The sequence below is a fragment of the Sturnus vulgaris genome, chromosome 1, assembly GCF_052056855.1.
Source record: "Sturnus vulgaris isolate bStuVul1 chromosome 1, bStuVul1.hap1, whole genome shotgun sequence".
In the NCBI taxonomy this organism is placed as follows: Eukaryota; Metazoa; Chordata; class Aves; order Passeriformes; family Sturnidae; genus Sturnus; species Sturnus vulgaris.
In genome coordinates, this window is record NC_142243.1 from 75,203,364 (window position 1) to 75,418,558 (window position 215,195).

At 41.5% G+C, this 215,195-nt stretch overlaps 2 protein-coding genes and 1 long non-coding RNA gene across 12 annotated transcripts; 2 read left to right on the forward strand and 1 right to left on the reverse strand.

Annotated features, from left to right (window-relative positions):
* The first annotated feature begins 4,204 nt into the window (after window positions 1-4,204).
* Window positions 4,205-31,904, forward strand: LOC106850822 (MARVEL domain-containing protein 3-like). 3 transcript variants are annotated; one of them, XM_088170372.1, is made up of 5 exons: window positions 4,205-6,323; window positions 8,963-11,897; window positions 13,219-13,374; window positions 16,743-16,912; window positions 30,274-31,904. In XM_088170372.1, exons 3-5 carry the CDS (start codon window positions 13,259-13,261, stop codon window positions 30,975-30,977), a joined length of 990 nt encoding a protein of 329 aa, XP_088026498.1. In that variant the 5' UTR covers window positions 4,205-6,323; window positions 8,963-11,897; window positions 13,219-13,258; the 3' UTR covers window positions 30,978-31,904. The 3 variants fall into 3 exon arrangements, with proteins under 3 accessions (XP_088026498.1, XP_088026487.1, XP_088026481.1); XM_088170361.1 differs by lacking the exon at window positions 8,963-11,897; XM_088170355.1 differs by lacking the exons at window positions 4,205-6,323; window positions 8,963-11,897 and adding an exon at window positions 12,019-12,095.
* An 11,095-nt stretch (window positions 31,905-42,999) lies between these two features.
* Window positions 43,000-177,656, reverse strand: PHLPP1 (PH domain and leucine rich repeat protein phosphatase 1). The gene is made up of 17 exons (XM_014872427.2): window positions 176,291-177,656; window positions 106,056-106,252; window positions 103,918-104,043; window positions 88,663-88,829; window positions 78,755-78,901; window positions 78,004-78,234; window positions 75,777-75,979; window positions 74,086-74,146; window positions 72,103-72,198; window positions 68,135-68,290; window positions 59,706-59,906; window positions 58,525-58,687; window positions 54,103-54,233; window positions 50,374-50,478; window positions 49,274-49,468; window positions 46,984-47,212; window positions 43,000-45,076 (listed from the first exon to the last, which is right to left on the reverse strand). The coding sequence occupies exons 1-17, from the start codon at window positions 177,639-177,641 to the stop codon at window positions 43,946-43,948; spliced, it is 4,890 nt and encodes a 1,629-aa protein (XP_014727913.2). The 5' UTR covers window positions 177,642-177,656; the 3' UTR covers window positions 43,000-43,945.
* LOC148225312 (uncharacterized) lies at window positions 176,701-202,648 on the forward strand. Of its 8 annotated transcripts, XR_015805586.1 has the most exons (5): window positions 178,172-183,534; window positions 183,879-184,066; window positions 184,256-184,355; window positions 186,432-186,841; window positions 200,224-202,648. It is a non-coding gene; the product is annotated as an uncharacterized LOC148225312 (long non-coding RNA). The 8 variants fall into 8 exon arrangements; XR_015805579.1 differs by adding an exon at window positions 176,701-176,768 and having other exon boundaries at window positions 183,395-184,355; XR_015805584.1 differs by having other exon boundaries at window positions 178,172-184,066.
* The last annotated feature ends 12,547 nt before the right edge of the window (window positions 202,649-215,195 follow it).

The following is a 215,195-nucleotide window of genomic DNA, read 5'->3' on the forward strand; positions in this document are numbered from 1 at the left end:
CAGATATGTGTCCTCTTGAAACAATCAATGCTATGAGAAAACTTCTTCCTTGAGTTTCCCTCTCCTCCTCCCTTGTTTGGTGGGAAGATGCCATTAGGAAAGGAAATTATACAGCTGGAGGTTCCCCAGTAAACCTTGAAATAGTTCTTCAGTGGAAAAAAAACATCCATAGGAGTTATAAAATCACCCTAACACTAATGATAAATCTGTATTGCTGGAAGTGTGTGGTAAACATTTATTTGTAAATGTGATTTGAATGTATGTAGGCAGCACAGTAAGAGAAATTTGAATTCTGGCAAATGAAGACTTTCTATTACTCTGTATACTCAGCTAAGTAGAAATTCAAAATTCCACACAGCAACATGAGGAAAAAAGCAGTCAGACTGACAAAAGTGGGGGAGGGAAGGTGTATTTGGTTTAAAATGGCTCTATTTTGCCAAAAATTCTGTCTAAATGAAAAACCTTAGTATGTTAACTATGATGCTGCTATTCTACCTGTATAATCAGTTTAATGTCTCTGAAGATTTAAAGAATAGTGTAGTGATTATGTGATTTCATCTTAATGCCAGCTTTAAAATGAACGGGAAAAATCACTTCTGTATGCCTCACAGAAACAAATAATTGCTTTAAATCCATCTTTCTTGAGAGCAAACTGTAAACTCTCCAGTTTCAAAACAGACAGATCAATCTTATGCAATTTGTCTGGTTTCTAATTATTAATATAATTCATAATAAAAAGCTGGAGGGGGTAGAATTAGGTGCTAGGGAAAGATGTTTGGGCTCACATCAAGCACCAAAATGGATTAAGATCAGATGAAAAAGAGAAAACAGAACGGCTATTAAACTTCTGCCTCGTCTTCACTGGGGCTGTTGTTAGAAACTTGGAGTACAGCTGCACTTAATGAGTTTGTGTAAAAGCAGACATTATACAAATGGGAGAAAGTAGGAACTTCATCCAATTAGATAAGAGAATTGGCCAGCAGCCTCCAATGAACTGAAAAACTCTTCCAACTTCAGGGATGAGAGCTAATTATAACTCTGTTTTTGTGTGTGTACAATGCTACTAAATTATTAAGAAATATTGTTCTGTCAAAAAAATATGTTGTATGTACTGACTTGATTATTGCAGATAGAGGATTTGCCAGAGACAGGGCTGGAAAGTGATTAGCCTTGATAAAAAGAGAAGTAATTTTGCCATCTGACTTCAGGGTGCAAACAGCTTTTTTTCTTGCGTTTCTCCCAAAATTTGGGCAATCGGGTGGAATGGCAAGAATTTCTATTTCTTCCTCTTGGTACTTAGGATGCAAGGAAGAGAGGCTGACATAGGTAATTATGTGCCTGTTAAGAAAGGTAGCTCAAGAGATGTTCACTGATGAAGCTAATACACAACCCAAGGAATTGTTTTCTTTTTTTTCCCTTTTCCTTTTAAACACACAATAAGACAAAGAATCAGAAATGAGCTAGATATGAATGGGAACAAAGGTTCTCACTTTTTCTTTGTAACAATTAAATACCTTGTTCAGAGAGTAGACTGAGGTACAGAGAAAGCAAGGAAATTATGTTCCATCTCCTCCTCCTTTGTCACTCCCAAACATGCCTCCTTAACACATGATATAACTACTTAGGCTGTGCCATGGCCCAAACACCTTTTTGGGCTCCATGATTTTTTGGCCCAATCAAGTCCTCCAGCCAGCTCCAGACTGTCCATCAAGTTGGGCAATTTTCAGGAAAGAAATTACATTTTTATATAAGGGGAAAAAATGCATGAGAGGGCATATGCTCACTCCTCCCTGCATGCTGAGGGCAGCAGGGAGGGGAAATGAAATTAGAGAATTTATTAACTTAAAAAACAGGTTCAAAATCTAGACCCTGCTATTTCACTTCACTCGTGTCTCCTTCGGAATAAGGGCTAACAACAACTGCTAAATAGTGTCACTCCTTATAACCAAACACCCAGGTTCTGTGCTTACTGACAATCTGTGCCCACTGGCCTTATGTGCATGAAATGTAGTTTTGTATTCTTTTCACAAGGTAGAGCCACTGCGACTCCTTGAAAGAAGCCAGAAAAACAAGACAGAAAAATCCCAGAGCAGACAGAGCACACCAGAAGGCTGAGACTGCTAATGGGACAGCTGTAAACAAGGATGAAGGACTCGAATTCAGGATTAAAAAGGGCAGTGGGAAGAGTCCGGAAGAGCACTGTGTTTAAATCTAGCCAAGCCACACTTCAAAACTAATATATTTTACTTCAATTATTCTAGAAGCAAATAAAGAAATTAATTTAGATTTAAATCATCAGTAAGACAACCTCTCAAGAGACTTTCCACAATGTTTTGGACTTTGAAGGAAGGCTTCCAGTGCCAGTCCAAAAACTAACAGAGGTGAGAGGTTTAAGGCTCCTAAACACAAATTCAGCATGTCCATTCTGAAATGCTAAATAAAAGCATTGGTGTCCTATTAAACTAAAACAAATCACCAAGAAATCAGTTCTCAGGGATCTACTGAACTGCTGCATTGTACTTGCCCTGAAAATTACCCAGCAGTTTTTTCTGAACGAAGAAATACAAATCAGTTTTGCTTAGCAAATGCAGGAGCCAAACTCTTCTATTGTGAGGGTTTCAATAGACACTCAAATAACTTTGACAGCAGCATGGAGGGGGAAGGGTATCTCTGACCCAGTTTCTGCATTACAGCATTGCTTGGGTGATGGTGGTACGAGTGTTCACAGCAGAACCTCTTTTCTTCAATTTTCCTCTCCTTCTTTCCCACCATCACTTTGTTTAAATAATCCACAGATGTTATCATGGGCACAAGAATATGGTTAATTGAGCTTAATGATTGCTGGCGGCTTCTTATATGCATTCAGCTGGTGATTCTTCAGCAGAGAGCCCTTTACACAGTGTGAGAGGAAAAATTGGTTTTTTTCTTTGGCTTTCACATTTCATGGCCATTCTGAAAGCAGAGTTCTCATTTTTTCCTGAGATCTTTGCCCAAATCCTCTTAACATGCCATGGGAAATTTTGAAGGTCAGGCCCTCTTCACACAAAGGAACCTAAATTATTTTTTTCTAGCTCTTCATCAAGAAGTTTCTTCCTACTTCTCACACCATGGATCCAGGAAAAGTTTCAATTGCTCCTGTTTGTAGAGCAACAAAAGCCTAGAGAGGCAGGGAAGTTAACTACTGAACAAGTGGAAAAATGCATGAAAGAAAGGCTCCACGTACCCAGGCAGCAGGTAAATAGGGACTCCACGTGTGCAGACATCTAAGGGCAGTATCCCTGACAGGAAGCCAGACAGGAGATGTGACAGAAGAACTGGGATGAAAACACCGAAAATCTGAGCAAGAGAGGCAAAATCCAAAGGATGCCCATAAAGCTAAACTCACGAGTTTTTTCCCACAGCAAGGGCTGAAATACACTTCTGAGTCTGAATATACACAATGAAAATTTTCTCTTAAAAAAACCCCTCATTTCTGGCCATGTTTCAACATGGTTTTCAACAGATCTTGAATTATTATGAACCTTTGCTTGTCTGCTTTTGTATGTCACAAGCCATCACTAACCTGACAGCTCTCTGGCAGTCTTTCAAGCATCTTCAAAAATACAAAACTAATTTTGCTTTTAGTGTTTTCCCTGCTTCCAGCTCCTAAACCAAAATCAAATTCAGAGATTTGAAAAGAGCAGAATCAGAAATAGATTTTCACAAATGTCCTGATAAAGAAAGCTGAAACTAAAGAGTTACACTGTCAAAAGCAGTGGTATACTGGGAAAAGAAAAGCAGGAACAATTTTATGTCAGACTGTACACTGCCCAGTGGTATATGCCACAGTCAGGGGTAACCAGCCTTTAAGAAGCCCACAGATAATTCTGCTATACATAGACTGGGATTAGCCAGGGGGATCCCAGCACAAGTGCATGAATCTGGGGCTACTGCACAATGAGAACCCAGGCCACAGAAGGAGGTGAGCCAGCAAAAATTGCTAAGGAGATCCCTGTCCTACTGGACAATAAAGCAGCTAAAATCACAAGAGGCCAGTGTCATCAGCCGTAAGATTTCTTCCTTGCTCTCTCTCTCTCATTTACCTTGGCTAATAAGTGTTGTTTAAAGTGCTGTTGCACGTTTATTAGGGTTAAGGAGATTGGTCACACACTAGTCAGTTAAAAGACAAAAAGAAAAGACTAAGACTGGAGAGAGGCAAGCCTGAAAAAAAGATGTAGTTTTATTTTTACATAAACAATACATTAGCATTCTCATTTCACTGGAGAAATTAAGTCTCTTTTTTTTGCTTTCTTCCCAGCTTTTTTTTTTTTTTAAGGAAAAGGACCAATTGGAACAATTTACATTACAAACCTTATAAACCTAACTCATTTCTGTTCAAATCCAACAAATTTGACTTCATTTTCTCAAAATAAATACATGTTCTGCAAACATCTTGTATCATTTGTAAACTCGTATTTGTTATGAAAATAGCAATGATAAAAAATTTGACCATTTCTAGTGATTCCTTCCCTATAAGAATTGTGTCACTTGCCTGGAAAATGGTAGCTAGTACTGTACTGTTGAGTTCCCTCGGGTGACAGAACCATAATTTCCTCTGCTGCCAGAGACTTCCCTCTTGACTTTGGGCTATTCACTTTGCTTTTGTGTTCCTCAAATCCAGCTATAAAATGGGTATAAAATGTGTACTTTACAGAAGCACCACAAGCATGAAACCACTCGTTATTTGAAGCTTTTGCATACTGTGGAGGAAGAAGGTATAGAATACATAAAAACCCACTTGAATTAGGCTTTAGAAGGATGCTGGGAGGATGATGGACCTGACTGAATTACTTTGCTCAACTGAGCAAAGGAGTGTTGCTTCCTGAATCTCTAAAGCCTTAAGACACTCTTAAACTTGGAAATAGCACTACAAAATCTCTAATGGGTTACAGATAGGCAGGACTGCTGTTTTATATCTCAGCCAGAAGACAAGAATTATTCTGCTGCTCAAAAGGCTACAAACACGCAGTGGCTCAAACAGACCAAAAAGAAAAGCAGCCACTACCACAGAATAAAGACCAACGAAATAAACACCATCATTCTCAAAGCACTTTAATTTTATCTCCAGTGGAAAAGCCAGGCTCTGCTTTGCTTTGCCAATGGTATATGAAGAATTTGCTGCCTGGTGCAGTGTGTCTGTGATGTCACTTCAACACTGGACATTTGTAGATCTACTCCTGCAACTTAAAACATGTTTTCTGAGCATAGCCTTAGCTAAAAAACCCTTTCCCGGCTAGAGTTGATCTCATTCACTTGCTGGTCTTTGACATCCCTTATCTAGATTGAGAGTGGTCTGTTAGCCTTTCTCTGAAGATGGAAACACAGGGCAGAGCTGAGCTCGACACGGCAAGGTCGGTAGCATCCCATACAGACACAGGTTAACAGGGAACAGCCGAGAGCCCAGCGCTCTCCTCCTCTGCCAATCATCAGCAGTACCTGCCATCGGAGCTAGCTGTGCAGGAGGGAAAGGGAGAAAAACTGAGAAAAAACGAAGCCGATGATTAAGGAGTAAAGAATGGCAGATGAAACTAAAAATAGTCCCTTCGGCAGTTGTAAAGGAAATTCGTTTGACAGGAGGCTGCTTCTTTTGTCGAGAGCGGTTTGCTATGCAAGAGACGATACCAGCACCGGCTCTTCTTATCTGGCTTGTCAGTTTAACTGACAAAAAGGAGCAGGGTTAACATCTCTGGAGCCACCGCCAGCCTCAACATTTGTTTGTTTTTCATGCATGTCCGTGTTTTAAGAGGCAGCCCGGGGATTAATACCGTCCAGAAACTGTGGTGCAAGCTCAGTTAGGCAATTCCACAAGAATCTTCAGAGTACTTACTCGTCATTAAAGGCAACAATTGAGCCCCTGCCTGCTGCTGGGTTTGTTCCCTTGCCTCCTGCTTCAGCCATCACATGGTGACTTTCCTGCACAACAGAAAACTGAATGCCCACAGGTTTTCCCACGCACAGGCAGCAGAGGACAACTGCCCCTACTCTGCTTTTCCAGTTCTCAAGATAGATGACTCAAAACGTGCAGAGCCTCCTGGATACAAGAAAATGAAAAACTAAACCAAAGAAAGTTGTTTCGTTTTCCCCCCACTCCTTCCTGATGCTGAGCCTTCCACAGCACTTACACCTCTATGTGCAAAGGTAAGAAGTAGGAAGGAAGAGGCTTTAAAAGAAACCACCCTAACACCTCTTTTCTTACAGAAGAGAAGACACCATAAAACCAGGGGGAGAAGAAGTAAAAGTGAGGCTATCAGCAGCTTACTGGCCAATTGCCCACATGACTGAAGGTGAGTCTGTATGTTCCTCGTTAAGGTGCCTTCCAGCATGCCTGAAAGCTTTTGGAGAGAGCCTGGTGGTCAAGGCTGCCAATATCTGCTGGTGAGGAGGTAAGCAAATCACAGCCTGTCCAAGTTAAACAAGTTAAAGCCAGGACTTCAAAAAACTCAAGTGACCCATATACGGTGTGCGGGAGTGAGCACTTGGGTATGATGTATGTGCAAGTGAAAACAACTCTTATTTGTCTTCTTTTTATTGGGCTTCCCTGAAACATTCATTTTTAGACCCAGTATGCTGTGTTAAACGTGGGTTAATTAGAAACAGGAGTCTCTCCTCCATTCCTATTTTTGGAGGAAATGTTCATCGGCACAAAGGCAGCAATGCAAAAGTCCTGTCTCCTCAGTGAGTAACTCAAATCATCCTCTCTATCCCAAACATCAAGGTGTTTGGTAGAAAAATAAGCAGAATAAGACAGAGCGGTGGATAATCCCGGGTGAGAAGTATATAGCAGCTTTTTACTTCAGGTTTTAAATGTGCACCGTGTTGAAATATTGTGGGTTTCTTCTGTACACTAACTTAGAATCAACTCGATGCCTTTCCTGCTCAGTGAAGGAAGACCTTGGTGGCAGATTCTGCCCTAAACAAAACCCACCTGCCATGAACAGCTTGGGCCACAGGATGCCACTGTTGCATTTCTTTTTCAGAAGGTCGAAAGAAAGCGACAAATTGTTTGCGTGAACAGGACACCTAAATTTAATGCCTCTTTACCTTAGTACGTGCATATGATTGCCGACATTTAGCGCTGCAGACAGACGATCCAGATGTCAGTTGCTCAGAGCTGCACAGGAATATGTGTTTTCTTCAGGAACAAAATGTTTTAATACCTTTCAAGGCTCGATTATTGAATCCAGCACCTCTGTACCTTCATAAATTTTCTATGCACAAGAAATCTGTCCAATAACTGCCCCAAGTGTTGACTCAAACTCTGATAGTTTTGCCCACAAAATAAATACCCTGTTATTAGATTTTATCTGCATCCAGATGAGAAAAGAAAAACACTAGATGGGAGACTAGATTAAACCAGAGAAAAGGCAGGCTGCTCATAATTGCTACCTCTTGTGAAAGAGCAAGAGCCCCTACCATGTTAATAAAACTTCATAAATATTTTACTAATGTAAAATGAAATGCAGTGTATTCATGCCAAGAGACAGGGAAGTGGACTGAGCTCCCAGACAGCTGCTCTTGCTGCAATTTTGTGCAACTTGCAAACTGGCACACAGAATCAGAAGCCCAGGACTACTAAGACCTCTGGGACGGTCAAGACAAAAACACTGCACAAAGATCCACCAGTGTGAAGATTGCTGAGATCTACACAGGGTCTAAAAGTCCTCTGAAAGCAAATTTCAGTCCTGACATATTTTCACATTGAAGTGGTAAATTATTGCAGAAAACTAAGTATGGGGTTGCAGACAGTCTCCAAGATCTACACAGACAAGGGCTCCCCCAAGTTCAGCACAACACAGATGGAATTTGTGAGAATGGGTTGTTAAGAAACAAGGGAGAAATTTTAATGCTAACAGTTTCTCAGATTTCAAAAGCCATTTTAGTTTTGCTCAACATTTTAGAAGGGAAAAAATGGCTTTAGCCTACTACGACTCCATTTAGGAACAGGGAAAAAGAAAATTAATGATAAGGTTTCAGATACATCTTGGGTGGCCAGCAACAGAAGAACTTGAGGAAAGCCAGCATGAAAGTGACAGCTGTGATGATGCAGAGCATTACCGAGGCTGGTGTTACGGCTCTGTACTTCAAGCTGATGTAAATATGAAGGGGCCCACAGATAACAGCCTTTTAGGATTCAAGGCTTCAATAGAAACATCCTCACTACTTTCAGCCTGTTTTGGATGTGTTCCAGAAACTGGTCATTCCCCAGTCAGGGTCTAGATTCAGTGAGACAAAATCCCTCTCTTCACAAAGCCGTGTTGTAAGATCTCTAAATCAGAACTAGACGATTACTCAGAAGATGCTGGGAAGGACTCAGCTTTGTAAGAGAAACAACTACCAACCAAAGAATTCACACATTTCCAAAGACAAAAATTAAAAAAAGCCCAAGGACTGGTTCCATTGCTTTTAAAATTAAGTATTTGTAACAGCACACACCAAGGATACAATATTAATATTAAGTCAGTCATGACTGTTTACATTTCTTTTGCTGAAGAAATTGCTGGTGTTGTGATTTATTTTTTGTCATTAGCACAGAAAAAAATTGACCACGCATAACCAATTACTTAGTTCCCAAACTGAATTTACCTCCCATTTCAAAGACCAGGGATTTCAAAATCTCCTTAAGAAAAAAAAAAAGCTTTCAATCCAAATTCTTTTCTTGTTGTTTATAACAATAAACAACAGATTTCATATAAAAGCAGCAACACAAGGGTAGAAAATAGTGTTCCAAAGCTAATTTTAGTCCTGCTGATCTCAGGAGCTTAGTGTTCCTGTCAGACTGAACAGACTCCAGTGGTTGCCTGCCTGCCTGCCTGGCTGGAGAAATCTGTCCCTAGAGATCTATTTATAGCACCTTGTACCCTGTACCTAGATTAGGTTTTAGGTTTTTTGTTTTGTTTTGTTTCATTGTGTTTTGTTTTGTTAGGTGGGAGCGTGTATCCAGGACTACATTGATCCAAGACACAGATGTGACCTACTCGAGTAAATTACCAGGAAAAAAAAAAATCAAAACAGTTCACACTTCATTTTCTGCAGATCAGTCCCTCTGGACTTCATCAGCTAGCCAAAATTCAGTCCCAAAGGTTATTTCTATTACAAAGAGAAATTGATGACAGAATCAGGTGTATCTTTGATACAAACCCATCTGCTTACATACAACAAACACAGCATCCTCTCACCTGAAATAATGTAAGAACAAATGATCTGATCTTTTTCCTTGATGGTTGTCATTTAAATTTAGCCATTACATTATCTAATCTCTTCTTGATTTTCTCCTTAGAAACACACTCCTACTCCTACGTTTGGATGTTTCTCCCTAGTCAGCATGATTTTCTGTGGCTTGTTTCACTGGTTCTTATGTCATATATAGGCAACTCCAGCAGTCACTAGCTATCTTGTATTTTCTTTATGAGTTTCCAGGGAAAAACCCTTATGTCATAGAGTTTTTTTAATGTGGATCTCACCTTGTAATTCTGCGTTGGTTGTGACCCTGTTATTTCAACTACCTGTTTCCATAATGACTTTAAACTCTTTAAAATACTTACTTTGCCCACCAGCTTCACTGAATTTTACCCTAATAGCATCCCTTCAGTTCCACCCAGCCTTCCAAACCAAAATGGCCACACCTGAACCCTTTCAGCCCAGAAAGAGAAATGCTGTAACAAAACTTCTAGTTATACTGCAAACAGTGGCTGTCAAGGATACTCTTATATTTCAGCCCTTCCAAAAAAGTCTGTTTCCAGCAGTGATTCCTTGTGAATTTTCAACTTTTTGTATGAAACAAACATCTTCTGCCTACCAGAAGGGAGATGTAATTCTTCATGCCCTCCATCAAGAGCAGGTATCTTCTGCCAGGTGCAAATGATGAATCGATTTCCAAATATTTGTTATCTAGACAGGAGAACGGAGTTCATGCAGGCACCCTAGTCTTTGGGGTAAAATCTGCCAAACTAGCTTAAACAACCTTTAAATAAAAACAGTAGGAATTAGGAACAAACAAAGCAATGAAACAGTAAAACACTCCTGCTGTTAGCCTGCCTTTGCTAGCCAGCTGACAGCCCCAAACTGAGAAAGCACAGCAACTGATGGGCAGTGATGTCTCAAACTGCAACTTCTCATCAGGGCTTCAGTTACAGTCACCACTCACTGCTGCCAAGAGAGGTAGCCCTCTTCCCCCATCCCTCCCCCAGTTCCTTCCCTGTGGGACATGTGCTTCTGCCAAGTCCTTGCTCCAGTGCACATTTGATTGCAGCACAAAGCCAATTCAACTCACTAAAACAGCAGAAAGTAAATTGGTTTTGGCTGGAAAGCAAGCAGAACTGGATTATTATGTGATCAGGCAAGCACTAGGGTTGGTGCAAGACAGTGAGAAGAAGATGAAGTGTACAGCTGAAGGCAGGAAAAGCAGAAGAGGTCTAGGCAAGGTGAGAATGGTAAACAGCAAAAGAAGCTGTTAACACAGCTCAGCCAGAGTAGGGAATCACACTCCTACCACACTTCAAAACATGTGCTTTGAGCATTCAGTTCCTGTAGCTATCTTCTCATTTCAAGGACAGCAGCTCCTCTGTTACCTGCATGTTACTTACAGGGGATTTTGGATTTACCTCTGCCATGGGACTGCACTAACAGCTACATATCTTAAGCCCAAACTCATGAAGCACTAGTATCCCAAGCATGCTGCTGTGAAATCCCTGGGAAGAAAAGGGATTTTCTGCTCCCAGCTCTTGTGCAGGACAGCACCACAGCATAGGGAAGCTTTCCAAAGCTCAAGATTAGCTGGGCACAGTGTCATGTTAACACCACCATCCTGTTTCCCAGGCACACACTGCTTTTGTGTACAGGACTGCACAACCAACAAGCCATTTGCTGCAATTCTGGTTCAAGAGCCTGTCCAGATTTTCTCCATAAAGAGATTATAAACACCAACAGAAGGCATCCTGAGGAGACCAGCACATTGTTCATCTCTAAGAGGAACACTGCAGGCTGGCAGCGAGGCAACAAAGCCCCTGCAGATACACCACAGGGAGAGCTTTCACCAGAGCACCAAGAAAGGAGACTGCATGCATTCAAATGGCTATTTATCCAAAACATGCCTCTGCACCAGAGAGTTTATCTGCTTACCTCCCTGTGCAACCTGTCTAGTGTGCACAGGCTGTTCCCACACCCTCCTGGGCACAAGTTTTGCTCATTAACTTTTACCTCCTCCCCTTCCCCCTCCCGTTGTTCTGCAGGGCTTTCTGCCCCTGAACGCTGCCAGTCAATGGAGGCAGCTTTAGAAAAACCGTAAGGCAACCTGTGGGGACCTTGAATTTCAACTTTATTAACCTTCAGGTTTTATATCCTCTCGTGGTTACCAAATTCTTCCTCAGCACTGTAAGGCACGGGCACCTCATCTTTATATTAAATTAAACAAAGCCCAGGTTGTCTACTCTCCCAGACACCAGCCCGTTCCCACGGTTCTCGTTCCTCTCCATTGAGCAGCGAAGGGCAAGGAAGCTGGTGAAGGGTCTGGAGTGCACATCCTCCCGTGAGCAGCGGCTGGGGGTGTTTAGCCTGGAGAAAAGGAGGCTCAGGGGTGATCTTATCGCTCTCTATCGCTGCCTGGATGTTGTAGCCTCTTCTCCCAGGCAACCAGCGACAGGACAAAAGGACACAGCCTCAGGCTGTGCCAGGTGAGGTTCAGGTTGGACATGAGGAGGAATTTATTCACTGAAGGAGTGATTAGGCATGTGAATGAGCTGCCCGGGGAGGTGGTGGACTCACCATGCCTGGCGGTATTTAAGGAAAGCCTGCACACGGCATTCAGTTGACATGGCGGTGTTGGATCACAGACTGGACTTGACGCTCTCAGAGACCTGCAGGTCGTTTACAGCCTGACTGACTCGGTGGTTTTGTGACTCTGCTCACCTTTCCGCCGTGCCGAGGCAGGAGCGGGCAGGGCCGCCCCGGGCAGGGCGGGCGGGCGGGAGGCCGGGCCGGGCCGGGCCGGGCCGGGAGGCGGTGCCGGCGGCCGGGCCGGGCGGTGCTGCGGGCCGGGACGGAGCTCGGCGCTCCCTCAGGTGAGGGCTGGGGGTGGCGGGCCCGGGGCCCGGGGGAGTTGGCGGCGGGGTGGAGGTGCCCGGCAGGAGGTGCCCGGTGTGCCCCGGCTGGGCCATCCCGGGGCCTGGGCCATCCCGGGACCACTGCCGGGGCGCCGCGGGGGTCTCGGGTCGCTGCGGTGGCGCTGCGGTAGCGACAAGCAGAAACCTTTCCCTGCGGAATGGCTCCTGCCCTCGGGGGGAGGCGCTGTCTCCATCCCTCTTAGACGTAAACAAATAAAAATTAATATATTCCTTTATAGTGTATTTTTATCTGTTTATATTTATTTACTTTATAACACCCAAAGGAGATGGAGGATGGTTATCAGGCCTTGATGAGTCCAAATTAAACCGACTGCTGACACTCCTGCAGGGATGTTGAAGGGCTCTAATGAAGGCAAATGAATCTAAAAATTGCTAAAGATTGAAGTCTGTTTCCCTATTTTACAAGTTTGGGCTTAATCGTATCGTACTTGAAAAGATAAAGACGCTTTCAGCAAATAACAAACTGCTAGAATTTAATACAGAATTATCAGGGTATAGCTTCTTGCCAGTTTACTTTCAGCCCAGCACGGCTTTGCCCGTACGTAATGTGTATGCAAATCGCAGGCGACGTTTGGTACTGAGACTGTTTACACCCACGGGTGCCCTCCTCTGTGTTCCTTCCAGGACAAAGGTCACAGCCTGCTCTTCCAGACTTCCCTGTGCCAGTGGCACCTGTGTGCACACTCATGCTGTGCACTGGCACTTACTGGGCTTAATACTTTACCCGAGACTTAGCATTGCAGAAGATAAGATTCATTTCTTGGTGGACACGATCCCTTGCCCTGGCAGCAAACACAGAATCAGAGCAGACCTAGTAAATAAGCTAAGTACAATAAATGTCAAGTATAGAAACATTGCATTTACGTGATGGAAAGGAAAAGGTAAAGAAAAACTTCCTGCTTTAATGAAGTTACCTTGTAATTTAATGGGTTTTATTTCCTTCACTTCTTAAAGAATTCTGTACTAATTTTGAATCAGCATGAAATGGAAGTGAGTGCTGGTCAATGAATAACTTTTAAGTGGAGCAATAAAATGAACTGGTTTTGTTTCTCTGGCTCAGGAAGTTACTTTAGAAGGAGAGAGTACATCTGAGAAACAAGATGTCTCATGCTGGGAGTCGATACCAAGATAAGCAGTACAGGCACCATGAGAACCATAGATCTGATAGATACAAGGAAGACAGAAGAGCAAGAAAACCATACCCATACAATGCAAGGTACGTCTTTATCTCCTCAGAGAAATAGATCACAGTAGGTCTATAATGTCTGCCTTCTTTCCGCTCTTAAATAGGCTTAATTTACAATAGTAAAGAAAGCTTTTACTCAGCCTTGAAAGCGTGAGCATACTGCATTTGGAACAGGGAGCTATTTTACACTTAGAAATTTAACCTTTTTTCTTTGTTTTCAGCTTCAGACAGCACAGAAAGATAGGCTGTGTAACACAGGAAGAGATGTGAATTTCCTTGGATGATCTGAATCAGGCTGGGTGGCAAGTAGGTGAAGTGTGGCCACGAGTCTTAGTACAGTTCCTGAAGACACCGGTGAGCAGGTGATGGCAAGCTGTGGCTTGCCAAATATGCACTGCTTAAATAAGAATGTTACATGACTGAGACCAGCACAGGGACTTTGTGAGCTCACAGGTTGCTCTAGTTCAGCTATGAACATGTTCCTATTAATCTGAAATAAAATTACTTTCAGTAGTTGCTGTCAATAGATGAGTGCTTGTTGAAGTGACTAAGGCTGTTGGCAGCACTTGAGAGTGGGTCAGCCCCTATCACCACAATGAGCCGATCAACTAATGGGTTTCCAGTGCCAAATAAACTCTTAGGGTATTACAGTTCTCCTTCCAGCCTGGCCAGGCTGCAGCACACTAGACGTGAGCTTAGGCTGTTTTCCTTTTAGGTTATGCCAGTGCATGGCTGCACTGTAGGAGAGAGGTCTGTAGATCTAGATACCACTGGCAGATTGGCCATGGCACTGAAGTGTTAATCTCTCCCATTTAGTCTCCAGAGATGTGATTGTAGGGGAATTCAAGAATAAAGGCAAACAGGGAGAAGAAATAAATATAATGAAGATTATTGAAAAGCTGAAATGCTGAAGCATTCCCTGATAGTATGCAATTTAGCAAGGAAAACAGGATGAGAATAAAAGGAGCAGAGAAGAGCACTGTGTGGATTACAAGGAATACTTATGGCTAAGTATAAAACATTTGGATAGCAGTAAAACTATTGCATTGTGAAAATTATGAATTTTTCTTCTCTCTTCAATTATGAAAAATCGAAGAGAAATGGGAACAAAGACTAGCCTAAGAATCATTCTCAGAGGCTGAATTCCTGTCCTTAGCAAAAGCAGAGATTGGCAGGAAATGTAGTTAAATTATCTTGAACATATTAGACGTGAGAGCAGCTAATGCCAGTAACACATTAATAGCACAGTGGAGAGAAAAAGAAAAAAACAAAAGAGTTGGGAGTTTGATGTGGGCTTTCTTTTTCTTTCATGTATAGCATAATATAAGCAATGTGTGAAAGGCTAGCTATAAATTAAACCACCACTTTTTAATAAAGCACTTCTCTGGATTTCTTGGTTTTGCTGTTAGTTTTATGTGCATGGACTCGCAGATTGAAAATTGATGGACGGACCGTAAAGGTTCACAACATCCCTGTATCCACCAGGGATTAGAGGAAGGGAAGCTGCAGTTGCAAATCTGTAACAGCCATGAAGATAATTCTTAGAGTTAAGTCAAGCATCTGGGGGCCATCAGACCCCACTAAAACTAATTGAAAAACTTTTCTGTCAGTTGTTTTGAAGGAGTTTGGCTTAAGCTAACAGCATTTCCTCTACTTGGTTTCTCATGGAGTTCTCATGTGTTTTAGTGAAAACTTTGGCTGATTGATCAGAAGACCACCAGATCCTGTAGTGAAATACATGGGAAGAATTTCATGGAAGCTGCACTTTGGGTGCCTAGTACTTTCATCCCCGATGAACTAGACTTTCAAGCCAGAGTATTTCTCTTTCCAAATGCATTTCTGTCTGAAACTCCTACAGCAACCTTCCTCCCACTGCTGAGGAGAATTACCTAGAATGGTAAAATCCTCAAGGAAAAGAGCAGCAAAGGTGGCCAGAACAGGCCATAGTGAGAAAAAAAGGCATCCAAAAAAAGGATTTTTTTCTCCTAAATGTACTCTGTGGCTGAACATTCGGGGGGGGGGCTTGGTTTGATTTTTTGTCTTGTTTTGTGTTCTGGCAAGTAACAGGAAACAATAGAGAGAAGCAGCTGCATCAGAAGTACCAAAGGGATTGCTTTCAAGTTACTGGAAGTCTTATAAATCACACAGCTTATTTAATTTATGTGACACAGCTGCACAGGATGCTTTGGTAGTTGCACAAGACACAGGACAGAGGTCAGAAAAATCAGAAATGTTTCAGCCAAATAGAGCTGTTGGCAGCTAAACACGGAGAAGTTAGCATTGGTCTTGTTATTGAATGTCTTAATTAAAATGTAAAAACTACAAAGAGCATGATTTAATGTGGATGAACGAGATAATATTGAGTCTGGAATTGGATGAAGATAAACCTTGGTGAAGTGCAATGATACTAGGAAACAAAACTACAGTTGAAAATGCTGATCTGTGGATAAGAAATTCAAGATAAAAAAGGAATACCAAGAAGACTTTTAAAAACAATAATGGTGACTGAGACTTACAATACCCTTTAGTAATAAACTCATCCCGTTGTACCTTGAAAAAGGCAAGCTCCATTTCTTCTTCAAATGAGGGAGAAAATTTCGATTAGACCAAACACAAAAAAAAATGCAGCTAATGTTTTTTTTAATTTGAGTGTTAGCTCAGTTTAAAAGGAAAATTGTACTTTTCCTATAAAATAACCTAAATCTCACTAACTTTAAAAATCATCAGGCTTCAGATATGTAGCTGTATGTCATTGCAGAAAACTGGACCATTGTATCGATGAACAGACTAATTGGAGACAGGAGAAAATGAATTTTTTTGGGAGGAGGGTTGATTTTAGATTCTTCTTTAAATATCTTCAAGGACCTCAAAAATTTGAATAGGCTGTTTTTTTCCCCTGTTTTAAAATCTTTGTTTATCTTAATTGCTTTTATTCTTTTAAAAGACATCTATGTGAGAGACGCTAGTTGGAAGTACAAACTTGACAAAACACCCATGAAATAGTTGTGCTACTTTGCACATTTATTATGCCAAAATTTTTCTCATTTCCATTATCTGGCCTGCTAAGGACTAGCTAAATTGTTTAGTTTTCATGAAAAAAATGTTATTTCCTCTTCCTACCTTTTACCAGTAAGCTAAACAGTTCAGCCAGCCTACCCAGTGAGTACACTATTTTCCAAAATAAGGACCATTGAATGCAAATATCCTTGTGAACATGGATTTATGCAAGTTTTTGGGATATTTGCTTTCAAAACAGGCAAGCAGAAAAGGTCATATGCCTGTGAAGCAAGCTAGTTGCTTCCACCAAGAGGAGCATCTGGCAATTTCTCTAATGTTTTCAAATGTTCAGGAGAGACTATAACCTAATTAATAATCATTAATTGTTTACTCCATTGTAGAGCAGCAGGAGATATCCGAGGTGGCCAGCACTCAAGGACTTCTACTGCTTGCTCAGACCCTTACTCTGAAACCTCAGGAGCAGCACAGGAGTATTTTGGCCCATCACCAGAGTTTTATCCTCCCAAGGAAAGCTTCTCAATGAAGTGTTCAAAGGTATGCACAACAAGAGGTATGTGAGACTCTTATTGCCTGCCATCCACCCCTCTCCTTCCAAGGACTTCTCTTGGATTTGGTTTCTGTATTTAGGAGCACAACAAAGTAAAGCTAGAGGAATATTAAAACAAAAGAAAACAAATGGGAAAAAAAAACCTCACTACCAAAAAAAAAAAAAAAAGGCCCACAAGGACTGGGAGAGTTAAAGAATGGCATATCAGAGTTATGCCATTTTAGACATCTAAAGGCAATATTTATACAGATATTTAGATACTTGAAATTACATCTCTAGAATATGCCTCCAGAGCACCAGAGTGGGTCATGTGTGTAATCAGCCAGTCTGTGCAAGAGTTAACTTTTGAGATTTAGGAATAAAATAGACATTGGCATCTGTGACCAATTTAGAGATGGCTATTGAAGGTTTGATGCTCATTTATTTCCGAATTGTTCTTCTCACACTTTTTATCAATTCTGGATTTACTCCAGTTATCGCTCATACATCTCTATAGAGCATCATTGTGGCAGACAATTTTTTTTTTCATGACATGAATCCAATAAAAGAGTTTTGAAGGAATAACTTGGGGTTTTTTAGGTAGAAAGCAGTTGCAACAAGGACAGAAACAAGCCTTAATGTGGGAGGAAATCAGCCTTAGTAAACTCATTCCAGTAATCTGAAAAAAATAAGTCGTTAAAATATTCATTACCCCTTAAAAGTTTTCCCTCTTCCAGGGCAACAGTCATTCTCACCTTGTCTATAGGAAAGCTCCACTGCAGTCTGAGCTGAACTTGCATCTAGGTGCAAAGTCTTTGGCTAATGTCTATAAATAGACTTTCAGTGTCCTCCAGTAGAGAGAAAAGTGAAGAGATTAGCTGTTGGAAGTAAATTAAAGTACATAATGTTAGATTATTTCTCCACTCCATGTAGGAGTAGCACAATCAGTTTGCTCTTAATATTTCCGTTGTGAATATGTGAACAATTTTAAGAGTGAGATGAACTATTTTGTCTTACAAATATGTTCTGTGAATTAGTATGCAATTTGTTTTTAATCTTCAGATGTAACTGCAACCATTAGTAAATGTTTAATGACATGGAACCATACTGACACTTTATCCATGATAAAATTGTATCATCAGTTTCTGCTTCAACTGAACTGAATTATTTTAACTTGTCTGGAAGGCTGCAGAAAACTCCATGCACTATTTTATCAGAGCTTTAGAAAAATGAAGTGGCAAGTTAGTTTTAGTTTTCAGTTTCACTGGTTGTTTAGACTTACGGATAGCTTAATGTGAATTTCTGGGTTTTTTTTTCCCCCTGCATTTGCTTTTCATTATTTCGGTGCATTAAACATCATTAAGATTTTTAAAATGTCCTAGTTTTAGATGCATCAGTTGACAATGATGATTTTACTCCCACCCCTCCCCCAGGTATTGCTCAGTGTTTTCTAAAAATTTAATGTCTGAGCTTGCAGTAGAGGAGGGGAAAGAGATCATGCAGAAAAGTAACCCTTTTATTAGCAACTTCATTTCAAAAAATGAAAATATGTTGAAGGTTGATAAGATTATGAGAATGTTACTCCCCTGTTTAATTTTTGAAAGTACCAAGACAAGCAGACTTTACTATAATTGTTTTCCAGAATTCTGTAGTCCCTTCAGTCATAGTGTAGATACTGTAAATGAACTACATGAATTGTTTACTGAGAAGTCAGTACATGGGAGCTTCAACACTTTAGAGCATGAAAAGTTCCTGTAAATACTTCTTTACCATCTCTTTCTTTTGCCAATGATTTATCAGCACTCTGGTGAAATTCCCCTTCCTAATCACCATAATTTTAAAATAAACTAGACTCAAACAAGGCTGGGAAAGCAAGTGATGAAACACAATCTTTTCCAAAGCAACAACTGAAATGTGAACTTTAGTTTCTGATAGTCCACTAAATAGTTAAGCTTTGGGCTTTTTCTTTTGCCTAGCACACCTAGGTTATGTTCTTTAGGCACATCAAGCAGTTCAGCAAACTTGAGAGGAATTCTATACAACCAGAGCTCTGAAAAATATTTGCTTCACCTAAATAGTGCCCCTTCATCCATGTTTTTTACCAGCTATATCCCAAAAAACTAAAGCTGAATTTCAGAAATAAGCAGCTGGTTTTTTTAGGAATCCTTTAAACATCTTAGGACCTTATGACACTTTAGGACCTTGTTCTCCTATCTTTGTTATTACCCCCTTCCCTCCCTATCCCCTGCTCCCTTGTTTTTCCCCCCACATTAGGACAATAAACCCATCCCAAATATAATGGAAAAAGCTACTGATACTGACCCCATCTGCTGATAGGAACATACGATACCATCTAAGAAACTTCAAAACTTCTGCTCCTTTTTAATCCTTTCATCATGAAAACAAAAGGGGGGGAAAATTGTTAAAATATTATATGAGGGATACTTATTCAAAGCCGTTCAGGTGGGATCACATGGATAGCAGCACTGGATTACAGGAGACACCTCATCACTCTTCCTCCCAAACAATGGACTGAAGTACAAACTTAGGAGGACCATCAAAGTTTGGACCAGTAGAGAGTAAGCTGTCTTCTGGAATACACTCCAGACTTTGGATTGGTGGAATTTCCTGAATTGGAAGACTGCACTCACATCTGTTGTGTTTAATATCTCTTTACAGACCTATGAAATTTGTTTAATTCTCTGCTGAATCGCTTTTTTAAATGTTTGACCTTCACATTACCTTAAGATAAGGAGTTCCAGAGTTTCACTTGAAGTACTACTGTTTTGTTCCTTAAAATGTTTTAAAGAAGGTGTTTCTGATTCTGATGGTATTCTAAATATGTTGTGATAATCTCATATGTTCAGCTTCTCCATGAGATCTATGGTTTTAGAATTAAGTCTTCACTTTTCCCTGTGCCCCTGTTGCTTCTTCACAAATTGAACAATAGCCAGTTTTGGTCAGTTTTCCAGTCTTCTACCTTTTCCAGATCAACCACACCTTTTTGAGATAGGCTGACCAGAAATGCAGTAAAAATTCCATATGAATTTCTAGAATAATCAGACATCTGCCTAAAGGCTCTGGTTCTGTAATCCTATTCTAATGCTTCCTAGATTTTTTGTGGTGTTTTGCTATCAGTGAACACTGACCTGATGTCTTCAAAGAAAGCTACCTGAAATGAAAATGCTTTGCTTAGAGCCCTTCTGTGTGCTCTGTTGACAGGAGCATCAGTGTCTGTGGGTATTTCTGTACAACCATGAAGAGGAGGTTGCTTATTAAACACTGGTTTCAGTAATTTCTGATTCGAGAGCTTGAGCTCTTAGTAGTCTACCAATTTTGCTGTTGGCAGGCATGAAGAAATTTTTATGATTATTAAAGCAGACTTTGCCATCTCAGTTTTCAATCTTTTCAATTCATTAGTCTGTGCATCTACCATAGTATTTTGGTATGTAGTTTTGAGCTGAACCTGTTTGGAACCTCCACTCACAGCTCTTTGGGCCATATTGCTGAGCAGATCCAGGGTGCACAAACTATTTTCTTTGGATAAAACTAAATGAGAGGGTGAGCTGTAACTACTAGCAGGCACTCTAGTACCTCTAGATCGGACCAAACTAGAGCCATAATGAAGTACTTCTCCCTCCCCAGAAAATGCCTGTTCTGTAGCCCCTGTGTTTTCAACTCCACCTGTTTGACTCTGCAAATCCCCTCCCACTGCACTGCCAATATGGGCATACTGATGAGAGACAACACAAATCAGAGATTACTTCCTTAACTCTAGCTGCCTGAAACCTGCCTGTTTTCTTTTTATTATCCTTTAACCACTGCTAACCAGTGAGAGGATTGTTTATCTCACAGGAGCTTGTGTCGTTTAAGAGCACCACCTTTCTTCATATATCTGCTGATTCTTTTAAGTGACTTCCCTATAATAAACTCTCGGCTATTTCCTGCTGTGCTGTCTTTATGAGTAGTTATTTTCTATAGGAAAGCTACACTTGTGGGCCTGCAGATTACAGATGCAAAGGCAGGAGAAACAGAAGTCTGTCACCTATTTCCACAGCAGTGAAGGAGATTTAGGGAACAGCTTATAGACTGGTGTCAAACTACCTAGATGCACTATATGATTTATGGGAATTTGAAATAAACTGTTTATGATAAAGACAAACCTTTCATTAACTAAGGAACTGCTGCTTGCAATAGCCATTTCTTACTGCTTACACACAATATATTACACATGCCATTTAAAGCAGCACATGCTGAAAACAACAAGAGTTTTTTGACCTGGGGATTCTTAGAGCTGAAATTCTGTCAGAAAGTATTCAATTTACTTTTCACAGTGCAGATAAAATTTCTTGTAGTTCTCTCTTCTGTGTAGAAAACCCATATTAGTAATCATTTTGCCTTTCAAATAACCCCCCTAGATATATTTGAAAATATAACCAGATTCAGTGCTTTTGTTTAGCAGACAGAGTGAAAAAAGTGTTCAAGGCTGGCTGCCATCCTTCACCTCAGTGAGAGGAAAATCTGAGTTGAACACAAGGGTGAATTGGTGATCATAAATTGGTCTCAGATATTTGGTCACTTGATCTTAAAAACTTATAATTTTATTTTTATTATGTATATTGGTGTGAAAGAGGTGGAGCAATGGATTTCTTGGATAATGCCTCCTGTAGTTTTGCTTAAACAGTGAAGGTAAACCAAGTTTCTCCCATCTTTGATCAGTACGTGGCTCAGAAAATTACCTGTGCTCCTGCCTTCTGTAGAATTGTACTTGCTGGTCATGATTCCTGATCAAATAACTTTTTTTTTTTTTTTTTTACCCATTTGGCATTTAAGGGAGACAACACTGAAAAGGTTACAAAACAGTTTGGGGGGGAGCAAGTATAATTGAATCCTTGTTCTTTGCTACTATGAATACAGCGTTGCGCCTTGAATAGTGTCAGATTTCTTAAGCATATTGTAGGCACTTCCAAACAATCATGCCTTTAGCCTGCATTCTAACATCCACAATTGTTAAAACCTTCAGACAAATTTCCTCTGAAAAAGACAGCATTACAGTTTGTAGCAACATGAAAAGTCTCCAATTTCAAGTATAGCCAGGAGGAAATATCAAACTGAATTTATTTGGAGGAGGAAATAGAATTAGGGAGTAACAATGACTTTCTCCAGGATATATTCATGCACTAACAAGTCAGCATTAATTCAAACGTAAACATCTATAAGCTTTTGTTTTTACAAAACAGTCAGTTTTTTTTCCCCTGTAGCTATGCATGCTGGGAAATACTCATAGACTAGAAAAGAATACTGAGATGAAAGTTAGCCAAGACACAGGGCTTACACTAATAGAAACTCTCTTTGAGTTATGCCATTGTTCTCAGCCATAATACTGCTGTTGTTTCTTTGCTGTGTTATGTTGTGATACTGTTCCACTTGGAGTCAGACATGGGAGCAGGAGGGGGAAAACATTTTGCACAGCACTCATATCCCTTTCAGTGCTGCAGAGGTATTGGGGGAGAATAGTGGTCTGTAAGATGCATTGGACTGAAGTAAAAAAAATCTCCTGCAGCTTCAGGTATGCACATTAAAAAACACAGAAGATTCGTTAAATGTGCATAGTGCAGGTAACTCTGTGTGCGAAACCAAGCATTTGACAAGTACATTCAGCAGCACGTTGCACTTTTTTAGCAATTCAGGACACCTACATTCCTGTGGGGGCACTCAACAGGATTAGAAACTGTTGTGTTTTGTAGTCACCATCTTCACATTTTGCCCCCACAGTATGCCGTGCTTAGTTCCTTTAAATTGTGCCCAAAGCTGCTGTATACTGTTTCTCTGACAGTTAATTTCCAGGTATTTCTGCCTAGGAAGGCAGCGCCAGGGTCCCCTCTAGTCTCATTGTAATTAGACGTCTTCCCCTTCTATCTGTTACAAAGTATATTTTAAATACAGTGTGACTAACAGACTAAAATTGCCATCAAGTTTTTTAATCTTGTAATTGTGAAGGCAGATGATATTAATAGTGCGAATTGGATGGAGCTGTGCAGATTAAAATAATCCCAGGTATTCAAAATACTTAATTAAAGTAGCAGAGTAACAAGATACTGCAGCAGAGCTGCAGGTAACCTTCCTTCCTGTTCTGATGTTGAAGTATTTCATTTGGAGCCCAGTCCTCTTTGCTGTGAAATACAAACAGCCTTGAGCAGTTGGCTGTGTAAAAACACTCTGGGGAGCTACACTACTTGCAGATGCCAAATCCTACCTTTAGTAAACTGTTGCCTTGCCAACACACAGGACTTCACTCTGCCCATGTTTTCATATGAAATTATTTTTATCCACCTTTTGGCATTGTGCTAACATGTACACGACTGTTTTTAGAGAAGGGAGAGCTGCAACTGAGAGGACTCACTAAAGTTGGCAGGGGAAGATACTGGCAAAGTTGCTATTAGCTGTTGGGTGTGTGTTAGACTCCAGTCCACGTTTCCCATACTGGCAAATCTTAGTTGGGCTTCCTTGCTGCCATTACAGAAGAAGAGTTACACCATCTTTCCTGTAAGAACCAGGTTTATCTTCCCCACATCTGACCCAAATTATGGGAACAAAAGGAAAATCTTCTCTTTCAAAAGTGGCTCTCAAAGCCAATTGATACAGCAGACAGACTATTGAATGCAGCTCTGTTTCTTGAGCAAGTGATCCTAGCTCTATTAAAGGAGAAAAAATCCACCCAGACAGGAATGTTGCTCACCAAGTGTGACAACCCACAATTAGTAAAGTGAATGAGAAGCTCAGGTTCACAGGTGCCTCCAACCTGACCCACCTTCAGCCAGACTATGATTACTTAAAAGAGCAATAACACCCCAGTCTTTGTACTTTCTAAAGGTGGCTCAGTTTCAGTTCAAACAGAGGGAGTGGCCATGGAAGGCTGGCATACGAAACAAGAGCATTTCATTGTTTTCTGAGCTTTTTTTAAAAAAATCTGCAGGCTGGTTTCAATACCAAGACACTTGTTTACTACTTGAAAAAACTATTGGTACATTAAGAAAAAAAGGATAAAAAAGGCCATTTCCTGAAATGTAGAATGTGAGGTAACCATACAGAGACCTACTAGTGCTACAAATAGAATACAGCCTTTTACAGTTCTTATATTTAAGCAGTACTGTCAAATACTGCAGTCTAATGCAAGATCTTTTGCTTCCCACCCTCTCCAAAATTAGGAAAGATGACTCATGCTCAATTAGCAGGAGAGAAATCAAGAACATTCTAGAAGAGATGCTTTAAAGAACTACTGGGTGCAACATAGATGTTGTTCCCAGGCAAGGGCTGGGTTGTATTGAAACTGCGTCTTACAGTGGTGGGAAAATATGGGGATAGAGGATGATGCAGTAATTCTAAAATTTAAGTCCACCCTTTCCTGTGAAAATTGGACAGCACTGTTTAGAGGATGGGAGGGTACTAAGCAGAAAGAATAGAGCAGGTGGGATAGTTGTTATTTAGGGGAAGAGGATACACAGAAAAAACAGGATAATACATTTGGATCTGAACAGTCTGTGAATGCAAGATTTCTCTGAGTCATTAAAACCAAGGCTGGTCATCCTTTGAGATTTCCTAACAGAGCGATTATCTTGACTAAAGAGAGACAACTTATTAAAAGGTAATAATAAAGTTTTTTTCTAGAGCACATAAATCATTTAATTTTCCCAGTTTTAAACTATTTTTCCACTGATTTCCAGTAAGACGGATATCTCAAATGAGCATAAGTGTGTTGGGCACATCCGTGCAATTTAAATGCAGTTGGCTCTGAGTATGTGCATCCCTTGGGTCCTCTGAAAAGCCAAGATTTTGTTGGTGTTACATTGCCTAATTCTTGTGTTTTAGGGTTGGGTTGGTTTTTTTTTTTTCTGCCTTTGATTTTAGCATGACTAAGTGAAAGCTAAATCCCACCACTGGCTGAAGAACACAGAGACCTGCAAAAATAATAGTGGTGTGGGGGCTTGGGGGACATTTCTTTGTTTATGACAAAGCTGTGTATTGCCCTTCTGCTTTAGTGAAGCTAGTTGAATTCTTGTTACTGGTTTCAGTAAGGTCTTGCTTTCTACGTAAAGGGAATAATACTGTTAGAAAGGTATTGAAATATCTTTGCATCCAAATTTTGTATTTTTGATCTCCTGCAACTGTTGTCTTCATTTCTTTTCCCTTGTTCAGTTCTCCTCATCTGTTTTGATTTCTCCCCATTTCTGTCACATTTTGTCCCCCTCCAAAAGCAGAGCCAAAGTAAAGCCCTGCTTTACTTTGACATTTTCTCCTCCTCTCCTTATTTTTTTCCTTCTGCCACCGACTCAGTTTAGCAGGGAGGTGACCAAAGCTACATTGAGCTGTGCCTTCAGTCATTTGGGGAATGCCAAAGCTGCACTGGCAAGAGATGTTCTCCATTTGAGATCCTTTTCAGGACTGGCTCCTACTTTTGTAAGTCACTATATATGGTCAAAATACTTGTCTGCTCCTTTTTGGGGGGTAAAAAAAAAAATAAATAAAAAGATTACCTCTGAAAAGCAGAAAGCTATCCAAACTGGGAGGCGGGGGGGAGGGAAAGAACCAAATGACAATTTGCAGTGAAAAAGGCTTGTAGAATGATTTTTCATGTGTGTTGTAGCCTCTAACTCCTCTCTTCCCTTCTCCTGGAGCGACCCCTAATGGGATGTGTCATGGGCACCACAGACCTGTGTGTCACCAGCCCTTCCACTGGGGTCCAGGTGTCCAAGAGTGGCAGCCACATACCCCCAGGGCTGCCCCTGGGTCCTGCTGGTCTCAGTGGTATGTGGTCTGCAAAGGAAGCAGAGGGAGAAGGCAAGCAAAGTGGAGAATGGTAGACATAGAATATGCTGGAAGTACACAATCATGTTCACTGAAGGGAAGGGAATGATACAAAAAGAAACAGGAGGAGGAGTTCATATACATTCAACAGAGGAAGAAGGTGACTCCTTTCCCAGATACAGTGGAGGGAGACAATCTGAAGGCCTTTTCCATTAGTAAGGCCCTCATGGGATCAGGGGATTTCAACAGAGCCAGAACTTTCTGTCCTGCATATTCATTTATGGTAGCTGCATAGACAAAGGAACAAACAAGAACTGACCATTTTACTTGATGTACACATGTATACACACACCATGACCCCCATACCTGAACATCAGAGCTGTCCTGCCACAGTGCCTGGATGAAAATTCCTCTTTACGGCTTCTGACCTGAGACTTGAGTGCACAGCTGAGTTACTGGGTACCACACATTCAGTCACAGTGTGGTTTAATGAGGCAGAGCACGCAGATTTAAAAGCTCACCTCACCTGAGAAGGGGAGTTTCTGGTCCTTCTCTGGTCCTGGCTGTTACTGCCCTGGCTAAACTCAAGCCAGCATGATTGCTCATCAGATATTCTGTGAGTCGCCTCAAGTTGCTAAAGTTACAATATAAAACCAGCAGCACCAAAAAAAAGAGTTAAATAGTTTCCTGCTATTTTAATTTATTTGAACAACTCTTAGAAGGGCCTAGTGTGGAGGTAAGGGAGAAAAGTAGTGATGGCCCAGCCAAGGGTGGGAGCTGTTAAAGTCAGCTGCCTGTGGGCCTGTACCCTTAACCAGCCTATCTGTCAGCTTTGCTGCATAGTCAAGCCCACCATTTGACAGAAGATAAAACCATTGTTCAGTGAGTTGATACCATGGAAATAGCCCAGCAAGGAGAAGAAAGGGAAAGAAAAAGTGAACAGTAGATAAATAGTATAAATTGGAAGGCTATATTGTTGGAAGCATACTCACACCAAAAGACAACTCAATTCAAGCAAAATTAACGAGTATGATATATTGAAGTTACTATCCACTGCAGATTTAGATTTTATGGAACAAATTAAACAATTCTCTTTAGTCAATTCAGAGCTTTCTGGCAACACCTAGATTGTAGCCATTCTCACCTTCAGCGCTGAAAAGCAGTTCAGGAAAGAAGCATGGGAAAAGAAATTAGCAATCCAGGAGCCCTGACAGGAGTCCTGTAACTTGTTCAGTAAGGAAAGGGTTAGTTCTTATAGCCAGCTGTTGACTGCGCTGATTTTAATACAAATATGCTGATTTTATTACAAATGAGTAGCATTTTAGGTAAATCCAAAGATGCTGAACCTGAGAAAGGAAAAAAATAAACCAATAGAATGTTGAGCTGTTCCGACCTCCGGTCATTTTACACTTAAATGTTGCAATGCATTCATTGTTGCATGGGATTAGGGAATTACTGTAGAGATAAGCAACTTCCTCATAGGAAGACCTTTTGGTTTCTGCAGGTATAACTCCAATATGAGATGGCTAACTGGCCTGTGAAAGCAGAAATGGCAGCGCAGACTCGGAAGTGTGGCTTGTAACTCAGTCCTTTCCACCAGCAGCACAGTGCTTGACACAGGTCACTGCTAGGATGTGTGTGACCATACCTTGGCAGAGCTAAGATTCAAAACTTCACTGTCCTTTCATTCCTTACTTCTCAAATCTGTCTCTATCCTGTTTGTACTAGTAGGAGTTGGTATCAGCTTCTAACTATCACAGATTAAGGCTGCACGAAGCTTTTGGGGTTCCTGGGTTGGAACATGTTGTAAGGTTTAATATTTTCATCAAAGCCCTGATGATACAAGGTGTTAGGCATTTCCACTAATTGTCTGCTACATTCATAAACCCACCTGGCTGTCATCATAGACCTGTAATTCATTCTACATACTGCTTATAATTTTAGAATTGCCTTTAATGCGGAAGGCTTTGTTCTTGGACTTTCTTTAAATAAAAAACAATCCAAATGATACAAGTGGCTGATGGAGTAGCTGCTGCTGAGCCTCTCTCCATTGTTTAGTCACTCTAATCAATTCTACAGGAGGCATGTGTTAGAACTGTGCAGGTACATGCAAAACCTGTCCAACCTGAATGCCCTGTCTAAGGAAATTTTTAAGGCATGCCTTTAAAGCATCTACTGCAGTTAAAATACAGTAGACGTTCAATGATCATATTTGTCAGCTCAGCAAAGTTAAGGGGTGGCATAGAGAATGTATGTGAGCGTGTAGAAGGTTTTGGAGCAGCATAATTGAGGATTGGGGTCAGTTACAAATGTGGGGAGGTTAGCTGCAGGCAGTGACTACTTTGAGAACAGAAAACTGCCTCTTTCAAATCTCAGCAAGGTGATGTAAAGGAAAAGTTGTTGCTCAGCAGGTCAGAGGGCCTCAGTACACATAGACGAAAAGGAAATTCTGAAGTCAGCAGCTGACTGATCATGAATTCCCAACTACCAAGTAGCCAAACATACTTAAAATTTATGTTTCCCTTAATCAAATGGTTTTTCCTCCATGTAGACTTGTAAGAACTGTTTCCTGCTGGAGCATCTATGAAATCAATAGTCAGCCTTTAAAAAGGGAAGTGCCCTTCTGCATCCAACACTGTCATACTGTCTAAGGGCCCTGAGGATCTAAGTCGATTCTCTGTATTTGGAATGTACATAACGTACAGCTCAACTGAGCAAAATAAACCAAGAACACCTGATTGAGTTCCAGTTAATGTTCTGCACAGCTACTACTCTTTCAAAATACTATGAACAGTCCTAGTAAAGTGATGACTCTGTACCTATTAAAAATGATGAGTCTTTTGGCTGCATTGTTTGAATTTGGTACAAGGAGTTCCATATCCAAACTCCGGGGCCAAAAGTTAAATTTCTCTTTACATTTAGCTCCACAAGTACGTCCTTTGAAATATTTGAAGCCTCCTGAAGAGATTTGTTAACCAGCACAATTATTTCCCTGCTTCACCAAAATGGTTTTGCAGAAGGGTCAAAGAAAAGGCATGCTGTCATGCAGAAATCAGCATCACTTCTGAAGAACACATACACAGAACTGCTCACATGGTCCCTGAACAAGGGGAACAATTTTGTCTGCTCTAACACTGCCTTCCTGTGCAGAGCAAGTGGCAGCAGGAAAGGACTCATTACCTTAGCCCTCTGTGGAGGGAGTAAGAAGGGGCAGAATGGGAATATCTGATAATCCTTCATTGTGGCTGTCACTGGCTTTCTTTGGTTAGAAAGATCTGGCAACACAAGAGAGAAATTTGTTTAATTCCCTGGTGTTTCTCCTTCAGCCCTTCCTTTTCAAGCCCATACAGCCTTGACAACTGAGCTGTTGCTCAAGAGGGAAATGCCATGTGGATCAGCACTAGCAGCGTAAAATGCAAATCTGTGTGCAAGCTACAGATCCTGCCCCACTTTAAAGACAAATATAGGACCACTGTGTCAAGCATCTTACATTCTTGGCTGTCAGACAGCAATGAAATAATAAGATTTACAATTCTGTAATTAACTTCAGAACTTTGGAGCAACATGCCTGACACGCTAAGGGTTTTCATTTCCCCAATGGGCAACTCTAGCTGTGCTACACTTCAACATCCGTCATATTTAGTAATCTAAGTCTGACCCCTAGTGAGCTGTTATAGAACAATCAGATTTATCAAACATGAGGCAGCTTCCTGAGAGGCAGCTACCACAAAAATAAGTAATTTCTCCCCTTTTCGGTTCTGGGTTTTGTTTGTATTTTTTCCTTTAAAAATACTTTGTTACCATTACTAGTAGCCTAACATAAGAAAATGTGAAGAGCCAACTTAGAAGTTGTAAGGCTTTCTTCTGAAGGTCAGGGTGTGAAAGAGCACACATGACCTAGTATCAATTTAATTTATTTCTGCATATAAGGTAAGTTTTGCATCCTTCCCCTCCTTTTTGTTTTTTTTTCTTTTGTGCAATCAGAAACTACTTCAGAGTTATGAGAGATTTTTGTCTCTGAAGGAGATAAAGTTCAAGTTGCATCTAGTTAGATAGTACATTTAAATTAACAAATACCTTCACAGAAAAAAAAAAAGGTGTAAGTTAAAGCAGTAAGCGTGTTTTGAAGGACCTAAATAACTTGCACAATTTTTCAAGCTGTAAGAAGCTTCTAGGTTTTTGTCAGCTTCAACCTCAGCATTTTGTTCATACTGGATATTTCTTGCTCAGTTTATGTTTATGCCAAGTAGTTACAGGCCAAAATATAATCAGTGTGCGCTTGCCTTGGCAGTAACACAAGCACTGTAAAATTTTTATGGATTTTTTTTCACTGCATGAAGATCCATCTATCAAGCACACTGACAAATTAAAAAAAGTAATTTGCCCAACCTCCAAAATGTACCCATGAGAGTTCAGGCATCTCTTTTTTTTTTTTTTTTAATAAATGCTTTTCTGTAGCTGTAGTCAAGAGGAATATCTCAGTATTAGCACTCTGTCTATGGTTTTGGTGTACTTCTGTCACCCACAGTTTGCACAAGATGTGATTTTGACGCCTATTCCCATCTTTCTGCTCCTTCCAGGCATTTTGAAGTTCGTGGAAATCACGGTTAACCTCCTGGTGCTGATTTGCGTGGGCGCTTCCCAAGCCTCCATTGCAGGCTTCACATCCCTCGGAGGCTTCGGATCATCCTTTAACCTGAACTGGGCCTACAGCCCCTTTGAGGGCACGGAGCTGCAGGAGGTGAGGGAGCTGGACATGAAGTTCACCCAGATGAGAGCCCCTTGCGTGTATGGCGGAGTGACCTTCAGCTTAACAGCGGCCACGCTCACCCTCGTCTTCCTCGTCGTGGGGGCAAAGCCCATCCAGCAGCTCCGGCCAGGGCTGCTGGTGGGGGAATGTGCCTTCAGCCTGCTGGCTGGCCTGGCATACCTGGTGGCCGTGGGGCTCTACCTGCACTTTGTCAGGCAGGTGAACGCCACCGAGGTGTGCAGGAGGCGTGAGCGGCTCTACGCGGGCCGCGGCTACACGTCCATGAACTGCGCCGTCCAGGGCGGCGACGCGGCCGTCGGCCTCTTCGGAGTCGTCGCTTCCTGCCTGTACTTCGCCAGCTTCGTGGTCTGCATCCTTGCTATCCGCACCGTCCGGGCCTTCCAGAGCCGCACGGCCAAGGCTCAGCACAGCCCCAAGGGCAGTGTTAGAGACAGAAGCGTCAGAAGCCACCACGCTGTGCACAGGACCTCTGAAAGCTCCCGCAGTGTCCAGGCTCTTGCCACATTGGTGTGAAATCAGCTCTGGGACTGTACCACAGAACTGAGGCTTCAGCAAAGGATGGGCACTGGCACACAGGCAACCAGCCCACTGTGTATTTTCCTACAAGGTGCTGAAGTGTGTATTGAATCACCGACTGTAACCATACTGCTACAACATGACGTAATAAAATCGACATCGAGTGACTGTTTTAACAGGATTTTTGCAGTGGTCTCTCAAGCTGGACTCCTGCATTTTAAATGTGTTTGATTGTAATGTTTTCATCCTGCGCAGAGCAAATCCAAACAGCAGTGGGCTTTTAACGGGTTACGATTGCCTTGCTGCCAAACTTGTGCAAACAACTACTTCCTTTCCTCTCCCGAGACACAGGGAATTGAACACGCAGCTAGGATGGGCAGCTTTCAACAGATCCTGTGCCTGTTGTGCGTCCTGTTCTTTTATCCTGCAGTGCTTACAAAGCAAAAGACACCCGAGTGCTTCTCTGAATCCAAAGTTACACTTGTGACCTTTTTTGCCTGGGCTAGTGAAGCGTTTTATCTTTTGAGTCACGGGGGTTGACACATGCCGATCATGTGCTCCCTGAGGAATGCCGCTGTGGGGAACTAGCTGCCGTGTCAAAGGCAGCATTCAGGGTCCTTATCCAGTTTCCTACTACATTTTCCCGTCTTACTGAGCTCAGATCAGAACCTGAGAGGCATCACACTGGTCAAGTATCAGCTTAGTAAAGATACTATTTGTTTCTGTAAGCACCCGAACGAGGTTTGGCTTGCTGACTCCACAGCCAGTGGTGGGCAGAGCCTGAATCGGGAACTGCCTGCCCTGGGACTGCTGTAACAATGACAGAAAGTACATGTATCCTTCCAATATCTAAACAGGCAAAGCATGAGTGAACAGCAGTAATTGTATGCCCCAGGGATAAGAAAATAAATTTAAGAGAACATCTTTCAAGAGTCCTTTGTTTGAGGCAGATGAAATAGATCACTGGTCTTCAAAGATGAGGGAGTGAGAAAAAGAAAAGGCTGTTCTTCAAGTGCATAAGATTTGTCAGCTTGAGAGGAGGGAGAGCTCTGGCCATTTTCATTCTTTCCAGTTTTGTCTGGCTCACAGTCACTGCCGACATGAGGCTTTTTTAAAATCAGAGCTTATTTACTGCATACTTCATACATACACATATGTATACAAGTACACAGAGGGATCTCAAAGGATTGTGTTTGAGGCCAAACAAGAAAACATCATGGTTTTGATTAGAATTGATTACATGAGCCTTTACAGTAAGTATCATTTATCTAATTCCTTAAACATCTCTTTAACACTTTGAACACCAACAAACTCCATAGCATTATTATGCTTATGGAGAGCCAGGAATAGAGTTTTTCCAAACTTGCTATGACTCACAGTCATCATAGAGTCAGGAAATTAGGACTTTGATTTCTAGCTCTTTGCCAAAGCCCAGACCTTCTCTGGTATGCTGTAATCAGCTGCAAAGTCTGTTCCAGGGATATCTGGCATGCAGCTAAAGCCGCAGCTGGCCACTTGCTGGGCATTTCTGCCTGCACTCCTGTGCTACCTCTACACCTTGCACAGTTTGAAAGCAGGCTTAATTACACAATGACACACTGTTATTAACTTATACAAACAACAAAAAGCAGCACCTTGAAGTGACAAATTCAAAAGATTAGAAAATGTTGCAACTAAGAATGCAGATTTAAATCGGTCCTTAAATACATGAACAATATGTAATTTTAATCTCAGGGCATCTTACTCTGTCCCATTCATTTTTGGATGCTTGTCTGCCATCACTGTGAAAAAGCAGCTATCTTTTTGGGAGCACTGATTTTTTCTTTTTTTTTGCTTGTCTCTTTTTTCCTTATGTCTGTGGTAAAGGCCTCGTTTGCTGCAAGGTAATTCAATGTTTAGAAAATGGTGCACAGAGCTCCACTATGGACTATTGCTGTAGCGTTCCTCCCTTGAACACCTGGGTGCCTCACAGTCCATGCATTTTGGGTCCCTTTCCTGTTAGCAGGAGCAATTTATTTAAAAATGTGTTTTATGTGGAGAGTCAAAAAGTAGGTGCTGAATACAGGTCGGTGCCAGTCACATTCTCTCAGCTCCTCACCCAGTGGCTTCCCTGCACTCATCATCCCCTCATGTTTCTAACTTTTACAGCCTCAGGTTTATTCCTTGTAACAGAACTAATCCTACTCTCTTTTAATTTCAAATGGTTCCCTCTTGTCCTGTCACTACAGGCTCTAGTAAAAAGTCTCTCTCCACATTTTCCGTCCTCTTTTATATATTGAAAGACAAAAGGGTCTTCCCGGAGCCTTCTTTTCTTCAGGCTGAACAACCCCACCTCTTTCAGTGTGTCTCCATAGCCAGCGCTCTGATCATTGCCCTGGCCCTGCTATGGACTCACCCCAACAGGTCCATGTCCTTTCTGTGCTGGGGACCCCCAAGCTGGATGCAGCACTCTCAGCACTCTAGGTGGGGTCTCAGCAGAGCATTGCACAGCGGCAGAATCCCCCCTTTCACCCTGCTGGCCATGCTGCTTTTGATGCAGCCCAGGATATGATTTGCTTTCCAGGCTCCAAGAGCACACTGGCAGTTCAAATCCACTTTTTTATGCACCATTTTTTATCCCCCCTGTCCTCCACAAGGCTGCTCTCGATCCTTTCACCACCCAGTTTCTACTGATACTGGTGATTGTCTCAACCCAGGAGCAGGACCTTGCACTTGGCCTTGTTTGAACTGTATGAGGTTCACATTGACCCACTCCTTAGGCCTGGAGACCCTGACAGGTGGCTGGGGATGGAATCCCTTCCCTCAAGCATTCCAGCTTGGTGTCATCAACAAACATGCCAAAGTCCTGCAACACTGCATGCACAGGGAGAAAAAAAAGCCACAGCCCAGTGACTGACAGTTTCTTGAAACTTTTGTGCCTTGAATTTGTTTCCTTCCCTGAAAAGAGATTATTAGGAACTAATTGTGAAGAGGTAATAAACAGTGCTGTTTCCTCAACTCACCTTCACAGACGGAAGTAGAGGAGAGGGGAAAATCCCAGAAATTTCAGAGGAACTAAGGCAGGAAAGAAGAAGCTTTCCTACCTGTAGGGGTGAAGGACAAGCCAAATACCATCAGAGCAATCCAAACCACCCTGCTTTCCAAGTGCAGCAACACCATGCTTGATGGCCTCTAGAAGACATGAAAGTCTTGACTGTGTGAGCTGGACAGGTGTAATACAAGAGCTGAGATTTTCTAGCAGACACATGTGACTAAGGCCACAACAGGCTGTCGTCCCCAGCTGCCATTGCAGGTGGTCCTTTTTCCAGAGCAGATCAGCCTTCCCACTTTCAGCTGGAGATGGCTGTGCCTGACTGTTACCTCTGAGCAATGACTGCCAGTTCGTACAGGACAATTAATCCACATTTCGGCCAGTAAACAAAGGCAGGGCAAATGGCTCCTGTCAGCCCTACCATTTCTTTGAGCCTTTCCCTGCTGCTTGCCCTGTGCATACACGTGTGTGTGCATTGCGTGCATGCAGCCTTCAAAGTCAGCACTGATGAACACAAGCTCAGCTGTTTCTCTGACACAGCCCCTGACAGCCCAAAGGACTGCACACAGCCATCACCCTCAGTCCCTCTTTGCTAAGGGGGATCCTCAGGGTGTATCCAGCTTGCCCTCTGTGACCACCACAGCTCCTCACCTGCTGTGAAGGAAACAGGGATGGTGAAGGCCAAACCTGCCCTTCTCCAAGAGGCTGTCCTGTGGGCACACAGTACTGCATCTCTCAACCTCAAAGCCTTGGGTACAGCAAGAAGCCTTCTGGCACACCAAGCCTTTTCTGAACCTTCACAAAGAGGATTAAAATGGCCACCAGCCCTGGAGGTGCAAGGAAATGGATGCAGGTTGCAGGGTGAACTGGAGCTGCCTAGTAGGAGAAAAGCCCCTCTGCAGAGTCAGGTTACTAGTGAAAGGACTTGGACTGAGTAGCTCATTCATCTCAGAGATACCTGTGAGACTCTTAGCCCCTTTGGATTTAAACCATCAATTTACACCAATCTGCTTCAATGTGTGAGCAAACAGCTTTAGCCAGTCAGAGAGAAAAGCCTCCAGCTGAGCCCCCCAGCATTAGCTACCCACAGAGGGACACCCCCCCATTCTCTGATAAAAACAATCTGTCTTTGAAAGAACATGTGTCTCCAAGCCCTAATCTTGAGGAGGAAACAAAGGGCATAAGATACTTCAGCTGAGAAAGATAGAAAAAAAGAAAGAAAGTAGAGAGGAGGAAAGAGGAAGGGAATTCTCCCCCCCGATCCTGCATCCCAACACTGAGTAAACCACCATGAAAATTTCGTCATGCTGGGGTGTGCACCTCTGAGCACCCATTTTCCTAGATGTGTCCTTTAGTCAAACAAATTGGTAAATTAGTTCAGTTTGAGATAAATCTTGTCTAAAAGAGAGCAAATCAACATCCAAGGACACAGGTCTCTTGTTCCAATACGAAAGGCAAAAGTGGGGGGGGTGCGGAGGACAAAGAGGAGAGAGGATGTTTACTCTTCCAAATAAGATTAACATAACCTTTACATTTCCCAAATTATTCATGTATCTGGAACTGAAATCTGGTGCTGCTGGAAAATCTGCATGTATTAGGGCACTTCCATCCTGCTGCAGAGCAGCTGTAAGGGGGAAGGTTCTTTGTACCCATCCACAGAATGGAAATTTTCAGGTAAGCAGAAACAAGAAGCTCTCCTATTTTCTTAATGACAACAGAAAATTAAAATATTCCCAGACTATAATACATTTTATCCCAATTTAAGCTTTCTCCATGAATCCTCCAGAGAAGAATTTGAGTGTATCCAAAGTGAGGAAACAACTAGGGAGACAAACCAATTGTGCAACAGCAGAAACTGAATTTGAGGCTTAGCGTTAAGAAAAGTCGGGATCTCAGTTTACATGGGAAACTGCTTTAAACTGATGAGAATAAATACAGGGAGTAGAGCACTAAAGGACAGTTTGAATGGAATTTTTCTTTCATAATCCATGTATTTTACTCCTAGTGCAGACTTACCTTCATTAAAGTTGCTCTTCTGGTAGTCTTCCACCACAACTTACATTCACTGTAGAGTTAAGCAAAGCTACATCAGACCTTCAGTAACTCAGATCCCTCAACCACATTTGCCGAACTTGGACACCACCTTTTCTTTTTCAAGACTCAAGTAAGTTATTGAAGGGCATTATGAGAATGTCATACAGCTGTGACATTCGTTGTTACTCTTCTCCTTCAAATCATCCATCTCCCAGAAATCGTGGTGGCTCAGTGTATTGCAGCAGCTTAATGCCAGCACAGCATAAAAACTGTCACAGATGCTCAGCATCACCCGTCATAAATAAAAGATGAGACCCCTTGCAAGGTCCACCAGTTGTCAAGGCATTTGATGTAATTGGTTCAGGCGTGTGACAGTGCAAAACGGGCAAGTCACAGGATGCCCTTCATTACTGCAAATGGTCTATTGATTTCCAGGGGTGCCTTTCAAACACAGACCTGCACCTGCTGCTGGGCTCCCCAAAACTCTCAGAAGGGCTCAAGCCTGGGAAATGCCTGCATGTGTTTTACAGGTAATTAGTTTTTCAGAAGGATTTAGAAAGGCTCATGAAACAGATGCAAAAAGGGTGTTTTCCTTGCTTCAGAGTGCAAAAATAATTCCCCAATAAGATGGCCCCATCACAGAGTCATTAAGGTTGGAAAAGACTTCTAAGTTCAAGTTCAGCTGTTAACCCAGCACTGCTGTGTTCATTTCTAAACCATGCCCTCAAGTGCCCACAGCCAAATCTTTTGAGCACTTCCAGGGATGGTGATGCCACCACTTCCTGGGCAGCCTGTTTCAATGCCTGAACACTCTTACAGTGAAGAAATTTTTCTAAACCTCCCTGAGTCCAACCTGAGGGCATTATCTCCCATTTTCTTACTTAGGAGGAGAGGCTGACTCCCACCTGGCTACACCCTCCTTTCATGCAGTTGCAGAGAGCTCCCGAGCCTCCTTTTCTCCTGAGCAACCTAAACAAAGCAGCTCCCTCAGCTGCTTATCATCGGAGTTGTGCTCCAGACCTTCACCAGCTCCGCTGCCCTTCTCTGGACAAGCTTCAGCACCTGCGCAACTTGAAGGGGATTCGGATTTTTAGACTGTTAAGAATCAGCTCTGATGTTGAAGATTTGGCAGTTTATTGGTCCAAGTAAGTAACACATGCTGGAATCAAGATGTCATTGCACATAGTTTGCTAAGACTACGTGAGATCTTGCTAAGACCTCGTTTTACCTGGCAGCACTGCAGATGCTCTCCTGAGCAGTAGCAGGTGTGGCTTCCCTGGCTCCTTCAGCCCTCACATCCTTGTTTGGACTCACAGCAAATATTTCTAACACTCAGGGGACTTCTGAGAGCCCTCAGTCTGTGCGAAGCAGACTCCTGCTATATCAGTGTTGCTGCCTTCCTGCCTTCCTTGCTTATCTGAAGAAAGGGCCTCTGGTGCTCCTGCATGGCTCGCACGATGGGGTGGGAGCACAGGGATGCGGGATGCAGCCGTTCCACCGCCAAGGAGGAAGATGCAGCAACGCTGGTCCTATCCCGCGGTAACACGAGGGGGAGCCCTTGCAGCTCCCTATTAATACGGACAGCAGGAATACGCCTTTCCACACCCCAAATACAAAGGCTCTGTTTCTTATCAGGAAAAAACAGGAGGCCTGAAAGCCATCTCTGATCATCTTCACAAGGACATTGCTCCTGGCTCAAATAAGTGCAAGCCACAGACTACTGGGAGTGGAGAAGGTCACTTTCTGTGAATCCCCTTTCTTACACGTTCCTATTTCTGACAGTGCAGGATGGTCTGGGGAAATCCTTTCCCATGTTCTTATCTCCAAAGCATTCAAAAAAATGCCAGGGAATGACTCAGCTGATACCTGAGCTGATTCTGAACAGCAAAACAACAAATTCTGAGAATTGTGGTCAAATTTTGCCCAACAGAAATGAGAGAACAGAAAAATCTCTTTACCCCTTGTTAAATGAAACTGCCATAGGTGACTTGCCAAAGCTTGCTTTTAGGGAGATTTGCTGCTTTCAGGACAGCTTTGGCCACTTTAAAAAGATACAGCAGTTTTTGCTCTTCTTTGCCACCCAACTGTAAATACATTCGAGCAGAGTACTTCTCTATGCATTCTACGCATTATTCTGTGCACTGTATGTCATGATATATTCTCTAATATCAGGACCAAGATAAGTACTAACTGCAAGTGCACCTACTACAAGGTTTTTTTTCCACAAAATGCTGGTGTCTCTCTCCTTAAGAGGGATTAAAATGAAAAAGCATCTTACAAGTCACAGACTTCTGCTACACCAGTCTCTCTTCATAGTTCTGCATCCCAATTTCCTTTAAAGCATTCGACAGCATACATTTAATTAGCAAAACAATCCCATCTGTTCCACGAGTCAATACTGACAACTTTACGGTTAAAACACATTTATTTCTCTTGGTGCAGCTGTGCTGAATCTGACAAGGGGAGAAGGGCCTGCTGTGCTTGTTCAGAGCATTTTGTCTGGTGCCCAGGCTCTCATCACAGGGCTTGCTGGCACTGGGAGCTCCTAGAGGCCTCCAGAGCCCCATTCCTGCCCACTGATGGCCCCTGGGATGCCCCTAAGTTACCTACCTAAACACAAACCTCCAAAAACAATTCTACAGAACTATTGGTAGAAGATTCCTTTTCTGTTTCCTTAAGTTTTAATGAGAGACACAGAAGAACAAGCTCAAACAAAAACACCAAACACACACCAGAGGCCATGATGAGCAGCTGGACATTGGAATTGAGACCCTAATGGGCAGCAGGGCAAAAAGAGCCAACTGAGCTTCATCCACCAGCAAGAACTGCTTTCCAGCATTGGGACTTGCATATTTCATCTTCTTCCCCCAAAGCCTGACGTGCAGGAATCCACACTCTGATTGTAAATCAGGCACCCTGAATCTCCTAGAGCAGAAAGCCTCAGGGGACCACCTGCTCCTGGGTCTCCCTATGAGGGAGAAGACTAGTCCTGCCTGTCCCAGGTCTCTGTCACACTGCAGTTATTATACATCAGCTTCCTCGTGCCGTCATGCTTCTGATGAGCTCTTGCAATTTAAGTGTCTCCTTTTAGCTTGCAATATTAAAAAAATATGGAAAAAGATGAGATAGCGTCTGCCTCATTCAGATCCTGCCTCAGTCTCAACCTAGAGGGCAAGCTTAGCTCATGGCATGAGATAAAAGGTAGGACGAGGTATCCAAGTCAACCGCAGGTGAATCCAAACTTGTCAGCCTGAGAAAGGATGATCTAAAGGATGAACTGTTGACCTCAACAGGAATGGAAATACAAATAAAACAGTCCGGATAAAAGCAGGGACCAGTCATTTAAACCAGGGATTTGGAGCAAACAAGGAACTTTTTCCACACTGATGTCCTAGATAAATGGTATACTGATTCTGCCCTGGGGCTGAGGTTAATCTGTTTAATATTGGGGGTTTTCCACCCCCACCTTTTGATTGAAATAGTTGCAAAGAGTTACTTTCTCTCAGGCAGCAGACAAATTTTAACTTTCACCTTTCCACAGAAGCAGTAGTCTGGTCAGGCAGGGCATTTGAACACTTAGAGCATCAGTGTAAGGACAGCAAAATGCAAGCAATCAAGAGGAAACAGATTGGTTCATGCAGCCCCCCATGAAACCCTCAGTGCAAGCACGCAAGTAACAAATCCGTAAGACAAAGCAATTACAGCAACAATAGCAGACGTTAGCTCCAAACAAGTCAACGGAACGAACAAAGCAGGGCAGTAAAGCAGGTTAACAGAGAAAAGTAAACATAGAGCCATTTAACAGACGCCACGACAGTCCTGGTTCCAGCTGAGCCCAAAAGGTATTTTTACCACCTTTTCGCCATGTAGCTCCCTCCTGCAGCCAAAGCTCTGAGGGACCTGACCCAACATGACACTCTCAGCACTGCTGAGAACTGTGTGGCTTGAGTGCCTTCTCCTCTTAGAAAAAGCGCATCTCTCCACTAAGGGCTGCCAGTGTCCAGGGAAATCAGGCAGATCAGGCTGAAGGTACTGTTCTGTTCACTCCTTTGGATCCTACTGCTCTGCTTGAATTGATTCAAGCCCTCCTGCCCCCCAGACCAGCACACCCTTCACGGGGTTATCCCAACCACCCCACTCAAGCACACATTTGCAAGCCCAGACCTGCAAGGCTGCACCCCAGAGGCACCATCCATGACTAGTGCAGAGATGCAGAAATTCTCTTCAGAGCCAAGTGTGACATTTGATTAACACTCAGCCCCACACAAATGCGTTTCCAAAGTAACAAAGTTATGCTTAAAAAATAAATATACACAAATTACTGGAAAATTATGTGAATGAGTTGTAAACACAAGGGCTGGTGATGAAGCCAAGCTTGCTACAAAGAGATTACTTGAAGCAAGACATAGGGCACTACAGCAGCAGCACATTCTGTAGCTGTGAGGGAGACAACCCACATGGATGGAGCAGTATATTCCAAGGCCAGGAAGCCAGAGGAAGGCGATGCCACCATAGCACTGGTTACCATCATGGAGATGGTGGTGCCACACACTGAATGCACAGGCAGGATGCCAACAGGCTATTCTGGCACAACAAAATGTGTTGCATTAGAGCACTGTGGGCAGAAAGCAAGAAAAAATCTTTTATGGCTTTTAACAAAAGACTCACATCTACAAGCAAAGAAGCCACTCAGTTACTTCTCGATAGTACAACTTTCAGTTTAAAATTATCTTCCAGGAAACAATGTAAATATGTTCATTTCTCTGCTATGAGCCATCTATCTCCTCCTATTCATGCATTTCTGCTTGTCTCAGATATAACTATCAGCAAGTTTCAAAGGACATGTTGATTATAAAGGTAATGGCATTCTACATTTTCCATGGCTGAAAGCCACCTTCTTTTTATCTCCCAACCATCGTCCCTGCTACAGCTGTCAAGTTCTGCAAACAAATCCACACCTGAGTCAGATAGCTCCCAGTATGTCAAAACGGTGCAAAATACAGTGTGAACATAATCCAAAATTCATGTGCAGTATTAGTGCACATAGATGCAATGAGTGATGTTAGCTTCAGCCCTCATGTGGTAGGAACACACTAACCCCCTTTTGTGAAAGGGGACAGTAGCGTCCAGAAAAAATCATGAGTTGCAGACACTGTACCTTGTTTTTCAAGTCCCAGTTTAAAGCCAGGACAAAATACCTTTTCCCCTTGTTTAGAAATAAATGCTATTTACAAATATGCAGCAAGCCATCCAACCTACCAATCTAGCCTGACACGTGACACAAAGCCCAGCAGAGGGAGGAAGTCGCCCCCATCAATCCTTCACATTATGACTTGCTAAGACAAGTCACAGCCATCTTTTTCAAGGCAGAGCAAAAATCCAGAGGTACAGTTCCTCCACCCAAATCCCGTCACTGCTGCCACAGAAGCCCTGACTCCAGGATGCTGCTGCTAACTTGACAGAAGGCACCAGCTGAAAGGGGCAGCCTTCAGTTGTGTCCGTTTTGACCATCTACGCTTCAAAGTAAGGCTGTAAGGAGGGAAACCACAGCATCACCTATATAAACAGTGAATGCCACAGGGGCTGGCAAGATCTTGGGAGTCCCTCCTTCAAATGGAAGGAAGGGAAAGTCTTTACAGAGCCTAAGTGCATACCCTCCTATGCACATGAGACAAGGAGAGTTATCAGTTGTCAGCACTGAGCCAAAAGTTCAGCTCACATGAAATGGTTCCCCTTCCAACCCTATTCTGCCTTCTGCTCCTCTCTCTGGGGTACCCCATGTACAGCACAGCAGAGACACCTTAGCACAGAGACCACAGGCAGCAGCAGCAAGGTTACTCCTCAACCAGCAGCAGGAAAATAAAGGTAGTATCCTTGCTAGTTACACCTTCAGCCTCAAGCAGCATTGGAACAGAAGGAAAAAATGTTTTCCAAGGACAATGAATCAATTCAGCAAAATCTGAAATACACAAACTGTTTACCAAAGAGCACCTAAGAGTTACTGAGCAATAAACCATAAACCTTTTTTGTTTAAATACATTATTTAATGAGTTTTCTTTAAGAAAGAGATCTTGAAGTTCAAATTACAATGAAGTACAATATTCTAGATCTACAGTAGACAGTGCTATAAACATTTATCAAACCAAGTATTTTAATGTTTGTTCCTCTGTTGTTATTGTTATTAAAGAAAAATAGCTAAAAATCTTCTGTTAACAGCAATCCCGTTCTCACTTAGCTATTTCACCCTAGAACAGAAAAAGGACAACAGCCTGTCACCACAGTCCTCTTCCCAAATATGCCAAATAACAAGAAGGAACAAGACACTGTCATGACTGCACACTAATTCAGCTTTTCAAGAGTGAGAAGTAAAATGGAGCAGTTGGCTAGGGGCAATACTGAGAAAGGAGATTGTTCCTTTCCCACAGGAATCACAAAAAGATGGCCCATTGCTAGCAAAGTCTGATTGCCATCGAACTCATATTCATGCAGCACACTGGAGCAAATTTACATAGGTAGTTTTAAATTCACTTTTTTGCCTTCTCCTCATATTTCCCCTCAGTATCCAATGCCTTCCTTCTACCTTTTGTTATCCCTTCATTATTTCTACCTTCAGTCACTCAGTCCCAGTGGGACAGAGCCAGAGCACACCGCTCCTCTTCAGTCTCTGGCATTGTCAATACTGTGGCAAAGGGCAAATCAATAGTGCTGAATTAGTACTGAGAAAGAAAAAAAGGAAGAGGTCAATTCCTCAGAGAGTTGGTTTGTATCTTTTAAAGGCCACTTTGTACAACCTTTGAATTCTGAAAATACAAGTGAGCTTCAGCAGTTAGTGTAAAAATGTGATTGAGCTGAAAAAGTTTCAACATTTCTTGGATTAACTGAGCAGCACGCTGAGGAACCACAGCAAGCTGCTGTTTGAGAGCTGCTGCTCAGCTGGTCAGACAAAAGCAGACATCAGGTGTAAATTTCATATTTATTATAACAAAAATTATGACATGTTCATTTGTGCATTCGGCTTTAATATAACTCTTGGTATGTAAATGTTCTACAGCAAATGAGCTCTATACAATCATGCTGGTTGTGGCAGCAGTAAGGAACACAAACAAAACGTGTCTGTAAAAGTAAGGAAAGAAAGAGACCGGAGGAAAAAGTGAGTTTCTTTGAACAGTCTACACCACCTGGGCTCTAGCTAACTTGTACGCAGCCACACAGTCCATTACGCTTAATGACCATGGCCCAAAGAGTCGCTTAAGAAAAAAAGTCAGTTTTTCAGGTTGTGTCCTTAATGCCAAGGCTACAAAACAGTAAGCATCACTATACAACACTGAGCTATTTACAGGAATTTCCCAATCAACTGTTCTCTCAGAGAAAATTAGTGAATCTCAGTGACTTAAGTCACCTGAAAGAGTAAAGCAACTCCTAGGAGTTAGTCTCCATATTCTACAAATGTCTATCATTTTCAAGACCAAAAAAAGCCTTTTCTCTCAAAGAAATACAGTATTACAATATTACTTAAATCATTTAGCACTGGCTACTGCCCTGCTTTTCAAACAAAACAAACAAGCCATTTTAAAAAATATTACATCATCATCTGTTTCTCAGCAATATATTAAACCTTTTTATTTTTTTTTGTTTGTTTGTTTTCCTGTTTTTACACTTGATATGTTAAGGGAGGGTTAACTATTTTAAACTTTACCAGTCAAGCGTCTCTAGAAGAAAGTCAATGAATATTAAACCTAACAAACTGAAAAGCTGCAGTTATCTGTAGTGGCAGGATAAGGAAAAGGAAGTATATAAAGGAAAAGGATAAGGAAAACCCCTGCTGTAATGCAAGCCCACTGGGTCTCACAGTCAAGTCTCCTTATTTGTTAGTTTATTTCTGAGCAGTAAATAGAGGGGGTCATAGTGGTGTGTCATAATAGTCTGCCAGGTGGTCCATCGGATACTGCCTCTGCTGCTGCTGCTGTTGCTGCTGCTGCTGTTGCTGTTCCTGGTGCTGCTTCATAATCTCCTTGACTTCTTCTTCGAGCTCTGGTGGGATGATGAACTGGTCATCAGGATCAGGTTGTGCTGGAGCAGCAAAGTAGCCCCCAGTTTTTCTGAGCGGCGCATCCGTTGCAACTTCAATTAAGTTATGGCTCCTCTCGTGTGGTGCCACAGAGCCGTTGCCCCGCCGCCGTCCTATTGTGCCTGTGGCAGAATATTCAGCTTTCCTGGGAAGGCTGGGCTCATCTTCATTGGCACTGATGACGATCCCTTCGTCACTGGTTTCCACTGGCACTTGGAGACGCTGCTTCTCCTTGGCTCGGCTGCAGTGGATGTCCACCTCCACCTCCACGCGGCTGCCGTTGGTGAACACCCCCTCGATGGGCTCCTCATCGTCGCTGTCCAGGCCGTTGTCGGAGAAGGCGCTGGAGAAGGTTGCACTGGAGAGCTGCCGCTGGAAGGAGTTGGACAGGCAGACGGGGTGCAGCATGCAGCGCTGCTCCCCTGGGTACGCCGGGCTGCTCTCATTCATGGCCACCTGGGGAGGCTCATCCGAGGCTGTGGACCCCACCTCGCTGCTCATTTCCGAGGTGGAGATCTCGCTGCTGATTTCCGAAGCCATGCCGCTGCTCGAAGACGGCATCCCGAGCGCGTCTGTGGGCCTGTCCTTGATGACCACGTTGACAGACTGGGGGAAGATGCCTGGGCTGGGGGGCGGGACCCCATTGAGCTCACAGCAGCAGAAGCTGTCCTCCGTCACATTGAGCTGAACCACGACAGCGCTGATGCTGTCATTGCAGCCGTAACTCTGGGCCAAAGTGCAAAGCTTCTTGGCGGCCGCCAGCGCATCAGGCACATTTCTAACAGCTTCAACTGCTTCATCCATGGAGAGGCTGTCCCACAGCCCCTTGCTCCCCAGAATGAAGAACTCATCTTGTGGAGTTAAGGTGATGGACTGGACGTGAGGACGTGGCACAACACTCGGGTGAAGGAAGGTGTACCCCAAGATTCTTGTTGAATCTGTCACGCCGTTCACTTTGCCATCCTGAAATTAGAAAGGACAGGAAATTGGCAACAAGACAGACAAGGATATACAGTACCTGCCTCTCCTTGTATTCTACTGATGGCTGTTTTTGCAGGACCCCCAACACTGCCATTCACAGACAAGGAGACAGACAAGCAAAGTGAATTGCAAGGAGGTGACAGAGCTGCGATTAGAGCACAGCCAGGGCTGGTTTGCAATCCTGCACTTCGCCTCCTACACCCAACTGATTTGTCATCGGCACCACCTATGCACAGACCAACAAAGCAGAAGGCTGCAACAAAGAGCCATCTATTCTGCTCCTGCAGCTGCAAGAGCCAACTGGACAAATCTTTTACCAGTGAGTCAGACTTATCCCTCCTCCACCCACGGTATCTGGCTTTAGACAAGAGCAAAGCAACACACATTGGATATAGGGGCAGGTCATTCAGTTACAAGTCTTCTCTTGCAGCCGCAACACTTGTAGGTTTCATCTTGGCTCATCACTTTAGAAACCAAGGTTCATTTAAAAAAAACCTTTTAAATTAAGCATGCAAGTCAAATGTAGCAGAGAGCAAGTCTGCATTTCTCAGTCAGCTGAGTTGTAGTGAAATGTTTTACACGCCCCAATTACTTACTACATTTCCACTTAGATATGACATTTCGAAAGGGAGGAGGAGTAGTATCTGAAGGGATAACATCAGTAAAAAAGGACGCATTTGAGAAAAGAATCCCATGCACGTCCAAATCCCAGAATCCTGTCCTGGTTAGAATCCAAGCTGTCAGAATAAGCAGAGCAAGTGTCTGAAACGACAAGTCTGGCTATCTGTCAGCCTGCTGGGGATAGCTGCACCCTGCTAATTGTATATTCAAGAAGAACAGCAAAGGTGAGGATTTACACTCTTTGGGTCCAGCTAATAAATGTAGGGGTTATTCTAAAGCAGATAACCACAGAAAAGTGAACCAAGACTAAAAAAGCTTCCTCTTTAAAAATCACTCAGAAGAAAAAAAGCACCCACATGTCAGCTTGTTAACTTTCCCATTAGAAGACTGTCAGCAGTGATAAGCCATCAGTGTGCATGAAATCAGTGAATCATCTGAAGATTCAGCCCAAAAATTTCCCTTTTCCTCTACAGAGCCACAGAATAAGCATGCCTTCATGATGCACACTATGTTGGAGTGATTCCCTTTCAACGTGTCACGTTTGAGATCCCAGCCCTCACCTTTCCCAGGTAAGGTCAACAGGCAGGTGACTTACTCCACACACACATGCCCACCCTGCTCTCAGGCACACAGCAGGGAGGTTTTCCCCACCATTAAGAGGATTCAATGTTTATCTATTCTTCTGCATGTATCACACAAGGCAAAGCAGAACTGACAGCAGTGGCTTCAAGCTTCTAAGAAAGGAACAGATAGTTTTGTCCTCTCTCATGGTTCAGCTGAGCACAGAGTGAGTTTTCCTTTTGGGCAAGGGCTCTCTTCAAGAGCAGCCTGTCAAAGGGCAGTTCTGGGAACATAGCTCAGACAGCAAAGTCAGTCTGCCAGGAGCAAGGAGTCTCCTAAGGGAAGGACGGCATTGCTCCAAGTGCTCTGCCCTCTCATCCTTTTTAATTGGAAAAGCTCTCCATGACAGTTCCAACACAGCAATTCCTCTGCCATTAGAAGGAGAGTATCTGCTTTCCTGTTTCAATGCAACATGCTCACAGCTGCTCACTCTTGAAAGCTAATCAAAATCCAGCATGGCAATGGAATGGAAAAGCAACTTGACTGCATGGTATTAATCACCTTGAAAGAAAAAGTGTAGCTGAGGAACCCACACCATGAACACCACCTCCTAGAGGTAATGATATCAACATGCAATTTCATGCACTGCTGTGCAAATGCTCTTCAAAGAAGCTGCAAGTTGCAGCAGTCCCCAGCTGTTCTCTAACCTCTGTGATAATGGCCTTATGCTGCTTAATCCTTTTCAGCTCTTCTTCACAGCTCATCACGTAACACCTGGACAAAGGCAGAGGTTTCCCGTTCCGGCAGAGAACAGTTTGGCACTTCCCCACGTTTGCTGAGGTTAGCGTGAAGCATCCACCAGGGTCCATGGGATCATGTTTTATATGGCAAAGGACAGCAGAGCCTCCAAGTTTCTGTCCAGCTGTTCCAAGTTTCCTGGAATTTAAACAAAACAGTGATTGTTCTTTAACTGGAAAACAAGTATTAGGGGCACTATGGAGAAACAGCCACTGTTCCACAAGCAGAAGCATTTGGGGCACTGGCTCTATTGGATCACTGGGACACAAACAGAAGTTGCACTGAACACTGTCACACTACAGCAGCAGCACTGCAGGGATCCCACGTGCAACTCCTAGGCAGGGAGTTATTTTCACATATGCAGATACTCAAATATGCTCAATTTTAGAAAAAAAAAATCTTTGCATTTGTAAGAGTTCCACAGTTGTCTTTGCATCTAATAGATATTTGTTTTAAAGGTCAGATAGAACTTTGGCTTCTGAAGCTATGGAACTAATAAAAATAATTATTCTGACTGTAAAAAATCTCTACTTTTGAACAAAAACAGAAGGTAGAGGTTCACTTTTTTGTGATATCTTCAGGGTAATGTTCTTGCAAGTTATCAAATTATGACAAAAAAAATCACAATGGCTGTGAATTCCACTGTAAGAAGGTACAGTTTTCATTTATGCTGTCAGCTACTAACCTGTTAAAAAAGTTCTTAGAAATGTTTAAGCCTGCTTTTTCAGCAGAAGCCAGCAAAAAAGAAAAAAAGGAAGTTTTCAGAAGCCTGTCATTAAAACGTAAAATAATTTCAATATTAGACTGAAAAAACACCCATCCTTCCCAGTAACTTGTTTATCAGGATCTTAATCCTACAGTAATTAGAAAGCTAATTACTAATATTTATGTTAAGGCTAGGTATAGCTAATGAGAACTTTAGATTCAAAATCCTGAGGACAGAATAGGCAACTAAATTTGCAACCAAGCATCACTGTGCTTTTTACTTTATTTTTTACAAACACACACTAGGAGTGCTGCATAGCATCTGAAAGCATCAGTGAATGGCTAAATGCAACTGGAATGAATATTTTTTCTGGTTCTCCAAAAAAGTGGTTCACTGATTTTGAATTGAGACTGAAACAGAAAGAAAAAAAAAAAAAAAAAGAGGAGTTTGTTGTAGGAATGCCACATTCCTCGTAAATTGCATTAGCAGCAAACAAAAACACTTAATAAGTACTTTCAGTACTCAAGTTTGTTAGTATTTTTGAATATTTTCAGTATATGGCAACCACCTTCTGAGTTAGCAGTCTGAGGCACTGTTACAAGCAATTATGAGAAGGAAGTGTTTTCTCCCCTGTGTTTGTAAGATTCAGTGCCACCCTACTGCTTCCCTATCTTTCCCAATACAACAACTTTAGAATTTTTCCTTTCTAAGGGTGCAGAAATTCAACAATAAGCAATGCTACTTTTATTTTGATCCATTTACTCAGTCTCTAAACTGCTTATTTGCTTTGTCCTGTTTCCCTGACCTCTTCACTCTCCTCTGTTCAACTCCCTTCCTACTCCTCCTTCACCCAGTGTCTCCATAGGCACATTTTCTTCTGTCCAGAACAGCACACACAGTTTCCAAACCACTACACAGAAGTACTATTACACTCACAGCTATCGTATCACAAGCTCTCTGGATGGGTCCTGCTCAAATAATAGTCAAAGGCCAAAGGGATTTCTAAGAAGTCACACTATGTGTTTTAAATATTTGTGTACCCTTAAATAACCTGAATTGGTACATTGGCAGAAACAGAAAGGATGAGTTCAGGCTTGGCAGGCAGTTGTAGCAAGGAAGTTTAAAAAGATGATCAAGACATTCATACCACTGACTTGGTTATAGCCAATTGTAAACCTTGGGACTTGGAGAAGATACCAAAAAGGAATAAACCTCCACCTACCACTCAGTCATGAGCATTTTAGTAACTTGGCAAGTGAGTTGGGATTTTTTGTTTGGTTGGAGAGGTGTTGGGGTTTTTCTCCCCACACCTGAAAGGAACTGAGGCAATATTCACAAAACAAGCAATAAAAGGAAACACTGTAGCCAGATACCAAGGCTTTCCCCCACTCCTCACATTTCTTTTGAAGCAAGAGCAGGTGCTTGACCCCGAAGCAAAGAAACTGCGCTGTAAGCATAGACAAGGTAAAAAAAGCTTCAGATCCAAGACTGACCTCTGCATAACAATGAAAGTGTTGATCATGTATTCCTCCTCATTCTTTGTTTTCTGCAGCTCTTCTGCCAGGATGTCACTCATTGTGCACTGCAGCAGATAGGGCACTTCCACATTGCGGTCCCCATCGAACACACCATAAAGGGCCTCCCGGTTGTCACAGAAGTTGTTGGCCGAAAGTGCTGCCACACACAGCCTAGGGAAAAAACAAAGCAGGAAAACATCAGGGGATTTATCCCTCTACTAGTTTCTCAACTTGTCATTTGGACCGGAGAGATGCAGCCTGGTCTGAGCGCCAGCTTTAACCACCTCTGGTCATAGGTGTTTCAGGACTGCTTTCTGAGCTGTGGGGACAAGCCAGCCCCATCAGTAGTGCTATGACATGGAGAGAACTACACTGGAAGTTCAAGCCAAGCCCTAAGGATTATTCCTCCTTTTCAGCATGTGAGCAAGTCCCTTATTTGTAAAAATGGGAGGCAAAGTATCTCTGAAACAACACCAATTTAAACTGCATTTGCTGCTCCAAAAGCCATCCTCGGGATCTAGCATGCTGATTACCAAGTGTGTGTTATATCATTAAGAGTTAGGAAAGGCTTGCTGGCACTTGCTACAGAAACCTAGGTAGCAGAAGATTTCTCAAAAGGTATTTGAAGAACAAAAAAAGGTTCATCACATTGCCAGCAACACAGACTAGCAGACTCTTGGTACATTACTTGTCAAGTGCTGCCTTAGTCACAGAAGCACCACACACTACAAATATTCAGAGTTTTGGCCATTCTGTCTCTTCTTTAGTATTTCTGATTTGCTTGGTAAACATCCTTTGGTTGAAGATAAAGAAGCTGAACAAAGAGGAAAATGTTTTTAAACACTCAGATCTTTTGCAAGTAGCAGAGTCTTGCATAGGCCAAATGTGTCGGCTACCCTTGTATCTTAGCAACTTCCCTAACAAAGACCCACGGGGAGAGCCAGGCTCGGTACACAAATGGAGAGACGTGGCTTGGCCTCTGCGAGCCCTAAGACGTCCCCAGAACTTGCACTGAGGAAAGGATCTCTCTCTCTCTCTGTCTCTCACACACAACCGAGGGCCGTGCCAGGCCGTACTTGTTCTTCACGCCGGAGGCCTCTGTGTAGCCGTGACTCCACACTGCCGGCGCTCCCGACGCGTCGCCGGCCGAGGGCTGGTCGATCTTGAAGCACCGGATATTGCTGCAAGGAGAAAGCAAAGGGGAGAGGATGCAATGCGTGGATTTGCTGATGTGATCCAACTTAAAATGCGAAAAGAACACTCTTTTTACTCTCCCAGTTCTTAGTAACACATTTTTATAGTAGAAAATGAAGCGGGACATCCAAAGTGGTTACCTTTTTGTGCCTGTATACAACCAACAATAACTGAGCCTCTACAAGGGTGTCAGCTGCACTACTTTGCATAGCTGGCCTGTATTTCCCTACCTTCACTCCTGAGCTATTTGGGTCAAACTAGGCCCTATAGGAATACAAAGTGAATTTGCCACTAGTTTGATGAAAACCAGTACAGCAAAGTTACTTTTTCAACTTATAAATCTCTCCCCCAGCCATTTTAACAAGTTTCTGTGCTCTTTTCATTGTACTCAAATGAAGTCTCCTGTATGACCTGCAGAATTCCCTAAATGGAAAAAAAATAATTGTTTAGAAACAACCATGTGTAGTAACAGCCTTCATGAAAACACCCACAAAACAGAAATCAGCTCCATCCTGATCCTGCACCAAACTGCAAGAGCCAGCCTGTGGCCCTGACAGCAGGAATAGCCCTTCTGCATTCCCCAATTGTGCAGTCCAATTTTCACACAGGCCCTTGATCCTCTACCCTCCAATTTACTACCAACATAGCCTTTAGCCTGAATTTCAAGTATCTCCTGGAGCATAGTAAAGACTTAAAAAGGGCCCAGCCCTCTCTGTTTATACTCTTCTCTTCACAGCCCTGCTTTGCTGGCGAGAGATGACCTACCCCCTGCTCCCTCCTGCTCTCTTCCAAAGGCAGGAAAAGCGAGCTCCCCACATGCTGCAGATACTTCAAAGACACCCAAACCTTTCATGAACCAAATGAAACATAAAAGGACACAAGCAGAAAGGTCTAACTGTTCACTCTGAGCATTCATTTTTCCTCTAAATCCCCACCTTACCTGAACACACAGGGAAGTCTTTTCTGCATTGCAAAGCCTTCCTCAAATAACCTAAAGTACTGTCACATCCAGTTTGATTTCTTTTTACATTAATAGCCAGGATGTACATCAGTGAGGGCAGACTAAAAGCCAAAAAATTACATAAATAATGTTGGAACCACTTGTGTTTTAAATTCGTGGTTTTGCAGCCTCTGTGTGATAAATAGGAGGAAAACATCTTGCCACGACTATTAAAAAAGTTTAACTAACCCTAAATCAAACTGGAAACCTGGATCTCTTCTAAAATGGCAGAGATTTTAATTCTGTTGCACCTGCAAAGCAGGACACACATGAGCAAACACACTTTCTTTGCAGACTTCTCATACAAGGCATTTATCTCCAGGGCAGAGGAACTTGGGTCACAAATGTTTCTGCTTGTTTCTTTTTTAACTGGGTTGACTGACCACTGACTCCTGGGCAGATCAAGCACCCAGAGTTGTCTCAAGGCTTCCCAGCAATGGTGAAAAAAAGAAAGCTATCTGAACACTGGTTCCAGCCTCTTTAGGGGCACCAGTACAAATAGACCATGTGTCCTGAAGGGAATGATACCCAGCAGAACATCCTATGCAGGCAATACAGGCTAAGGCTTTTGGCCAGCCTGGCTTATTTTCCCCCTAATTTAAAATGACTGTTACAATTGAACTAGATGCTCTCTCTTAAAAATCAAAGTAACAGCATCTTTTTTTTCTTCTTCTTTTTCATTTTAATTGCTAATGAAAATTCTTACATCCAATAAATCACTTGGCAACATCCTCCCAAGTATGCAAGCTTCCTTTAAGAGCCCCATACATACTAAAAAAGCAAGCATGCATGACAGGACTCTTCTCACCAGTGCTGAGAATACGTATTAACCTACTACCTGCTTGAATTCTGCCAGGGCACAGATGGAGAGCTGCCTTTCACAGGCAGAAGGAGGATATAAAAAGTACCAAGTGCACAAGTATTTTTGTGCCTGCCACAAAAATCAAGTGAAAGAAGCACCTCCTCCCTCACAGTCAATTATAGCAATATACCATAAAAGTAAGGGTAGCACATCAGACACTGAGAAACTCCTCAGGAGGCCTGAAACACCTGACTGTGCCTAATGAACACTAATGAACAGACCTGTAGTTTTAAGAATTAGTTTAAAAAACCCCAAAAAATCCAACAAACACCACAACAACAAAAAACCAACCCAAAAAACACATACACACACACACACACACTTCCCCAAAAAACAAACTAAAAAACTAACTCCCAAAAAATAACCAACAAATAAAAATCCCCACCCACACTGCCAAGGCCAAAACAAATAGCAAGGAAAATGCACATGCAAGAGGGAAAAGTTTCCCGTGAATTAAGGACCACACATATGCCAGTGAAAATATGGCACATAATTGGGCCACACTACTCTTCAACTACTTGTTGTAGCATTGTACAGGAATGCTACCATGCATGATGCCTGAATATTAACGTGGCAAGAGAAAGTGTGCTCACCTTGTCTGCTGGGCTACACACAAGAAAAGCTGACCTTTCACTAAGTTTTGACACCATTCATTAACTCTATGAAATATATATCTTTTCCCCTATGAACCAGAGCAATATTGCATACTGCTTCCTCAGGAAGATTTCCTGTATGCAACAGAGCAGCTCTTAAAATAGAGGCATGCCCCTTTTTTCACTGTTTGCTGCAGAACATAGATTCTTGTTTCTATCTGTGAGCAATCATCATTACTCAAATTTCCACCTATATTTTGAAAATCTGCTGATTCAAGCTAAAAGTAAACTCACACTGTAAATTTCCCTTGCTTGCACCACAGATGAGGGTTACTACTCCAGTGTCTTATCTTAACCATTTAAAAGCAAACAACATGAATTAACTGCTCAATCCCTAAAACATAAATCAATCCTCCTTGGAACCATTAGATGTTTGAGAATTTTTAAAAGAGATTTAGAAGGGAACTTGGAGCTAGTGCAGTTTCCTCCAGGATATAAGGAAAGTTCAAGACAGCACCACAGTCCAGAGATTATCTGGTTTACTGCAACAGCTCCTCATCACACTGCAGAAGAGGAGACTTGGGGAATTTCAGTTATGGATGACACTTAAATCCAGGGCAGGAAACAAACAGGTAGACAGGAAGGAAACTAAGGGTCCCAAAGCAAAGGAACCAGTTTTTCTGAAAACAGAGTGAGAGATGCAAATCTTTACCACTTTAAATATAAAAAAACCCATGTAATTTCTAGCAGAGAACCAGACAGATATGAAGGGGAACAGGAAACAGCACGTGAAGAGGTAAAAAGCAGCACAATGGCAAAGACAGACCCAAGCATGATGAATGCAAGAAAAAGATATAGCAAGCAGCTACTGGCATCTTCTCAGTGGTATAAAATATGTCTTTTGGCTGAATCTAATGTCAGCAGACCCCTCCAGGAGTTACAGCTGAAATCAATTGCACCAAAATAGGTAACGTCATCCTCTTCAATGAAGCATCAATTTCTGACCTATTCACACAATCTGTTACTTTCTGATCCACTGGCAACAGTCTTTTTCCTTAAAACAGTTTTATTCCTTAAAAGAGATTCCACTTCTGTGTATTGTGGTTTACACCCCTAGAATTATTCTGCTCCTTCCTCATTCATTAAGGTAACTTACTTCAGAAGCTCTAGGGTTTTGTGATCCAGGGCTAATCTGGGATTTCCAGTCAGGTCCAGCTCCTGCAGTTTTGGAGGCAGGTTTTCAGGCAATGTGACTTCACTCAGTTCATTGCAGCTTAGGTCCACACACTGCAAAAGGAAAGCAGCCAAAAAAACAAGACAATTCAGCTGTCATCAAGATCATACAAATTTTGATTAAATGTGGTAATACATGTTTCATGAACAATAAAGGCTGCAATCAAGACCTAAGACCATTCATTTAAATAAGTGGTTCTTACAAAATAAATTCCTACATAGCATTTAGCAACCTTGCCAGATGTCTGGGACACCTAGAAATATGTTCTGTCCATTTCCATCTCTAGACAGGTGTCGTCTTGTTACAAAACCAGTAAGTTTTGTCTGCTCTTCACAGAGGTAGACAGTGAATTTTCAAAGTAATTAAGAAAAACTGTTATTAATGAACACAATATCTTAATAAACAAAAGAATCGGAGATAAGTACAGCTGGGGCTTCTAAGCCACAGGCATCAGACTCCCAGGAATTCAGTATTTACTGAGAGATATTAAAATAAGCAGTGTTATTAATGTATGCGGAACGGAGGAGTAGAGGGGGGAAATACTGAAGCAGTTTTAAACATGGTTTTAATTAGTGTCATCTTAGATGGATTTGTATTTAAATAAGAAATCAATTAAAAAAAGGGGAGAGTAAAATAAAGTTTAAATATTTCAAAAGTACAAAACAGCAAAGAAACTTGCAGGCTACCTACCAGCTAAGCATACATAAGCTAGAACAAGTGTACTAGAATGATAAAATCCCCAAACATTGCTTAAAGCTGCATATCCAAATGAAACACACAGGGGAAAATAGGGCATATGAGAACAAAATCAAATCTCCAAACTACTACAGGATGACTAGTGTAGCATGCGCCAAAAAACTGGGAAGAAAAAAGAAAAAAGCACAATTCTGAGAGGACAGAGCAGATTGCTATTTAATAGAGGACAGAACTAACCACATCTTTCTGAAAGGCCATTTCCTACTTTCAAGTTGCAAAAGTGAAAGACTTCAGAAACTTTAATAAAAGAAGCAGAGGGAGACTTTTTTTAGCTGCACATTTTGACCATTATATAATTTCCATCAATACAAGAGAGGCACTTTCATTTTTGTAGGTATATTCAAAGACATCGACTCTTGAGCTGGAAGCAAACCTAAGATAACCTAGTAAATCCTGGAAAAGAACAGTCTCCAAACACTTTATTAAATCAGTGCAATGAAAATAAAAAATTTCTGACCCAAATCTTGAATCCTGAGATGGTCTAATATGGAGGCTTTATTATCTATGAAGAACAAACTGCTGACATTATCTAAGCCTGATAAGGAAATCAAAGTTTAAATCAGTCATGCAAACAAAATAATGGACAGCTTAGCCGAAGTTATTCCAGCAAGCTTTTTCCCTTTGCACAACTCCTTGCTGCTTCCAGAGAGCCAGTAATTACTTAGCAGATTAAGGAAGCTGTGTTCAACACCTCTATGCCATTACATATTTGATGGAAGAGCACGCTGGAATGAAAAATACAAATACCACTAATTTCATTGTTCTCCTTAAATGCCCAGTGCACCAAAGACAGCGACACTCTACAGCAGATCCCTTGGTCCCTAGGCCAAGGCTAGCAAAGATGGTTTATTTATCAGGTTGGAATTTCTTAGGTGTTACTTGCACTCTTTGAAGAATAGGCTAAAAGGGACGTGCTGTGGGTTTGTGTTAAATTTAATCCTTGTTCTACTCCACAGGCAAGCAGGAAAGTTTATTTCCCAATTTATCCCAATTTCCTCCAGTGTTATTTTAATGTAAGCTGGTTTCACCCCACCCATGCAGCACCAGAAGAACAACTGCAACTGCACACAGGGATTTGCACTGGATGGGCCAGCTGGAAGACAGGGTTTAAGAGGAAGCATGTGCTTACGCTGCTGCTTTCACAGCTTTGTAACTGTTGTGCTCAAGGCTGGAAGGAGCTTGGGTTATTTCCACTTGTAGCTGAAGGTGGTCATACCAATATTATCCTATTTGGCTTTTTTCTTTTGCAGAGCAAGGAAACTGAAGTCATACAACAGCTGCAGGGAAGAGTCTGTTGGGGCACTGACTCAGGTGTGAGTGCTTCCAGCTGCTCGGCCGTTCACAGAAGATATTTCAGTGTGCACAGGGCAAACCTAACTCTGCCAGTATAAATACCTGTCATGAAAGACAATAAAACCCCTAAAAATGTATTGTGCAAGGTATTTCCAAGGTCTCCACTGGACTCTTTTAAAGAGAGGACAACACACAACTTCCGTAGCCTTGACTGTAGCATATTAAAAAGGCTTAGAGAAAATGATGTCTTTAAAATGACCTTGTGTCTGGAAGTCCTGGAGTTACTGAAATTGTAAAAGCATCATCATTTACACTAGTCTTCCTTCTGAAATCATTTTAGACAGCATACTAACTGTTCCAGTGACACTGACACCAAAAACAATATGTCAGCCTCTCAGGCTAATTAAATACAGAAGCAAAACAGCCATTACCTCAGGTAACAGAGTTTCCCCAGGAGTTTAGTGAATGCCTCTTCAGTTAAAATTAATCATCAAATATGATATAATCACAGAGGTGACATTAGACTAGATGAATTTGTGCTATGCTACAAACAAGCTTATTTCACCAAGTGTCCAAATCCATAGTTAAAGAAATAAATTCTGCAATTTGGCATATTTTGAATGTTACCCCAGATCTAAGAAGGGACTTGGGTAAGGCTAAGAAATGGATACAGGCAAGCAGCACATGCTTAATCTCCAGACTGATAAACACCAACCCTGACCTAGAGAAATCGCCTAAAGGCCAGGACTCCTATGTCCAACGAGGCACCTTCCCATCCGGCAACTATATGAACTCATCTCATGTACGTCAAAACTAGGCTTGAGTATTGACTAGGCATTTTCCTTCCACAAAGATGGAGTCAAAGAACACTTTGCCCTCTTAGACTAAGCCACACATCATCGTTGCATTCCCAAAACACTTAGTGACGTCCATGTCTCTTTCTTCTGCTGAAAAGAAATAAACCATAGGGAACCAGCAGGAAGAAACTGCCAGCTCTTCCAAGAGCATTTTGCTGCTCAATGTGGCCAAGTAGCACTTTAAATATGACACTTCTATAAAGCATTCAGTTTTCCCCAAGATGCACAAACAAAAGGAAAAAGGTGACTGCTCCCTATCAGTGTGTTTACATTATCTTTTTTTTTTTTGTTAACACCACCCTCATTTTTTAAAAGAAATGTTTACCATGCAGAGCCTCACTCCCCCACCCCAATTCTTCCTCTAAGAAAAAAGGCTTTATTTCTGATTGATTCTAAATGGCCCTCTGCTTCCTCTGGCCATTGTTCCAAAGAGGGAGGAGTATTCAAATACCCACGAGTTTGTTTGAGATTTCCTGGCTGAAACCATAAAGCTCATCTTTACATATACTCCCTTGTCCAACAGAATTATTGCTTCTGCTGCTTTCCGTGACCCCAGACACCGAGGCACACACAGCAGGCTGGGAACTAAGCCTTTGGACTTGACAAAGCACCAGAAGGACACTTAAGTTGTTCTGAGTCCCTGAATAGGTAATCAGTTCTCAGCCTCAGAGAAGGACAGATTTTTCTGCTGTATCACAAGATTTGTATGCTGTGAGACAACACTCTCCCAATTCTGTTCAGAAGAAAGGACACACAACACAAACTACTCTGCACCAGAGCCAGGCGAGAAGCAGGAACTCAGTTCACAAAAGGCAAGGAGTACTGTTCATAGTGTAGTCAAGTGAAGAATGCCTACTTCAAAAAAGAAGTGTTGGAAGAAATACAGAATTACTTCTAGAAACACAGTCAGGAGACAGATTAGCTACTCTTCCTGCTGTGCAAAATATGACTGCAATTAGGAAAATAAAAGTAGAGTCCCTAAATACTCAAATCCTGTGCTCCCTGAATTTATCTCTGTCCCCAAGGCCTATCCTGTTCTGCAGCTCCAGCGGTTTTTAAGACGTGCTCTAAACAAAGTCCATTCCTACAGAACCAACCAACTGCCAAGGCAGCAAGAGTTAACTATGCACAGTTTGTGCCAAATGTTTAAGTCATATCAAAACAGACTATCAAGGAAGACAATTAACACCTATCTGGCAGAAAAGATACAGTGTAACCAAGGTAAGTGTAAAATCAGATTTTGAGGCTCCTCTTCCTTCCCCTTTGAGGCTGCACAGGGGCAAATATTTTGCATATGACTTCAGAGGAGAAAGCAACTGTCAGATCCCCATACTCTTCTGAGAATATACTATCCCATAGCAATGAGAGACCTGAGGGAAGAAGAGAATTGGTAACATTGCATTACGCTTGCTTTTTCCAAAGCACATTCATTCCATACCTTTATTTCAGAAAGCTGCATGACTTCTGGGAAGACTTCAATGCAGTTGGAGTGAGCAATTACAGTATGCATACGCCTGCAGTTCATGATGGTTGTTGGAATGGCTTTCAGTTTGTTCCCACTAATATCGATTTCTTCCAACTCTTCCAGCTTGGCCATTTTGCTATGAAAACAAGAATTTGAGAATTTTTCTTCTAATAGACGCATATTTTATTTTGAAGCAGTGATAAGAGCAATGGTTTTTGTTACTTTAAGAGAATAAAATCACAGGCTTTGATTCTTGTTCACAGCAGTGCCTGTCAGCTCTCCTCATGTCAGATGCGAATACAGCTGTAGAACAAAATGTGTACTTCTTCCATCAGTGTTTGTTAACTCTACCTTTCAAATTACTTATTTTGCTTACATCCTCCCTGCTTACCAGCTCACTTTCACTCTTTCCTCCTTTCTTCCTCTCTCTATCAACCCTAGTTTCTCACTAAATCTCTCCACCTCACATTTTCCCCTCCCTCTCCTAGCATCCCACTCAGCCCTTCCCCCTAAATTCATCTCTGTCCCTTCTCCTTGCTGCTGAAGCCCAGCTGCTCAGAATATCACACAAGGACAGAGATGTCTCTTCCATTATTTATTGGCATCTCTTTTTCAAGGTTGTACCCCATCAGTTTTACAGCACATCTTACACTTGAAAGATTCCTGATTAAAAAAGAGTGAACTGAAAGCACAGAAGTTGCTGCCAAGGCAGAATCTCCTTCTGGAGTTGAGAGGATTTTTCCCTAGTGGAGTTTAGTCCACTTCCAAAGGACATTTCCAGACGGCTGTGCTCACAAATCTCTTGTGAGGAAAAGCTCACCAGGTGTAAGCAAAGTTACCAAGCCAGGGAGAACAGAAGACCTCCTTGCTTGACTTGCAATAGCAGAGTGATCATGCTAAATTAGTCCAGTTGAAAAGAGTTTCAAGCACCATGAAAACTCACCAAGTAACAAGCATCACTCACTTGCCTGTACTGCAAGGGAAGGTAGCAATGTGCAGGAGAGCATAAGCAGGGGAATCCACCCACTGCAGTACCACTACACCCAAAATGCAGCCTCTGCCACCACATTCCTGTGCAATTCAGCTCTTGCTGTGAAAATACTTCATGATGCCCACCCACCCGTGGGCCAGAGGCAGTGAAACGAGTTCCTTACCTTGCAGGGAAGCTCTGTAGGCGATTGTAAGCCATGTGCAAGATTTTTAGGTGTGGGTGGCCTGTTAGCAAGGGTACACATTTATCTGTGAGATTGTTATTGGTCAAATACAACTCCTGCAAGATGCTATGGGTTTCTTCAGAAAGGGTGGCTGGAGGAAGCATTTCCAGTTTGTTGGCAGATGCATTAAGAAATCTCAGACTGCAAAGAGAAGTTACATAAAGAAGTTCAGTCAAACATCCTGCAGGTTTTGTCCAAAAGTATAAATAAAAATGTCTATTTTTAAGAGTTAACTTAAGATAGTCTTAAGGGAAAGGTTAAAAGCAACAAGTTCATGATAGACCAAAAGTCTAGCATTACATGAGCAAAATTTCTGATCATGTTTTTAATGACCACATTTGTAAGAACAAAACATCAGCAAAAGGAGTATGTCAAAGTGCCTCTATCCTGTTACCAAGAGCTCGGCATCTCCAATTTTACTACAGCTGAAGCTACAGGTAAGAGCAATAACAAACCACATCATTTCCAAACTCATTACATGTAAAAATGAGTTCTGTATTCATCATCAACGAACCATGAGCATTGCCTTTCAAGTGACTAAACAAGTCAATGGTAAAAAAAGCCAGCCAATTTTTCAGTATTTTAAATACGGTCTAAGGTGCAGACAGTGTTTTGTTTAAACCTGCAGGCTTGAGAGCAACTACAAAATATGAAAAGTACTCTTTGAATATTTGGATAAAAAAAGATGCATCAATCACAACAAAAACCAAAACCTGAGACTAAGCAGTAATTTGTGTTTTAGATTTTAAAGAGACTGGGCTAGTAGCATATTAAATTTTAAAAGTTACATCCTTGCTTGCTGATTTGTGCAGCAAGAGAGCCTTATCTCTGCATAGCTTTTCTCAGTGCCCTTCCCCTGCTCCCTAACACAGCAGAAACCTGTGTTTTATAGTCCTGCCACAAGGAACAACCGAAGGAGCACAGAAATGGAGCTATTCTTTCTCCCTCAAAGGCCTTTTCCAGGATGGGAACAAGACCTGCTGAGGTACAGGCACTGCCTATCCTCTCTTGTGGGCAGAGGATTAATGTTTGTTAGGGGAGTATGGTGATCACAGCAGTACTGTAGGTATCTTGATGGCTAGAACTCACACCAGCAATTCCAAACAAATGGAAAAATACTACTATTTGTCCTTTAGTAACCAACTCTGGCATGACCGTGCCTTTTCAACAGATATGGGATCTCTCTTCCTTCCTTCTGTTTTCAGAAGAGGCTGCCTTGGAGCAATGCAGAAGGAAGTGTGGGCTTGCCAGTCTGCAGTGACCGCATTCAGACCAGGCTGTCCTGCTCCTACCAACTAATGGGAATAGGCAGCTGCAGTGGGCAAAGAAAAAAGACTCATAAATGTGCTGTCTCAGGCCTGTAAAGCCCACTGATCAGGATACAAAAGGCAGGTGAGTTCCTCTCATCAATCTTAAGAGAAAGTGATCAAATATTGATGGCTGCTCCCATGCACACAGGAATCCACACTGACCTTTAAGGTCTATTAATGAATGAAGTGGATTTGCAGAAATAACAGCTGGTTCAAACTTGCTCAGCAGTAAATAAGGGTCAGACATGCTACAGGAGTCACGTGGAATGCCAAAGGATTTTTAAAAACCCACTATTTCCATCAGAAGCAAAAGCCTCTCAGCACTGCTCAGAACTGAAACCAGGTTAGCTGTTTTACGCAAACAGAGGAGTCCACTTCAGAAAAACAGAATTTAATCCTCAGGCTCATTCATTATTCACAAGGGTGCTAAAAATCCAGAGGAGGAAGGGAGGGGAGGGAGGAAGGATTAGTACAGAGAAGGAAATAAGCAGCTGAAAGGGGTTTTAAATTTATTTATTTATTCTAAAAAGATGCTCAATTTCACCCTTTAGCTACAAACTAAAAATACACTAAGCTCATTCAAGGCTGGATCATTAAACCAAAGCATACTGCATCAACAGATCCTGTGCTTAATTAAACAGCAGCAAGTACAGCTATTACTAAAGTACAGACAGTTACTACTTTGGCAACTTCAATCTAATGTGCATGGTAGCCCTTCCCTCTCCACAAAATAAAGGGACTGTGATTAACATTAAAGCCACAGTATTTTTTGTACCATTCACGGTACAAAATGGTCATCTTCAGCTCAACCTGGAAAGGCTTAAGAAATAATTAGGTTTAGGGCTGCTGGGAAAAGTGAGTTGTCACAGGAAAGATGTGAGATAAGAGGTGACAGCAAAACACACCCTGAGAAAGGTCATACTCTTCTGAAGAAGAACTTGTATCTTAGTTCTGTTCTCACAAGCTCCATGAGAATAACCTGGAGTGTTTCACAGGTACCAGCAGACAAAGAAGTAATTTAGAAGGCATCGTAGCCTATGGCTGTGAAGTCTGATCAGGAACAGTTAGCCCAAAGTACAACTAAAAGCTTCAATTAAGAAAAGGTACATTACTCAATTAAGAAAAAGTACATTACTCTGTTACAGCTGAAATTAATACAGTGTGCTACACTGTAGCAATTTTAAATTCTAACTAAAAATTATCATTCTTCTGTTTTTAATAAACTTTCAACATTGGTGAAATGTAACAAGAGATTTCAATTTGTTCCCTCACTGCTAAAAAAAGTGAGTGGAATCTGTGTGTTCCTGTCAGATGGGGAAGGGAGAGAGGAGAGTTCATTCTCTGCACACACACACCATTCCCCCCCACCCTGATCTTTTGCTATATTTTCCTGGGAGTGATACAATGACACTGGAAATAAATCCCCATCATCCTAATCTACAAACTAGTGCTTTGTTGTGAACAAAGTTCAGGTAACTAGCAAAAGTCTTGCCAACAGCTTAGAATGGAAACCCCGTGGTAGCAGGGTGTATCACCTTAAAAAACTGACAATCGGGGTCAGAATAGTCACACACTCATCTCTGTCTCTAGATGACATAATTAGAATTGAATCAGCTTTTGGAAATGAGTGTGTTGCTTGCTTACACGTTTTTAGACCAGCTGTTACATTAAAATGACAAAAACCATTCTGAAAAAACAATTCTTTCAAGATATTGTCTAGATTTAAAATAAAAAATGAAATAAAATAGGGACACTGTTCTTTGGGCAAAGAACCGCCAGATTGCTAGTGCTGAAGTTTTATCAATTCTATGCCATAATCTTATGTTAAAAACAAACAAAAAAAGCCCCAAAACCAAAACAACAACCTGAAAAAAACCCCGAACAAAAACCCAGCAACCAAAAAGCCAGCAAAATCTGAAAACTGTAGTTGTCCATCAGGTTTTCCTTCACACTGATTTAACACAGAACTCCTCCTCCAGGTTATTTCCACTCCCCTATTTCTTCATCCTTGTGCAATGTGCCAGCTGCTACCTTAGAAGGCACATCTTATAAATGCCCTCCAGAGGAGTGGAAATTTACTTGGGCACAACTGTTCCCATCTCCCTTGTGCATGGACTTAAACTGATTCATGTTCCTTGAAGATATCCCACTCATACTGCTTATCAGATGGAAGCAGAATGTCAAGTATTAAAGATCAGTCCAAAATTAATTGTTTCCCTTTCCAATTCCACCCACACACTATACCACAAGCTCATGAAAAAAACTACAGCATCACTACAAAGACCTGAATTCAGCAGCCTGCGCACATACCAGAGCACAATACAGGCAGGAAAGCATGAATTAACAAGTACTAAAAGAGCGTTGAAGACGAACAAAGAAATGAAAGTGCTGGCAGGGAGATGTCTGAATTCTTCAGCTTTGACAAGGTGAATATTCTCCTCTGGAATAGTAAGATAAACAGTGATCTCTGGCTGGAATAAGTCACCTTTGTTTTTTTTGGGTATTAAGTCCCTTGCTGGACTTAACTTCTCCAAAAGACAAAATACGAAAAAAGACTGTCCCAAAGAATAGGCTAGAATCAAGGACATGGATTTAATTCAACTAAAAACACCCAATATGCAGTCATATCCATTCCCTATGCATACCCAGAAGATTCTATCTCAATTTGAACTTCTAAAAGCAGAGGAAGAATATCTTCTATATATAAAACTGCAAAAGGTTTGAACTTGGCCTACCAATGCCTACCTCTAGCACACACAAAAGTCGAATACAGACAATTGGGAGAACACAGCACCTCTGAATTCCTCATCATTTTCTGAGGCAGCTTGACAAACTTGCTTTGCTGGGTAAGACACAGACATCACTGAATACATATAAGTTCTCCAAAAAGCTTAGGAATGTTTGACATTAAAAAGAGGAACACAGACAACAGCATTCTTTGGTGAAGCAGCAGCAAATCAAAAGCACTGTGTTTAGCTTGAAAGCACTGATAAGAGTCAGAAAGAACAGTGCAATTGCAAAAAGAGAATATGCAGAGAAATCAAGATCTCCAGTTTGGCCTATGCCCCAAGATCTCCATCAGTACAGAGCAATCAAAATTTCTTCTTCAGTGCCTTCTGCAGAGACATGCCCTCAATTTCTGATTGCCTAAGTCTAAAATAATTTGTGAATGTGGTAGCAGGTGTGTGAGGAAGAATCCTGTAAGCTAAGCATGTCTAGGGGGAAAAAGAGAGGGGGAGAAAAAAATCAAAGCTGTTTTGCCAGCCTGTGCAGAAGGGAGTATTTCTTCTTTAAAAAAGAAATAAAATAAATTAAAAGACGGAAACATTCAAGTGAATCCCCTTCCTGTTGACGGACTGCCAAAAAAACCACTTAACTGCTACTCTCTCCTCAGCTCTTACTTTCTAACCTATCTTTAGCTATTTTATTAACTGGGATTTCCCCAGTTTCTAAAGTACCTGCTTGCAATCCTTAACCTAGCAACAAATAGACAAAGGCAGCTTAGCATTTCTGCAACACAAGCATGTGCATCAAACATTCAAACAGCACTTGGCATTCATTTGACTTGGTTTCCTCCCTCACATTTCCCCTGCATCCAGGATAGGACTGAATTTTTGCATCACAAAGAAGCAGCCACAGTGGGTGGAAATAGCAAATACCAAACAACAGAAAATTTAACTGGGTCACCTTCCAGAACTCCAGCAAAAACCAAACCCAAAACAAATAAAATAAATTCAAAACAAACAGAAAATCAAATGAGGTAAGAACAGCTGAACAAAGCTGAAAACAAAAATCATGCAGACAAGAGTCTAGACAAGCTCTGAATAGCTGACATTGGCTTAACCACCACAGCTGGCCACTACCAGACACTGCAAAACAAAGCCCAAGGTTTAAGCTGTGCACATCGCAGCTACACATCTTCACCACACAAATGCTTTAACAAGTCTGATGGCTATTTTAAAAACACTGATTCTAACTGGAAAGGAAGCTTAGGCAAGAATCAAATCCTTGCTCACCTTACCACTGTGCTTCCCCATTTTTAACCCTGCCCTGACCACTGTCACTGCTTTTCTATTGTGCCCATCTAAAGGCCCTGAAGACTCATCTCATCTGGAGAGCACTTGGTGCAACAGTTTCCATGCCATTAAATGGTGGTTTGCCTGCAAGCTGCTCCAGTAAAGCAGTAAAAAGTCTGTGCGAGAATCGGACAGCGGAAAAGGCATCACAACAGATGCAGCACAGGATAGAAATTAAAGGCCTAAGGAATGCAGGTGCACGAAAAAAGGTTCAGGACTGTTTGGGAGTTTTCCCCATCAGCTGCAGCACTTGCATGAATTCTATTTTTCCAGCATATGGTAATGAGAAATGAAGAGATTATCTGGCTGCCTCTGTAGCACTGATCTTGCCAAGAAAATCCGCACCCCACAAGAGAAATCCTTGCTAACATGATCAAGATGTGCATACTTGCAGTGCAATAAACAGAACCGAGTTCTATCTCAGTCAGAGAGAAGTTTCATAGGCTAGTGCTCAATTTCTCCTCAACTAACAGTTTAAACTAGAAAATTAATTAAAAAGCAGACCAACAGAATATCCCTAAATTACACTCTTCAGCAGAAAATGACACCTTTTCACTGTTTTTTGAAGGATTAAGGCAGAAAAATCAATGTTCATAGATTCTTTTATGAAGAAAACTGAGGTTTTTCAGTATTTGGGGTTATTTTTGGTGAAAATTATATTCTCTCTTTGTGTACCCATGCACCGATTTCCTTTCCTTCCTCAGATGCTCTAGAAGTCAAAGCCCACCAGTGCTTGTGCTGAAGTTTGCCCAAGGCACTTCACGCCACTTTGTCAAATATTCAGGATTGAAAAAGAGAAAGTGTTTATAATTCACAGCATGAGACTTCATATCCAGACAAGATATCATCTGTCAGTTGCACAGACCCGAGTACCTTTCAAAAAAATCAAATCAAAACAAACCCAAATCTTTTCAAGGCTGTAAAAGGCAAGTCATTTTATGCAGATAAAGGTTCTGCGAGGTAAAGTGATTTGTCCAATATTACATGCTGGGTAGAGACTATGGCACATCACTCAGGAGAAACTAGTTCTCTTGGCACGTCTGGCAGTACAGATTGTGCTTCCCAGGGAATGCTTGGAGAAGAGAAGCATTTTACCTTTTTAAAAGCAAAACAATCTCCTGAACGCCTTTCCAGACCCATTTCTGTTGACACTTAGCTGCTGACAGATGCAAGCATTTGAAAACAAAAGGAAAGAAGTTTTATGTAGAAAATTCCAAACTTAAAATTCTGACATTGTACTGCTGTTTTCCTTCAGAGTTCTCATTTTTGCAGCAGTCATGGGAGAACCAGCATGGACAAGCCATACCATCTTAAACCAAGTTAAAGAGTAGGGATCAACAGGGAAAACACTACCCAAGCCAACTGCAATCTACTAGCATCACAGGCAAGGGAGGCTGCACTGGTGATGAGATGTCAGAATGGGTCAGCTCTGTTTATCTCCTGTGATGGTGCATGACTTTGTTAAGACCTGTAGAAGACTTTGAAAACACGAGCCCTGTGCTGCTCAAAAGCTGCAGAGGGGAAAAATTGCTTAACCCTGAATCAGCACCTTAACACTGTTATTCAAAATATTCTTTAATTCTACCTCTTCTCAGCATACTCCTAGTAAACTCCAGGGAATCTATACCCAATCCTGGTTTTAGCTTGTAGTTGTTTGGCATCACAAAAAACAAACAAATAAACAACAAAAGAACCCCAAAATAACAACCCCCACAAAAAAACTAAAAAAAACCCCTGCCTACAGATGAGCTGCAGTGCAAGAAAATCAGGTTCTCTCTCTGCCAAAATTGCACTCTACTACATCCTAGACCTACAACCTGTTTTTAATACAAATATTGCAAAACGGTTTCTCTCATTCCTTTCAAAATACCATAAGCTCTCTGAAAATTACTTACAAGGTTTCTTTTCTTTCCAAGTTAACAGATTCAACTTGGGACAGTTAAAGAGTTTATTTATAAAGTAGCTCAACCACCAACCTAATTCTCCAAGTCAATTCCACGAAATTTAACTGGGGGCTCATGACAGAATTAACAACAGTATAAAAGGAGGGGTTTTGCAATACTCTTAATTGGGAAAAGAGCTCTGCCATCGAGATCACCACCTCTTTTGCTTCTGCACCTCTCAAGAAAGCCAGGAGCTATGCATTCCTTTTGTCACAGCTAGGCTCAGATATAAAACCCCACAGCACACAATCTCACTGCCTGTTAAATTATGCATGCTTTGAGCACTCAGAAATCCCATGACTATATGTGGAAGTCAAGAGGTGCAAGGAATGCTGACATCAAGCGAGGCCAGCCCATCCACCATCCTCAGATGATGCTACCAACCTCCTATATTTCAATCACAGTCACTTGAAGGATATGTTCATATTCAGAAAAAAAAAAAAAAAAACAAAACCTTGAAGACTCTGATACTAAAGAAATAGCAGCATAAAAATAAGAATCCAGAAAGCAGATCAAGTGGTGACACCAGCTAAATTAGTGACAAACATTTAAAAAGCATAGAAAAAAATTCAAAAAGCAGGGGCAGGGGAATAACTGAATTATTCTGACAGCCTTATGCACAGATTTTGTTTTGTTTGACAGGTATAAATAAGTTCTAGCCTCTGACTGAAGGGGGGAAAAAAAGCTTTCACACTGCATCAAACAAGCCTAAGAAATATGTATTTAAAGAAACTGCCACTAAACCATTTCAGTATGTGTAGTAGAAAATAGCATGTGCTTAACTCTACAGCTAGATTTCAAGAAGTAGGTGTTCAGCAGGAGTTTGGTGGGAAAAAAAGAAGCAACCATATAAGGAAACAAAACCAGAATAAAAAAAAAATGTGTTTTGGTGAGTTGGGCAGACATCTGTTCTTACCATACAAGGCATGGCAACTTTCAAATTAGGGGAACCTCAGATTACCCTTTGAACCAGGAAGTAACAGGCCAAGCAAGGTTCATCAGATGCAAGTCAAAAGGATCCAATTTCTTTATAATTTTACCTGTCTGCTTTCAAAAGCAGGTTAGATGGCAATTCCAGGAGCTGGTTGTGCTGCACATCCAGGACCTCCACCTGTGTTCGCTCGAGCCGATCTGGGAGCCTTCCCAACATGTTGTGTCCTGCCAGCAGCTTCCTCAAGCTACTATTGTAAAACAACCTTAAGAGAAATTTAAAAAAAACACCAAAAATGAGAAAAATTTAAACTGAAGAGTTTCTTTGATAATTTAGATATGGTATCATGGTTCATTACAAAAAAGTGATTCAGCCAACTGATTAGCAGACACAGTATTAATTACGCACAGATCCAAAAATCTCTTCCCACTCTCCACCAACTTCTTCAAAAGGTTTTCAGAGACAGGGAAGAAGGTTCACAGATGATTCAGGAGTGAAAGTAGTGACAAAGGGTTATTTTATGGCACTGTATAAAACATGAATATAGAAGCACGACAGTGAAGGAGGTAATTGCTAACAAAGGCTGCAGAAACCTGCACATGTGGGATCTCCCTAGCTAATGCAAGCACTTCAGAAGTGGGGGTGAAATCACCAGTCACCCCACAAGCTTTATAGTGCTCTACTCATCATGTGCTGACTCATAATCCAATGCAATTCCCCACCCCCACAATTTTTCTTTTCTGTTAATACCAGACTTATATAAAGCCTCCTTTCCAGTTCTACAGCAACGAAATTTATCTAATCGGCTTTACTTTCTTGAGTTTTTACAACCAATAGATGACCTGGAGTCCTATCCCCCTGCTCCATTTTCTGTGGGGCTGGGGAGAAGGGGAGGGGAGAAAAGGGCAACATAAAGAGAAAAATAGCTGTTCTAATCAAATCGTATAGTTTAAATTGGCAGGATAAACAATGGAATGAGGGCATGCACCTAAAGACTCCAAAAATAGAGCAACTCTGAATTTTGAACAGAAACCACTTTCAGCAAATTAAGAAAAAAAAGATTATTTTTCATCTGCCACATGTCTTACATCTGTCTTACATGCCTGCTACTGTAGTGTTTAATCTGGTGAGCCCATGCAACACGCTGACCTGCTTCAATCCAATATTCTTGAATTATTCAGCGTTAAAGCAAAAATCATCCTCTCTCTGTCACAATGACCCAAATACACATAACAAGCCTCCCTGCTCCTTCCCTACAATGCATCAGGTCATGGGATTATTGTGCCAGAATCATCAATCAAGTACGCTGAGTATTTTCCCCTTGACAGATACCGTCACTCTCAGTATCTGCATGCCAGTGTTAACAGTTATCTCACTTGGCTGGATTGTCTGAGTTACAGCCATGGATACAAGTCAACAAGCCAGCCCTATCATTCCAGAGGGCTCAACACGGGGTGAAAAGACTTACCAAAGTGATAAGCCTATCTATTACGTATTCATTATTTAACCATTCTTGGTTTACGCTGTTTTTACTTGAAAATCTCTTGGTTATGGATTTGCCTTTGTAGCATGTTTTTTGAGACTGGCTAATACTGTCAACACCAAATATCAAGGTAGAAAACAGAACTGGCTGACAGCAAAAAAAAAAAAAAAAACCTTTGAGGTTTTTTTGGGATGGGTGGGGGCAGCACCATTTTAAAATTTAAAAGAAAGCTCAAATTGTGGCAAAATTCTCAGAGATTCCCTCTTTCCATAATTCAGAACTGAGTAAATCTTTGGGGGGTTTTGGTTGGTTTTTTTAATATTTGCTTTCTCTTTTTTTTTTCCCCTCTGTCTTTATTTTTCAAGTCACACAAGCACTGAAGGACCTGGGCTGGCTGAAAAGAGGTTGAAGAGTATTTAACTAAAGCTCCTGATGAGCCTGGGACATCTAGTTCTCAAGTTGGGTGGAGAACCAGGATGCTGGGACTGCTCTTCCATACGGGCAGCTTTCCCACTTGCCCAATTCCCACTGGAAACTTGGGTGAAATCAATAAATTCTAAGGACAAGCACGTCATTCATCATCAGCATCTTCTCAGAAAACATGGTTTGGTGTAAGCATTCTACCAATTTCTTTACTAAGCAACTCTTCAAGAGAACACAATGTTGAATACAAATACATTTTTTTAAAAAACAGGCGCAGAGGAAAAAACCACATACAAACATCTATTCACTGATGGCAACAAGGTCATTTTGGCAACTCCTAATTGAAGCATTTCCTTTCTCTTTGACAGTATGAGTTTTATGAATTTGTCCTGCATAGCTAAGACTGAGTGCCCTTTTTGTTATTTTTCAGTACTTCTAAAGCCAAAACAGTTGCATTACAGTCCAGGGGACATTTTCCCTTTACCCTTAATTGAGACAAATGCTAGGACAGAAACCTGAACTGCTTCAACTCTTTTGTCTTCAAGGACTATTTTTCTGTTTCAAGAGGCAAACACACAGCATCAAGTGTAGTTTGTTTAGATCAGATGCAATCCTCACCCTACCAGGAATATGCTGGTCACTCAAGACGAACATTTGTTTTTAAGTGTCACAAGCAGCCTCCTAGGAGAGCCCTGCTGATTCACTTCACAGGTTTTCAGAATGCTATTCTATGTAGAAGGAAAAGTACACAGCAGTGCACCTGAACACACTTATTGAGCTTTTACTTGATACTTAGGCATGTTGAGCCATTTGCATTTGAGTCCAGACCCAAATTTTCCCTGAAGTTTAACATGTTCAAAGTCTGCCTTTTGAACGGAACAAGACCCTAAAACTGAGGTGACTTATTAGGAGCTAAGCTATCTAGACATATACTACAAAGAAGAACTTTCAAAGATAAGCTATTTCCTGGGGTTAATGATAAGATGGCAGGAGAGACAAGTGGGATGTTGACTGTACCTAATTTCAGCTAATCATTAATCTCCCAGAGATATCCGGTATGCCTTGAAAGTCCTGGCTGTTATGAAGTGCAAATGAAAGAAAAATGAACTTTTGCACCCCCACCTTCTAAGTAGGCACAGCTTCACTTTTTTTTGTGTGTGTATGAAAAATCAGAGGGATTAATAGTCTGCACATCAGCCTGTTAGTTTGCTTGGTAAATCTCCTCACATCCTGTTCTGCCCATATTTCTGAAATCTATTCTCTTCACATTTCTGACACTAAAATGGACACGTTTAGACCATCTTACACATTCACCTGACCCAGAAAAAACTATCATTCTTGGTTTCTGATTATTTTCTGTGCTGTACAGCTCCTTAAGGAAAATAATTGTACTTGATGATCCTTGTGAGTCTCTTCCAACTCAGCATATTCTGTGATTTAGTAGCTCATGATACATCATCACCTTTTACAACATCTCTTTCAAAGTGAACAGAACAACCTAAAATGACAGCTCTCTTCCAGTCAAGGCAGGAATTTAAAAATATCCAGTATCACCACCTAAAGCAGTAAAACTCACCTGAACAGACATCTCTCTCTAGAATAAATAACAGCAAGACTTATTTATTATTTAAACTCAACTCCTATTTTGGTTCCTCTTGACTTCTTTTCTATAATTTAAACTTATCAATTTTAAGTTTAGACTTCTAGAAAAGAGATCATCTTGGTAGTGAAGGCAATTGCTCTTCTCGAAGGAGTTTACTTGCTTGATGAGGCTTTCCCTTCTTTAAAACCTTTTTCACTCAAACAGGGCTGTGAACTGGAGTTTCCAGGCATCACTGAAACTAAGTTACAAGTGCTGAATCTCTAAACTGTCATGCAAAGTTATGGCTGTAAATATTTAATATTCAGTATTAAAAATGAAGGGCTTTCCTGCCTGAACAGCCACATGAACAGCTTCAAAGTTCAAAGGCACTACTTTCTCTGCATGAAAGTAAAAGAAAAAAGGTTGGGTGGAAGCTTGAGGCATGACGACACCCCACAAGGTAAAAATAATATCAAACAAAAGATAAAACAGCCCTGACAGTCACTGGAACAAGCTAAACACTGAGTCAGCAATGATTTTTGAATTGTTTATCCTGTTCCCCATTGTGCAACTGGTCTGCAAGACTTACCGGGCAGGCAGCTCACGTATCTGATTGTGGCCAACATCCAGCACTTCCAGTTTCCTGCTGTCACACACCCACTCAGGCAGGTTTTCCAGGTGATTTCTATGAATAAAGAATACAAAGAGATGTAATTAAATTATAATTGAGATGTAAAAGCTAGGAATACAGCCTTAAGAGAGATACAGACACCTGCAGGAAACAAATCTGCTACATAGCATGTTGCCTGTGAGATTTTATCATCCGTCCTTCTGCAAAGGCATTACCAGTGCAGTTAGGTCCTGAGTGAGGGGGCAAGAAAGCTAACAGCAGTGTTATACCTCCCTACATGTGCAGTCACTAAGAAAATGGAAAAAAAAATGCTTCCAAATTATCAGGGGAGTACTAAGAGTATCAGAGTACCAAAGCTGAAATCTCTGCATGGAGAAGAAAATTTCTGAGATGCTACTCAGAAGAATACACAGTTGAAATATCTCTTCATACCATACACAGCTGAAATATCTCTTCAATCCCTCAAATTCACTGGAATCCACTCTACCATTCTTTTTCTATCTCACTGAGCAGAGAAAAATTTTCTTTGTGTATATCTTTCAAGCCAACTGTTTCGTTTTTCTTGCATTTCTCTTCACAGAAACTGACCCTTCTGGAAACTAATGTCTTGGAGGCAAGGTTTCCCTAATCCTGCAATGAAAATATGCAAATAGGCACTGTGGGGCACTCATGCATCCTACCTTAAAGACAGAAATCAGCAGCACAAGATATATGCAAGAGATTATGTGCAAATGCATTCATATAATGACTACTTCAGTCAGAATGCACAGATGCAAACTGGGCATCAAATAATATTCAGGCACTCGCAGACCTGAAGTTCAGGAATAGGATGTTTATGAAGCATGAACATACATCAATCATGTGCTTGTATCCTCTAGTTTATTCCTGCAATAGTCCTCAATCAAAATATGCAATGGCAATCCAACCCCTCTTCTCAGACAGATCTCAAACAGATTTCCCAAATTCCAAGCAAGCCAAAAAGCTAAGGACACCCTGCCCATCTAGTTACAATGTCATCAATACAATGAAGCACAAAAAGGGTTTTGTGATTAAAATCATGCATTCTGCACCAATTTCATTAACAAATAAATGGAGAACACAGCTTTTCAAAGATCGCTTTTCAATAAATAAATTATTTAGTCACACCAGTGTGCTACATTTAGGACAATATGAGTAACTCAGGGCTGATGAAACTTCCACGTTGATGGCCACTAGCCCAGGTTAGGTCACTAATTGTTAACGATCACCCTCAACCACATGAGTGCTTCAAGCAGGATTTTAATGAAGGGATTATCCCTACAAATGCAGATGAGTAATTTCTTAAATAAGACAGCCATTAAGCACGTGTATGTTTTCCTGATTCATTCCTGGAACCGTAAAACAAACGAAACCAACCCCTTTTCCATTTCTTCCCTTATTCCGCCTCCCTCATTAAGGTGAAATTTACGTATGCATTCAAATGGCAACTGCAGACATCCCTGCAGCAGCCAGGGCTGCAGAGAACTACAAGGAGCTGCAGGAGCTGCCAAACTGATGAGTAAACTATCAAACCATCACCTACGCTGGGCTTACGATGCAGACATATCCAAAAAGTGACTTCTGTATACAAGTCTCAGATTGGTGTGCATTTGTATCATCATGTTCTAGCTCCATAAGACAGGAAATTTTTAAATAATGGAAACGATTTAACCATAAAGGAATACAAATTTTGCTTTGGGCAGTAATTAAAAAAAAAAAAGTAGTCAATCTATAAAAAAGAAACAGGAAAGAACTGACCAGCATAAAAAGAAGCATCCTCTAACTCTGAAAATTATTCTTTTCTTATCCCAAGGCCCAATTCCTACCCCCATTCCCACTCAGAGAGATGACAGTGTATATCATTGTTCCGTAAGTGTCTTTGATTTATATTTCACAGGTCCAAGAAAAAAAAAATACTCTTACCTAGAAATATCCATATAAGCCAGGCAATTAGGAACTGGATACACATCAAGGTGAACAAGTTCTAGAGGAAAAAAAATATATAACAAGAAAAGTGGTGATAAAGTTTGCACTTAAATGACTGTTCCATAAGAGCTATTTTAAGAGCTAACACCCAGATATTTCAGACCACATCAATAACCTAAAAAATTTCTGAAGATCTGGACCTTTGTGAACCCCTTGTGAGTTCTGTTTCCTTATTATGTCTTAGTACATTTGCTATGTTACATTGTACTTGCTACGACAGACACTGCATAACTTATCAGGGACAAGAAACTGGAGGATATTAAAAGTTTCATGGCAAATTCTCATTTTTTCCATTTTTGTCAGAAGAGCTGTGAATTTCACCTCTGCCCTCTGCCCAGAAGAGTCAGTCACAAAAGTGTTCTACTTTTTTCTCACTGGTCACTTGAGATATAAGCATGGGAAGGGAACCTCCCTGCTCTGGAACAGCAAGTTAGAGAATAGCAGAGTCGTTTAGGTCATGGCAAGATCCAGAGTATTTGTCAACACATTACATAAACCTTGACATGCCTGTGGAGTTCCCAGCTGCAGGCAGCCTTACAGAAATTTTATAACACAACTACCGGTAGAAATGTTATTATTGAAGCAATCAAAATATAGTTAATATCCTAAGGTTTTAGGTAGCTAGTGCTCAGTGTTAAGATTAAAAAAAAAAAAAAAAAAACAAACCAAAAAGACATTTATTTAAGCTTACAGAGAAATCAACTAAAGTGCAACTGTAACAAGTAGTTTCTTTGGAAGATGAGATGAAAGCAAGGTGGCCGAGGGTGCAATGAGAGGACAAGCCAGGAGAGCACCAAGACCAAATAGGCAGTTGGTTGCAAGACATGGGTTGACTTGGATTCTCAGCCCACATTGAACACATGCTCAGATTATGTTAATTTTTCTCAGATTACGTTAACTTTTCCCAGCTACAAAGATCCTGGCATGAATACTTAATGAAGGAGAAGGCTTTGATATTGCTAAGACGACAGCCTTTTAAAGGCAGTTCAGACTGCTCATCAAATTCACAGTTCTCCGACTTTGCATTTTCTTTATTCCACTCCAAATGATAAAAATGGTGGTGCAAACTGAGTATTTTAAGTAACAGCAGTTTCCAGAGACAAATCAAACAGATTCTGTTCATGAAACACAGCAGTTATTCAACTGAAGAAGGCTGCATTATTTTTATTATCAAATATGAGTAAATGAAGTTACCATTATGAATTTCATAGCTTTCTAGACAGGGTAAGCAGCTAGAAGAAGGAGCAAAAATTTATAGTTTTGGTTTGTCTCCCAAATGGCCACTTGTTCAAACTTTCTCAGTGCAGGGAAAAGCAGTATATTCCTCACCGGTTTTAGTAGAGCAACACATCCATGTAACTGAAACAAGTGAGAAATTCAAGAACTCTTCCTACTGACACAGAGAAGAATTTTTAAGATTTTCACAGTTTTTAGACCTCCAAATTGTGTTATTATTTCAAAGTCACTTCCAAAGCTCAGACCTGCCAGTACCATGACACAGCACATGTGAAACTCTTATCTAGGACAGTGCCAAGAGCCTCCTGATTATGTGCACTACACTCCACAAGCACCTCACAGGGAACCAGGTACAATGACAATACCACAGCTGCCCTGAAAAATGCACTTACCATTGCAGGAAGCATACAGTGCTTTGAGAAAATACCCACTGATTTTGAGGGTCACCAGCTGATTCCGTTCACAGTGTAACACTTCCACGTTGTTAAAAATTGTTGCATCCAGCTCCCCAAGTTTGTTGTCTCGAACATCCAGTTGGGTCACATGATGCAGAAAATCTATTTCATCGGCCTCCAATCTCCTAATTGAATTCAATCTTGCAGATAAAAAAAGGAGATTAGGTGTAGTTACAAGGCAGGCTACTGCTGACAAACCATTGCTTGCACTACAATCAGTCATCTGCACTGGATTAAACTAGCACACTTTCAGGTTCTGATCATGGCGTTGATTTTTAATATTTTCCCCTTTGTTATGTTACAGTTTTCATCCTTTGAAAAGCAGGATGGATATGCTCTGCAGCTTTATCCATCATGACAAAGGAATGATGACACCAAGCTCCTTTCTAAACTACTGTGAAAACTACTGATGAAAAGCTCTGCAAGAAGGTAAGTATTACTGTTATTGTGCCTATAAAATTAAAAGATCATCTGGCTGTTATTTGTGCCCAACAGTTTGGAAAAGAACAAAACCTCTACAGTTCTTGCTGGCCTATCATCTGCTAGAAAAATCCAGCACATACAAGTAACCAGCATGTATTGGAGATCCTTGCCTTATTGAAAGGCCAAATTGAGATATACGAATTCCCATGTATTTGCTTCTCACCTCTCTATGTTTCACAGCAAGCAAATTCAGAACCCTGAAAATGGTGTTGAAAGAAAACAAAGCAAAAGTCCAAGACGATTTGGTCTGACAGAAAGAGGACAGGTTTTACACATCTTCACTGCAATGCACTGATGCTGTTAATACTCAGCAACTTCCCCAGAAGTTATAACTGAGTGGGATTATCTATAACCCAGCAATGTTCAGGACTGCCAAGCACTCCAAAGAGATGAGTTTGATCTCTTTGATCAAAACCAGCTCTGAGCAGAATACTAAAATCAGTATAGTAACTTCTGCTGGCCCATTAAGCCAGCTGAGCCCTCTCTACAGCAGATAAGGACAAATACTTGCAGTTCTGCTGTTGCTCCTCCAAGTATTGCCTTCTAAGTAACAGTTGTGTTTTTAGAGTAAGTGCATCTTCCAGTTAAAAGAATAAGGGCAATATGCCCCCTCCAACACTACCTTACCTTTTCTATTTTCAATCTGGAAGCAGTGCTTCTTTTTGATTTCACTGAAGCAAAGTACTTCATTGTACAGCAAGTACAATATTTACTATTTCAGGTAGTGCCACAAAGAACCACTGCTAGGTGTAGAAAGGATGTGGCAGACAATGAGGGGGTTGGAATTGCACCACTGGAACTCATGGCCAGGTCAGCCACCAGATCCCTTCTTTGAGGTCAATTTATTTGCTTTCAATGTATGTACAAACACACAGATACATTTTAACCCTACCAGAAACACTTCAGAATTCACCTACCTATTTCAGCTAAACTTATGCTGGCCCTTCCTAGACTGTAAAGTCTAACAGCTACACAGCAAGTAAAAGAAGTTTTACCTTACTTTAGCTTAACTATATGGTTCCAAAATTCATTGTCATATGGACCTCAGGTCCAGGCTCTGAACGGAGCCTTGACCAGCTGATTGCAGAATTTGTCTTCTCCAAAGACCATAACAATAGAGAATCACCTTATACCAGAGTCATTTGTAACAAGGATCTCTTTGGACTCTTCTGAGTGTATGAATAAAACAACATTACTCATGGTAGACAAGGCCTTTTAACACATCAAGAAATATTAAAATATCTGGTTTTGCCCTTTCACCTTCAGTGCCCTTTTCTTCACCTCACAAATCTGTAACATTTCAGACAGAAGCTTTTTGGGCCAGGGACTATCATGTCTGTTGCATTAACACTGCAGCAAAAAGAACTGCAGGAATCAGAAGCGTCTCAGGCCCTGTTTGGTTTGATCCTTTGGGGCAAACATTAATTTCCCCCTAAAATTCATTTTTCTACCTATTGATCCCCCTAAATGCTCCAAATTTTTCAAAGAAGAGTGCTAAGTCATGGCAAGTGCTGGGAGTTACATAACACCACCAGAAACACGGTTCAGTGGACAAACACAAGAGATTTATACCCAGAGGCAATTCTGACAGCCAAGGACAAGCCATTTCAACACAAATAATTTAGGCTCACTACACAAATAATTTAGGCTCACTTATTCTTCCCCTTTTCAGAATACCTACCTTAGATCCACATGCTTAATATGAGGCATTCTTTTTAGCACCTGTAGGTTCAGGGTATCGATGCAGTTTCCTGACATACAGAGCTTATCCATGGCAGTCAGCTTCTCCAGCACCCCAGGAATGTCAGTGAACTCATTGAAGGACAGACTCACATAGCTAAGTTGATGCATATGCTCCAATTCATCAGGAAGGGACTGGAGAAAGTTGCCATCCAGCAAAAATGTCTGCAAGCTATTAGAAGAGAGGAACAGAGAGTGAAGAAAATGAGTGACCTGTTAAATCACACTTCCTTCCTATAAACACACAAATCTGCTGCAGTTACAGTGACATACAATATACAAAAGGGCAGCAGAAAGAAAAATGTTCATGAATAACTGTAACATCTGCTACAGAAGGTATCCACTGAATAATTAAAACTTTGGCAACTATGAAGTGTAGGCTGACAGTTCTACCTCCAGAACTACAATTTATATGACAGCTGAAGAACAAAAGCAAGAAGGGTTAAAAAATTTTCTTCACTGTGAAGGTGACCCTTGTGTCAAATGCTGGAGACTGGAAGAGCTCTGAGGCACAAAGCATACTTTCTCTCCATCCACAATTGCTTCCATATGTATCTACAAGCCAGTCTGCTCTAACAGAACCCAGTAAGTTTAAACTGTTTCTAGCAGCAGGAGAATGTAGAGTCAGGAAACTGCTAGCTGTCTTTGCTATTGTCAGGCTGTGTATGTGAAAGTTCTAAGAAAGTACTTGCTTGTGCATTTCTCCTACAACTGCTGGAATGCTTCTGAGGGCATTGCAGGACACGTTGAGTTCAGTCAGGGTTGGGATACTGCAGACTGCCAGTGGGAAATCTCCTAAATTATTATTCGAAAGGTTAAGGCTCTTCAATTTGGTGAATCTAAAATGAGATAAGAAAAAATAAAGGAAACAAATAAGTGATCCACTCTAAGTTGTCTCGCACTTATTAATATAAGGCGAGTTTGATTATATAAATACAAATCATATGCATTTTTAGTTTATATGCTCAGAACAACCAGGGAAACTACCAGACACTCAAATTCAACACCACTTGTAAGAGATCACTCATGTTAAGCTGATAAAGAGAAACAGACCCTCCTGAACAACACATTAAATGTATTTTCCAAGAGTGTAACGAAGAACAAATCCCTTGCCATCCTTATTATATATTTCGCTTCTATGGCATCTCACCCTGTATTAAAGCATTGCTATTTTCCTGAACCCATTTTTTGGTAGTAAACTATCCTTCTGACACAGGTTACAAGGTGCAGGAAATTCTCAGACTATTTGAATATTAATTTTTTGTGGTGCTGCTCATCTGTGTGCTCAGGACCATTCAAGTTTACCTTTCAAACGAAAATTCTCATTAGAATAGACTGTTTGGAATACAAATAGGAAATGTGCTGAATTAAAACAGAATTTAGCAATTTGCCTCTGTAGTGACAGAGGCAAAATTTTGTCCTTGACGTGTCAGAGAACTCTTAAAAGCCCCTTGGTTTATCACATCAGCCAAAAAAGCAATTTGCATTGCCTTACTAAAAATGACCAAAAACCATTTAAACAAAAAAACCAAGAAGGGGACAATCCAATTAGCCAGCCTGCATGTTCAGCAACATTATTATGGTTGCCTGACAACCACTGGGAGGTGTGCCTAAAGCCAAGTAAAAGAATGAATGAAAAGATCTGCGTCAGATTCCGATAGATGGGGAGGAAGTTTCTTTTCTGGCACAGCTTATACCAGGACATTTTATCTGGACTTAATTTCCCCTTCATTAAGGATGAAGTCCTTTATTTGTGTGAGCAGACTTTCATATAAACTTGGCAATGGAAGCAAAACTGCACCTCTGAGTGTTGTTATTCCACATAAAAGTAATCTCCAGCAGCATGTGCCAGTGTATCTATAGCCTCTGTATCAGCCCATTCGTACCTCGGAGAACCCTGTCCTCCTCCAACGAGAAAATATGGAGAGCAAATGTATCAAGCATTAAAAGGTTAAAGAGTTTTAATACCAAGATTTAAAAAACCCTAGCAGCTCCTGCAATCAACTGGCACACACCTTTAGTATTGTCTAAACCAAACTCATGTCATGGACTAAAAATCCACTGAAAACATAAGCAGCGCCTTTGTATGTGAGGGCTGCTGAGCCCCAAAGGCAGGCTGTAAACACACATAACATTTACACAGGCTTGCAGCAAGCAAGGGAATGATGTGGTATTTTGGTGCAATGATGACAGGAGAAAAAAAAAAACTAAACAGAAAAATCATTGCCAGAGTTATCGCAAATTCCGAACATCCTGTGCCATGCTGGAGGCAGAAGAAGTTTGGAACAAAGTTACACGGAAACTAAAGGAAATCTTGCAATCAAATTAGTGCTGCAGGGGAAGAATGCTACTGTGCAGAAACAATGACTAGCCTATCTCTAAAGGGAGAACTGTAAATTAAAAAGGAGGCAAGGGGAAGTTAATAAAGGCTGCTAGCCAGAAAAATAAAAAAAAAATTTAAAAGTTTTAAACCTTCATATTCCTCTATTTTGAGAGAAAGGACTTAAAAATCTTGAACCTAAAACTGAAAAACACAACCCTGCATTTATCTTGAAGATAACTGTAGATTTAGGGCACAGATATACTGCCTTGAAATTTGGGGTGTTTCTATGGTGGAACAGCTGTCCCACATCAACCTCAAAGTCAGCTGCAAATACAAACAGGAATGCTCCAAGCACTGGACTCTGAGCCTTTAGAATTTTTTTTTCCCCGTATTTAGGCAAGTACAAAAATAGTAAAAACAGGAAGATTACATCAAAATAACTAAGCTGCTGGAGAAATATAAAAATGTAACCTTTCCAATTTTCAAATCAACCATGCAAAAAGAATTTAACAACTACACCGAGGTTACAGCCTTCACCTGCGCCACTCCATAGTCTCAAAAGGATAGTCTCAGGGCTTTCGTCCACTACATCTATTAGAAGATCCCAACCACAATCTTGAGATAAAATTACAGAAGATCAAACTAACAGAGGAAAGAGGACTGGGGCAGCAGGTGGTAAAGGAAGCTAAGAAATACAGTAACTCCAGTGTCATGTTCAGCTTCAAGGTTTTCTGCATACATTCTTGTGCATAACTGCCCTAGGTCACAGAGGAAGGGGGGAAAAAAAAAGCTCCCCATACTCAACATATCTAGATTACATATCTATTACTCTAATGTATGCTGTAATGAGTGCTTATTAAAGGTCTTTGGAGCTGGTTAACAGGCCTATGTAGTGCATAAATGAGGAATAGTACATCCACTATTGGATAAACTCATATGTAATGCACACAGAAGTGTACATCAAAAAAAAAAATCGAGTTCATTGTTGAATCACATTTACAGAAACCCTGAAAGACAGATATCATAGTCTTAGTTAAAGTTAAGAGATTAATTTAAGACATCTGTCTGGAAAGAGGTATTTTCATCCCCCATTGCAAACATGTTCATTTAAGAAATGCTAAAGTAATATTTCGTCTAATGGAGTGCTGTCAAGTACAGAACATTACTGAGCCAAACTAGCAGGCATTTGCTCGAACTTAAGATCAAAATCTCCCTCTCATCTTTGGCCACTCACTTCCCACTATGCACATCACAAACATGCCAGTGCACTTCTGTTATGCAGCACTGCCACGCTGCACATTTCAGATGCTGAATTGTTTATACTGCTTCTTATATCTTGAGAGATTTACAGTCAGTCACACCAGTATCACTTGTACATCACAGCAATATAAATAAGGTAGGAGAGAAGTATTTTACAGGTTCAAGATTTCTGTTGTGGCTGAGTTTGCAAAGCATCATGCTTCCAATAGATTCTACAGAGTAACATCTTTGCTGTTTTCTCACATCCAAATCTTTACTCCTATCAGAAGCAGGCACACACATCAATGCTGCCCACATAGCATTGCTAGAAAGAAAAACAGGCACAACATTGCTTGTTGGAGGCATGACAGTGTAATAACCTCATATCTAGTCCATACATATGCTTTTTGTCCTCTTCTCCCTTCTTCCATGTTTCCAGACTTCGTTATCTCTTAGTAAAAGTCAACCTGAAGAATAGCACCTCTCAGTACGTTATGCTCAGTTAGCTTACTAAGCTTTCTGTTGTAATGGCCAATACGTAAACACTCACTTTGCTGAACAAAAATAGCCCTACTTTAAGCTAGAGCAAAATCTTGACACGACAACCCTTGAGTTTAAACCTGCAATATGACTGAACACTAATTGCCCTAATTGAGCCAAAAACTGCCTACTTACTTAATCCTGAAGCTGCCACTTCAGGAAGGACTTTAGAGTTTCACATATGCAAAATCAGAAGATGGACTAACAAGAGAAGCTTGTATCACAGCAAAGCAGTAACTGGTTGATGTGCTGTTTTCAAATTCAGCCCTACCCGGTGTGAACAGCAGAGGAATTTCAATCACACAGTACAAGCATTTGTGTTCCACTATGTTTGGGGCAAGGGGAATAGTGTACTCCAACTGGTGATCACATACCATCATTGAAATTCAGCCATAACAGGCTCATCTGACAAAACTAGTCTGCCCTACTCTTACCAAAAAGAATTAAAAAGCAGTATTCTACTACACCTGGAAGGGAAGGCATGAATTAATAAAGAATTTAGCTGAAGGAAAACAATCACTTTTCCAAACCTATCTCCAGAACCTGGGCTCTCATGACTCTGCTGTGGTTACGGCTCAATATTATTTTCAAGCATCAACTTAAGTGTCCCTCAGTTTCAGCACCATTTCTGAGCAGAGCAATGGTTTTTACATTGCAGTGCTGTGATAAGTTTTAGAACTGAACTAAAACTTGCCACCTTCTTCAACACCTGCTACTTTGGCCACTTACTTAATTGCAAAGAGAATTTCCCTATAATTCTGCCATGGCAATTTCCTCCTTGGAAATTAAAGGTGCAATTTACTCCCTTTTCTGCAGTTGTGTTGGATTACCCTCCATGGCCTTACTGCCTAAGGGAGTTGCTGCTAAGCCTAGTGCCAGAAATACTGTCATAGCATTCCTTTTCCAGAAAGGTGCTGTTGCAAAAGTCTTAAATTAATAAGACAATTCAAATGAACAAATAATCAGCTGTTAAGTCAAATTTTGACTACCTCCAAACTTAACAACAATAAAGCTTTTATTATATTACACAGTTGGTAAAAGTATCATAAAGACAAGAGAACCAAGTGTATGTTTTGTTAGTGGACACTACCTGAACCTACACTACTGCACAATGCAGTTCTCAATTTCTCCACATACCTACCACACACTGCTTCATATGACCTCATAGGAAGGACAAAATTCTTAGGAAAAAATAGTAAAAATATTTCACTTCCTCTCTGCTGGAAATTTACAATTGAAATACAAAAGTATTAACTAGGGGTGGACTTCCAAACTGAAACATGTTTAACTACATGAAAAGAAAACCCTAACTTTGGAAGCCATATCCAAAAAAACTAGACAAGTAAATTAGAGACTGATACACAATAACTGCATTCCATAAATATGTTCACTTGTTGAAACATTACTTGGAAGAGAGACTGGTGAACATAGTCTTACAGTTCACTAAAGTGAATCCAATTAATCCAAGAGCAATTTCTACTTTTAGACTATACTATTTTAAAAACGCTTTTTTTATAGCATATATCTTACTGCCATTTGTTTTTCTCATACCATTATTAAGTTCACTGTTCCAATTTAAAAAACAAATTTGTAATTTTAAATGTATTATAAAATGAAAAAGTCAATGTGTTTTAAGGCATTTTTGCCTGAAAAAAAAAAGATTTTGCAATTGTCCCCACTTAGTTGTTTGCAGAGATTTAATTTTATGATTTAATTTTTCTTTAATTAAATGTCACTTATTTTTGTTGGGTGTTCACAAGGGCACTTTTTTGAGATCACAAAAACACACAGGAGTTAAGGAGAACACAGTCACGAAGGTTTGGAAAGATGCACCAACAAAAGCAAACTCTTTCTTCAACGTCTTTACAAGCTGCATAAAACAAAAGCAGTGAAATTACATAAAAAACAAATTCCAAGTGCCATCTTTAGCACTACCAATTTTTTAAAAAAAATTCCAAAGCTACAGAGATGAGAAAACAAGTGTAGCATTAAATATAGCAAGCACTGGATGCAGTTTGTTACTACCAGACCTCCGGTTGTCAATAGCACGCCAACCTTTCTCTTGCCCTGTTGCTTAGAGAGCTGCACTTCAGTGTTTGAGTTCAAGTGAAAGAGGAGAAACTGTACAAAAGTAAGGTTTCCTCCTCTCCAAGACCAGAGTTACAAGAGGAAGCTCCCCACATCTTCACACACCGTGGAGCAAGGAAAGTTAGCATGCTCCACATATTAGGATTCATTTGAATATTAAAAAAAAAAAAAAACAACCAAAACCCAAACCACTAACCCAAAAATAAAAAAAAAAATTAAAACCACAAATAATCCTAAGTAAAAACAAAAAAACCCAAACTCCATAAACAAGAAGAAAACAAAGAAAACAAAACCCTCAAAGCCCATACACTCCCCCAAAATAAAGGGGAAAAAAAAACAAAAAAAGGAGAAAACTCAAATCTTCTCCAGTGCATCTACTGGCAATGCCCCGGTAGGGCCTGACAATGGGGGAAGATGCATAATTAACATTCATTAAACCATCCAACTTTCTTCACTAACCTCAGTTTCATACACTAATAGTAATAATCACAAGGAGTACCTTAAGGCGTTTTGAGGCCAATCAAGTGGCAAACTGGAGACTTTTGTTCCTGCTCCTCAATCTCTAGGTACAAGCTAAGGTGAAGCTACATCTCACACTTCTAGCAACCTTGCCTGCTGGGTTCATACCAGTTGGGCTGGCAACACTGGCTCCCTCTTGCTTCTGAACAAAGCTAGCATTTTAAATGACCTCCTTCCTTATTGCATAATGAATTTGTAAGGAGGGTTTGGCTTGAGGTTGCCAAAGTTGCAAGGGATTTCAGAAATACTTGCATCAGTAATTTAGAGTGCTCTAGCCTTCCCATAAACTAGAGATGCATTTCAAATTTCTGCCACTAGCCCCAAAGAGTTTCACCTGAGATGCCAAAGAAGGCAGTTCATTTCTATAAGGGCTCTGGAAGAGAAACGATACCAACTCATCTTAAGGTAAAAATCCATATAATTGCTGCTAACAATTAACAACCAAGATCAAAATAATAATTCTTTCTTTAGATAAAACTGGCAAGCATAATTTTACTTTATTTTTAAAATAACTTTGTGTCTTATTACATCTCCCTTTTCTTCTTATTTTTCTTTTTCTTATCTTAAAAATCCACATACTGATAACTTATTTTTCAACATTAACAAGAAAATAATATTCTTGATGCCAACCATTTTTTTCCAACAACATCAACTGAAACAATTACTTACAAATACAAAGTGTTCTCAGTCCAGTGAAGCAGAGCAACAGTAAATAAAGACTATGGTCTATTCTTTTGCCTCAAACCCAGAGCAACAGTACTCTGCAAAATGAGCAAGCCTGAACTCCTGTTAGCATCTCAACCGGGTAATCTCCTCTCTTCTCCAAAAGAGAAACATCCTTTCCTGTAGTATTAAAAGATTCTGTGAGGGAGAACAAGTAGCATCATTTACTACCTTTTTCAGCACAGATGACTTTTGAGATGGCTTACTCGTATGCATAACATGAAATATGTATTCCCTGATAAGTGGAAAAAAAATAAGAGGTAGCTGTATTTACCTTTCAATATTCAGAGAATTCAGTTATGGAAGTTCACAGCTGCAGAGCATCTACAGCAACAAAAGGGGGCTGAGTGGACAGTAAAGCAAGTAAAAGTGCAGCTACTGGGAAAAAAAAGCGTATCTACACCTCTGTACACCTTCAGATGCCATGTACTGATCAGGACTAAACATTTTATTTATAATGCAACAAATTATATTAACAACTGAAAGAAGCAACTGCATAAACAAAAATAGAAATTCTTTTTTCCCCCAATACATTCCTGACTGTACCTGCCATGTCAGTGCACTAGTCATCACGTCATTACAACGACCCAGCTACTTGCAATTCTACTAAGTGGATGACTGAGAAGTTGGTATTTTATTGTGTCTTTGACACACTTGTTCTGAAATCCAGCATTCATTAAATTACCACCCAAAGTGATTTATTAAGAGGAACTGCAGCACCAAAACTGCTTAGAGCAGGACAAATTTTCCTACACGGTCTTGCTAACCAGGTTTGACTTTAAAATTTTACCAGGAAGGGTAGGTATATAAATGCCAATGTGCTTTGTTCACAACATCCAAGCACATGGCTATTTTGGAGTCTTAAATACCTGTAGGCTTGATTCAATGGTGCTGTGCCTTGTGTGCAGCTCCAATTTAGCAACTGAGAATTTTGTAGAAAAGCCAACAGTACCAAATCAGAACAGCAGAGATTCTGTACTTGCTTTCCTGTGATTTGAAAGAACATGGGTGAACAAAAAAAGACTTTTGGTTTATTCAGTGACATTTTACCTTGTGCAACCCCTATAAATCTGAAAATGGTCTTACAGAATTGGTTTAAAAAGAAAAAAATAAATCAGACAATGTGTGTTCACAGGAACAAGGAGCTTCACTTTACACATTTTGATACTGGATTTCATTAAAAATTTCAAAACATACAGTGCTCTCCTCTTTCTAGATAACTGTGCATTTACTCACTGGAGAAAAGCAGACTTACTAGCAGTCAAGCTGGCTCAAAGCTTTTTGGGAACAAAAGTACAACTCAAGTTTTCCCACCCAAAGGAGAAGCCAGTTGTGTGTTTCTTAGGGCAGGAAGGAGAATGGCTTGGGAATACACACCAGGGTCAAGGCTCATGCTTTTGCTGCAGTAGGGAGGCAAAAGAAAACCAATGGGGTCTCACTTTTCCTAACTTTTCCTAGTTCAGTACAAACTACCACTACTTCACAGAGTCCTTCCCACTGGCACAGCAATGGAAACAATGGCAACAGCTTCCTCCAGCTACTCCCAGTCTGGGCAATGCCACCTATGCTGGGTGAAGATAAGGCTGGAGGACATCAAGCAGACAAAGGGAAACAAAGGCAGGAGTTTCTGATGTACCAACTCAGATACACCAAAATAGTGCTGTGTAACCTAATATTTATTTTCCCTCCAGAAGTTCCCAGACCTGCCTCGTGCCTTTTTGCCAAGCTCAAACAGGACCAGCTCACAGAAGAACAAGAGATAATCAATTTTTTACCACCTCTGGCATATGCCACTTCTCTAGATTCTCCTCATCCCAGTAGAATCTCAGAAAACAGGAGAGTTATATTTTGTCACCTGAACTCTTCCACTCTTATGTTAGTAAGAAAAAACGTAGCAGTTTATTAGCTATCAGTAAGACTCATCAGCTGTTCCTACAACTGCAATACCAAGAGAACATTAAACAGAGAATCAACATTGTCCATCACATTAATTATCAATGCTTTCTAATCCCAAACAGAATTAATTGCAGATACATGGACAAATCCAAATCTATTTCAAACAGAAATTAGCCATAGGTACATGGACAAAGCATAGTAAAGTATCTCCTTTGCACTTTCTGATCTTTAAAAAGGAAAAATTATAAGAAGTCATTAAAATAACTGACTATTTGTCCATGTTCATCACTAGCTTATGCTAAAATTCCACTTGCTATCTGGAGACCTATGGTGACATTCACAGTCCAGTCAGAATTCCTTTCCAGACTGTGTTCGTAAGGTCTTGGAATAGCTGCCTGCTTTGCTTGTGAAGCAGACTTGCTGGGCTCATTCATCTTTCATTATGCCAAATTTTTTGTTTTTCCAAAATGAAATTGGAATGATATAAAAATACAACAGCCCGCATAATCCATCTTGTATTTTTTGGTTGTTTTTCAAAGAGGAAGGGATTTAGAAATGTGGTTTAAAACATTTTGTTTGAACAGGACCATCCACAAATATAATCCTGAGGTACTCTGCAATTCAGTTACCACTGAAATTAAAATCACAGCTTTATATTCAGTATGGGAACATTCATCTTTGTGAACATAGAAAGCCCGCTGATTCCACAGAACATATACATACATTAAATCATTCAGAGCACCAATCATGCTGCTGTCTAGCCATTTGTTACATTCTCAGATGAGCTGCAGTAGAAAGAACTGGAAGGTCACAGATACTAAGAAAGAAGAATTATGATTGAGCAGAGAACAAAAAGGACAGGAACCAGACTGAATTTATGAAATCAGAACTTTCTTTGCTTGGAGTGGTAACAAAACACTTCTTCACTTGGTCACATGCAGTATTGTTCCTACCTACAATGGCTGCCTTTGATGGGCAGCTTGCCAACTCATATTCACACGAATCAAAGGCTGAAGAACTAACTACAGTCTGGCCTCAGTAGGTAGATAAAAACACATTGTGAAAATTGCATTTTGGGCTGAAAATATCCTTCTATTTACAAGAAAAACATGAAGTTTCTTATGAAAGCCAGTCTGTTTCTAACACACAAACCAATTTCTGAAGCATTAGTCAGGCCAATGCTCCACAAGAGGAGGTAGTAAATTTTAGGAAAGTTCCTGCAGATCATAGCTCCAAGGACAAAGAAAGAGTAGTAGAACCATACCACTTTACCTTTGCAATTCACTAAGCGCTCTACTTGTGGATGGGCTGGGGTTTAGCCTCAGGAAGTTCTGCTTTAAATTGAGATGAGTGAGGTCTTGGCTATAAAACAGGTTGGCAGGCAGGTGCTCCAGGCTGCAGCATGAAAGATCCACTGAGCTGATGCGTTGTGATGCAACCTGGAAATCAAGTACAACACCAGTACATTAATACAGCAATGAAAAAAGAACATTTCCTTCACCTCTACCAGCACGAGATAAACTGGTTTTTAAGCACAGCAGAAGCTAGTGTTGGCATATATAGCTGATCTAACAATTGCTGCAAGTTATGCCATGATCTCTTTCTTGGCCTCAGTGCTTAAACCAGGTCCACAGATGGCTAGGAGGGAGAAAAGAGTAAAGGTTTGTCAAATTAATACATGAAATAAATCCATCTTCATTAATGAAGTTATGCAATGCTTTACAACCAGAAAAAAAAGATATTTAACATGACCTTTAGTTTAGTCCTTTGGGTAGCATTGCCTCCTCCAAGTGAGTGAAAGAGAGGTGTTAGCAGTCATCACCACTGTCTTGGTTTCATACATCAAAGATGGGTATTAAATGACAGAAGAAGAGTTATCCCATTTACACCTCACTGAAGAGAAACAATAACCCAGCAGTGAAGCACCAAGCACTCATTTCTTCTCAACGAATTAAAAGACTGCCCAAAAGTGATAAAAAATATTACTAAAACAAAACTGAGATTTGGAGGCTTAACACTGTTTTCTAGAAAGAGGAAAGTAAAACACAATTTATAGAGGCTAAAAAAAAATCATACCACCTAGCACTATATATATATATATATATATATATATAGCTAGCATCATTCCACAGAGACCTACAGGTAACTTCTTCAAGTAACTGTAATACTGCCCCTTTCCATATCTCTAGGATACACTTCAGTGAACTACATCTTCCTGTTTTACTTATTTATGAGACTTTACTAAAAAAAAAAAATATATCACCAGCAAAATCAGAAACAAACTCAAGGCTGCAATGTAGAATGCTTATATTTTCTGTCCAACACTACTAAAAATCTTCCTTCACAAAGTAGCATCACGGACATGCTACATGGCAAAGCATCACCACACATGTGGTGCAAGGAAGTGCAAGGCAGTGGGGATGGTGGGCAAGGAAGAGGAGCCAAATTCTAGAAGGAGCAGGGGCATTTTTGGAGCAGGCACAGCTGAACCAAAGGAAGAGAAGTAAACAACTTCACCACCATTTTAGACTTCTGGGACCACACCAACAGTGCTCAAATGGTCATGGTGTTCTGTCAGCTGCTCACACCAAAAGCAGCTATCATTTCACTGGCCTTTTATGCTGGCATTCTGGAAGTACAAGCACCACATCTAAGGAACAAAAAAGGGGAAAAGACCCAACAACTCCTTATCAATGTCCAGCAACATTCAGCTTCTCAATTTCTGATGAAGGACACACCACTCAACCTTCTGGGCAGTGACAGAGTCCCTGCCACGAAGTACTCTGAAACTAGAGGCATCAGGTTTTGAGGAGTTAAGCAAAGTAGTTTGCCACTCAAAGGAAGGCCATAGAATTTTTTTTTCCTCTCCAACAAGCAAGCTACACAGGCCTTAGGATAAGTGGTTGCTATTATAAACACACAGCCATAAGCTTCAAGGGGAACAGACAGTGCAGTGTTTTTCTCCAACGCAACCATTAATAATACAGTCCTCCCACAACCATTAAAACGCTTGAATTTTTGTTACTCAATTAGTTCAGTCCTTTTGTTACTGTAGCTAGTATTTTTCTTCCCCTTGTAGTATGCGACAAGAATTATTCATAGGCTATACTGAGCAGTCATCTTTGAATGCTGGGTATTCAGTCTGTTTATGCCCAGTACTGTACAGTTCTGATCACACTGCAAACACAAGAGATGAAAAACTGCTGACACCCGTTAAATTAAAAAGGAATAATGTTTAATTTCAGGTGTAACGCTTGCATACACTGTTGCTCCAGCTACTTGTTTGGAATGTGATATGAACAGCTATAAGCAACCCGGCAGTGCTTAGCAAGGCTGATTACTCTAAAAATATCTCAAGAACCAGAAATGGTAACTCTGAGTGGGAATCATGATAATGCAGCCAAACAAAATCAAATACACAAACTCTATTGTTGCCTCAAAAAAGGATGCAAATCCTTTCTTAAAACTGTGAAACGCTGAGAAACAAAGCTAGTTACAAGTAATTTTATTTTTACAGGTTGTATCTACTGGTTATTTTTTGTTTGATATTTTTAAAGGATGACTTTATTATACAAAGTATTTAATTAATATTTTCATGCAATTGAAAAATATTGAATGATTCTTCTACCAGAGAGATAACTGTAAAAGTTAAAATCATTATTTTAAAAGGTGTTAGTTCTGGAATCAACTGTAATTTTACCAAAGTCTTTCTGCTACTAAACAGTACTCTAAGAATTAACTGCGAAATTGTCACAAGGAAGGCTCTCATAAACACACACAGTTATTCTCATAGGCAGGGATAAGACTTTCCTCTTTTCATTGTTCAATACTGTTCTATAAAAACTTCCTACAGAATAGAGCAACAAGATGAAAAACAAAGAAGAGTAACAAAGGAGAGAGAACATCATCCTAATACTTTCTTTAGTTCACCAGACATTTTCACCAGTTATTCTGAAGTTGAATATTGAAATTCTGAAATCACGTTGCTCTGAAATCAACCTTGCAATTGTCTACAATTGACTTGAACGTAGTAAGACTGTGCAGGCTTGAGTTTGCTATTGTTTATTAAAAGCAAAGACTTTTTTCCTGAAAGATGATACAGTTCTTTCATAAAGCACTGGATTTCTCTGACTCACTGTGGAGAATCACTGCAGAGAAGCTGATAAAGGGTGGGAAAATGCTGAGTAGAATATCCTTTACATTCAAAGAATAAAATGCATCTGGATAAAAGGACATTATCTGCAGAAAGTCGTGCTTCCACTGGAAGAAAACAAAACCAAAATATTCCACTGTAAATAAATATCCCAACAAGTTATCTGTGCTGTGTTCAACACATCCATGCTCTTAGAAAAATCGTGAAGAGAGTTGGTGTGGTAGCACTGCTAGAGGGAAAGGCTTTCTGGATACACAGGGAACCTGCATTAAGTGCTTGTTATGGTTTGTTTGGTGTTTTCTTGTGGACAACTAAAGTATAGCTGTTTGATATGCTATACATACATATATAAAAATAAAACCACAAGCAGCACAATTCAAAAGTCCACAGGCAGAAGCCACCATGGCCCAAACCAATCCCTCTCAAATGCCTTCTCATCATATCTCAGACTGCACAGACCCTTCACACTTGTACCACTGGTACAATTTCAGCACCAGTAACACTGAGGAAATGGCAGGGGCAATGACCTTCTCAGAAGATGGTACATCACAAGCTCTCAATGACAGGAGCTACAGAAGCAGCTGTAGAGTCAATGCTTGTCTCTGCAAGACACGCAACATTTGACAGCCATACAGCTCAAACACAAAGCAAGATCTCACACTTTTTGAAGTCTGTTTTTCAGTTGGGATATTTAATAAGAAAAAAATATAAATAAACAATATTAAATATGCTGCTTCCTCCATTCCCTGGATATGATTTTTAAATACTTTACAATCTGTCATTGTGTTGCAATGTCCCCTGTGCAATACCAGAAGAGTAGTACTGGGATAACACCACCCTAAATATTGTACATTAAACCACAAAATTCAATGGAAGACTTTTTTTCCCCCCAGTTCCTGTTGCAACCTGCGTTATGCATCCTAGGCCTACATTGTTGTATTTTTTCAGTCTCCAGATGAATATGGCAAACTAACCGTAGTTTTGAAGAAGTGATATACAATATATACTACAAAAAGCACTGGGTCGACCCACTGCAAACACCAAAAACCTGTCATTGGACTTTTAGTTTTCCCACAACAGCAACAAAATGCAGATTTATTCTGCAAATAGCACCACAAAATGCTGCTGCAGTGCTCTCCCTCACTTGGGTGGTATGCCTTCTGCTCCTCCCCACCTAAGAGTTGCACACATACCAAAAAACAGGAGTCTCCCTAATAGGAAAACTCACTTTTATACATGTATTACTTGTGCCACAATACACCAACAAATAAAAATAACTATTCAAAAAAGCCAGCAGTACCTCTCATGCCTAGGTCCAGGCACTACTTCAAATAAAAAAGATTTGCCAAAGCGTTTTGACTTTAATTTTTTCTTGCTATTTTTAAAAAGGAAACAGTATTTCAAGACTTGTGAAAATACAGTATGAGTTCACTGTAAATCTTTATGAGCTGGCAACAAAAATACAGAAAAATACTTGCATCAACCCATATTCCTGCTGCTTCTTGCTACGGCAGGGCTGAAAAACCACTTTGCTTTGTCCATCAGTATAATGACACCTCTGTCACTGAGCTATGCAACAAGACTGATTATTGTCTTTGTTTTAAAGCCTTGGCTATACTACAAAAATGATCTGTTGCTGACAATGGATGTCAGCAATGGGCACAGCTGAACCCAGCTGTATGGACAAACACAAGTTTTGTTTATACAAGGACATCTTTTGGTGTGACCTGTGGTGTGAATTTAAACCAATGTAATTATGGCTTTTTCCTGTTTATCCTCATCCCATTCCCTATAGCTCTATTCAGATAAGAAATTACTGCCGAGGACTTCAACAGAAGACAAAATAGCAAAACAGCCCACACTGTACAGGCAGCCAAATTCCCAGTCTGTTTGAACTGAGCTGACAGTGTTAAATTATACCTGCTGTAGACATGCAATACAAAGGCAGTTTAATTTTTCTCCTTTAGGATTTGTTTTTAAACAGTTTGATAATCATTACATCCCACCAATGCCTGCGTAAGCCTTAACTAAACAGTGATACATTGTCTTGAGATACCTAAACTAACTTGGAGCAAACAGGTTCTCTTCACCTCAGAACTAACCTTGCTTCAAATCCTAATCCTCCTTTCTATTCAAACATCAAAGCCCTGCTCAGCAGAGAGGCCTCCCTCCACTGAGCTGAAATCCAGAGCCAGGAAGCACACTGGTGTCCTGAGCCACAGCCAAGAGCTGAGGAGCTGTTTAGCCTGGTAAACAAACTAATGCCTGAAAACTTAATGAAGGGGAGGGGAGAATAAAACATTCGCTTTTTCTTTAAAGCCATATATTTTCATTTTTAAATGACAACTGTTAAAATGGGTGCAGCCCAAGGCTAAAACGGTACTGGCGTTTCCAACGTCTCCTTTTTGTTTTCTTTCAAACGTTAAATTAGATACACGCCAACTCAAGCTAAGGGCCTTGCATAGAAAATTTAAAGCCCAGCAAAGATTTTTTTTGAAAGCCTGTCACTCAGCTCCACAAATCCAACATGCACTGTCACAGGTCAGAGTATTAATTCCTTATTAAGATACAGGGCAGAAGTGCATGCCAGCACTCACAGGCCACTCTTGCCCCATCTCTGTTCTGCAGGTGAAGCAGCCAAGCCCGCAAGACGCAGGGGCACAATAATTTAAGCTTGTTCTTTCTCTGCTCTCCTTATCTCTGTACAAAGTTTTATAAACAAACAGGTCACTTCTACTTTTGGCCCTTGTGCAAACCTCTAACAACTGAAAACAACATTAGCAAATGTGTGTGGGGAGGGAGAAATGTGAAGGAGATTAACCAGAAGTTGGGCTCCCTTACTTTTCATAATAGGAGACCAGAAAAAAAATTCACAGTTGTGAAAGCCAGTATCCCAAGATCTTGACAGCAAGAATTTGACAAAAAAGGTGACATTCATAATCCATCATTTGGAAATGCTGGGTAGTATCTGAAGTCATTACCAGAATATGAGTAATTTTGTTCCTCCTGGAAGAAAAGTACTCCTCTTTTAGAGATCATGTACTGGTATCAATATTACCCATGGAATGATATCAAATCTCTAGGTTGGTGGTAGTCATGCTGGGATACTCACACTAAAATCCCTGCAAGGACAAGGCTTAAGATGCAACTTAGAGTTAAGTGATAATAATTAGCTGTAGCATTAAGCTACTTATAATTCAGATGTGTGAATCTCCATTTGCTGGAGCAAGGAATATTAACATCCTTAGAACAGCTTGACTGAAAATAATTAATTTGTAAATTCTGCCAAAGAGGTGATAGTCTCAAAAAAATAAAGAAAAATCTCTTTTTCTTCTTACTATTCCTGTTACATTAATTTTTTTACAAAGACAAGCTGCTGTACTGCAAAGCACACAGACTTTGCAACGAGCAGCCCTCCAGCAAGGACTTTCTTTCAGTGTTTTTTCATTTCAGCATGGGAAAATCATGCAGCAGATGCTCATGGAAGTAATGCTAAGGCACATACAAGACACTAAGTGCAAATCATGCCTGGCCAATATGGTGGCCTTTTTATAATAGAGTGATTGCAGCAGCCAGCAAGGCAAGACCAACCGATGTCATCCACCTGGACTTCTCCTAAGGCCTTCAACACAGTCCCACATAACATCCTTATCTCTAAACCATTAAGATATGGATTTGAAGGTGGACTATTTAGTGGATAAGGAATTGCTGGATGGATGCAGCCAAAGTTGTGATTAACTGCTCTCTGTCAGGTGGAAGCTGGTGGAGTGTGCCTCAGGATCACAGATCTTGTGACTGGTGCTCTTCAACATCTTTATCAATGACATAGTGAGATCAAGTGCACCCTCAGCAAGCTTAGAGATGACAAAATAGAAGGAAGAGATGCCAACCAGAGGGATCCAGAAAAACTTGAAAAGTGAGCCTGCAAGAGCTCACAAAGTTTAAGAAGTCCAAGTCCCAGGAGCTTCACCTGGGTCAGGAAGCAACCCCAGACATAAGTACAGACTGGTAGAAGTCATCACTGAGAGCAGCCCTGTGGAGAGGGCTTGGGGATTCTGGTGGATGAAAAGCCAGACATGAGCGAACAACATGCACTCACAGCCAAGAAGGCCAACCACAGGCTGGGCTGCATGAAAAGAGATGTGGCCAGGAGGGCAAAGGAGATGATTCTCCCCTTCTACTCTGCCCTTTGTGAGACCCCCAACCAGAGTGCCACATCCAGGTCTCTAACACAGTAAAGATGTGAACTTTTTAAAGCAGTCCAGAGGAAGGCTACAAAGATAATCCGAGGTTGCTCAGAGATGCTGTGAACGCCTCGTCCCTAGAAGTGTTCAAAGTCAGATTGTAAGGGGCTTTGAGCAACCTGGTCTACTGGAAGGTGTCCCTGCCCATGGTGGGGAGTTTGGAACTTGATAATCTAAGGTCTCTTCCAACTCAAACCACTCTATCATATACTATAGATTTCAGACTCTTCAGTAAGACTTACACTAGAAGTTCACTTGTCTGAGTCTCCCCAGTCCCACATGGAGACAGTGGTAGGGTATTTTGTTTGTGTTAAGCAAGAGATTATGCTAGGTCCTCAATTTCTGATCCAGGTTCTTTGACACAGCTGTATCATATGGATTAATTCTACAATGAGATGAACTCTTTTCATGCAATTATACCATTGTAATTCAGAAAGGCCTTCTGGCCCAAGTGTTTTGTAATACAAATAATCATGGATATATCTCTACTGGCCTGCAGCCTAAAACTGGTCTCCAGAACTCATTCCTTCTCCTTGGAGACTTTAATCCTTCTCCACTGACTACAGAGGAAGCCTAAAGAGGGTAAATGTCCCTAAAGTTAGGTTTTGCTAGTAACTCCCCTCCTTTCTTCCTTGCTGCTAGACTTTGCTTGGAAAGGCTTTCAGTGTTACAGCCATCAGTTTCAAGACCATTATCACCTTACACATACCAAAATACTGTGCAAGATGTCAGTCCCTGCAATCCCCTCTCATCTTATGGGATGTGCTCACTGCAGACACTTGGCTCCCTGAGCTTCATTCAGAGCAACATTACGTTCATTCTCCCTCTTGTTTCTACTCTTCCACTTCCAGAGATTACTGAAAATACTTTGGGATCCTTCTGGATTGAACGCACCTTAAAAGGTAACATACACAACACCTCACTTCCGGGTGATGTTTTCCCATATTTATACAGGAGCTGCACAAATTCAGCTTCAATAATACCAGAACCTGATTTAGAGGCTTCAAAAAACAGTATTGAATGCTATTCCAAATGTGTGGGCGATACCTAGTTTTCTGTTCTCACTCTTGGCTGAAATACTTCAATAACCACTATTAACTGAAGGCAGCAAGCCCAAAATAAGAACCACAGACTCTCTAAATTCCTGCAAAAGAAAAAAAAACAAACAGTGAAACTATAATTTCTCTAAAACACAAATGAAGAGCTTGAAGTCACCATTACACTTTAAAATCAGCTGAACTATTTAGACATGCAAAATTAATCAGCTGAGACAAAATACCAGGCTTCCCTCCTGAACCATTAAGAGAGACTGATTATACTGAAACAAACCCAGAAGTTAATTTCCAAAATGTCAGCTAACTCTAATAACAAAAGGCACAAAAGAATAGGCTTTGCAGGGAAAGAGGAGGAGGAACACTTTCAAGTGCTATCATCAAAGGAGCAACAAAACCGGCTTCAAGTTTGTTTTGCCCCATCTTCTGCTTTCACACTTGAGATGATAAGAAGCCACTGACAGCAAGAATGACCAGATATGACTTCAGAGCAAAGGTCCCAAATACTGAAGACTTCATGTACACAGAGAAAAGGAAGTCAAGCTCCACATGGAAACCAAAGGTTTGTTTATGCTTGAGTACTTGTAATCACCACCAAAAGGAAGCAGTGGGTTTATTTTTAGGGATCTATTTTTAGCGAAAGCATTATCTTAACATTGTCATTTCATGGTATTAGGGAAAAAAATGCTTTCCTTGTGCTAAACTTAGAGTCACCATATTTCCTGTAAGTAAGGATCAGCTCAAAAAAAGACCTACTCTTCAAAGATGAGAAAATCTTTCTGGGTTCTCTTTTCTTGACTAGATGTTGAATCAACTTTTCCAACAGGCTAATGGTGCTGCTTAGTCTCAAGTGCGAAGAAACTCAAATTTTGATTCCCAAAAAAACAAGCTTTGGTTAAAGGTTGTCAAAAGATGCCCACTGATGCTGGCTGTACACTAAATTAATTTTAGGTCATATTAGAATAAAGACTCGTTTTCCAGCTTCCAAAGCTCAACTGGCATAAGAAACAAACCAACTACTTCATGGACACCTTCTCAGTGACCACCCAGCACATTCCTGACCTCCAACTGGTCCCCAAAACACACAAAACCAGGCAGCCCAGAATCACAATGGTACACACAGACTAAGACTATAAAGCTAAAAGGAAATGTCAGAAACCCCTAACTTCAACACAAATAGTCTGTTTGTTGCACACAATCATTCCCTGTAGAATGACCACAGGTGATAACCAACAGCAAAATGTAAAAACAAAAATACTAATATAGAAATTCAAATTGCACAGAAAGTAAAGTTCTTCACAGTATTCCTCCAGAAGAAGGTTATCCATTGCTAAGGCGGCTTAACAGACACTTGGAGAGGAGACTGCATCCAATGACATGAAAGTATGAATTGTCAGCACTGTAACAAGTAAGATCCCAAATATCTTAAAATAAACTATGTTATGTTAATCACTTGCATGTGATTTTCCCCTACACTCACCATTGGTGCTACTCTGTGATCAAAGCTCTGCAAAAAGGTATTCTGAGGCCATTTTGACCAGTAAGCATTAGAAAAGCCTGTCCCTAATGCCTGCAGAAACAACTGAAACTTGTTAATAAAAATCACTGCAGTGATGAACTCCGTGAAGACAGCTCATTACAGTATCCAGAAATACATATGAAATAGGTCAATCAGCTAGAGGGCAAGCCAAGGCAAATACAATGTAGGGCTAACTTAATCATTATACTAGTGGCTTCAAGTCTTCTTTACAGACTGGAAGCTGTATTTTGTACTAAAAAGCTATGCAAAGTCTGTGCTCCACAATGAAGCTGGCATGGAAGTTTCTCATAAAACTCTTCCTGGCTGACCATGGCTGACAGGAGAAAGCCAAATGCTTACATCTGAGAGTATCTGAAATAAAGATGAAGCTACATGCACAAGTGGATATGCCTTATTTCCCCTCACTTGAATTAATGAGCAGAATCTTATGTACTGAAGGAAAAAGTGGCTGACGACCTATCCCTATCGCAAAGGCGAATGAAGCACAGCTGAAAAGCAAGTACATCTTTAGCAGTAAAACTCAATTGTTGCTCACTGCATTTCCTCAGCAGAGTTTCTGTAAAACACACCCAAAAGCTAATCATCTTCATCTCCTATTTTGGCAATATTTTTGCAGAACTGCAGTCAAGGCAAGAATTAATTTCTAGATTCTGTAGAATTTATATATATAAACGTGGTCTGTAGCACCAAGTATCTGGTCAGAACTCAAACCTTTTCTCCTCATCAGAAATAAATATCATATCACTGGAGTTACAGATCAGCTTTGTCCTCTTTAAAGGGCTCAAACTCTCATTTTACAAGAGTCTCGGTATATAATTGTAAAATTTGTACTAAAAAAATAATTAGAAGACTGAGGCAGATGGTCAGAACTAGATAACTTCAGAGAAAAAAAAGAGAAAAGCAAAACCAATAATTCTGTACCTCTGCTTCAGTAGATGTCTACACAAATTGAGGAAAGATGAAGACTACAGCTGTAGAGGCTCCTGCATTACTTACCTGTATAGTATATGCTAAATTCTAATCTGTTCTTATTTTCTGCTAGCTTCACAGTGCAAATAAATGTATGAAGAGAGCATTCTGCACTGACACGAAAGGAATAAGGCCAACATGGCAGCACACTCTCATCAGTTGAATTTGCTATTCTTGCTATTTTTACCACGTTTTAAACATAATGTACACTGACATCATCATTTAGTCTCTCCTTTTTCACAGGCTAGTTATTTGGAACATCACACACTTCCACTACAGACTTCAACACAGATGTGAGTGAAACAGGGAAAGGAAAATATACAAGCACACAAGAGAAAACTTATATTTCATAGGTTTTAAACTGTATTTTTGAACATTCCTTGTATTTTCAACAGTGGGACTCGTGAGTGTGTTGGTGCCTAAGCCCCACATAACAAGTGTTCAACACAGCTGTCCAGCTCTGGTCAATGGTGTGCAGACACACAAGGCTCCGTGCCTGTACACCTCTCCCTACCTACGCAGACACGCACTATTTACAGCCCTTGTCCCTCCTCGCCTCTCTTCCTCTACCTGCCCTGAACCAAGCACTAAAGCAGAAAACTATTGTCACATGAAGCTGTTGACACACTTCCTGCTGCCCTGCAGTCAGGAGGGGAGAAGTTCTGTGGGATCAGATAACTCATCCCAGCATGCCCAATGGGGCACACTATTTTCAAGAAGATAAAATTCCATAATGCATCCTGGCATAAACTCTGCAACACTGAATTTCCAAGGCAGACCTTGACATCCCATTTTAACTGCATGCCTTGGAACACAGAGGACTGCTAATCCTTTTATACTCCAACCAAACCATCCATGTCATGAATTGTGTCGTAGGCAGTGCTCACAACAGAAATTTCACATGTTGAAAAATGGTTACGTTTAGCTGTTAGAAGCATCCAACAGCAGACCACATCCCAAATAAAAGCCTCAAAATAGCAAGTCCCACCACTCCCTAACACCATATGCATAACATTTCTCTCTCTTCCACGTTAAGGGTGTAGCTTTTCAGCTACACTTTTCAGCTGCTTTTTTGGAGGTGGCAAATGAGGAATGCCCTCATCACGTCCTCCTCACTGACATTATTTGTCCTGTCCTTCTGCATTTGACATTCAAGTAGCAAACAGTGGCAGACTTGCTGTGCAAGTAATTGTGCCAGTTCCAGAATCATCATGACAACTTTATGCAGACAAAATTCTTTAAAGCTGTGAAGATGTTCCTTTTCTTTCCCCTCTGCTCCCCCTTCCCAGTTGCATAAGCTTATTTTTCAACATTTGGCAAGAGAACGAATGCATTAGATCACAAAGGACCAAATCTGTTGCTGTTGTTTTGCTTTTAAGCTTCCTTAATTAGGCCTCCAGTTTTTGGAAAGTAGAAGGGAAGAAATGCACTGTGGTACAGAATTATCAATATTAACGAACAAGACACATTTCCAGTTTTTAAAAATATTCTGTTTGAGGCTAAATCAGCGTATCTAAAAGTGACCTGTTTGGAATAAGTATGTCACCAAGTTCGATATTTAGGTCAGTATTTGTGCAGTAATTCTAGTCTGTCCTGAAAACAGAAGTTCTGTTCACCTCAGGACACATACAATTAGGAAAACCAATCCTAACACCTATTCACCTTCCAAAAGTTTATGGAGGCAGAGCATGAGAGCTGTCTTGGCTATGATAGATTCCACTGTTAGAATGAATCTGATTATACAGGAGCGATGCTTATGTTTAATTAAATTAAGCCCCAGTCTCTGCAAACATAAATTCAAATCTTTTCTAGCATACACATACTTATTGTAGGAGTGATGCATTAGGATTTGTCTCATTCTGAAACACCACTAAAAAGTCAACACTGCCAATATTCTGTGGGGAGAGACTGCAGAGCAAGCATTCTTTGCAAGCCTCCTTTCAAGACTGAGCTTGTTATTTAAAAGTTAAAATAACATCATCATCTAGCTCTTCTGAAGGATACAGAAGACAGACATGACTTTTTTTTTCATAGTTAAAAACTGAATTGAGCAGTTTTAATGAAATATTTTACCAGGGATTTCCTTCTGCATAAAAAATTTTTAATTGAAGCTTTCATTACACTAAGTAAGAATCAGAAGCCTCAGCAGCACATATCAGGAGCACAAAGGAGAAGAACTACTATGAAGAGCTACCACTGAATATAAGTTAACACAAATGTCACTTTCAAAACAAATGCCATTAAACAGCATCTATATTTAAAATGCAGTCTTAAATATTATTCATAACAACTCACAAAAGTGCAAATACTATATACAACACCAGTATTAGGGAAGAATCTGTAAACACCATGTGACCTAGCACATAGTAAGCCACTAAAAGCTAAGTTTCAGAGCCATAATAACTCCTTTCCTAAATTTTCTTGCTTTTAGAAACACAGTGCTTTTTACAGTATTTTCTTGGTTAGCACGAATATTTCAGCAGCTTTGAACTTGATTAGTTTCCAAACACCTGAGGCAGAATACCTCATAAGAATGTTGGGGGTTTTTCTCAGCATAAGAATGTTAGTTTGCCTGAACTACGGAGCTGAAGATTCAACTTTTCTCAGTTCTTTACACATCATGATTTATAAATCAGGTGTGGTGCACCTAACAATTAAGCACTCTGACACAAACAGCACCCGCTGGAGGAAATTTCAGTTACTTTTGCAGCATTACTATTTTCCGTGTTTCTGTTCTTCAGAAACAGTGTTACTGTGCAGCCTTCCCACAGGACTGCCTTGCATACAATCGTGCTTGTCTCTGTTTTTCAGTTTCAGGACAGGAACCCCAAACATCAAAAAAACCAACTTGAAGTGGCAAAATACTGTTTGAAAATCCATGAATGCAGAATGCCAAGTTTCAGGTTTGGGAGCTGGGGAGTTGGAGAAAACGCCTTTATTTTTCCTCAAAGTACGTTTTACCAACTAAAAGAACAACATAGAGATCTTCTTCACTTCTGACAGTCTGAAAAGACACTTGAAACTATATATTTTCTTTCTACACTTACATAAAAATGGGAGGTTATGAGTGCATGAGGATATGTTCTCATGCTGGCTATCCTCCCAACACTGTTAGTCATTTGGGTGAACCAGAGAGAAAGAGAGAAGCACAGCATGGCACAGAACAAGCTTATGCTGCCAGTAATTCAGAGGAGCTTTCTGGCCATTTATCTCTAGCTCTGAAGTTCATTGTTTTCCAGTGTTCCTCACTCATTAGATTTGCCTTTCATTTATCTGATGTCAAACCCTCTGGAGATGAAAGGACACTACACTACTGTCCTAGAGACAGCCCTAAAGTGGCAAGAACTCAAAAACCTGACAGACTGTGCCTCACTATCTCATAAAACATGCCTTGAGGATTTTTACCTAGAGGCTTAACAGACCTAAGCAGCTATACCAGAACAACTTCTTTAAAAAGAATTTTAAAACTTACTGGAAAAAACCCCTAAAAGACATTTTAAATTATGCATATGCTAGAAGGTGCATTAGTTACTACTACTATAGTTTGAAGAAAGTTTGACATAATCAAATCTCTTTGAAAAGCCCACAGTTTAGACTGGATCATTGGCAGTGGGCTGGATAATATGCTGTTGCAATCTAAAGACAAAACAGATTAGTGCTACATGAGTGTCTCTAAGTACTGCTACGTAAAACTAAGTTGCTTTTACATAGTAAAGAGCATGTTGAGTCCTATCAAGTACAAAACTAATGAAAAGTTTAGGTCCAACTACAAAACCAAACAGAGCATGCTGACAGCACAGCAAAAAGACCTCCGTTGTAAAAAGTAGGAAAAGCATAATGGTTCAAGATATATAAGGATTTAGCAAAAAAGTGGCAGGAATTAAGAGATAAAAGAGACAACTGCAAAAACACCTTTCAACAGCACAAAGTGGAACTGAAGAGTTAAACAAAATAATGCAGGCCCTAAATTCCTATAATTAATTGTGTTCTAAGTCCAGTACAAAATTTGCTTTACATAGGTTTTAGTTAGTAACCCTTTTCACTGACAGAAAATGGTTTCCTTATTACAAATAACCCAAAAATCAAATAGTTATTAAATGAGAGAGAGGTTCAGCAACACTTCAAAGCAGGAAGAAAAATCCTTTATTCTAGCAATTTAATATTTAGGTTCTGTGTAAGGAATGAACTAAAAAAGCCCTGACATTATTTTAGGTATTAACAACACTGAAAAAAAGCTTTTTATTTAAAATGTTTACAGCTATATTTGTCATCCTTGTTGTTATACTGACCTCAGTAGATCCATCCATCCAGAAAATTGAAGAAGTTCAGTACAGCACTTTGCTTAGACAAACTCAGTAGAAAGAAGTCTTGGTGTAAATCAGAAAAATTCACCTTCCTATTGCCTGTTACCAAGTGCTCCCAAATTGCATATTTCCACACAACACTAACAGCAGCAACAGCAGGTCTTGACAATCAACCCAGAAGAGGGATAGTATTGCTCCATGGAGAAGACTCAACTGGGGGAAGCTCTCCAAACATACCATTCACACCAGTCAGCAGCATTCTCACCTTTGATGCTTGTCGCAGCCATCGCAGATATTCAGTGAAGTTATCGAAACAAATGTAGTAGGTCTGGCTTTGAGGTCCAGAGGAGCTAAATGCTAAACAGTGCTGGTGCTTTTTCACTTCTTCCACCTACAGCAGAGACACAAAACTGTGAGTCAGCAAGAAACAAAACTCTCTTTGCAGAACTCCCCAAGGCAAAGTTCAAGTGTGCCCAAGAAGAGATCATCAAGTAGAGCTGGACTAACCATCTCAAACTTGGATCTTGGATGTCAAATATTCATGAAATCTACACAAGCAGGAATGAGAACAGGAGGAGAACAGAGAAAATCACCAAGAACATAAACATTTAATAGAAACTGAGCACCATAAAAGGTTTGCCAGTGAAACGCATTTAAGGCTGTTTTTATGCAACCTAAAAAAATACAATTTATACTCCCTGGTTATTAAAAACAGGCTTAACAAAATGCTTCTCTTACAGCCCAATTAAATTCTTTGGCATTTCTCAACTTGCTAAAAAACACCCAGAGTACATCATTCTGCTACCATGCACGAGAAGTCCCACACAACTTATGGTCTCAATGTCTCAGTACAGCATTCTGGAAAGCCTTTGCAAACCAGGAAGTGCAGAGTATTTATGGGGATGAGGAAGAATATTTTTTAAGCAATAATTTTAAAAACACTTAGTTCTGTGCCAAACACCCTCCTCCCAAGCTTTGTCAGCATAAGCCCTCAGTACATTTTTCTGAGCTTACTTATCTTTTTCTTTTAAAATTTGTTGTCTTTCTGCTTAACACAGTCTGCATATTTTACATCACATAAGGCATTTCTGTGCAAAAGCTACTTAGAAATTCCACGTTAAGCAATTAAAATGGTACATAATCTATTCCCTTTTTAAATTAAAAGAAATATATTGAGATGAAAAGAATACTCATGTCAAAGAGAAGGTTGATGTGAACCTTAATCCTGTCCTTTCCAGCAACCTACAGCCAGGAACACAATTCGCTCTCAAGAGTTCACACACTGTTGCCAAAAGAGGACAGTGTTTCTACTTCAATATCTCCCGGGAAGAGCTGGAGAATCATGTGAAAAATCAGAAAAGAGGAAGGAAAAACAGCTCCTAGAAGGTAGCACTTCTTTTCATACTGCTAGTACAGAATATTAATGAAGCAACTCTAGTCTGCATATATAATATTGTGAAGCTTGTTTCTCTCCAAATAACTGTTTAGAATTCAACTTACCAGTACGTAAGGTAAAGGAGGATTACTTAAGGTTTAAATTCACCCTCAAGATGATGATTCTCTTCCCATTACCTCAGTGAAACAAGCCAATAATAGTTTTCTGAAACACTACTTAGGTTAAAACATTGATGTGGTAATCTTACTGTCTTCACTACAGTTTCACAGAAGAGTTAAGGTGGGAAGGGACCTCTAGGGGTCATCTGGTTTAACCCCCTGCTCAAGCAGGTCCACTTAAAGCCAGTTGCCCAGGACCATGTCCAGATGGTTTTTAAGTATCAGCAGGGGTGATGGATATGCCATCACACATGTGGGTAACCTGTGCCAGTACTCAGTCACCATCACAGCAGAAAAAAAAAAAATTTCCTTGTGTTCAGTCTGGAACTCTTGGGTTTTAGATGTAATCTATCAGACAATAGTTCAGTTTCAGCTTCTCACAAGGAAAAAATGTTTGCTGCTCTTAGATTACAACAGACCACTACTTATACAATGCTGAATATTCAAAACTCCCCCAATGTTCAGGAAAAGCCCATGCCCTCATTTCTTAATTTTCAGAATTTAAGAGTAACCCAGCATGGCTAAAACCTGGATGAGAAGGAACAGCAGAGATCATACACAACAGACCTGCATGGATCCTTTGGCTGTAAGCTATTGCATATATAAACCACTTAACACTGCACACAAGAAAAAGGCATTGATTATGCATCCTTTGCTTTTCTTTGTACTTTTAATTCAAATATTCTAAATTGTTCAATATGACTGACCATAACCAAAAGCCATTTATACACTTTGAAAATCCCATTACAAGAAACAAGCTTTTGGAGGGTCAGAATCATCCTAATTGAATGCAATCTTCTCTTCATAAAGAGACACGGGTTAATGAAGCAAATAGATAAAATATCTTACTTTTCCACCAATTAAAGGGAGGACATGCATCTTTCCAGTCTGGCTTTCTTTTACTGATGAGACAATTAGGCATGTTCCACAAAGGATAGCTTGGCGTCTTGTCCATCTGTTGACTGGCAAATGTATTTTCCCTTTTCGAACATTGTACATTCCTGAGAGCTGAATCCGTTCGGAGCTGCCAGTGCTGTGGGGCTTGCCTGAAATAGAAACAAAAGCATCCACTTAATCACAGAAAATCTTTCCCTCTTTCACTCAAGTCATCCTGAGACTTGATCAGCAAATTTTCAAGCTACAAACTGCAGCATGACAAATGCAATACAGCTTCAAAACCATGCAGGCAGGTAATTTACTATAAGCTTCAGTACAGTCTTCTTCAATAGGTAGAAGGATATGACAGGCTGGTATCCTGAGGAGCAGGTCACATTAAATAATCTGCAATCATCATAGAAGCACCAATTAACGGCCTTCTCTATGGAACCTGGAAATCAAATGTTCATCCGCAACAATAAGTAATTGGCTCCTGTTGAGCTCACATGGCATGTGGTAACTGCAGAAGGGGGTGATGTAGTGCATGCTGACCTGCCTCTTTGCATTTCCATGTCTCTTGTGGCTATCCTTCAGGTCATGATTCAAATAGCTTCAAAGGTCTCCCAAAGAACACAGGTCCTAGCTTCCCCAGCCCACAATGCTCAGTCCAAACTCCACTGCAAAGGCAGCACACTCAGCCATTACATTAGCAGGTGCAACCTAGATGAAACCCCTCAAAGACCCTGTTTTAGTCTGAGCAGATATTTGGAAAGGATGAAGTTCTTTTGTCTGCATTACAATGAATTTACTATTTTTAGTAATTCAGATTATTAGGGTAACTGCCAATTAGACCAAATCTGTCAAATTACTTTAATTGTCTCAGATTCTACTAATCTAATCTATTATTTTCTACAGAAAACATCATGAGTGATGGCAACACAAAGACACACATCTCTCATCTCTGCTCTTTCAGGATGTAAATGGGAGGTACAATTTACTTATTCTAATCTAATTTATCTACACCAAGTTATCCTATCGAACACTAAACAGTCCAGCCCAGATCTGAGTCATCCAAATATATATCCAAATATATAAGTAGTTTGCAAACAGAGACAAGAGCTAATCATGCTCACCTTAAACTAGTTCAAATTTATGTAAGAACACCAGTGCTGGTGAACTTTGGGAGGGAGCTCCCCTGGATAAACAAACCAAAGGTATGTTAATTCCAAGTAGCTTCCCCATCATGATAAATCACTAATTTTCCTGCACTAATGTTTACCAAAATTCTTAAATACAAGGAATTAATAACTTATTAGGACTCCAGGAAAGGGAAGAGTTGATTCTAGCACCAATATTTCAGAGCTGTGTCTACTGATCTCTAGCAGTGACAAGTGCTGCACACTATTACCTACACTTGCTATTATTCCTGCTTGCATGACAGCTCATTTGTCTCAATGAGCCTGCTCTTGCCTTCAAATTATCTACAGAAAGATAGAAGACACCTACCACATGCCCTATCCACTGCCATTCTCTCACCCCTGCCTAGTCTGCACCAGTTCTTGTTCTTATCTTTAAAAACAGCCTTTTTGACTCTTCCTGCCAATTTAATGAGCCAACACTTGGCATAGTTACCCTCAAGCCTTGCTCTGCTCTAATAAACATTAGCATTTAGGCTACTGATGTCTGCCAGTTTGGATCTGCAGAAACATCACTGTTGCTTGAAGCTGAAACACTGAAACTTCAATGCCCACAAGGTATCAGCATCAAAATCAAAAATAGGTGCTTCAAGAAAGCAGTAGTTACACTGCCAAGCAAATTCAGACCCAACCACAGAAGCTGTGGATTAACTCTTTGCCTAACAGAGGGAAATGGGACACCCTCCATGCAAAGCCACAAGCCAATTGATGGAGAATACAAGTGAGTAAATTAGAGCAACTCAGCCTTAACAAACACAAAAGCTGAATCGAACGTTATATTTGGAAAATGAAACATTTAGCTCTTAAAGTAATCAAGAATTTACCTGGCTTGTGCAGAATGATGGGCTTCATGCCACAGAGCATTGATTAAAGAATTAAGATACACAAACAACTACATCTCTGTAATACAGTAGAAAGTGCCTGGTAAATACTAAGAGCACAGCTCCATAATGAATATCTGTTAGGGATGTGTGCAGTTTCACCTCTAAAACTATGTTTTATGATCATCTTCCCAGGTCTGTTTTCTGACTGTGCTCTCTAACTTCCCAGGAAAAGCAAACACACTGCTGATAGAAACCCCTTAAGAGTGCAAGGCATAACCTCAATCTCTTGGGAAGACAAGTTCATTTAGCATTTCAACATAACCAAATGCAAGTTTCACGAACATTCAGGAACAAAGGGCAGACCCGTGTCCTGGAAAACACCAAACCTCAGACATTTTTCAGGACTACCATGGATAGCAAAGAGTACAAGCTCTGGCTACAGTGCTGCAGCCAAGAGGCCTGGTAGGAAACACAACAACATTCTGGAACAATCAACATTATCCTGCTTAGTCCAGTGGGTAAAAAAGACTACCACACTAGGTACTCACACATCACAAAGGGTACTGAAAAGTTACTCCTGGAAAAAGTTACAGGGGAAAATAAATTCAAGTGTCTGAGGAATCTGCTTTCTAGGACCAGACTCTCTCTTGGACTAAGTACATTATGTTAGGCAGAGCTGGAACTGTAAAACTACTCAGAAAAAAAAGTAGTTCTAACTACTCTCTAAAAAATAGTTCTTAAAATTTCATGTAAATTCACAGTTTCTAAGTCACAAGATACAGTAACAATTAGTATCACTAATAAAGGTTCACTAGAAAAACTGGAAGAGCGCTATCACTAGAAGTACTTCTGCTAGATATTAACTGTATTTTCTCTCAGACTTCATTTTTTACTGGAAAATTACTGGAATAAGAACCTTCAGTTACTCCTACAATTACAAAAAAAATTAAATAACCCCTTTCAACACAAAAGAACCTTTCAAAGAATTTAAGGTGCTTTTACCCAGCAAGTACTATCCTTTGCTAAGTGAAAGCCAGAAGGTTCTTGATGAGAACATACAGAAATAAACACTGGACCTATTTCATTAAATCAAATGGTTTCTCTCTTCCTATTCTTGTCTACTTCACTATATAACCAACCATCTGGTTGGACCAGATGATCTTTCAAGGCTCCTTCCAACCTGGGCTCTTCCATGATTCTGTAACTTGAAAAGCTCATGTTTAATATTGGATCACATGTTGTTGCCTGAGACGCAATCTGCTCACATATTCAGTTTTCTTCCTGCTTAAGGACTGTAATCATTGATATTTGATAAAACACTGTGATACTATTATCATGAAAGTGGGAGAAAAAAATTAGTCAAAAGCCACTGGCTTATTTTGATTTTAAGTGGAGGTTAATCAAGGACATACCAAGTAGTTGTAGAACTAAATTCCTAGATTCCTAAATCTATCCAAGTATTTTTTGCAGGTAACTTTGAGCAAAAGCTGTTTGAAAAGTAGCAGACTTGCCTACTAAAAAATAAGCCTGGACAGACTGAGCTTTAAAGAGCTCAGGTATTAGCTGCCAAGAGAGCACAAAAGCAGGAAAAGTTTAAATGACAGTAAGCTCTGCCACAGCAGAAGTGGGATGGGGTTTGGAAAGAGTGTGAAGCGATCTAAGGCTGGCTGTTCCTCACTTCAGGGAGGAAAGCAGCAGGTGGCAGAGTCTCCTGCAAGAGGGCTCATCCCTGACAGGCTGGGGAGTGGGGAATACGGGAAAGGCTCAGAACTGTACCTGCCTTTTCTATGACCTGGAAAATAATCAAATCAGGAGGCAAAAGACCTTTTTTCTTCCAAGTGTACAGAACGATGGGGAGCAATTTGGACTACACCAAAATGCCTTTAGGCTATGAATCAAACACCACAAATGATGGCATAACTACAGCATCACCACCAAAAATCTCTTGGTTTTGAGGTACCCTGCCTCAAACAGCACCAGAGGAAGGACTGTTTTCAGTAATAGCATCAGCAGGTTCTGAAATTATTTTCCTTAATCTGCCTCACAGACCACCCATTCAAGATTTAGAAGGTTTAATGAGATTCACATACAGATTATTCTTCAGTTTTAACTAACCCTGAAGGAAGTAAATGAGTTTTCACAGGGGTGATAATATACCAAAGCCAACAGTTGTGCAGATAAAATGGTAATGATGATCCTCTATGACTTGAAACATAAATTTGAATCCTGCCAAAAACTTTAAATGTAATTTTTGTTGCACTGATCAGAGTGAAGGCAAATAAGCCAGAACATCCAGAAGAGTAACATACTAGAAAATGTTTTTCAAACACTAAGCCCAACCAACCAAAGCAGTTTGAGTATTTTAGCATGAAAGCATAAAAAGATTATTTTTCATTCCTGTCAGGTCTCCAAGACTACAGCAACTCCTAAGCACCCCCACAACAGGACTTTTGTTCTGTGCAAGGCATTAGAAGAGATGCCTCAAAGAATTATGAGCAGACCACTCATTTGGCTATCTGAGTATTCATGGCTGAATTCCTCTCAGTTTTAACTCCTCCCGAGTCCTGGAGAGAAACTAGTGGTATTCACAACAAGGATAAAGAAAAGCAAGGAATTTGATTGAAACAGCAGGACTGCCATTGGAACCACAGAACCTACCCTGCTTCATTGGAAACAGGATGGGACAGGAGTGATCTTTCCACCATGTTAAAGAACTAAGATCCCACCACAAGCAGCCTGAGGAAGCTCCGGGTACAGAACACACTGACATCCTGCCTGGTGCTGAGACTTCAAACCTTATTAAATAAATACCCACAGCCACTAGCTTTAGATTCTGCAGTAAAGCTCTTTATCCTAGCGATGGAAGGCATATAGAATACATTACCATCAGAAGTTATAAAATACCAGCTCATTATGGGACATAAAAGTACTTGGGGAGAAGAAAAAAACCCTCTCCTCAGCTACACGGCTGATTAAGTTGCAAGTACTTAGTATTCCCCCCGTTTGAAAAGTACAGCCAATAAAGTCTGCCTCTAAAGAGCAACTTAAGACATTACCAACATAAGAGCAAGGAAAAGTGTTGACATAAGAAACACGTTCACTTCTGTGCAGCAGGTCTTATTTTTATTACTAATATTGGTTTGATGGAATGAAAACTAAAAATTCCTCGTGACCTGCATGGTGTAGGCAGCCCGGCCAGCTGGAGAGACTGCCTGCCCTGAGCTGTCTCGAGTATTTGCCAGTGGTAAGAGAGGCTTAAGTTATTATTCAGCAGGAATAGTGTCGAAGTTTGACACTTTTCAGACATGAGTGCCTAATTTAGGGATGCACTTTTCCTGCTACAGCTGGGCAGCTACAGAGGTCATCATCCTCCTCTGCACTGTTGGGCCCCTGGCCCCAAGGGCAGCATTGCATCAGCCCTACCACATCAGCTGCTCCTCTCAAGCTGTCCCCGAGCCCTTGCAGACAAAACAGGCTGCTTCCATTTCTTGCTTCTCCTTTTGACCGAGAGGCCTTAGGGACAGCTCATGGTGAGTAGTTCAGCACAGAGAGCAGAGGAATGGCACGTAGGGGCCAGAGCTGTGACACAGTGGCTGCTGCTGGAGAGGATATGTAATCAAACCCACCCACGGCTTTCAGCAAGTCATTTCAGAAACAAGATATTCAGAAACAAGATATTTCAGAAACACTAATATTCTGTGAATATCAATTCTTGAGCACATTGGAGAAAAAGAACACCCGAAACCTATCATTCAGTTCTGAAGATTTTGATCTGAATCCACTTGGGAAAGCTGGGCTATTACCTAGCTGGTCAGGGGGAGCCAGCAGGGTGGGTGGCAGCCCCCGAGTTCACACCTGGAGCACCATCCCCAGCACCCCACTGAACCAAAACCAGAACACCTCATCCCACCTTGCCTGAGAACCTGCAAATCGAAGCTCAGCACTGGCCCTGCCTAAATATAAGTGCAAAGAGGCCTCAATTAGCTCAAAACACTGAGTGTCTTTGCCCACCTTTTGGGAAACTATGCCACAATTGCTGTTGCTAAAACCTTACTGCCAGATCTTTCTGCAGATTTCTACTTTTGCTCAAGCCCTTTCATTAAATACAGATGAAGCTACTGCTTGCAATGTATTTGAAGCTTTTCAGTCATGTAAGGCTGCTTCCCCTTTCATTCTCATCAAACTAAGGACAGCAATGATGACTTCAGGCAAGCCCCAGTGCAATGGAGATGAATAAAAATAAAGCAGCAAGTTGGATCAAAAAAAAAAAAAAAGCGCATGGCAAGGGAAGCAAAAAAAAAATACAAGTAAAAACCTCAAACTATTGTACTGCTCTCTTCTTTCTCCTTTGAAACTTACAAAGAAAATCTACAGATACATGCTTATTAGAAGTATTTTTTTCTTGTCCATACTGTCATAATTTAGGAACAAAGGCACAGAATTAGTAGGTTTTATATTTAATTAAGACCAAGGATTAACCTCACAGTCTCTACCAGCTGCTTTTTATTCTCAGACCAAGAATATGTATCAAAGTTTCACCTGGAAAGTCATTCTAAAAGCAGCAATTGAATTTTTGCACTCAGATCTACTTACACTCTTAGAGGTTCCTACAAGATTTAACACAAGTATGCAGATTGATTCTGTACTGCTTTGTCAAGGAAGGACTTGGTCACCATTACACTGTCCTTAAGGGCATGTAACTATCAGCATAGTTCCATAGTTTACTCATCATACTCCTCATTTTGCTGCACTCTATTGTATGGGTGCTGGTCGAAGCTCTGAAGTAGTTAAGTTTCCTTTAGGAATTTGCAGTTCAAGCTCTACTACTGTTACCTTTTCACCCGAAAAAGAAAAGCAGACTCCAAATGATGGATTTTACTGAATTGTGTTAAACTCATCGTTTTCTTCAAGGAAACATTCACTATGAGACAAAACTGGCAAAGGAGAACACAGACAAGCCTTTGGTCTTTGTGAAACATGTTCCGTCTACTTTATAGAAAGATCACCCTTAAAAGCAAGCATTACCACTACATGATATGATACAATAAAACATAGTTAATAGTTTTATAGCCATAATCCTGCCTTCCATTTCAGAGTAAATCCTCACTGGAGGAAAGGTTTGTATATATTTCATAATTCAGAAAATATCTCTCTTTCCCCACTGAGACAGAGTTCAGTCTGTTCACTTGATCATTCTCTTTATCTTGGTCTCAACAAGGTTCACCATCTTGAAACAGGAGCTCTAAAACCATGGTATCAACACTTGTAAAGATATCACAGGAAAAATGTAACAAAAATTACTTCTCTGAAAAGCCCTTCTATCAAGTGTCATGTATATCCACGGAAGATGGCTGTAATACCTCTAATGTCAAAAACTAAGTATCAAAGTATATAAGCATATATAAGCAAAAGCTTCTGAAGAAAAATCGAACAGTGATTCAGCAGAATTCGTGGAAGAGTCATTGTTAACCAGCACAACTCCTACACTAGGGTGACCTAATAAAGGTAGCAGGCTAAAGCAGGATATGTAGCAGTGGACAGGACGCTATTTGCAATTAAAAGCAAGCAAGCAAGCACAGTGGAAATTCTTCTGGATTACTATGTGTAGACAGCAAACACAAAGCCTTGGAACATAATTGTTCTGATTGTAACAGTGAACTCCAGATCTAGCTGCTCCAATGTTATTTTGGCAGATTTTGAAGTTCAGTTTGTACAAGGAGACGTCCATAAACACAGACTCACTCCCAACAAATTGAAAACACACCTGTTCTTAAACTCTTCACCCCATCTATCCATACAGACTACTCCTGCAGCTGAAACACGGGTCATTCAAACTCTCAAATGTATGCATCCCCATTCACCTGTCTGCAGGAAATCCAAGCAAGTTACATGCAGTCAGAGTTGTTTTCTTTAGCAAAACAAAGGCGCACCTGATGTCCAAAGTTCTGCTAGCATTAAAAATACAGTGGAGATGGAGGCTGAATTCTGTTGTTTTGTTCAAATATCTCATTTTGAAGCAAGCTTATAAGAGGGAGAGAGTCACCTGCTTTCCAGCAGGAAAACTCAATACCAACTCCTCTGGGAAAGAACCATATGTCACCTCTCCAAGGAGAAATAACTGAAATATCCTGAAAATGTACCATCAAGAAAAAAATGTCATCTTCCTCCTGTGCTTTAACAAAGTTGCAAAAAGCTGCAATATTGGTCTAGAGGCTTCCAGGAAGTCTTATCTAAAGCAACTTTCCCATCTTGAATTTAGGATTCATATAAGGAAGCTACTGACTAAGTTCTTCAGTGACATAATCTACCAAGTATTTTTGCTCAAAGTAAATTTAAACATAATTAGTCTTACACTGAAAAGACTTTTGCTAAAATCTGGTCAAATAAATTACATGTATTCCTTTAAAAGAATACTTTAGCAATACATTTCAAGTTATCCCTTATTAAGATGGCCTCAAAAAATCCCACTTTCAAGTTTTACAGTTCTATGCACTGATATTAAAGAAGTGAAAATGTAATAGATGGGGCCAAAAAAAAATTTACGAACTCACCAGTACTTGCCATGACTTTTATGACAGCATGTCCAACTTCTGTAGGATGAGACCCAAGGAATGCATAACTGATCTTTCCCTTTTCTTCCCAATTCAGCCCCTATAAAGCACAGCTGAACAAAATGCTGGAAATGCACATTTTTTTTGGTGAAGTCATGCAAAAATTGAATTCTACTTGTTATACTCCCAATGCACAATAAAGCCACAAGCACAGTAAAATCCCTGGCATCCCAAAGGATACTTATCCTGTCTAAAGCAATTGCTGTACTGGCAAAAGCTCTGAGCTAACCAACTGTTTTAGGCAAAGCTTGAGTCTTGATGGAATTGAAGAGCAAAATTACGCTGAAGTTAACAGCAGCTTTCAGGTTTTATCAGTGTTAGATGCTCAACATGAGGCATGGCCATGTAAGCTCAAAATAACCACTTCAGTGCACACTCCTCTGAGAAGGAAGAATGACAGCGCCTGGCAGAAGTTCATCTGTATGTCTTAGTACTGTAGCGAAAAGACAGGAATCCATGCTCCTTACCAGCAAAAGTTGAGCAAATCCCCACTTGCCCTTGCATGTACCTGCCTTGCCCAAGGACAGAAGATGTGGGTAGTGAAACTTTTTAAAAAAGCTACAGAGGAACACATGTGCATGCTAGGTCAAGAATTATTTTGTATGAACTTCTTACACAACACAAATGTCATTTTTCCATGTATTCTAGACTAAAATTCCATCAACTGCTGATGATCGAGCTTTTTGGTGTGTTAAATGCATTCAAGTCCCAAGTACATTGATCTTTTATTTGTTCTTTCAGAGGAAACAAGTCAGGCATCCTACATATCTAAAAGCATGTAGTAATCCAAATCCTTGTTAAGGTAAAACATTTTAAGTATGACACTTCCTACCACTGTACCAGCATTGTTGCATAGATCAAAATCTAGACTCGAGATTTATCATAGGACCCAAATGATAAGCAGCTTATGTCAAAACAATTCTGTAGAGTATTGCAAGGCTATTACTAGCATATCTCAACTACATGTAGTTCAAAAAAATCACAAAAAACGGTGATATCAAATGATACTGAAAAACGTGTAATTTGTCCAGTCAAGTCCCTCCAAAGTCTAGCCCTGCAAAGAGAAGGGCAGAGTGCTGGATTTGGAATTAGCAACATCTACAATCAAAAGCCACAGTACCCAATAAATAGAGATGAACTACTAGGTAAAGACTGAGTGACTGCTTTAAATTGCACAAAGAGAAATACAAAAGCCAGAAGAAACAGTATAAGCAATTAGTCAGAGACTTATCTGTCATTTAAAATTCAGCTTCATTAACATGAGACTTCCAAGCTATTGCTAGAAGGAATTCTGGCTGACCTTATAATCCAATTTTACTCCATCCTATCAGTCAGTGTGTTCACAACTTGCTAGGTAAGCTTCAGTTCACACACGTTATGTCTATACCTTGGCTGCTTTTCCCATGTACTAGTTATCAATATTTGTACATGCATGTGATTTTACATAATATGTTCATACAAACTTTTTCTTAAGGAGCTAGTCAGAGCAATAATGGTTTTGGTTCTGACTTCAGTACATATCCAGCTGAAAGTGAGAGCTGCAACAAGCCACAAGGACACTCTCGGTTGCCTCTTTTTTCCTCTCCTACAACACTGCAGAGACTGTTCCTAACACCACTCTTAATAGCCCTTCTTTATTTCTCTCTTATCAGCAAGAGCAGCTTCAAAGAATCACACAGAAGCCTGGATGATGAAAAAGGAGAGACAGGACTCACAGATACCCTTGGAAAGCTTCACTACCTGGATTTCTGCCTGCTTATAGCCACCCATCTCGTTTCCTTGCTAAAGAACACAAACCCTTTGATTCACACTAACTTGACTTCAATCATTCAAGTGTTTTCTTTTTTCAAATTTACATGACAAAGGTTGGATTACGCTGACATACATTAAACATGTGTGTCAGTAGCAAAATTCTGTACCTCAAACCACATTCCCGAGGAAAAAAAACAAGACAGAAGGAAAGCTGATTTTATAAAGTGTGAAGAAGGACACAGTGGAGAGAGATATGCATCATGAAGAAACATGAAAGGGAACATTTTCTCAATGCTTTTCTACCCTTGGAAACAGGCAGAGAAGATTTATCACATGCCCACAGATATCAGGTTTGACACAGTTTCTTCTCTTTCCTACCTCAGAGACTAGAAGTAACTGGATAGCATATGGGAATTGTCCAGGAGTGCACATCATACGGTTTTATTACAAAGGAGAGGAAAAAAACAGAAGAGATTGGCTTTTTCCATTCCCTTTTTAAATTAAATCAACTATCACACATCTGAGTCATCTCCAAACCCATCAGTTTTCTGTCCAAAGCACTCCATGGGTCTGTGAAAGGATAATCACAAGTACTAGCTCATAAGCCTGACTACACTCTGAAGTCTTTTCTTTGATGCTATACATCCCTATAAGAAAAATGTTGAAAATTCTCACACCCATAGCAAGGGCAGGAAAAACCCTGTACAAAGGTCCAGTTATACAAGTACACAGTCTGATTTAGAGCTCCTGAAGCCTCAGGAAGTTATCAAGGAGTAATCAAAACAAGTTCATAAATTTCAGCTTTGACAGGAAAGTGAGTGTCCTAAAAACAACCTCAGGAACTTAAATTCATCAAAACACCACTTTACCTCTGGTTCATGATAATTTTAGAAAAGGATCCAGAAATACCCACCACGAGTACTTTGTACAACACTAGTAGGATCAACTTGAAGCTGGGGCTACTTGTCAAAGTTTTCCCCTCTCAGTGAAAATACCCAGACGAGTCTGAAAAGCCTATCTACATATGGGAGGACCCTATCCTGAAAGTCAAGCATCATCTCTACTGGCATTTGAATCCAAGACCTCTCAATGTCACAAGAGCAGTCAGTGTTCAGTATAACACATAGTACAAGTGAGTCCACTTAAGCATATTGATTGTGGTCAGAGCATAATAGTATTTCATTTTTTTGCCCTAGAAATGAATGCTTTCTTTACCATTGGAAAAAATATTGCAGCTACACAGAGACACAGTAGTTAAACTGTTTACTTTGAAAAAAGCTGAGCAACTGAAATATTCTACCCTCCATCCTTGCCCAATGCTAGCATCTAAAAACAAACAAAAACCCCCCAACAAAACCAAAGCCATTTCCCTCCAAAGCACATTCTTTGAAAGTTCAGCACATCTTAATCTTATTAAAACTGTATTGAACCCTCCACCCTGTAATCAGGGGAAAAACTTAAAATATGCAAGATCTCATTTAAGCAGGCTCTCCATTTTGACCCACCCACTCTCACTAACCAATTGTCTTAAGTGTCTGGCTCCTTACAGAGGAAGAGATCACACTATATTTGTCTTTCTGAAAGCCATTTCACAGGCCACCTCCATGCAGAGGAATGCAAATGGCCAGGACATTTATGATCACATACCCTAATGGGAGAAATCCTCTCCAGTGATATCTCACCTGAACAGAGAGCAGGAAACAAGAGACAGTGGATCAAAATCCCCTCATTTACCTCCCCTTTCCAGAGATCCACTGTATGAGTGGGCACAACCACACATTCACAAAGATAAGTATTAAAGCTCTTGTCTCTAAAACACACATGAAGCTTCGCTGTCAGAAAAAACAGGAAAGGTCTGTGACCCTCTCTCATTCACAAACATTTGCACGATTTAATTTGAAAAGCATTTAGACAGATTTTGAAAAGAATCCTTCCCAAAATACTATCATTTTGATTCCTCTGCCCACTCACCCTCCTTCGAGGGAGAACTGAGACTCCTGAAGACTTTTTTTTTTTTTTTACACTCTCTATTTATGTTCCAGATATCTTTATCTCCACCTCAGGAAGAAAGGAAAGGAAGAAGTCCAGGATATATTATACTTGCAGCACTTTAATTTATAATATCACAGGAACAAAAATTTATTCAGTGTTTTGCTCCTATTATTAGAAGCAAAACAATAATTAATTTTAATTACAAACTATTTACTTTGCCCATGGGAAGCACATTGGGTACAAAGTGCCAAGCACTGCCAACCCCCGAAAGAACATCATTCTATTATATGTCAGATCTGTAGAACTCGCGTGTTTTGAGGTTTTTTTAATGGAAATTTCACATACAGTATTGCTGCATCAACAGATTTAATGACGTATTCTAATTTCTAGGCTTTTTAACTAGTAGATGACTTCTAGATAGCTAGACAGATCACATTTGACTACATAAGGACAATGAGACTAAACTGAAACACCTTAAAATTATTCAATGTAACATTTTTAATGAAAAATAATCGAATCACAGAATATGCTGAGTTAGAAGGGACCCATCTGGATCCTCGAGTCCAGCTCCTGGCCTTGTACAGGACCATCCCCAAGAGTCACACCATGTGCCTGAGAGCTCTGTCCAAACACTTCTTGAACTCTGCCAGGCTTGGTGCTGTGACCACTACCCTGGGAAGCCTGTCCCAGTGCCCCAACCCTCAGGGGGAAGAACCTTTTCCCAGTATCCAACCCTGCCCTGAGAGAAGGCTTTCCCTGACTGGAACACCAAGCAGGGAACCTACAGAGCCTCCAGCACCAGCAGAAGCACCTCCCCAAAGAAACTGAAAAGTTGAGAAATCAACTACTTGGCAACAAAAGAGAAAGGCAGCCAGGCATCAGGATCTGCTTTCAGCTTCAAAGAACACTGGCATCTGTATTTTGGTTTTGCTATCAAACCTAGATGAGAAGAAGGCAGCTTGAGAACAGTCTTACACCATGGGAACACCTGCAAAGGTATAATGGGAAGTAGGAAGGAGAGGGAGAATTGCCCCTCCAATGCAGGAAAACGTTTCCCCTCATTGCCCCAGTTTGTTTTGCTCAACATTCTACTCTAATCTGAATTTTTGTAGTGGCCTCCTGCTGGCTTTTGAAGCAAATAAACCAGTGACCCAGAATGTAACTAAGGGAAAGGAACTGTGTAGTTTACTTCATTCAATTTGCATTTTGCATACTAACTCATTGTATGAAAAGCTGTTTAGACATACTTTCTCTCACTGCTCTACTGAACTGTTTGCTATTAGAATAGTTCATACAATGTGAGAACTCACTAGGTGAGTTTAAAAACACTGATTCACATATATTTTGTCTTTTTCCTACAAAAGCATACAGTTGTTTAGACTGTTCACAAGCAGAGAAGCTTTGAGCAAGCATAGGAACTGTACCCAAACATTTCTAAAACTTGGCATTTCAGCAATTCTTGGCCAGTTGTTTTACCCTATAATCACTTTCCTTCCATCTCTTGGAAATGCTTTCACTAATCCTTAGCCTCAGGTTTTGTTACTTCCAGGCAGAACTCACCACTGTCTCCATAAGCTGGCTTCAGCAGTGGTTCATGTGCTTCCCAGCAATGACATGAATAGACCAAAGTCCTGTTAGGAAGGCCTATCCCATAAACCAAGTCTACAGTTACTTAACATGGCAAAGATCACTTCCCTGAAGCTACCTTAAAACTCATGGTAAAAATTATACAAAGCACATCTCTAGATCAATGCCCAAGCTGGAACCAAGAGTGCCATATCAGTCACTGAGGCTTGACAAATTTCAACATTTGAAATAAACTAGGAGGAAGGCCCTCAAATTTGTAGGACACCACTGAGGAATGCTGGCCAGCATATTCTAGCATTCAGCAATATATATACCAAGCCAAACAGAACTTGCTACAGAAAAAAACTGGCCACTCTTCTCCAAAAAATTGGCTTTGCTTGAATTTGAACATGGAGACTTGGACAGTTCAGCTCCAAGGATGCAATGACTTAGCAGCTGTCACAGAGGTTTTGTGTTACTGAACCATAAAGTGCAGTCTGAGGACTTCATGTAGTTTCAAAATCCTTTGGAACTTTGGAGTATCTTTGGAAAAAAAACTCACCAATCCACCAGAACCTAATCACTTTAGGAAACAACTTTTTAACAGCTTAGCTTTTTAACTGAGAAACTATCTTCTTCCAAGTCCAATCTGAAAGAGATATTGGTCTTAATAGCTTAATTTAAAATAGTCAAATTTATAAAACTTAGAAATTTTAAACTAAGGATATAGATGACCTCTGTACTGCTGTACTGGATTCTTTTTTGTACTAGAAGCAGTTAATTCACAATGAACATGAAGATGATCTCTTCCAAGACATTTAAAGCTAATGCAAAAAAGACATTCTGAATCCACACGTGGTATTAAGTTTTCATTACACAGAATCCAATGCATGGAAATAAAATTCTCATGTTCCCTCAGTAAAGTTCACTTGTGGAGAATGTGGAAATTATCTGAGAGCACTGTGCTAGGCCTCAGGATATGGCATTGAAACCTAAACTTGTACCCCTTGCTTTTCTTGACTTCTAAATTTTATGCATTGTTGACCATTCCGGGGGGGGAACGAAAAAGGAAAGAAAGCACCAGTACAAAATTAGTTCTGAATCTTTCTATGGAAGCTGCAAGCAGAGCAGCTGTGTTCATCCAACACTCATTAGGGGGAAAATTTGTTTTGGAACAAAGTAAATCCAATTCAATACTTGAAGTTAGACTTCAAAATTTGCAAACTTCACAGTCCTAACTAGGTACTGTCACAATGATAACCTCGGTACAACAGCTCAGGACTACATTTATATTTCCTGCAACAGTGAGCTTCCCTGTGACTAAATATAAACTTTCCAGAGATGCATCAGACAGGCTCATAACTCTTCTGTAAAGGAAATCTGCTGAAAGGTAAAAATGTACCAGCAGCAGTTTTAGAGGGGGATCTGGCCAGAAAGACCGCAAAAATGAAAAAACGTATTCAAGAAAATCTGTCCTCTCAAAGCACAGGGCTCTTTATAAAATCACCTTCAGCTGTATCTACACAACCCAGATAACAAGATTCTGGTTCAATAAGGCTATTATTTGGTCTACTCTTCTAAATTCCTCCTTAAGCTAAAGGGCAGCAATGCTCCAAGGCAATGCTAAATTTATTATTTAATGAAAACAAAAGAGGAACAGAACATATTTAAGACACATTTCTCTGAGGCATATTACTGAAAGATAAAAGATGCTATCAAGAACAAGACTTATCCAGCATGGCATAGCTTCTTCCTGCAGATGTACCTTTGACAAAATCAAAGAACATAACAAGCTGGAAAACAGGGAATGCTACTGGTTCCCAGGCTGCTGCACGTTTTTCACCGAACCAGAATGTCTGTCTCTGGCATACTGTCTTGCTGTGAGGTTTAAAAAACCTACCCAGCTTCTACAGGAGAAGCAAAAAGCCACAATAATGACTAATTCACAAAAGACAACTTCAATTTATTACAATTACATAGCTATGACCAACTCACATATGTACAGCATGTAAGTTGAGTTGCTGTCTCCCCTCCTTGAGAGTTAGCCAGCACTGCAGGGTAGCAGACCAGAAGTAACATTATAAAGAGGACAAGCAACAGCATTACACCAATCTGCAGAAAGAAGTACATTCAGTCTTTATCATTATAGATTTAATCTTCTGGTACTGTTCCTCTAGTTCAGCACGTAACGTGTAAGTGCAGAGTTAGAAAGGTAAAAGAAACCCGTGAATCTACCAAACACAGAAATACTCTGACCAGATCTCTCGACCTGGAACTAATGCAGATTTGTCTAAATTCTATAAAAATCCAAGTACATTGAAACTTAGGGCTTTTTTTTGTTATCAATTCCTTAGTTTAGGAGTAAATTACAAAATACTTACACTATGTTCAAGCAAAAGGTGCAAACTTTCTATGGGCAAACTAGCAGTTTTAACTATCCCTCAAGAGACATCCTACATAACTATGCATCCCTAGTCCCATTCTCCTCTCTCCTCTGTATCCACAGATAATGATCCAAATAACATTTTGCAGTCTGCTATTATAATGCAGTTCAGCTGATTTTTTTCCTCTGTCTTTTTATTAATGCATTACCCCAAGATTTGTCATCCCACTGCTCTGAAACAAAAATAGTACACTTCTGAAGAGAACCAAGCCACTTGTTCTTATAAAAAGATTATCATGCCAGTACAAAGGTTGTTGTTTCTAACCAAGTTACTCAAGCATCCTGCAATAAGCCATTCAGAAGTTCATCGTTACTTGTCCAAACAGATTAGTCATATTAGTGCTGAAGCAATGGCATTATGTAAAAGACTGCTTCTCTCTGATCTGCTTCATTAGCTCCAAATCATATTTACAAAATGCAGCACGCTACTTCAGCATGTCTGTGGCAATCAGCAGTTAAAACACTTTCTTTTACCATCACCCATGATATACAAACACATGGGTAGCCAAAGTATAGCCCACGGGTGCTGGGCTCTCACAACTGCCTGCTCACTTAGAGCACAAAAGGTATAGCCCACAGAGAGCAGGAGCTGTAGCTCTCATCACTTCATCTCAATTTTAGTGCGTTTGTGCAGAGGGGTAGCCCACAGACAGACAAAGGCAGCAGCAATGTGCTGCTCCATTTTCGAGAACTTGTGCACATTTATATCTGCTGATGAAACTGAGCCATTCTCCAATGGACAGAATTTAGATATTTATTCAACTTGACAGAATCAAGCTATTTAACAATGGGAGGAGAGCAGGGATGAAATAATGGGACTAGGATGTTATGAAGTGGAGAAGAGGTAGAATAAATACTGACATATCCCATTGTAAGTCTCAAGCTGACATTATTGAGTTGGCTTTGGAAACCAGGACAAGTGCTCTGAATCACGACAAAAAAGGCTTTCAAATATACACTGTCTGCTCTTTGTTTGGACTTGAAGAAAGCAAGCAGCTTCCCTGAACTGGTGGGTACGTTCTCAGAGTCTCCTCTTGAGTCATTTTCTATTTATTTATTTAAGATGCAAGTTTCCCACAGAAAACAATCAAGCAAGTTAGCCTTTGGATTTGTTTGCTGTGAGAAACCACTTAGGTTATGGATGTGCAGTCAGCAAGGTGCAACACACAGGCCAGACAGAAATTACAGGAAAAAAATGTGCGTTATTGTTTATAGGGTGATAATATCATATCTGGCACCCTAAACCTGGTTCCCATAGCTCACTGCTTGGTGAGGAGTAGTAGTGTGAGGAAGATGTGTGTATCTCTCACAATAAGTAAATGAAAAACTTTGTGGTTGTTTGACTGCCTGATACTGTTTTACTGCCTGTAAAGAGAAAAATACATTCCTTTAACTGGTTAAGAAAATTCATGGCACAACACTGACAACCACATCACTACACCCCCTTGCCCATTTATGTAGCAAACTGTAATTTCAAGGTTACTGAAACTTCTGATTCTGAACCACATGACAGCAGCAGAGCTTCAATGTCTGCCCCTGCTGTTTCACATGCCCCACACACCAGCTCAACTCAGTCTCTTCCACCATGAGATTCTCAAAGACTACCAGAGCCCCAAACCTGTCCCAAGCCTACTTACCTGTCTATAAACAAGATTTACTACTTTCTCACATATACATTTGGATAGGTGAGACCAAAGATGGGGTTGGCAGATGCACACAGAAGTTACCACATAAGCAGTATGTATTCCTGCTCATCTCAAACTTACAAATCCACTGCATCTGCTGCACATAAATTATCCCTTCCAAGTCCCTCTATCAAGACCATAATGCTTTTTTGGTAGATGCAGAAACAGACAAGAGTCTACACCATGAATAAAGACATACTTTCCCCAAAGAATCCTTGATGGCAGTGGAGTAGTTCCACTCTTCTTCAGTGTTCAAGAAAGTAATTCCTTGCACTTCAGTTTCTACTGAAGAAAGGAAATGCTGTTCTAGAGACAAGGCTAGTGAATAGCAAATGGTAATTGGCATTTCTGAAGAAAACAATGCTCTTCTAGAAGGTGCCCATCCCTTTAAGCAACAAGTGCTGTTTCCACCATCATCTGTATACACAAGAAGGTTAGAAGTGCCTAAATGTGCCAGTCAGTGGTCCTCAAAAAGACCTGGAAAAAAGGTTCTACCTAAAATTCTGTGTCTCCATTTCACATCCCTGAGCTTATTGTCTAAAAAGGACCAAATCCATAAAAGGCAAGCCATGCAGTTTCAGGAATTCCCTACCTGTGATATTCAAAACCAGAAATGAGACTCTGTATTTGGCGCTTTTCCTTTTAGGTTTAAAAATTTGGGGAAAGAAGAGGTAGCATCAGATTTTGCTGGACTATTCAGTACTACAGGGGTAAGTACTATTTAATTTCCCAACTTGCATAAATTTTCCATCCTTACATTAAAGCATAAGATTTCCCTGTTTAAGTACTCCCACGTACAAACCCTGATTAATCCAGCAACTTCAGCCAGGTTGCTCTACACAGCAAGAAGAAAAACAAAAACGAACTCAAAAAGCCCCATTCCAAGCCCAAAACCAAACAAAACCCCCGAACACTCCCCACTTCTTAAAAAATAATTTCTAAAAGGGACAGACATACACCAGACAGGCATCTTGAATACCAATTCTCTGACCAGACTGGCTATTTCTGGATCAGTCTTTTTGGTATGTTCTATTCTCACTCATAGCCACATGAAACCATTTTCCGCATGCCACAGTACAGATCCCAGCACCTGAAATACCAATGTTATGCCAAGTCACGTGATAGCAAGGGGGAAAGGAAATAGCATTATACCAAAACTAAGTGTCACAGACCCCTACTCACTATGGTATCCCACTATTTCCTTTTTTTTTCCCCATCTTCCCACCACTAACATGAATTTTCAAGGTCAGTCACCTCTGTGTAAAGCACCAGAGGGCTGTCAGGGTTTTAAGATGCTCAAGGCAGATCTCATCTAAGAATATTGCTTCAGATTTGCAAGCAATGTTTTTTGTTTCTTACTCCACCTGCTGTAGAGCACAAATTTTGCCATCCAAGATTATCCTGCAGAGATCACCAGGAGGACACATAGCTCTTTCTCAGGAGCAAAGGAGCCAGCAAGCCTCCACCATGCACATCACCATGACAAGTGGCACAGAGACAACAAGTAATGACACCCACCTGGTGTCAGCTATCAGAAAAGCACGTACATGGAAGACCCCTCTGCTCTACATAGAGTATTTCTCCAATCTTCAAGCATAGAAGTCACCTGTTTCAATGTAAAGTTCCCTTTGAGACTGATTTATCCTCATCTCTTCTAAAGCCTAAAGGAAAAGACAATCACACAAAACTAGAAAGCTTAAAGTCAGCTTGCCCATGTTCATTTCCCAACCAGAAAACAGCTCCTACGTCTTACTTGCACATGTACTTTTCTACTTGCTCCAGAAATGCCAGTGGCAAACAGAAGCATTAAACAAAACAGCTCCATGCTCAGATGAAAGATATCTTTACTTCAAACACAGATGAGATTCCACAGCACATGTTGTGGTTTTCAGGAACAGAAAGCAAATCTGTCACTTGGAGACAGATAAGCCCATCTTCTGAAGGGCCTCGATACTGACAAACTTCTGCAGCAAAAAATCCAGCTCAGATAAAATTTCTTTTCCTGAGCTAAGCTACCTCAAAGTTTAGGATAAAGTATGCTTGCAACAGAACTTCAAAGCAGCTGTATACAAAATAGAAATAAATCACATTTCCTAAGCAAAAAATAGCCTATGTGCAATGCTCAGTTTTGATGAAAAGGAGGGATGGCCCATCTCATCCACAAGTTTATGGATTATGAAAGAGCAGAGTCTTAAAGTTTGGAGCACACCATTTTATTAAGAGTTAGATAAAGCTATTTTCGTTTCAACATAAAACTAGACTTACTCAGTAAGGCACAAGCAAAAGGAACCACCTGCAAATTTGAAGTGTTCCAAATAAAAATCTTTGTCTATCGTTTCCTGGAGACAACATTCTTCTGTAACATTCATAAACCATCATTTTGCCCCCAAATCCCTGTGCATTCTTAAACCAGAAAAAGAGTAATGAGTCACAGCCATAACTTAAAACAAGATTCCTAAAACCACACTGGCAACTTCAAAGTGGTAGATCAACTTCACCACCTTAAAAGGAAAAAAAAAATCAAAAGCTGAAGGCTGCTGATATTCAGTATTTTCAGAGCCACCTCAGACGTGGCATCAGCAAACACTGCCCACACAGAAATAGCTGATCCTCTTCACAGCAGAGGAAGCAGAACTCTCAGCTGAGCAGAAATGACAATATTGCTCTTCAAATATCTCACTTGCGTTAACACCTATTGCAGCCAGAGACTACACAAATTCAAATACATACAATCCCTATTTATGTTACAGCTGAATGGGAAATAGGCTACTCTGAAGCAAATGCAACTAAAATTTCTTTGGTTCGAGCTCCTCCTGTCCATTTACCTTTCCTTTGAAATCTTCCTCAGAAACTTGGGTATTTCACAACGACGTCAGCTTAACTTTAATACTGGTCTTCATGACAAAGAGATTATTATTCCTATAGACTGAAAAGACTTAGGCCCTGTTTTAAAGCTACACGAAATCCCACTCAAGTCCTGTAACTCGTGGTTCCCTTTTGACATCTTAAATCCAGCAAGTGAAACTCCACAATCAGAGTACAGCTGGAGGATGTTTAATCTCTTTGATTTCTCAGGCCTTGTTATTAAAGCAACAAAAGGACATTACAGTTCACACCCACACCATACAAAGGGAGACAGGACAACAGGACCAAGCTAGCAGGGAGGGAAAAAACCCACAAGTGCTTCTCAGCTGCAATTCACTACATAGTGTAAAATTAAAGTGGGGGTTAAAACACAAGGCCTTCCTACCAAAGACCTGCCATGTGACAGATTATAGAAGTCTTTCTTCACTCAACTTCCAGAGCTATTAGTGAGGAACGCAGCCAGAAGTAACCCTACAGAAACCACATTAACAAACCCAGAATCAGTGGCATGACACGGAGGCAAAGAGCAGAAACAACAGCACCAGTCATAAGGTGAGAGAAAGTTACCTATGCTTTGTGAACAAGTATCAAGGCACCAGAAGATTTGACAAGGGTTAACCTTGTTACATAGGAAGAAGAAAAACATAAAACACCAAAAATATTTTTTCTGAATATTTTTCCATCAGTAGTTTCACAACAATATAAAGACAATTGCAATGCTACATTGTTTAAAGGAAAAACTTTATTCTGTTTTGTCAGATAGATTGAAAGCTTACAGAAAATGTAGTAAAACTGACTATAGGATAAATTATTTGGTGTAATAAGCATTTTGGTACATTCAGCATGAGCTAGTACAGCACAGAACAGCAAGTATGTTAGTTACTCAGAACAACACACTTTTCATACTATAGGAGCAAACACTGTATGTTTATGCTGTTGCTGCATTAGGCAGTCTAGGTTGCTCTGCTGCTATGGGGCTGTTTTGCCAGCAATGATGAAGGCACTGTATTAATCTTTTCATAGTAGTTCAACAGTAAAGCATGTATGCTAGGTCTCAGTAGAGTAGCATCAACAGTGTTAACAAGAGTTTGCAAATTGCTGCAGCCACTTGTCTTTCTTTATGTACAGGTAAGCAGAGTCATGTGGGTTCTACAGAGAGGTGACTTATTTCTGGCTTTTTCTCTTCCATAAAAGCAGTTCAAATTGTTTCACCACAAGGCTGCTATCTCCCCTACTCACCTCTGCAACAATTCCCCCCTCCCTCCCCCACAACCCAAAGGATTAGTCCCTGAGTTGCTTCCCTTTGCTGACTGAAATCTCCATTAAATGCCCAGCCATCAGCTGCACATTGCTCCTCAACAAGCTAACTTTAGCAATAGTGAAGCAGAACAAACATTATCCCTCGAGAAAATAAAACAATATAAAAAAATCTGTCAATTCCCTCCACATACAGCCATCTTGCATACTGCCTCAGTTCCGAAGACAAGAGTGTGCATTCCCTGAGGGTTCTTCCTTAGACCGTGGTTTCTTAACACCATGTCACCAGTTCAGCAGCAGTACCATTCCAAAGGTATTCTCATTCCTTCTACCCCTACTTATGCAGTTAATCTCCAGTGTTCCTTTCCCTTACCACCCACAGCCATGACAGTACGCTTGTTTGTGGGAACACACAGTTTGTCAGACCATGAAATTACCCTGCTACCAAACAGCTTTCTCTTTTTAGTTTTTCTAAGCTACTGTTGCTCATTGAATCCTCTCAGAATCCAATACCTGGCCCACCTCCTTCTCATCTTGCAATTTCCACACCTGCTAAGTGCAGGTGACTTCCCTCACACGTTAAAATTCAGAGAGATAGCAATAGGTCAGGCAGCAAGCTCATGAATCAAGTACTTTTGATCTAAACTCCCTAACTAACCATAATCACTACACAAAGTTTCGTTCCATCTCTCCCACTATATATAAAATTACACCACTTCAATCAGTCTGCAAAAGTGATGGCAATATGTGGCTTTCAGTGGAAACACAGAAGACAAAAGAGAAGTTTCCGTTAACTGGGCATGTAGCAGGAAAACACTCAGGCAAGAAGTTCTACAGCTACATGTGTTCATTTGCATGCCAACATCCAAATCAGAGACCAACAGCTGAAGTAATCTTGAAGATATTGGAACAAACTCAGAAAAGGTAAAGAGCAGCAACCAGTTGAATTGTGTGAATTTAGCCCACAAACCATGTAGGCTAAAATCTGAACCTTTCCCATGCTAAAACACCACTTAGGGCATGAACAAAGTGCATAGTGGTCTCCAAACTACAGCTAGGGAAACCCCCAAGCACTTCCACAAAACCAGTTTAGATTAAAATTACTTACCTATAAAAGAGGAGCACAAAAGCTACTTCAGATAGTGTTTCAAAAAGGAAGAAATTGACCACAAGTCTTCATTATCTTAAAGGTTGTATTTATTTGGGAAAACAAACTTGTTCAACAAGTTGCTTGCCTGTGAAACAAAGCATCACCGAATGCTGCAGCATTAAAGTTAGCACATTCCAGACCTTGATGTCAATGCAGGTCTCTTATTCCTTGGCAACAAAAGTCTCTGTATTATTCCTTTCAAACAAACAAGCCTTCCAGCTGATACACCGAAGCAGAGCATGCTGATTTAAATATGTGTCAAACCTTTATCTAAAGTAGAAAGGCTGCTGAGCTGAGAGGCCACTGTGATGAAATGAACGGCAATGCAGAAAGTTACATTACACGAATGTGCTAAAAGGAGCTCCTGTCCTGCTTTTTGATTGCTCTAAAGGCTCCCAGTCCATAGGTTTAGTGCTTTGAAAATGCCACGCCAGAAAAGCGGACTATTGTATTAAGTAACTAGCAGGAAAAATAGCAACAGCCGGGAATGTCACTGAAAAGCAAGGTCATGGAAACTGAGTGTTACAGTCTAGCATCTCCATCAGACAGTCTGACACTTCTCACAGAAGTCTGGCAGCATTTGGCTCTTTCAGGTAAGTATCAGGTATTTCAACTTCAGTTGTTACTGGATTATTAAATGCATAGATTAACAGATCGAGTTGGTATTGCTCATGTAAGAATGATATAAACTAAGAGGAGAGTCTCGCATGGCTATTCTTGCCTAGGAAACACATCCTGGTGGGGTTATTTTTATGCTGCTGTAAACAGACACATTCCATTCCACCTGTAAGGTCAGCAGCGGCACCTCAGCGCTACATCATCCATTTGTTTTTCATAAATTTTCTTCAGGTTGGCTTTCGTTTTAAATAACTTGCAAAGAGTTTTAAGCTTTTCAGAAGCAAGGAAAAAAGCAGCAGTTGAATTTTACTGGGTAGCAGCCCCAAAACAATAGATACCTTGCAAGCTAAACAGTCTTCAATTCTGTTTAGCTAACTAACATTGGTTTTAGCCCCACGTGCAAGTGAAGAAAAATGAAAAATGACAAGTTTGCTAGTGTTTTCAGTTTTCACATTCTGGAGATTTACTATGATAGGTGTCTGTTATATTGTGCAATCCAAGGGAAAAAGACTAAGAACAGAAAAAAAAATTAAATTTCTTATTTTTCCTGTAACCCCAAATTAGCAGCTGTAGTATTTGCAAGAAATAGTAACAGAAAAGACAGTAAATGTGATGAATTGGAATTGCATTCACTTATTTGTATAAGCTTTCCAAATGCCAAAACCTTTGGAAACTTATCTTACATATTTTAAAAGATTCTATAAACTGATTGACACAGAATAGTGAACACAACATGAGTACACCAAGAGAGGTATTCCTCAAGGCTTCATTAGTACTTAATTTCCATGACAACATTTATCACCTATTTCTAAATCAATCAGTTCATAGAATCTTTTAAGAGATGCAAGGCAAGTTTCCAAAGTTATATACAAATCAGTCAATGCAAGCATTATTCCAATTCATCACGTTTGCTGCCTTTTCTGTTACTATTTCTTGCAAATATTACAGCATCTGGAACAAGTGGTCCTTTTGTTCCACAAAGGGTACAAAACCCATGAACTATGACAAGGTATCCTCAAACTTATCACAAAGGTTTGCTCTGTCACTTAAATAGCTACTTTAACAAATGGCTGAGATTATGGAGAAAATTCACTGTATTCAGATAAAAATTTTAAATTGTCTCAAAATCAAGTGACAAGGTGTCACAAGGTTTAAACAAAACCAACAACAACAACAAAACCACATTAGAACTACTATCCGTAGAAAAACTAGACTTTCACCCATACCAGCATGCCTTAAGCACATTAATCCCTCACCCCCCTACACTGCAAAATTCTTAAAATATCACTTCTCAATTTGCTATTTATTGTTTGAGCCCCCAGGCTGCAGGCTCTCAAACTTCATATCTGAGCTCTGGAGTTAATTCAAAGAGTCAGATGGAACAGCTACAGCTCTCTGGTGGAATAACCCATTCTTGGTTAAGCTCCCTTTTTAATATTTAGCTTAGTGCCAACAGCACAACACACCAGAGACTGTCTTACAGTTGCAGTTAGTCTTGGGCCAATTACACTCCCGGTAGTTTCTTCCAAGGAGCATAGACTTGTCTACAGAGAAAAGAGTGAAGAAAAGCAAAATCACTGTTATTAGGCTTAGCACCCTGCTGGAGGCTTATGTATCTTCCATGCACTGGAGTCCTACAGCATTGACTTCAACACCCTTTCTACCCTGCAGAAATCCTGTTTCAGCAGAGCCACAGCTTCTCTGCTGCAAGATGGAGATAGTACCAAATTGAGTTCATCTCCAAAGACACTATCCATCCACAAAATCCTCCCATGTGATGATATATTCGTTCACTGTTCATATCTCCTGCCCTCCCAATCTAAAGTATGAGTATGAGAAATAAAAGAAAACCCCAAAACTACCAAGTCTCTGAGAGTCACAGCTTTGATAAGACCCCTCCTTCTCAGTGCTAAGCTGCTACCTATAGTATTTGTAGCATATTTTGACAACTACAGAGTGTTTGAAAGAGCCTTCTTCCACCACTGATCAAGAAGAGACAATGCAACAAAAACAGCATTCAAGATACAAGAATCACAGGACTGTGAAATTACACATAGCAGCATGCTCCCTACACTACACTAAACAAGAAAAGGTATTCCTCTCTGAAGCAATAAAGCATGGACCAGGTAGTTCCTCATTTCATAGATGGAAATATTTCATTACCTCATTCTAATTATCTACACTAAAATCAACCCAGGATCTTCAAAGAAAGCTCCTCTTTAGAGACACAATAATCACCTTTGCCCTTGAACACCAGGGAAATCAGCCCTCTGAAGTTCACACTGTCTACATCTACAGCAAAGGATGCTGTAGAACTAGATCTATTGTAAGTAACAGATAATGAACATTAGCATCTCTTTTAGTATAAATAACTTAAATAAGAGAATTACCTTAAGACAGTTCAGCAGCGATTAGACAACATTTCAGTGACTCATCTTATTATAGCAGACCACAGGAGACCAGTGTTCCATCATTAGGAAAGCTATAATGATTCACAGACACCACAAGAGGGACAACTGTGATTCAGCTTTAGGCCCCTTAAAAGAAGGGAATCTCCCATGTCCTACAGAGCAGTGGTACTTCCAGGTCCACTGCTGGTAATGTGGGAGATAGATGTCAAGCCAGGAGTGATGGAAAATTCTATTTCACAGCCTTCCACACTGCATATTGATCAACTTCTCTCAGTTAAAGCAAGATCTTCAGAAACATCCTTGTCACTAAGCAGCCATTTAAAAGAGGCAGGGGAGAAAACACTTATTTTTCAAACACCAAAGAACAAGGGAATGATGAAGGGTGAAGGAGAACCACACAGATAAACAATTGCTTTTCATCACACCAGGAAGTGCTTAAGGACTAGTAATTGGTATAATCACTGCCTCTGCTTCTCATAAAGGATTAGTTTTTCTAATTACTGTAAATATTTTTATTGCCACAGCTCACACTGAAGAGTAAACAAAGCTGGGGAAGCAACTCTCACAGTGCAAAGGACAGAATGAACATATCTCATGGTGCAGTCATTTCAGACTGCAAGGAAGCTGCTGGCCTTGTGAGCCAGCCTCATCCTTACTCCTCTTCCTCCTCCAGCCCTCCCTCTAATAGACTGAGAGGCTGCGGCTTGGTTCTTAATGCCAGACGTGATTTCTCCCCCACTACTTCTAAATCCAGCTTCTACATAGCTGACTGCAACACTACTCCCACCTTTCCCTCCTGCTCCCCTGCAACTCGCCTTCACTTCCTTCCATTAAGTTAATCCACACTTAATCAAGACCAGAAAGCAACACAGCTGCCTAACAAACACACCTGCCCCACTACGCTTGTTACTCTGCTTGTTTACACTTGCTTGTACTGCCTTGGTTTTGTCTTGCCTATACACAGATCTCAAGTGCAGGAATTAGTATTTTGTACAATGCCTAGCATTGCAGGAACCCAATCCAATTATTCACAAGCACTTCTGCACAACATGTTATTAACTGTCAGCTTGCCTGTGTACCAATTTTATTGTTTTCTAACAGTTAGGCAGAAGCTACGTTCCTAACTCTGGTTATTGAAGAAGGTGGCTTACACGTGGAAGCTTAACAAAACCAAACAAACGAAACAAACTACCACCAGCTCAACTCCAAAAAAAAAAATCTTTGCTCTGGCAGTTCTTCCACCTCACTCTCATCCTACACCTATTCATTCTATCAATGCTACTGAATTAGAAGAAATGAAGAAAAAAGAAAATCAGCATTGGAGGAAAGCCATGCCTTTTTCTTAAGTGTACTAGGTATTTAAGGTCTTCTAGGCTGAAAAACAGTCTTGAAACATACTGTTTTATGAGATGATAAAAAAAGTCCATTCATACAAAATCAACTTGTTTTTAACCAAAATAGACAAACTCATCTCTCCAGAAACACAGACCTTTTGCAAGCAGTTGAAAATGATAATACTGCTAAAGACTTCTAGCGAGCTTTTGCTAGCTTTTTCATACTGTGCAGTATAATACTATGAAATCAACTGGTCAGCAGGCCATAAAAGATGCAGAAGGCTCAAGGTGAGCCAAGGCTCCTGAAGGCCAGTAGGGATGCTTTGCAGTGGCAAGTCTGACAGAAATCAGAGGGAGCAGCAAATAACTCAAGGTCTGGTCATCAATACATAGGCAACCAGCTGAGCTGCAGAGGATGAAACCATACACCAGTCAGTGTATAAAGAAGCCATGAATGATCATGCAGGTTCACGTAGCAAACCAGCTGACACTGCTGACAGGTATCAGAGGCCAGCCTACCAAGGACAGCAATAACTCCATAACATTAAATTTTAAGTGATTTCCTTCCCAACAACTACTGCCACTACCTTGCTTGGTGACTGTCAGTTTTGTGGGTGATGTTTTAAGTGGAACATCACTGTAAATCCACAAAGAGGTATTAGGAACGTGATCCTATAAAGGCTGCTCTTGAAGAAAGTGCAGCCAAAGAAAGTCATGTGGTGCCAACGGAATATCTAATCCAGAGGCAGCTATGAACGGAGGGGAAGAAAAAGATTTAAAATTGTTTCTCACAGGATAAGTTTACAAGCAGTTGAAAAGACAATTCTGCAAAAGTTACACACCCTGGCTTCTAAAAAACTATTAACAGGCCTGGATGAAATTCAGATCTCTTTGGCTAAGTGGGAATGGCTAGCCACCAGCCAGTACGTGAAATATTTTGAAGCCATTTAATTCAGAAAGACCTCTTTTTACTTCTATGCAGCTGGGGAAAGCAAACAAACAAATGAATCCTCACAAGAACAACAAAAAATACATTCAGCATGTACCTGCAGTAGCTAAACCGAGACACACATGGTGGTCTTGACAACAGGTCAGATTTGACATCTCTGTATAGCAAATTTAAACATGAGTCAAGTCTGTTTCCCCACCTGAATCAGAAAAGCTCCAGGCTGCTAAGTCAAAAGGGCTGACTTAATCCTTGAGAATATAGACAATAATATATAGGATTAATAGTGTTGTAGTACTGCACAACTCCTAGTGAAATACTATAGCCAGCTCTAAAATCCACAGTTTAAAAACTGAGATCTGCTAAAAGGAAAAAAAAAAACAAAAATACTGAAGATCAACCTTTAAGTGAAATCTATGAACAATGATCTGTTTAGTTGACTAAAAGGGGCAACTCAGTATTCAAGTCTCCTCTCTCCTAGATGAAAAATTCAAGAATTCCAGTCTGAGAATTATGTAACAATAGACAGTGATGAAAGCTGAAATTAAACATGTTAGACTACAAGACAAAGTAAAATGAGTGCTTTCTTAATGGTGAAATAGCTTCAAAGTCCCCCCAAGAATCCTACAGGACACAGGAGTACGTTTTACACACACACACTGCAGTTTTGATTGGGTGATAGAAACTTTTTTAAAACAAAAAGTCTTTCCAAACAAAACTTCACGTAAAAGACTTGTAAAGCTCAAGCAAGAAGCTGGACTAGCACATAGGAAATTCCTTTCACCATGAAATTGATCGTTTGTTCTTGCAGGCTCATGGCAGAGAACCTTGCTGATCAGCAGGGAGCTGAAAATATGTTTGTTACACCAAATCTGGTGTTAAGTCCAGGCACCCTGCAGATCTTCAAAGGCTGGGGTCTCAAAAAACAAATCTCAACCAAAGCTATTATCAACCAAAGCAACAGTTTAAGTTGTCACAATGATTTCCACCACAGACGCTAAGAAGACTCACTTATAGAGTGCATCCACCCAGATGTGTAATGCCTCAACACCAAAGCTTCCAGTTCTTTTAAGAAGTTCAGAACAAGAAACCAGTTGTGCTTTGCTAATAAGCATTTCCTTTCAGGAATCTATACCATTAATAGAAACAGTAGACAGATATCACTCAGAGCTACTGAAAATAACCAATCCAGGAGATCATCCTGAAATTTGGAAATTTGTGGTATCTGTCCCACTTGCACGGCTGATTTTGATTTTGCACTTGAAGATTTTTTTCCGCAAAAGTCAGATTTAAAATTAATATTCCACCTAAAGAAAAAACTGATACCCATTCTTAATGTTTCCCATCTTTTCCTTCTTTAAAAAAAAAAGGATGAAGAAAATCTTATTTGACAGGATTGCACACACAGATGTGTTCTTAGAATCAGAAGACTTCACCTTTTTATCAATGTAATTATCTAAACAACATAGAGAGTCCTGTTTCTTGCTCCAGGAAGCAAGAAACAGCAGTGTCCCCTCTGCTCTCATACCAGACTGGACTTCTGCAAGAACAAATCCAATCCAGTTCCAGATAAAAGCAAAACAGTATTTTTATTTTTTTTTTCAAATTAAGAACATCTCAGGGGAGAAGAGTCCCACAAAGCCTTTCTTTCCTTTTCTTAAATCTGAATTAGAAAATAAACAAACCAGCCTTAGCAGAGGAAAACACAGCAGCAGAGCCAGGGAACTCAGACAATGCACAATTAGTACTGAAGATGCCTTCAGTCATCACAGAACATTCCAGGTAACATTAATTCAAAATTAATATATTGCCTTCCCTTACCATCATGGAACTTATGTTCAGTCTCCCTGCCTTATATGAAGTACTTTGCAAGTTTAGAGCATGCAAGAATGCCAGGAACACAAAAGAAACACCAAACAGCTCAAGAGTAGTCTCACACCTTTGCATTGTGTTTTTCGAACCTACCAAACAACACTCTTTGCCACAGGGAATAAACTTCATTGACTTTCTTCACATGAATAGGCTATTCTTGAATGCTGCTGTGGCTCTGAAAGGAGGGTCAACAGATTTTAGAAGGATGGACTTACTACATGCAGAATCCCAGAGAATTAAGTGACTTCAAATGAGTCATTGCAGACCAGCTCAGAACCCTTCTGATCTCTTTAGAGAAGCAAAAAAAAGGAAAAAGCCATGTACCAGAAAGGTATGATTAAAGATATTTCACTACTCTTCTCCACCATGCTGTCACCACATTGTTGATGCCTCCTTTGTTCTCAACAGCTCTCATCTAAGCCATCTGCTTTAACTGTTTCTGAGTATTTACTTCACTTTGTAACGCCTAGGAATCCTCATCATAGCACAGGAATCCACTATGCCAGGTGATATCTAAATACAATCAGCAAACATACACCCACAAAAAAAAAAAAAAAAAGAAAAAAAAAGGCACACATGGACACATAAAACACATACTTGTCCCAAACAGCTTACTTTTCTCAAGGATATCATTCCCCTGAATGCTTCCACGTTCCTGTAAAGAACAACTTGAATACTCATGTATAACACAACTGGCAAATTAATTGGCAGACAAAGTGATTCTACTTTGTAGTTATTGTTTTTACACCCTCTAACCTCAGTCACACTCCAAATGCACTCTTCTCAGAAAACAACATCTTTACCCAAGAAGTACAACTTTCTCAATTTGCTAAGGAAGAGACCTCAGCAAAAATAAACTGAAGTTTTTAGGAACTGGAAGTTGAACTAGTGTTAGGAATATATTATGAAGCTGGTGTGGACAGCTTTCTGTCATCAGTTACTTGCTTCCCTGAAAAAAGGTTCTGAAAACATTAATTTTGATTTCCAGTCAGAGCACTATAATGAAAATTGTCAAAGCTGCACCTGCTCAAAAGATATTTTAGATCAACTCTGTCAATACTACGAGCAACAACAAGGAAAGAGTTTCCTACTTCCCAGATGTCAAGAGGACATGAAGAAATCATAAAGATCTTCTCACCGAGGCTCACAAATAGCATAAGGTTCCTTCCTTTCACATGCATTATAGCTGTCATCTCCTGTTACACAACCATCTTACTGTACTCAATGAGAGCTCATGAGCTCCGGCTTGCTCACAAGCTCTGCTACAGATCAACAGAAGTTACAGGACTTGCAAATATTACTGTCATCAAAAAAAATCTCATGTTGCATTGGATAGTAGTTAAGATGTTGAGGCTACACATCAGTTAGGCCTTCAAAGTTTTTTCAATTATCAGCTAAAACTTAACATGAGTACACAAGGGAGAGATTAAATAAGAAAGGCTGGAAGAATCTTCCACTCTTCAAAAGAACATTCACACGTCTGAAAAAGGGAGTTTACTTAGGTAAAGCACTAACCTCAGAACATAGGGGGTCTTTCTCTGAAAATGAGAAAAAATTATTGTATCTTCTAGTTAGCAGTCTCTGCCTTACTTCTTACTCCTTAGATGTATAGAACATTTCTCCAATATCACATTAACTGTCTCACATGCTACCAATTACCATCACAAGACAAGTATCATCATCACTCTGCAGTTAAGGGAGACAGCCTTGCCCCAGGCCACAGTGAGTCAGTGGTAGAAGCAGGATCTCATCATCTCTCATTGCTCAGCTCCTTGCTTAGAAAGCCAAGATTTACTACTCACACTGTCTTAAGAAATGGTATCTTGATCAGCTGAAGCACAATTAAAATGAAAGATCTAGAAACCAAGAAAAAAAAAAAGACTGCTACAAACCTGCTGTTTAACTAACTCAGTAAGTGCCTTGATAAAAAATAAGGATACAAACCACTCTGTTTCTATGAAGCTAACTACAAAGACACTCTGTTGCCTGCAGTCACTGCATCTCTAACTTCTATCACAAATAAAGCATAAACTCAACAAACTACTTCCTTGTTAATACAAGCCTGATTTGTGCACAGAAAGTCTTCTATGCTGCCTGCAAAAGGTGGACTATCACAATGCACGTCTCAAAAAAAAATCCTTCCCTTTCAGTTTTCCAAGTGGTGACTACAACAGTGGTATTTTTAGTACAACTTATGTAATAATTGGAAGAAACTTGGGCATTTCAGGACTCAATGAAAGCCATGGTTTCTTTCTGTTAACAATTTACATGCAAGTCTGTTTTTGCAGTTCTTGCACCTCTGTAATTCATTTGCAGTGAAGAAACAGGAAACTGGAAAACAAAGCAGCAAAGCCTAGTTCTGGGCAACACTGCACATCTAAAATGAAATTTTCTTTTTAAAAATGTAAAATATGCTGTTATTGAAAAAATACTTTCAAGTCTTTGAAGATGACACTCCAACACATATTAACACGGCAATTGCTTTGCATATGACTGAGTTGACAAGGCTCTGCAGTACTGATGTAGCACTGGAGCCTTTACCAACTGATTTAAAGCTTTGATGTGGCTCAGGCTTTATGAGATACCCTGACAGTGCAGAGTCTCTGCTGACAGAAATAGCAAGAGTTCCTTCAGCAGCAGACTTTGGCTGGTCCATTTTAAACTGCAGTCTCCATGGTAGAATTTCCTCATCTGCATCAGACTGTTCTGCTAGCAGTTATTGAAGAAGTGCTTAGAGAGGTATTATACACAGCGTTTAAAGCACTGCACACTGGACTACATCCCTCATGAGATGAGAGAATTGAAAAGAAGTAACATTTACTTTCATTGTCTCCAGAACAAGAGAAGAAAGTATCTGTTTTACTCACCAAGTAACATACTGCAACTTAGATGAGACAAATAACAAGCTAAATTAAAACAGTTTCAATAAATACTGCCTTGAAATAGTCACAGTTGCTTTCACAGCCCCTGTTGCTCCTGTGCTATGGAAATTGTGTACATTTAGCGCAAGTAGAAGAAAAAAAGAAAAAAAGGTGGCAACTCTCAGCAATTTGTATGCTTAGACATATTTTCCCTTTCATCTTTTCTGTCTGTTCCATTCCATACTCTTCACTGAAGTGCTCCTGCCTTCTAGAGTCCCAGCTGCTATGACAGAAACACCAGAAGTTATCCTTGTCTTCCAGCTATGACTGTCAACCTTTGTTTTCCCCTCTGCTACAGTATAGCACCCTTGCACTAAAGAACACTGACTGTCTTACAGAACAAAGTTCGATTCGAGACTCCTACGTGCTAATAAGCAAGTTAACCACACAAAGTCAGCTGCAGTGCTCCAATACTTGCCTTTATACACAGTATATTAAGCTTTTCCTTCATTAAAAGCTGTTCTAAAAAGACACAATGGACATACCAGCAACAACCTCCCAGAGGGCTGATGGCATTATAAAGGAAGAGTTTGTTTCTTTCCCTCAGCACTGCCCATGATGATACACCTCTCAACTCAAGAGTTAAAAGACACACACACAATCCACACACAGAGAAACATGTCTCCTCCTATTTGCCAAAAAGCCAACCAAGCCCTGAAGAGAAAGCCAGGGGGGTAATGGTAATCAGCCTGCTGCTCACTAAGAGCCATTTCTGTACAAGTAATTGAAGCTTTACTACTCCAAGATCCCAGATGAAAACTGCCCTAGGAGGCGTGGGGATCAATGAAGAGAAGAGACTCTGGTCAGTAAATACCAAAAGCAGTTATTTCATACTGTCCCCTTAAAAGGCTGGTGACCATTCAAAGTGCACCTGCCACGTAGTAGTGGTCAGATGGACAAAAATCTATGTGCCATCTTACCTTTCAGAGCAAGCAGGTGATATTCAGACTGAAGCCTTTTACAAAAGGATGCACAGGGTTTCCTACAGGGTTTCCATGAAAAAAAAAAAAATAAAATACTGTCTACTAATCAAGCAATCCAGACAGATTACCAGGGGACAGAAGCCTCTATTAAAGCTTAATATTAGAAATGTCAACTAGAGGCTCACTACTGAATAATTCAAAGCAAGAAAAGGTCTCTCTCGCCTCTTGTCATCTGCTTTGAGCTATTCTTTGGCAACGTGTAACAATCAGTTTCAGCAAAAGGTAGCTGAGCCAAACATGGATTGAAGAGGCACATAGGAAAAACAAAACCCCATGAAATGAGGAAAGAGAATCTCACCTGCACAACGCTTATGTATGAATTCTATGGCTTGAATGAGAAGAAACCATCTTTAAACATGTCTGAAAAATTCTATGGACAAGTGGAAGAGGACTAGCAACCATAAGCTTCTAGCTTCACAATGCTCCTCTGCATTTTTTTGGACAAAAGCATAGTTTGGCTAAAACAACAAGCAAGCTCTGACATATTTTCATCATCTCTTCTGTAAGTGAAATGTAATTGCAAAGTGAAAGAGGAATATCAAGTATATATCTTTTTAAGTTCCAACATTTTCAGGCCTGAAAAAAATTCTTTCAAATTTCCAATCCTGGTCAGCTCACTGAAGTTTTTTTCCTTCTCAGTATCAGCAGTGTCCCCAGGAAGCAACAGAAAATGAACTAAGAAGCAGCAAAAGAATTTAACCAATATTGCCAAGTTCAGCAAAAGCTGCTCTTCATATTGTGTCATAACAAAAGCTGAAGCAACTATTTGGTGTGGAAAGAAAACTGATCTTAAATCTAACAACAGGGAGCAAATTAGGAGGCATTCTCTCAGATTTTCTCCACTCCCTGCTAAAGATTTTGCTGAGATCCATCCAAGTTTCTCTCACCCTCCTCATAAAACACAATCTTAAGGACTCTCTGCATAGCAGTCAAGACGTCATTGTTGGCAAAACTTCATCTTTACAAGAGAAACCTGTATTCCAGCAGCTCGTGGTACTAACGAGTTCTTTAAGAACATTCAGACGTGGGTTTGCAATTAAATTTAAAAACCTGTCACCAGTCTTTGTAAGCCTAAATAGGAAAGGTACCAATTACAAGAATTCCCCATTATTCTCTGACTGCTAACTTAGCAAGAGCACACACTAGTAAGAATTCCCAGGGACATGGAATACCACTCTTTCTCACTGAAGAGCTGCAGAGAAGCTGAAAGGAGTGATTTTTCCCTGCGCTCCTTCTCTTTTTCATTATTTCATTACTTAATTTCTCAAAGCAATCCTGTTCTATTTTTTAATTTAGGCAGTTATATTTGGAAAGAAACCACACAATTATTTAACAAGGCCAGAACCACACAATCTATTCATTTTGTGTGTCAGAGGGAGTACAGTTACATTCTGAAGTGTAATCCACTCTCACTCTGGTTAAGACATTAGTACTTTTCCAGGTTTGTGCACAAAGAAAATTACTTCTGGAAGTTCTGCTGAGTACTACACTATACACAACACAAAAAAACCACAATGTATGTGTGGCCCCCCTCTGTTATACAGGGCTGGAATCAACTGCTCTATGCCTGAATTCTTCAATTTGCCTGAAAGATTTGAGACAGCAAGACAATTCCTTTCCTTCCAAATCTCAAACCCTTTCACAGTCTAAAAATCCATACAAAAGATTCTTTAGCTACAAATGAAAGGTCTCAATTTGAAACACCAGAAGCAATAAAAACCCACGAATAGCCTGAAACAGCCTGGCTTAGAAAAAAAAAAAAAAATCTCGTTCAAGAAAATCATTCACTTGAAGCCTAGTGACTTTCTTCTTTTGCAGTAAACTAGACTTAAATTCCTGTCTTTAATATAAATACCAAGAGACCCTCTTCCACAATAAACACACGTCAAGTTCACCCATTTTGTACGATTGCATTAAGTATTCAGCCAGAAACCATGCAGCAACTCCTCCTCTTGTTTTAGGATGAAATATCTCTTAGTCTACACAAAGTCAAACGGCTGGAGCATGCAAAAGAGTTTATCACTGCACCTGAAGCCTTCATGAAGCATAAATAATTTCCTAAACCTAAAATATGTGTGAAAGTTAATGAGATTCCAATATGGGCAAAACACAGCACTGGAGACATGTCATCCAAGGAAGCTGGTTACACTTCAAAGCCTTTACTGAACACTCAAGTGAATATGGAAATACAGGAACAGGACATACCCATTTTATTCCTGTGACTGTGTTCCATTGTTGGACTGTCTGGTAGGTTGCAGATCTTCATTTCTCAAATGCGCATCTAAAAAGTCTCAAATTTAGGGGCAATACTAAGATGGTTTCTCATTCCCTTCTGCCAGCAAGTCAGACTTGCAACCTCCAACATTGCCTTTGAAAAGCTAAATACAATAATAAAGGAAAATTCTATCCTTGTTTTCACAGGCATCCTATATAAAAATAGCATGGTTTGTAGTATCCTATATGCAGTCTAAGTCCTCCTTGCACCTCAGGGGAGCCAGGAGCTCAATGTTTGACACAGCTGCTATCTTCTAAGAATACAGTTTTCAAGCTACATTTCCACCAATTACATATACAGCAAGATTTTCAGTTGCTTGAGAAGTGATACAGAAGTTTGATATTTTCACTGAAAGAGTAAAATACATACTGTCTCACAGATTTTTATTTCACCAGAATACCAAAGTGCTAAAGCTGTTAACACTCCTCCCCTCACTAAAAACACATAGAGCCTTACCTCTTCCACAGGAAGACAATTTAATTGCTTTAATCTTTCCTGAAAGTAGTTCAAATATTTTTCTTGAGGTTTTCTAAAAATAATCCAGAATAAAGCAGATAATCTGTATGGAAAATATAAGACTATACAGTTTGGCCATCTTACCAGCAACTGCATTGCTATCTCTTATAGAGGAAAGCTCTCTGACAAACCCAACAAATGCAGGATGACTACCAGTTTTGACTGTACTGTACAAGAGATAAAATGGAAACATTTTAGTCCTTTAATTGCTTTGAAGACTCTACCTTCTTTCTTTGCCACCTTAGCTATTTGCTGCAGAGGATGTAAATCCAGACATCATGGTCTGTGTTTTATTTAAAAGCCTTCTCCATTTCTTCTTTTAACTCACAGGACTAAATCAATCAAAACAGAAAAGAGTAGGTATGAATCATACACCTTAAAAGAGAGGGTCAGCCTTTGACTACCTAAAACAAAAGCAGAAGTATCTTTAGAGACAGCAACTGCAGCTCACATCCACCACTATGACACCTCAGCTGCCTGTAACACTGATCCCAAAAAGCTGTGCAGCACAGTCTCTACAAGAGGCATCAGAACTGCCCTAATATAATATCCAAGACTTCTCTCAGAAGGGACTTCAAAGAACTCCACAGTGCCAGCCCATGGAAAGGGAATAGACCTTGTCCAGCACTGTCACCCAACACCTCCATCACAGCTCTCTCACAGGGCTCAGTGGCATGGGGAACACTCTACAGTGCCTGTTCCTGTCAGCACCCTCATGAGAGCAATGATGCTTCCCTGCACTTGGATGTCTGGAAAAAGCAGGGACTCACATAGGAAAATCCAGCCTCCTGTCAAACATCGTATTTCCCCTCTTGGAGAAGGAAGGCAGAAGAAAATACACTGGTGAGCACCAAAAATTCTTTTAACCCTTCTTTGTTAAAACCACATCCATTTCTCAAGGACCAGCATTTCCAACGCTATGATCAGTAACTTCTCAGGATAACTAATCAGCATTTCAGTGCTGCTGCGATTAGAGACCACAGCCAGGGAATGCACTCTCAGTGTTCTCATCCTGTCACAAAGCATTCTGACAGGAAAGATGTTACTTCCAGGAACATTCCAGGATGGGGAGAAAAAGAAACAAACCAAACCGAAAGAACCCCACACCTCCTAACAACCAAGCAAACTAACAAAAAAATTCTCATTCAGCACTCCATAACAAGACATCTCTTTTACCTCGAAGTTAGCTGCTAGGTTGCCAAAGCTTGGCAAATAACTACCATCAAAAATCCTAAAAAGTAGAATTAGATGACCCCAGTAACTAAACATCACTATAGAATCAGATCTACAGCTTATCTTTGACCACCCAGGTTGGTGAAGATTACATCCCTTTCTCTGCTTCAGTCTGAAGCCCAAGCCCTCTCTCCTTCAAAGAGACAAATACTTGGAAGTTGTGATATTTTCAGGAAGCTGAGCTGCTTGCTGTAAAAGCCTGTTCAGTAGAATACACATTATCTTTTGGGAGGTGTGATGGAATATTCCTTTTAGTCTGTGTAGGCATCCGTCATACCATATGGATGCCCATTAGTTCTTGCACAGAGTACCAACTCAGGAAGAAAACCACAGAAGCAAAGCAGAGAAACCCAAATTCCCACCTATTATATTGCTGTTGCAAATGCCATCAAGAACCGTTCTCCCCTTTCCCACACCACATGCTGTCTTGCAGCTCCAAGTACTACACAAATGAATGGCCAAGATTTAAGGTACCAAAGGAATGTATGGACTGAACATCCCAATTGTTTCTGGGAAGACAGATCCATCATGATGTTGCCCAGTTACTGAGTAACATCCATTGATGATTGGGAGCCCGAAGTCTGGATGCTCAGCTGTCCCAATATAGCACTTTTCCACATGAAACCACATATCAGGGACACAGGGACAGAATCATTCAGACAGAAATACACAGTCAGCCCCAGCCACAGAAGGAGTTAAAATATAGCTTTCTTATTGGCAATGTTACACACCATTTTTCACCTCACACACCTTCTCAAAACCAACAATAAAACAAACTTGCATGAGCTCCCATTACTTGAAGGACTCTGCCAGACAAAGTGGGAAGAGCAGACTGGAATAAACCAGTATCACACTCTGCTGCATGAAGTGACAGCATAAGCACTCTCTACAGCCTAGATGACTGCTACCCAGGAAAGCAGCAGAAAATAGCTTACTTTAAGAACTCAAGTGTCCTCTTTTACCCCAGAGTAATTACAGAACACAGCAGACATTCATTCTGGAGAGCAGAGTACAATAGCTGTTTGTTACCATCAGCACTACAATTTAGCATTTATCTAAGCCTATCACACACAGAACAGACAGTACAAAAAATGGTTAAGACAGAACTCTAAGTACTAACTGTAAGAAATTACAGGTGAAAATCCAAGCAAGTAACCAGGACAAACACTTGGCCCACAACTCATTATTTAACCACCCAGTAATCTATTAATTGAGCATACATTTATCCAAGCTTCATCTAAGAAGCATTTGGTGTAGAATAAGAATAAGCAGCAGTAAAACACCTAAATCATTGTAGTGTACTGCTAGTAAGGAAAGTTGTATCTTATATAGCAGAGGCATAGGCTTTGTGAAGAGGAAGAGCACCCATATGTGTTTAACACCAAAAACAATGTTATGAACTCACGAAGTCCATAACCAATAGAATTAATATGTCTATGCCTGCATTGACATTTTTTTCTGCTGGGGGGGTGTCTCACAAGTTTCTCGACATAGAAGCTCAATCTCAAATTTTAAGAAGCACAAGCTATTAACTTTCCACATCTTACCCAGATTCCTTTTCTCCCCATACATCCCACACCAGTGCTCATTTAGCCTTTTGTAAATCAGGAACTTGAACACACTCAAACAAATCCTGCATCAATGTCCATTTTATTTTACAACCACTACCAAATTTACCCACATAAAGACCCAGATTCAGAAAATTGTTATCCCACACTGCCTGGCAGGTTTTACAAAAATCAGACTCCATCTTCTAAAACAACATGTAGCATTTTAAGAGCTATCTTGTTTACATTAAGAATAAGACTGAAAAACCATAGTGAGACTGGTGTGAGCTCCCAGTTCTCTCCTTATTTGTATGCCCTTAGCTTCTGCAGAGGAGAGTAGGACAACACTGATATATGGGAAATAAAAAAAAGCAGCATCTATCCCATGATTGGAAGATTTCTGTCCCATCTTCGGAGGATAACAGAAATAACAGGATTTCAGAAGCTACTCTAGTACATCCCCAAGTAATCTCCCACCAAGAGATAGTAAGAAATTCAAATAACATCAATACATACTTCACACTTTCCTCTATTACAGAAACATGCATAAAACATTTATAAACATTGTTTCTAAATATATTCTGTTCCAAATGAGGAGACTGTGCTACTTAATTTATTGTGGTAAGTATATTTAAGACTCTAATTTTTAAAGACTGCACACTGGCTGAAGGAATGCAATTAGCTGAATACAAATACTTGTTTGGACTCGTGCAGAACAGCAACACATACTTTTCCAGAAGGGCACACTGGATTGAACATGTAATTACAATCTCAACCGTAGCAGCACAAATAGACTAAACAAGTACTGTTCAAGTTACTCATGCTCAGTTTTGAAAGTCTGACCCCTGAAGCCAGAAATACATTCACAAAGGCAAACCAATTTTTCCAAACTGCCAGAAATACAAACACAAGTTTAAGCAAGCTTACAAATCCTGAATAACCACAGTACCCTCTTAGTCAAGGTTAATTTATCCATCTCAAAAGTTTCAGCTCAGGCGCAGAAGTAACAATTCTATTTCCCTTTCCAGTGCTTATACTTTACAATAGATGGCCATAACAATGGCACCAATTACAGATAATTATTTAATTTTAAACACTAAAAACATATTTGAAGTAGAAGTCAGACTTTCCCAGTCAAACTTTTCCTTCCACCAAAAATTCCAAGATCTAAGAACTCTCTTGCTTAGCAACTTCCTGCCAGAGAACACTCATAGCTTCAGGAGACAATTGTCTGTATTTTGGCTCTTCCTATGAAGAAATACACTTAGAAACAAATGACCTGCAGCTACAGCTCTTACTAAAACCTTCTAAAAACAGGTACAATTTCAATTTTGTGTTTCTAATAGAAGCTAGCATTTGCAGCAGTATATAGATACATAAGATCTTTAATCAAGTGCACTCTCTATGTTTTATTGCAGGTCCAAAACAAACTACTTCTGCACTTAATAATTCAGCTCCTGAAGTTTTATGAGAGAACTATGACTCCCTACTAAATCCATACAAGGTTTATCTCCTCAGTGTACCAAAACATCATTAAAATGAGATGCTCCAGACAAGACTGCTGCTGTTCTGAAGTCATTTCTCAGAGAAAAAAACTGAGTCTAAAAGTGTCTGAGTAAGGAACTACACATGAGAATTAATGCTCAGATCTGTAGGCTAAAAAGTACAGATTTTGGGACGTTCCAGGTACCAGCAGCATAAACTGCAATAGCCAGTCCCAGGTTCACTGGCAATCGCACTGGATTAAGATCTCAGACAGTGGCTGGAGCAGAGGTCATTAGTCCCACCATCCTCTTTGGGTGGCAGACAGCACGTCCCTCTGTGAGAAACAAGATCTGGGATCTGTCAGCACAACCAAAGCCACAAGAGAGCCAGTCCTCCTGGACCCCATTTCTGGGTACCTGAACAACAAGGATGTGACTGAGATGAGCTTAGACTCAAAACATATCCAACATTTGAATATGTGTAGGTTGAAGTACTTGTGTGCCTGCTTTTTCTAGCTCAACCAACCTGACTGTATTCAAGGGACACAAGAAGGCACACAAGGGCAAAGAAAAAGCAGTGAATATTTCTCACTTCCATCTTTGCAACACCTTTTGCTTGATTTTCTGTAGCATCCTCATTTAGTGATATGAACTAAGAGGGCATTAACACCAGGTTCAAGGCTTGTTATCAGTGGTACGAAGATCAACTGTAGGCTGCCCCATTTCCATGGAAATAGTTCCAAACTTCACCAAGTAAAACCTTGAATAGACCTAATCTAAACAGACCTGATGTGCTCTGAGTTGGACATGACACCAGCTGAAACACCGAGATCCTTTCTGACCTAAGTTATACCATGATGTCTGCTTTGGGTTTTTTAATTAAGAAAACTCAAAATGTCTGTTGCAGTCTGTGTTTGCTTTGTCATGCTCCTGCCACTCTGCTCGTTTCAGCAGAAAAAATGGATTAAGAGATACAACAGAAGTACTGTAGAAAAGGACAGTAACTGTTCTGCTTAAAAGATTCACAAATCTTTCTGAAATAACCCTCAACATTTGTATTCTCAAGTCAAGAATGTCAAATCTGGTTCTTTCTAGGAACTAACAACAACTAAACACCTAAACAAAACCCTCACGGACCTGCAGCTGAAATACTAAGACAAGAGAGAATACTACGTTCATTACTGCATTACATTCTTGCAACAAACCCATTCTGGTAAATATGTCAAATACATTTAGACCATGAATAATTTAGAAAAAAGGTCTCAAAACAGAGCTCATAGAGAAAAAGAAAATAGAAACCAAACACACAAAAAAAATTCCCTTAACTCTCTGCTTACCCAACAGAAGTAAGCAAGCATCCTGAAAGAGCGCAAATAAAAAACTTCCATCTTGCTTTTTAAACTGACAGCAATGCCTTATCGAGGTATCTAAAACTGCATGGACAACTTCACCCTCTGCTCTGTTTGCATTAATTCCCACAGAGGGACTCTGGTTTTAAGCACCAGAAGAAAGAGAAGTAATGGCATCATTTGCTGGATGAAGGCCAGGATCTCACATATCCACTCAAGCTTGCATCGCTGGAGACAATGTTTGCTCCTACCATAACTGAATTATGTTTTGCGCAATGAGAAGGTGAATCAATTATGTTCACTACTAAAGAGAAAAGCTTAAGCATTCTCTCAAGAACTTAAAAATTTGCACAATGGCACCTTCAAAATACTGTTTATTATTCTCTTTTAAATAAATAAAGTCACTTCAATTCAATTTCTGCTCTTCCTGAAAACCCCTCAGCTTAGAAGCCCATGAAATGCACTCAGGTTTTAATCCGGCAGGGGCTAGCAGCCAGGACTCCCTATTTTTATGTTTACACTAAGTTCCTGATGGAGTAATTTATGTTAAGTGCAGCATCAGATAAAACTGCCCATCTAAGCCTTTGCTAAGACATTAAGGAAATTAGCAGGGAACAACCATCATCTCAGACATTGAGAGCCACATTTAAAAGGAAGATTTTAATCACATGCATACAGAAAAGTATTAATTCCGTATGGTCAATGGATTTATAGTATTTTAGAGGTTAATCCTCAAAGTTTGCTGTAATATTGGCTTATTACTTTGGAATACAGATACAAATTGAACAAAACTACTGCAATACGGCATTGATAAGGTGCCAGTCTTCTGTACTTCTTCAAATAGAATACACAGGTCGCCTTACTCAGAAAATAAAATGCCAAACCGAAGACAGATTTCTGCACTCAGTTATACATCACAATTAAAATCGATTTTTGTTTAGTCACAGAAGTCAGTGAGCACCAATCTAAGAATGTTTTCTGGCACCATCCCACAGATATGAATTAAGCTTCATATACAGCAAACAGATACAGGTAGGCATATTTTTGGACAACTTTTTAGCTAGAAAAAGCAGGCACACAAGTACTTCAATCTACACATATTCAAGTGTTGGATATGTTTTGAGTTTTTTCATGAATAAAGACTGAATTCACCTGTAATTAGATTAAATATCTTTACTATCAAATAAAGCCAGTGTCATTTCTATCACAGTGAATACTCAATTCTGCAAACTAATGAAAACACAACGGTTTATCTACGATGTATTTACTCAAACTTACAGAAGACACTGTGTTTACTCATGCTATCCAAGGTAAGATAAATCTTAAACAGGTCCTTATAAAGATTACAGAACCTCTCAATAAAAGTTGTGTAAGCTGTTTCAAAGAATATGAATAACATTTTTAAGATAAAACAAAGAGTAACGACTTGGAAGTAAATCCCTATCCACATGGATTTAGCCTCCATTTCTGACAAGGATATTATTTACATAATTGAAAAACAAAATAAAAGGCACTTCCGTACTAATATTATGTATGAAAAGCTACACGGACAGGGTCATCTAGACAAGTCACATAATACGTAATGCTTTCTGTAAGAATGCAAAGTTACTTTTCTAGATCATACAGTTGAAGATTCTGCTATTAAACTCCATCTCCTGGGGGTTTTTTTTAAGCAGTAAAAATGAAGAAAAAGTAGTCTACAGGAGAAGTTGCGACAGATAAGGTGTAGTGGACTTTAATAAAAATGAGTCATGGCACACCTCTCAACTTCCTTACTTCAATAAAACAGCTGCAGAATAGGAGAGGACCTACAACAGCCACAAGCTGGAGAATGAGCCTTGCAGATCGAATTATTGCCGCAAAAGCAGCAGAATGCTTTTACAAGGTTTGCCAATGTTCCACAAATTTATTTCAAATCTCCTTGGGATCCTGGTTCTTCAACTCTGAAATAGTTAATATCTTTTAAAGGCAAAATACCATATTCTAAAAATATCAGTAAATGAATCCACTGACATAGAAAGTTTTGCTTAAAAGAGCTTTAAAGCAATTTTGCACACAAACGTACTAATTTGGACAAGAAAATATATGGAAAACTCTTTCCATGCAGAGTTGCTGATGAATCTTAACTTCTAATTCACAAGAGACCTGATTTCCAATTCAGCAATACAAACATTAGAAACCTGGAAAGATATTTTTCTCACTAACATGCACTTTTCACAATCTAAGCTATGAGCTTACTTTTTATTATTAGATAGCCTTTACACATATAAATCTGGGTAAAAGACCCACCACTATTAGCTGCTTGGCTTTTTAAAGAAGAAATTAACCCGACAGGCGGGTGCCTGAGAGAGCACCCGGAGGTCTAACCTCACAGACAAGTTTTTAAAACTCTAACAACACCCCTGAGCTAGATCTGTTTATTCCAGGACCCCATTGTCCCCAGCTCCACACACAGAAATGGTACTCCCCTTGCTTTCCTATCTTGGGAAAGCCTCAACAGTCTGGTCTAATTCTACCTCTAATGCTTCCTGCACTATATTCAGCCAACTTCCATACAGACACAGCTCATCTGTGAGAAGTAAGTCTATCTTCAAAAACCCAAGTACTATACCCATTGGCTTTTGCTCGCAGTGCCTTCACCTCCTATGCAACCTTTGATTAGAACAATTTACTTCTTTCCAACTCATGAGTTTTTCATGCAGTCTCATGAGTAGACTCATCCCTTTAGCTGGCCAAAGTCATCACTAACCCACCAATTAGTTTCAACCCACTTAAAACAATGTTTTATGAAAGTAACAGAAATTCAGAACCCAGTCGGAAACGTCTCCGAGTCTCCTCCTGAGCCCACAGCCACAAAGACACACCTGCTCTGTCACCAAAACATTTTAAGCTCCAAGTGAGTCCAGCAGAAAAAAAAAAAGATAGTAAAATGTATTTCACTTTGTTGGACCTTTGAACAAAAATTCAAGACTAATTAGATACAGGTTTACTGTGAGATTACTGCCATTATACTCTACAGACAGAAGATACCTAGATAAAAAAGATAAAACAAATTAGACAAACCATGGAATAATACAAAATCCAGAAACCACACAAAAGTCTTATTAATACCTATAGCAGTATTTATGAAATTGAACTTTTTCCCTCTTTTCTTACAGAAAAGGACTTTAGGTACCCTCCCTGAAGTCTAACATTGAAAGTATTCCAAGCTCCCCATTATCTACATAACTTATCATAAAAGGCTGTCTTTGCAGCAACAGAAGAATTATGTGTTCCTGGACGACTCAAAAAGGTCAGAGAACTAAGCATTAGTAAGGCAACCAAAGTTACCTGATTTTAATATTGCAGTTTTACACCTGTATTTTTGCTCCTCCATAGATACAGATATATACACACATTATTTTACCCATTCTAAGATAGATACAGTGGCAGGGTTCTACACATTTTCCCCCTCTAGTACTACATTTCAGGAAGTCACCCAATTTTCCCTCCTAGCACTGTTCTGGTACACTTCAATGCCTTAGACACTGTACAAGAAACCAAAACTACACTGAGGGACAAGGGAGAGAAGAGTAAGTAAAACACAAAATTAGTCACCAATTACTTCCTGTAATTCTGGCAAAAAGAAACAGCAGAAGTGAATTATTAGATGCAGGTGGTAGATCTATGACAGTAGCCATCCATTAAAGAGAGCAAATCTGCAAGCAAATCTGATATTTAAATTCTTTCAGAGCTGTTTCTTCAAGCAGGGATAGCAGAAACACCCACAAAACTCAGATATAAAATCTGACTTTCCAGATTCAGTCACTTAAGGGAAGTTTTCATACATATTTTCCTATCCTTTACAGCTTGATATGTTATTGACTAAAAAGCAGCTGTCTGGGCTTACAGCAGTCAAAAGCAACTGTGCTTGTGGTGACCATGACACACTGGAGCTCCAGACCCTGACAGGAGTGAGGAAGCAGAGCACCAAGCTAGTTACTCAAATGCATGAAAGCAGACTGGCTTATTCAAGAAGGCTGTAGGAGGAACACCCTGGCAGACACCTCTGAAGCTATATTTAATGGGGTAGAACTCATCCCACTGACAGCAGAAAAACGTCACATCCATTTCTTCACTAGGAGAAAAAACTTCAAATCCAGTTTTAAATAGGAAAGATCTTAACTGCTAAGAAGTGGTGCAGCATTGAGGAGCAATGCTAAGCATCTAGGAAAGAGTATAATATGCACAAACTAATGTCTTCTTTTCTCCCTGCACAGCTCATTTGTCTCCAAGGCAAATTCTGAAAAATCTCATTACAAGAAGTAGTTGAGAAACTTCGTAAATTAGCATTTTTTAGTGGTATGTCTATCTCAGAGTCAAATCACATTTATTTTCCTTACATTTCAGTTCTCAGTTCAGAGATGGCTGAAACAACCTTGTGTTAGATAGGATGAAAGCACCGAGTTTTGGACTGTGTTCAACCCCAAGCACGCAGGCGTAGATAAAATCCTCCCAAACTTAATTTCGCTAGCATCTAAAGTCACCTCAACACTAACTTAGGAAATTCTATTCTCAATTACTTGAAGCAGTCCTTTTCTGTGATAGGCACCTACATTCAAGGAGAAGAACATGGAACTCCAGTATATGCTGTACTTTTGAGGGGATCAGTACAACATGTTTCTTTTCCCATTATACATGAACACCTTAATACAGCCTTAGAAGAGCACTTCCTTCTAGAAATAGAGCTCATCATGGAGACCAGTGAGGAAAAAGGGACAAGGCAACACATACATCCCCTTTTTCTTTCCCCCTCCCCCAGTTAATCTTTATGCTTAAAGATGTTTCTCTCTTAGCATTAGAATCTTAGCATAAGAACAGGTAACAGCCACTAATTCATTTTAGCTATAGTCTAAAGGTGAATTTCAAGGAAGGCATTGTTCCAGAAATTCAAACAAACCAACCCAGCTTCTTCCAAAGTAGTGTATGAACACACACAATCCTTCTATTAAAAAACAGCTGCCCAAGCTACCCTGTTAGCCAAATAGGCTGTTCTCTAGCCATGATTCTGGGAGAGCACATAAGCACAGAACACATCCAGCACTGCCTGTATAAGTGCCACCACAATGCAGACAGAGAAAAGACCTTCCTGAATCTCTCATAATACATCTGTCTTAAATATAAGCAAGCACATCTGATTAGTATAACAACCACCCGCTTCTAATTTGTGTTTTAAAATCCATATTTTATAGTCAACATGTTCTACTCTGGAAGTCAACTCTGTGTGAGCATTTCACATGCATGTCAACAGAATTGCTGCAGAAGGGGTTACACAGCTATTTCATACAGCAACACTAGATAGTAACTGGACAGCTTACTCAGTAACCAGTCAGCTTAGACAACCTGATCATTTTTACAATACTGCCCAAAATAAGGCTCTTCTAATCCCTCCCCAAAAAGTCCTCATTGCACAAATACCACCCAGACACCTAGAAGAAAAATGGATCTCCAAAAGATCTGACTTCTTCCCACTGCAATTTTCTATGTGGTGCTCTGCTTGCTTTGTCAGCCAGGCAGGCCACAAGAACTCTTTTCCTCAAAGAGTCTCTCAGGAAAAACGAACACACTCCACAAAGCAAAAGGACTTCCCTCCAAACATTTTGGCCACCTGTACAGTGGAGAAACTGAGTGGGGGAAAAAACCAACTACCAGAGCAAAACATTCAGTTTTAATCAGCCTCCTAATATCTTACCATTTTCATGGTGTCATGCCACTAATTTCTCCTACTTTTGAATCTTTCCTACTGACCTCTGGATCCAAGGGATGTCAGTGACATGTCAACATGATACTACCATTACTGTGCAAGCTCCCCTCAAGCAATTCTCTAATCTGCACCAAGTGCTACTTTGGACGGATTGTTTTGTTTATGCCCGGAGCTTAAGTCTTTAAAAGTTATGCAAGTTAGGGCATCCAGGCTTAACCTTCAATTTTTGTGTTCAAAAGTGCAGTCTTCTTGATTTCAAATTTTTTCCACATGACTGGTGGACAATTTTTTACTAGTCATTTGTAAGTTTTGAAAATGTTTTCTTTAGCTCTAGCACATCACAGAATATTCAACAGCAAGAAAGCTTTCTGCAGAGTTAAACACAATTCAAAACACCAATTACACAATTAGCAAATATTTGCAAGCTGGCAGCCCAGCCTCAGGTAGGCAAAACAAAAAAGATCAACTTTCCCCTTGTAAGTTTCTTAAAAATAGGAAGACAAGTTTCTTTTATCTATCATACTGATGCAGTTTCCTTTGTTTTGGAAAAGAAGTTTTATATGTGCAGCCTTTATACACTTTTTATGACTCCTATATAAAAAAGCCTAATTGCCAGAAAGGTCTCAAACTTCAAATAACAAGACACTGCAGATTTTTTGTTCTAGCTTTGTCCCTTTGTATCCCTACAAAAGTTGGTCACTGAACTGCACACAACTTGTCCTTTTTTCTGCATCCAGACATTAAAATAAACAAAGGTGTTTCAAATAAACAAAGTGTTTTAAGTTTTTCATTTATTAGTGCTAAAATTACATTATTATCATACTTAATATAGCATAACAGCAGAGGTTCAACATATTACTAACTATATCCTATAATAAGTGGATTGGATGGTATGCAGCAAGTCATGGGAGGACACTCACTGAAAAAAGTAGCCTGTAAATATTTGCACATTTATTTTTAAGAAGGCTTAGGTTAGAAGCCTGTGAGAATTCAACAAATGTTAGAGATACAGGCAAACTCCTTATTTTAGATAATTCAAAGTACAGGTTTTTAAGATGTTATAAAAACAATACATCAATACATTCTGATTTTGCAGTGACCCTTATACCAAACCTTTTTAAAAACAAAATGCCCACACACAAGAATGCACAGCTAGACAGCACTACTCCTTGTTCAGATGTACAAAAGATACTCAGAGACACAGGTAAATGGTACTGACACATTCATTTCTCTTAAGAATTTTCTGTAGCCCCCAAGTGCCAATAAGGCAAAAAGGAGATGGTAAGCACTCCCTCCTGAAAGCTACAGATCTGACCTCCAAAACCATGTTTTTCAGACTCAGTGTCTTACAGACCTTAGGATGGAAGAACTTGCCTATGGAAGGCAACCCTGAAAATGGCATGTCCTGGTGAGCAGCATTAGGCCCATGCAAACTGCACCAAGCTCAACAGGCATCACTTCTGGGTGATGTTAAAGCAAGGCCTTGTTACTACGGCTGAAGGTAAGAAATTAAAAAATAAATAAACAAAAAAAGACTTATCAAAACAAAATAAATCTATTATAATAATTAGCCAATCTTGAAAAAAACTACTGCATACTGCTCCACAGGGAGGAGTAAAAGAGACTATGCTAACAGAGCACAGAAGTGTTACACACACCACAGTAAAAACCAAGCCAGTATGGCTAAATACACCCACACATTCAGCCAAAGCAAGATTTCTCCTCTCAAAAGTTTTATACCATTCCCACTCATTTCTATGGGCTGGAAAAGATTGCAAACAATAGCTATCCTTTCAAGGCACAGACAACATACATTTTACTTAACCATGCCCAGCAGCCTATTAAGAACAAGACGGTGTTCTTTTAATGCAGATTCAGAAGAGTTAAGCACAAAGCCCCACCTAAACTCAGAACTTCAGACACTGGCTGCTTCAGGAAGCTTTCTAGAAGAAGTATTATAGACTGCTCTCTTCAGTACAGAAATCCTTTGAAAAGAAACAGATTTAATTTTCATTCAGCCCAGACCAGCCCTTTGGCACTCAAGGGTCAGAGCTGCCTGAAGCTGTGCAAGCAGTGACTGACTCCCCAGAGCCTCCAAGAACAGTGGTTCAGGACAGCACATTATAAACCACCAATCGAGAACCCTTCCCTTGCTGCAAGCCAATCAGCTTTATTAAAAAAAAAAGGATTATCCGCAATTCCACACTAATTAATAATTACGTGGAATTTTCAATTCCACAAATGCCTGCCATTTTTAACAGGCAATAGGGCAATGGAGTTGGCAGAGTACTCTGTACTGCCTCCCCCCTCGGGAAATTCTGTATTTGCTCTCTGCATGCCCCACTGCCTGCCCCTAAAGCCACGACAACAACAACACCCTTGCCTATGACCACATTTTTTTTTTCTGCAGTAGAAAGTATACACAGTAAAAAAAAAAAAAAAAAACTGAGGTAAAACTCCAAAAATCACAAATATTTAATCTCAGTCATCTAGATAACTGCATCTGAGCTTGAAAGCCACACTATAAAGTCTGATTAAGGTCTAAAGTGTACAAAAATTAGAGCAACGCACTTGATTGGTAGTGTTTACCTACCCCCATTATGAAGTCAGGCAGAAATAAAGTTCAAAAGCTAAAGATGTTAAAATACAACTTGTTTTCTTTACATTTTATTAAAAAACAAAAATAATTCCTGCCTTTCAAACCCTCTGAGCCCCTCCATTTTTTCTTCTAGAATTTACGTTTAGAATCCTCAAATTCTACTTTTTTCTTCTTCTTCATGGAGAAGTGAAAAAAAAAGGAAGAGCCGAGTCCTTCAAGCAACAACTTGATTCCTCAACAAATTAGCTTTCTGAAAAAGCGCTCCAATGATTTCTTGCAACTAGATTACAAGTTAACAGAAAAACAAGGGATTTGTGGCTACTGAACTTTTGGATTATTTAGCCCAGCAATAGGCTAATGCAAGCTATTATATGTTCCAATATCAGGGCCACATGAAACATCTGTTTTGGTACTCACACCCCAAATGCAGCTCCAGGACTGTGCAGTCACTTCAAATGGAAGAGTGCTTGACTACTTTAGATGACAGTATGACAGCACAGCATCATGCCCAGCCCATTTGTTGGAAGGTTTCCTCGGAAGAAAAGTGCCCACCCGCACACTGAGGAAACCAAAAGGCTGCCGCTCTTGTGACCTCCCATAATGTTATAGTCATACCACAGAAGAAAGATCTCCACCTTGCAAGCATCCAGCTTCCAAGAGAGAACTCCCAATATAAGGACAAAAATCCAGAGGTTTCTGGGTGTGCTAAAAAATGAAAGGGAAGAGGAAAAAAAGTAATTCACCATTTCCCTCACAGTTTTAAGATCACAACTATGGAAGACATGTGTATACTAAAATGTTTCTCGCCATTATCAGGAAGACGGAGGGGAAAGGACCAGGTGCCACAAAGTCTGCCAGCTTGCCCAAAGCCCTCGTAAACATTTTTTCATTTCAAAATACTTACAAAAAAGTTAAATATAATTTCAAAAAAATAAAAGCAGGCAATATGGCGTATCCACTAGAGCTACCTTCACAGTTTTTTTTCCTCACAAAAATACGTGAGCCAGAAGAAGAACATGGTAGTGTATACAGTTTTATCTTGTATGGACATAAGAATCCTAGAGGAATTAAGAGTCTCAGCTAAATCAGTGTCTTTTACAGTCATCATAAAATGCAAACACTGAAGACCTGTGAATGAAAGTATGCCTGTACTTTCCAACTGCTAAGTTTTAAAGCAGAAATATTAAAATATTTTCAAGAAAGGTGCTACACAGCGACTACAACAGTTTTTAAGCTAACAAGGAAACTGAAATAAAAGACAGAAGCTTGCCAGGTGACAGAACATAACTTGGCCTCCATCTGACTGTCCTGATTTGCCCCAGGTTTGCTACTAGTTTGCATGTTATGCTCTTGCAAAAGACACTGCAATGTTGACATTAAAAGTGAAACAATGACAGACAACTAGTATCACCATAATAAAATGTCTAAGAGCTGGCTAAGTTAAACAGGACCAGAGGGGAAATTCCAAAGCCTAATTTTATCCTCTTAAGTATCTAGATATATAGACATGTTTGCAGAAATATTTTCCATTCACATGACGGCTACAGCATTAATTACTATCTTAGAACATTCTGCTAAACACACACACACTGACAAATTTAATCTTACAAAGGCATATGTTTCAACAGAGTAAATCCTACACCACTAATGGTGGGGAAAGGAGACACACAAGAAGTGGCTTTCAATGAAAACCAAGATGGTTTTCATATGTAAAGCTTATCCACACAGTAATAAGCCTTTGACTCCTAGTTTACCTGTGTGATAGGTCCCCAATACCAGATTATAAAGGCAGAAGGAACAACACAACCCTATGGATACTGGTACTTTCAGGTGATAGTATCTTGCACAAAGAATCTTGTGGCAAGTGCTCGATTTGCTTATATAAGCCAGAAGCTAAACAAAAAGACTTGGCATTACAACAGAACAGGCAGCTCTTGAGCATTCATCTACTCACAACGCTAACAGCTAGGAGGAGCAATAGCATAACTACACGTTCCAACACCCCATTTTGTAACAGCAGTGATTAACTCACCAGAACATGCTATAATAATTTTAAAAGGATAGGAATTATACTTTCTGTGCAGCCCAGCTCTCTTCTTACAGTACTGTCAGACTTTCAAAGACAGTTACCTTAACTTTAACATCCTGTATTCTGGAAGGTGAAACAAGCTAATTTCAAAACAGTCAAGTTTCTCTTCACACTCTTTTTACCTCCATTGTCCACTCTGCTCCAACAGCAACCCATAATTTGCACTCATTTCCAAGTGATGCCAACGCACTTCTTGGGCTGCCTGGCAACAGGAGTTTTACTTGCAAACCTCCCCCCAACTGACACACTCCCCCTCCTCCAGTACTCAAGAATGTGTGGAATAGCTGAAGCTATTTATCTTCATTTTGCTGAAGATTTTCACAAGGTGTTGAAAAAATACCAGAAAACCAACCTTGAGGCAAATCTGTGCTTGCATGCACTTTTTAGTCTTGTTATGAAATCGGGTTCACAAAGTAAGTTTAAATAGTAACCTTTCACTTTGAAGAGATTAAAACCTTCTACATAATATGTAATTTTATACATACAGGCAAGCAGAAAGTTTTTAATATAAAACTGTAAAAAGCAAAGCTGCCATAGTACTTTAAGAGCTTAAGATGGTAAGTTTTTCTAAAAGGAAAGCTGCCATGGATATTCAGCACCAGTATTTATAAGAGAAAACAGAATTCAAAACTCATAGTTCGAAAGCTGGGGGGAAAAAGCAATATGAAGAGGCTATCTACCAGCACTTGCTTCCTTGTTTTTCCTAGAACAATACAGACACCTGGCATTACTTTCTCAGTTACACTGTGCTAACAGGTGCCATAATCCATATGTAAATGTTCTTAACAGACCACGATCCAGAACCAATGACACCTTAGGAAAACTACTTCATTCACAAGACTTAATCTCATGAAAAGTAATTCAGACTGATCTCTAAAACTTGCAAGCTGAAGCATGGAAAGAAAAAAAGGACAAAACCAGCCAAAATACTGAGAGAGCATAAGCACAATGCTTTTCCTTACAGAAACTACAAAAGAACAGAATGAAACTCAAAAACACATTGCAGTTTTCAGGAGAACACAAAGCTGTCCTACAAAAACATCAGAGTTTCAAATTAAGTCTTACAGCAGGGCAATCCTTAAGTCCTACACATGCCAGGATCCCAATAAAGGTGAAACCTTATGAAGGTGATTACTCAGCTTTAAGGTAATCCAAGTTTAAACATTATTTTTAAGGGTACATTGACTTGCAGGTTTTATACCCCAGCATAAAAACGCATACTTCACCACATGCTATGAGACAGACACACAAACTTTGGGTTCCCCACCTCCAATTCAGTTTCCAGATGAAACACGTGAGATGTAGCCCGCCCTGCCAACATAAAAAGCTTTTTATCTATGGACTTTATTGCCATTTAGGTATCAAATCATGTATATCCATTCTTCCATCAAGCATTTCTCTCTCCATTTCATAAGAGACAATCCAGAGAAATTATAAAAAGCAAATAGCAGGGGAGTCTGTACCACCCCAGTTCTGTTTGTTTTGGTGAAAATGGCAACTTGCCCAAATCCTGCTATATTCATCCCAGATAGCTGTGTGCTTTCCTCAATGCCTCAGCTGTAGCATCAGAAAATCCACACCAATATGTCACTTTCCCTTTCCCAATGGCCTTAACACATGCCAGTAATGTCTATCTCTGTGGTATCTTGCAATAAAGATTAGAGACCACAGATCAGAGATGTGAGACAGTTCCAAAGGAGTGAAATGAATGCTTAAGTTTGCAGAGCATTTTGTAGTTTTGACTACTAGTTTATTGGCCAGAGCCTTAAAACTCAAATAGAAAAATAATGATTTAATTTGAGCAAGTTAAATGTAAGCAGCCAGCTACCACATGCCAGCATGAACTTTTCCTCATCAAACTCTGCACTTCATAATATCTAAGATTACACATGCTAGCAAAAAAAGTACTAATCTGTCCCTGTTCAGACAAATCCGAACATACCAAAGGATTCAGCTATCTTGGGGCTGTGGACTGTGAACTTCTCATGATTCTTTGCTCTTTCTCAAGAGTTGCCAAGTGTATAAACTGTTCCCATTATTTACTCACAGATTAACAGTTGGTAAATTGGTCCCAGGGAATTGCTGAAGAATTTTCCTTATAACCATTTCCCTTGCTTACAAAAAAAAAAAGCCAACCACACAACGCCTTCCACCCCCAACCCCCCAACCCTGAATGAATGTGAGAACTTCCTGCACTCAGAACAGCATGAATAGACCTGGCAAGTAGTCAGGGAGATAGTACAGGCCCATGAATACTCTGAATTCAGCTTCTGTGCTGCCGCTAAATTAAAGGAATTCAGGAGCCTCACAAAGGCTTGGTTATTTAATTATATTATAAAATAAAAGGCTGAATCTATTAGACAGCATACGAAAGAAACCCTTTCCCGAGTGCCTGCGCAGAACAAGCAGCCCCAGTGACTCTGCCTAACCTTCTCCCTCTCCTCAGGGTGATGTCACCACCACACTGCTGCCAGATCCAGCAGAGCTGCCGATGGTGGCAGAGCGCTGCTCTACCTGCAGGCAAGAGTCCTCACCAGCTAGTCTGAGACAAGCCGTGCTTCTCTACCACATGGGGTTTTTACCTTTGCTCTTCACTCACCACGAGACTCATGACACTTGCAAGCAAGCTACAACCTCTGTACCTTAAATCCCTAACTGGATGAAGTCATATGTCAGCATTCAAATGCTCTTTTCAATTCAAGTGCCTTCAGTAAATACCAAAGCACACACATGAGTAAGAGTAACAACTACCAGTAACCAGCGAGATGCAAAAATTCTTTTTTTTCCCCAATCATGTGCTACCTTCCTCCCCTTTATGACTACCAAGGAACAAATGCACTCAGCAATTTGCCTTACAGGTTAGGAAACGAAGTCAGAGCAGCTTCCTCTAACTGAGCACTCTGCTGCTCATCAAATCTCTCAACGGCCTCACATATACACGAGAAAATGGAAAGGGCAAGAACAGCACACAAAGATCAAAATGACCCATGCACTGATTTATACAGTTAGCTGGCAGAGCCTGCGATTTGGGAACCCAGGCGGGTACACGTGAGACAGCAGAAAGGTGACAGCCCTACATCTCATCAAATCACAGTGAAATGCTCGTGGTAGTGACCATGCTGGCATGGCCTAATGTGACCTGCAACCAGTTACCACCATGCTTTTCACTACCAAGAAGGGAAGCAAATATTCCCATCCAGAGCAAAACCTTTGCATGTGCCTGTCTGCAGAAGGTCCCACAGGGGTATATTCTCCTCAGCATCAGCTGCTGGAAGGACAACTCTAACTCCAGTGTGGAGAAGCAAATGCACAAGAGAATCCAAAAAGACAGAACAAGATGTTTATGCATGAATGATAAGACAAGGTTTGTCTAACACTGCATTAGGAAAATAAGGATATTGCACTATTTCCCTGCTACAGATGAAGACATTGTTTTATTCAGACATTTCTGCTAACAAAAGGTTGGTGGGTTTATAAAAATAAAAAATGGGCATAAAAGACTTTAGGCCACAGCATTTGTTTTGGTATGGACAGCATCTACATTAGGTATGAAGTTAGACATTAGTCTCCAACCACCTTTGGACAACTATGTATTTTGCTGCAAAGCACCATAGTCATGTCTACAGGTGTACATGAAAATTAGTGGATGAGCTAAAGTAAAACCTGAACGTGAAAACCGCAAAGAAAATGTGAAGAAAATGCCAGTGCAATCAGAAATTCATAGTGCCAAGGTACAATGGCCAAAGAACCTACTGAAGAGCATTTTAAATACCATCTCTAGTTAAGGATTGCCAATGCACACAGCAACAGAACGAACTTGAACTAACAATACCACATCTGGAAAGGCACTTCCCCAACTCCAAGTGCAACATGGTTAAAAATCTCACAGAATAAAGAACACACAGATGCAAGAACAGTTCACCTCTACAAAAATTACAGCTGTTGTGTTCATCAGTGACAAGGACACAGAATCATAGAATATTCTGAGTTGGAAGGGACCCATAAAGATCAATGAAGTCCAACTCCTGACCAGGCATACAACAGGCCCAAGAATCACACCATCTGTCTGAAAACCTTGTCCAAACATTTCCTAAACTCTGGTAGGCCTGGTGCCATGACCACTTCCCTGGGGAGCCTGCTCTAGTCTCCAGCCACATTCTGGTGGTTTCCTAACATCCAGCCTAAACTTCCCCTGACACAGCTTTATGGCATTTCCCCACCCTGCCTCTCACTGGTCACCAGAGAGATCAGTGTCTGTCCCTCAACTTCTCCCTTGGGAGGAAGCTGTAGGCTGCAATGAGCTCTCCCCCTTAAGTCTCCTCTTCTCCAGGCTGAACAAACCAAGTTGACCTCAGCTGCTCCTCATAAGGCTTCCCCTCTAGATCCTTCACCATCTTTGTAGCCCTCCTTTGGACTCTGTCCAATCTTTCTTATACTGTGATGCCCAAGACTGCAGACAGTATTCAAGGTGAGGCTGCACCAGTGCAGAGCAGAGCAGGACAATCCCCTCACTCAACTGGCTGGTGGTGCTGTGCCTGATGCACCTCAGGATGTGGCTAAGCCCTTTTGGCTGCAAAGGCACACTGCTGACTCATATTCTACTTGCCATTGACCAGGATCCCCTGATCCCTTTCTGTGAGGCTTCTCTCCAGCCTCTCGTTCCCTAGGTTGTGTGTGCATCCAGGGTTCCTACCTTCCAGGTGCAGAATCTGGCCCCATTGAAGTTCATATGGCTGGTGTGCAATCCTCTTCTGGACAGAAGTCTGAACACTAAGTTCCCGAGACCTGTCTACCAGGAATCCTAACTTTTTTGGGGCTACAAGAGTAAACTAGACTTTCCCTGTACAACACTGCCTGGCAGCACTTTCCTTCACAATTCAGAAAGGACAATGATTGTTAACTGCATGTTTTATTTAACTTGTCTAGTCGATCATGCCTAGCTTAGCTGGTGACAGCAAACATGAGAGCAGTGCCAAATGCTGAATCTCCACGTCTGCTGCACACATTGCTAAAAAGCAGAAGCTTTAAGGATGTGCTGCATGTAATACCACTGTTTACAAGTCAGTCTAATACTAAAGAATCAGTACATCCAATTCTAGGTTCAAAGGCTCTAACAGCATGAACTCTTCTACCATCGGCCACAATTCTTACTACGCAAAATCAGCTTTTTTCTCCTTTATCTCATCATCAGTTTACAAATTCTTCTAACAGACAACCCAAGCCACAGCCCTTGCCTTTTAAAACCCGACATTTGCTAGAGATGCTCTGCTGGATGAAGAACATACATGTGACATAGGATTTTTTATTTAACAAAAAAACCCGAAAAACTTTTCAAATGCTTATTCCTGTAATAGAAAGGTACAATACATCTTAAACTGCTTTAAGGTTCTGTTCTTTTTCTCTTGACTACACTGTTGCCTGATCTTACATTGTTGACATATACAGACAGCAATTTGTTGCATTTGTTACAGCCATGTGCTGTAACTCTCTAGAGAGAATTTTACTTATTTAATTTTGCAGCCCTGTGTTGGCCATGCTAGAACAAATGTTCTTCTCCACAATTAATGCAGTGGGGTACTGTTTGATACACAGCTTTACAGATAGAGGCACAGAAGAATGAGGAACACACAAAGAGGCCTGCTGATACATGCATATTGAAAAGAAACCATTCAAAATCTTCAATAAGAAAACTCAAAATGTACAAAATGGCTGAGTTGGTAAATGCAGCCAAGACTTCCAGTAGAAAAAGGAGGAGGAAAGAGGGGGGAAAAAAAGAGGGAAAAAAGGGGGGGAAAAAAAAAAAAAAAAAAAAAGACTAAAAGGAAAAACAGAAAAAGAAGAAAAATAAAAGAACTACAAAAAAAGACAAGTAGGAAAAAAGAAGGAAAAAAAATAAGGCAAAAGGGGTGAGAAGTATCTGTCTGCCTGTTCTGGGCTGAAAGGATCTACAGTTGATCTCTGCTTTACAATCTGCTGTCAAGACAATGCTGTTCACAACTAAGGTGACAAATCTGCATTCCCCATTTCCACAGTGTAAGTAAGCAGTATCAGTTATTTGCCAGGAACCCAAATATACATCTTCTATTAACACAGAACTGAAGCAGCAAGAGGTGCTGAAACTGCTCACACTCCAGTGGAGCACTGTACAAAGGATCGCATCCCACCCCATGTTGCAAATTAAACATCCAATATACCTCAGGCTCTGGCAGACTGTTTTATCCAGAGAAACATTTACTCAGAAACTCACAGATTAATATGGCCTAGTCCACTGCAGGCTACAAGCTGTCTTAATCTCTGTACTACAGTATCTAGTGATACTGATCGATATATTTTCATTCTAGGTTTCAATTACAAGAAGCTGCAAGTTCCAAAATAAACTAGGATCTTTTATCACAAAGATAAAAGAAAATAAGCATTCTGAAGCATTTTTCTTACAAGAGACACATTCAATATGTAACCTGTAAAGCAAAATAAGTAAAATAATTTAATGTACTCTTCTGGTATTAGCAGAAATCAAAGTTGTCATTTGATTAAGGAGATTAAAGAGACACACACTTAGCAGTTCTCAGTGCTATAGTCTAATCTTAGCAGGGATGAATATGCTTATACAGATACCATTGTTCTGGAGCTCATTAAATGGAAACACTTTCAGTATTTGATAGTTTGAAATGTATCACATAAATCTTCTGTTTATTCACAGGGAATATACATACTATGGGTTCTAATTTAATTGATACAGAGAAGGGACATGTTTTTCATGCCATCAAACAAACACACCCACCCCAAAAAAAAAAAAAAAAAAAAAAAAAAAAAAGAGAGAAAAGAGAGAGAGAGAGAAAGGGGCAACACAACCATGCTTCTACCAAGACAGTACATTAGAAATCCTCAACTCGGGAACAATTTTGTATAATTACATACTGCACAGCTTTCAACAAACTCCCGTCGGTATTTCTGAAATGTTAAATTGCATCTCCCACACATATATGATTAACTTCTCTTTGAGATGCATCCTGTTTGCGACCTGCAAACTATCATGCTTTAGTGTTTGTGGCCACAAAATGCTGGAACCAGAAGAAACCAAGAGCTCCTAGACTGTTAACTTCAGTTCATTAGACGTACTAGCCATCTTCCAGATGTTCCACCGCTTCATTCTTAACACTCTGTCATTTACTACTTTATTTCAACAGACAAGCTTCATAGCATGAAAGCAAACAGATGTAGATGCAGAAAGTCAACAGTGACACACTGTAATTATGCCTGAGACAATCTAGTAAGTTTCGTAAATAAAATGATTGCTCACTGATGTCCCCTAGAGGTCTGTCTGTCCCACTAAGTAACACACAGAACAAGGAAAAATACCTTCCCCCATCACTTACTAGTCCTGCACTTCAGTCACAACAATCCCATGTGGAGCTACAGGCTGTGGGCACAGGCTGGAAAGCTGCTAGGTGGAAAAGGACCTATGGGTACTGGTTGACAGCAGCTGAACATGAGCCAGTGTGTGCCCAAGTGGCAGAAAGGCCAATGGCATCCTGGCCTGTATGAGCAGCAGTGTGGCCAGCAGGAGCAGGGCAGAGATTGTCCCCTGTACTCGGCACTGCTGAGGCTGCACCTCGAATCCTGTGCTCAGTTCTGGGCCCCTCACTACAAGGACATGGAGGGGCTGAAGCCTGTCCAGAGAAGGGAAAAAGAACTGGTGAAGGGTCTGGAGCACAAGTCTGATGAGGAGAAGCTGAGAGAGCTGGGGGTGTTTAGGCTGGAAGAAGATCCCAGGGGGAACCTTATCACTCTCTACAACTGCCTGAAAGGAGAATGTAGCCAGGTGGTCTCTTTTTCCAGGCAACAAGTGACAAGACAAGAGGAAATGGCCTCAAGCTGCACCAGGTGAGACTCAAGTTGGACATCAGGAAGAATTTCTTCACTGAAAGGGTGATCAGACATTGGAATAGCCTGCCCGGGAAGGTGGTGAAGTCACCATTCCTGGAACTGTTCAAGAAATAACAGGACATGGCACTTAGTGTTTAGTTGGCACAGAGGTGTTTAATCAAAGGTTGGCTTCAATGACCTTGGAGGTCTTTTACAACTTCAACAATTCTATGAATTTGAGTCAATAATCATAAAAGAACTCACGATAAGGAGTCACTGGTTCAGTTGACCAATCATCTAATAAGCAAGTAGATTACACACATGGTTAGCTTTGCTGTTTGTAGGACTCTAAGCACAAACGCAGCACTCCTACTTACAATCTGCTGTAAGAAAAAGTTAAGAGAGGATCTGGCAGTAAGACAAAGCAAGTGCTTGAATGAGAACAATAAAACACCACTATAGGCAATTCTGATCAGAAAACTCACTGTCCACTTCGATACTTACAACTTTCAAGGCAGCTTTCAAACTGATGAGAGCTGCTTAGTTAGAGCTCCTCCATGGCATATATAAAAGCAAAATTGTTGCTGGTAAGCTTTTCTGTACCGTTTATATTGGAGCCAAGAATAGTTTGAACTAGGCATAGTTATTGTTTAAAGAAGCATGCAGCTTTTTCAAAGGAAAAGAGTCAGAATTATTCACATCAACTGAAGGTGCCTGAATCACAGGTTTTGTTCTACCCCTAATGCTGCATCTACGTTCTCTCCTCCCCCGAGCACACATTCAGAAAAGGAGTAGCCTGCTACTTATCTTAATTACAGGTCTTACTATCTCTTTCTCTTTGGACACAAAGCTCCATAAATCAAACAAACAGGAAGAGAAATTGCATTCAGATTACATAATGAGGTTTATGTAAATTGCACCTACAGCCCAGGGTCCTGAACTTCAAAGACATTCCAGCTCCTCATTACCCCCTGGACCAAAGCCCACTGTTTTGTCTTTATTTAAATAAGTTGGCATGACATTTGGAGTGCTCACAGATGAGAAGAACTAGTTCAAGTGGCTATTATGGGGTTTTGAGAATTATGACTACAATCCAGAGCCTAGTAAAGTTGAAGATTCCCATTGACACTGCACAAGACCAAGAACAATTAATACTCTGCAGAGGAACAACTTTACCTCTGGCCACAAAAACATGTTGACTTAAACTCTAAAAATCTTGTCCACTTACACAATTTTCATTTTCCTTCTACCAAAAACTAAACTAGATAAAACTGGAGAGAAAAATTCCCTGAAACTCAGTATTTTGCATCAATATGCAAATAGTTATTCTTAGCTGTCAAATCGAGGAACACACAGTTAGTTGAGCAATGAGTATTTTCAGCATCCCTCCAAATAAGTCAAAGCCAGCTGGAAGAAATTTTACTTCCCTATCAACAGAAAAAGCTTCAAAGAGTATGCTATGTTGTGAAATTAAATTACTTCACTCCATGGGGTCTTTCTCCCTGATTTTATAGTTGTCATTTTTAAATGCAACATCCTCCAAAGAACAATTTTTGCCCCCTAAGTAATGGGGGGAGGGAGCAGGAAGGGGGGTACAAAACCCCCAAGAGATTATGTATCATCCCCATTCTTTCACATATTTAACCACATCCATGGGAGCAGAAAGTCTCTGCCATGAGACCCCAAGGTCAGGACTAGCTAGCTAGCTAACCAGAGAAGCAAAAGGAATCCTGGTTGGGGCAACTGGAATAAAGAACTTGGACTATCTGCTTACATAACTTCATGATCTTATGTGACAGTGGCAGGGAGCACAGAGGGCCCTGGTGACCACATCCATGGTGAGTAACAGACAAGACCCCAAAGGGCGATTACTGGTAGTGCCTTCATTAAAAAAACAAACACGACAGTGCCTGTGCCAGCACAGAAACCACAGAAAATCAGTTCTACCTTTCATTTCGCCAGTATGAAATCCTGAATGGAACTTCAGCAAAACACAGTATTGTTATTCACTTAAAACCCACATACATCCATCCCTTCGTGATGGTATGACAGCTGCTGCATTTCAAACAGAAAGTTATGTTTCTTCTTAACTTTAACAGTTTATCATACAGAACACATATGATTAAAAGCAAACTAAGAGTTAAATAAAATATATGATAAATAACAATACTTAAGGTTTAAAACTCTCAGATACCTAAGTGACTTCAGTATGTAGCAGCAATCAGTGGGAAAATGTTCAATTCAAATTTGCCACGAGTTATTTTTAGAAAGTGGTATCTATGTTAAGATACCACAGTGGATAAATGCCAGACTAATTGAAAAAAAAATAACTCATCTACAATGAATACAGGTTATTTTCTAGTGAAAAATGTACAGATTATTCTCACAAAAAAGGCAATGCTACAGCTAATTCAACTGTCCAGAAAAGCTATTTAAGGACAAAAGTCAAACAAAAAATAAAACACGGCACTTTGGAATGAAACACAAAACTGAAAAATCTAGAATTTTAGAAATTTTCTGCCATAAAATTTATAGACCTTAACTACCTCAAATTTATACTCAACTCTGACACTAACATGCAGTTGTAATTTTAACAGGTTTCCAATCTCTCAGATGATTTTCATAAGAAAAATATTGTTTGGCTTTTTTTAAATGAGGACCATTGTCCTTTTGTGATGTTTCTTAAATATCCTGTGAAGGGCTTAGTGTTTCAGAATTCCTGTCTTAAGAGCCAAATATAGAAAAAGTTAAGACACATTCATTTTTCGGTGAGTTTAAAACTTTTTAGTTGTTTATCAAGGACAGTTGCATTTCTCTTAAACATCTCAGAGAAGTAAAAACTAAGCTGGAATTACATGGTCAAGACAGTGAAGTTTACAAACGTGAAGATATTTCAGTACATCCCACCCCACCCTTTTTACTTGGGTTAAATTTCCCCACACGAACTGCAAATGACTTGAAGCATCAAAATCTATTCCATTTGAATACACACACACAAAATATTTTACCAAAATATCCTCAAAGATAACTACAGCACTCCGTTCTCTGGGTTAAAGAATATAGATATTACAAAGCTACTCCAGACAAACAGCTTCCCAGAGTGCCAATCCTCATTTGAGCAGAAGTTCTAAAATAGAGCAATGAAACTGACTCAAGGGAAGCTGAAAACAAGTACACGAGCACTGTGATCTGAACTGAAATGCCACTGTGCCCCATTCCACAAGCAGTGAAATAATCAAACACTGAAAACTAAGTCAAATTATCTTTGCTTCTGTCCAAGGCAAATAGAAGGTCAGAGTTTGGTTTCTTTTTTTTCCCCCCTAAATTAATATACTATTAGCTTAAATAGTTATTCAAAATTATCACCCCTTAAACACAGAGGGAAATGAAGCTGTAAGTATGTGAGGCACAGGTTTCCTCCAAATTAGAAAGCTGTGTATAAGAAGTAGCAGCCTCCAGGATTTCCATCTCTAAACTTCTATTCTATGGCACTCTGTATGCATATATTTTTCAGATCGATCTGCTCAGGCAGGTTATCTTATATATGCCTCTTTTCTACAAGACCACTTAAATAACAAACATCTCTTTATATTGTTTAGTAAAGAGATTTTTTTTAACTATCAAAGCATGTTTGGATAGTTAAGAAGTACACATCAGTTGCTAACACCGGATCAAATTAATCCTATTTTTTTCGTACTATTAAGCAGTACCTTCCCAAGAACCATATAGTGCTTTAGATGCACAGCGGTCTGTCAGTGTCCTAATAGAACAGATGAATGCCTTAATTAGAGAAGGGCTCCTAGATATATCAGCAATTCCATCATCAAGAGGATGTTTGTACAGTTAAAAATTGCAAAACGGACAGTATCAAAACACATTAAGAGCAAAGAAAGTAGAAAGAATGCCATGTTCTGTGCTATGAAGAAATTCAGCTCCTGGATGTACCAAATTAGGTACTACATATTCAGTATATATAGTAACTGCTATGTACATCACACTAAAATCTCCCGTGTCGGTATTTAACACGTACTTAAGTTATGGATGCTAGCCAAGAGTACAACAGAATTTAAAAGTTGCAAAGACCATTGTACTTAACAGCTGTCACATACCAAAGCTCAGCTGCAGCTGCACCAGCATTCCAGCATTATCTGCAGGGCTCCTCCTTCGAAGGAGCCAGAGAGCCCCCCTGAAAGCTGCCTACCTCAGAAAGACCCCATTCCAACAAGAGATAAGCAAATGGCTATGCACGTGAACAGGTGGAGCCAGCGAAAGGCAATGCAACCATTTTAAACGTTCCTGCAGAACAGTTCTAGAAATGTCATTACCTTGGGATCGACATGGACCAAGTCCAGATTTAAACTGCTATGTAACTGAAATGTGTTTCCCAAAAAAGAAAATTTTAGATACTACTTCTCTCTGCAGGAGATGCCAACACATAAATGATTACAAGGTAAAAGAATGTTCATCTGAGTCACGTTAGGAAGAAAAAAAAAATCAGGATCATAGCAGCCCTAGGCAGAGGTTGTTTTTCCTTTCTGTTTCAGACAAGTTCATGGAGACCTCTCCTGTCCAATCACACCTGCAAAAAGACATCCATTCACATTAATGTGAATTAATTCCTTTTATGTTAAAGACATGAGATGTCAGAACTATGTCAAGTGCTCCAAAAGCAGCTCTTTAGGGCACAGCTGTTCTCCCACACTCAGTAATAAAAAGCGTGTCTCTAGCATGCTTCCCGCCCATAACAGCACTTAGTCACCTTAAATCGAGTTTATCAATGTATTAAACAGCTGAACTGAGTTATTCACCAAGTAGCACAACAAGCAGCCAGCAATTCAATACATTCCACAAAGCTCTGCATTGCCAGGCCGCTGGCACCTTCTAAACTAAGCATCTAAAACCGTGTTTCCATCCATCTAGCTGGAAATCTTAGTACGACCCCAACTACAAGGTGTACTTTTTTTTAAAGAAGGCAAGCAAACGCAATTGCTCAGAGCACTGCAACTGATCCCCACACAAGATCTTCTCCCCATTTTCTTTACTGGACAGAAAAAACATCCCTTATAATGTACGTCAAGACAAGCTAGATTCATTTTTCTTCACAGCTTTCTAAAAGGCCATGTGAGCCAAAAGGATCTCTTCCCAAATACCATCTGATAGATAGCCAGATGCAAAATTAACACCTTTAATTACATCTGACATTTCTTAGTATTCTGCCTATAGGCAGTCACCTCCTGAAAAAGTGATGTATTTGATAACACCGGCAGGTGCAGAAGCCCTATGTCACATCAGGGGACAGAGAATTTAATGGTGGCCAAGCGCCAGAATTAGAAACATCACCTTTCAGCACTAAAACAAAAAAGCCTCACATCCATTGTACTGAATCAGCCTTCAAGATCAGGATCATATTACTCAAACTCCTTGCCATGCAGAAGCTCCAAAACACAGCATAGCATATAACTCTGTGTTGTTTTTGATCTAAAACAAATAAGCAATTTTGCAGCTTTTAGTAAGATTTTTGTATTAGTCTGGTTTTCCTTCTACATGCAAATTATCAGGACCTCAAGGCCACTGAGACAACAATTATTTTTACAAATCAATAAGGAATACTGTAACTTGTTTGTAAGAAGTCTTCTGGATCACAGCCACTCTTGAGGTTTTAGGAATAGTTTAGGAAGTCTGACCTAATCGGTCTCCCAGCGACAATATCATGACTGTAATTGCACTATGGATTCTTACACAGTTCCATAACTCAGTCACACAGTATCTCAGCAGAAAGCTATTTAACCATGTCCTTTTAAATAGAGATTAAGTATTTCAAACTTCGAGGACATTATGTTTTGTTAAGACAGATTTTAACAGAGAGAAAAATTGATATGCCTGACCAATCACTAATGCCCTGTTTTGCTCAAAATTGATGCTACAGGAAGTAGGATCAGCCCCTGAAAGCTGTAAGGGATTTTGTTTTAGCAGCGGTGTTTCCGTTTAATGCTTAAAGGGTCGAGACACTGACGGAATCAACCACACACACTCACATTCTTAAGGAAGAAAATGAGAGGAGACACCAGAATAAACATGCACTAACCACATTCTGAAACAGACCAAGGCAATGTACAGGAAGTACTTTTACCTTCTTAGTGTCCCATTTTGGTTTTGAAGGTTTTTAAAAGACCAGATACTTCATTTACAGAATATTTGTGGACTGCTATTTATTAAGAAAACTGTTTTGTCACAGCAGAAAAATTTGATTCTCTGCAGTTCTCCTAGCAGTAATTTTTTTAATCTGTGTTTTCCAGATTCCACAGCAGGAGAAATTATCAACCTACAGCAATCACTAAAACTATTTGCTATATTGTCTTATTGTGGAACTTGTAATGATAAGTTTCAGTACAGTTATCTTCCAGTCTTAAAACTGTCTCTCTGCAGATATAAAAAAAAAAAAAAAATACGAAGTCATCACTTTGCTTTCTTCTCTCTCCACTCCAGGGGGATTAGGTGAAAGAATTCCTTTTAGAAGTAATGCAATAAATCCAACCTAGGTTTATGCCATTTCACATCAGTACAAGACCAGTATCACCAAATCCTACTGAGACAGATTGCAGGAAATTACAGGGATAGAGATGCTAGTGGTTCTCTATCCATTGGGACAAGCCAGGCCACTTAAATCAACGAAGTCCTAGGCAAACAGGAAATCACTGTTTTAAAGCTTTCCTTAGGGTATAATTCTGGAGGATCAATTATTAAAAAGTATTTCTCCTAAGCAAAACACTTAACTTTGGGGCCAAAAAAATTGTTCCCCTTTCCAGTGTAATTTGGTGTGTATTCTTTTTAAGTGTCTCTCCTTCCCTCCCTTTCATCTTCGGGTTGTGTGTGTATAAAACAAGGAAAAAGAGATAACTTGCCAAGACAGTTACATAAAATCAGTATGATTACATGTCAGTAATATTTTCTTAGCTGTTTTTGGCTGGTCTGGTACCTTAGATGCTGCAACCTTTCTGTTACAAGCACCTGATCACAGGTGTTTTAGATGTTGATCACAGATCCTCTCAAAGAGATAAGGATTTCAAAAAACGCTGCACTTTTGAAGTACAGAGGCATACTTGTTAGCATATGAACTTGCGTAAGAAATTTGCATTAATTTAATCCTATGTATGCTCACAGAAATACTCTTTCTTCTATCCAGTAGTTTTGTAAAAGGAAGTCTAAAATCTGCGAGCTACGTTAGCAGTCAAGTTGAGACACTGAAATAAAACAGAGTTGGAACATCCTCATTTAGCATGTATAATTAATCATTTAATGCATTAAAACTACATGCAAACAGGCTTAACTGTGTGTAAGACTTCGCTGTGTTTCCTGATTGTGTTTTCTTTAGAACGCATCCTGTTAGAAAAGGAGGCACACAGCTGTCCCAATTTAAAACACGTGTGTGCATCCCCATTTAGTGGTGGGGTGGGACTGGAAATAAAGGAAGCAACATCCCTCCCAGCATCACCTGCTGACTTCCATCCTCAAGAGCGAGCAGAGAAACACAAAAGACCACAATCATCATCTGGAAAAAAAGTATTTTAAGCTACTTTCTAACCCCAATGTATCTAACCTATTTCTGTCAATTCCTTTAACAAAAACTATTTTTGCACTCGTTATGCCAGGGTCATTGTACAATCAGAAAAATCTGAAGAAAAGCTCAATTGACCACTTGCCACCACTCCCACATTCTCTTCTGAATAAAGAAGGGCACTTATCCAGCGTACTGTTCTCCTTCCCACCCCACCATTACCGACTCCATTTGACATTCAGCGGAATTCACTCGAGAAAGGAATCTCTGTATTTTTCAGAGCTAAAGCGCTGAATTCTCACGGTTCATTGAAGGACCATTCTGCTCAGCCAACCCAGCAAAGGGATGGATGGCATGTGCTACTTTGCTAGCATGACCCCATCTCGGGATATCACATTTACCTGTTTCACAGGAAAATTTACAAGGTATTTGAATGCATATTTGGACATTAAACAACGTCTTCTTTTTGAAGAGATGTACAGGACAGTTAAAAGCCAAGAAGTTCTGAGATCACAGTAAGTCTTTTACACAAACCAACTCAACTGACACACAAGGTATTTTTAAACCTCCCTAAAACTGCAGAAGGTTGCATAATTACAACGTGGGAGCTAACTTTTCCACCCAACACTCTCCAAATTCTGTACTGTACGTTGTAACAGCAAAGCTATATTACAAAGCTGCGCCTTTTCATTATAAAGGTTTTGACCACTCCGCTTCCAAAGACCACGACCTGTGCTTCCCTACTTCTCTCGCGTACTGCCCTCAGTGTCTCAGGGAAGTTCCACCACTCTAAAGGGAAAAACTGATGCCAATACCGCGGAAAGCCAAACGCAGGGTGTTTTGTTTGCAGGAATGCACGGCTCTCAGGGCAGGCATCCGCGCGCCCTGTACTGTTGTAACCTATTTCAGGAGCAAGAACTGAGCTGGGCTTCCCCCCTTGGGAGAGAGCCGGCCGTGCCCTCGGTTCCGTGATGGGGCGGGCACGCAGCTCCGCTAAACCCTGAGGGAGCTGCCGGTATCCCGCAAACGTTTGGAACAAACAGCCTTCGACCTCCCGTGCCCGGCAGCGGCAACGATGCAATTCCTCGTCACTAGGGAAAGCAGTAGTAGATTAACGCTGATTTAACCTCGAACGCCCAGTGCCACTGCTGGGAACGGGAAAACAACACAAGCGCGACCTCCATTACCGAGGCGCTGAAGGAAGGGGAGGCTGCCCCGGGGACAGCGCTGGAGCAGCCTGAGCGCCGCTGACACCGCGGCTTCTCCCAGCAGCGCTTCCCGCCGCGGCCGGGGACCTCCCGGCACGGCCCCACCCCGGCGCGGCGGGGAGACACCGGCGGGCCGCCTTCCCCGCGACAAGGGACAGTCCCGGGCTGCCTTCCCCGCGACAAGGGACAGTCCGGCGGAGGAGCAGCGCCCAGCCACCCGCACGCCGTCCACTCACCCCGGCGCCCGCCGCGCCAGCAGCCGGAGCGGTGGGCGCGGCTCCCGCCCCTTCCCCACGGTCGCCCCCCGGCCCCGCTCACCGGCGTAGAAGCGGATGAGGCAGCCGGTCTCCGAGTCCATGCCCTCCTCCTGCACCCGCCACAGGTCCCGGAAGCCCAGCTGGGAGAGGTAGTCGTTCTGAATCTGCAGCGGCTTCTCATGGGCCTCCAGCCGCCGGCTGGTCTCCCCGTGCAGCTGTACATACAGGGCGGGCGGCCCCGCTGGCTGCTCCCGCCCGTCGGCCGCGCCCGCCGGCACCCCCACTGCCCGCCCTGGGGGCAGCTCGCCCGGGCAGGGGGGGCCCCGGCACGGCCCAGCACCTGCTTCTTCGACCCCGTCGGGGGCCGCCGGCTCCACCTCCAGCTCGTCCGAAGATGACGAGCCACCACCGCCGCCGCTGCTGTAGGGGTCCAGCCGGTCAGACACGCTCTCGGCGCTGGGGCTGAAGCTCTCGGTATCGGAGCCGGTCGGCCCCAGCTCCCCCAGCAGGGAGGGGCAGGAGAGCGGCGGCCCCGCAAGGTACAGTTCGGCCGGCGGCGCCCCGGGGCTGAAGTCGGAGGGCGCCGGGCTCGGCCGGCCGCCGGCCAAGTCGCTCTCCTCGGCGCCGCTGCACAGCGGCAGGCGGTCGGGCCGCGCCGCTTCCCCGCAGCCTGCTCCGGACAGCCCGCTCCGCGTCCCCCGCCGGCTCCTCGGTTTCTCGTCCGGCTGCGGCCGCAGCCCCTCGGCCGTGGGCTCGGGCGGCGCCTCGGCGGGGCCCGTCGGCGGCTCGGGCGGGGGTTGCGGCGGCGGCGCGCTCGCCTTGCCCAGCACTCGCACCACGCTGCTGCCGCCCCGGTGGCCGAGCTGCTGCAGCCGGGCGGCCACCTCGGCCGCCGTGGTCTCCAGGGTGCAGAGCACCGGGCGCAGGTAGCAGTTCATATGCCGCTCGTAGACGTGGACGCAGCCCCTCTGCAGGTCCCGCCGCACCCAGTCCCGCTCCGGGGGCTGCAGGGGCTGCAGCTGCCGGGGCGGCTTCAGCAGCAGCAGCGCCTTCCTGTCTAAGCTGCGGGTACCCAGCGAGGGGGCCGGGGCGCCGCCGGCAGAGGTGGAGGCGGCGGAGAGGTTTCTCTTCAACCTCCCCCGCCGCAGGAGCAGGGAGTTAGCGCTGCCGGCCCCACCGGGGGCCGCCGGAGTCCCGCTGGCCGCCAGCGCCGCGGGAGGAGTGAAGCCGCCGGCTGCCCCTCGTCTCCGCCGCGGGCCCCCGGCTGCTTTGCCGTCCAGCTGCCCGCCGCCGCCCGACGGCTCCGCGCTGCTCTCCGCCTGACTCCTCCTGCCCGGGGAGCCACTCTCTGGCTCCCCCCGCCCGCTTCCCGCCGCCGGGGCTTCTGCCGCTCGCTGCTGCGCGGGCTCCATCGCCCGCGGGGCCGGGGATGCCGCCGCCGCCGCCGCCCTGCTGAGAGCGCCGCTCGGCGCGGCGCGGGGGGGCCGAGCGGAGCGCGGCGCCGCGTCCCGGGGGTGGGGGGGATTACGTAGCAGCCGCGGGAAGCATTCCGCCGGTGCCCGGCTCAGTCCCGCTGCCTGGCTGTCGCCAGCGCCATTAGGGAGGGAGGGAGGCAGGCGAGGAGCGAGCGATCCCGCCGCCGTCCGCCGCTCCCCGCGCGCGCGCGGCTCATGAATATTAACCAGCCCACGGGGAGCGAGGGAGGCTCGCGAGGGTGACGCCACCGCTCGCGCGGCGGGGCGGGGCCTCGCCCATAAACACAGCGTGACTCCCATCCAGCCTGGGCGGCGCGCGGGGGCCGCTGGGAGCTGTAGTCCCTCGGTGGCCGCAAGTCCCGGCAGTGCCGCGGCTTCCCGCCGGCCCTGGGGGCCGCGCAGGCTCCGGGGCGGGAGCGCGGGCGGGAGGCCGCAGCACGCCGGCGGTGTCGGCGCTGCCCCGAGAGGTGTGGCGTGCCGCTGCCGCCCCTCGCCGCGCAGGGCTGAATCCGTGTTAAAAATCATTCCAGGACTTTGTCCCGTCGCCCCATGTTTGTGTTCCTCAGGTCTGCCCAGAGGCTTTGGCAGGTCCGGTGAGCGCCCAACCTGACGCGTTCTCCTCGTTGGCTGTCTCGGTGCAGAACCCGAGCAGTGAGCCCCGGTAGTCTTTCCCTCTGAAGAGGGAGATGATTTCTCCAGATCCAAGATGGAGAGAGACATGGAAATGTGGGTGGAAACGCGTATGTGTATATACGCGCATATACTGTAAGAAGAGCTGCTTTGTGAGTAGACACAGAAGGTTTCAGTGCCATTAGTCTGTCATTGTATTTCAGGGACTAAACTTACCGAAGATGCCCATTGTAGAAAATTGCTGAGAAGCATCTATTAAAAAAATCAAAAAAACACGTGTCGCATGATTTAAAAGAAGTTACTGAAAAGGAAAATCAGATACGTTCAATTAGCAGTGTAAACATGTGAGTCTTTATACTGCAAGGACACCATACTGTGGAATTCAGAGAAATCTCTTATGCTGCAGGAGATGTTTTAGCTGAGTAATGCCGGCTGGATGGGGCTGTAACTCCCTGAGATCTCACCTTTTAAATACATTTGGTAAAATCGCAGCGAAGCATCTTGCCAGAGATTCATGAAAAACGCAGTAGACTGCAATAAATTGGGAGTTCTGGGCAATTGACCAGTTATATCAATATTAGGGGAGATAAATCATCGCTGAGAACCCTAAGGTAAACCTAGCGAAACATTATTTTTAGCTGGTTGGTCTTTTTAATGCACACGTGTAATATATGAACCCCAAAATAAACCAGAACCATAATAAAATTAAGGTTTACCTCTCCTAATAAAACATTTCTCCACACTTCCACATTACTGTGTTCGTACCACATAGAAGCAGATGAAACATGGCACAGAAAACAGGTATTCCCCAAAGCACTTACAATGAAATCATGTAGCTGCCTTTTAAGTTTTTTGTAACAACAAAGCCGATGTTTACTGTGTGTGAAAACCACCCACTTTCTGAACAGAACAATCTGCAGACTAACTGGTCTGATTGTGGAGTTCATGCCGAGCCTTATCTAGAGCTGCAATCACCAGCAGGAACTTCTTTGGAACTCAAGAGCACAAACTGACAGAAGATGACGGCACACTTGGCCATTAAACGGGTGCCCACAACCTCCGCTGACAGTGGCAACACGCAGCAGAAGTCATAACTGAATAGATGAGCTCCAGTTCTGGCTGTTTGATACATTCTGATTTATTTCTACTGCTTTGCACCACCCTTGCGCCACCTACTTCATAGAGGTTACACCAGGTCCCCTGATTGAAATGTGTTAGAGAAATATTTTACATGCAAACACACAAAGACACATACACTCAGAAGGAGACAGCAAGCTCTAAGAGCATTATTGTTAATGATGATGCTTGAAATGCTTCTAGCAGACAGTTTCCAGCCCGCCTCTTCTTTGGTGGAGTGGCAAGAGAGAAGATCTGCCTTTCTCAAACTGTTCAAATACCTGAATATTTATCCACACACAAAAAAACTCCAGAGCATTGAACCTAAGAGACATCTCCTGGGGCTTCCAGTTTTCTCCCTTGTGGCTGGAGATACCACATCCTACATGTTACTGAGGTCCACCTAACACAGCAGATAAAAAAGCTGTGTCAGTTTGAACTGAGCTCAGCTGATTTGTCCTCTGCCCTAACTGGAACACTGTCCCAGGGCCACCCCATCCTCCCTGTTGGGAAATTCCTTCCAATTTTCAGCCTGAATTTTACACATGGGTAGTCTATGCACATTTGCTCACATGCCAACATTGCATTGCCCTTTGACTCAAATAGCTGTGGGTTGTTTTCTTTTTTTAACTCCAGAGCCTTTACCCCAAGGTGCTTAGAAGCAGCAACAGTATTATTCCCTGGCAGGCTTTGTTTTCCCTCTTGGGTAGACTTAAACACACTTTTGTTGTGTCCTCTGAGCAGATAGTTCCCATAGTGTAGGAACACGCAGTTAAGGTCATTTGGACAGCCTTGGGCCAGATCCTCCATGGGGTGGACTGGTATAGACACAGCTCTAGATTTTCTCTGCCAGTCCGGACAGAGCTGCTGCCATCGGCGATACAACTCGGGGAAGTGTCCGGGGACCTCGCCCTCCCTCTTGCCAGGCTAAAACTCACTGCTGGCAGCAGCCCTACTCATGAATGGCTTTATGCAATTCAGAAACAAAGTAGCTGTACTAAAGTCCTGAGGGGAGAGGGAAGTCGTTGGATTTATCTCTGCCCTGTGAAATTTTTTCAGGAGCAGAAGGCTGCAATGAGGCTCCCGGCATCCTGTGAACCCTGACTTGAGCTGTGGGAAGAAAAGGGAGAGTGCGGTCGATTTTCATACTTTGCTGAATATGAAGGTGGCAATTTCTGCAGTGGCCTAGCACCTCCAAATGTTAGCAGTACCTAGCTTGGTTATTTTTGCATTGTGCAGGGAAGTGAAATCTCTAAGTATATGCATATTTAAATTGAGATCTCCAGCTTATGAGAAAGCTCTGCTATTTTCCATTTCCCAGTATCTCATATATACTCTAAAACTCTCCTGAAATTGTGAATTTTGATAGGGATTAACTGGTGTCGTCAGACATGGGAATGGAGTTTATGAAATTGATGTTTGACAGGAGGAAGTGGAAGGGTGAAATACACATTTCCCTTTTCTAAAGTTGGATTGATGACAGCTGTTTGGGAGACAGGTAAAATGAAACAGGGTGGTTTGCAATCTGCAGTTTTCCGCCCAGACTCAGGCGATCTTGAGGAGAAGTTTTCTGATTACAGGAGTTGGCAACAAAAAATGAGGGAATAAAAAGTGATTTATTGGAGATTACTATGAATTACTCTTGAATCTGAATGAACAAATTATACACTCTCACACACAGGTGAAGGAAAATGCCAGAAGGTCTTGAAACCACAAGAAGACTTTTGAGGACAGTGTTACATCCAGAGTTATCAGACCTTAGCTGAAATCCTCACAGAGGCTGGAGCTGTTGTGATCCTCACTGTCTATGTTTCTGCTGGCAGCTGCTACAGCAGGAGGCATCAGGCTCCATACACATCCCTGGAGCTGACTGACTGCAGTTGTGCTTGGCGTGTGTCAATTCCTGCTCAGCCTCTTCTGAAATCTGCCTCCCCCAATTCTCACAGATTCCTTTAAAGCCCTCAGGGATACACTGTGCTGTTATTAGATGTTTCTACACGGGAAGGGATAGATTATGGGCATCAGCTGATGGCTGTGGTTTTCCTTACTCTTTCATTATGAATGTAGAAGAGAAGACCAGGTCCAGCTTTGATTCATATTGCTGCTGGTTCTGTTCTTTTCTGTTCTTTGTTAGCATTATACCCCTTCATTTCTGGTAACATCTTGGTTTATCTACAGTTAATATTTTGCCAGACAATTCAATGATGGTTTATTTGTTCTGTCTAATTTTTCAGAAATGTCTGCTGCAGTGGGATAGTAAACAGCTTTTGTAGACTCAGTTTTACCATTAACTATACTCAAAGGGATGCAGTGAATACCCAGTTTCAGTTTTCTTTTCAAAGATATCATTGCAAAATAATATGCCATCATTAAACAGAAATTTCTTAATCCCCAGTCCTTGACTACAGAAAACTTGACTGACAAGTCAGTTCTGGATCAAAAGCTGAGTGCTGAGAAATGCTAGTGTGGGAAAGATTATATTTATACTTTCTCTGCTGTAAGTCATCTTCAATGATGCTGCTAAATGTTCATCTGTGTTTCAAGAAGGTATGAATCACTTTAGTGATTCCAGTTAACGTGTGAAGGTGGAAAGGGAGCTTACAAAGAAAGAATTTAATGTCCTTCAACCCTGCAGAGTGTTGGGGAGCTTACTCAGCTCTCTTCTTTAGTAGCCTGTTTTTGTAGTGAGGGAGAATTTTTCTACAGATGACAAAGCAAGAGACTTATTTCAATGTCAAATGCTGAAACAAAAGACACTTGCCACTGTATGTGTAATTCAGAGACCGGGAGATGGATGAGCAAAGGGAGCATTTCAAATTAAACAATATAGTAAGAATAACCTTCTTTCTGAAGAGAAATTGAATGTTGTCGTATGGAAACTGTTCTCCAAATAATATTGTATCAGTAGGGATTAACTTCATTTTTCAAAAGGCTAGGTATGCACCTGTGCCCCTCATTCATACTTGCACATACTCCTACAGCTGTAGGAGCAAATTGGATATACAGATAACAAGGAACTGAAATTTTATGCTGATTGCTGCTCCAGCTGTGAACTTGAGCACAATAGTGTGTGTCTGTTCCGTGGCAGTTGTGCTCATCTTGGTGTGTAAGGCCTTCGGTGTAGTAAGGTATTTAAGATGGTGCTTCAGGGAAACGTCTACTTATAAAAGTGTTCTTATACTGAGGATATGATTAAGAACTATTCTTGAACAGGGAAGTTTCCATTACTCAGTGCCTGAGATATAATTTAAAGGCTGTAAGTGATCTTACAGTTGCCCTTTTGTTTATATATTCAGTAACACTGGATTCTTACGGTCCAGGAGGTTATTTGTACCTACAGCTCCCTAAATAAATAAATAAACCTTTCAGCAAGGTTTGATCTGTATTTCTGATTCCAAAACCACTTGCACAGAAGTAATATCAACAGTACTACATGTTCATGAAGCAGTGCACTTCAAAGCATGTTACAAACGAGTAAATGTAAATATTTTCATAGTACAGAGAGAGGAGAAAAGAGGCAAGTACCTTCTTGGCTGCACATTAGACCTCTCTCAAGGTGATAGGCACAAGTCAGGTTCCCGTGTTCTGAAAATGAAGTACCAGGCTGTGAATCTTCCTTCTTGGTAAGCTAGAGTCTTGTCCCAGCCCCCTCTGGGCAGAGGGGCTGGAGCTGGGTGCAGAATCCAGCTGTGAGTTTGTTCAAGTGGCAGTGATTCTCACTTGCAGTACTTGGCCACTTGAATTTCAGTTTCTTGTAGAGCTAACCTGTATTGCTTTCAGCAAGGCAGGGTTTTCCTAAGCCATCAGCAGCGGTGTGGTGTGGAGATCCTTTGATTACACGAATGTTTCCCGTTGTGACATGCACAGGCTGGGCTCTGTTAGCATTGCAGTTAAACAGTTGGGAGGTGTAGCTTCCTTAGCAAATTTTGGAATTTCTTCTCCAGCACATACTTCTTGTTCTCGTCACATGAAGAAAGAAAGGAAACAGCAGCACCTTCATTGCAGTTCAAGGCAATGAGCAGCTGATCCTGAGTTAACTGTATGGCTGAAATCCACGTGCAGAGGAAACAAACTTGAGGAAAAGGTCTGTGTTATACATTCTAGTGTTATATTAGATACTGTGTTAAAATTAAACCAGTATTTTACAGATTTTGCTTTTAATTTGTGTTGATACTGTTTGCAAAGCCAGACCTTGTAATTGACAGTAGATGCAGCAACCCTATACACTAATCCTCTTACTGTGTCTTCGACTCTTCCATTTTAAGCTACTTGTTTTGTTTGTTGCTTTTTTAAAGAAAAAGGGCTTTACTGCCTGTTAGATATTAATGCACTAAAAGATTCTCTTCCAGAACTTTATAAATCCTTCCTTGTAATTATTTCTTTTTATCTTTCTTCCTCATATGGTGTCTTAAGCCGTTTTTGTTTCAGAGCTCTACAACTCCTCAAGGTACAGTATTCATCACCACTGATAGAGATGGATTAATGTGGATTCATTAAGCTGCAGCCAACACAGTGACTGGAATGTGATGGTTTTACATAATGCCCTAAATAGCATGACTAGCGCATTTGAAGTGACCCAAGAGATTCCAGCATTTTTGGTATCAGCTTTTCACGAGGTTAGTCATCTCCCATTAATTCCCTTGTAAATATCTTGGAGGAAGGATACTGGCTGTTGTTTAAAGGCTGTACATAAAGGCCTTTCACGTGAGACTGAGGATATGTTTCCGCCATACAGCAGGTTTGGCAACAAAGTTGGTGTAGAAAGGTCATGCCCCTACTCACTTCTATTTGCCTCTTCTGCACAGTGTGTTGCCACTCCAGTGGGCCAGGACGACGGGAGCAGCACTGCCATCAGGGTAATGGGAATGTTCTGCATTGAAACAAATTGTGCCTGAAGAATCTCAGGTATCCTTTTAATACAGTAAGAGTCTATCACAAATGCAAGTTATTTATTTGTCAATGTCATAAGCACTGAAGTGAGACTAGCACAGGGGAAGCTAAACCCTCAAAATATGTGTTAGTGATGATTTATCCTAGTACAGAGTGCTATCAACAGCTGCATCTAGAGTACTTTACTTAAGTATAAGCAAAAATGCACATTATGCCCTTTGAAGGAACATTTTTAAATTCATTTCTTCAACACTAAAGGTGTCTCTTGTTGAGAGTAAACATAGGAATCCTCCAAGGAAATTAACAAAATAAAGCCTTATACAATTAAAATATTGGCAGGATCAACTTAGCAGTTAATACTAAAATAACTCACTGTCACTTCTGTGACTCCCCAGGCACCCATCTCAGAAGGGCTTTCAGGAAATCTGTAGGGAACATACCTGAGCTTTGATGAAAATGACCATAAGGAGCTAAATCTAGGAGAGTAGCTTCCTTAGCTTTTCTAGTGACAAAATGCCCATTGATTTCTAGGCTGGAAGCCATGAACTTATGTGCAGAATCGCTGAATGTGGCTACCAAAGGTGCCTTGGCTTCAGAGCTCCATCCCTCCCTTGCAAACTCACTCAGCCATTCCAGCTATGACTGCGTAGTCACAGGGCTATGACATGCTGTTGCATGAGATTAAGAGAGCTCTTTGCAATACACTGGAACAACGGGAATGGGCTTGGAATTCATGGGTGAGGCGAAACAAAACTTCAAGGAAAATGAGTCTATCATTTCACCAAGAGATCATGTGGCTCCCCATACAGTAACCCACAGTGGAGGTCACTGTGATGCCCTGCTCCCTGCTCTCTGTCAGTCTGTGCAGAAGCTGGCCTGGGACAGTCAGGAAGGGAAGCCATAGGAAAGGGAGAACAGCTAATATTTTGAGATCCAGATTTGACTGAGGTGAAAGCGTGCATTGTTAGCCTTGCAGATGTATCCAACAGGATACACCAAACTACAGTCATGTGTATATAATTGGCATCCAAACTCTTTCAGAGGCAGCATCATCCTGCTTTTGGTGTTCCAAAGGCATCTTTTGTTGCTTTCTAATTGCCAAGAACAGATCTGAATGCTCTGTGAGACTCCACCTGTTCTGGTCAGAACAAGGATAAAACCCAGGTTATCCAAACTGATGTGAATTCTCATTGCTAGAGTGGGATAAGCTCTTAGTTTTCCCAAACGCATACATGCCCAGGCACTGTCACTGGTAGCATGTTCTCCAAGATATTCAGTGCCTGTGACCTAAGCACTCTGCAGATCAAGACATGCCTTGGGGTTAAATTTTCATCAGCCTCTTCATAAGACAGGCAGTGAACTCATTGTGAAAACCCATTGGTGGCCCCCACGCAGTTGGCAAATGCTGTGTTTGAAAGTCAGCTGGATTTTTAGGAACATTGTTTCTGCCAACAGGTACTGATAACCTGCTTTCATAATAATAGCACAAACTTCACCTTCCAGCAACCTGACACACTTCTTCACCACACCAAATAGATCTGTCCTGCACCACTAGCAAATCTGGAATGCCATACTGCCAGGAGCCAAAGCTTTTTGACAAAAAAAAAAAAAAAAAAAAAAAAAAAAGTGAAAAGGTGGTGCACACAATGAAGAGTTTTCCTGCAGATTTGAAGAGGCAGAGGGATGGAGCTGCCTTGGTACCTGTGACTGTGAGCAATCAGGCTTTTGAAAGAAGCCCAGCGTTTTCCATGGGGTTTTCCATGAGGTTGGTCCATCGTCCAGCACACAAGAGCCAGCCAGAGAGCTCTTCTCCACAGTGATTGCAGTCAGGCTGCTGGCCAGGGTTCACATCCGCCACGGCTTAGCACAGCTGGGCCGCAGGCGTTTCTGGGTGATAGCCAAGTATTTTGTGTCCTACCATTCTTGGCTGCCCTTTTATATTTTCTTCTTATCAGATCCCAACATACAAGGAACTTGCAGTGGATTTTTAGGTAATTGCTGGAAACCCATTTATCACATCATTCCCCCACATGGTGGCATTGCTTGCAAAAAGTATCTGCTGATTCCCAGTGTGTGATGTTTTGTTCTCAGGTGCTTTAGCCAGAGCTCTGCTGCCTTGAGGGAGCATTTACCACCAGACATGCTTGCTCCTCTTCACTTACTCTGAGAATGAATGCTCTTCCAGATCAGACAGACCATAGAGGTCTCCAAGACCAGGAACCCCGCTCAGGAGCTCTCAGGGAAGCTGTGTAGGAACTGCAGAAAGAAGCTACTGGAAAGGCTCTACTGACTCTCCTTCTGTCATCAGTGGTGCAGACCAGCTGTCAGAGGAGTGGTCACACTGCTCTGGAGTCATCATGGCAGACGTCAGGCAGGCACAAATGCAGGCTGCTCCACGACAATCCCTGAAGGGATGCACTGAGTGAAGAAAGCCAAGGAATTTGGAAAGCCTCCGTATGAGATGTCCAATGGACAGAGCTCAGTACAGAGAAGAAGTATTGGTAAGTAAATGTGCATTATATCGGATGACCCCTGGGCCTCCTCAGGTTATCCTTCCAGGAGCAGGGCGAACGTCAAAGTGAGATCACATCAGCCAGACCCTCACAGAGCACAAAACCTCAGTGAAGTACAGGCAGGCTGGAATTAGCAGGCTGAGTCACTCAGCCAGGAATCAGTTGTCAATGTAGTCGCTGTTGAACAAGTGTAATGATGACAATCTAAACAAGGGCTGCTTTTTGGCAAGAGTCGAGATACTGAAATGGTTTGTAAATCATTTGCAGGATTTCCTACCTACATCTTTTCAGCAGCATAAGTGGATTAGACTACTGGTCCTTCTAGATAGCATCCTGCTGCAAAGGGGTTGTTACCACACACTTCAAGGAAAGATGAAAGGACAGTGATGGTCAATGGTGTGGGATAGCCAGTCTCAGAAAACCTATTCCCAAAACTGCAGTGATTAGAAACTGGCTTTACCCCAGAAGCATGAGTATAAATCTCTTCCAAAGCTCTTGTTTATTTTTATGCATGTATTAGCAGTCTTCCTTTGACTCCTGTCAAGATTTTGGTTGTGATAATACTAGGTGGGAAGGGATTTGGCCAAGTAATTGCATGCTGTGCAAAAAATTTATTTCCTTTTTATCAGTTTTAAATGTGTCCTTTTTCAATTTAATTGAATATTCCTTTGTGTTTGTACTGTGGAAGGGAGACCAGCAGCATGTATTTGTGGGTGGATTTGCTGGACGGGCTGGGATTGGTTTCCCACTGCTTCAAACCAGGGGAAATCACAACAGAGCAGAATACGCAAATTAAGGGTTCTGGTCAATCAAACTCAATAGTAATTTGTAACAAAGAGAAAGTCTTAGGGGAGTTAGTCCTCATAATACACCTATATTTTTCTCTCTGTCTCCCTTCCCCCTTTTTCTTTCAGGAATGATTCAATACAGTCTCTTACAAGAAACTTACCAATTTCTAATTGAGCAATCTACTGGAAGGTATCCCTGCTCACGTCAGGGAGGTTGAAAGTAGATGATCTTTAAGATTCCTTTCAACCCACACCATTCTGTGCTTCTATGACTAAAAATCAAGGCAAAAATCAAGGCAAAATCAATCAAACACCTTAACCCAAATGCTTTCTTCCAGTTGTAAAACAGGCACCAGAACATCTCTTATTAAAGGGGCTAATTAAGTATGATCCCTTTTTCTCTCTTGTAAAGGTTATTGGAAAACAACCCAAGCAACGTCTTTGTTATATTTTGCTGAGAAAGTTCCTTCTTTGGCAGGGGAAGGGTAATTGTGATAGCAAGCTGCTTCTGTTCCCAAATTCCCTGATGTGCTGGGGTCATGTTGCATATTTGCACTCTGCTTTAACAAGGAGCAGCAACATAGACAGAAGGGCTTATTTTTGGTGTCACTACATTTAGAGCAGATGTTATAGGCTCAATTATCCTGGTACTTCAGCTGTAACATTGCATTATCCTCTAAGCTCCCTATCTTTGGCTGAAATTGTTTTGTAGGAAGACATTGCTTTCTGAAAGCTGGTGCTTCTGCTCCTCCACTTAGTACAGCCTGACAGCTACCTTCAGTAAGCAAATTTATCATTTTGGATTGCTTCTGCACCGTAGCTACAAATCACATTGAATGTACCGCTGAACAAAACACGTTTTTTAATGTGGAGCATCTGCCCATTATACGAATATCCAGCATTTTAATGCGGGATCATTAGTCACTGAGAATAAATTGATAGGTTATGGAGTTCTGCATATTTCAGTCAGAGTTCAAAAAAACCCTACTTGTGTAATGCAGGAATATTCTAAGTTCAGCATCCTCACAGTATAGTTGAGTATCTGCATTTATAACAATGTTGTGAAACAGAAAGACATGTCCCGCAGCTCCTGAATCACAGCCTTGAAATGCAGCATGACAATTATTTCATTTCAAGGCCAATGGTGATGAGCTCTGTCAGCATGGCAAGTAATTAGAAGAAATAGGTATCACTTGACTCATCTTTTCTTCCTGCCTTTGCCAGGTCTTAAAAGATACCATTTTCACCATCTAAAGCCTATTCCATTTATTTACTGCATTATATTGTTCTGGAGTTATGTTTATGAAAAGGGACTCTATGTTTTTAATTTGAAGTTTTTTTCTCTTTGAAGCAATAAAACCATTTTAAATGCTTTCTGTAAAGGTGATGTTATTTAGAATGCATAAAATGAGATGAAAATAACTGAAAATAATGAGTCAAGCCAATAAAACTGGCAGAGGAATCAGCCAAATGGTAGCTCAAAGAAGGCAGATCACATATTCAAAACAGTTGAATCATTTTCTTTTAAAAATCCAGCTAGACACGCAATTCCTTATCTCGGTCCCCTAACATTTGCCACATCTTCTACTTTATGAACACATACACTTTGCTTAGCAAAAAGTCAGAATCTTTCACGACAATGTATAGCAAGATGTGGCAGTTTTATACTATTTCTGCTATTAAGTAGTGTAACAAGAGCAGGCTTGTTAAAATTTTATTCTTTTAGTAGCAGCATTCTCCAGACAAAATACTCATATATTTTCTACACTCGGACCGTCTGAACAGATTATCCAACAATTACACATTAATTATTAATCACCCAGTGCTCCAGAAGCCACCCTGTGGCTCTCTAGTGCAGGAACGCTACTGCTTTTGCAACCTAATGATATGATTTTCCCAGCTGTGGTGTTGCAGTGCTCAGCCAGATGGAAGGCTAATGACAGAGAGAGACATAAAGTTATAGGAATGCCTGAGGTTGTACCTCACCTTACTTGGAGGAGGTTATGAAACAGTAACCTAAACAAAGTCAGCAGGCAAAATACAGAAAACTAGTTGGATGATAGATTATAGGTAGAATTGAAGTGGGCAGGTGTTTTAAGTGGTCTCTGTAGGGATTAATTGGAAATATCTGAAAATAAGCAAATAGGGAAGAAGATGTTTTCCTCCTGCATTCCCCAAGAACACCTTTTCCGACTCCATATTTAAGTGGCAAGCCTGAGAACTGTGATTTGCATTATCTGTACACATTCTTGCCTGTACATGGTTACAGCTCAGGAAAACAAGATTGATTTCTCATTCTCAAGCACATTTATAATGTCTGTGCAAATGAATGTAGGGCATATCCCGGCTAGATCAATATTTATGCAGCCTACTTTAGAAAGCAAGGGAGTTGCTTCTGAGCAGCAGGGGATCTTGTAATTTCTTTTCCTATGGTTTCCTCTTTTCCTCATTTTCAGTGAAATTTGTTTGCATAATGCTCCATGCTCGCTGGCAGTTAAAGAGAGTTTTCACGAAGGCCCCTCCAAAAGGCTGAGCTGCTCCTGGCGCCGAGGCAGCGCAGGCACCTGGGGACTCCCTGGGGTGGAGAGAGTGTGGGTGAGCCCTGGGGCTCCAGACTGGCCCCGGGAATGTGTGGTTGTGTCAAGGTGTGCAAGGGCAGCACGGAAGCCTAATGCTGCTCCCCGAAGGGACAGTGGCTTTCCTCACCCCTTGTCTTTGGCTGCATGCTTCATTCCATTTCTGAAAGAGCAACAATTAATTACCCTAAATAAACCCAACTGCAGAATATCCAATACTGCAGCTTGTTTCATTCTTCTAGGCTCACCTCTTCGGTGCACACATTCCCCATGCTGTTGTCACAGCTAACCTCTTTCATTCATCTTGAAATGGTGGGCAGGGGGCCAGGGGAGAACGGAACACATAATAAATCAAAAGGCAGTAGCAAAACATTAAAAAGAGCCAAGCTCCCAGCAGTATGCCGGCATCTATGTTTAAAAGGATCTTCCTAAACAGCTGTTTTCTCACAGCACAGCTTTCATTTTCTTGATGCTTAGGAGGAGGCGACTTCACCGACCCACAGACAGAAGGCAGCCTTTGTGAATACCCTTTATTTTTTGTTCTGCCATATTTACCAGAATTTTCTTTTTATGAACCTGACTTGAATAAACTCAAGGGCCTTCAAATGCCCCTGGTAATGCAAGTTCCAGCACAGTGATGCATGTCTTTGGAAATTAATTGGGAAATGATAACAAGTAACTTTACAGTATTGGTATCTTCTGATTGAGTTTCAATTTAATTTGCCATCAAATAAAACACACTTTGTGTATATAAAGTATTCCGTGCAAGCATTATTTTTTTTCCTAAAGAAGCTCCTCCATGATGCAAACATGACAAGCTCTTGGCTATTAAATCATCTTGATTTCCATGGCCATAGCACTGAAATGCAGCATTAGCAAATACAATATGTTGAATGCCTCTGTAGTAAACAATTCCATTTTTTTCAAGTAGCTAACAAGGCAATAAGAACCCTGTCACTTCTGTGTTGACAAAGTATCTTAGTTACCGAGTAACTATAGAGATGTTTTCCTTATGCTTGACGTAATTATCAAAATGCCTTCCAATAGCTGGTGAAAATGTTAAGGCTTAAAGAATAATTCCTAGAGTGTGGTTCGCTGTTCTCAGGGACATACAAGTCAGCGCTGCACAGGCCAGCTCTGCACAAACACCTAAAAAGATCTTCAATGTATTTCTTCTTGCCACCGGTCCCTTTGGAGCAAACTGGAACATCTGACCCTGTCCTCCAAATCAAGTTTCAGATTTGGTCAGCGTCAGGCACAGGGCCAGGAGAAGAGACAGTCACAGACATCCTAGGGCATAAGTCACAAATTACTTTGTTTCTCTTAAAGCTCCACTTTAGGTAAGGATTTATAATCTGTGTTGGCTTGTTCAGAAAGGGGGTTGCAGTTGAAAGTTTGTGAAAAGCTTGCCCTAAGAGCCCCCAGCTCAAAAGGATACTGGTTTTACTACTTCCCTGATCTGTAGGCAAATCTTTCTTCACAGTCCCTGGTCTGTGCTGTTTCAGTACTTAGGAGTGGTTCAGATTTTGCCCTGGTGCTGTTAACTCTCTACAGATCTTGACTCTCTGGAGCTTCTGGCAGACACTCCAAAGCTGGATGTGTCCTATGGCCTGAAAAACATGGACTAGTGCACTGTCGTGAGGGACATTTCCTGCTTGGCATTCACGCTGAGCTCTGCATGGGTGATTTTTCTCCTACAAGTGATGTGTAACATGTAGAATTTCAGTCTGAAGTGTGCTCAATGAAGAATGAAGGTTGGAAGGGATCCCAGTGAGATATTTACTGCCTCTTACTGGCTTTAGAGTATTATAGATCCTGTACAAAAATATTACTTTTAGTTTAATATCAACAATAATATATAAACCGTACACATGTTGTTCCAACAGGTTGTCCTTTAGATATGCAGTGACGGGGACTCCATCACTTCCATGTCTGGCTGCTGTCTGTCCTCTGCTCCACTGCCCTGACCAGCTATAATTATTTCCCAGTGACTATCCTGAAACTGCCTTGCTGCCCCACAGGCAGAGAGCAGAATAATTGTCTTCCGCTTTGCAGCCCCATGTGTTGAAATACCCTTCTTTCCTTCTTCAAGCAGAACAAGGGCAGTGCCTTTGGACTTCCCTCACAGGTTATGTTCTCCAGGCCTCCTATCAGCCACATGGTTGCCCCTGTGTCCAGCTAGGGTGCTCTCGTTCTGGGACGGCCGTACCCCAAAACCAGCCTGACTGGCAGCAGGTAGAGGAAAAGGGCTTGTGCCTGCCCCTGGCGAGCCATATCCTTGTTGGTACATCCCAGTATGGTGTTAGCCTTTGTCTCAGAACCACGGTGCTCCCAGGCTCTAGCTCACAAACCCGACTCCTGCCCAGCAATCTGCCAGCCGAGCTATTGCCTGACTGGATCTGTCCCTTGTTCCTGCCTGATAGCACCATCTGATATGAGTTTGTCCCCGTTCAGAACTGCATCCTGTGTTTCCCCCCAGCACAGTGACACCAGTGATGATGCCAGCCCTGGCACCAGCCTGCCTTGCTGTTCCTGGTGCAGCCACTGCGCCTGCTGTCACTCACCCTCCTGCTACAATTTGACAAGCCTTGTGTCAGCCTCTTGTAAATTTCTCTGTTGAGATTACTCATTATGAGAATGGCATCAGAGATACTGTCAAAAGCACTTGGAAGACAAGACACGTGACATCTACTGCCTCTCCTTTCTGTAAGACTGATAATTGCCATAAAAGGTAATAAATGTGCTTTCGCTCATTTAGTGCTCATTCCTTTTATCACCAAGTGTGAATTAGTCCATATTCGATTGTTTGCTCCAGTATTTCCAGGGCACTGGCATGAAGTTGGCCAGTTTTCTCCTTTGCCCTCAGTTTTAAAGGCAGCCACCCTATTTGTCCATCTCTGTACCCAGCCACAGTTTGACTCATCCTCCATCAAGTCTTACAGACAGCTAACTGCTCATGGCCCAGCAGTGCCATTAGCCAAGTCTTCAAGTATCTGAGGCCAAAGTATCACTACCAATTTGCAAATAATTAACTTCTGCATGAACTTTCCTTGTTAGAGTCACCCATCTTTCCCACTGGTGCTGCTGGTGTTTGTGCTACCTACCCACGTGCAACTGGTGTTTTGGGGAAGAGAAGTAGAAGCTAAAGGCGCTAAACACTTATTCTATAGAAACGAGTACGATGAAAGCATTCCTGTTTCAGGAATTAGTGACCACAGAATCATAGAATGGGATTCCTGGTGTGATTCACATTAGAATGTGGTTCCTGGTGTCCCTTGATAATCCCCTCCTGGCTTACGCCACAGCCCTTGCTTGCCCCTGCACGTTGGGGCAATGCTTTGTACGTGCTTGGCTTGCCAGGTGTCCTCTTCCTGGATAGTTCCCTCCTGTGCTGAGGATGGAAGACTGCAACAATTAAACAATAAAAGGTTTTAGAGAGCAAATAAGTGAGTCATGCCCTGGTACGTGTCATTGGAAGTAAAATAAAACAGTAAATCAGCAGATTTCATGGAAACAGCATGGTCCAGGCTTTGCTCGTGGAGCCAGCATGAGAGATTTGTGCATTCGCAGATCCAGACGGATGTGGCCATCCCTGGCACACTGTGTCCCTCCCCAGCTGGCAGGACTGATGAGGCCAATTTCTCACAGTGCTGTTTCGTTGAAAGGAGTCATTTCAGAGTGAAAAAAACACTTTCCTGCAGCATAAATCAGCCCCACAGAAACTCAGTGCTCAGCCATACCATTAATGCCAGAGCTGTTGTGCTGTTTCAAACTGGGGCGCAGGGACATCCCCAAGGCAGCACAGGGAGAGACAAGGAGAAGGTAACAGGAATGCCAAGGTGCAGGTATTTGACATAATCTTTGGAAAAGGCCAGTGGCTGCTCTGTGTCACTCTACCCACTCTACCCACTATTTATTCCTCCTCTTTGGCTGGCCAAAAAGCACAAGCCAACCATGATTTGTAAATAATGAAGAAAAATGTCTCTTTGTTGATGGAGCTGCCACTACACATCCCCATGCGTACAAGTTCCATGAGCAGCTCTGCTCAGGAAAGCTATGCTTGATTAAACTGAACCCTGGCTTCTGAAATACTGGAGCAAGGGTTGTTGTGGGACTTCATCCAATATAACTGTGTTTTATTTTTATTGCTCCTCATCTGTTTTCCCTGATTCTGATAAGGCCAGAGAGCACCTTGGCTCAGCAATCTCTGCTCTCAGCAGGAGGAGAATCATGCACTGAGTGACCTTACTGAAGTGTCTGTCACGTAAAAATCCTTCTGCCACCTGGAGTCCTGCGTGCACCCACTTTTCTCTCTCCTTCATGAATATTTATGGTGGCAAAACTGGATATTGCATGAATTAGTATGGAACTTTAAAATGACGCAATGGGTAATTTCATATAGAATGACGTTCCTTGGCAATTCTTCCATATAGTTATATCAGTAAGATTCATGCCTGTGCAATTCCCAGGGTGAAATCAATTTTACTTTTTTTTTATTAGGAAGGGATAGAAGATTAATGTGATTCTCCACACACTTTCATCACCAGACTTTGCTGGTTTCCATTCAACTGTAAAATGGTGATAGTGCCCTGCCACTCAATTTATATTTTCCTTTGCCTGCATATTGCTTTCCTCTTCCTGGGGTTGTCTGTTTTACATTCTCTTTTTGTGTTTCTTTTTTTGTCTCACATCTAAGATCGCTGTTTTGTGGCGAGACAGGGTCTTCCTCAAAAATGCATCAATAATAGAGAAAAAATGGAGGAGCCAGGCAATGCTGCGGTAGGCGGGAAGAGTAAAGTAGGTTAGGCAGTTAGCATTCATCAAATATTTAGTGAGTGATACAAGCTGAGGCCAGCTGTAGGGGATCTTGATATGTTTTCTCTTTGTATGACTTGGTTAGTCCATCACACAGGTCCCTGCAGAGCACCCCAGCACTTACTCGTGGCCCTGACCTACATTTTACATGGCATGCGTGCCCGTCTTTCCCCAAATGGCAAAGCCCGGTTTGGAAGAGGGTTTTGCTCCCATTTCAAGGCACCTTTAGCCATGCACATGCACCCAGTGTCTGGCCTCTGCTCACCGTGGCTGTGACATGAGCTGCTGTTGTAGGTAAACATTCCTAAGCCCTTACTGTAAAATGGTCTCTGTGTTTCCCCTTTTTCTTATTCAACCCTTTTTTCATACTACATTTTTCCTTCTTATAGTAGACACTGCTCTGGGAGAAGACAGCATTTCCCACTGGTAAGATAGCTGAGCTCACATAATTTCTCTAAGCAGCAGCACCTGGAAGGTTGGGTTTGTCTTGTGCTTGGGTTTTTTCCCCAAAAAAAACACTAAGGATGAAAGATATCATCCTGTAATGTAATGGGAATTGTTTATCAATTCCAAAGGGCTTTAAGATCCCAGGGAGATGAAGCCAGAGAGCACTGTACCACAGCAGGCTTTGTCCTGCCACCCCTGGAGTGCCAGGGGCTGCTGTGCCTCTGGATCCACACAGTGCCCAGGGCCTGTGGGGCCAGGTCGCTCCCTACACTGGGCTCTGTTACAATGCAGGGTTCTGTGCTTGTTCAGAGCCCGTAGACTCAAAGATCTGGGACAAACTGCCTTGCCTCCTTATCCCTTAAATCCCACAGCGTACCTTTCCACTGCCAGGCTCTTTCCCCCAGCATCCTAGTGCAGGTGTGCTGCTTTACTCAACAGCTGTTTGCTGGCACGTGGATTTCTCTTTCTTTGCAGTTTGTCTGTGTGCCCCTATCCCCCCCCTCACTGAGCTGCCTGCCAGGAACCCACGCACATTTTTGGCTGCCACTGCCCAGACTCGAGGGGTCCTGCTTAGCAGGCACCTGCCGGGTGCATCCCTTTGTTTTCATTTTTGTTTCTCAGGGTTCCTCTGTACTGCAGCTCCCTGTGCATAGGGCAGATCACAAAAACATGAGGCTGCGGGATAAGCAGCAAGGGCTCAGGAACGTGCTCCGATTTGCTAAAATTGCCTAATGAAGCTTAGAGCAGCAACTTCAGGCACTTGCAAAGCATGTAACAAAAGTAGCACCCTTAGGCAAATATAACCCTAATTTCTTCACATATTAATTAAAAGGGAAAATTTAGGAGAAAATATTAATCCCTGTCCACAGAAGACTTGCTTTTCTCTTTTACTCCAGGCTAGAAATATCAATGGAGTTAAACATTTGTCAGCACTTGCACAAGCACAGCCAGAGCAAGAGAGCTGAGTAAAGGCAAATCTTTCCAAAAGAGAAGCCAGGGCCTGCTGTCGCTGGCAAGATGAAGGGTTCGAAGGAAATGAAGATGAGTGAGATTGCAAAACTGAGATGCCTGCGCTTGCAAATTACTTGTAATGGCTCCAGAAACGACTTGTCTAGTGCTGTTGTTTTACCTTTTACCTACCACTAGGTATGCACCTCAGCTCATTTAAAGGGCAGTATCGAGACATATAATTTGTTTACAGCTCGTTAATTGCCATTATAATAACAATAGCATGATACATGCGAAAGCACGCTGGCGTTTTGGTGGTAGCATGCAGCAGAGCCTCCCCACGGCAGCTCATTGCTTGCCCAGAGCCCGGTTGCAAAACACTATTTAGTCCTATTAGGAGTAATTTTGGGGGCAGATTGGGGAGCACGAGTCTTCCCTTTGCCACAGACAGAACACACACAGTTTAAACTTGTTTCCTTCCTAATTGCGGGTGAGCAAAGCGCAGGCACTGTTCTTTCCATCTGGGTCATTTAGGGTTTGAAAATAAGCTAATGAGGAAGCCAAGGAATTATAGCATGAGGGTGGTTCTCTAACTTCTCTATCCCAGTTCTAACACATGCAGTTGTAGAACTCCTCTTGCAGTAGAAGTAATGCCTCCTGCTCCCAGTAGAAGATCCTAAGCCATTCCTCTGGGTACCAGCTCATAGGTTAGTGCTTTCCTTTGGCTACTGTCCTTAGGCTGGCCTGGTGTGCAGGGGTGACAAAGGTGGTGAATCAGCTCAAAAAAAAAGGACAGAAAGAGAAACAGGAATTGTATTGCTGGCTGAACCTCAGGTGCTAATGGGAATTTGGCTTCCCTGACACAGGCTGCAAATTTTGACTGGGATGCCATGAATCCTGGTAATGTCCTCCTCTGGCATTTGGTGCTTCTTCTGAAAAAAAAAAAAAAAAAAGAAAACCAAAACAACAGATCTCAGAATTTGGAAAGGGGCTTTGCACTTACTTTCTCTTGAGAAGAGTTGAAAAACTGCAGGGAAGGAAAAAGGATTCAAAGCTTTTACAAAATATACAGATAACTATTTCTTTGGACCAGCTTTAGTAAGTACAGCCAGGTTCTGACTGAGGGGCATAAATGCTCTTTTTTGGAATGGAAACATTTTTCCTAGTAGTTTATTATTCTCTGAACTTGTCATGAAGCACAGAGCAATTGTCAGCAATGTGCCCCATGAAAAAAAAATATCTTGGATAAACTCTATCACAAGATTTTCTCTTTCAAACATTTTTCATTGCAGTGATCACTGTTTGCCAAGAAATAAAAGATACAAAGAGAAGAGGTTCTACTTGGTTCAGTAGTAGATCTAGAAAAAATTATTTTGTGGATACAGAGAAAGCCTTGTTGTTTTTACTGTGTATCTTGAAAAAAAATCTTTCTTGCCAAGAGATTTTATGAGAAGCACAGGGTGTGCTATAAAATCATGCTGTATTCTTCATTTAATCACAGGGAGCTGATGTAAAATGCAGATACTGAAAGCAAGAGACGAAATCTCACGACTTTGTGTGAACCCACTCTTGTGATGGAGGACAGCTCCTGACTTTGGTTTTCATGTAGGTCCTAACAAATGCTTTCAATTCATAGCATCCTCACAAGTTTCATGCTACAACTCCAGAGCCAAGTAAACATCATATCACAGCAGTGGATTTCCTAATCCTCATGACATCAGCTCCTTAGCAGGGCATTTAGTGGCTGAATGCTTCAGTTGTGAGTATGGCCTATTTCTTGGTCATTTTTCCCAACCTGACTCCAGTACCAGATTCCTTCTGGCTTCCCATGCAGAGCAGAAATCAATTTCTGTTTTCCCTGGAGCCATCACCAGATCTGTATTTGTGGCCAGGGCTGCCTTGCAGGGGTTTCTGCAGCAAGGGGAGAGGCTGCTGACACCGACTGTGTCAGCCACAGCACATTTCCCAAAAGCCTTGCAGTGTGTGTTGCGCAGGGAAATGTCTTCAGCCCTCCTAGTCTGGTCTTGTGAGGCTCCTAACTGAGCTTAGGTGTCTCTGCCTGGAGGTGGTTTTCCTCTGGAAGAGTCTATGGGGACATGGCAGAAGATGGCAACTTCATCTGTCTCCCAGAACTACCCGAGGTACTGCAACTGCAAGGGATTTACAGCAGGATTTTTCTAGAAGCAGTTGGAAAAGGATTCTAAGACAGAGCTCACCAAGGCTTTTCTGCATCATCCCTCTCTCTATAAACCAGATTAACAGAAACAGCTAACTTCTGTTTGTTTGTTTGTTGTTCATTTGTTGTTTGGTTTTGTTTATTTTTTCCTAGGATGTGCTCCTGTGGCAGCATGAGTGGCCCTGGATACATCTGGTATATTTTGAGGAAGTCAGGTTTGATAAGGATTGTTTTCCCTGGCTTTTCAAAGTGGAAAATTTAGGTTTTACCGTGACCACATGTAGAAGTGTGCTTTTTGGAGCTGTCACCATCATCCAATGCACTTGGATTTTGCTGCCACTTTGACTTCTTTCCCTGTGCTCACAAATGGGATCTCCATGGAAAGCTATTAGGCACCTGCATCTTCCACGGGAGCAGATACCACTTATTATTTCAGAAGGGTTATCTTTGTTCCCTCACTTATGCCAAGCACATTAATGCAAAACAAATTAAAATGTTGTCGTCCGTGCTGGGACAGTTGCGGGGCGGGGGGGGGTCTGTGTAATGCACCAAGCTTCCACTGTATAGGGTGTGCTTTGTTACCTGGAATAAATTACTTACAGTTTCTTGATCTACAGTACGGGATCCAGCTGTTGTGTAACTCTGGAAACACCTTCTGTTGTTGCACAACATTGTTGGTATCACCCCCATCTATGATACAACTGTGCAATCAAAGCCGTGTTTGTGCACCGAACATCCCTCTTCCTGCCCGCCTTTGTGCAGACACACATCAAACACTGCTTGCTTCTTTGGGCAAACGGGGAACAATCCTCTTTTTCCTGCAGACTGTGAGGGAATTGAGGTCAGAAGCTGAAGCATGTTTGTGACAATGATGATTTTGGTTTGAACTGCACGGGTGGACGCTGTTTTACTCACAGGAAAAACTATCAGTCCTTGCCCCAAAATACCAAATGGCCACATGTCCCCTGCCCAAAATGAGTCTTGCAAATGGAAACACGGCTTCTGGACCAGCTCTGCTTTCCACTCCTGACATTTTCCATCTGGGATTCATAAACCCTGGGTCATTCCCATTTATGTCACATGAAAAGAGGAGGAGAAAAGCCGCTCCCGCTGGCCACACGCAAGCACTGCCCAACCTTTGCACCCGGGGTCAGCAGAGGTATTGCCATGCAAGAGGTTTTGCTCCACCCAGAGAAGGAAGTGAGTCAGGTGCCACTGTCCTGAGCACGTGGGGTCACAGGTGCTGCCCGGGGCTGAGGGACAGGGTGAGTGCCAGCTCTGCTGCAGCCTTCATTGAGGGTGGGAATGTGCAGTCTGATAATGTGAAGGTTTTTTGCTCTCATCAAGCTCAACATTTTTTCTTTCGTCGGGGGGAAAAAAAAAAAGGAAGGGACACCTAATTGAGTTACCTTCTCCCACACATGCTGTGGATGTGCACACAAGGATGAAGAGCTGTGCACAGACTGGGGCTGTGTGTACCCTGCTGCCAGTGGCTCCAAGCAGCTCAGGACTCTGGCACCCGTCACAGAACCTGACAAGGCATTTCAGCTTCATTGGAGCCCCCGGCTGCACATACCAGAGCCCACCCCAGGTCACTGACTTTACTGTCTCTCTTTACAGCCACAGACTTCAAGCTGTGATCAGTATCTCCAGACAAGACAAAGTGTGGACACCAATATGAGGCAACACAACTCCTTATAAGGACCCTCAGAGAAGAACAATAAAATCAGAGCTCATAATTTACAAACATGTAGGGACCAGTCCTCGTCCAAGAGCTCTCGCAACACCTCACAGGTGGCAGTGAAGGAGAGGAATCCCAGCAAATATCTCCTGACAGTGTTTAAGCCCTCAGCTCCCAGGCTAACTTATGCCTTCTGATTTCAGTGGAAGATCTGGCTTGAATGAAGCAGGACATAGTCACATTCCATGTAGCACAGTGGTAGAGAAGACAGCAATCCTAAATCTCATGAATGCCAGCTTTATGCTCTTTCCTCCCAAGTTCATGAGTGCTTAATCTTTGAGAAGCTTACACTAAGATTTTCATGTTTGTTTAAAGTTTTAAAACAAAACTTAATCACCTGCAGGCAATCCTACATGGCATTTTTTATTTCAGTCCCAGATGCAAAACAACCCTAAACCTGCTCTGCAGATCTGCTGACACAGAGGAGATTAAATGCTATTTTGCTGGTCTTTTTAAGCCCCTTATCGATTTTTTCCTGGGTTCACATAGGGTTCACAAGTGAGAGTGTTGGTCCTTCGAGTATGACAGTTCATTTTAAGTGCCACTTTCTGCATTAAAGGACAGGCTGCAAAAAGGGCAATATGGACAGTAATGCTGAAGGGCTTGCTCATGGCCCAGAGCCCCAGCTTCATTTGAGATATGTTTTTCACCTGAGATAGTTAAAGCATGGCAGAGGGTGGCGTGGAGGTTGCAGCCATTTTAAGCAAGCATGGTGCTGTTGGCTTCAGAGTGCAATGAATCCAGAGCAATTGGCCTCCTGTGGGTGGCAGAGGGGAAGGACCTACTTCCTTCTGGACCTGCTGTCCCACCTTGGTTTGTAATTGCCTGATTGGCCTTGACACCAAGAGGTCAGATCTGTCCCCAAGGTGTGGATACAGAGCCGCTGCATGAGCCACCCTGTGGGCACCAAACCCCAGGGCCATGTTTTGGAGATGTGAGAGCAGGGTCCCACCAACACCAGCTGTACTCAGACACCCACACGTGGCTGCTGTGTCACTGTCTGGGAAACAGGACCACCACAGAAAGGAGACCCAGGAGCTGAGCTCAAGTGTGAACCTCGATCATCTGCACAGCTGGAGCATCAACCCTGATAACCCTGTCAGGCACATCTGCTGGAGGTGCTGCCTGGCTTCCAAGCCACCACCTGGATCTTGGTCATGGCTTTGTCAGAAATCTCCTTCTTTGAAATACAGCACGAAAACTGGGACAGCAAAGGGAAAGAGATTAACATACTGAAAGAAAAGATGCTGCACAAAGAGCTTCACTGGCAATTTTAGCATAAATGGGTGGTGTCTGGTAGTACCACAAGGAAGTGAAAACAGGGTCATATTACAAGAGATGTTAGACAAGGGTGATTACACTTACAGTTGCCTGAGCTACAGGTATACATATAAATTAAACAAAAAAATCAGGTATGCCTATAAGCAATACATGGAATCACACAATAAGTAAAGTCAGAAGTGTCAGGCCCCTTCCCTACCCAAAGCACAGCCAGCTTAAAGTCAGAGTAAGCCTTTGTTGGGAGAGCTTTGTGCATGCCTGCAGGCTGGTTGACTACCAACTCTGTGAAAATTGTCTGATAATGTTTAACTGGGATATCCTTGTACATAACTTCTGTTTAGTGCCTCTCATCCTTTCACCATGCATTTCCAAGGTGAGTATGGCTCTGTATTTCCTGCAAGGTAGCGTCAGATAGCACTGAAGTCTCCTTTCAAGCCTTCCCTTCTACAGGCTGGACAAATCCATCTCTCTTGTCTTTTCCTTGTATGCCACATCCTTCTGCTGGATCTGATCTGGTACCAAGGACCCTGGACAACAGGACATGGCACACTTGGATGTGGCCTCACAAATGTCTTGTGTTTTCTTCCAGAGAAAGATTTGTTTGGTGTGGCTATAATCTAGGTTCTCTAAATTTAACAGGTCTTGCTTTTCCTGCTAAAATTTGCTGCTGACTAATGTTTGGCATATGATACCCAGAAGGATCCCCCAGCTGACCCCATGTGGCTGCTCCCTTCTTCTTAGCTGGTTTCTAATTGTAAGAACAGGGAGGTTCCCGAGCAACCTTTTATTGAGAGAAGTAGGACAAAATCCACCCTAATTACCACTCCAGCAGAGCTAGGGCAGTCTGGAACAGAAGTCTACAGTGAGCTGTGGGCGATGGAAGACGTTGCAAGCCTGGCACAGGAGTCTCATGGTGTCTCTTAAGCCCCTACATCCCTCTTCACCGTTTTGAAACGCAAAACCTGTGCTTGCCCTTGCCTCGGTGCCTGCAAAGCAAGGCACAGCCTGCGGCAGCGATCTGGGGCCGCTCCCATTTGTGCCACTCCTCTTTGCTCCAAATATGCGGAGTCACGCCAGGCGAGCCAGGCAGATTCTCGCATCCCGCTTCCCTCGCCCCTCCAGGCACGGGCGCTGCTCCCACACGCATCCTCTCTCCCACATGGTTCATTCCTCCCCACGGCCTGACTTACAGCTCCTTTTGTTCCTTTTCTTTTGGTAACAAACTCCACCTTGGCTCTGCGAGTGACACGGGCTTCAGCCCAGCCAGGCGCATGGGGCAGTTTTCCCCTGCACGTTTCCTTCAGGGTGGCCTCTGTGCACTGGGAAAACATTGCAGGAAAAGCTGACCAGGATTGAAGGCTGAGCTGGCTTTTATTCTGATAAGTAATCAGGTCTCATAAACGCTGTTAGACACGATCAGTTGCATGATCTCTGCAGGCAAGTTCTTCAGCAAGGAGGGCAAGCCTGTCGGTGCTCTGCTTCACGGCAGACCCAGAGCTTCGTGTGTTCCTTGGCCAAGTCCTGTGGCTTTTGAGGCAAACACATTTATTTGCCTCTGGGCACGGAGGCAGGGGCGAGCAGGGCAGGGGCTCTGCAGCCAACTTTGCAAAGCCAGCTTTGTCCCTCTGTACCCTTCCCCCGGGACTCCCTGCCTCCCATCCATCCATCCATCCATCCATCCATCCATCCATCCATCCATCCATCCATCCATCCATCCATCCATCCATCCCTCCCTGCGGGTCCAAGGCAAGCCGAGGCACGTGGCCAGCCTCCCAGCCTCTGGAGCAGGAGCTAGTGCACACCAGCAGTTTTCAGCCTCAGGATGTTTCCCTTTGAACAGCTTGACAGCAGAAGCTTTCATCCCGGAGAAAAGTGACTTGCATCTGCGGCTCATCTCGCTGGGATTTGCACACCAGTGGCTAAAACCTGGCTTTGGCTTTAAGGTCGAGCTCTTGAGCGGGGTGGATCTGCCGAGGTGGCCTCGCCCCGGCTTCAATCCCCTGCCTGAAAGGTCTCACAGGACAGCCCTGGATATATGGGATGCCTTATGGCTGAATTGCACCTTGGCAAAGCAGCTTAGTATTCATCCTTCGGGGCCAATTGCTGGCTGTCGTACAGAGCAGGGCCAATGCATTAGGAAGAAAAGGCATCTTTTTGAAAAATAAAGTGGTTTGGGTTTTTTTGCCTTCCAAGAAGCCTGCGAGGCACAGTGACAGCATGCACGAAGAGAATATTTATGCAGACAAGCAGCATGGCCTATTTAAGAGCAAAATGAAAGAGCAGCTATTCTGCAGCTCCATTCTGATGTTAACCAAAAATAAAAGATGTCGGGATTCAGCAAAAGGACCACACACAGCCAAGGAAGCAGCACTGGCAGTAGGGGGAGGTTACACTGGCAAAGGGACCCTGAGTGGGAAGCAATAAATGCTGAGGCTCCCACTCACAAAATCACCAACCCAGGGTTTGCAGGACCAATTGCCGTGAGTAAGAGCATTAAAACCCCTCTGTGAGGCAGGCTGGAGGCTGTAGGGAATAAAGCCAATTGCTGTTGTACTCATTTCCCCGTCCAGGAAGTCAGGGCTGACTCTGCCCTCTGTTTCTGGCCAGCTGAGCCTGCACAGCCAACGCTGCACCTCAGACAAGGCACGTGGCAAAGCTGCCTGTAAGCCCTACAGGCACAACCCAGCACCTCTTAGGAAAAGGCTTTGGGAACTTGTGCAGAAGCCACCACCAATTTATGGTGAGAACTGTCAGTTTTGCCTACAAAACAGCTATTTTCTCTTTTTTTATTTTGACCTTTACAGGAACTTTTATTTATCCAAGTTTCAGAGAGGGCAATACTAAGCTTAAGGGACAAGGGCACCTGATCTGTTACACAGGTTTCTGAGCAGAAACCTCACCAAGATGAGCAAGAACAGCTCACAGTGGCAAAATACCTGCAAGTTTCAGTACAGGTGGCCCTCCATTCCCACTTACACCTTCCACTCTCTGCAGTGCTGATATACAGTGGAATTCCCTGATCCTGTGCATTGAAAAGTGATTCGTAAAAATTGACCTGCACTTGTGAACTCTGAGCCCCCGGAAGCAGATTCCCAGAGTATCCTGCTAAATAGCTCCCCAATAGCTTAAAGTTAACTCAGGGTAGCAATTCCTTGTTTCTCATTACACTGAGAAACAAAGTCAAGCATTTAATGATCACTGTGGCCCACCATCACATCTCCCACGAGTCTTTCTTGTGCACCTTGGGGCAGAGGGGTCAGCTGCATGCAGCCGAGCTCTGTTGTGAGCCCCATCCCACAGATGTCAAACAAGCTGGATTCAGGAGCATGGATGTAACCCTGGGCTCCTGACACCAGCTGGACACATTTTTCCCAGAGCAAATGCCTGCTGCAGATGAGAGGATTTATGCTTTCAGCTTCACACTGCTGTTTACAATCAGTGCAATGGGGGACAAAAGCATTTCTGTGTCTCATGGAACCATGGAAGTAATTATAAAGAGAATTCTTAAGTGCTTAAGAATCTTAAGACCTGTCTGCATATTGTAGCTACCTCCTTGAGTCATGGTCTGTAAACTCAGAAAGAGAAGGAAAAAAGTCCCATGCCACAAACATCCCCACAGCTGGATACTGGGGCAATAGGACAGCATTATCTCTGAGCTGGACAGGGAATGATGCACATAGTTGCATTCAGCCTTTCTCCAGGAACATGTTTAGAACAAAGGAAAAAGCACTAGAGAGAGAAGGGGAGTCCACAGCCCCAGAGGCAGAGGGGAGCTCATCAGAAGCAGTGGTGTCAAGCTCAGCTATCAGACTCCAGCAGGTGTGCCTCCATTTGGATGCAATTAAATCTGTAGGTAGTACAATTGAGGGAAAATTTGATAAAAATAGATAAAATTGATAATAGTGGACAGTTGATCCTTTTGCCCATTGGTGCCCCTGTAAAGGGCGTGCAGCAAGGGCCTCCTCCAGCTGTCTGCCCCTGGGTCTCTCACTGCCACCAGAGCCACCCACTGCTACTTGTGGCAGCAATGCAGAGAAAGAAAATAAGGTTCAAGACACACAGGAGACACCCACATGCCTGGACAGGCAGGTGAAGACCTGCTGGAATGAACCAAGATTCCTCAATGATGTGAGACATCTATACCTGGACTACTTTAATCCAGCCCCCAGTCTACAACAATAAAAGAGCATTAAATAGGACAGGATGAGATAGCAGCTTATCAAGAAATTGCAATTATGAATCTTAAAGTGTGGTGTCCCATAGTTCTCGTTTTGCCTGCTTAAAGAGGACATTTGTATCAGTGGTGGGAATGACAGGCCACCAGCTGAAGCACAGTTAGTTCTGTGAGACCTCTAAGATCTGGTGGCACTTGCTGGCTTGGGGCAGGAGATGGAGACATATTTCCACCTCACCAGCATTCACTGGGAGCTGCTGGAGACACAAAATATTCCGAGTTGGAAAGGACCCACAAGAGTTATTGAGACACACAAGCAAAAGCCTTGAAGGCAGAGACAAGGAAGGAGTGAACCTCATTGCTTGGCTTGTGATTTGTCTGTGTACATTAATCTGGAAGCTTTTTGCTGCTGTTGTCTTTTCAGCTGTCACTTCAGCATGAAGATACGAAATTTTAGAGGAAAGGAGAAGCACTCTCAGCCCGCCTTCAAACCACAAGTTGTGGTTTTAAACACAAGGTGTGTTTAAAATGGAAAAAAAGAGATAAGCCTGGCAGGGAAGGACAGCTTCAATCCCCAGTGCTGGCTTCAGAGGTCCTTTGGCCCAAGCAGAACCTCCAAGTACCTCAGGGAGGACAAGAAGACATTTTCCAGGTAGAGGAAGCAGGACAAGAGCACTGCTAAGCCACTGAGGTCTGCCTGTTGTGCTGGGTGACTTTTTCACCAGTGCTCATGTCCAAGCCTTGTGCTTCTCCTGGGCTGTAGCACAGCCAAGCTTAGCCCTGCTCTGGCCCTTGGGCAGCAGAAGTATCCAGAACCCACGTGCACCTCCACCACGTGCTATGCCAGTCTAGAGCTCAGCCACCCTCCTGCCACCCACTGGAGTGACCACCTTGCCTATGCCCGAGTTTCCTCTTAAGTTCCACAAGGGACAGAAACCACAGTGATATTCCTATCCAATGCTCCCTGTCCTGGACACAGGAGGGCTTGTCTCCCCACTGCTGGGGAGCAGCTGATGCTCCCCACGGGTGTGAAGGCAAGAGCAATCTGCTTGATGCTCAGAAGAAACTGAATCTGGAGAGAGAGTTTGTCTCCAACTACATTTTCGGAACTTTTAAAGCCCTTTGAGCCGAAACATGACATTATCCAAACAGAACATGATGCTATAATAAACAACACAGAATGAAAATACATACACTAATTAAAAGTGAAATGACTTACAGCCAGTGAAACCCAAAACAAAAGGATGGAGCAAGGTCATTGTGGACACACTGAGGCAGACAAACAGCAGCATATGAGACTCACAAAGAGATGAAACGGAGGGAAACCGCAGGAAAATGGCATAACCAGGGAAGAGAAAGTATTGTCCAACTCACCCAGCAGCAGGCCTGGAAGCAGGGATTTTGTGGCTGATCCCATTGCCTCACTGTGAGAGAAGTGAGGCAAGAACATGGGAAGTGGTAGCACAGTATGGTTTGTGGCCAAAAATTAGAGACCTGACAGAGACAGCGCAATGGATGTGGAGATGAAGGGGAAAATGACCTTTTTTCATTTGGATAAGTGTGCCCAGCTGAGCCCAGGTTGTTCTTCACAGGTGCTACTGCACACCCCACTGGTGAGAGCCCAGCCAGAACCACTCTGCTCTCCACAGATAAAACAAAGGGCAGGCAAAGCCTTAGACTGGCAACAAGGAGCCTGCAGGATTAGGATGTCTCTGGAAATCAACAAATCACCACACAACGCATTTGCATTCACATTTGTGAGGCAGCAGCACAGGATTATTGCTGCTTCTTTTCTCAAGGAGCGAAAAGTGACATTTTAGACGCCGAGTGCTGACAAGCACAGGCAAGTGAGTTTTTTAGCTGAGACTACAGTATCTGTAAATTAGAGAAATCCATTTTGCTTTCTTTGATAAAGCAACTGCAGTCCGATGCCAAATCTGCCCTCTTTCACCTGTCCCTGCTGCCTCAGGCACACCATGTAATACCTTATTTTAATAGGTCTCCCGTGAGCGGTGAAATCCACAAGCACGCGGTTTGATGGCTTCCGCACTGCTGCACAAACACCGGTGTGGAAGCGCAGCTGCAGAGCCCCGCTCGCCTCGCTGGAGGGCCCCGGCCGGCTCAACCAGCACCGGGGTCCTTTGGATCTCCATTTGTTGCCTGACAGAAATCAGTTCCAGAGTACCTGGGACTGAATTTGAACCTGAACCAGCCTTAAATAAACAACACTGAGTGACTCTATTAGCTACATTTCAGTCTGAGTCTTTCCATCTTTTCTTCCCTCTCCCCATTTGCGTTCTGCCCTCTGCAAATCGGGTGACCTCCATCTTTATTTTCCACCTGCTGCTTTTCAGTCCACAGCCCATACAGAACCAGTAAGAAGGAAACCATGACGTACCTGGGAGGGGTTTTAAGATAGAACGTTGCAGAAGGGACCTCACCCGAGACAAAGAGATGCTTGCCAGGGGGATGCAGGACAGCGAGGCTGCTCCATGAGGGAGGGGGACCCAGCCTCCCACAGCCCCCAGCAGAGCCAGCGGCTGGACACAGGTCCATCATCAGCCCCAGACCAAGAGCAGCAATGGGCCAGGCCCAAGGAGCAGCAGGAGAGGGAAGCACCCAAAACATGAGCCTGAGACCCACCTGGGAAGACCTGGGTGTCACTTAGCCGGGATGAGGCACACGGACAGCACCAAGCGAGCAGCACCGAGCCTCTGGCTGAGCTAAACTGGGGCTGCTGGGCCCAGGGGAGGCTGGGCAGGCTCGTTAAGGCCCATCAGTGCTCCCAAGGCCCAGCTGTTCATTCTGCATCACTTTTGGCTTGTTTCCCCCTCGTGCTTTGCCGAGCAGCCGCCCCGCTGGTGCTCCGCTCTGCACAGCGGTCGGTGCAGCGCAGCTCCCACTCGGGGACTCGGGCAGCTCCCCCGCCATCCTCCCTCCCTCCCTCTCTCCCTCTGCTGCCTTTAAACTCTCACGCTTCCCTCTATCAAAGGCACGGCCAGCTGTAAAAATAATATCCTGGCATGGATGGAACAATACGGCACAACGTGCAAACACCTAAGTAGAGCAAAGCGAGGCTGTGTGCTGCTCCAGAGAGAGAGCGTTTGAAGCAAAATTAATTTTGTTTAATTTTATTAAAGAACCAAGGGCGCTTCCCAGCTTTTAAGTGGCAACAGGGGGAGCCTGGCATGTCCCTCCATCGGAGACAGACAGAGGAGCTCATGGACCAAAGGGAAGAGAGCATATGGAATGTGTTACACATGTCTGTCATTGAAGTAAGGAGCTTTAAAGAGTTCAGAAGGAAACTAGATACATTTCCAAACAAAAAAAGCCTGAAAAATACAGGGTGAATGACAATGCCCAGTGGGGAGGGAAGAGGGCTCCCATTGCCTTCTCTCTGACTGAGAAAGCCTGAAGCACTAAAGTCTTTTGAATATGGATGTTGTCTAAAACTGGTTAAAGATGTGCACTGAAAGATGAAACGTCAGGGCATTAATCAAGAAGGCATTTTTGGGAAACTAAAAAAGTAAGGGCCCAAATAAGTGGTTAAACTATCTTAACTAGTGAGGAGCCCACACTCTGGCTGTACATACCATTGGAAATGTCAGGCTGGCTTGACTTAGTGCATCCCAGCCCAGGCTGTACTTACTTGCAAGAAGACCACTGGCCAGGTGCTATTAAAATAGATTAACAAGCAGAAACAATTGAAGTTTGTAAATGAAGCTTCTGCAGCACAGACCACCAGCAAGCAGTCGTGGTTCTCCCGTGATTCCTGATCACAGCATCCAGTCCTCTGCCAGCAGGAGCACCAGGATGCTCACCCCAACTCACGTTCAAACCAAAACCTGCTCTGAAGTGCTGTGAATGTCACCTGCCACCGGCCAGGAGGTGGCATCCTCCTGCCCAGGGGTTCCCAAGTGCTCTGGAAAAAGTAGGGAGGTGAGGGCACATCACCAGCTAAATGCAGGTTGAGATGTAATCTGCAAGCCACAGGATGGTCCCTGCTGAGGTGAACTAAGCACCTCCTGCTTCTGTTGTCTTTGCTGATGGGGCTGTTGGTGCAAATGAAAACATGGCTCACACAGGTGCCTGAAAAAGCTTCAGAGATTGAACACAGGCATTCTCTTTCTTCAAGCCACTGTGCCAGGTCTTGGGCAGCAGTCCCTGCATCTTGAGCCCAAAGGCAGAGTGCTGATCAGGGCACGAGTGCCCTGCTCCTGCCAGGTCTGCACCGGGCAGTGAAGCACAGCACCTTCCCACCAGCTGTCCCATGCAGGCATCAGCATTAGGAACCTGCTGGCAATAGGTGGCAATAAAAACATTATAATATTCCCTCCACAGTCAAGAACAAAACTTAATAAAGTGCTGTTGTTAGTTCCAGCAACTTGGATAGACATCTCTGGCTTGGACAAAGCGACAGCTTTGTCACCTCAGGGCAGCTGCTCTCCCCAGTGGTGCTGGAGGCATGACAGCCTTTGGGAATGAAGCTTTAGTTGTAGAGTATCCAAGCACATTTGCTTTCCTGCCTAACTCTGAATTAACATCCTGTTCTTTGCCTCCTCCAACTAAGAACATGCTAGAAATGAGATATCCTTCCTCAGAAAGGAAGGAAAATGTGTTTTCAGCGTGTGGTGCAAAGTCCCAGTTCCCATTTAGCTGTCTTTGCAAAGGCAGGCACTGGCACAGGCTCAGACTCTGGTAGCTATCCTCTTGCACTGGTCATTTTACTTTAAATTAACAAGTTGTACTATCATTTGGGAGTTTCCCTATCACAGATTAAAGCATTTCAAATGGCCCTCCACGTTCTTTATTACAATGTTTAAGCCATGAACCATAGCATTACAGTCTCTGTCACCCTCACCATGTGCCTGGTTTTAGCATACACGGGAAAGAGAAAAGCTAAACAGGGCAAAAGTGAGATTAAAAAATCCCTGGCAAACATATAAATGAGAAATGGAAAAAAAACAATCAAAGGGAAACAACACCCAGAAGAGTGTCTTAGCTGGCTCTGTGTAGCCATAACAATTATGAAAACCGTAAGGTTTTGAACGTATTGTTCTAGTCTGTCCCATGTCCACACAACTCAGCCCTATGCAGATTGCTGGAAGGGCTCATCTCCTCTGTTATGTGTCTGCACCACAACTGCACTGTGGTGACATGCAGAATTCAGCTGGGTTTGTACCAGATTGATGCAGTTGCTCTTTGAAGTTCTGTGCTATGAAATTGATCTGAGCTGTGGTAAGAAATCAAGTGATGTGTGGAAATTGTCTCACCCCAATGCCTGTTCCTATTTTTTTTTTTTTGCTGCTGGTGTTGCTATCCCCTGCCCTCCTCTCCTCATGTTACTGCTCTTTTCATCTGTGATCTTTATTTTGTATGCTGACAGAGGCCAGGATTTACATGCCTGGTTTGAAATACCCTGGAGTCCTTGTCAGGATACCTCAGAGCCAATCTGGTCTTAAAGGAGCAATTAAAATAAGTCCCATGATGTTTTCATCCAGAAGTCTTGCAACTGCTAACCTGTCTGCTCTTTTGCATGTACATATCCTCTAAAAAACATTTTAAAGAAAGGAAAGGAGCATTCTGATAGCAACATAATTGCTTTTATATATTTACTCAGCCTAGACATGCCATCAGTTTCAAATCTTAAGTTTCGGTCAAAATAAGAAAAAAAAATCTAAAGATGTTGAAATGGCATTGAAATACAAATGATGTAAAATAAGACTATTTTAATGTAATATTGTATTATATGAATTATATTTTATTATGTATTGCATACTTTTTTCTAAGAAGTTCCTAAGCAATATTTTAATACCAGTTTTTAATGCAACAATCCCTCTCTTTCCGTAGTCACACCAATGAGCATTGGTAGGAGTTATTTCTTATCTTTGTATGCATCTTCAACATCCACTGCCTCAGGAAAAAAGCATACTTTAAAAGTCAATAAAAATTGGACATTTTAGATCAGAGGAAAGTTCTAAGATGAATGCACAAGTGGTTAAGATACAGCTTTCCTTTTACCAAGGTCAGCACTTTTTTCCAGTCTGTGCTTTTGTACCTTGTGTTATTGACTCATTCATATAACAGTGACCCTGTACACCAGTCAGGGAACACATATCAATATTAAAAATAATAGTTTTATTATGTTCTGTCTCTTGGGCAAAATGTTCCTGAGCATGAGATATTCCAGATAAAAATCTGATCTGTGGACCTTCAGGCTAGGTAGAGAGAGGTAAGTAAGAGACATTATCCTCAAAGATAATCAGACTGCCTCAGGAATTACTCCCAGAAACAACAAACCTTTACAGTGCTCAGAAAGCAATTCTCATTGTATGAATGTAAAGTATCTAGAACCATTTTAATCCTCAATAGCTCTTAAGACACAGCTTTCACATCTGGCTGCAATTCTCTGGATCTTCAATATTCATTATGACGCCTGGGCTGTTTTAGCTCTGGTTTGGGTTGGCAGGGACCTTTAAAGGTCATCTAGTCCAACCTCCCTGCAATGAGTAGGGACACCTTCCACTAGATCAGATAGCTCAGAGTCCTACCCAATCTGACTTTGAATGTTTCCTGGGATTGGACACCTATCTCCTCTCTGGGCTTCCCATGCCAGTGTTCTACCTCCCACAGAGTAAAGAAATTCTTCCTAATATAAAATCTAAATCATCCTTCCTTTAGTTTAAAACCACCTTCCTGGCAGGAACCCTTTAAGTATCAGAGGCCACAATAAGGTCTTCCCAGAGCCTTCTTTTCCCCAGGCTGAACACCCCCAGCTTTTCCAGCCTTTCCTCACAGGAGAGGGGCTCCAGCCCTCTGATCATCTTCCATGGCCCTTCTCTGGACTCACTCTAGCAGGTCCACATCCTTCTTAAGTTAGGGAGCTGTCCTAGAGCTGGACACAGTACTCCAGCTGGGATCTCACCACAGAGGAGGGGGAGAATCACCTCCCTCAGTCTGCTGGCCACACAGTTACCATGCTTGTTTTTTTGAGAGGTAACAAGTAGTATGCTTGTCATGTGAGAAAACATATAAACACGAGAAAACTCAGCAGAAATGAGCATTACAAAATCACATATCAAAGCTTACTTAGATGGCATGAAGATCCTAAAACCAAGTTAAACTGAAGCATCTGAGATTACCTCAGTTGTTTAAGCACGGTGCCAATAACACTAAGGTCATGGTTCTGATTACTTAAGACCTGGACTCGATTCTTCCAACTCAGGAAATTCTGTGATTTCTATGATCTTAAGCGGTACCTCAGAAGGGCCCATGTATTCCACTGGTGGAGTTATGCTGCCACCTATTGTGCGGATGAACCTGACACTCATTATTTTGCTAGGCAATGTTCGCAATAATTACCACTTGTCTTTCTCTTTTTCCTGTCAGAACTTTCTTCTGAAATATCTGTTACTGATCAATGCTGGTGATAGGCTGCAGGCATAGGTGGCCTTTCAGCCAGACCAAATACAGGTGTTCATACATTGTGATCTCTAATCTACCACAATGTACAGTTTAATTTGGCTCTACCTGCTGCTGTCAGATCAAAAGCTGGTCCAAAATGAGAACCCTGCTTCTCTCCTCCGGTAAGTGGTCGAGGAATGCAGCCATGGGAAGAGAGCCAACGTGCTCCCCTGGCAAAATGCTCTGAGGTGTGCTTTTCCTTCCTCCCTCATGCGAGGAGCACAGGGCTGTAGGTTAGTTGCACAAAACTGAGACAGCACTTGAGCTATAGTATCAACTCATGACTGCGACTTTAGCACAGCTCTTCTTCCCCCCAAGCACAAGGGCAGTCCTCGTGGCTTTTATATATATTGTGCCCAACTCCAGCAGCTGCAGTTACCAACCCTGAGCAGGAAGCTCTGTTGCTCAAAGCTGATTTTTTCTGTGCACAGAATTTGGGCAAACTTATTTCAGGAGAGCACCCTCAGAAGGCCCAGGCCAGCACACCTCCAGAGGCTCACACCAAGAGCAAAGCTGAAACAAACTACAATAGTACTCCCATCTCTTTAAAACTGAAGTCGCTTAGCACCGGCCAATTTCTGTGGTTCTCAATGTACCTTTCCTCACCTTTTAACTTCCCTTCTGCCTTGGCAACACAGGAATGCTCTGTTCCTTCACCTCTCCAGTAGTATCAGCTAAGGCAAGACCTAGGCACTAGGCAATCCCTGCCATCTTAAGGTCACTTAGTTGGGAAAATGAGGCTGTCTGTTCAGCCACAGCAAGCATCGTCACACTCCCTTATGCTCCCTCCTTCCAATCCTCCCCACGCCTGCCTCATTATTCATTTTTTCTTCCAGCTTTAGGAACCAAATGGTTCCGATCCAGACAGCACTGCAAACCAGGAGCAGTGCAGTACCCAGGAGCCACTCCTGGACAGCCTGGAGAGCTGCTCAGGCCAACCAACTAGTGGAATTTTCTCATTTATCTTTCAGGCATTCAGCAGCTTCCAAGCCACTCAGCAGGAGAGAGAATCTCTGGAGCTGCAGCTGGAGTGAAACCTGATTGCACAGATAGCAGTGGTTCAGCCAGAGAGGACAGACAGGTACAAGTGCTGTCAGCTCTCCAGCAAATCAAGCACCAGAAGCATGAAGTGTTTCTGCTGTTTGCTGTGCCACAGGGTATGGAATTTTACACTTCTGAATTGAGTCCAGCCAGGATCTGTCAAAGTCAGGGCTGCTTGCAGCACAGAGGCAAACGAGTATACTAGCAACTCAAGATGGCACTGTAAGTAGCAGATTTTCAGAGTAGTATCACAATTTACAAACTCCTTGGACAGGTGTTTGCACTCTCTTGGGTCCAGGGAAGGGACATGGGGCACTTGCAGCAATGGAAGCTGTTTGATGGTGTCTGTGTGAGTTCTGGGCTCAATTCCCACCTCGATTACGGGAATTACCTGAAAAAGAAAGGTTGGGTTCATGGGCAATTTTCAGCCATCATCTGAACTGATTTCTCCAGAAGGAGGCTGTTCTGGGGAGTAATCTGGGATAAAAATCCAAGATAATCTGTGGCCCTTGGCTCCACAGATAAACTGCAGCTAAGTAGTAGGAATTAGAAGTACTCTCTACAGCAGTGAGATGAGAGTACTTGATAGCCTTCCCTTCCTAAGTACAACCGGAGCACATTCAGACACTGCGTGCCTATCAGGCCCTTCACTGCCCTGCAACTATGCAAATTTTTCTAAGCTTCTTTCCTACTCCCAGCAACTCCTGTTGTCCTTCCATTTATTTTAGAAATAGAAGATCTCGCTTTCTGGTCACTACATGACTAGGACACACATTATTTTCCTGGCAGTAAAAAAAAAAAAAAAAAAAAAAAAAAAAAAAAAATCCAAAGTAGGTTTAGCCTGGATTTTAGCCCAAATCCAGGGGCCATGAGGATAGGCTTACATGTTCT

Excerpts from the sequence above, each read along its gene's own strand:
- LOC106850822 (XM_088170372.1), top strand. The coding sequence starts at position 13,259 with ATGTCTCATGCTGGGAGTCGATACCAAGATAAGCAGTACAGGCACCAT. Across the intron at positions 13,375-16,742 it reads CCATACCCATACAATGCAAG|AGCAGCAGGAGATATCCGAG; the intron begins GTACGTCTTTAT and ends ACTCCATTGTAG. Across the intron at positions 16,913-30,273 it reads AAAGGTATGCACAACAAGAG|GCATTTTGAAGTTCGTGGAA; the intron begins GTATGTGAGACT and ends TGCTCCTTCCAG.
- PHLPP1 (XM_014872427.2), bottom strand. The coding sequence starts at position 177,641 with ATGGAGCCCGCGCAGCAGCGAGCGGCAGAAGCCCCGGCGGCGGGAAGC. Across the intron at positions 88,830-103,917 it reads GGCTGCGACAAGCATCAAAG|GTTGCATCACAACGCATCAG; the intron begins GTGAGAATGCTG and ends CTTGATTTCCAG. Across the intron at positions 45,077-46,983 it reads ATAAGGCCATTATCACAGAG|GATGGCAAAGTGAACGGCGT; the intron begins GTTAGAGAACAG and ends TTCTAATTTCAG.